Source organism: Mobula birostris, chromosome 4, assembly GCF_030028105.1.
Source record: "Mobula birostris isolate sMobBir1 chromosome 4, sMobBir1.hap1, whole genome shotgun sequence".
NCBI lineage: Eukaryota > Metazoa > Chordata > Chondrichthyes > Myliobatiformes > Myliobatidae > Mobula > Mobula birostris.
In genome coordinates this window covers 68,607,096-68,895,453 of record NC_092373.1, presented here as the reverse complement: position 1 = coordinate 68,895,453, position 288,358 = coordinate 68,607,096, and the positions used below count along the sequence as shown (strand labels likewise).

Sequence of the window (288,358 nt, the reverse complement as noted above, 5' to 3'; positions counted from 1 at the left end):
TGGAAAGGAGTACCATTGACATTTCAGGCTGAGACCCTTCATCAGGGTTGGAAAGGAAGGGGAGAAAGAAGTACAGGTTTGCAGGTTGATATGTGAAACCAGGAGAGGGGGAGGGGCTGAAGTTAAGAGCTAGGAAGTTGATTGGTGAAAGAGATAAAGGGCTAGAGAAGGGGGAATCTGAAAGGAGAGGACAGAAGTCCACGGAAGAAAGGGAAGTGGGAGGAGCACCAGAGGGAGGTGATGGGCAGGTATGGAGATAAGATGAGAGAGTGAAACAGGAATGGGGGCTGGTGAAGGAGAGGGGAGTGGCAATTACCAGAAGTTAGAGAAATTGATGCTCATGCCATCAGGTTGGAGGCTACCCAGATGATATATAAGAGTTTGCTCTTCCAGCCTGAAAGTGGCCCCATCATAGCAGTAGAGGAGGCCATGGACTGACATGTCGGAATGAAAATAGGAAGTATTCCCATTCTTTGCTGAATATCTTTGCTCCATCCACCAGGAAATCTCTCTATTTGTGGTGGATGGAGCAAAGGTGCTCAGCAAAGCGGTCTCCCAATCTATGTTGGGTCTAAACAATATACTGGAGGCCATATCGGGAGCAGAAGATACAGTAGATGACCCCAACAGATTCACAGGTGAAGTGTCAATTTACTTGTAAGAACTGTTTGGGCCCTGAATGGCTGTGAGGGAGGAGGTGTAGGGGCAGGTACGCCACTTGTTCCCCCTGTAAGGATAAGTACCAGGAGGGAAATCAGTGGGGAGGGATGAGTGGACAAGGAAGTCATGTAAAGAGCAATCCCTATGGAAGGCAGAAAGTGGGGGGAGGGAAAGATGTGCTTGGTGGTGGGATCCCACTGGAGATGGCAGAAGTAATGGAGAATTATGTGCTGGATGCAGAGGGTAGTGGGGTGGTAGGTGACTAATGAGGGCAGATGTGTGTGAAATGGAAGAGATGCAGGTGAGGGTGGCGTTGTTGGTGGAGGAAGGGAAGCATCTTTCTTTGATGAAGGAGGACATCTCCTTAGTTCTGGAATGAAAAGCCTCATCCGGAGAGCAGATCAGGCAAAGATGGAGGAACTGAGAGAAGGGGATGGCATTTTTATAAGTGACAGGGTGGAAGGAGATATAGTCTGTGAGAGTCAATGGGTTTGTAAAAGGTATCAGTAGATAGACTGTTTACAGAGATGGAGACAGAGAGATCGAGAAAGGGAAGAGAGGTTTCAGAAGTAGACCAAAGGACCAAGTAAGTTTGAGGGCAGGGAGAAAACTGGAGGCAAAGTTGAGGAAACTGACGAGCTCAGCATGGGTGCAGGAAGCAGCACCAATGCAGTCATCAATGTAGCATAGGAAGAGTTGAGGAGTGATGTCGGTGTAAGCTTGAGACATGGACTGTTCCACATAGCCGATGAAAAGGCAGGCATAGCTGACACCTATGCAAGTGCCCATGGATGCATATTTGGTTTGAAGGAAGTGGAAGAAGCCGAAAGAGAAATTACTGAGGGTGAGGACCAGTTCCACCAGAAGAGAGTATTGGTGAAGGAGAACTGGATGGGTCTGTTAGAATGGAATTGGATACTGACTCAGCAGTTACAGTCATTCCACAAAATGAGTTTGAATGACATCTCAAAGATACTGAACTTATACTGGAGAAAAGATAACTCCTGTGGGAATGACATTCTTAACAGTGAAATACAACCAACAAGCCACATTGGGCTTATATGTGGTAAAAACAGGAGGGCTGGTAATGTGGCATCATGATTGGAGATTCATGCAGCATTTGCATGCCACATCCCCTGCAATAGAGTCAACTGAAAGCAAATTACAAGAAGTACTTGTCACAATGGCGGGGCATAGGGAGCAAGGGTGGACCCAAATGCAAGACATATCTTTGAGGTTAATTAAATTTAGTTTATTGTTCGATATCAGGAGAGCTAGGCAGGAGCAGGAGTAGCGAACTGGACAAGGACTGAGGACTACAACTAGGCTGGGACTCAGGGTCTGGGCTAGGACTCAGAATTGGCTCCCAGAACTAGAGGAGACACTTAAAGGATTGACGGTGGATATGCAATGGCAAGCATTTAAGGATTGCATGGATGAACTACAACAATTGTTCATCCCAGTTTGGCAAAAGAATAAATCAAGGAAGGTAGTGCACCCGTGGCTGACAAGAGAAATTAGGGATAGTATCAATTCCAAAGAAGAAGCATACAAATTAGCCAGAAAAAGTGGCTCAGCTGAGGACTCGGAGAAATGCAGAGTTCAGCAGAGGAGGACAAAGGGCTTAATTAGGAAGGGGAAAAAAGATTATGAGAGAAAACTGGCAGGGAACATAAAAACAGACTGTAAAAGCTTTTATAGATATGTAAAAAGGAAAAGACTGGTAAAGACAAATGTAGGTCCCCTACAGACAGAAACAGGTGAATTGATTATGGGGAGCAAGTACATGGCAGACCAATTGAATAATTACTTTGGTTCTGTCTTCACTAAGGAGGACGTAAATAATTTTCCAGAAATAGTAGGGGACAGAGGGTCCAGTGAGATGGAGGAACTGAGCGAAATACATGTTAGTAGGGAGGTGGTGTTAGGTAAATTGAACAGATTAAAGGCAGATAAATCCCTCGGGCCAGATGGTCTGCATCCCAGAGTGCTTAAGGAAGTAGCCCAAGAAATAGTGGATGCATTAGTGATAATTTTTCAAAACTCGTTAGATTCTGGACTAGTTCCTGAGGATTGGAGGGTGGCTAATGTAACCCCACTTTTTAAAAAAGGAGGGAGAGAGAAACCGGGGAATTATAGACCGGTTAGCCTAACATCAGTGGTGGGGAAACTGCTGGAGTCAGTTATCAAAGATGTGATAACAGCACATTTGGAAAGTGGTGAAATCATCGGACAAAGTCAGCATGGATTTGTGAAAGGAAAATCATGTCTGACGAATCTCATAGAATTTTTTGAGGATGTAACTAGTAGAGTGGATAGGGGAGAACCAGTGGATGTGATATATTTGGATTTTCAAAAGGCTTTTGACAAGGTCCCACACAGGAGATTAGTGTGCAAACTTAAAGCACACAGTATTGGGGGTAAGGTATTGATGTGGATAGAGAATTGGTTGGCAGACAGGAAGCAAAGAGTGGGAATAAACGGGACCTTTTCAGAATGGCGGGCAGTGACTAGTGGGGTACCGCAAGGCTCAGTGCTGGGACCCCAGTTGTTTACAATATATATTAATGACTTGGATGAGGGAATTAAATGCAGCATCTCCAAGTTTGCGGATGACATGAAGCTGGGCGGCAGTGTTAGCTGTGAGGAGGATGCTAAGAGGATGCAGGGTGACTTGGATAGGTTGGGTGAGTGGGCAAATTCATGGCAGATGCAATTTAATGTGGATAAATGTGAAGTTATCCACTTTGGTGGCAAAAATAGGAAAACAGATTATTATCTGAATGGTGGCCGATTAGGAAAAGGGGAAGTGAAACGAGACCTGGGTGTCATTATACACCAGTCATTGAAAGTGGGCATACAGGTACAGCAGGCGGTGAAAAAGGCGAATGATATGCTGGCATTTATAGCAAGAAGATTCGAGTACAGGAGCAGGGAGGTACTACTGCAGTTGTACAAGGCCTTGGTGAGACCACACCTGGAGTATTGTGTGCAGTTTTGGTCCCCTAATCTGAGGAAAGACATCCTTGCCATAGAGGGAGTACAAAGAAGGTTCACCAGATTGATTCCTGGGATGGCAGGACTTTCATATGAAGAAAGACTGGATGAACTGAGCTTGTACTCGTTGGAATTGAGAAGATTGAGGGGGGATCTGATTGAAATGTATAAAATCCTAAAGGGATTGGACAGGCTAGATGCAGGAAGGTTGCTCCCGATGTTAGGGAAGTCCAGAACGAGGGGTCACAGTTTGAGGATAAAGGGGAAGCCTTTTAGGACTGAGATTAGGAAAAACTTCTTCACACAGAGAGTGGTGAATCTGTGGAATTCTCTGCCACAGGAAACAGTTGAGGCCAGTTCATTGGCTATATTTAAGAGGGAGTTAGATATGGCCCTTGTGGCTAGGGGGATCAGGGGGTATGGAGGGAAGGCTGGTGCAGGGTTCTGAGTTGGATGATCAGCCATGATCATAATAAATGGCGGTGCAGGCTCGAAGGGCCGAATGGCCTACTCCTGCACCTATTTTCTATGTTTCTATGTTTCTATGAAGAGACTAGGGTATGGACGCCGAGCCCAAGACTGGGCAAGGACCCAGTACCTGGGTCTTGCCTCGGGCTCAGACCCCAGAACCAGGCATGGACATGACATGGGCTTGGGAGAGGAGGAACATGGGAACACAGAGCCTCGGTCTCGGGAGAGCAGGTACATGGAACCATGGACACATACACAGAACACAGAGTCAGGATCCCCCCTTGGGTACAGGACATAGGGTCGGGACTGGCACACAGAACACAGAGCCGGGACTCCTCCTTGGGTACAGGACATAGGGCTGGGACTCATGACCCTCCACAGGGCAATGGCAAGACGGCCTGACTTACCCCCCGGAGGTGAGGACAAGACAAGACAAGACATAAACCCCCGCGGGCAATGGCAAGACGGCCTGACTTACCCCCCGGAGGCGAGGACAAGACACGACAAGACATGACCCCCCTGCGGGGCAACAGCAAGATGGTCAGACTTACCACACAGAGGCGAGGACAAGACAAGACCAACACGAATGAACACCAGACAGTACCTATCTAGCTCCGGTGATGGAACTAGACCGAAGTGCAGGTGGGAGCTGCAGATGACGGCTAGAGGCGAGAGGGGCAGAGAAAGGATTCAGACAAGGGGGTAGGACAGGAATCACAGACCGCCAGGGCCAGGACTTGACTCAGAACTGGGAAGCTGCCGGGGCCAGGGCCAGGACGTGGTATTTGGACGCCGCCGGGGCCAGGACATGGACGTGATACTTAGACGACAGCGGAGCCAGGACGTGGACATGGTACTTGGATGCCGCCAGGGCCAGGACTTGGACGTGGTACTTGGACGCCGCCGGAGCCAGGACGTAGTGCTTGGAAGCTCCGGGTAGTGCTGGGCTCTAGATTCAGCCCAGGAACAGTAGACAGCGGCTCCTGATTCCCTCCGGCGGGTTAACTGACGGACCCACCTTAATGAGGAAACTTTGCAGGCTCGCTTCGGTGAGGTAACTGGACAGGGTTGCTCCGGTGAGGAAAGGTGAATTACTGGAACTCACTTCGGGCGGAGACGAGGCTTGCTCCGGCCAGATGACGTTGGCACGCCGTGACTTTGCAGACCTTTCAGACGCTCCCGCACCAAATGGCTGAAAGCCGGAGACTATAAACTACCGGTTCAGCCAAGTGTTAATTGCCTCTAATCACCAAAGTCAAGGGACACGGGAAAACAGGGAATCAACGGTCCGGATCGTAACATAAACAAGCTAAAATTAAAGGGACCCCGATCCGGACCATGACAGTACTGGATGAAGTCACAGCAGTGTTCAAGGATGGCACTGGAAAACTCAGACATACCAAAGATAAAGTAGTGTCAAGTTTTTACTGGTGAAGATGACAAGGAAAATCTCCAAAATCTCAAGACAGTGTTCAAAAGGTTAGACTATGGCTCAGAGCATGACACAACAAGCATGAATTTTTTAAATCAAGCATCACTTACTGTTGTCACATCGTTGACACAAAGGATTACACAAGTGTGCTGAGAAAATTCAAGCAGTGGTGGGTGCCCCAATGGCAAAGGATATGTCATAGTTACGGTCCTTTTTAGGATTTGCCAATTCCTATAACAAGTTCCTGCCGAACCTTGATACTGTGCTCCACCTCTTGAACTCATTATTACAGATTGGGAAGAATTGGCCATGCGCAAAGCAGTGTGAGGTGGCTTTCCAAAAGGTAAAAGAAATGATGATGTCAGATACTGTACTCGCACAATTATGATCCACATCATCCAGTGAAGCTTTCCCTGTGATGCCTCACCTTATAATATAGGTGCTGTCAGGTCACATGTTATGCATGATACATGTGGCGCTCACAGCCTTGGCATCATGTTCTCTGATCACCGCAGAGAAAAATGCAGATTGACAGAAGGGCATTGAGCCTGGTTTGGGGTGTAAAGTGTTTCAAACAGCAACTGTATGGGAAAGTGTTTGCCTTCATTACTGATCATCAAACACTGTTGTCTATTTTCAATCCACAGAAGGATGCTCCACTAACAGCAGCAGCAGGAATGCAGAGATTGGCACTGTTTCTTAGAGGACACAGTTACAAGACCAAATGCAAGAGGACAACTAATCATGGAAATGCTGATGGTTTGTCCTGTTTACCCTTAGAAAAGAAACAGCTGAAAAATTTACAAAAGAGGACACTCCTCTAGATGTGTTCTCCCTACAACGGTAAAGATGATGTAAAGGGAAACCAGAAAAGACCCTACATTGTCTCAGATCTACATGGCAACCCAAAATAGTTGGAATGTGCAGCAGAAATTCACGATCCTCCATTTTTACCAGTGCTGGGATGAACTTGCCCTTGGCGGGCAGGTGAGGGTGTTGCCTTATGTGAGAATTGAGAGTTGTACCATCCAAGCTGAGAGCTAAAGTGTTGGAGGAGTTATATGCCAATCATCTAGGCATTGTCAAAACGTAAGTGTTGGGTCAAAGCTTTGTCTGGTGGTTGGGAGATATCCACAGATCGAGCAGCTTACCTTGCATTTTTTGGATTGCCAATACGTCCAGAAGTTGCCAAGAGCAGCATCTCTCCATCCCTGGGAATGGCCCGCATTGCCCTGACAGGGGATTTATGTGGATCTTGCTGGACCATTCACAGGCACAAACATCTTGGTAGCAGTAGATGCAGCTACAAAATGGCCAGAAGTGTTCCTAATAGCCCCCACTACAGTCTGTCACACTGCTGATGTGTTGAGAAGCCTCTTCTGAAGGACTGGTGTTCCAGAACACTTAGTCAGTGACAATGGACCACAGTTTGTTGTGAAACAGTTTCAGTCATTCCTGAAAATGAATGGAATAAGACATTTTACATCTGGACTACACCACCCAGCTGCAAATGGCTTGGTGGAAAGGTTTTGTCCAGAATCGAAAGAACACACTGCAAGCGTTGACACGGAATCAGAAGCTCACTGATTTCCTCCTTGCAGCACACTCCACAACTAACAACTTACTAGCTATGCTGATCTTGAGTCGTTCCTGCATTCACGCTTAGATCTCCTCAAACCCAGTCTCAGAAGGAATATGCAGGACAAACAGCTGAGACAAACTGAGGGCTCCTCAAACAACTGAGGTTCGATATTTCACTCCTAGACATGCAGTCCTGGTGAAGAACGACAGAGGTGATCAAAAATGGAAAGATTAAGGACAGAACTGGACCACTCTTCTACACAGTAGAGATTGTGTCTGATGTTATCTGAAGTTGACACATCAAACATTTGAGGAGAGGAGAGTCAATTATTAGAGAGCAAGATGGCCAGAGCTATCAAAATCATTCCTGCAATCCCAGAGTCAACTCCTACAACTACTACTATAGAGGAGCCAGAAGCAGAGATTGTTTCACAGTCACAAGTCTCACCCCCAAGCAGAGTGACTCCCTTTGTCAGGAAAGATATCATCCCACAAAATAAGAAATCCTCCACAGCAATTAAATCTTTTGTCCTGAATGGGACAATTTAAAAACTACTATGCTGTGGATGTCTATATTGAGTTGGAGTTTATAACTAAGCAGGGATGAGTGTAGTGTATTTAATTTTTTCTGTAATATTTAAGTAATATTGTAAATATATTGTTTAATTCAGCATTCTTTGTTTACATAATTCATTATGGGTTATATGTAAGAAGTATGTGAATGGCATACGTCATTGCACCACCACGTCGTATGTGAGCACTGCTCTAAAGATAAAAACTAAGTATCCCAACTTGTGTGTTTTTCTTTTGATTAGTTTCTGGGGTTACAAAGCATAATCGTTCTGTTCTGAGCTGGCTGCAGTAGGATTCTCATGCACCCTTTTGCACAAGCAAGCGAGCAACTCTCCTTTTCCTGCTCTGAAAGCAGACCACTCCTGGCATCTCAAAGATCTGCATCTGAGCTTCCTCCTAATTTACACACACCATCTTCATCGGAGCTGGTGACTGTGTTAAAGCAAGTGACAATATTCCTTTCACTGCAATAATTCTTTGCTCTGCTAGCACTGGCAGTTCTTGACTATCTGAAAAGAAATCTGCAAAGGTTTAACCTTGGTTTCAAAAGCAAGGAAAGTGAGAGGCACTAGGCTACCTAATCTGTGACTTAACTATATTAGGTGGCCTAGGGAGAGAGTGAGGTGCAGTGTGAGAGGAGGTCAACGTATGAGAAAACTGCTATTTTTTTATATTTTAGCCACACCTGCAACCTGAGACCTTATCATGTGGTTGTTATTATGGTTCCCATAAGTACATAGTCCAACCATTATCTATATATTTTCAATGATTAATCCCCTACAGATCTCTAGGGCAGAGGGTTCCAAAGATTCATCCCAATTGAGAGAAATCCTTTTGAAGTAGCTCATTCTCCATAATTACCTCACAATCAAACCCACTCAATCTTCAGTAAACTCATCTTTCATTCTCAATTCCACTGACTGCAGGCCCAGCCTACTCTTTTGGTTCCATAAGACAAACTTATCAACATAGTGCAGCTTGTTTGAATGGCCCTAATGCAAGTGCATCCTTCCTCATATCAGCATGTGCACAGCACATATTTGTGGTCGTGTCCAAGTCCTATACAGCCCTAACAGGATTTCCCTACTTTTACATTTCATCCTCTTGTAATTAACATGCAGAATGATAACAAACCTCGGAAGTATGCAAATCAATATAAAACTGATTCAATTATAGTGCTAGCAAATTGGACCTCAATTCTTAACCAGATGTTAGATTTACACACAGTTTATGTGCTCAACAGAGGACTAATGTAGTTTAAGAGAATCATAAGCCACAAGCTAAAGAAACTTGTTCGGACTTTGAGGATTCTGTTATGGTTGCATTAGTAGGGATTCCTATTGAAGAGCAGAACAACTGGGAGTATGAGCACTGGTCAGGAAGTTTAAAACCATTTTTTGAAGAGGAAGGAATAGGAATGAGAGAAAAATACCAGGTGGAGGCCATACTTATTTAGTTTCTTCAAGGGGGGGTTTTGTTTTACTCTGACTAACACAGGGCCCTGATGAAGGGTCTTGTCCCAGAACGTCGACTCCAAAGATGCTGCCTGACATACTGAGTTCCTCCAGTATTTTGTGTGTGTTGTTCTAGATCTTCACCATCTGCAAAATCTCCTGCGTCTCTTACTCTGACCCATGTGAACACAAGGCACCTGCACTTGGGTAAAGATTTCTCATGGAATTGTGTGACTTCTTCCAGCCATAGATCTAATCTTCGAGCAGCATTATGGACCACTGACAGTTTCACATGTGTAGCTAGATGTAACCACCAGTCTGTCATTTGATGCTGAAATCAACTTGCACGTTACAAGTACTGCAGATGTTCTAAGCATGGTGACAAGAGGACACTATACTGGAGACTACCTATTTTCTGAGGTCTAGCCGACACTTACCAGGGTAGATAAAGGTCAGCAATTTCTACTTGCCCTGCCATAGAGGAATCCTACTTAATCCCTGGCTGGACATGGGAACAATGCCCACAAACTAAGGGTTCTTGAAGCATGGCTAAGTCCATTAGCACCAATTCATTCATAAATCATTGATGGATTGATCATGTTCACTGGCCTCACAACTCCAATAGCAAGGTTCATTTCTGACCTTCGATGCCATCTGTGTGGAACTTACACATTCTTTCTTGACAGTGTGGATTTCCCCCAAGTGCATCAGTTTCCATGTGGGGAGGAGTTGGCCAGGAACCAACCCCAGCCTGGGATAGTTGAAGGGGAAATGGCGGGAGAATAATATAGAATGTATAGAAATGGTATATTTATATATTTCAGAAATAAATAATACTGGCACTTTTTAATTTATTAACTACTAGTTGTGGGCACCACTGGTAAGGCTGAAAATGATTGTGTTTCCTAATTGCCCCGAGGAAATATTAAGGAGCAGAACAGCTACAAGTAGATTAGACAGAGGAAGGATATCAGATTTCTATCCCTGAAGGTCATTGTGTCAAAAACAGGTTTTAATAATCACTTGGTAGTTTGATGGTTACCATTACTGATGCAGAATGTTTATTTAATTTCAGAATCATTTAATTCTCCAGCACTGTGGGTTTGGACCCATGTCACTACGTCTATGGTCTAATCTAGTAACTGAAGATATTGTGCAGAATAAGCTTGATAGACTCTATGTTCTTTACTTAGTTTAAACATTTCAAGACTATCAGTTAACGTATATGCCTTTATATTCACTAATCCTTACTGAATTTAGCTGCTGACCCCCAACATGACACATCAGCATCAGACTTGCTTCCTGTATCAATTCCAGCAGCCCTCAGACTTGCTTCCTGTGCATCTGACCAGTAAGTCATTATGTCAATTGCATCACTGCTTTAAAATATTGACTTCCAGAAGCTCAAAATACCACTGACAGGGCATGAAATATCACAAAGTCGAGAAGTGCTTCACAGCTTCCAATAACATAAAAACATCCTCCTCCTCGGAAATAATAACTGCAACAATAAAGCAACTTAATGAGAGAGAATAAAGATAGAATTTCTAAGAATGAGGTCAGGGCAAGAGATCAGCTTGATTCATCACAGTGCTGACTTGTAAGATATTGAGCTGAAATTTACATGACTGCAGAATGCAGAAGGCAGCAATTTGATTCTTGTGTGGCCAATCAGTAGTCAATAGCTCATCCTCGTCACTGGTCATAGAAGTGGGACTGCTTCCCAGAAAGTCATGCACTCAGCAATGAAGTTCATTGCATTATTTTGGTAAATGTCAGCATAACCATGTGGCCGTTATCTCCTTCAAGACAAAATCTAACATCATAAATGGCAGTGATGCGTTACTACACAATGAGCTGAACACCTTCTTATGCGTGCTTTGCAAGGGAAAATAAAACTACACCTTACGAATCTCTGCGGCATCCAACAACCCTGTGATACCTGTCTCAGAAGTTGACGTCAGAACATCTTTCAAGAGGGTGAAAACTCACAAGGCATCAGGCCCTGATTGTGTACCTGGCTGGGCACTGAAAACCTCTGTAACTCACCGGCTGGATGTTCATGGACATCTTCAGTACCTCATTGTTGCAGTCCAAAGTTCTCGCCTGCTTCATATTGGTGCCCAAGAAAAGCAGGGTGAGCTGTTTCAATGACTTCCAGGCAGCAGCACTCACATCTACTATGATAAAGTGTTTCAGAGGGTGGTCATGGCTAGGATTAACTCTTGCCTGAGCAAGGTCCTGTCTGTACCACTGCAATTTATCTACCAGCTCAACAACTTCATTGGCTTCTTCACTTAACTTTGGACCATCTGGACCACCTCCACTATCATATTTCTGAATAGTCTGTGAATTCACAAACACATTCTCACTGTTTTGCTTTCTTTATATATATATACACACATACATGGAAAATTGAAGATTCAAGTTTATTTATCACATGTACATTGTAGCATACAGTGAAATGCATTGTTTGCATTAACAACTAACATACTGAACTGTGGTCTGGACACAGCCCTCAGGGCTCGTCACACATTCCGGTGCCAACACGACATGCCCAGAACGCTTGGCAGAACAACACAAAAAACAACAGCACAAAACAAGTACTATTCCTACTTCTCAGCCACACACATACCCAGACCTCTATCCCTAGGACAGGCCATATTCTTTGGCTTCCAGCCTCCAACAGACTCAGATTTGGACACAGACACATAGAAATTGGACCTCCGACTACCCCAGTGGACTCACCGAGATTTGCAGACTTGGGCGTCTGGCCAACAGACCTCAATTTGATTTCCAATTCGATCCTTGGGCCTTGATCATCAGTCACAGGACCCCAAGGCTCATACTACGGATTCACCAACGATGGGACCCCAATTACTAGGCCTCAAAGTCTGGTCTTATTGATTTGCGAATCCAGGGATTCACTGAACTTTGTTCCTCCTGCTCACATGGAACTTTAATTCCAGAATCTGCCGAAAACTCACTGCTACTAAGGAAGGCATCTGTGCTAGTCTGTTGGCTGGACATCCCAGTCCGGTCCATGGATATCCCCCATCTTCAAACACAGAGTGGAAACGTAAGACTTAGAACTCCTTTCTGTCCTCTAATTCCTATAATTCCCAAATAACCTTTTACCTAACCCTTTCCTGACCCCTAACTCCCCTCTCTGTCCCCAAAACATCCCCACGAACCCAAAAAAATACTAAGAAACCAGTAAAACGAATCCTCAATCTTAACTGAGGTCACAGCTCAGTGCCACCTTGAGCATAAAAACTAGATGACAATTATCCTAATGCCTTATCACACGTAGTATCTAGATTCAACTGTACAATATAAACAATATAAATGCAAATTCTGCTGCTAAAGGTCTCATGTGCAATGTGTTAGTACGTTCATGTACATAACTTAGGTGTCAATCTTATGCCCAAAATCTATCCACTAATTGAAAAGCTATTTCAAAAGAGACAGAAGTATCTGTTTGGACTTTCTGAGTACTTAATGGTTAATGGGATCAAAGCACAAATTTATTATCGTTATGAATACTTTAAACCATGATTTCATTTTTTTTCTAAACAGTAGCATCAGTGTAAGAAAATGCAATATTCAGCTTTAAAACATTTTTCTGTTGAATCGCCACAGTCATTTGGAAGTGGGTCAGACTTGTGACATCATACAAGTATAGATCTAAGCAAATCATTGTCTTGGCAGAGATGGCACACTTGCTATTTCATTGGTTGCATGCACTGCCAAAGTATTTACACTGGAAAATGAAAGCAGAAATCCAAATCCCCATGTGAAGAGCAAATGCACAATGCTGGCTTTCAACAAGTGTCAAGGCACCAGGCAACTTAAACACCCTGAGGTCACAGGTCACTATTTGACCAAGTCTCCCATAGCCTTTTAGTAAATATAACATGCCAAAATCTATGTACACAATCTAAACAGCCAAGGCCACTAAATCACACTAAGTACACACACACACAAAGTACAACCTGTAAAAGAAAACCAAATCCAGACAACCGTCTTTGCAAGTGTCAATGAATTATTTGTTGGCAATGTTTTACTTTTTGTTAATAATTAATATAAAAAGGGTAGTAAGAACCAATAGAAAGCGCAGCTTAGAATCAGATGTACATAGCCATCTTGGTGCTGCCTCCTAAGAGACAATAAGCAATACTCATATGTCCAAGTTCTACTTACTTGAGTAATACAGAAAAGAATGTTTGTTCTTATATTCACTGAAATACTTTTCAAAATTCTAAAGCTAGGGGAAATGATTTGTTAATATTCATGAGCTTAATAGTATCATGAGTATTTTGAATCACAACAAGTTGGACGTTAATTTTGTGTAAAGACCATCCCGGTTATGAATGCCCATTTTTATGCACACTTACACCTCTATATACAAATGAGTTCCCACAATACTAAATTCAAAAGTTTGACATGTATGCAGCACTCACGACACGCTGGAGGAACTCAGCAGGTTGGGCAGCACCCGTGGAAATGATCAGTCAATGTTTCGGGCCAGATCCCTTTGTCAGGACTGAAGAGGGAAGGGGCAGAGGCCCTATAAAGAAGGTGGGGGGAGGGTGGGAAGGAGAAGGCTGGTAGGTTCCAGGTGAAAAACCAGTAAGGGGAAAGGTAAAGGGGTGGGAGATGGGAAGCAGCGAGGGGATAGGCAGGAAAGGTGAAGAAGGAATAGAGGAAAACACGATGGGTAGTAGAAGGAGCTGGAACCATGAGGGAGGTGATAGGCAGCTGGGGGAGGGGCAGAGTGAAATAGGGATAGGGGAAGGGAGGGGGAGGGAATTAACGGAAGTTGGAGAATTCTATGTTCATACCAAGGGGCTGGAGACTACCTAGATGGTATATGAGGTGTTGCTCCTCCAGTCTGAGTTTAACCTCATCATGGCAGTAAAGGAGGCCATGTATGGACATATCCAAATGGGAATGGGAATGGGAAGCAGAGTTGAAGTGGGTGGCTACTGGGAGATCCTGTCTGTTGTGGCAGACGGAGTGGAGGTGCTCGACGAAGCGGTCCCCAATCTGCGTCGGGTTTCACCGATGTAGAGGAGGCTGCACCGGGATCACCGGATGCAATAGATGACCCCAACAGACTCACAAGTGAAGTGTTGCCTCACCTGGAAGGACTGAATGGTGGCAAGAGAGGAGGTGTAGGGACAGGTGTAGCACTTATGCTTACAGGGATAAGTACCGGGTGGGAGATCCGTGGGGAGGGACGTGTGGATCAGGGAGTTGCAGAGGGACCGATCCCTGCGGAAAGCGGAGAGGGGTGGAGAGGGAAAGATGTGCTTAGTTGTGGGGTCCTGTTGAAGGTGGCGCAAGTTGCGGAGGATAATGTGCTGGATCCATTGGCTGGTGAGGTGGTAGGTGAGGACAAGGGGAACTCTGTCTTTGTTGTGGTGGCGGGAGGATGGGGTGAGGGGCCGAAGTGCGGGAAATGGAGGAGATGCAGATGAGGACATCATTGATGACAGCAGAAGGGAAACCACAATCCTTAAAGAAAGAGGACATTTGAGATGTCCTGGAACGGAAAGCCTCATCCTGCGAGCAGATGCAGCAGAGACGGAGGAACTGGGAATAGGGAATGGCATTTTTGCATGTGGCGGGGTGGGAAGAGGCATAGTTGAGGTAGTTATGAGAGTCAGTGGGCTCGTAGAAGATGTCAGTGGACAGTCTGTCTCCAGAGATGGAGACTGAGAGATTGAGAAAGGGGAGAGAAGTGTCCGAGAAAGAGCAAGTGAATTTGAGGGCTGGGTGGAAGTTTGAAGTAAAGTGGATGAAATTGACGAGCTCAGCATGGGTGCAGGAAGCAGCACCAATGTAGTCGTCAATGTACCGAAGGAAAGGTTGGGGAGCAGTACCAAAATAGGTTTGGAGCACAGACTGTTTCACATAACCAACGAAGAGGCAGACATAGCTGGGGCTTATGCAAGTGCCCATAGCTACACCCTTAGTCTGAAGAAAGTGACATATATGCATTCGTTCATTTGCACGAAGAGCAGTATTCTCTCTCCCTTCGCTTTTAGTAATTTCTCTTTCCTGTAAGCCTCATGTGCTGCTGATGCCATTCATTACAATCCTTTGGAGAGATGGTTACCATATTGAGTGACCTGTGTATTTTCCAAGTTGAGCATAAAATCAACCTATGGGTGTCTGTAAAAATGGAACCCATTTGTTTCCCAGGGATCACCTTTAAACACATTTAGCTTTGGGCTGAGATAAAAATTGGCAGTAAAAAAAAATGTGCAGTGGCTTCCATGTGAAGAAAACTTGTCTGTGTACCTGGGAGAATGCTTGTTTTTTGCCCTCCAAAGTTACTTTTCACTTCTTCAAAGGCTACGTAAAATATTATTTCTTCTCATAAACTGTGAAATTCTAGTAAAATAAGACAAGTAAAAAGGCCACTAAAGCCAGCTTACATAATAAGTTCCACCAACCTCAACTTTGTTCCTGTTTGTCATTCTCTTGAGCAATAAATCCAAGACATAAACACAGAGTGCATTTTTAAACTCCTTACAAGGAATCAGTAATCTTATTGCACAACTTTAGTTCCCTGTTCCCCGGGCCGGACAGAGAAGTATCCCCAAAGTAGCAGCATAGAAATAGAGGAACTATTTCCAATCAATTGCCGTGGGAACGATAAAATATTGAATTATCTTCCACTTGCCAGTGAATAGTGGGAGCAACAATTTTTCAGAAAAAAATCTCAACTTCTATAGTCTGCTAAATTAAACAATCTGAGTCAGAGGACAACGGGGACATTTTGGTCACAATGGTTTTGACTGCCTCAGAAAAATAATCAACAGTGATTTCAATATTTGATCACTTTATCAAAGAAATGCACTTAAATGGGAATAGTATTCAAGGTCAAAAATCATGGAGATTTGTGATTCACTTTGAGCTGAAAGCCTGTCTAACCTCAAATGTGAAGTATGGTCACTTCAGTGCAACATTGCAGTTATAATGTAACCTTGTGGAAGTGTCAGTACCAATGAATTACAAGTCCATTGGAGTCAGTAGTAAGTTTTATGTACATACATAAAGTACGCTTCTCATGTACAGCATGTATGCAATGCAGGATTATACGCATGCAAATATTAAATGAGGCGGAACTGTGCACTTTAAAAATTTATGGCTAATGTTATATATTCTGCAGTCATTGGAAGGGATTATGTTCCTTTTAGGTTTTCTCAGTTCTTTCCATAGACTATGGCCAAATCAGGATTTGTGGATTTCATTCAATTGTTTTATTCCATTATTAGTAAATAGTGCAGGAATGATGTCCCAGTCTCTAAACGTAATGAGTTTGAGACCATCAGTCACAATATTCCTGTCACTGAAAGGGGGTTGATTTAAGTTTGCAGCGCTATCTGGCTGATGTATATGACAAACATAGTTTATCCCATTAAATGTTAATAATTTAAATCAAAGAGATGCTATACCTGTCAAGTTAGTCATAGTCATAGTCATACTTTATTGATCCCGAGGGAAATTGATTTTCGTTACAGTTGCACTATAAATAATTAAATAGTAATAATTAAATTATGCCAGGAAATAAGTCCAGCACCAGCCTATTGGCGCAGGGTGTCTGACCCTCCAAGGGAGGAGTTGTAAAGTTTGATGGCCACGGGCAGGAATGACTTCCTATGATGCTCAGTGTTGCATCCCGGTGGAATGAGTCTCTGGCTGAATGTACATCTATGCCCAACCAGTCCATTATGTAGTGGATGGGAGACATTGTCCAAGATGGCATGCAACCTGGACAGCATCCTCTTTTCAGACACCACCATCAGAGAGTCAGAGTTAGAACACTATTCTGTCATCCAAATGCCCAGACCTCTAAGATTAATCTTGACATTTACATTTGCAACCAGAGCCTGTACCAATTGACAAAAAAAAGCTGGAATAAACTAGTTCCATAGTTCCCTCTCCCTGATAACTTTTATAGAAATACCCATGATTTTGACTGGTATATCTCATTTAAGAGATTTTCATTTAGGGGGGAAGGTGTCTCAATGAGGAGGCATTATAACCAGAACAATAAAGGTATTGGGAAGATAAATATGTGTATTACAGAAAATTATCTCAATGAAGACTAATTGATAAGTTAATTTTATGTTTAACTACAGTTTTCCTGAACTGCAAGATTTCAAACATCCAACTGTAATTTGATTCGACTTCCTCACTGGAAGACCTTTGTCAGTGCAGGTCAGAAAAAGCATCTCCTTTTCACTGACAAAAACACTGGTGCACTTCAAGGATGCATGCTTAGCCTACTGTTCTACTCTCTCTACACCCACAACTGTGTGGCTAGGCACAGCTCAAATGCCATCTATAAATTTGCCGACAACACAACTACTGTTGGCAGAGTTTCAGATGGTGGAGAGGAGGTATACAGCAGTAAGATAGATTCGCTGGTTGAGTGGTGTCACAACAATAGCTTTGCACTCAACATCAGTAAGACCAAAGAATTGATTGCGGACTTCTAGAAAGGGGAGTTGATGAAGTACACACCAGTCCACATTGAGGGATCAGTAATGGAATGAGTGAACAGTTTCATGGGTGTCAACATCTCTGAAGATCTATTCTGGGTCAAACAAATTGATGTGATTGCAAAGGACACTCATCAGCAGCTGTATTTCATTAGAGGTTTAAGAACACTTGATGTGTCACCAAAGGCTCTTGCAAATTTCTACAAGTGTACCGTACAGAGCATTCTAACTGGTTGCACCACTATCTGGTATTGAGGGGCCACTGCACAGGAAGGAAAAAAAACTGCTGAATATTGTAAACTCAGCCACCTCCATCAAGGACACAAGACTCACCAGCATCAAGGACTCCTTCAAAAGTCCATGCCTCAAGAAGGTGACATCAACCATTAAGGATCCCCATGACACAGGATACATCCACTTCTCATTGCTACTATCAAGGAAGAGGTATGGAAACCTGAAGACATGCACTCAATATTTCACAAACAAGGTCTTCTCTTCTGCCATCAGTTTTCTAAATGGACAATGAACCCATGAACATTACATCACTGTTTTTTTCTCTCCCTTTTGCGCTACTTAATTATATACAGTGGCATGCAAAAGTTTGGGCACCCTGGTCAAAATGTTTGTTACTGTGAATAGTTAAGTGAGTAGAAAATGAACTGATCTCCGAAAGTCATAAAGTTAAAGATGAAACATTCTTTTCAACATTTTGAGCAAGATTACTATTATTTTTGTTTTGTACAATTTTAGAGTGAAAAAAAGGAAAAGAGCACCATGCAAAAGTTTGGGCACCCCAAAGGTATCTTTTACCAAGGTCTCGGACCTTAATTAGCTTGTTAGGGCTCGTTCACAATCATTGTTAGGAAAGGCCAGGTGATGCAAATTTCAAAGCTTTATAAATACCCTAAATCCTCAAACCTTGTCCCAACAATCAGCAGCCATGGGCTCCTCTAAGCAGCTACCTAGCACTCTGAAAATTAAAATAATTGATGCCCACAAAGAAGGGGAAGGCTATAAGAAGATTGCAAAGTTTTCAGGTAGCCGTTTCCTCAGTTCGTAATGTAATTAAGAAATGGCAGTTAACAGGAATGGTGGAGGTCAAGTTGAGGTCTGGAAGACCAAGAAAACTTTCCGAAAGAACTGCTCGTAGGATTGCTAGAAAGGCAAATCAAAACGGCCATTTGACTGCAAAAGACCTTCAGGAAGATTTAGCAGACTCTGGAGTGGTGGTGCACTGTTCTACTGTGCAACGACACCTGCACAAATATGACCCTCATGGAAAAGTCATCAGAAGAAAACCTTTCCTGCATCCTCACCACAAATTTCTGCATCAGAAGCTTGCAAAGGAACAACTAAACAAGCCTGATGCATTTTAGACAGTGGTTCCCCAACCTCTGAGCCACGGACCGATACCGGGACGCAAAGAATGCAGTGGTGCAGCGGTGGCCGGGACGCACCCAGCACATCTTTAAGAAAAATTCCGAAATAAACAAGCTAATTAATTAGATGCCGCCAGGCATGTAAATGTCGGCCCAGATCAGAAGCGACACAATTAATTAGCTTGCTTATTTCTGTTTTTTTTCTTAAAGGTGTGCTGGGTGCGTTCCGGCTACCACTGCACCCCTGCATGCTTCGCGGCAACGTATCGGTCTGCGGCCCGGAGGTTGGGGAACTGTAGCGGTGTGCTACATACAGCGCTAGAATAACAACATGTAGTCAGTGAGTTGTAGTTGTGAAAAAAGAGGTTCATTCAAACTTCGCGGCCTCCTTTAAAGCCTTCCCGTTCCCGCCCTCCCTGAGCGGGACTGCCGTGGGGAATGCGTATTCGCAGACCCTTCCCGCGCACAGGTTTTTCCCCCTTCTGGTGAAGATGGCCTGGCACCCTTTTTGGGGCTGGCCTCTCTGCAGGCGCACGCCGTTTTGTGAGCCGGTTTGAGTGCGCTGGAAAGTGGGTCGCCACATAACCCCCCACCCCCCCCAGAACCGACGATACATCCCCCAATGTCCACAGTCTGGATCGGCCTCTGTTTGGGAGGTCTGCTCCTGCGCCGCGGTGCCTGAGCCCGGATCAGCTGTGCCAAGTCCACATGGTCCAGTTTGAGTCGGTCCACCGTGAAAACCTCCTCTTTCCCCCCAATGTCCAGCACGAACGTGGACCCGTTGTTCCTGATCACCTTAAACGGTCCCTCGTAGGGCCACTGTAGCGGTGCCCAGTGTCCGCCCCATCATACAAAAAGAAACTTACAGTTCTGCAGGTCTTTGGGTACGCAGGTCGGGCTCTGTCCGTGCTGTGAAGTGGGTATGGGGGCCAGGTTACCGAGCCTTTCACGTAGTCTGTCCAGGACTGCTGCGGGTTCCTCCTCTTGCCCCCTTGGGGCTGGTACGAACTCTCCTGGGACGACCAGGGGTGCGCCGTACACCAACTCGGCCGACGAGGTGTGTAGATCCTCCTTGGGCGCCATGCGGATTCCGAGCAGGACCCAGGGAAGCTCATCCACCCAGTTAGGCCCCTCCAGGCGGGCCATGAGAGCCGACTTCAGGTGACGGTGGAAACGCTCCACTAGTCCGTTCGACTGTGGGTGGTAGGCAGTTGTGTGGTGTAGCTGTGTTCCTAAAAGGCTGGCCATAGCTGACCACAGGCTGGAGGTTGAACTGGGCGCCCCTGTCGGAGGTAATGTGGGCTGGTACCCTGAAGTTTGCTACCCAGGTTGCGATCAGTGCTCGGGCGCAGGATTCGGAGGTGGTGTCTGTGAGCGGGACTGCCTTCGGCTATCTGGTGAACCGGTCTACGATAGTTAGGAGGTACGATGCTCCTTGCGACACTGGCAGGGGCCCCACGATATCCACATGAATGTGGTCGAACCTCCGACGGGTGGGTTCGAACTGCTGTGTCGGAGCCTTGGTGTGCCGCTGCACCTTGGCCGTTTGGCACTGCATGCACATTTTGGCCCAGTCACGGACCTGCTTACGAAATCCATGCCAAACGAACCTGTTGGAGACCAGCCAGACGGTAGTCCTGATGGAGGGGTGCACTAAGTTGTGAATGGAGTTGAAAACTCGCCGCCGCCAGGCTGCTGGGATGATGGGGCGGGGTTGGCTGGTAGCCACGTCACACAGTAGGGTCCTCTCACCTGGTCCTATGGGGAGGTCTTGGAGCTGCAAACCGGAGACGGCAGTCCTGTAACTGGGGATCTCATCGTCTGCCTGCTGTGCCTCCACCAGCGCTGCATAGTCCACCCCCTGGGACAGGGCCTGTATGGTCGGTCTGGATAGTGCGCCCACCACGACGTTGTCCTTTCCCGAGACATGCCGGATGTCCGTCGTGTATTCGGAAATGTAGGACAGATGTCGCTGCTGGCGGGACGACCAGAGATCAGACGCCTTAGTGAACGCGAAGGTAAGCGGTTTGTGGTCCGTGAACGCAGTGAAGGGCCTACCTTCTAAGAAGTACCTGAAATGCCGGATTGCCAGGTATAGTGCCAATAGCTCCTGGTCGAAAGCACTGTATTTGAGTTCAGGTGGTCGTAGGTGTTCGCTGAAGAACGCCAGGGGTTGCCAGCGACCCTCAATGAGTTGTTCCAGCACTCCACCAACTGCTGTGTTGGATGCGTCCACCGTGAGGGCAGTAGGAACGTCCATTCTGGGGTGCACTAACATCGCGGTGTTTGCCAAGGCTTCTTTGGTTTTAACGAAAGCGGCTGCGGCCTCTTCGTCCCAGGTAATGTCTTTGTCCTTACCTGACATCAGGGTGAACAGGGGGCGCATGATTCGGGCTGCTGAGGGGAGGAAACGGTTGTAGAAATTCACCATACCCACAAATTCCTGCAGGCCTTTGATTGTGTTGGGTCGGGGGAAGTGGCGGACCGCGTCTACCTTGGCGGACAGAGGGGTTGCCCCGTCTTTAGTAATCCTGTGGCCCAGGAAGTCGATGGTGTTGAGTCCGAACTGGCATTTGGCTGGGTTGATTGTAAGGCCGAATTTGCTCAGGCGGGAGTAGAGCTGGCGGAGGTGGGACAGATGCTCCTGCCGACTACTGCTGGCTATGAGGATGTCGTCCAAACAGATGAATGCAAAGTCCAGGTCACGTCCCACCGTGTCCATTAGCCGCTGGAAAGTCTGTGCGGCATTCCTTAGGCCTAACGGCATTCGGAGGAATTCGAAAAGGCTGAACGGGGTGATGAGTGCTGTTATGGAGATGTCCTCCGGATGTACCGGGATTTGATGGTATCCACAGACAAGGTCTACCTTGCAAAAGATCCTTGCGCCGTGTAGGTTTGCTGCAAAGTCTTGAATGTGCAGCACATGGTAGCAGTCTGGCGTTGTAACCTCGTTCAGTCTGCGGTAGTCACCGCATGGTCTCCAGCCCCCAGTTGCCTTGGGCACCATGTGAAGGGGGGAGGCCCATGGGCTGTCGGACCATCGTATGATCCCCAATTCCTCCATCTTCTTGAACTCCTCCTTCGCCAGTCGGAGCTTGTTCAGGGGAAGCCTTCGAGCACGGGCGTGGAGGGGTGGTCCCTGGGTGGGGATGTGGTGCTGTACTCCGTGTCTGGGCATGGCTGCCGTGAACTGCAGTGTCAAAACTGATGGGAAATCCGCCAGGACACTGGTGAATTCGTTGTTGGACAACGTGATGGAGAACAAGTGTGGGGCTGGCAACTTGGCTTCACCCAGGGAGAATGTTTGAAAAGTCTTGGCATGGACTAGTCGCTTCCCTTGCAAGTCGACCAGCAGGCTGTGAGCTCACAGAAAATTCGCCCCCAGGAGTGGTTAGGCCACGGCGGCCAGTATGAAGTCCCACGTGAAATGGCTGGAGCTGAACAGTAGCCGCACCGTGCAGGTGCCATAGGTCCGTATTGTGCTGCCATTTGCGGCCCTCAGGGTGGGTCCCGGTTCTCTGTTGCAGGTGTCGTAACTCGTTGGAGGTAAGACGCTGATCTCCGCTCCGATGTCGACCAAAAAACGGCGTCCCGACTGCTTGTCCCAGACCTACAGGAGGCTGCCCTGATGAACAGCCGCCGTAGCCACCAGCGGCGGCTGGCCCTGGCGTTCCCTGGGAATTTGCAGGGTGGTCTACAACGGCGGGCCTCTGTGCCCCACCGCTGGTGGTAGAAGCATCATTGTTTGTTGGGCTCCTCACTCCCTTCGCCGGGTTTTGTAGGCTCTGCTGTCGGTCCTGGTCTGGTCTGCCGTTGGGCACGCGGCTTGGTGATCTGTGCGATGGACGCCCCTCTCTCCTTCTTTGCATTCCACAGCACATCTGCCTGGGCCGTCACCTTCCGGGGGTCGCTGAAATCTGCGTCGAACAGCCACAGGCGTATGTCCTCGGGCAGTTGCTCTAGGAACGCCTGCTCAAACATGAGGCAGGGTTTGTGTCCTTCAGCCAGGGCCAGCATTTCGTTCATTAATGGCAACGGTGGCCTGTCTCCCAAACCGTCCAGGTTCAGTAAGCGGGCAGCTCACTCGCACCGTGAGAATCCAAAAGTCCTTATGAGCAGGGCTTTGAATGCTGTGTATTTGCCGTCCTCCGGGCGCGACTGTATAAACTCCTCAACTTGTGCAGCTGTCTCCTGGTCGAGGGAGCTCACCACGTAGTAGTAACGAGTGGAATCTGAGGTTTTTCCCCCTGCTGGTGAAGGTAGCCTGGCGCCCTTTTTGGGGCCGGGCCTCTCTGCCGGCGCGTGCCGTTTTGTGAGCCGATTTGAGTGCGCTGAAAAGTGGGTCGCCACAGAACCACTGATTTTGGAAACAAGTCCTGTGGACTGATGAAGTTACAATAGAATTTTTTGGCCTCAATGAGCAAAGGTATGTTTGGAGAAAAAAGGGTGCAGAATTTCATGAAAAGAACACCTCTCCAACAGTTAAGCACGGGGGTGGATCGATCATGCTTTGGGCTTGTGTTGCAGCCAGTGGCACGGGGAACATTCACTGGTAGAGGGAAGAATGAATTCAATTAAATACCAGCAAATTCTGGAAGCAAACATCACATTTTTACAGATGCTGAAGATGAAAAGAGGATGGCTTCTACAACAGGATAATGATCCTAAACACACCTCAAAATCCACAATGGACTACCTCAAGAGGCTCAAGCTGAAGGCTTTGCCATGGCCCTCACAGTCCCCTGACCTAAACATCATCGAAAAGCTGTGGATAAACCTTAAAAGAGCAGGGCATGCAAGACGCCCCAAGAATCTCACAGAACTAGAAACCTTTTGCAGGGAAGAATGTGTGAAAATGCCCCGAACAAGAATTGAAAGACTCTTAGCTGGCTACAGAAAGTTTTTACAAGTTTTACCAAAGTGGGTGTTACTAAGTACTGACAATGCAGGGTGCCCAAACTTTTGCTTCAGGCCCTTTTCCTTTTTTGTTATTTTGAAACTATAAAGGATAGAAATAAAAAAAGTAATCTTGCTTAAAATATTAAAGAAATGTGTCATCTTTAATTTTATGCCTTTTGGAACTCAGGTCATCTTTTACTTGCTTAGCTATTCACAGTAACAGAAGTTTTGACCGGGGTTCCTAAACTTTTCTTTTGCATGCCACTGTGTGTGTGTGTGTGTGTGTGTGTGTGTATATATATATATATATATATATATCTTTTGTAATTTATGGTTGTTTCTATTATTATGTATTGCAATGTACAGCTGCTAGAAAACAATAAACTTCACAACATATGCCAATGATATTAAACCAGATGCTGATTCTGGCTGAATTGTAACTGTATTGCTGGTTGGTCCATGTACCACTTGCAGATACATGATATGAGCAGCAGAGGGAGTGGGAAACGTTCAAATAATTGCTGATAACATCAGCACAATTCAACATTACAGCCAAGCAAAAAATGGAGAACTTAAAGTAAATGGAAATCAGTAGGACAGTCACAAGCTAAAATGACATACGTATTCAATTTGAGCCAAATATTCTATGTGGCTCGAACTCTATTGCTGTCCATATGAAGTTTGCATGCTTTCCCCTCAGTACAGATTGTACTGACTCACTGAGTTCCTCCAACAGTTTGTTTTTTGCTCCAAGTGATGACAAGGTATTTCCTTAACTAGTGAAACTTAGTGATTGGGAAATAAACAGAAGGACTTAGAATGCTGATGGGTTGAAGTGGTAAATTCAATGGTAAATTAGGTATAAATAGAGAGATGAACTTAGAGAAACATCAGATGATGTGGAAGAGAAAACTAAAGCTATTTTTGTCATCCAAGAGCTTGGTTGATAACTTACAAGCATTTCATAGAAGGGTATTTCCATTTGTAATGACTAGCCCCAAATGTCAGTGGGAGGTTTAGTTGTATCCATTACACAAAGGTAGCAACAACAGTACATGAGATGCCACCCCTGGGAGTCAGTCAAGGATAAGTATTGAGAGCTCAGGGCAACATGTTGCCATCATGGTAAAAGGTAAGACCAACAAGTTTAAGGAACCCTGGCAGTCTATGGATATTGAGGGTAGGATAAAACGACACTTAAGGAAGGTCAGGAGGACTGTAAAGAAGAAAAGGTGATTAATTAAAAATACTCAAGTACCTGCAGACATTGGACTGGAGACTAGCAAATGTGCTTTGTTCAAGAAAACAAATAGTTGTAATCCAGGAAATTATAGGTCAGAGAATCTCATGTCGGTTGTAAGAAAGCTATTGGATACTGAGGATAGGATTTATGTACATATGGAAAGGTGTGGCCTCCTCAGGGACAGTCAGCATGGCTTTATGCAGGGCAGGTCCTTCCTTAAAAAACTTAAATGGGATTTCCGAGGAAGTAACAAAGGAGCTTGATGAGGGTAAAGCAGTGGACATTTTCTACATAAATTTTGGTAAGGCATTTGATGAGGCCCCTCCAGGTGGGTTGATTCAGATGATATACCTGTATATGTATGAATCCAAGATAAATTGCAAGTTTATATTCAGAATTGGTTTGCCCATAAAAGACAGGGAGTAGTAGCAGAAGTTTGCTATTCTGGCTGGTGGTCCGTGACAAGTGGCGCTCTGCAAGGTTTGGTGCTGGGAACCCTGTTGTTTGTGCAATAGAGTATATTAATAATTTGGATGAAAATGTAAATGAGATTAACAAATTTGCAGATGACACAAAGATAGGTAGATGTGTGAAGGACTAGATGTGCAGAGGACTATCAAAAGATACAGTGAGATATAGATCAGTAACAGATATAGACATATATCTTATATAGACATATAAACAGATGGAGCTTAATCCGGGCATGTGTGAGATGTTACACTTAGGGAAGTGAAAGGAAAGGAGAAAGTAAGCAGTTAATGATAGACCCCTTATAGCAATAAGGTACTGAGTGATCTTGGTACCCAGGTCCACAGTTCACTGATAATGGTGACACAAGTGAATATGGTGGTAAACAAAGCATACAGATGGTACACAGGAAGAGGAAATTTAGTATAAATTGGCATCAAGATTGGCACAACATTATGGGCTGGATGCTGTAATGCTCTACATTTTGTATTCTAATGGTACTCGGATGCCAACATGGAGATAGTGGCCGAAGAGCCTGATTCTGTGCTGATCGATTCCTTGACCTTGCACATTTTAATGGTGTAGCAGCTTGCAAACCCACACTTGCAAAGCTAAAGCTTCACAAGCAGCAGATAAAAAGCAGCTTTAGATGCATAAACTAAATTGATATATGCCCTACTCTTCAAGTTACTGTTACATTTAAAATGCAAGATGTTAATATTAAATATATTTCTGGATGAATTTTATGATATCACTTTGATATATCCTTATTCAGGTATATGTAATTCAGTAATTAAAAAGGTTAAATTTTCATTTTCTTTAAGTTGCACACCATGTGTTTTCAAGCCATGCCAAAGTGACTCAGAACCATAAGACATCAGAGCAGAATTAGGCAATTTGACCCATCGGGTCTGCTCCATCATTCAATCATCGCTGATCCTTTTCCTCCCCCTCCTCAGCCCCACTCCCCGGCCTTCTCTCCATACCTTTGATGCCGTGTCCAATCAAGAACCTATCAAGCTTGCCCTTAAATATACCCAATGACCTGGCCTTCGCAGCTGCCTGTGGTAATAAATTCCACACGTTCACCACCCTCTGGCGAAAGAAATTTCTCCACATCTCTGTTTTAAATGGATGCCCTCTATCCTGAGGCTGTGTCCTCTTGTCCTAGATTCCCCTACCATGGGAAACATCCTTTCCGCATCTACCATGTCTAGGCCTTCCAACATTCAAAAGGTTTCAATGAGATTCCTCCCTCATCCTTCTGAATTCCAGTGAGTACAGACCCTGAGCTATAAAATGTTCTTCATATGATAACCCTTTCATTCACGGAATCACTCTTGTGAACCTCCACTGAACACTCTCCAATGCCAGCACATGTTTTCTTAGACCAGGAGCCCAAAGCTGTTCACAATACTCAAGGTGCAGCATCACCAGTACTTTATAAAGCCCCAGCATCACATCCCTGCTCTTGTGCTCAAGACTTTTTGATATTAATGCTTACATTGCACTTGTCCGCCTCACCACTGACTCAACCTGCAAGTTACCCTTTAGGTTGTTGTGCATAAGGATTCGCAAGTCCCTTTGCATCTCAGATTTTTGACTTTCTCCCCAATTAGAAAACTAGTCTGCACATTCATTTCTTCTACCGAAGTGCATGACAGTGCATTTTCCAACTTTGTATTTCATTCTCCAATTTCTTGCCCATTTTTCTAATCTAAGTCCTTCTGCAACTTACCTGTTTCCTCAACACTACCTGCCCCTCCACCAATCCTCGTATCATCTGTAAACTTGGCAAAAAAGTCATCTAAATCATTGACATACACCATAAAAAGGAGAGGTCCCAACACCAGCTCCTGTGGAACATCACTGGTCACTGGCAGCCAACCAGAAAAGGATCCTTTTATTCCCACTTACTGCCTCCTACCAATCAGCAATGCTCTAACCATGCCAATACCTTTCCTGTAATATCATGGGCTCTTAAATTGGTAAGCAGCCTTATGTGCATCACCTTGTCAAAGGCCTTTTGAAAGTCCAAATATACAGCATCCACCGCACCCGCTTTATCTATCCTACTTGTAATCTCCTCAAAGAATTTCAACAGGTTTTTCAGGCAAGATTTTCCATTAAGGAAATCACACTGACTTTGTCCTATCTTGTCCTGTGTCACCAAGTATTCCATAACCTCATCCTTAACAATTGACTCCAACATCTTCCCAACCACTGAGGTCAGGCTAACTGGTCTATAATTTCCTTTCTGCTGCCTTCCTCCTTTCTTAAAGATAGGAGTAATAGTTGCAATTTTCCAGTCCTCTGGCACCATGCCAGAGTACAATGATTTTTGAAAGATCATTGCTAATGCCTCCACAACCTCTACCACTACCTCTTTTAGAACCTTAGGGTGCAGTTCATCTGGTGACTTGTATATGCTTAGGTCTTTCAGCATCTTCTCTCTTGTAATAGTAACTGCACTCACTTCTCTTCCCTCACACCCTTCAACATCTGGCAGACTGCTAGTGTCTTCCACAGTGAAAACTGATGCAAAATACTCATTTAGTTCGTCTGCCATCCCCTTGTCCCCTATTATTTCTCCAGCCTCATTTTCTAATGGTCCTATATCCACTCTAATCTCTCTTTTATTTTTTGCATACTTGAAAAAGCTTTTACTATCCATTTTGATATTGTTTGTGAACTTGCATTCATATTTCATCTTTTCCCTCCTAATGGTTCTTTCAGTTGCTTTCTGTACATTTTTAAAAGCTTCCCAATCCTTTGCTTTTCCACAAATTTTTGCTTTGTTGTGTGCCCTCTCTTTTCCCTTTACCTTTGACTTCTCTTGTCAGCCATGGTTGTACTATTTTGCCATTTGAGTCTTTCTTTGTTTTTGGAATACATCTATCCTGTACCTTCCTTATTTTTTTCCAGAAACTCACGCCATTGCTGCTCTGCTGTCATCCCTGCCAGCATCTCCTTCCAAGTTACTTTGGCCAACTCCTGCCTCATGCCACCGTAATTTCCTTTACTCCACTGAAATACTGCTACGTCAGAATTTACTTTCTCCCTTTCAAATTTCAAGTTGAACTCAATCATAAAGTTCTTTTACCTTAATCTCCCTAATCACTTCTGGTTCATTACAAAACACCCAATCCAATATAGATGATCCCCTAGTCGGCTCAACGACAAACTGCTCTGAAAAGCCATCTCATAGGCATTCAGCAAACTCGCTCTTTTGAGATCCATTACCAACTTGATTTTCCCAATCGACATGCCGTTGAAATTTCCCATGACGATCATAACATTGCCCTTTTGACACGCTTGTTCTATTTCCCATTGTAATCTGTGGTCCACATCCTACTTACTGTTGGGAGGCCTGAATATAACTGCTGCCAGGGTTCTTTTACCCTTGCAGTTTCTTAACTCAACCCACAAGGATTCTGATCCTGTGTCACATCTTTCCACTGATTTGAAGCCATTCTTTACCAACTGAGCCACACCACCCCCTCTGCCTATCTTTGTATTTCTCTGATACAATATGTAACCTTGGACATTCAGCTCCCAACTACAATGATCCTTCAGCCATGATTCAGTGATTGCCACAACATCATACCTGACAATCTGTAATAATGTCAACATGATCGTCTATCTTATTTCTTATACTCCATGCATAGTGATGTAACACTTAGAGTATTGTATTTGCTATTGTGTTTGCCTTTTTGATTAAGCATTCCTAATGCACTGATACTCACCCTGCTGGCTGCAATTTTGTCCTATCATTTGCCTGCACTTCCTGACAGTCTGACCGCACTCTATTGTTGTTTTTTTAACCATCCGTAACTCAAAGAGATTTCAATGATCCAAGAACCTGAAGCCCTGCCCCTGCACCAGCCTCTCAGCCAGGCATTAATCTGCCATTTCATCCTGTTTCTACCCTCACTGGCATGTGGCACAGGCAGCAATCCAGAAATTTCTACCCTGGAGGTTCTGCTTCTCAGCTTTCTACCAAGATTAAGATTAAAGATTAAAGTCTGTCATGAGCCTTGTGGCCCATCAGGCCGGTGCTTATGCCAGTTTCCGTGGCGTGAAGCGACTGAGAGTACAAGACTCCCCCCCCAGATAGGATTCCAGTCTATCGCGAGGTTAACTCCCAGCATTTTTGCCGGTACCCATTCTCAGCTGGGTAGCTTTCTACCTAGCTCTCTAAAATTTCTTTTCAGGACCTCTTTGCTTCTCATTCCTACATCACTGGTACCAATATGTACCAAGACATCTGGCTGCTCTCCCTCCCTCTCCAAAATGTTGTGGACGTGATCTGAGACATCCCTGACCCTGGCACCTGGGAGGCAACGTACCATTTGGGTGTACCATTCATGCCCACAGAATCTTCTGTCTGTTCCCTTGACTATTGAGTCTCCCTCACTTCTTTCTGCACCAGGACCTATGCTCAGTGCCGGTAACCCGGTCTCCGTGGCATTCTCCTTGGAGGTCATCCCCCGCAACAGTATACAAAGTGGTACACTTGTCATTGAGCAGAATGGCCACAGTGGTGCTCTGCGCTAACTGCCTATTTACGTTTCCATTTCTCCTGGCAGTCACCCAGCTACCCATCTCCTGCAACTTAGAGGTGACTCCTTCTCTGTAACTCTGATCGGTGATCTCTTCACTCTCCTGTACAAGCGGAAGGTCATCCAGCTGCTGCTCCAGATCCCTAACACGGTCTTCAAGGGGCTGCAGCTGGATGCAGTTCACACAGATATAGATCCCTGGGAGACTCTCGGTGTCCCAGGACTCCAACATCCGGCATGAAGGACACACAACAGCCATTTTCTACACTACATAAAGTAAGAGAAAAAGACAAGGAACCTTACCAGAAACTTAACAGAACATATGATATCATTCAAACTACCGCAGAGGATTTGCTCAAACCACTTGGCATTTCTTGCAAAACCAACAAAATGCTTAGAATTCTTTTATCCTTTTATTAGATGTGGAAAAACAATCATTGCAGACATGGTTCACTCCCTGTGCAATACATGCAGCTGAAATAACCTGCCATGACCCTACAAAAGGGGGAAGAGTGGCCCATGGCCAGAGGCAACAGATTCCAGGCTCCACTCCTGGACAGCTCCTTCTGCAAAAGGCTTTTTCACCTGTTTCAAATGTGTCTGATAATAGAGACTTTAAAACAATTTAACATCAATTTAACTAATAAATGATTAATGAAAATATATAAATATAAAATTAAATGTATTTAGAGCATGTTTGATATATACTAATACATCTGAACAGTAATTACAATTAATATTAAAAAGATGCGCCATTCGAATGGAAATTCTCTGGCTGGCATAAGGCTGTGAGATCTCACGCAATGTGTCCCACTGGCAGGTTAGCTCTGTATCCAGTGGCAGACAGAGTGGGAGCCCTATGCATTGGGATCCAGTTCAAAGTGCAACCCCGACTTCCATGTTACTATTGCCAGCTGAAAAACATGGATTAGTCCTTAGAATTATGTTGCACTTCAATCACAGGCATGTGGTGAAGGGAAGGGCAGGACTGGCAACTCAGTGTTCCAGGTTATAGAAGTTTCAGACAGAGAAGGATGCAGTACAGAAGGAGGAATTGCACGACTGATGAGGGAAAACATAATGATCATATGTAGAGAGGATAGCCTGGAGGGATAGATTGTCTAATATGACCACATGAGGAGAACAAAGGAATAAGGGAGCAGTAATCACTTCACTGGGGTTGTACTACAGGCCTATCAATAGTCAGCAGGAATTAAAGGAACAGATTTAAATGAAACCCCTCTTTACCAGGCGTCTCTAGAAACACGCTGGTTAGCCCCTTACTAACAAGGCAACGGGCTCAGTGATGAGAAAACCACCTTTCTCGAATTCCGTACATCTAGGGTCAATATGACTTGGGTCCCACCGGACTGGGAGAGCTGGGATGTTTCGACCACCCACACCCCAATCTGAGTGAATATAGTGGAAGTGCTGCCCACTTGCAATTACCCGTTGGCAAGAAGTAACGGATGGTATACGGAATACAATTATAAGGAAAGTATATTTACCAATTTCAGCTTTATTGAACAGTTAGTAGGAAAAGAAAAAGAAAAAAAAAATAAAGGGCCCACTACAGTTAAGGCAGTCCAAATGTGCACATAAATTGAAGCTCATCTTGAAGTTGTCCTTAACTCATGTACTGGCCCCACGGTCTGTTTGAAAGCACACACCACGTTCTGAATGTTGCTCGAAATCCATCTCATACAAGTAGACTCCCCCACAGAAGTATTGGTCCTTCCTCCTTGAAGCCATTCATCTGCACAAAGCACCTTGTGCAACAGGGTCGGCATCCTCAGCCATCTTCCCGCTTCTTCCAGAAGACTTCTCAGTCTTCTTCCAGCTCCCGTCAAAAAGACCTGGACCCACACCAGTTTCTGTCACAAAAACTTTCTCCGCCCAGGGTTCTCTAGAACTTTCTCCCAATTCCATCATCCTGATTGGATGACACAACAGAATCAGAATCAGGTTTATTATCACCGGCATGTGACGTGAAATTTGTTAACTTAGCAGCAGCAGTTCAATGCAATACATAATCTAGCAGAGAGAAAAAATAACAATAAATAAAATAAAACATAATAATATTAAATAAACAAGTAAATCAGTTATGAATACTGAACATTCCTAAACATAAACATCTCACCCCTTATCTTTAGCTCAAACCCAAACACGCTGAAAGCAGAACAGACTGTTCTTACAAAACTGCTAAAATGAAATACCTACAGCATAGCAGTAAAAAACCTTAACCAGGGCATTACAAATATATAAATCAGAAAAAGATGTAAGGGCCATAGGGATTTAGTAGTGGGGGAATTTAACTTTCCCAGTACCAACTGGGATTGCCTTTATGGAAGGAATTTAGATGATGGTGGTGGGGAGTGGAATGTTTTTAAGTGCATCCATGAAAGCTTTTTGAGGTAACATGTCGAGAATTATACTACAGCCACGACTACTCCATTTTAGGCAATGAAACTGGGCAGCTGGTGGAAGTGTCACTGAGAAACTACTTTGGGAACAGTAATCATAGTTCTAGCACATCATTCTCCACAGTTCCACCATCTGCAATGCGATCCTACCACCAAGCACATCTTTACCTCTCCCTTCCCCCACTCTCCGCTCTCCTTCTGTGATTACTTTGTCCACTCATCTCTCCCCACTGATCTCTCATCTGACACTTATCTATGCAAAGTGGTACAAGTCTACACCTGCTCGTTCACCTCCTCCCTTACTACAATTCAGGATCCCAAACAATCCTTCCAGGTGAGTTAACAGTTCACCTGCGTGTCTGTCAGAATCATCCACTGTATCTGATGATCCTGGTACAGACTCCCCCAAAATCATTCAGAGTCTTCCCCAACCAGAAGCCATGGATGAACCATGAAATCCATAGTATGCTGAGAGCCAGATCAGAGACATTCAAGTCTGGGGACCAAGAAAGTTAGAAGAGGTCCGGGTACGATCTCCAGAAAGCTATCTCATGAGCAAAGTGGAAATTCCAGACTAAACGTGAATCTACAAAGGATGCTCAACAGTTGTGGCAGGGCTTGAATACTATCACCTCTTATAAATTAAAATCAAGAGACATAGGTGACTACACTTCCATGTGAGCTGAATACCTTCTATGTTCACTTTGACCTTCAAAACATAGAGGAATGATCATCATCTCACACAGCCCTCGAGGATGGTGTGATTTGAGTCTCTGAGGCCAATGTGCAAGCAGCTTTCAGGCGGGTGAACCCATGACAAGCTTTCGGCCCATATGGGCTAACTGGCCAAGTACTAAAGAACTGTGCTGATCAGCTGGCCAGAATATTCACTGAGATCTTTAACCTCTCTTTTCAGCAGTCAGACGTATCCAACTGCTTCAAGCAGACCTCACTTAGGCTGGTGTTCAAAAGGAATATGCTAACCTGCTTCAATGATTATCGTCCAGTAGCACTTACATCCACAGTGATGAAGTGTATTGAGAGGTTGGTGATGAAACATATCAACTCCTGCCTCAGAAATGACAGATTCACTCCAATTTGCCTACCAAAGTAACAGGTCCACAGCAGATGTCATCTCATTGGACTTTCACTCAACCCTGGAGCAGGAAACCAGAGGTCCATGAACCAGTCCTCATCGGAAGGATCAGAGGTGGAGAGGGTCAACAACTTAAAATTCCTCTGCATCATCATTTACGAGGACTTGTCCTGGGACCCGCACATTAAGTCCAATTAAGAAGAAAGCATCACAGCACCTCTGCTTCCTCAGAGTTTACGAAGCTTTAGCATGACATCTAAAACTTTGGCAAACTTCAATAGATGAGTGGTGGTGAGTATATTGACTGGCTTCATCACAGCCTGGTATAGAAAAACCAATGCCCTTGATCAAAAAATCCTACAAATGGTAGTGGATACAGCCCAATCCATCATGGGTAAAGCCTTCCACACTATCGAGCACATCTACATCTACAGGAAAGTGGCATCTGTCATCAGGGACCCCCACCACCCATGGTCTCTTCCCACTGCTGCCATCAGGAAGAAGGTACACGACTCACGCTACCAGGACCAGGAACAGTTACTACCCCTCAATCATCAGGCTCTTGAACCAAAGGGGATAATTTCATTCAACTTCACTTGCCCCATCATTGAAATATTCCACAACCAATGGACTCACTTTCAAGGACTCTTCATGACATTTTCTTTAAATTTGTATGTCTTTTATTATTTGTTCCTTTTTGTGATGGCACAGTTTGATTTCTTTTGCAAACTTGTTGAAAGCCCAGTTGATGCAGTCTCTCAGTGATCTATTATGGTTATTATTCTATTATGGATCCCTTTAGTATGCCTGCAAGAAAATGAATCTCAGGATTGAATATGGTGATGTATATGTACTTCATTAATAAATTTACTTTGAACTTCAAAGTTGGGAGGATTTCCTGGTGGCCAACTATTTTAATTCCACTCCCTGTTCCTATTTCAATATGTTGGTCCACGGCTCATCTACTCTCACAATGAGGCCACTCTACAGTTATAGGAGCAACACCTTGTACTCTGTCTGGGTAGCCTCCAACATGGTGGCATGAACGTTGATTTTTCCAGCTTCTAGTATTTTCTTCCACTTCCCACTTCTCTCATTTTCCATTCCCCACTCTGGATCCTTTCTCACCCCTTCCCTTTTCCTCACCTGCCTATCATCTCCCTCTGGTGCCCTTTATCTTTCCCTTTCTTCCATGGTCCTCTCTTCTCTCCTATCAGCTTCCTTCTTTTTCTGTGTTTCTTCTTCTCTAACCAATTCACTTTATAACTATATTAAAAACAACAGGGTATTCACCCTGATGAAATGACATCAATTACCTACGGTGCACCAGTACAGACTTTGGCCAACAGAGGAAAAGAGTGTTTGAAGATCATAACCTCTAAACCAGCACAAATCCCATGGTCAACCAGGCAGAAGTGATCACATTTCTCCTACATGCTTCTGTGACTGGTGAAGACAGCAGATACCCCAAAGCACTTTAAAGATGACAATAACGTTGTTACTGAATAATTCTCCATATCCACTGGGAAGAGAAACAAACAAACATCTGTTTCTCTTCTCTGGCTAATGCTCAGACCATTGAGGCCTTAGTTACATTCAGTCATCTCTGCTGGGTAGGCCATATGGTCACTAGGCTCAGAAAACCACAGACCACTTCTGTGCATTGTCATGGGGGCATAGAAAAAAAGATTCAAGGATGTTATCAAATCCACCTTGAAAAGTGTAACACCTGAGGAATCTGTGGCCCAAGACCCAAAGTACCAAAGGAGTATTCATAATGCCATTGACTATCTCAGTGCATTGAGGTCTGCGCATTGGGAATGCACAGAATCTCAGCATAATTGGCCGGAGATTGACCACACTTTATAAACTATCTATCCGCCTGCCCCATTTAGCCCTATCTGTATTTAAACAGACCTCATCAGACACCTCATGATCCACAGAATCAGACTCATAGTAGGTCATCCTTGATTCCAAAGGGCCAGCTAAAAGGCAGAAAATGACAAGGTAGCTGATCCTAATTATATGGCAATGTTACAATTATTTCTGGGATAGGAAGAAGAGAAAATAACAAGAGTTCCAATTTTTTGACAATTATATCAAATACCATCTGATCTTAAAAATGGGGAGAGGAGAGTGATCCTTCTGTTTGGATGCACGATAGGTGATTCTGTGGCCGGTGGAATGCACCCAACTCCCAGTCTTTGTTATGACTATTATGGAGCAAGGGAATCAGCCACACAGGCTGTTGTCTGGTCAAACAGAAATCTATTTACTTCATCAATCTTTCACCTCGGGGAGAGGCAGAGAGCGATTTATTCCCCTTACTGATGTGGTCTACACTACTTCTCTCCAATTAGACAAAGCATGGCATTCTTAAGCATATGTGGAAGTACAGTCAAACTTCTCCAGCAATGCACAGACACTCAGCTATATCTTCTTGACTAATCCATGATGACAGCGTATGTGATCAGTTACTTCTGACATTATCATTCTTGCATGACTATCCTGTTACAGACCCCTGGTTCAATGGCTTAGTGCATAAAAGTACCACTTTTTCAGTTCAGACACTGTTACCAGGATTGAACCTCCTATCTTCAATTACATTCCTCATGAGGACTTTCTGATAACTCTTATCTTGTACTCTGTTGCAGATATCAAATCTGATTTTATTTAAAATGCAGGGATTCTCTGCATGTAACAACATATACCACTCTTATAACGGCCAGGACAGCCTTTTTTTTTCATTCTGAATCCACAAAGAAATGGAAGTTAAAGATATCCCTGGGCAATTTTTTTCATCAACCTCCAGTGAATCATTTTAAGGATCAGATTAGGGTGCTTAGTAATAGCACAAAAAATAAACATCTGTGAAGCACGGTTCATCCACTTATTCTTGCTTTTAGTCAAGGTTTCATCTGTAAATAGTTCAATTCAACCATGATTTGAACTTTACCAAGGTGGACAAGGACCAGAGCATCATGTGCTGTTGGATCTATGATCCAAGTGACTCAGTACCAGCAGGCTATGCAAAGGTTGGTATTTTAATTAAATATACTCCAGGTAAGATGGATTGAAAAGGCCGGGTGTCAGGACCAGATGCAAGAGTCGGGCCGGTTCTGTTCGTGCGTTGCGAAGTTTACTTGGCTCAGCACTGAACTGAGACTGAACCTGGGGCCAGGCTTCATGCCTGTGGACTCACTTTCATTCTGAATGCTAGTTACTTACTTTTATTGTTTGCATGATTTTCTTGTGTCTCTGCACCTTTGATGGTCTTTTTATAATGGGTTCTTTGGGGTTTCTTTGTTTTGTGGCTGCCTGTAAGGAGGCAAATCTCAAGGTTGTATAATGTATACATACTTTGATAATAAATGTATTGTGTGAATGAAGCAACTGGAGAAAGGTACTAGCAGAAATGAATCAGCCTCTTTATTCGACAAAACAAGATATGTCAGGCATCATATTGAGACGCTTCAGTGGAAAGGTCTGGTTGGCCCATGCTACCCAATATTTTATGTGCTAAACATCAAAGGACAATTCCATATTTACAATGTATCCACAATGCTTTCTTTGAAACTGCATACTAACTTCACACCTCTTCATTCACACCAACACACTTAAATGGATTTTAAACAGTATTGTCTGGCCTGTGATTCAAGGCTTTTAGGAACCTATTGTTCAAATTAAATTTACAGTCAGTCAGTCAGTCAGTCAGTGGGTGCCGTCCCGAATCCGGGGTTGGCGGCTATGCACTCCAACTTCTTCGATCTTGCGACAGCACCGAGTACAGCCTCTCCTCTAGTTTGTTCTCGCTGGCCGCCTTGACACCGCCCGCCACCGTCCCCGCCGAACTCGAGCCCAAGGCTGTGTTGGCCTCCAGCCGCGGCTGCTTCTTCAAGCTCGGCCCTTCCTTAGGCGGAGGCCTTGGGCAGGTCCAGGCACACGGTGCAACGCCCAAGTTCATCGTATCTCTTCTAACTAGGTGTATAGTGTATGATTCTTAGATACATAGTGAGGCTTTAATCTCTTCCACAGAAGATGGCCGTTGGCTCACAAGGAGCTCATCCGCCCTTTGTCAGGTCTTGTTCTTTTTAGTCCTGCTGGGTGTCCTCACACCCTCCTCACGAGACTAAGTCCGGTGGGGGAGCCAGCCCAAGTCACTGACCACTCGACCACAGCCCCAGCCGAGCACTGGGTGCCAGCCCCCTGCCAAATCTCTCTGAGCGTCCGGCACCTGACCGAAAACCATAAATTTACAACCTATATTTGAATCTGCTAGTGGCCAAAGCCAGTTAAGTTAATTTCTACAGGCACTAAACCCAAAAATTGCACTAACAAATGTACTTTGAACTTTGTAATATACATAAATTGCTGGACACTAGAGCCAAAAGTCTGTTACTAGTGACATAGTTCTATGCCATTTGGTAGAATTTGCTTTTCCCTCTGATTTTGGATCAACTGTCCTGAGGCCAGATGTTTTAACTCCAAACAAGTGAAATGATACATCATCCCATGCTACTGTTATGCTGTTACAGTTGTTGGATGGATCCAGATGATCAGCCAAAACAAAATGCTGAGAGTTCTTTTAAAATAAAAAGGATAAAGAGAAAATGCTAAATATTTGACCTCCAAAATATGAATTCAGCTTATGATTCTGATAACCCTAGTGCACAGAAAAATATATCGTTCAATTGATCTCTAGCCTTTTACAGTAAATTATTAAGTAGAATTTCTGTTAAAAAAGAAGGTTGGCATAGAAATGTCCCAGGAGTCTGAAAATACCATTGATTCATATTTTTATCACTTTGCTTGGAAAACATGGTTTCAAATTTAATGCATTCAATAAGTGCATTAAATTGTATTTCTACTACTGAAGATGTTTTGATAAGTGTGCTGTTGTTAGCTACCTACAAGCATTTATTATACTTTTAATGGCTTTTACTTCTAACTGTTCAAAAATTTATATATATATAAAACATACAGGAAATGTATTCGATGAACAAATCACGCAGATGATCCATAAGCCTCATTAAAGGAATGGAAGTGAAGAAGGTCAGTAGCTTTAAGTTCCCTGGCATTAACGTATCAGAAGATCTGTCCTGGGACTAGCACATAATTGTCATCTCAAAGCAATAACAACAGTACTTCGACGTTCTTTGAATTTTGCACTCACTCGGCATGTTACCAAAAACTTCGACCAACTTCTAGATGCACAGTAGAGAGTAATCTAACTGGTTGCATCACAAACTAGTATGGAAACACCAATGTCCAGGAACAGTAAAGGCTATAGAAAGTGATGGATACAGCCCAGTCCATCACAGGCAAAGCCCTCCCCATCATTGAGCACATTCACAAGGAGTGCTGCCACAAGAAAGCAATATCCGTCATCAGGCACTCTCACCATCTAGACCATGCCCTCTTCTCATTACAAACACTGGGCAGGAAGTATGAGTGTTTAGTCCCATGCCACCAGGTTCAGGAACAGTTATTACCTTACAACCATCAGGCTTCAATCACTGCTTCTAAGAACTGATTCCATGACCCTAAGATTCACTTTCAAAGACTCTTTACAACACATGTACTCAGTTTTTTTTCTTTGCACTGTTTGTTTCCTTCTGCACATTGGTTGTTTGTCAGTCTTGTCTGTTTATACTGTATATAGTTTTCATAAATTCTATTGTATTTCTTCTCGTCCCTGTGAATATCTGCAAGAAAATGAATTTCAATATGGTAACATATGTACATTAATAAATTTACTTTGAATGATCCGTACCCTTTATTATATACTTATATGCATCTTTAATTATTGGAAGATGTTTTGCACAGCTGGCATTGCATAAGAAAATGGCTGGTTCGGCAACTTATTTGCAGCTTATTTTTATCCTACTTAGTAGTCAGTACTGTATCTAAAGGACATGCTTAACTTTCACTTCCTCTGTTGGATCACTGGTATAATTCAGAATCAGGTTTAATATCACCAGCATACAACATATGTAGTGAAATTTGTTAACAGTGGCAGCAGTACAATGCAATACATGATAATATAGAAAAAAGTATATGTATGTAGTTAAATTAAAAATAGTGCAAAAAAATTAATTTTTCAAAGTGAGGTAGTTCTCATGGATTCAAGTCTGTTTAGGAATCAGATGGCAGAGGGGAAAAAGCTGTTCCTGAATTGCTGAGTGTGTGCCTTCAGGCTACTGTACCTCTTTCTTGACGGTAACAATGAGAAGACGACAGGTCCTGGTTGATGGGAGTCCTTAATAATGGACACCGCTCTTCTGAGGCACTGCTCATTAAAGATGTCTTGGATACCTCGGAGTCAGGTACCCAAGATGGAGCTGACTAATTTTATAACTTTCTGTAGCTTCTCTTGATTCCGTGCAGTCGCCACCCGCCACCCCACCCTCCCCGCCATCCTGTACCAGACAGTGAGGTAGCCTGTCAGAATGCTCTTCCAGGTACATCTGTAGAAGATTTTGAATGTTTTAGGTGACAAACCAAATTTCCTCAAATTCCTTATGAAATATAGTCACTGTCTTGCCCTCATCATAGCTGCATCAATATGTTGGGACCAGGTTATATCCTCAGAGATCTTGACACCAGGAACCTGAAGTTGCTCAATCTCTCCACTTCTGATCCCTCTATGAGGACTGGTTTGTGTTCCCTCATCCAACCCTTTCTGAAATCCACAATCATCTCCTTGGTCTTACTGACACTGAGTACAAGGTTGTTGCTGCGACATCACTCAACTAGCTGGTATATCTTACACCCTCTCATCTCCATCTGAAATTCTGCCAACCATGGTTGTATCATCAGCAAATTTATAGATGGCATTTGAGCTTTACCTAGCCATACAGTTGTGGGTATTGACAGGGTAGAGCAGGGGGCTAAGCACTCATCCCTCTGGTGCATCAGTATTGATTGTCAGTGAGGAGAAGATATTATTACTAATCCACACAGATTGTGGTCTTCCGGTTAGGAAGTCAAGGATCCAATTGCAGAGGGAGGTACAGAGGCCCAAGTTCTGTAACTTATTGATCGGGACTGTGGAAACGATGGTGCTAAACACTGAGCTATGGTCAAGAAACAGCATCCTGACAAAGGTGTTTGTATTGTACAGGTGATCTAATGCAGTGTGAGAGCCATTGAGACTGTGTCTGCCATAGACCTATTGTGGTGATAGGCAAGTCGCAGTGGTCCTTGCTGAGGAAGAAGTTCAGTCTAGTGACAACCAACCTCTTAAAGCAATTCATCACTGTAAATGTGAGTGCTACCAGACAATAGTCGTTAAGATAGATCACCCAGCTCTTCTTGGGCACTGGTATAAATGTTGCCCATTTTCCAACCGTAGCAGTGAGAGGTTGAAAATGTCCATGAACACACCCGCTAGTTGGTTGGCACAAGTTTTCGGAGCCTTACCAGGTATTACATTGGAGCCTGACACCTTGTTAGGGTTCACCCTCCTGAAAGACACCATGACATCAGCCTCCAAGACAGAGATCACAGGGTCACCAGGAGCAGCAGGGAACTTTACAGCTGTAGTTATATTCTCCCTTTCAAAGCAGGCATCAAAGGCATTAAACTCGTCTAGTAGTGAAGGATCACTGCCATTCATGATATTGGGCTTTGCTTCGGAATCCCAGTAGCGTGATTCAGAATCACTTCTAACATTTCCTTTTCAGGATAAAGTCAAACATCAGAGCTAAACCTCAGCATTCAACCTTAGGGTTCCTTAACATTGACACTCTGATCAGAAGTTTCAATTTCTCCCAGTGGATCCAACAAAAATGCTCAGAATTTTGATCACTAGTTCAATCTCCTTTTACTCTCCTCCAATGTAAAGTATTTATCTTATTTCAACTTCTAATTCTCCTTTTTGCTGCTATGCTACCTGAAATTGGCATCCACTTCTTATAGTTAAGATATGGATAATCATAAATCTTAAAGACAAGAAAATTTTATTCCTTAATTCAGGCCATCTTCTGCTAAAATAATGTTCAGAAGGGCTGAGAAATTTGGCTTATTCAGGAGAAATTGGAATGGGGTGCAAAAAGTGAAAAAAAGGCTTTTATTCCAAATGGAGATTGCATGTGAAAAAACGTGAAAGGTAGATATTCAGGTTTTCCTGAAGTTTTTACTACTTGTTTTGATCTATACTGTTTGTAATAATATTATATTCATGCATTTGAGGAAAAAAGGATTCAGAATTTAGAAATGTCCAATAAAGTCCTAAGTCATCTATAACACGTTAGATTTTCATCTGGCTTTGCAATAATGTCCCATCTGTTACTACTTTGTATACTCAATTTCCAGGGAATATACAGACAGTCTTTTAGGAGCAGAGTTATATTTCAAGTGCAAGTCTGTCAGTGGGACAGACAGTGGGAATGAAGAGGAACAAGTAAACTGAAAAAAACGGTTCCATTCTGTGAGAAATAGCTTAAATAGACAAAAATGTTGTATACAGCTAAAAAATTAATTACCGAATGGAAAATTCAAGCAAACATTGGTTTTGATGTGATATTGTCTGATACTGGCTAACGAATGTTATTGAGTTATTCAGCTGTATTGCTACTTCTCTGCTGAAGACTATTGGGTTCCGCAGGGATCAGTCCTTCCGCAACTCCCTGATCCACACGCTCCTCCCTACAGATCTCCCACCCGGCACTTATCCCTGTAAGCGTAAGTGCTACACCTGTCCCTACACCTCCTCCCTTGCCACCATTCAGGTCCCCAAACAGTCCTTCCAGGTGAGGCAACACTTCACTTGTGAGTCTGTTGGGGTCATCTATTGCAACCGGTGCTCCCGGTGCGGCCTCCTCTACATCGGTGAAACTCGACGCAGATTGGGGGACCGCTTCGTCGAACACCTCCACTCCGTCTGTCACAACAGACAGGATCTCCCAGTAGCCACCCACTTCAACTCTGCTTCCCACTCCCATTCAGATATGTCCATACATGGCCTCCCCTACTGCCATGATGAGGCTAAACTCAAGCTGGAGGAGCAACACCTCATATACCGTCTAGGTAGTCTCCAGCCCCTTGGTACGAACATTGAATTCTCCAACTTCCAGTAATTCCCTCCCCCTCCCTTCCTCTATCCCTATTTCATTCTGCCCCCTACCCCAGCTGCCTATCACCTCCCTCATGGTTCCACCTCCTTCTACTACCCATTGTGTTTTTCCCTATTTCTTCTTCACCTTTCACCTCCCTGCTTCCCCTCCCCCACTCCTTTATCTTCCCCCTTACTGGTTTTTCACCTGGAACCTACCAGCCTTCTCCCTCCCCCCACCTTCTTTATAGGGCCTCTGCCCCTTCCCTCTACAGCCCTGACGAAGGGTTCCGGCCCAAAACGTCGACTCATCGTTTCCACGGATGCTGCCCGACCTGCTGAGTTCCTCCAGCGTGTTATGAGTGTCGCTTTGACCCCAGCATCTGCAGATTATCTCCTCCCATGCCAAAGATATAAAGGCCAGTTGTAGTTCATTTAGTGGAGTTAATCCTTTGTCAAGGTATGCAAAGTCAACATAGATCAGCAACAGATATGCTGATAATTGGGCCATTCCCAAGTGGAAGTTAAGTTTGCTATGCAGACTGCCAGCCTTATGACACCTGTAATGTGTTTCAGGATTCCTTGTGAAATCCAACAGGACAGTGAACACAAAAATATCCTGCTCACCGGCTGGGAAAGATACTAACCAAGTCCTCACTAGATAAGCCTGCTACAAGTAAGGCAGTCCAGTTTAAATGCTGGAAGAAAGATAAGTTAATCATGTGCACAAGAGATTCTGCGGATGCTGGAAATCCTGAGCAACACACACAAAATGCTGGAGGAACTCAGCGGGTCAGACAGCATCTGTGGAGGGGAACAAACAGTCAATGTTTCAGGCTGACACCCTTTATCAGGACTGGAAAAAGGGAGCAGAAGCCAAATAAGAAGGAGGTGAGGTGAAGGAGTACAGGGTAGCGGGTGATAGATCAGACAATGTGAGAGGGAAAGTGGGTGGGGGAGAGAGAGGAGGTGAAGTAAGAATCTGGGAAATGATGGCTGGAAGAAGTAAAGGACCAAAGAAGAAGGACAATGGACCATGGAGGAAAGGGAAGAAGCAAGGGAACCAGAGGGAGTTGGTGGGCAGGAAAGGAGAAGGGAAAGGGCAACCAGAATGAGGAGTAGGAAAATAGAGCAGAAGAGAGGAGGAAGAAATTAATGTAAATTGGGGAAATGAATGTTCATACCATCAGGTTGGAGGCTACCCAGACCGAGTATTAGGCATTGCTCCTCCAAATGGAGTTTCTCCTCATCATGGCAGCACAGGAAGCCAGGGACAGAGATGTCAGAATGGGTATAGGAAGTCAAATTAAAATAGGTAACCACTGGGTGGTCCTGACTCTTAGAGCATACAGAGCAAAGGTGCTTGACAAAGTGGTCCCCCAATCTGAAATAAGTTAATCATTTTATTTGATTTAAGCTAATTAGTTTAAATTTTGAAAATTAATTTTAATTATGTGTGCATTTTTAAACTTCTTTTAAAAAATAACCTCTTTATTTTTTAAGGCCCTACTTGTTTGTAATCACAAAAGTATTTGCAAAGGTCTAATTAAAATAGCAGTTTTAGCTGCTTTTGAGTCTGGGAGTGGGACCTCACTGTCAGATGTTGCTCTTCTGTAGGCATAGTTGCTGCTGTTCAGGAGAAATTCAGTTGTACAGTCGTGGTAATCTTTGTTTCAATATTAAGACAGGGAAATCGAACTTTTTAATTAAAATTGAACACTGTACTGCGGTTACAAAACAATAAATTTCAGTGATAATAAACCTGATTCTGAGACTCTTCTCCTGAATGAACCATTGATGCAGCTTTCATATCAGTTGCCCATGAAGCACCCACAGAAATTAGTTCACATTTTCCCGGCAATACTTGTCATCAACTTAATCTTCAGAATAGTCACAATGAAACTTCATTCAACTAAAGCAGTAGCTCCACAGATGCTGCATGGCTTGTTAAACATCTTCTGGTTTTATTATGTAACCAACCTTGTTCATTTTAATGTTGTTTGTGGGACTTTACTGTGCAGAAAGCATTTACAGCAATCAAGAATGCAATTGTTAGTAGACTTCAATTTCAATAAATCTACATTGTTTAGAGATGATTTTGAAAGAAGTAGCAATGTACTTTATGCATGGAACTACTTCCTTCTTGCTATTACGGATATTGGAATAACAATTGCAACTAACAACATCACAAATTTTGTATACATTTGTAATGCTTTCATTAGTTTAATTTGATGATTGTATAGCTAATTCTACCATGGAATCAAGTCCATTCTGTACATGAAAGGGCTATGAAGTATATTTTCTAGACCACTTGGAGACTATCAAAAATTACACAAAACATTAGGAAATCTTAGGAGACATTAGGGGTGGCAAGGTAGCATCGTGGTTAGTGCAATGACTTTACAACACCAGCGATCACTGATTGGGGTTCAATTCCTAGCATTGTCTATAAGGAATTTGTACGTTCTCTCTGTGACCATGTGGGTTACCTCTGGGTCTCCGGTTTCCTCCTACATTCTAAAGACATACGTTTAGGGTTAGTAAGTAGTAGACATGCCTTATAGTAAGCACATATAAAATAGCAGTAAAATACAGTATTAAAAAAAAAGTATAGTCAAGTCCCTGAGTCCATGAGCATTGCAGCAGTCTGTAAATTAGAGGGGAGTTAGGGGATGGGGAAACTTGAAACAAAAAAAGGATAAGGAAAGAAAAGATTAAATATGAAGCTAAACTAGCTAATAACAAAATAATATAAAAGAAGATTCCAATTTTTTTCAGATATATAGAGAGTAAAAGAGGGGCAAGAGTGGATATCATACTGCTAGAAAATGACACTGGAGACATAGTAATAGGGAACAAAGAGATGGCAGATGAACTTAGTAATTATTTTGCATCAGTTTTCACTCTGCAAGACACTAATAGTGTGCCGGAAATTCAAAGGTGTCAGGGGGCAGAGGTGAGTGTAGTTGCTATTTATAAGGAGAATGTACTGTTGGTGCTGAGAATGTTGTTTACTTGGATGTTCAAAAGGCCTTTGACAAGGTGTTGAACATCAGGCTGCTTAGCAAGATAAGAGCCCATGACATTACAGGATAGATACTAGCATAGATAGAAGATTAGCTGACTGGCAGGAGGAATAGTGTGGAAATAAAAGGGGCCTTTTACAGTTGGCTGCCAGTGAAGTGTTGAACCACAGGGCCCAATGTTAGCACCGCTTCTTTTCACATTATATGTAAATGATTTGGATGTTGGAATTGATGACTTTGTGGCAAAGTTTGCAGGTGATAGGTGGAGGGGCAGGTAGGGTTGAGGAAACAGGGAGTTAGTCAGAAGGATTAGTCAGAGAATGGACAAAGAAGTGGCAGATGGAATATAGTGCGGGGAAATATGTGGTCAATCACTCTGGCAGAAGGAATAAAGGCATGGACTATTTTCTAAATAGGGAGAAAATTCAAAAATCAGAGGTACAAAAAGACCTGGGAGTCCTTGTGCAGGATTCCCTAAAGGTTAACTTGCGGTTAATAATAAAGGCATAAATCGCTGGTAATAAAGGCATATGTAATGTTAGCACTCATTTTGCAAGACTAGAATGTAAAAGCAAGGATATAAAGCTGAGGCTTAATAAGGCATTGGTCATACCGTACTTTGAGTATTGTAAGCAGTTTTGGGCCTCTTATCTAAGAACTGATGTGCTGGCATTGGAGTGGGTACAGCAGAAGTTCACAAGAATGATTCTGGGAATGAAAGGGTTAACATATGAGGAGTGTTTGATTACTCTGGGCCTGTACCCACTGGAGTTTAGAAGAATAAGGGGGAATGTCATTGAAACTTATCAAATATTGAAAGGCCTAGATAGAGTGGATGTAGAGAGGATATTGTCTGTAATGAGTGAGTCTAGGACCAAAGGGCACACTTGGAAAAGAGATAGGGAGGAATTTTCTTTAGCCAGAGGCTGATAGATCTGTGAAATTCATTGCCACAGATAGCTTGTAGGCCAAGTCATTGAATATGTTTAAAGTGATGGTTGATAGGTTCTTGATTAGTAGGGCATCAAAGGTTACGGGGAGAAGGTGGAGAATGGGCTTTCAAATCTCTTACTAGCTCTTCCTTCAGTTAGTCCTGACGAAGGGTCTCGGCCCAAAACATCGACTGTACCTCTTCCTAGAGATGCTGCCTGGCCTGCTGCGCTCACCAGCAACTTTGATGTGTGTTACTTGAATTTCCAGCATCTGCAGAATTCCTCGAGAATGGGGTTCAGATGGAATGGCGGAGCAAACTCAGCCAAATGGCCTATTTCTACTTCTATGTCTAATGGTCTTATGGTCTATGTTTCTTCCTCTCTTAAACTCTGAGTCACTGAATCTGACTTAAGAACCTTGAATCTCCCCTAAAGCTGCACCAACTATATTTACAGAGGCCCCGAACTTCCTTATCTGCCAGCGCACCATCATATATCAAAATCATGTTTCTTTTCTGAGATGAATATACCACTGTTTCCAAAAGTACTTTCCTGAAAACCTAAAACTCATCTTCTCATAAATCCTTAACAGTACATTTTCTATTCAAATAGAGTTACCTCTGGTAATTTAATGCACTTTAGATCTTTGGTGTTTGTCTTTTACATTTACATGCAGGAGATATCATTTAAGTACACTAATATAATTAGGCTTGCTTTTGTTTCAAATCACAGTCAGTCTGAATGTCTCCACTGAGATTCACTTTGGCTTCATGTTACCAAGTCTTCGAAGTAAACATTCCTTTCTATTTTTTTTCTTACCTCTAAATTGCTGATGTTAACATTTGCTTTTTCATATTTCTAGATATATTACAAAGTGGTCAAACTACCCGTAAAACAAAACAATGAATATGGGCAGTTCTCTTTATCAAAGTGTAAACAATACAATCATATCCTATGACTGCCTCATAATGGCATGAATCTATGGAAATGATATCAAAGTTATTAATTAATGAATTAAATGTCTTCCTACCTATGGAACGTCAAAACAAAAATAACGTAATCAATATCGGGTATGTGAAAAATGGATCAGACAGCTGCATGCGCACAGTCTGACTACTTAGATAATATACTTAGAAATGTAGATAAGCAAAAGTCAGCATCTTCAGCGATCAAGATAAGAAGGAAAAAATTGAGAACGGAATGTTTGTTTTACTTTCAACTAAAACTAGTTTGCTTCTTTGTTTGATAATGTGTTTCTTTTGAGACAGAAGATGGCAAATTCAGTTCTCATTCCTGTATCTTAATCCATCTCAACATGTCAGAGCATTGATGAGGGAGCACTGCATTGTTAGCAGTCTTTCTCACTGGTAAGGTAATAACTTATCCGGTACAACGCATATCACTATTGGAAGAAGTGTGCTGGAGCCAGGGGTGGGGTTGGTTCCAATGTGCTAATCAGCACCATCACTAAAAATATAAACAATATTAATCTCATTAACATTTTTAGAATCTAAGTACACATTTGCTGCCATATCTATCTACACAAGTCATAGAGAGGCAGAGTCAATGGAATAATACAGCACATAAACAAACCTCTTTGTTCAACAAATAAAAATAAATCACTGGAAGGTATCATCTTTGAAATTGATTTTAATTTGGAAATACATATCCAATTGTAGACTTCTTCAGCTGTATCACAGAGTTCATAAAGAAAGAAATAACTACGAAATTTCTGTTTGGAACATTATCAGGATGTCTCTGAAAACTTCATATTGATTAACTTACTTTATGGAATGCAGTTATTGTCCATTGCAGGAATGTGGAAAGAATAGTATGGGTTAGGGTAGGATTTGTGAAAGCAGGCTTTCTTGAAATGCTGTTTTTCTTTTACCGTTACTGAGCTTCTGGCTTTTCGAATCCAAGTTATGATGAAGAGGTGAGGGTGTCTGACAATAGGGCAATAATGATGTCAGTGACATGTGATGTCCCACATCCACTTGCCATTCTGGGGTTTATTTGAGTGCTGTCAGCAAGCAGTGGGTGTCAACCATGTGCTAGATCGTCATTCCACTGCAGCTCACCAGTTTTGGGAAAGCTGAAATTCTGCCTGATCCTAATTTGAGTTGAATGGTTTGCCAGACCTATTTAGTGAAAGGTATGCTTAGAGGTGAGGGGCTACAGCTAAATCATGTGATTTCAGAAAATTAAGGAACATGGTGATGAAGGCCCCAAATGTGAAGTGATCACTAAGTAGGCTTCCAGCTAACTAGACAAATGGGTAGAACTTGCATGGTGAAACCTGTTAAAGTTATAATTCTAGATTACAATAAGGTCCTGCAACATCTCAGGTATCAACTGAACATTCATCCATGAAAATTGGTTGGCGTGCACTGTATTGTACCTGACAGGTCTTGGACATCTAAGAATCACATCAGTTGTATCCTTTCCTGAGCATACCTTAGCATGTTATTAGTTGCAGAAAACAGATCACATTAATTGTGTTCAGTATATATCAAAAATAGTCCGGTTGGTGGCGCAGCGACTTCAGCGCCGGACTCTGGAGCGAAGGTTCCCAAGTTCGAATCCAGTGGGGCCGCTCCTGGGCACCCTTTCCATCCGTGCCGGGTTGACTATTGAACTCGCAACTCGGCCTCGTAAACAAAAACTGCGCTGTGAGAAGGACGTGGGGGGCCACTTACAGAATCTTTCCTCCAAGACAACCACTTGAAAAAGTGGTCGTCAAGGCTCTGGCAGAGTATGGCACACAAAAAAAAAAATCAAAAATGGGACAGCTGGAAATATTTGAAGCACTTTCCTTATTTAAAAATAATAGCTTGTCTAAAAATGAAAGTAATTATTATTTTATGGGAATTATACTCTTCTGATAAAGGGCCTTCAACCTGAACATAATTCTGTTTCTCTTTCTGTGGAGGCTGCCTGACCTGCTGAGTGTTCCCAGTATTTTCTGTTTTTGTATGGAAATCATCTTCCCAGAGCATCTTAGTTCCTAAATCATTATACATCTCTCCACACAACCAGGATGGGTGACATATCATTGCCTGGGATCACTGGGGCAGGAAGTAGTACAGTCTTCAGCCTAATGATCTGATGAAGGTCTTCAATAGAAAGTTTTCCTTAATTCTCTGATTTGTTTGCTAGCATACTTTCCAAATTGAGGAGAGTCTGAGATTAATTGGAATTGGAACTGGTAAATTAGTTTATTATTGTCAAAGGCACCAAGGCACAGAGAAAAGCTTGTCTTGTTTACTGTTCATACAGATCATTCGCTGAGGTAGAACAAAATAAAACAATAACAGAATGTAGGGTAAGTTGCAACAGCAACAAAGAAATTTCAGTTCTGGTAGACGATAAGGTAGACGATCATAACAAGGCTGATTGTGAGGTCAAAAGGCCAGCTTATTGCACTCGGGAAACATTCAATAGTTTTATACCTCTAGATGAGATTTTATTATCAATTTTGCAGTGTATCTGACTTCTGGATATGCAGTTGAACAGGAAATGGTCCGGAACACTACTCCTGCCAAAGTGAGGTAAGACCAACCTTCATGAGCAAGCAACAGAAACCCAAGTTTAACGTAATGAAGTAGAAATCCAGAATGACTGATTTTGGCAACAATGGAATATACATCCCCAAGATAGCATGGCTGCGAGTGGGGTGAGATTTGTCTTCATAGAGATTATTTACAATAATAATTAAACCAACTGGTCATGCTATATTTAAATTAGATTAAATTTAACAAAGATCATTTTTAATTCTCCTGTGCAATTCATTGCTGTTGTGATAGCTCCAGGCTGAAAACAAAGTGTTCTGAATAAACAGTGCTCTGACGTTTTTCCTCTTCATTGTTTGAACCTCTGTGCATACTTTCGATTACGTTTCTGTGTTCACCAGACTAATTCCTTGAGATTAGATTAACTAGGTTTGTATTCACTAGAGTTTAAAAGAAACATAGACACTCTAATCAAAACCTGAAAAATGATGATGGGTTTCAATGTTCTGGATTTCTGTTTCCCTTGCAGGAATATCTAGAATAAAGGGGTCATAGCCCTGGCTTGAAGGGAGAGATGTGTATGACTGAGATGAGGAGAATTTTCTCCTGTCAGAGGGGTGATAAACTTGCATAATTTACTACCAAAGAGGGATGTAGAGACCAAGCTGCTGAATATATTTAAAAAGGAGACAGATAAATTTCTATACACAAAATACATCAGATGGTATTGAGATGGATGATAGCCATGGTTGTTTTGAATAATGAAAAAGCTCAAAGGTCTAATGGCCTTTCCCGACAACTATTGTCCACATGTTTTTGTGCTGTTCCACAGAGATCATTGGACAATGATGTGAATGAGATAGGAAAGTAATTTCCAAAGATAGCAATAATTGGATGAGGTTGTAAGTCTATATTCAAGACCGTTGAAATAATATCAAAAATATCTTTCCGATATTTTTCCGACAAAGGACATGACCAAAACATGTGGGTTAAAGAAGCTATCTCGGAATGACATCTGTCACATATTGGATTAATATAAGAATAATAACGAGATAGTTTATCTTTGGACATATGAGCCCTGCGCACTACTTTAAACTGTATCAACATATGTTTAGCACATACAGAGGATGAATTCACCAACTGAAGAACTTTTTCCCATTTTTCAGTCCAATGATAGACTTAAATAATTTAACCTCTTCATCATGTGGGATGATTGCATTTCTTACTTTAATGGCTCAAAGATCCATTTTGTTGAATTGGAAAGAGATTAACTCTCCTTCTGTATTTCATTGGTTTTCACAAACTATGGTGTGTTTGAATTTGGAGAAAATTAGAAGTGCGGTTTAGGACCCTTCCATTAAGTTTGAAAAAACTTGGAGGCCATTCATTCAGCATTTTCATTTGATGTAATTTGATCATTTCCAAACTTGTTTTATCTTTCTGTACTGTTGGTGGAGAGGAATGGAGTCGTCGACACTAAGGTTTTCTTCTTTCCCATTTTTAAGCTATTAGTACTGCCCAAGTCTTTTAGTTTAGTTGATTAATTCTGCTTTTCTTTGGGGATGGGGTTTGTTTTTTTTTTGTTTTGTTTTTTTTTTCTTTTTCATGTTTTTTTTCCATTTTTTCTTTGCTTTGTATTATCCGTTGTTAGTTCTATATGATTGGGAGCTTTGTTAATTTACACTATTTGATTTTGCAATTACTTTTTTAAGTGTAACAATATATCTCCTACTATTTGTATTATTGCTATGTTTTGTTTCTATGTTTTGAAATTTATAAAAAGATTGAAAAAGAAAGGAAAGTAATTTCCATCTCATGCTAAAGGACATTTATTCCCATTCTATTTCCGTATGTGCTGGGCAGCCAATATCATTTAGCATAGGTAGGGGATCAAACCTAGTACCTAAACCAGCCTGAGAGCATTTGTGTGTGTATCACAAGCAACAGATGTCCTAGCACCAATCCTTGTGGAATGCCACTGGTTATAGACCTCCCATCAGAATAATACCCCTCCACCAGAATCTGATTGCTAATTTAAAAAGAGTGGATTGGATCTTGGGCAGTGCATTTCCTGACTAACCTTACAAGGAATAAGGAAATATATATCCTGAACAGATAATATTTTATTTGGATTTATGGAACAAACTGGGATGGATTTTACAGGATGTCCCTCCTACATTCACTCAACTTGCTGTCAGACAAGTGACTGATATTGTACCTTTGAACCTGGTGAGCAGTGTCAGAGACCAGCTTGAGGCTGGCAGCTAGTTCAGTGAAGCCCAAAACGTTGACTGTTTACTCTTTTCTATAGATGCTGCTTGGCCTGCTGAGCTCCTCCAGTATTTTTGCCTACGCTACTTGGATTTTCAGCATCTGCAGATTTTCTCATCTAAGGAATCTCAAGTCCCTTTGCTCCTCAGATTTTTGAATTTTCTCTCCACTTAGAAAATAGTCAACCCTTTTATTTCTTCTATTAAAGTGTATGACAATACTCTTCCCAACATTATATTCCATCTGCCACTTCTTTACCAATTCTCCTAATCTGTCTGTCCTTCTGTAGCCTCTTTATTTCCTCAAAACTAGCTGCCCCTCCAGCTATCTTTGTTATGTCGGCTAATGTTGCGACAAAGCCATCAATTCCATCATCCAAGTCATTGACACAACGTAAAATGAAATATCCCAACACAGGCCTTTGTGGAACATACTAGTAACCAGCAGCCAACCAGAAAAGACTCCCATTATTCCCACTCTTTGCCTCCTGCCAATCAGCCAATGCTTTATCCATGCTGGTATCTTTCCTGTAATACCATGGGCTCTTAACTTGTTAAGCAGCCTCATGTGTGACACCTTGTCAAAGGCCTTCTGCAAATCCAAGTACACAACATCCACCGGTCATCCTTTGTCCATCCTGCCTGTTATTTCTTCAAAGAATTCCAACAGGTTTGTTAGGCAAGATTTCCCCTTGAGGAAACCACACTGACTATTTTATCATGTGCTTCCAAGATCCCCGAAACAACATCCTTAACAATCAACTCCAACATCTACTCAACTACTGAGGTCAGACTAACTGGTCTATAATTTTCTTTCTTCTGCCTCTCTCCCTTCTTGAAGAGTGGAGTGACATTTGCAATGTTCCAGTCTTCCAGAACCATTCCAGAATCTAGTGATTCTTGAAAGATCATTACCAATGCCTCCATAATTTCTTCAGCTTCCTCTTTCAGAACACTGCGGTGTACAAAATCTGGTTTAGGTGACTTATCTACCTTCAGACCTTTCAGTTTCACAAGAACCTTCTCCCTAGAAATAGCAGCTTCACACACTTCTGACTCCTGACATTCTGGAAACTTCCACCATATAGCTAGTGTCTTCCACAGTGAAGACTGAAACAAAATACTTATTCAGTTCATCCATCATTTCCTTGTTTCCCCATTACTGCCTCTCCAGCATCATTTTCCCACGGTCCGATATCCAGCCTTGCCTCTCTTTTACACTTCATATATCTGAAGAAACTTTTGACATCTTTTTAATATTATTGGCTAGCTTACTTTCATATTCCATCTTTTCTTTTTTAGTTTAGTTACCTTCTGTTGGTTTTTAAAAGCCTTCCAATCAGAATCAGGCATGTGTTGTGAAATTCGTTAACTTAGCAGCAGCAGTTCAATGCAATACATGGTATAGAAGAATGATTAAATAGATTAATATATAAATCAATCAATCAATTACAATTCCCTATGTTCCCACTAATTTTTGCTCTATTGTATGCCCTCTCTTTGACTTTTATGTTGGTTTTGACTTCTCTTGTTAGCCACGATTGTGTCATCGTGCTTTTAGACTACATTTTCCTCTGTGGGATGTGTATATTCTGTGCCTTCTGAATTGCTTTCAGAAGCTCCAGCCATTGCTGTTCTATTGTCATCCCTGCCAGTGATCTTTTCCAATCAGTTTTGGCCAATTCATCTCTCAGGCCTCTGTAATTCCCTTTACTCCACTGTAATACTGATACACACATAAAAGTTGCTGGTGAACGCAGCAGGCCAGGCAGCATCTCTAGGAAGAGGTGCAGTCGGCGTTTCAGGCCGAGACCCTTCGTCAGGACTAACTGAAGGAAGAGTGAGTAAGGGATTTGAAAGTTGGAGGGGGAGGGGGAGATCCAAAATGATAGGAGAAGACAGGAGGGGGAGGGATGGAGCCAAGAGCTGGACAGGTGATAGGCAAAAGGGATACAAGAGGATCATGGGACAGGAGGTCCGGGAAGAAAGACAAGGAGGTGGGGGGGGGGGGACCCAGAGGATGGGCAAGGGGTATATTCAGAGGGACAGAGGGAGAAAAAGGAGAGTGAGAGAAAGAATGTGTGTATAAAAATAAGTACCAGATGGGGTACGAGGGGGAGGTGGGGCATTAGCGGAAGTTAGAGAAGTCGATGTTCATGCCATCAGGTTGGAGGCTACCCAGACGGAATATAAGGTGTTGTTCCTCCAACTTGAGTGTGGCTTCATCTTTACAGTAGAGGAGGCCGTGGATAGACATGTCAGAATGGGAATGGGATGTGGAATTAAAATGTGTGGCCATTGGGAGATCCTGCTTTCTCTGGCGGACAGAGCGTAGATGTTCAGCAAAGCGGTCTCCCAGTCTGCGTCGGGTCTCACCAATATATAAAAGGCCACATCGGGAGCACCGGACGCAGTATATCACCCCAGCCGACTCACAGGTGAAGTGTCGCCTCACCTGGAAGGACTGTTTGGGGCCCTGAATGGTGGTAAGGGAGGAAGTGTAAGGGCATGTGTAGCACTTGTTCTGCTTACACGGTTAAGTGCCAGGAGGGAGATCAGTGGGGAGGGATTGGGGGGACGAATGGGATGGGAGGTAACAATCTATGTTCCGTGCCTATTCTGGTATCTGCCCCCCACTTTTCCTTCGCTACATCGACGACTGCATTGGCGCTGCTTCCTGCACGCATGCAGAACTCGTTGACTTTATTAACTTTGCCTCCAACTTTCACCCTGCCCTCAAGTTTACCTGGTCCATTTCCGACACCTCCTTCCCCTTTCTAGATCTTTCTGTCTCTGTCTCTGGAGACAGCTTATCCACTGATGTCTACTATAAGCCTACTGACTCTCACAGCTATCTGGACTATTCCTCTTCTCACCCTGTCTCTTGCAAAAACGCCGTCCCCTTCTCGCAATTCCTCCGTCTCCGCCGCATCTGCTCTCAGGATGAGGATTTTCATTCTAGGACGAGGGAGATATCTTCCTTTTTTAAAGAAAGGGGCTTCCCTTCCTCCACTATCAACTCTGCTCTTAAACGCATCTCCCCCATTTCACGTACATCTGCTCTCACTCCATCCTCCCGCCACCCCACTAGGAATAGGGTTCCCCTGGTCCTCACCTACCACCCCACCAGCCTCCGGGTCCAACATATTATTCTCCGTAACTTCCGCCACCTCCAACGGGATCCCACCACTAAGCACATCTTTCCCTCCCCCCCTCTCTCTGCATTCCGCAGGGATCGCTCCCTACGCAACTCCCTTGTCCATTCGTCCCCCCCATCCCTCCCCACTGATCTCCCTCCTGGCATTTATCCATGTAAGCGGAACAAGTGCTACACATGCCCTTACACTTCCTCCCTTACCACCATTCAGGGCCCCAAACAGTCCTTCCAGGTGAGGCAATACTTCACCTGTGAGTCGGCTGGGGTGATATACTGCGTCCGGTGCTCCCGATGTGGCCTTTTATATATTGGCGAGACCCGACGCAGACTGGGAGACCGCTTTGCTGAACATCTACGCTCTGTCCGCCAGAGAAAGCAGGATCTCCCAGTGGCCACACATTTTAATTCCATATCCCATTCCCATCCTGACATGTCTATCCATGGCCTCCTCTACTGTAAAGATGAAGCCAAACTCAGGTTGGAGGAACAACACCTTATATTCCGTCTGGGTAGCCTCCAACCTGATGGCATGAACATCGACTTCTCTAACTTCCGCTAATGCCCCACCTCCCCCTCGTACCCCATCTGGTACTTATTTTTATACACACATTCTTTCTCTCACTCTCCTTTTTCTCCCTCTGTCCCTCTGAATATACCCCTTGCCCATCCTCTGGGTTCCGCCCCCCCAACTCCTTGTCTTTCTTCCCGGACCTCCTGTCCCATGATCCTCTTGTATCCCCTTTTGCCTATCACCTGTCCAGCTCTTGGCTCCATCCCTCCCCCTCCTGTCTTCTCCTATCATTTTGGATCTCCCCCTCCCCCTCCAACTTTCAAATCCCTTACTCACTCTTCCTTCAGTTAGTCCTGACGAAGGGTCTCGGCCTGAAACGTCGACTGCACCTCTTCCTAGAGATGCTGCCTGGCCTGCTGCGTTCACCAGCAACTTTGATGTGCGTTGCTTGAATTTCCAGCATCTGCAGAATTCTTGTTGTTTGCGTAATACTGATATATCTGACTTTATCTTCTCCTTCTCAAATTTCATGGTGAATTCTATCATATATAAACAGTTTCCCCTCAGCGTTCTTTTACCTTAAGCTTTTTAATCAATTCTGCTTCACTGCACAACCCCCAATCCAGTACAGCTGATCCCCCAGTGTGCTGAACCATGAGCTGCTCTAAAAAGCCACCTCATTGGCATTCTAGAAATTCCCCCTCTCGGGATCCAGCAGCAGCCCGATTTTCCCAATCCACCTGCGTATTAAAATCCCCCATGATTATTGTAACATCGCCCTTTTGGCATGCATTTTCTATCTCCCGTTATAATTCATAGACCACATCCTTACTAATGTTTGGGGGTCAGTCTCTAACTCCCATCAGGACCTCTTTACCCTAGCGGTTTCTTAGCTCTACCTACACAAATTCAACACCTTTCAACCCTGTGTCACCTCTTTCAAATGATTTGATTTCATTTTTTACCAATGGAGGCATGCCTCCCGCTCTGCCTATCTACCTGCCCAATGTGTATCTTTGGAAGTTAAGCGCCCTGCTGTAATCTTCTTTCATCCATGATTCAGTGATGCCCACAACTTCATACATGCCAATCTGTAACTGTGCAATAAGTTCATTTACCTTATTCTGTATACTGCATACGTTCAAATGTAACACCTTCAGTCCTGTATTCACCCTTTTCAATTCTGTCTACTTTTTACATCACAACTCATCCTGTTGACTGCAATTTTGCCCTGTCATCAGCCTCGCTTTGCTAACAGTCTCACTACATATTGCCTCTGTTTGTAAACCAACTACCTCATCCTCAGCACTATCACACTGGTTCCCATGCCCCTACCAAATTAGTTTAAACCGTCCCAAACAACTCTAGCAAAACTGCCTGCAAGGATATTGGTCCCATTAGGTTCATGTGTAACCCATTCCTTTAGTACAGGAGAAATGCCAATGATTCAAAATTCTGAACCACTGACCTCTGCACTAGTTCCTCAGCCATGCATTCAACTACCAAATCATCCTGTTCTTATCCTCAATGGAATAATTTAAGGTTCTTTCAAAGCACTACCAGTAGTTATAAAATTCTGCAGATGTAATATCCACAAAATGCTGTAGGAGCAGCATCCATGGAAATGAACAAACGGTCAAGGTTTCGGGCCGAGACGCTTCCTCAGGATGGTTGTCAGTCTAATTGGTGTCAGTTTTGCCACTTACATATACTTAGCATAATATTCACACAGAACAAGGTGAATGCAACATTATAATGTAAAGAGAGTACAAACATGTTACTCACAAAGGTGAGCATCAGCCTTTACCCACGGAATAGCCACAATGCTGTGCTAAGATTAGGATTCCATACTTAGTAAAAGAAATACAGTATCTTCATGGAAGTTATTAAAAACCATAAAATAAATGACTTCAACTCATATATTTTCCTCCCTGGTGTTCCTCTGTATCATTATTAAATTGCCGATGATTTCACCATTTCACAAGGAGGAACTTACATATATATCAAGCAAGTCCCAACAAAAATTGGATCCTTGCTACAGCAGTCAGGTTTGACATCTGCAAAACTGTTTTAAACTTGGCTGGATCTTCAAGAAGTCCTTGGCCTACAGCAAAATACACATAAAAGTAACTCCTTGCCATTGAAGAAATGCATTTATATTTTATTGTGGTTGCAAAATCTTTTTTCCAATTTTTTCCAAACTTATAGTTGCAAAATCAACATTGAGCCTCATCCCTGAAATCCTCATTAGCATTTTTTTCTCATTGGAAAAACTTGATTTCTGGGACAGAGCCAATCCCAAATGCCAAGCTCAGTATAAGCTAAAATCACATGTATAACTTTTCCACTTTTAACTTTAAAAGTCTCGGTTGTTTTTGTACATATAATGTGCATTACATCAGACACGATTCCCATATCTATTGGAAGTCTCAGGTCCCTGACCTGCATTTATGGGTAAGACTCTCCTCATTGTTCAAACCAATAAGCACCAATTTCAAAATATGGTAGACTTTTATATAGAGATTGAAGAGTATTTAGTTCAATTGGGAACAAGAGTCTTAAATATGAACAAAACAGGTTCTGAAGGCAAAAGGAATGAGATACCCATGGTGCTTGGGAAACCGGATTAAAAGGTATGACACTAAATCAGCCAATAACTTTTCAAGAATTAATATATAATATACAATTATTGAATATTCCATTAAAAAAAGGTAACAGAAGAACTAATCTAGCCATGATAACTGAGAAAGATTAAGGATGGTATTACATCAAAGAAAGAGAACTCTAAAAATGGTCACTGGTAGACAGAGCGGCTATGATGGCTCCCAATAGTGATGCTAGTTTAGAATTCTTAGATAGTCTTTCAAAACTTTCTGTTCAGGGATTTCAGTCAACTAAAGCTTTGCGAGTGCAGCACCACTGAATTACTTTTAATCTATTGGCAGAGAGTTATGCTCAACGGACAAGGGATTGTACGGACACCAAGCCTGGCAACAGTGACCTGTGTTGTCTGTTTAATATTTCAATAATATTTGTGTAATCTTATGTATATATTACACGATTAAGCATTCTTGTTTGTGTAAATAATGAATTACGGGTTATATGTACAAATACATTAATTGCATACACCATCACGCAACCACATGATACATTGTGTGCCTCACTTAAAGTACAGATGAGGTCAGACCCATATTCCTGAAACTTAGTGTTTTCCTTTGAATTAGTTTAATGTTTTGTGGTTATAAAGCATAACATTGGAGATGAGGTTTTTTAAAGTGAATCAAAGATGGTTCAAACATTCAAACTTTTAAAAAAGCAGTGGAACATCAAGTAAAAGGTGCAGTCAAGCACATGCAGCAAGGCAATCGACTTTTTAAAAAATAGTAGCATTCTTCAGAAGGGAAGAAGTTTAAAAAAAACTCAATCGGGTTTAAAAAGAAGTACAGAAACAGAAGAATTCAGGCTTCATAAAGAGTGAGTAGTGGATGATAATAATCATATTTAAAAAATCAGAAATTGCAGGCTACATTGGAAAAATGGATGAGTTCAATTATACAACGGGTAAGTGACTCAGTGTACTGAACTATTGGAACAATATTTAGAAGCAATTGAAATAACCAATGAGAAGCGAGTGCCAATTTTAGTGAGTGTATTTGGTTTAAAGGCATACAGTATACTTTGAAGTTTGACTGCTCCAACCAAACCATCAGAAATGAGCTTTGCTGCTATCGTAAAAGTGATTCGAGAACACTTAGAACCAAAGCCATTGTTGACTGCAGAATGCTTTAGTTTTCATAAACAGAATCAAAAGGAAGAGGAGTCCATTTCAACATGTGTGGCTGAATTGAAGAAGTTGAGCATTGACAGCTCAGTAATGGTCTTAATGATGCACTGAGAGATTGATTTTGTTTGTGGAATCTTAAAAGAAAGCATTCAAAAGCAGCACCTAATGGAAGCACAGTATATTTAAAAGAGCAGTGGATCACTGTTTCAATGGAAACAGGAGACGGAGACGCAATTGAGTTGCAGTCAAGAATGAAAGTGAGCGTGAATAAAATTGCATCGTCTCAGCAGAAACCAGCCTGTCCAAACAACTTGTGTCAATGTTGCGGCAGGAGCTCACATACACCAAATAAATGTAGATTTAAAGGTAAAACTTGCAGAAAATGCAACAAAGTAGGACACATACAAAAACCATGCTGGGCAGCCAAAAATAAATGGACTGGGAAGAGTAAAAACTATAAAGTCAAGTTGGAGTTTCAAAAAGAGCACTAATTTGCATACTGCTGATGAAAAATCTGATAACGAAGAGATTGGGTAGGACTGGGTAGCCTTGAGATTAATAGTATGAAAATTAATAATAGACAAGCAATCTGGCTTATGCCAGAATGAATGGCAAATTAATTAAAATGGAATTGGACACTGTCTCAGCTGTTTCAATCATTCAACAAAATGAGTTTGATAAGCAGCTCAAAGATACCATACTGAAGCACACAGATATTCAACTAAAAACTTATACTGGAGAAAAGATAACTCCTGTAGGAATGACACCTGTAGCTCTGAATTACAACAACCAACAAGTCTTATTGAGCTTGTATGTGGTAAAATCAGAAAGACCAGCGTTGTGGGGGTGTGATTGGCTGAGACAACTGCATCTTGATTGGAGATCCATCCACAATTTGCAAGTGCCACATTCCCTGCAATTAAGCCAAATGAAAGGGAATTAAGAAAGGTACTGGATGATGCCACAACTGTCTCCGTAATGAACACCATGAACCATTCTCCAACAGAGGACAAACTGACATTGGTGCCAGTCTCTGTGCCTCTTGTTGGAAGGCATATAGGACCAAGGAAGGACAATGCTGCTCAGAGGAATTATGAAAGTGACAAAAGCTGTGGTCCAACTAGAACAGTTTTGTAGACAACATATCTGAGGAAATTTCTGATATGTTAACCTGGCAGTTACTTATGAAATGTGACTTAGCTTTAAGCTGGATGAAAGTTCAAGGAGCTTCAGGGAAGTTGCAAATATTCGGCTTCTGTGAGTATAAAGAGCCAGAATCTACACTGCGTCCATTAAGGTTATTGCATAAACTTCAACTGGGAGACAAAAAGCTATTTGTAAAAGTAGATATAAAGGCCAAAGCCCAGCTGGATGAATCAAAGGCCAAAAAGAAATGAGTCATTGGAGATACAGAAATAGAGGATATATCAGATGATCTCTCCAAGAGGAGAGATCAGGCCGTAATCAAAGGCCAAAAAGCAATGAGTCATTGGAGATTCAAAAATAGAGGATTCATCAGATGATCTCTCCAAGAGGAGAGATCAGACCGTAATCAAAGGCCAAAAAGCAATGAGTCATTGGAGATACAAAAATAGAGGATTCATCAGATGATCTCTCCAAGAGGAGAGATCAGATCGTAAAGGGAGCAATAGAAGGATAGAGAATACTCCAGTGAACTAAATGCACCTTCCCAAGATCAATATGCACAAACTAGAAGAAGAAGAAAAAAGAAGGCAGGTGTCCAGAGCTGTCACTCTGCTTCCCACTACATCCTACCATCTCAGAGTCAACTCCTACAACCACCACCAGAGATTGTTTCACAGCCACAAGTCTCTCCTGCCAAGCAAAGTGATCCCTCTCGTCAGGAAGGACATTATCTCACAAGAGGAAGACATCCTCCACAGCAAATAAATCTTTCAGCTTGAATGGGACAATTTAGAATTTACTATGTTGTAGTTGTATTATATAGTATACTGTCTATATAGTTGAGATGCATTTTCTATTGTTGGAGTTTATTGCTAAACAGGGAGGAGTGTTGTGCCTTTAATATATCAATAATATTTGTGTAATCTTGTGTATATATTGTTTGATTAAATATTCCTGTTTGTTTAAATAATTAATTACTGGTTACATGTAAAAATACGTTAATTGCATACATCATCATGAAATCACATGATGTGTGCATGCCTCACTTTAATTTAAATTAAAGACATAAGTCAGACCCTTATTCCCGAACTCCAGTGTTTTCCTTTGAAATAGTTTAATGTTTTGAACTTACTATTTGAGGGAGCAGCAGACGCAGCGGTGCAACAGGAAGCAGAAATGTGTCAAGAGAGCTGGGCCACTTGCTAGACTGAGAGCTAACCCAACACAGCCAGCAGTACCATCACTCTTCCTGACCATCATCCACCCAGTAGAAAGAAAAATGGACTGAGACTGAGAATGAATGCACAGAAAAGAGATGAGACACTGCTGCATTCTAGTTTTCACCAAAACATGGCTAAGCAACAATATGCCCGACTCAGCATTTCAACTTAACGGGATTACTCTGTTTTGCATCAATTGAACTCCCTGTCAAAGAAATCCAAAGGAGGTGGACTCTCTGTGTGTGCATTAACAAAGGCTGGTGTGTAAATTCATCTGTAGGCACCAGAAACTGTCCTGTGGTATTTGAACATCTTACAATTAAATACCGGCCACATGACCTGCTTAGGAAGTCTACTGTTTGTAAGTCCAAAACATAAAAAGAGTTGAGAGGAAACATGGATCCAGGAATCTGTGTCACGGTTTCAATTTTATTTTAGCAACACACACACGTATGACATGGTGGCGGTATGACGTATGTCATTCACATACTTTAACATGTAACCCGTAATGAATTATGTTAACAACAAAGAATGCTTATTCGAACAATATATTTACAATATTACTGAAATATTAAATACGCAAAATTCCTCCCGGCTTAGCTATAAACTAAGCTTAACTTAACTTGATAAGATGCAAAACTGGGCTGAGAAGTGGCAGACGGAGTTCAAGCCAGATAAGTGTGAGGTGGTTCATTTTGGTAGGTCAAATCTGATGGCAGAACATAGCATTAATGATAAGACTTGCCAGTGTGGAGGATCAGAGGGATCTTGGGGTCCAAGTCCCTAGGACACTCAAAGCTGCTACAGAGTTTGACTCTGTGGTTAAGAAGGCATATGGTGCATTGGCCTTCATCAATCGTGGGATTGAGTTTAAGAGCCCAGAGGTAATGTTTCAGCTATATAGGACCCTGGTGTGACCCCACTTGGAGTATTGTGCTCAGTTCTGTTCGCCTCACTATAGGAAGGATGTGGAAACCATAGAGAGGGTGCAGAGGAGATTTACAAGGACATTGCCTGGATTGGGGAGCATGCCTTATGAGAATAGGTTGAGTGAACTCAGCCTTTTCTCCTTGGAGTGACGGAGGATGAGAGGTGGCTTGATAGAGGTGTACAAGATAATGAGAGGCATTGATCGTGTGGATAGTCAGAGGCTTTTCCCCAGGGCTGAAATGGCTATCATGAGAGGAAACAGGTTTAAGGTACTGGGGAGTAGGTACAGAGGAGATGTCAGGGATAGATTTTTCATGCAGAGAGTAGTGAGTGCGTGGAATGGGCTGCCGGCGGCGGTGGTGGAGGCAGAAATGATAGGGTCTTTTAAAAGACTCCTGGATGGGTACAGGAAGCTTAGAAAAATAGAGGGTTATGGGTAAAGCCTAGACAGTTCTAAGGTAGGGACATGTTCAGCACAGCTTTGTGGGCCAAAGGGCCTGTATTGTGCTATATGTTTTCTATGTTTCTATATTACTATGCTAAGCTCAACTTATATATTCAGTATACTATACTATACAATACAACTACTATATAGACGTTCACAGCATAGTAAATTTTAAATTGACCCCTTCAGGCCTCAAGCTTTATTCACTGTGGAGGATTTTTTACTCTTGTTGGATAATGTCTTTCCTGACAAGGGAATCACTCTGCTTGGCAGTTGAAACTTATGGCTGTGAAACAATCACAGATTCTGGGTCTCCTCCATGCCAGTTGTAGGAGTTGACTCTGGGACTGCAGGAAGTGGTTCTGACAGCTCTGGACACCTTTCTTCTGAATGTGTTGGCATCTCAAACAGTGCATGGCAAGCTGCTTGATAGGCTGATCTATCCCAGACCACTAGACAAAGCTTCAAGACAACACTCTCATTTTGACTACACCTAGATGGCCAGCCTGTAGGTCCTCCAACATTTAGCTCTAAGCCTGTATGGTACAATAACTCTCAATCCCCACATAAGTCAACCTCCTTCAAGGGCAAGTTCATCTCGGTACTGGTAAAAATGGGAGAGTTTCTGCTGCACTTTCCAGTCATTCTGGGTGGCCACATAGACCTGAGACAGTGTGGGGTCTTTTCTTGTTTCCCCTTGGATTATCTCTGCTGTAATAGGGAGACTTTCAATTTGTATTAGGGAGAATACATCCAGCGGAGTGTCCCCTTGCGTAAACTTTTTAGATATTTCCTTTTGCAAGGTTAAACGAAACAATCCATTAACATTTCCATGATTAGTTGTTCTCTTGAATTTGATCTTGTAATTGTGCCTGTCAAGAAACTGAGCCCATCTTTGCATTTGTGCTGCTGATGTTAATGGAACATTGCTATGAGTACTGAAGATGGACACTACTAGTTGATGAGGAGTAATGATCAGACCAAAAGCACTTCTGTCAATATATGCATAAGTTTTCTCTGCAGCAGGAAGAGAATGTGATGCCAAGACTACAGGCATTTACTTCCATCACTCATAACGTGATATGACAGTACCTATACCATAAGTTGAGGCTTCACAGGCAAGCTTCACGAAACTAAAGTGTGAGCACAGTGTCTGACCTCACAACTTCCTTTGTCTTTTGGAAAACCACCTCACACTGTTTTGTCTATTGCCATTCCTTCACAATATGTAGCAATGAGTTCAAGCGATGGAGCACAGTAACCAGGTTTGGCAGGAATCTGTTATAGTAATCGACAAGTCCTAAAAATGACTGCAATTGTGACATGTCCTTTGCTATTGTGGCACCCACCACTGTTTGAATTTTCCCAGCACACTTTTGCAGTGCAATGGTGTTACCACTGTAAATGCTGCTTGGTTTAAAGAATTCCCACTTGTTGCATCGTGCACTGAGGCCATAAATCTTCTAATATTTTTAACACTCTTTTAAGATTTTAGAGATGTTCCTTGTCATTCTTGCTGGTAACAATGATGTCATCCAGGTAGCATGGGCAGCTTTGCAGCACCTGGCCCATAGCTTTCCATCAGAGTGCAGGTGCAGATGCTACTCTGATTGTAGCACTAACGCCCTTTGTGAGTGTTTATGGTGAGGAACACTTTGGACTCTTCTTCCATCTCCATCTGTAGGTAGGCTTCAAATAAGTCCACTTTTCTGAAGAGTTTTTCTCCAGAAAGAATGGCAAAGGGATCCCCTATCCTAGGCAGAGGATATTGATCTAGTTTCAGTACTGGGTTGATGGTGACCTTAAAATCACCACAGATCCTGACAGACCCATTCTACTTGGCTACTGGGACCACTGGCATTGCCTTGGAATTCCTTCAACCTCCATGCGATCTAGCTCACTGTATACTTTATCACAGGTGGTATAGGGAACTGGATGGGCTTTGTAAAACTTGGGTGTGGCATTTTATTTAACACTATTTTACCCTTTATATATTGGAGGTTTCCAAAGCCATCCTTGAACACTGATGTGGCATCGTCCAGTACCTTTCTTAATTTGCTTTCAATTGACTATTTCAGAGGATGTGGCATACAAATGGTGGATGAATCTCCAATCAGCTGTTTTTATCACATACAAGCCCAATGTGGCTTATATTTCTCTGTGTCATTCCCACAGGAGTTATCTTTTCTCCAGTATAAATTCTTAGTTAGATATCTGTGGGATTCAGTTCAGTATCTTTCAACTGCTGTTCAGACTCATTTTGTAGAATGACTGAAACAGCCGAGCCAATGTCCAATTCCATTTTAATCTCTCTCTCTCTCTCTCTCCCCCCCCTTTGAATTACATATAATTTTCACATTTCCTTCTTCACACTCACACTCCAGACACCAAAAATGAATGTTACTTAGTATTGTCTCATTTTCAATTAACTAATGTCCATAGCTCTAGGAAACTATTGTCCAGGGCTGCATTTAAAATTTAATCTACAATCCTCATTCAGGTCTAAAGATTGGTTGCTGAAGTTAATATTTGCTATATACCCTGATTCCAGAATATTTTCTAATAATCCCTCCTCTTGTCCCTCCTGAACAAAAATAAATTTGTTCTAGGAAAAGCCAAGCCTTTAGGAGGATTGAATCAAATAGGGCGCCAAAAATGCCCTGTACTTTGGAACTCCTTCCTCAATTGTCTTCTGTGCATCTATATCTATGCTATCATCCCTAATGGCTACCCACAAGACTCTAAACAGAGATTGTTCCAGAAATTTGACCACTAATCTTTAAAATGCAGCTTCATCATTTGGATGGCTAACAGCTCTTTCCCTGATGGCCAGCTGCAGTTTAATCACATTCTTTAGGGTCACCCCTTCATTTCATGATAGCTCAAATTCTGCAGCGGCTATCAGTGGTTACTCTTTGGTCAGGAGCACCAGCAAGGTAAATATTTCAGGCTCACAGGACCAACTATCAATGAGGTCTCTATTTGAATGACTGCAAGGACATCCTTCCGGACTGTCTATTTGATCACTGGCCCAACCACTGAAAAAGCCCAGCTCATTTGTATTCACTCTCCATTCATGCTGGGGTGGCTGCCTTCAGACGCTGCATGCATTTTCTTTCCTTTCTCGGTCTGCTCTGCCATCAAAGTTGTGGGAATTGATGTTTCTGCTGTAACCTGGATCCCCTCGCATATATTTTTCCCAAATGTTTTTCTATACTGTGCTATACAACTAATCATCTGCCTCCAGCAACCACCCTTCATTACAGAGTACCATTATCGATATTCAGGTGGCCCCCACTTTTCGAACATTCGCTTTACGAAACCTTACTGTTACGAAAGACCTACATTAGTACCCTATTTTCGCTAACAGAAGGTGTTTTCACTATAATGAAAAAAATCAGCGTGCGATAAAAGGCAGCACGCGCCCCAAACAGCCGCTCTCCCTCGGATTCGGAACAGCATTGCTTTAACACGTGCTTGAGAGCAGCCGTTTGCAAGATGAGTTCTAAGGTATTGGAAAAGCCTGAAAGAGCTCATAAGGGTGTTACACTTAGCGTAAAACTAGACATAATTAAGCATTTTGATCATGGTGAACGAAGTAAGGACAATGTGAGTTTGGCTTGTGGAAGCTGACGAAGATGATGTTGAAGAAGTTTTGTCATCCCATGACCAAGAACTGATAGATGAAGAGCTGATGCAATTGGAAGAGGAAAGGATAACAATCAAAACCGAATGCAGTAGCGAAATGAACGTGAAGCAACTGCGTGAGATTTTCGCTGCAATGATAAAGTAGGACTTTAATTTTGAAAGGGTACGTATGTTTAGGGGATATTTGCAGGATGGTTTGAGTGCTTACAAAGAACTGTATGATAGAAAAATACGCGAGGCTCAGCAGTCAAGTAAGCTTTCCACATCAGCCACAGCAGACAACGAACCTCGACCTTCGACATCGAGGTGGGCAGTCACAGGAGAAGATGAACCGCCTGCTCTAATGGAAATAGACGACATTGAGATGACACCCCAGTGTCCCACCACCCCAACCCCTGGGCCACGGTCAGCAACCGATTCGCGGAGAATGCAGCGGTAGCTGGGGGGCACACAGCACGTCTTTAAGAAAAAAGCCAAAATAAACATGCTAATTAATTAGGTGCCGCCCGACACGTAAATGTCAGCCCAGATCAGAGACGATGCAATCGGCAGTCGGCACTGATCTGGGCCGACAATTATGTGTCGGGCAGCACGTAATTAATTAGCATGTTAATTTCGGCTTTTTTCTTAAAGATGTGCTGTGTGCCTCCTGGCTACCGCTGGACCTCTGCATGCTTCATGGCAATGTATCGGCTGGCGGCCTGGAGGGTGGGGGCCACTGCACCACCCCAGCCTGCGACAACTCAGTCTAACACACCATCATCAGTGTGCTCGGTGCTGTCCCAATTCCGATAAGTGATACTACACTGTACATACATTACTTCTACTTTATATAGGCTGTGTATTTTTACGTGTTATTTGGTATGATTTGGCAGCTTTATAGCTTAAAGGTTACTGGAGACAGTGTTTTTGCCACCAGTGCTTGCATGAGATTTTCTGCCAAGAGCGCTTGCATGGGATTTTCACTTTGGAGAACAGTGCCAGCAATGATTGTGGAAAAGTATTTCTACTTTATACAGGCTGTGTATTTATCATATGATTCCTGCTTTTACTATATGTTACTGTTATTTTAGGTTTTATGAGTTATTTGGCATGATTTGGTAGGTTATTTTTGGGTCTGTGAACGCTCACAAAACTTTCCCATATAAATAAATGGCAATTGCTTCTTCGCTTTACGACATTTCGGCTTACGAACTGTTTCATAGGAACGCTGTACCTTCAGATGGCGGGGGAAACCTGTATTTCAACATGCTATTCATGGCTTGCTGTTGCGCTTTCTCAGTGTCTTCTGCATTTACGTTTGCTGTGGGCCCTGTTTACATCAGCTGTGGTCAGGTCTGATGCAACATGGCTGGGGGGGAGGTCACAATGACACTGTTACCAGGTACACTTGATCTCTTGCTCTGTCTGAGAGGGTGACAAGAAGGTGGGTCATATGATTTACCCTGAGTCCAGTGTTTCCACTGCCTCCTCACTGGGATTGTACACCAACACAGGCATCATTCACCCGGAGCACCACCTGGAAGTGAAATCGATTGTTTCAGCCAGCTCCCTGACCATGACTTAATGACCTGGCTCTGAGGGGACTATCTTTTCTCCCTCTGGCTGTCTCTGATCCATAACATGTGGCTGCTGCTTTGCTCGATCCCTCAATGTGTTACCCTGGTTACAGTGGTCCCTTACATCTCCATGTAATCTTACTAAATTGACAGCTGTAGCTTCTTCCTATACACTTATAATTTCTGTTGCTTCTTGTTCTTCTGCTGCCCTCCTCGCACAGCCGTCTGCCCATTCGTTTCCTTTCTACTCCTCAAATTCCCCTTTCTGGTGAGCCTTTACTTTAATCACTGCTACCTCCTCAGGCAGCTGTCCTACTTCTAACAGCTCCTGACTGTTCCTGGCCCTTCCCCTTGGGACCTCCTGGCATGATTTCTACACATTGCACTGTCTCTCCTACCTTTTTGGGGCTGCTGTCTCTCTGTGGGCCATGTTAGCTGCTTTGAAGATCACACATGTTGACCGTCCCTGTCTTGATCATGTTATTTCTCCTTTTCCTGGGTCTATGATAGCTCCTGCCTTGTTCAGTGTACCTATCCCCAGGATAGTACTTTCATTGTTTGGGCACACACAGAAATCTACAGGAAGCTGCACTCCCTCAATCTCAAGTACCTGGGGATGACCTCACCCTGCCCCCATTGTTTCACCTCCTGCTCTGGTCATGTAAATTGTCTTTCCAGCCATAGGCAAAGGCAGATCAGTTATCGATACTGACAACCCCGTGTCCACTAACATTTCACATTGCTGGTCCCCTGATTAACCACTTGTGTACATCCGTGGATTACCACCACTGGTAGTAGAGGCTGCCGTCAGCCGTTTGTTTGACCTCTCCAGTTCTATAATCTGGTCAGCAGTTAAACTGGATAGAGAGGACGCTGCTGTGGATTCTGTCTGCTTTGGTGAGTGATTTTCATACTTCCCACTCTTTTCAGGACACTCTCTCCAAAAATGGCCTGAGAAGCCACAGCTGTAATAAATCATCTCCTTGATCTTCCCATGTCTATTCCGGCAGTTCCTTCCTATGTGCCCCAACTGCTGGCACATAACGCAAGTTCTCTATGACATCACAGCAGCTACATTCACTACAGCCACTCTATGACTTCTCTTCCCCTTCTTCTGGTTTATTTCACCGGCCCATGATGCTATCACAGAGTAGGTCGATCCCACCACTATCCTCAGATCTAAAACGTCCTGGTGGGCTGAGCTCAGGTCTTCTTTCATCATTTTCAGGAACACTGGGTCATCCGTCCCTGGATTATCCAACCCTGAATACTCATCATACACTCAATATTTACATTCTGCGCAATCCACGGCTGCATCATCAGGTCTCTGAACCACTGACATTATCGTTCCCCAGTTACTCTCACCTTCCCTAGCCGCTGCCTCATTTTCCCTAGAAAGAAGTGATATCTCTTATCATTGCTGACATTCCCTATAGTTACCCACAAACTATCCTGCATTCCCTGGGCCATACCGTCCTTCATATTCCTTGGGCACTTTACTTTTATCAGCACATGTATATCTTTGAAGGGCTTCTGGTGAATTTCAACCAATTCCTCAAGCTTGCACCAGAATTCCGAATTCCCATGTGCAACTTTGAGTGAGGGCATCTCCGCAAAAATGCTCTACTTCTCACTGGGGCTGTAGGGCTTATGGATGGTTGAAACAGTTCTATTTCTATCTGTGATATCTCTTCTTTTCCTTTTCAAGGTGCTTTTGAAGACCCTGACCTGGAAATACACTCTGACTTTGGTTCTTTGCGGGAATGGGACCCGCGCTCAGGGCCTCACACAGCCTGGAAGGTTAGCGTGCTTTCAGGGTGCCGGATTTTTGCGGCTCTGGAGATGAGCTGATTCAAGGTCGGTGCCCCTGACTGAGGCGTTCAGGAGAACACGAAACATTGGGAGCAGCAGGTTAGCTGTGTATCCAGAGACCTGAGCCCAGGGGCTGACTCCCTGGGCACAGAGCTCAGAAAAAGCGACGCAACAGACTTTTAACATCATAAATCTTCGACTTATTTATTATGTCTCCCCTCTCGCTGTGAAATGGAAACACCTCTTTTTCCCTTATTAGGGAGAGAGAGAGAGCCTGTGGTATATTGATCACTGGGTGAACGAGTAGCCTTTGGGGGACTGCAAGTCCGTGTCTTTATTGATGCTTTGCTGCACACTTGAGTGCTCGGTGGGAGGTGCCGATGCTTTTTTGCTAGTGGGGGAGGAGTCGTTGTCTTGCTGCTGCTTGTGAGTGAATGGGGGGAGCTGGGTGGGCTTTGGGGTTCTAACACTTAACTGTCATTCATTCTTTGGGGCACTCCTCCGTTTTTGTGGATCTTTACGAAGATAAGGAATTTCAGGACGTATATTGTATACATTTCTCTGACATTAAATGTACATTTGAAACCTATTGAAAGCTATTGAATTAAGATCAGGGGCTGGCTTGGGTCATCAGGGTTCTCAACCTGATGTTGCCTGATCTCAATAGGTGCCATCCCAACAGATATACTGTATCTGGGTAAAACCTCTCTCTCAAATATTAGTGCTGAAATAAGTTGCTGAAGTTAATATTTGCTATATACCCTAATTCTGCTATATACCCTAATTCTAGAATGTGCCCTAACAGCATCCATGCCAGGACCACCAGGTTCAAGGACAGTTATTCTCCCCAAGCATTAAGGTTGTTCAACATCCCCACCTACTAACCCACCATCACTACTTCAACAAGGATATATGGTGCTGGGGGGGATGTGGGATCAGCCATAACAGGAATTCTGCAGATGCTGGAAATTCAAGCACCACACGCACATCTGCTCTCACTCCATCCTCCCGCCACCCCACTAGGAATAGGGTTCCCCTGGTCCTCACCTACCACCCCCACCAGCCTCCGGGTCCAACACATTATTCTCCGTAACTTCCGCCACCTCCAACGGGATCCCACCACTAAGCACATCTTTCCCTCCCCCGCCCCTCTGCTTTCCACAGGGATCTCTCCCTACGCGACTCCATTGTCCATTTGTCCCCCCCATCCCTCCCCACTGATCTCCCTCCTGGCACATATCCTTGTAAGCGGAACAAGTGTTACACATGCCCTTACATTTCCTCCCTTACCACCATTCAGGGCCCCAGATAGTCCTTCCAGGTGAGGCAACACTTCACCTGTGAGTTGGCTGGGGTGATATACTGCGCCCGGAGCTCCCGATGTGGCCTTCTATATATTGGCGAGACCCGACGCAGACTGGAAGACCGCTTTGCTGAACACCTATGCTCTGTCCGCCAGAGGAAGCAGGATCTCCCAGTGGCCACACATTTTAATTCCACATCCCATTCCCATTCTGACATGTCTATCCACAGCCTCCTCTACTGTAAAGATGAAGCCACACTCAGGTTGGAGGAACAACACCTTATATTCCGTCTGGGTAGCCTCCAACCTGATGGCATGAATATTGACTTCTCTAACTTCCGCTAATGCCCCACCTCCCCCTCGTACCCCATCCATTATTTATTTTTACACACACATTCTTTCTCCCACTCTCCTTTTTCTCCCTCTGTCCCTCTGAATATACCCCTTGCCCATCCTCTGGTTTCCCCCCACTTTGTCTTTCTCCCTGGGCCTCCTGTCCCATGATCCTTTCATATCCCTTTTGCCAATCACCTGTCCAGCTCTTGGCTCCATTCCTCCCCCTCCTGTCTTCTCCTATCATTTTGGATCTCCCCCTCCCCCTCCCACTTTCAAATCTCTTACTAACTCTTTCTTCAGTTAGTCCTGACGAATGGTCTCGGCCTGAAACGTCGACTGCACCTCTTCCTAGAGATGCTGCCTGGCCTGTTGCGTTCACCAGCAACTTTGATGTGTGTTGCTGGGATCAGCCATGATGGATTGGCAGAGCAGACTTGATGGTCTGAATGACCTAATTCTATTCCCATGTCTTATGGTCCTATGTCTAGTTAGAGTCACCTTATGTTCAGACACACCTGTACCTGGCTCCAGTTAATGTACGTATATACAATCAATCTATGTATGTAAGCTATCTTATGTATTTATATTTATTGTGCTCAGCGGTCAGTCTTTATGAAAGGCTGCACATCCATGTCGAGTGGTCAGTCTCTACAGAAGGCCATGCTGCTGTGTTTGGCGGTTGCTCCTTATGAGAGGCCGATGCTGACAGAGGATGTTATCAGAATTCTGAGATGTATGTTGTCATTGGTGTAGACTGTAGTTCATACTGGTCTCCTTCAGTTTTATGTGTCTTCTTTCTTGTTGCCGATTGGCATGTTGCCAGTTGGGGACTGGGGTTTGATGTCCTTATTGCCGTTTTGTGGATGGACAATTTGTTAGTTTTTTGTGTCGGGGGTTTGGGATTTGATGCTGTTGTTGGTGCTTTTTCTGTGTGGGTGATCTGTTAGTTTCTAGTGCAAGAGATGGGGTTGGGGGTTTGAAGTTATTGTAGCTGTTATTTTTTCTGTGTGGGCAATATGTTAGTTTCTTGTGTGTGGGAGAGGGGTTTGGGTGTTTGATGTCATTGTTGCAGCTTTTTTTCCGTATGGGCAATATGTTAGTTTTCATGCGAGGGAGGGGCTTGGGAGTTTGCATTTTGTGAGTTTTCATTTCTCTTCTTTTGTGCATGAAAGGTAGTCCATGAGCCAGGACCCCAAATTTGGGCCACCGGTACCATCTGAGGAAAATAATTCTTATAGTGATTTTTGGCAAGGTATACACCTCTAGTGCTAGAAAATATGTGATAGCATTGCAGCTGTGGTAGCTTTCCGTGAGGGGGACTAGGATTTGCACTTCCATGTTATAAGAACCATGATCTCATGGTGCTTTGCCTATGATAAGATGAATTACGCCAGGTACCTGTCCCCTTACTTTGCTCAGATGATGAACCTCCCAGAGAAGAATCCTTCTGTGTGTGAGGCTTTCAAGACTGGCCAATTCTCAGTGCAGCTGTCAAGTAACAACCCCTTTGGGCAGATCCCTGTGGACCAGGCTATTGAAGCCACAGTGAAGAAAGACACACAGACTCCTGGAGGCACATCACGGTTCAGCCTGAATGCTGGAGCTATCAAGCATTACTACATAACAGCTGAGCACCACAGTCCATTCCTGGGACAGTTAAGGGAGATGGTGCAAGGCAACAAATCACAGCTTTGTCATGTGGAGCTGCAGCGGCCAAGAATCCAGAAAGATAAGGAAGCAGTTTCAGCAGTGCTAAGCCTCACACATGAAAGGGTCAATCTATTTACAGAGAAGCAGGACCTCATTAGCATCTCTATGGCAAAAGCAGCCCCGAAGGACACTGCTTCCGACCTGAAAACCAACAAGTTTTCTCCCTCTGTCCCTCTGACTATACCCCTTGCCCATCCTCTGGGTTCCCCCACCCCCTTGTCTTCCTCCCTGGGCCTCCTGTCCCATGATCCTCTCATATCCCCTTTGCCAATCACCTGTCCAGCTCTTGGCTCCATCCCTCCCCCTCCTGTCTTCTCCTATCATTTTGGATCTCTCCCTCCCCCTCCCACTTTCAAATCCCTTACTCACTCTTCCTTCAGTTAGTCCTGACGAAGGGTCTCAGCCTGAAACGTCGACTGCACCTCTTCCTAGAGATGCTGCCTGGCCTGCTGCGTTCACCAGCAACTTTGATGTGTGAAGCTGAAAACATGCAGTGATATGTGTAAGAAGAGAGAAGCAAAATCAAATGGGAGGGCGATCATCTTGAAAACAGACAGGTCTTTGCTTGGACACATCATAGTGATGGTACAAGGGCACAGTCTACATATGGAGGACATCCTTTCTCATCCCCTTGGACCATTGCCCTGGGCCCTGTCCACACCAGAAGGACTGCTGAGAAAGACAAATAAAGTTATTTTAGCCACAACCTTGCAGAAAAATGTAGCAGTAGAAGAGCAACTCCCAGGAAAATCTGCTGCAGTGGTTGATGGAATGAACTTGGTCCAAAGAGTGAAAGGTGATCAGGTTACTTTCAGAGATGTTGCCACAACAGTTCTGGGCATGGCTCTGAGGGAAGGCAGTCAGAGTAGTAGAATAGATGTTGTGTTCGACACATACAAGAACTCTATCAAAAATAGTGACAGATCTCTACGGGGTGAAGAGACTGGTCATGAGTTGCAAGGTATCACAGGCACACAGATGGTGAGGCAGTGGAGGAGCTTCCTGACCAAAGTCAGTAACAAAAATAGTCTCATTAGCTTCATAGTCCATGAATGGAGGAAGGCGGAGTACAGAACAAAGCTACAGGAGAAGATTCTGTAGGCAACTGTGAATGACAAATGTTACAGAATCACATCTCAAGACAGTGAGGAGGTGTCAGCTCTTCAGTGTCAACAAGAAGAAGCAGATGGCTGCCTACTTTTCCATGCTGCCCATGCCACAAGAGGGGGATACCAATCTATAGTGATCTGCTTAGAAGACACAGATGTCTTTATCGTGTCTTTAGCATTTTGTGACAAGATTGAGGCCCCATTGTTCCAGAAGTGTGGCACTAGAACCCGTACAAGGCTTGTAGACATCAGGTTTGCTGCTGCTGTTGGCATAGAGGTTTGTAGAGCTCTCATCAGGTTGTACGCATATACAGGATGTGACACTGTAAGCGCTTTTGCAGGCAAAGGGAAAACAAGTGCCCTAAAACTTCTGACCAGCAACAGGGAAACTCAGGACACATTCTTAGAGTTGGGTCAGGAATGGGACCTCTCCCCAGAACTGATGGACAAACTGGAGGCATTTACATGTCTCCTGTATGCCCCAAAAGCATCAACCATGAAGAGCAATGAGCTCAGGTATCACCTTTTCTGGCACAGAAAAGGTGAAATCGAAAGTCATCAACTCCCACCATGCAAGGACTGCTTAACAAAACATGCACAGCGACCCAACTACCAGGCTGGTATATGGAGAAGATGCTTGGAGAAGGACCCACAAGTGCCAAGCCCTGTTGGCACAGGATGGAAGATGGAGGGAGAAGAGGAAGCTGAACAGTTGGTGGTGCACTGGATGGAAGGCCAGCCAGTACTGGATGCCTTCCTGAATCTACTGGCCCGTAACTGTCCCAAAAAAATGTTCACTCCCAAGATGTATGTGTGTTGCTAATGGCCTCAGGTGTACTAACATGTGTAGACTGACAGACTGTGAGAGCCAGGCATCCAGCTCAGAGAGTGTGGAAAGTTCAGATGAAGATGTGGAAGACTTGGAAAATTATTATGATTATTAATAGGTTATGAAAGTATGGAAAACAAAGTATGGAAAGCAGTCTTTGATTAAATATATTCATTTTACAACCAAATGGGGCCTAGGTTATGGCCGTGTGAAACCCCACATTTGAATTATTGTACTGCAATTCTATATGCTGTGACAAAAAGATTGTTTTGATTTGATATAACAATATGAAAAATATCATGACATTGATAAAACTCTAGAAATCTCTCCAAATGAGGCATTTTACCTTTTGGGGGGTGGGGTAACATTTTCTGCTGTACTGATGTTAATATGGGATATATACAAAAAGTGATTACTTATTTGAAGTAATAAAGCTTCTACTGGTGCAATGCTATCCAGGACATGATTCTTGATTTTCAATAAATCTCCAGGACCTAGTAATCCACATCCTACAGTTTTGAAGGTGGCGTCTATGGGAATAATGGACACACCTGCTGGTAATTTCAAAGTTCAATAATTGCTGACATCTATTATTGAGAAAATTGTAGTAGGGCATTTAGAAATTACTAAAGTCAATGTAGGTTTAGGAAATGGAAATCATGTTTGAAAAAGTTGCTGGCATCTTTTTGTGGCTGTACCTGGCAAGGCCTTTGATTAGTAAGATTCCACAAGGGAGATTATGAAATAATAATATGCTTGTCTGGATTGAGAATTGGTTTATAGTTGAAAACAAAGAGTGGTAATCAACAAACCTTTGTCAACGTGGGAGGCTGTGGCCCCTCACGTCACAAGAAGTGGCTCAGGTGGCCCAGCTATTCTCTATCTAATCACTATCAGCCCCATTACTGTAACAGATTACTGCCAAGCTACCTCAAATATCCTTCACTTCTTTGAAACATTTCCATCATTTATTTCAAGAACAAGTAGTCATGGTGGAGCACTTCTCAAAGCAATCAAGCAATCAGATTTTTGAATAGCTTTCAAGCACACAGCTAGCTTCCTGATAGTCCTTGACAACAAAGTGAGGGTTTGCTTAAACAAATACATTCTCAGTCTCTACTACTATGTATCAATACTCTAATTATATATGCATCAATACTTATTGTAAGACAATTCAATCTTTATTAAGGTGACTGTGCTACAAAGGTTTGGCTCTGGTTATTCCTAACTACAATACCTGAAAATATTAATTCAAGCAGGACATTTCTTGCTGAACTGGTTATGCAATTTGATTGAAAGAAATATTTAATTTATCACATATCAGTTGAGTGGCTATAAAGAATATCATCCAATGTATGAACCTGAAGGCATTTCCTGGAAAGTGGGCCAACGAGCTTTCCACTGCAGCAGGTAACTATATTACACTTCAGAAGATAAACACATAACTTATTCTGTCGCTTTACTGCTTCCACAGGCACACCCAACATTATTTATGTGATCTCACTGAGTAGTGAGATCATAGCTCTGTTTACAGAATTATCTTGTTAAGCAGTGCTATTGCAGGGTACATCCATGCTGTTAAGGCTTACTTGCTGCTGAGTACCCTGTACTGTGTTAATAACATATAGGGACATAGTTTCACAGGACAGCCTCCAGCTCATGCACTCTGTTCTTTCAATGCTAGTATATAAATAGAATTGTCCATAAGAACTATGCTTTAGGTAAGAAACATTTTATTTTATTGTTCTTGCATGAATTAAGATTCAAAGAGTATAGTTCCTGAGTCAGATTCTTGAATATAAAGCAAAACTCAAACAGACCTCTAGAGAGATCTCAGGTAGCCAATAAGGAGCTTAAGGAGCATTTTTTTAAGATGGCACCTTTAAGAGGCAACTTTTATGTGCTGCTCTGAAGGGAAACATCAAATATTCCTCATAAACTCTTCTCAGGATTCCAGCTGGGTACTCGTGTCAATTTTAACTGACATTTCAATGGCAAACTCCACCATCTTCATCAGGGATGGTGCCTTGGCACATCTAGTTCAATGGTTTTCCTGATTCATCCAGGTAGGAGAGTTTGTTCCAAATCAAGCCAACATCAGGCAGGCACGAGAGGAACTAAGCTCCGTAATCAGCAGTCATGAAACAGCACACCCTGATGTCTTCCTTATCATTGCGGAAGATTACAACCAGGCCAGGTTGAAGAAGTCTCTGAACAAACACCACCACCACATCACCACTGACCGCTTGACCACTGTTAAACCACCATCAAAACATGCTATCCCATGCCCATGCTTTGGGAAGTCCGATCACCTGTACCTCTACTCTCAGCATACAGGTAGAGAGTAAAAACTGCAGTACCAGTGGTGAGGACCAAGAAGGTATGGTCGAAGGAGGGGGAGGAGCACTTACAGGACTGCTTTGAGTCAGTGGACTAAATAATATTCAGGGATTCATCTTTGAGTCTGAATGAATATGCCACAGTTGTCACCTAGTTCATCACGACCTATGTGGATGAGGTCCCTTTGAGAACATACCGGACATACCCAAACCAAAAGACATGGACGAACCAGGAGATTCATAGTCTGCTGAAGGCTAGATCTGTGGCATTCAGAGCTATACAAGAAGTTCAGGTATGCCTTACAGAAGGATATTGTAAGGGTGAGAAAACAGTTCCAGTTGAGGTTAGAGATGGAATTGGTTGCCCATCAGCTCTGACACTGTTTGCAGTCCATTACTTCCTACAAAAGCAAAACCTGACATCATGAATGGCTATGATGCTTTAGTCCCAGATGAGCTCAATGCCTTTTATGCTCACTTTGAAAGGAAGAATAAAACGACACCTGTGAGAATCCCTGCAGCGCCTGGTGACCCTGTGACCTTTGACTCAGAGGCTGGCACCGGAACATATTTCAAGACGTTAAACCCTAGCAAGGCGTCAGGTCCTGATCGTGTACCTGGTAGGGCTCTGAAATCCTGTGCCAACCAATTGGCAGGAGTGTTCAAGAACATCTTCAATCTCTCACTGCTGCAGTCAGAGATTCCCACCTTCTTCAAAAGGGAAACAATTATATCCGTGCCCAGGAAGAGCAGGGTGAGCTGCCTCAATGATTAACACTCAGTGGCACTCATATCTACTGTGATGAATTGCGTTGAAAGATTGGTCATGGATAGAACAACTCATGCCTAGGCAAGGACCTGGACTCACTGCAATTTGCCTATCACCACAATGGGTCTGCAGTGGATGCAATCTCACTGACTCTCCACATAGCCTTAGAACACCTGGACAATAGTAATATAGGCTGCTGTTCATTGATTACAGCTCAGCATTTAACAAAATCATACCCTCAGTTCTAATCAACAATCTCTAAAACCTGAGCCCCTATACCTCTCTCTGCAACTAGTTCCTCACTGGGAGACCACTGTTTGTGCATATTGGAAATAACATCTTCTCATCGCTGACAGTCAACACTGGCACACCACAAGGATGCATGCTCAGCCCACAAACGTCATCTTTAAATTTGCTGAAAGCACAACTATTGTTGGCAGAATTTAAGATGATGACAAGGAGACATTCAGGAGTGAGCTAGATCAGCTAGTTGAACGGTGTCGCAGCAACAACTTTGAACTTAGCGTTGTAAGACCAAGGAATTTATTATGGTCTTCAGGAAGGGGAAATCAAGGGAATACATACCAGTCATCTTCAAGGGATCAGAAGTGGAAAAAGTGAGCAGCTTCAAGTTCCTATGTGTCAACTTCTTAGAGGATCTACTCTTGGTTAAATATATTGATGGAATTACAAAGAAAGCACGGCAGCGGCTATATTTCATTAGGAGTTTGAGGAGAAATGTTTTGTCACCAAAGACACTCACAAATTTCCACAGATGTGCCACGGAGAGCATTCTAACTGGTTGCATCACCATCTGGTATGGAGACACCACTGCACAGAATCGGAAAACATTGCAGGAAGTTGTAAGCTCTGCCAGTTCCGTGTAGGCACTGGCCTGCCCAGCATCAACGATACTTTCGAAAGGTGATACCTCAAAAAGGTGGCATCCATCATTTAGTACCCCCATCACCTAGAACATGCCCTCTTCTCATTGCTACCATTAGAGAGGAGGTACAGGAACATGAAGGAACACACTCAATGTTTCATGAATAACTTCTTCCCTTCTGCCATCAGATTTCTGAATGGACAATGAACCCATGAACACTATCTCACTAATTTTCCTCCTTTTTTGTTCTAGATTAATTTATTTAAAAAATATATACTGTGTAATTCTCAATGTATTTATAGTTTTTATTATTAAGCAGTGCACTGCTATAAAACAACAAATTTCGTGACATATGCCAGTGATATTAAACTTGATTCTGATTCTGAAGGGACTTAGGAGAGATAGATCACTTTGGCAGGTAGGATTAAAGAAAACTACCAAGGTGTTCTACAGGTACATGAAGAACAGGAAGATAACCTGAGTGAGAGTAGTGCTGTACCAAGAAAAGGGGAAAACATGTGCATGGAAGCAGAGGATGTAAGAAGGTCCTCAAATAAAATTTTACTTCAGTGTCCACTGTGGAGAGTGACTCTGATGATATGAGGTCAATGTAGAACAACTAGAGCATATCGAGGTTGAGAAAGAGGCAATGTTGAAGCTTCTGAAAAGCATGATAGACAAATTGCCAGGGCTAAACAGGATATATCCCAGGTTACTACAGGAAGTGAGGGAGAAGATTGCTGGGGCATTGATCATAAGACCATAAGAATCCAAGACATAGGAGCAGAATTAGGCCATTCAGCCCATTGAATCTGCTCTGCCATTCGATCATAGCTGATTCATTATCCATCTCAACCCCATTCTCCTGCCTTCTCCCCATAACCTTTGATGCCCTGACTAAACAAAAACCTATCAACCTCTACTTTAAATATGCTCATTGACTTGGCCTCCACAGCCGTCTGTGGCAATGGCTTCCATAATTCACTGCCCTCTGGCTAAATAAATTCCTCCTCATCTCTGTTCTAAATGGACATCCCCATATTCTGAGGCTGTACCTTCTGAATTCTCTCCATATCCACTCTATCTAGGCCTTGCAATATTCTATAGGTTTCAATGAGATCCTGCCACTGTTGATGAAAATTGTTGCTAAAGATCATTAATGATGATCTTTATGACTTCCCTGGCCACAGCAGTGGTATCAGAGGACTGGCTGATAGCAAATATTGTTACATATTTCAAGAAAAATTAGGGATAATTTTGGGAATTATAAACCAGTGAGTCTGATGACAGTGGTGGACAAGGTAATCGAGGGAATTCTTAATGAGCGGATGTATGAGTATTTGAAGAATCATAGTCTTATTGGAGATAGTTAGTATGGCTTTGTGAGGGGCAGGTCATTCCTCATGATCCTGATTAAGGTGATAAAACATACTGATAAAAGTGGAGCAGTGGATGTGGTATATATGGATTTTAGTAAGGCTTTTGACAAGGTTCCCAATGATAGACTCATCCAGAAAGTGATTAAGCATGAGATCCATGACTGCTGTGGATTCAGAATTGTCTTGTCCACAGAAGACAGGGAGTGGTAGTACATGGAGTGTATTGAAGTCAGTGACATTGGGATCTCATCTGGGAACCCTACTCTTTGAGATTTTATAAATGACTTGCATGAGGAAGTGGAAGGCTGGGTTGGTAAGTTTTCAGATAACACAAAGATTGTTGGTATTGCAGATGGTGTAGAAGGTTATCACAAGTTACAACAGGATATAGACAGGATGCAGAGCTGGGCTAAGTGACAGATCGAGGCTAATCCAGAAAAAATTAACTTGAAAGTGGAGTTCAAGGTTAATGACAGGATTCTTAGCAGTGTGAAAGAACAGAGGAATCTTGGGATCCAAGTCCATAGATCCCTCAAAGTTATCACATGAGTTAATTGGGTAGTTTAAAGGCATATGGTGTGCTGGCCTTTATTATTCAGGTGATTGAGTTCAAGAGCCACTAAAACAGCTCTCTAAAACCCTTGCTAGACTACACTTGGAGTATTGTGTTCATTTCTGGTTGCCTCATTACAGGAAGTGGAAGTTTTATAGAGGGAGCAGAGGAAATTTACCAGGATGCTGCCTAGATTAGAAAAAAATGTCTTATGAGAAAATGCTAAGCAAGCTAGGGCCTTTCTCTTTAGAGCAAAGGAGGATGAGAGGTGAGGCAACTTGATAGAGGGGTATAAGATTATGAGAGACATGGATACCGTAGACAGTCAGCTCCTTTTTCCCAGGGCAACAGTGACTGACACCAGAGGACATCTGTTTAAGGTGAGTGGAGTAAAGTTTAGGGAGATGTCAGAGCTCGTTTTTTTTTACAGAAGGAGTGGTAGGTGCCTGAAATGTACTGGTAGGGTGTTGGTTGGGGCTAATACAATAGGGGCATGCAAGAGACTCTTAGATAGGACAGTGGATGTGAGCAAAATGGAAGGTTATGAGTTATGTTGGTGGGAAGGGTTATATCGACTGTGAAATAAGTTCACATAAATCAGCACAATATTGTAGAGGAATTGCCCATTTCATGCTGTACTGCTCTATGTTCTATATTTTATGTTCTAAGTTTAACATGCCTCACTGGTTTGTATTCTGTCACATTTCAGCCTACTATAAGGAAGCAATAGTAGGATGTAAATAGAGATAAATGTATTTTAACAGCCTAATCAGTTTTGTGCAGAACACAATTTCTCTTATTGTGATTAAAGTGTTGACTAAATTATAAAGAACTCTATGCTACAAAGATCTGGTTCTGGCTAGTCTTAACTGCAATATCTGGAAATGCGGATTCAACACAACTATTTTCACTAAACTACAGTAGTTCAACATTTTGTCTGCAAGAAAGTTGTTACTTATCACATACCAACTAATAGACTAAAAAAAAATCATACAATGAAAGAACCTGTTGGCATTCCCTGAAAAGTGAACCACCTAGCTTTCCATTGCAGCATACCCTCAGGGAAAAGAACACAATTTTCACTGAGCTATAATGTTTCCTGGTCAGTGAAGTGCTTTCATTTACAACCTCTGCACTTAGTGTTTTAGTGCACCACTTAACACGATGCAAATCCAACTGGGACGACAAGAACATAAGGTTAAAGTCTGTTTTTTACTCGATTAGATTAAGTCAAGCAGAATGATAATGGAGGTTATGCAAATGATTAAATAGTCCTGGAGCTCAACAAAGTCAAGAATTTTCACTTTTGATTGCTGTGCAGTACTGTGTGTGGCAAATTAGTATAAGCACCTGTTGGGTGGATTAAGATGGTGTGATGCCTCTTACAGTTAAGAAGTTGTTTGTCCAATCCTCGGCTTTTCTTAATGCTGTAGTTTATAAATAGCAGATTTTTGCAGTCTGTAATCCAATGTTGTGAAGCTAGTTCCCCACGTAGCTGCAGTTCAAAAAATTCACTACTAATACAAGTGAATATTCGCAGTCAGGAAACAAGTGAAAATTTAGAGATAGGAGTCAATTAAAGAACACAGTGAACAAAATTGCTCAAAGCCTTTGGAGGTTCTCAGAAAGATGAAGTCAAGAGATCTACAAAGCATTGGCAAGTGATGGAATAAGTCATGCCACATTGCTACAAAGTAAAGTTGCTTGTTCTTTCAGGTGGCCACAGGAGAACTTGTCTTTGTGCATTCCTTGGCAGCTGCCTTATAAAAGGATATTTGCAGGAAGGCAGGGCAATGTTTCAGTCTTCATCATACAGCCTTGGAATTGGAAGCACAACTCACCACTATCATTGCTAACACGAGGAATTCTGCAGATGCTAGAGATTCAAGCAACGCACATCAAAGTTGCTGGTGAACGCAGCAGGCCAGGCAGCACCTCCAGGAAGAGGTACAGTCGACGTTTCAGGCTGAGACCCTTCGTCAGGACTAACTGAAGGAAGAGTGAGTAAGGGATTTGAATGTGGGAGGGGGAGGGGAGATCCAAAATGATAGGAGAAGACAGGAGGGGGAGGGATGGAGCCAAGAGCTGGACAGGTGATAGGCAAAAGGGATATGGGAGGATCATGGGACAGGAGGCCTAGGGAGAAAGAAAAGGGGGAGGGGGGGGATCAAACCCAGAGGATGGGCAAGGGGTATAGTCAGAGGGACAGGCCCAAAACATCGACTGCACCTCTTCCTAGAGATGCTGCCTGGCCTGCTGCGTTCACCAGCAACTTTGATGTGTGTTACTATCATTGCTAGTTGCTTAAGCTAAGAATCCAGAAATTAGTGCTTATTAAGGTTACACATGAAGATTTGTCTCATAGATCTCAGAAATTTGCTTTTATGGAAGGTGTGGTTACCAAGTATAATTACTGTTCATAATCTCACCATGACTTCCTTCTTGTTGTGGAAGTGAAATTATAACGTAAAATGATTTGATGCTTCTTAGGTAAACACCCTCTGATCTGTAGAGACGATGGACATCACTTTCTCATGTGATGTTGGTGGGTCATGGAGGCTGCCCTTCAGTCCTGAACATGAGCTTTCATACAGTGCTCCTGAGAGCGTCAAATAAAGCAATTGAAGGGGTGTAAAGGATTTCACAGAACCTTTCAATTAAGTTTATTGTCACTGACTTGTATGTTGAAACGTTTGTTGTTTTGTAGCAGATTTTAAACATTCAAGTTTAAGTTCAAGTTCAGTTTATGGTCATTCAACCATACACCCTGTAAACCACCAAATGACAAAATGTTGCTCGGGGCCAAGGTGCACAACATAGTACATATAACTCATACACAACACACATCAAGTAATGTTACCACAAGTAACTTTACAAATACTAAGGTGCATTTACACCACAAGTTAAAACGTAAACAGTATAATATCGCTGGCGCTTTATGCACGATGAGACCTGGGTGGTGGCAGTGAGTTCAGTAGTCGTTGAGTTATAGAACACTGCAGCACAGAGACAGAAGCTTCAGCCTATCTGGTCCATGCCGAACCACTGATCTGCCCAGTCCCATTGACCTGCCCTCCATACCCCTCCCATCTATGCATCTATCCAAATTCCTCTTAAATGTTGAAATCAAACCTGCATCCACCAGTTGCATTTGCAGCTCATTCGACACGCTCACTATCCTCTGTTCCACTCATGGTCCCTTTAAACATTTCATTTTTAACCCATAACCTTGACTGTAGACTCAGCTAATCTCAGTGGAAAAAGCCTGCATGTTTACCCTATCTATACCATGAAAATCTTGTATACTTCTATTAAATCTCCCCTTAATCTTCTACGTTCTAGGGACTAAAGTCCTAACTTATTCAACCTTCCTATAACTCAGGTCCTCAGTTCCCAGCAATATCCCTGTAAATCTTCCCTGCACTCTTTCAATCTTTTTGACATCGTTCCGCAGGCAAGCGACCAGAACTACACGCAATACTCCAAATTAGGCCTTACCAACAATTTCAATATAACATCTCAACTGCTGTATTCAATACATTAATTTATGAAGGCCAATGTGCCAAAAGTTTTCTTTATGACCACATCAACCTGTGACGTCACTGTCAAGGAATTACGGATCCGTATTCCGAGATTTCTCTGTTCTACCACACTCCTCAGTGCCCTATTGCTCACCATGTAAGACCTACCTCGCAAAGTGCAACACCTCACACTTGACTGCATTAAATTCCATCTGTCGTTTCTCAGCCCATTTTCCCAGCTGGTCTAGATCCAGCAGTAAGTTCTGATAGTCTTCCTCAGTCCACTAGACCCCCAATCCAGTGTTATTTGCAAATGTGCTGATCCAGTTTACCATATTATCCTCCAGATCGTTGATATGGATGATCTGGTTGCTGACGTGGAAGCTGCTTCACATCCTGACAATTCTTGTCCTAATGTTACCATGCCCCCTGCCTGACGATAGGGGGGGGTCAAAGAGATTGTTGGACACAAGGGAGGAATCATTGATGATGCTAAAGGCCTTGCATACACTGTGCTCATGATGTATATCTCTGTTGGGTGGAAGAGAGAACCTGATAATCCTTCAGCAGTCCTCACAATCTTTTGTAGGTTCTTACGGTCAGATGCCTTACAATTCCCATAACAGACAGAGATCCAGCTAATCAGTTCGGTCTTGATGGTGCTCCTGGAAAAATTGGTTACAGTGGTGGTGGGGGGAGCCTCACTCCACTCAATCTCCTGAGGAAGTGGAGACTCTGCTGTGTTTTTTTGACCCAAGGTGAGTTTGTCTGTTTTGTGCACTCCCAGGAACTTGGTGCTCTTAACTGTCTCCACGGAGGAGCTATTTATGTACAGTGAGGAGTGGTCATCCTGCACCTTCTTAAGGTCCACAATCATCTCTTTAGTCCTGTCCACACTGAGACTCAAGTTGTTGTGCTCACACTATTCCACCAGTTGTTCTACCTCCTCTCTGTACGTCATCTCATCATCATTGTTCCTGAGGGCCACCACTGTTGTGTTATCAGTGAAATTGATGATCCAATTTGAACTGGATCTAGTAATGCAGTCATGTGTCAGCAGTGTGCTAAGCATGCAGCCCAGGGGAGTGTCAGTGCTCAGTGTGACAGAGTCAGAGATATTTCTGCCAACATGGACTTACTGTGGCCTTTCTGTCAAGTCCAGGATCCATGTACAGAGTGAGGTGTAGAGACCCAACGGGAACAGTTTACCCTCCAGTGTTAAATGCTGAGCAGAAGTTGAGACTATTTCAAGGTGGTTCCAGAGGCCAACATGACTGTTGGTGATGTCCTGCAGACAGCTCACAAAATTACTTCTTTTTTTAAAAATATACTTCTACTACCAACCTGAGTGCGATTGGAGCCGATAATTTACATTTCAATAATGTGGTTTTGGGCCAGCTGACAGATCTGGCTCTTTTGCCATCTCCAAGGGAATTCAGCTGGTTGAGAGCAAGGTTGAGAACAGAATACGCAGCCTCATGGTGCAGCGTAAACCCATGATCATCTCCATTTACTTGCCGATCTCACCGATCAAAGCGTCAAGCAAGATTGAAATCAATGAAGATGAGTCCAGAAGGCAAGCGTGTGTCCAGTTTGTGGATTGGACTCATTTTTAGAGGGCTCTGCTTTTCATGTTATATGTGGCTCTGGTTTCGTATTGCCATTTTGTGGGGTTTTGATGTGGACTGGATCAGCGGCCTGCATTCAAGTACGACAATGCTAAATTGAACTAAACTGAACTACACTTAACATTGACTGTTTGTCAGGGTGCTGAAGCAGGAACCCAATCGCAGACCAAGTACTGTGCACACTGTGATACTTACTGAGCAGCAAATCCAGAGGGGCAACAAAGTCAGTGTCAAAGTTCAGGTGGAGATCAAAAATTCCAGAGAAATCCAAAAACCAGAATCAGAAAACAGGCAGAGTCAATATTCAGACAGACAGAGTTCAGATACACATGCTAGAAAGGCTCAGGAAAACTCAATAGCACAATCTGGCAACAAACAGATGAAAACACAGGACTAAAATACACTGAGCAATAAACAGAGAGGCAGATGATAGGCAGAGCACAATGAGACAGAAGTGGCAGCAAAACAGGTAATAATGAGAAACAAGTGAGAGGCAGAGTACTCCGTAATACAGGGGCTGGAGTCGAGCAGGAGCAGGGACAAGAGCACATGGGGGATGAAAACAAACAAGAGCACATGGCAAGACAAAACACAGACTTTCAGCTAGGGGGAAAACACACAAAAAGACGAAGTTCAACTGGAGGTACTGATAGTACCCCTCCACCCCCACCTACAGACGCCTCCTGGCACCATGGCAGGTAGAGCTGGGTGCTGGCGATGAAAGTCTGATGAGAGAGGGGTCCAGGATGTTACAGGCGGGGACCCAGCACCTCTCCTCAGGACTGTAGCCCTCCTAGTCCACAAGGTACTGGAGGCCATGGCCACAGTGACGAACGTTCAGCAGTTAATGCATTGTGAAGGCCTCTGGCACATTGATGAGCCATGGGGGGGGGGGAGGGAGGGAGGTGTTTGGGAACAGGACACAGGGGAATGGCTCATGAAAGGCTTGATGTGGGACACACGGAAGGTGGGATAAATGAGGTGGAGAGTGGAGGGGAGCTTGAGACGAACAACAGCAGGGCTGATGACTTTACCAATGAGAAAGGGGCCGATGAAGCGGTGGGGGCATGGGGGGGAGAGCTTGCAGGAATCCACCTTGAGGGTCAGATCTCAGGTTGAAAGACACGCACGCTGTCCCTGGTGGTAACATGGAGCCTTGGAGCGATGGCGGTCAGCTTGACGCTTGATCCTAACAGAGGCATGGAGAAGGGCAGAGCGAGTGCACCTCCATGTCCGCTGACAACAGCGGATGAATGCCTCGGCAGTTGGAAAGCCAACCTCCTCCTCCTGGGCAGGAAACAGTGGAGGTAGGTAGCCAAGGCAGCACTCGAAGGGGGACAGACCGGTGGATGAGGACAGATGAGAGTTTATGGCGTACTTGGCCCAGGGTAGCTGCTGACTCCACGCGGAGGGTTTCAGGAAACCAGACACTGCGATACTACCTCCATCTGTTGGTTGACCCACTCGGTCTGGCCATTGGTCTGTGGGTGAAATCCTGAAGACAGACTTACAGAGGCACCCAGAAGATTACAGAATGCCCTTCAGAAGTTGGATGTAAATTGAGAGCCCCTGTCTGACAACATCTACAGGTAAACCATGCAATTCAAAAACATGCAGTACAGTGAAACCCCATTATAACGCGATCGTTTGGGTCCATAAAATGTCATTGCGAAAAAAGCAGGGTCGCGCTAAATCAGGGTTGTTGTTAATGTAGAAATTAAAACAAATTCATTTTTAGTAAAGCTTCTTAATACACAAAACAACAAACAAAAACATTCAAGAATATCAGTAATGATCATTTACAGTTTATTTCTTAAAAAAAGTGATCGAGTGTTCCTTGCTTGAATGTAGCATGTCGCTGGCTTCGAGCGAAATCTAGAATGCTTCTGAGTTGGAGGTTTTTTTTTACATGTGGTCTACCTCCTGGGTCTCCAGCCAATAGAGACTAGCCTCGAGTTGTTCAATGACTTCAGACACTTTTGCGGGTGGGGGGAAAATCCTGTGACGGCATTTAAACTGGTCTAGCCATCCATTGCTAGCTTTGAACTGTGAAGTTTCTCCATCGATCTGCTTGTCAAACTTCTCAGCTTGAGCTTTGAGAATAGGGCCGGAAATTGGAAGGCCTTCTGAGAGAGCTTGAACGAACCATTCGTGCAGGGAGTCATCGAGGCTGACATCTTTGGCTGTCTTCAGGCATTTGGCTTTTAGTCCTTCTTCTTCTTCAACTTTGCAAAGCAACGCGCAAAACTTTTCTTCATGAGATTTCCAGCCACGAAGTGTTGATTCCGGTATCCCGAGGTCTCGTGCAACTTGAGTTTGACTTTTAGTCTTGATCACGTCAAGCTTATCTTTCACAGAGCAAGATTTTCTTTTTCTAGCAGTTTGTTCCATTTTGAACAAAAAAGGACCAATGACTCACACAAAATGCTGGTGGAGTGCAGCAGGCCAGGCAGCATCTGGTCGAAACTCTTCGTCAGGACTAACAGGAAAAAAAAGAGATAGAAAGAGATTTGAAAGTGGGAGGGGGAGGGAGAGACCCGAAATGATAGGAGAAGACAGAGGGGGGGAGGGATGAAGCCAAGAGCTGGGAAGTTGATTGGCAAAAGGGATACAAGGCTGGTGAAGGGGAAGTATGGATTGACATGGAAATGGATGGAGTCCAATGACTCATTGCGCTATATCCGAATTCGTGCTAAAATTGGGGCGCGTAAAATCAGGGTTTCACTGTACTAGTAATTTGGCTGTTTCTTTGGCAGAGCAGAGTTTAGGTAAAGGAATGAGATGTACAGACTTGGAGAAACGATCAACTACTGTGAGAATGGTGGTGTTACCATCTGATGGGGAAAGGCTGGTGACATAATCCAGGGCAATGTGGGACCAAGGTCTCTTGGGGATAGACAGGTGTTGCAACAGACCAGCCGGTGACCAGTTAGAGTTCTTGCCTTGAGCACAGACCAAGAAGGCTGAGACGAATTTGTGGATGTCACCTCCCATGGAGGGTCACCAGAACTGTCGACTGATGAAGACCTGAGTACACTTGGTTCCAGGGTGACAGGATAACCAGGAAGAATGACCCCACTGTAATACCTGTGAGCGGACAGAGCTGGGAACATAAACACGGTTAGTGGGGTATTGACTAGGGGCTGCCTTGTTCTGTTGAGCAACTTGCATCATGGCTTCAATGTCCCATTGCGCTGCACCCATGAGACAGTGAGCAGGGAGGATGGCATCGGGGACCTCAGGGGTCTCAGAAGAGGGAAATCTTTGGGAGAGGGCATTGGTTTTCCATTCTTGGAACCGGGGTGGAAGGACAGAGTAAAATTGAATCTTGAGAAAAACAGGGACCAACGAGCTTGACAGGAGTTGAGATGCTTGGCCATACGGATATATTCCAGATTCTTGTGATCAGTCCAGACTAAAAATGGCACCTTGGCTCCCTCCAGCCAATGCTTCCACTCCTCCAGAGCTAGCTTCACAGCCAGCAGCTCCCGGTTTCCGATATCATAATTCTGCTCTGTGAGAGTGAGACAGCGAGAGAAGGCGGCGCAGGGGTGTACCTTCTCATCCTTGGCCGAGCGCTGAGAGAGAACAGCTCCTACACCAATGTCAGGCACATCCACCTCCACAATGAACTGCCAGTCAGTGTCGGGTTGAATCAGGATGGGGGCAGATGTGAAATGTTCCTTCAGGTCAGAGGATGCTTTTTCAGCAGCAGGGGACCAGGAGAATCTGACAGCTGGTGAGGTAAAAGCAGTGAGTGGTGCACTCAGTGTACTGTAATTTCTGATGAAGCAGCAATAAAAGTTGATGAAGCCCAAGAAGCATTGCAACTCTCGACGAGTCGAAAGTTGGGGCCATTCAACCACCACCTTGTCCTTTTGTTGGTCCATCTGAATGGACAGGGCCTGTAATTACATACCCCAGGAAGGAGACTGTATTGCGATGAAACTCACATTTCTCAGCCTTCGCAAAGAGCTGGTTCTCTAGAAGGCACTGGAGAACTCTATGGACGAAACCTGTGTGTTCAGCAAGGGACTTATAAAAAAATCAAAATGTCATCAAGATACACAAAAACAAATTGGTTCAGCATGTCCCTGAGAACGTCATTTACCAGGGCTTGGAAGACAGTGAGGGCATTTGTGAGACCGAATGGCATGACCAGATACTCGTAATGTCCTGAGGTGGTGTTGAAGGCCGTCTTCCACTCTTCTCCTTTGTGGATGCGGACAAGGTGGTAGGCATTACAGAGATCAAGCTTGGTGAAAACTGAGACTCCTTGCAGTAGTTCAAATGCCAGGGTCATGATTGGAAGAGGGTAACTGGTCTTAACTGTGACTTCATTCAGTCCCCAGTAATCAATGCATGGACGCAAGAAGCCATCCTTCTTTTCAACAGAGTAAAAACCGGCACTAGCGGGGAAGGAAGACGACCAGATAATGCCTGCAGCCAGAGACTCTTGAATGTACTCATGGTTTCTGTTTCAGGTACGGACAGGGAATTAAGGCCGCCCCTTGAAGGAGATGTGCCAGGCAAGAGGTCAATGGCGGAATTATATGGAAGATGAGGCTGTAGGGAAGTGGCCCGGGACTTGAACACAGCCTTGAGGTCCATGTATTTAGGAGGGATGGCACTAAGGTCCAAAATTCATTGGGGGGATCTGGGCTTGGAGACAAGGGGATCTAGGCTTGGCGGAGGCAGTGAGAGTAACAGAATGGGCTCCAGCCTACAATCTTGTGACTGAGCCAGTGAATGTGGGGGTTGTGTTTAACTAACCAGGGATGGCCCAGGACAATGGGAGCTTGAGGAGAGTCAATAACAAAGGGTTAACTGTACATGGTGATTGCCTGATAAACTAAGACTCACTGGGACCATGACATGGGTGATGTTAGCCAGTCTCTGACCATTCAAGGTGTTGGCCACCAATGGTGGCTGGAGAGCAGACATGGTTAATCCCCACTGGGCAGCCAAGCCGGAATCGATAAAACACCCCTCCGCACCAGAATCGACAAAGACTGAGACTGCTCGGTGCTGGATGCCCCACTCCAGAGAAGCAGGTATGAGAGCGAGTGGCGTCGAGTGGGGCTGGACAGGGGTCACGCTCAACAGTACTCTTCGTCCTACTGGTGAGTGTTTGGCTTTTACAGGGCGGGTGGAAATGAAGTGGTCTGGTTGGCCACAGTACAGACAGGAACGGATGCTAATTCTCCTTTGTCTTTCAGTTGGTGTCAGGCAGGTACAGTCAACCTTCATAGCTTCGGGCTCTGGAATGGGAATTGTAGACGGGGGGCAAACGGTAGGGCAATGTAGACTGGCGAGGAGCTTCGAACTTACCCAGTGTCCCCAGGGACGGTCTGGAACCCCTCCCTCTGTGGCATTGCTGAAGGCGAACATCAATACAGATGGCCAAACCCACCAGGGCTTCAAAGGTGGCAGGAAGGTCCTGGGTGACAAGCTTATCTTTGATGTCTTCAGAGAAGCCATTCAGGAAGGTGTTGTACTGTGCCTCCAAGTTCCAGCCACTAGAGATGGCTGGGGTTCAGAACTCTACAGTGTAATCTGACACAGACCTGCACCCTTGGTGCATGTGCTGCATTTCACAGGCAGCCTCTCTCAAAGCTTTGGAGCGATCAAGCACTTTTCTCATCTCCTCAAAAAATAACTGAAAACTACTGCAGAAAGAGGAACCTGCCTCCCAGACGGCTATTCCCCATTCTCTCACCCAGTGATGACGTGCCCACCTTGGCTTGACAGGGCTCTTGGACAGGAGGAGTAAACGAGAATGTGGAGGGCAGGGCAGAAGATGCCATCGCGAATGTTGATGGGTGCTCTGGGACAGCTGGAGTGACTGAATCTGGGCCAGAAGATTGGTTACATTTGCAGAAAGCATCTCCACTGCCCTAAACAGAGTCCAGCTGGTTCTGGCGTCTCCCCAGCATCATTCCCTGTTGTTCTAGGGCAGCTCTCAGATGACCGGGGTCTGCTGGATCCTTTCTGGCCAGATTGTACAGTCAGGGTGGTGAAGCAGGGACCCAACTGCAGAACAAGAACTGTGCGCACTGTGATATTTACTGAGTATCAGATCCAGAGGGGCAACAAAGTCAGTGGCAAAGTTCAGGCGGAGATCAAAAATTCCAGAGAAATCCAAAAACCAGAATCGGAAAACAGGCAGAGTCAATATTCAGACAGACAGAGTTCAGATACACATGCTGGAAAGGCTCAGGAAAACTCACTGGCACAATCTGGCAACAAACAGATGAAAACACAGGATGAAATACACTGAGCAATAAACAGAGAGGCAGATGACAGGTGGAGCACAATGAAACAGAAGTGGCAGCAAGACAGATAATAATGAGAAACAGGTGAGAGGCAGAATACTCACTAATACAGGGGCCGGAGTAGAGTAGGAGCGGGGACAGGAGCGCATGGGACATGAAAACAAACAAGAGCGCATGGCAATACAAAACCACAGATTGATGGCTAAGGGGAAAATACACAAAAAGACAAAGTTCAACTGGAGGTACTGACACTGTTTCAAGGACTCTGCAGACTGATGTTTAACATTCTAACATTAACGTTCATTATTTACTTGTACTTTGCCATTTGCGTGATTTGTTCTTTTTTTCGCACGTTGGCTGCTTGATGTTTTCTGTTTACGGGTTCCATGGTGTTTCTTTGTTTCTATCTGCAGGAAGATGAATTTCAGGGTTGTATACTGCATACATACGTTGGTAATAAATCTACTTTGAACTTTGAACTTCAATAAACAGCACCTTGGCATATGAGGCACTACTTTCCAGATGGGACAGGATGGAGTGGAATACAGTGACTACGACTTCTTCAGTTGAACAATTTGAGTGATAAGTGGAACTGGAAAAGGTCCAAAGTAGCAGGAAGATGGATTTAATGTAATCCATAACCAACTGGTCGCAGCACTTCATTATTGTTGAGGACAGTTCCACTGGATGATAGTTGTTGAGACAGGTTACTGCCTCCATCTTGGGCACCAGGATGATGGTGGCTACCTTAAAGCCTAAGGGGACAGTGGACATTTCCAGAACGATTTTGAGTTTGCTATGCCTTCAATCCTGTTTTGGGAAGATGAGCCTCCCCATGCACCAGAAATAACAATGAAGTATTTGAGTTCCTGTAGCTGTGCACGCCCTCCTACTCCACCAATGCCCGCTTCCTATTCCAACGCACATGACATTCCCATTGGAGAACGTAATCATGTGGTAATGAAGCAGTAGTATGGATAAATGATACCACAAAATGTGAGAAATGCCAGTTGAAAATGAAAAAAAACACACACACACACAGAAAGTATTGCCTAAGTGGTCCGAACTTACTGGAATACTATGATTCTAGGGTGCTTTTTTGTGCCTTTTAGACTGCCACTAAGGCTGATTCCCTAGGAATACCATACAACCATTTTGTATGGATGCCCTAAATAATATCCAATACAATTGAATGCTATAAACAGGATACAGAATGAATAGATCTTTATTGGGTGTTTATATGAAGCACCCATCATTTCAGATGTTAATTTCTCTGTGTACTGGTCTCCACTGCTACAAAAGCTGCTTTGTTATGTATCATGAACAAAATAAAGAGATTGTTACTGGATTTTGGAAGTACTAGGTTAGAAATCACACATCTTTCTGTTTTTCTAAGGTGTTGCAAAGTTTGTGTAATCATCACTGTCTCATTTTGAGATAATTTCATGCACTGCAAAATCTGCAGTTTTTATTTACCTGCCTGTTCTATTGATTTTGGTCAGTTATATCAAGGAGATGTTGTTGGAGTTGTTGATCCACTCCTTGGTATTTTGCATTAGGGCATCAGTTCTATTATTTACAATTGGAGCTAAAAGCTTAATTTCCTTCGTGGATATCTTTAAAACAATTCTTTATACTGTTTTACTTTATAATTTTGTGCTTTATAATTTTTTTTCAGTAGTTCGAAGCAATATTGGTTTCCACAGCTGTCTTACTGACAAGTGTTGTTTTATTTTCAGCAAGCAAGTTTTGGTGCATGGTAATTCTAGTAGACAGTCAGGCCCTTCAGTCCAATGGTTTATGCTGTTTTTTTTTAACCTGCTTCAACCATTTCTTCTCACAGCCCATTCCACATATATGCCATCCTCTGTGGAAAAAAAAAGTTGACTCTCAAGTTTCCATTAAATCTTTTCACTTTCACTTCAAACTAATGCCATCTAATTCTTAATTTCCCAATACTGGAAAAAGATTAAATGCATTCACCCACCCTGTTGCCCTCGTGATTTTATACACCTCTATAAGATTACTTCTCAGTCTCCTCTGAGGATCTAACCTGGTCCCAACATATTGATGTAGTTATAAAGAAGGCAAGACAGCAGCTATGCTTTATTAGGAGTTTGAAGAGATTTAGCATGTCAATAAATATACTCAAAAACTTCTGTAGTCGTACTGTGGAGAGCATTCTGACAGGCTGCATCACTGTCTGGTATGGAGGGGCTACTGCACTGGACCGAAAGAAGCTACAGAAGGTTGTAAATCTAGTCAGCTCCATCTTGGGCACTAGCCAACAAAGTACCCAAGACACCTTTAGGGAGCAGTGTCTCAGAAAGGCAGCGTCCATTATTAAGAACCTCCAGCATTCAGGGCATTACGCTTTCTCACTGTTACCATCAGGTAGGAAATACAGAAGACTGAAGGCACATACTCAGCGATTCAGGAACAGCTTCTGCCACCTGATTCCTAAACGGACATTGAAGCTTTGGATGCTACCTCACTTTTTTAGTATACAGTATTTCTGGTTTTGCAAATTTTTTAATATCTATTCAATGTACGTAATTAATTTACTTGTTTATTTATTATTATGTTTTATTTAATTTATTTTTTTCTCTCTCTGCTAGGTTATGTATATCATTGAACTGCTGCTGCTAAGTTAACAAATTTCACGTCACATGCTGGTGATAAAAAACCTGATTCTCATTCTGATTCTGATATTCTTCAAGTAGTCCAAGACTGCCCAACCTCTCCTTATCCTCAATATCTCAAATCCTGGCAATGACTTTGTAAATCTTCTGTGCGCTCTTTTCAGCTTAATGGTATCTTTCCTAAAGTGGGCTGACCTAAACTGAATACAGTACTCCTTGAATGCAGTATTCTTGATGAAAGGCCTGAGATGTCAACTGTTAATATCCTTCCATTGATGCTGTCCAACCTGCTGAGCTCGTCCAGCACTTTGTGTGTGTTGCACCAAATGATGCCATTTGGTGGCACCCTTACCAACGTGATCATAGTCAGAAGAGTCTTTAGCAATGGATTGCCATGTCACACCAACGCTATTAACTTTTTAGATTCTAAGTATTTTTCTGGACCCCTCTTGTTTTCATCATCCATGCAGTACCTCACAGTGGCCTTCTCTAGAGATAAGAAGACAGTTCTAAATGTGAAGGGTGACCTTATGTTACCTATACTCCCTGCTGCCATTACCAAGCTGCTGTATTCACCTTCAGCACATGCAAGAAGCTGTGCAGGAAGAGACCTAGTGCAAAATACTGCAAAGTTTTTAACCATTGAAATGTCTTAAACTTTAAAAATAGGAACTAGGAAATTGTTGTAATTTTAAACTAAAGATTTATCCATTTTTTCATCCTTGATGCTCAGGATTATGGATGGTTTAGCCAACTGTTCCGGCCAATGTGGGGAATGCAGACTTTTTCACAGAAGGGGCAGGAGATGTCTGATGAGGCGAATGCACAGGTGGGTATTTTGAAAGTTCGTGAACGTATTCAACTACTCTGCCCATGGGAACTCCCCTTCAATGCATGTACAAACGTTTGTAGTTGCTGTGCACTCTGTTCTAGTTTTCTGGATGTTGAAGATGTCCTTCGTGTTTCTATGCTGATGTTGGACAGGCAATGCTGCACAGTGTTTGCAGAGTGGCCTCAGTGTTTTTAAGGCTTCCATTATATTCTATATTCTTCTTCATTTCAAACCCCACTCCACCCAAACACACATGCACAAACCATGAATGGCTCTAATCCTGACAGAGAGACTTGATTAGGGAAAGCACTCTTCGTTTGCTCATTCCAACAGTCTTTCAGGTTATTTGTTTGCCTTATTTATGTCCTGATGTTCTTTTCTTGGGATTTCTCACCAAATCAGACTGTCTATATCAGCGGTCCCCAACCACCGGGCTGCGGACCGGTACTGGGCCGCAAAGCATGTGCTACCAGACCGTGGGCCGCAGGCCGCGAGGAAACGATATGAAATGATATGAGTCAGCTGCACCTTTCCTCATTCCCTGTCACACCCACTGTTGAACTTTAATACATGCGAGGTCATCAGTGACCCAAGACGCAAATAACCCAAGATGTACAAAGGACTGTGTCCGTGACCCATTTGTGAATGTCCCCGGTGAATCTTCCATGTCAGAGCGGGAAAAAGGTCAACTCCTTGAGCTTGCAAATGACGGTGGGCTGAGAAATATGTTTGACATAACATCTCTGCCGGCATTCTGGATCAAAGTCAAGGCTGAATATCCTGAAAACTAAATTGCGGAATTGACTGGACATAAGGAACCCCTTTTGAGTATCGCTGTCTCCCATCACCCCTCGATGGGACTGTCTTGTTGCAGGGAAACAAGCTCAGGGCTCCCACTGATTCAGCAATATTGGCGTGTTGCAATGATTTTATATGTTCATACGAGGAAAATATGCGCTGTGTGTTTAATATCTAAAAGTTACTTAAAATGTTATGATGCTATTGACTTATAAGTGACTTATAATTCAGTTGTCCCCAACATCTGGGCTGCGAAGAATGCAGCGGTACAGCGGCAGCCGGAACGCACCCAGCACATCTTTAAGAAAATAGCCGAAATAAACAAGCTAATTAATTAGGTGCTGCCTGGCACGTAAGTGTCGTCCCAGATCAGAGGTGATTGCCGATTGCGTCGCCTCTGATCTGGGCCGGCATTTACATGCCAGGCGGCACCTAATTAATTACCTTGTTTATTTCGGCTATTTTCTTAAAGATGTGCTGGGTGCGTTCCGGCCACCGCTGTACCGCTGCATTCTTCGCAGCAATGTATCAGCCCGCGGCCCGGAGGTTTGGGACCACTGTTATAATTGACTTATCACTATATTCATGTGAGAAAAATATGCACTGTGTGTTTAATATTAACTTTGTTAGATAAGCACCTTTAGAAACGAAATTGAGTGTATTAGCCACTTATAAGTGACATCACCTATATTCCAGTGGTGGTTTACAACCCCCCCACCCCCCCCCCAGTCTGCCGGTCCGCAAGAATATTAGAATATTGTCAATATTAAACCTGTCTTCGGTGCAAAAAAGGTTGGGGACACCTGGTCTATATTGCCTAAAAGTTGTATAAGAGATTGTAGAATTTGGAATGTGGAAAAAATTCTCACAAGACAGTTCCTTCATTATTTATGGTGCTCATACCTTAATCTCAGCAACTGTGACTTTTATTAAAAAAAAGCACAGAATGGAGCTGGTGGACAGATTGCAAATGTAAATCCAATACATGACCCACTCCTGATAGAGAATGTCTATATTTTACCAAGTGAGATTGAACAAGAAATCAGAATACTAAATAATTCAACATTATTGCTCAACAAGTATACAAGTTTTCCTTAGTAACGGTTCAATTACTTCAATTCCAGCTACTTGTAGGGCTCAAGCTGAATTTTAAACACAAGGGATGCTGCAAATGCTGGAAATCCAGAGAAACACAGACAAGATGCTGGAGGAACGCAGCAGGTCCTGGACAGGAGTAAACAGTCAATGTTTCAGACCAAGACCCTTCATAAGCTCTGGAAAGGAAGGGGGAAAAAGCCAGAATAAGAAGGTGGGATGAAGGGAAGTAGTACAAGCAAGAAGGTGATAGGTGAAGTCAGGTGGATGACTGCGGGGAGATAAATTGAGAAGCTGCGTTTTGAGAAGAAGAGAAAAGGTAAGAGGGAATTAGACTGAATATTAATTTCTCTAATATCCAGTAATTTTCCCCCTCCCTCTTCTTCCATTCTCCTCTCTGGCTCCCCTTTTACCTGATTCATTACTGTGATGTAAGGAGAACAGCATTTATTGTTCCTCTTAAATTATCCTTGGAAAAAGTGCTTATACCTTATACATCACTTAAAATTGTGGCATTGCTAGAAATATATAAAGAGAAGGGAAGTCATAAACATGAGATTCAATAGATGCTGGAATCCTTGAGCAACACACACAAAGTGACTTTCCAGTTCCGATGAACAGTCTCAGACAGAAACGTTGACTGTTTATTCCCCTCCAGAGATGCTGCCTGGCTTGTTCAATTCATCCAGCACTTAGCGAGAGATAGAAAGTGAATCATTTTATAATAGATTATTTTGATCTAGTATTAGAATTTACACGCACCTGTAATAAATTTAATCATTCCACCTTCCTAAATGGTACAACTTTGTTTTTGGCAGTTACGGTTAACATGCCATTATATTCCACCCAGGTAACTAAATGCCCAAGAAATCTGTTTGACTCCAAAAATAATGCTATAAAGTAAACTTTTACGCATTAGCTATCCTCAAAACACGCTACATTTATTTTATGAACTGTGCATACTAGAAACCCTTCCGCTTGGCAGGAAGGGAAATGCTTGATAACTACAGATGATATAATTTGTATTTTTTTTCTATGCATCACGATATTAGCTCTATATGCAATTAACTATTAAATTAGCTTTAAAAAAATGACTAGTTCTACCGAAGGAGGGCCCTGCGCAAATGTATTTCCGGGTGAAATCGCTACGGATTTTCCCGGTTTGGACTCTGCCTGCACCAAGCCGGAGTTGTTCTCGCCATCCTGGCGGTGTTTCTCTGTTACCAACCTCGTCAGAAATTACCCTTCAAGCCGTAAGAAAAGTTACAGCGTGGAGAAAAAATAAATAGCCACGGCATACCCGCAATCTGGCTGCCTGAACATTTAACAGTACAGAGACCCAATTAGAGTTTTGCTTAAAAGTAGCGGCAAGGCTATTGAAAATATCTGAAGCTGGATTGATTCAACCACTGCAGATTGACCATAGATCGACGCGGACAAGCATTTCTCTGAAAGGTATTTTTATCGAAGAATTGTAGCGTTTCGGAGACTGCGTTTTTAAACGAAGAGCTTGCCCTTTGTAGTAATTCAGTCCTTTGTAGTGGTAGTAAAGGGTGTCCGCATGGGCAGTTTTGGCTTTATGAAGTTCAGGTTGTTAACATTTTCTTGTTTAGACTTTGTGGGGAGTTTGTTTCCTATATGTATATTTATTTCGAGTTGAAAGTGTATAAACGTTTGTTCTGGGAGCGGGTTCCGCAGGTAGATAGAGTCGTGCTCGCTCTGCTGAGTTGGGTTCCACTGGCTGGACGGGGAACTGACCGTGTCGCTGGGGGTTTCAGCGCCTGATGCACCCATTGTCTATTGAACGACGTGTCTCTTGGGGCCATCTTAATGAAAACAAATGGTTGTCCGTGGTACTGTTTGTCTAAAGGCTCGATAAACCTGCGTCAATTCTGCGTACTTGTTCAAGGGAGGCGGACAAATCGGCACTCTGTTCAGATAAGGTTTCTGTTTTTGTATTGCATGTACAGGCGGGGCGTCATTCGTAATCTGTACCTGCGGGGTTTTTCTTGAAGCCCTGAGGAAGGGTCTCGGCCCGAAATGTCGCCTGTTAATTCATTTCCAGATAATGCTGCCTGACCTGCTGTGTTCCTTCAGCCTCTTGTGTGTGTTTCTTGAAGTAGTTTGTTTTCGTACCTTAATGTTTTCAGCAGTGGGCAGTGCATTTCTGAAATTGTGGGATGGGTGCCTCTTGTGAGCAATGCGTCTTAATTTGGTAGCTAGTTAACAATAAAGTCTGACTTCACCGTGTGAGCGCCAACGATTGGGTGGCGATTTGTGTTTAGTCCATTCAGTCTGATGTCATTTTAGGCCAGTCATAAATTGAGGAAGTAGGATTCGGCTCTACACGGGTGCTGATCTCAACTCTTAATCGCCAGTCATGTTAAACAAGTGGAAAAAAGGAGGACGTGCTAGCAGACTGCATTGGTCATCTTGCAGAATACCACTTTCTTGACAAGTGACTCGTATTCTACGTCCGGCTCTGGTAGAACATATTCGATTTAAAAGCTCACTTTTTAGTTGTGACAGCCTTACTTTAAAATTCAATTAAGATAAAGCTAATTTTATTTAAAAGCGATCAGGCACACAATGATCTGACTTTGATATTTGAGAAAATATCCTTGGATTTGTATAGTATGTTTTGGGGTACTCTTCAGCGCTGTTGTGCCATTCTTCGGACTGGTACTTGAACTCCGAACAAACTGGCTTGGCGATAGCGCTATGTTGAATGGTGTCCATTTTTGTCGTAGTTTCTTTCATTAAGTTCCATGAATATGATGATGTATTGTTGCTTCTTGTGGATTTTCTACGAATTTTGACATTGAAATGTATGACGTGCATTTGAGGAACTGTTCATCTCACTGGGGGATGGGGGAACCTGACTGCTTTTGATTCCAGATTGGGCAGGCATTTTGAGAATCAATAATTTTTTTTGACCTGAGTGTATTTCCACAGTTTTGAGATCTGAATAGGACTAGTGTTTTTCACTGACAAAAAAAACAAAACCTTGTTTCTCAACAAAAACATGCATTTCAAATTGTTACATACTTGAAGACGAAACACATTAGTTTTCAAGGGATATTGGAAACTTGGTTTGGAAAAAAGGGAGGGATCTACAATAAATATGGGCAGCTTGGAGTAAATGAGGTGCTTGAGGAATATAAAGAATGTAAAAAGAATCTTAAGAAAGAAATTAGAAAAGCTAAAAGAAGATATGAGGTTGCTTTGGCAAGTAACGTGAAAATAAATCCAAGGGTTTCTACAGATATATTAATAGCAAAAGGATAGTGAGGGATAAAATTGGTCCCTTAGAGAATCGGAGTGGACAGCTATGTGTGGAACCAAAAGAGATGGAGATTTCGGACAATTTCTTTTCCTCGGTATTCATGAAGGAGAAGATTGTGTAAGATAAAGGAAACAGGTAGGGAAGTTACAGAAACTATGATGATTAAAGAAAAGGAAGTATTAGCGCTTTTAAGGAATATAAAAGTGGATAAGTCTCTGGGTCGTGACAGTGGTGGGTAAATTGATGGAAAGTATCCTTAGAGATGGTATATATAATTATCTGGATAGACAGGGTCTGATTAGGAACAGTCAACATGGATTTGTGCGTGGAAGGTCATGTTTGACAAATCTTATTGGATTTTTTGATGAGGTTACTAGGAAAGTTGACGAGGGTAAAGCGGTGGATGTTGTCTATATGGACTTCAGTAAAGCCTCTGACAAGGTTCCACACGGCAGGTTAGTTAGGAAGGTTCAATCGTTAGGTACTAATATCGAGGTGGTAAAATGGGTTCAGCAGTGGCTGGATGGGAGACGCCAGAGAGTAGTGGCGGATAACTCTTTGTCAGATTGGAGGATGGTGTCTAGTGGTGTGCCACAAGGATCTGTACTGGGTCCAATGTTGTTTGTCATATATATTAATGATCTGTATGATGGGGTGGTAAATTGGATTCGTAAGTATGCAGATGATACTAAGATAGGTGGCGTTGTGGATAATGAAGTAGGTTTTCAAAGCTTGCAGAGAGATTTAGACCAGTTAGGAGAGTGGGCTGAAAGATGGCAGATGGAGTTTAATGCTGATATCTGTGAGGAGCTACATTTTGGTAGGACTAATCAAAATAGGACATACATGGTAAATGGTAGGGCATTGAAGAATGCAGTAGAACGGAGGGATCTAGGAATAATGGTGCATAGTTGTCTGAAGGTGGAATATCATGTGGATAGGGTGGTGAAGAAAGCTTTTGGTATGCTGGCCTTTATAAATCAGAGCATTGAGTATAGGAGTTGGGATGTAATGTTGAAATTGTATAAGGCATTGGTAAGGCCAGATTTGGAGTATTGTGTACAGTTTTGGTCACTGAATTATCGGAAAGATGTCAATAAAATTGAGAGAGTACAGAGGATATTTACTAGAATGTTGCCTGGGTTTCATCTCCTAAGTTACAGAGAAAGGTTGAACAAGTTGGGTCTTTATTCTTTGGAGCGTAGAAGGTTGAGGGGGGACTTGATAGAGGTATTTAAAGTTATGAGGGGGATAGATAGAGTTGACGTGGATAGGCTTTTTCCATTGAGAATGGGGGAGATTCAAACAGGAGGACATGAGCTGAGAGTTAAAGGGCAAAAGTTTATGGGTAACATGAGGGGGAACTTCTTTACTCAGAGAGTGGTAGCTGTGTGAAACGAGCTTCCAGCAGAAGTGGTTGAGGTAGGTTTGATGTTGTCATTTAAAGTTAAATTGGATAGATATATGGACAGGAAAGGAATGGAGGGTTATGGGCTGAGTGCAGGTCGGTGGGACTAGGTGAGAGTAAGAGTTCGGCACGGACTAGAAGGGCCGAGATGGTCTGTTTCCGTGCTGTAATTGTTATATGGTTACACTGAAAATTTAACTTGAATGAATATCACCATTTAAATCAATACAGTATTGTGATTTATTTGTGTATTTCCCAAGAAGTTTGATTTTATTATAAAAGATGTATTGAATACTTAATTGAACTCAGTTATGTCTAAATTTTAACAAACTCAAAGACAGAAACACAACATCATGAGATATGAGATATTTAATAATTGAAGACTTGGGAGTTCTTAATACGTCAACGAAATGGAGATTTGTTTAAAAAAACTCTTGCTATCTGCAATGACTACAACATGTCAAGATTTATTTAAAATTAGGATCACTAATGTACTTTTAGGAAAAGAAATTTGCTTTCCATTCCCAATAGAATCTATTTGTGATTTCGCGCAAAGTTCTAAATGCTCTTCAAAACGATATATAAAACTCTGAAGCATGAGCCGCTGTAATGTCAATAACAAGGGGGCAAAAAAAAAGCAGAAGAGCAACCCAGCATTAGACATGATAAAGTACATCCAGTAAGTTGATCCTGCTTGTTGACCGCTGAGACCTTGTCAAAGTAAGAACCACCGTGTGGCAATGCATACAAAGTGTTGGAGGAACTTGGATTGTGCAGCATCTATGAACATATGATATTTTAGGCTGTGACTCTTCATCAGGACAGGACAGGAAGGGGGAAGAAGCCAGAATAAGCGGGTGAGGGGAAGGAATACAAGCTAGAAGATGTAGTTGAAGCCAGGGTGGGTGGGAGAGGGGATGAAAGAAATAGCTGGGAGATGATAGGTGGAAAAGGTAAAGGGCTGGAGAAGAAGGAATCTGATAGGAGAGGAGGGTGGACCATGGGAGAAAGGAGGAGGAGGGGCACCAGGAGGAGGTCGTAGGCAGATGAGGAAGAGGTAAGGGGGGGTGGCAGAGTGAGAAATGGAAGAAGAGGGAAGCAAGAGGGGTAAAGAATACCGGAAGTTGGAGAAATTAATGTTCATGCCACTCTGAGTCAGAGACACCCTATGGACAAATTAAGCAACAATCTTCTGTAGGCATGCAGTGTCATACCTTATGACATCCCAGTCTCCTCAGTTACCTGAGTTTTCCTTTACCTCACTGATAACTGCTTTCAGTGAGTCAATCAGTCTAGTTACCACCATATTCAGCAATACCTACCAGTCATCTGTTCACTAATGTGCACTTATAAATATAAGGTCGAGAGTTTAAATATAGGTCGAGATTTAAATTCTAGAGATGAGTGTAAGTTACTGACACCAAGGTAGCTTTTGACAACATGTAGCATGTCGGAGCTCTATTAAGTACAATACTTCCACCAAACACAGGAGAAGCTCTGGCTCATGATCACCAGTCTGTAGAAATGGAGCATTCAGTCTCGATTAAGATCCTTGAGTCCATGCACTGAAAGCACAAAAGCCCTGCAGCAGTTGTGGAAAGACGACAGCATTAAGCACACGTCCATCTCCAACAGCCACGACCTTTTTTACACAACGTTTGTGGAAAAGTCTGTGGTTCCCTTTCTAGCCTCACCATCTCTGAAACAAGTTAGGGGTGTTGTTCAATGTAGTCTCTTGTCTGTATAACAATCCAACTTCTATTACTTATTCACTACCTTGGCCAGTTGTGCACAGTAATTTATCTGCAAGTTGTAATACTGCCAGTTCTAGGTATTAGAACTGTAGTAGAAGCAAATCAACCTTGTTTCTGAAGGACAAAGGAGACTATTTGGAAGGGTACTGGATTTTTGACCTCAATCTGCTTTATCTGGCCTTGCACTTATGACTGGCATTGTACTTTCTCTGTAATAGAAACACTGTATTCTGCATTCTGTTATTGATTTTTCCCTTGTACTACCTCTAATACTGATATGGTAAAATGATCTTCATGGATGTGACATGCAAAACAAAGCTTTTCACTGTACCACAATACATGTGACAACAATAAATCAATTTAATTTAACAAATTGGAATGCCTGTAAATGTAGTTTAATTCTAGTTGTGTGTCAATCTGAGTTGGATGAATATTGCTGGGTCAAAATCTTGGAAGTCCCTCCCCAATGGAACATAGAGTACAGGTACTGTCAAGGTATGGATAGCAACAATTTAAGAAGGTGGCCCAATATCATGTTCTAGAACTGTTAAGGTTGGTCAGGAATGGATGCTCTTGCCAGAGATGCCCATGTATTTGGAAAGGAGAATAATTAATTTGATGGTTTAAATTGAGATGAAACTTTATATTTAACCATTTCCCAAGTTGACTTGGAAGGTTAATCAATTCTTGCTCAGCAGCTGAATTTAGCTATTAGAGATCCCAAGGCACCAAATGTCATGTGGTTATTTAAACTTTGTTTCTCATAGCTATTAACTAGAATTGTTTGTGTTTGCATGATGTTTGTCATTGCTATTTGTGAGAAGGGTATTTCAATATAAGTTCTTCCTTAATTACTTTCTGCTCTGAAGAAGGGGGACTCTAATAGGAGAGGTCAGAAGGCCATGGAAGAAAGGGAAGGGGGAGAATCACCAAAGGGAGGTGATGGACAGGTCAGTAGATAAGGTGAGAGAGAGAAATGGGAATGGTGAAGGAGAGTGGGGTGGGGCATTACTGGAAGTTCAAGGAAATTGACGTTCTTGTTGTAGGTTGGAGGCTACCCAGGTAGAATATAAAGTGTTGCTCCTTCAACCTGGGTGTGGAGCAGTGGAGGCTGTGGGCTGACATATCAGAATGAGAATGGAAAATAGAATTAAAATGGTTAGCCACTAGGAGATCCTGCTTTTTCTGATGGACGGAACATAGGTGCTTGGCAAAGCTGTCTCCCAATCTATGCTGAATATTTTTGGAATAGTAATATTATTGGAGTAATAAATCATTCTCCCATTAGCTCCTCATTTATCTTCAAATATTGCAAATTATATTTGTGAAAGCCTGAAGTAACTAGATTATTTAATTTAGATTGGGCATCTATTTGTATTATTTACTTTAGACTGAATTGTTTTTTATTATATCATACAAATTTAATATGATTTCTTCACAGAAAAATGTTTTTCACAGCAGTTGATAGTAAAGTCAACAGAAAAATGACTGTGTGCATTATAAATTTCTAGCGATTGAGTATTAGATTGTTTTTTTAAGAAACTTCCTTGATCCCTAAGCCAGGAAATGCAGGTCATCTTATCAAAAAGGCAGAGGAGTAAATAGGTCCACCTCAAGCTGTCAGTCTATGATTAGGTTTGTACCATTGGAATCAGTGGTCATTCTGAAGTATCCACAAACAATATTGGTCATTTAGCCAAAGGTGCTAAACAGAACCATTCTAAGTTCATGTCTAATACAAAACTAAGTAAGAGCAAAGAGGTTTCAAGGGGATAGAGTGATTGGGAAGCAGAACAGATAGAGTACATTGTGGGGTAAATGTCCAAATTTAGTTGGTAAAAAGAGAACTACTGTGTTTTTATGTCGAGAGATTATGAAATGTTGCTGTTCTTATGCATTAGTTATTGCAAGTTAACATGCAGATGCAGAATGCATTTCAGATGGTAAACGGTATGTGGTCTTTATATTGTGAAAGGATTTGAGTGCATGATTCAGGATATTTTGTAATTTGTGCCTGGCCTTAGTCAGATCAAGTGGAAAGAAGATTTGCAAGATTGATTCCTGGGATGAAAGTGAGTTTCGAAGAGAGATTAAGACTTTCGACCTACAGTGCTTGGAGCTGGAAGAATGAGAGGTGATTGTATTGAAATAGAGAATATGTTGAGTATATTTCCTCCAGTGGAAAAGTAGGGAATTTAGTTCATGTTAGGTTAATTTAATTTGAAGAAGAGGAGAAATTCCTTCCTTCCATTCAGAGTTGTGAATCTTTGAAATGTCTCTTCACTTTTTAAGAAGGGAGTGAGGCAAAAGGCAAGAAGTCATAAACCAGTTAGTCTGACTGACCAGTGGTTAGGAGGAAGTTGCAGCCCATTATTAAGGGTGAGGCTTTGGGGTACTTGGAAGCACATGATAAAATAGGCTGAAGTCAGCATGGTTTCCTTCAGGGGCAATCTTTCCTGACAAATCTGTTTGAATTCTTTGAGGAAGTAACAGACAGAATAGACAAAGGTGTGTCAATGGATGTTGTTCAGTTGGATTTTCAGAAGGTCTTTGACAAAGTGCCACAGGAGGTTGCTTAACAAATTAAGAGTCTGTGGTATTACATGAAAGATGCTAGCATGGACAGAAGATTAGCTGACTGGAAGGAGATGAAGAGTGAGAATGAAGGGAGCCTTTTCTGGTTGTCTGCTGATGACTCATTGTGTTCAGAAAGGGTTGGTTTTGAGACTGCTTTTCATGTTTTATGTCAGTGATCTGGATGACAGAATTGATGGATTTATGGCCAAGTTTGCAGATGATACAAAGATGGGTGGAGAGGCAGGTAGTGTTAAGGAAGTAGGGAGGCTGCAAAAGGACAGATTAGGAGAATGGGCAAACAAGTGACAGATGGAATATAGTGTAGGGAAGTTTATGGTCATGCAGTTTGGTAGAAAGAATAGAGGAGAGCAAATTCAGAAATTGGGAGTGCAATGGACTTGGGGCTGCTCATACAGGATTCTCTAAAGGTTAAATTGCAAGTTGAGTTGCTGGTAAGGAAAGTAAAAGCAATGTTAGCATTCACTTCAAGAGGAAAAAAATATAAAAGCAAGGGTGTAATACTGAGACTTTATAAGGTTTTAGTCAGACCACATTGAATCAGAATCATGTTTAATATCAACGGCATATGTCATGAAATTTATTAACTTAGCGGCAGCTGTACAATGTAACGCCTGATATAGAAAAGTTAAGTAAATCAATTACAGTAGGTATATATATAATTAAATTAAAAATAGTGCAAAATCTCAAATTTTTTAAAAAAGGTGAGGTAATGTTCATGGGTTCAATGTCCATTTTGGAATTAGATGGCTGAGGGGAAGAAGCTTGGAATATTGTATAGAGTTTTGTGCCCCTTATCTAAGAAAGGATTGGAGATTCTCAAGAATGATCCCAGGAATGAAAGGTTTAACGTATGAGGGAATTTCTTTAGCCAGAGGGTGCTGAATCTGTGGAATTTATTGCCACAGGTGGCTATGGGGGCAAAGTCATTGGCTATATTTAAAACGGAGGTTGATAGAATCTTGGTTAGTAATGGGGTCAAGGTTTGCGGGGAGAAGGCAAAAGAATGGGATTGAGAGGGATGATAAATTGGGTATGGTGGAATGGCAGAGGAGACTTGATGGGCTGATTGGCCTTATTGTGGTGTTGTGTCGGTATGTCTATTTGTGTGAAATTTTGTCGTTACCAAATGAATGATGTGTCTGTTAGAGGAAATTCTGCAAAGGTTCACAAGACTGACTCCTGGGGTGTGAGGGATGTCATGAGGAGAGGTTGCATAGTTTAGGCCTCAGTTCTTCAGAAATTAGATGACGGAGAAGTGGCTTCATTGATGGGTGGATAAAAGTAGCAGGTCCTCTCTGGGTTATGGACGCCCAAAGCTTGTAAACGAGCATTTGGGAGGCAGGTGGGATGAATATGTTGGCTGCTGTGGAGTTGCAGGCATATTCTGGTGGGTGGGAATTGGTCATTTCAGATTCATTTATTTATCACGTATATCGTAACATACAGTGAAATGCGTTATTTGTGTTAACAACCAACTCAGCGTAAGGAAGTAATGCGGGTAGCCCACAAGGGTCACTGCACATTTTGACACGAAAGTCCAGAATGTTCAGTAGAGCAACACAGAACACAGCAAAATAGGCACAAGCAACAAAACAACAGCAAAACAAGCACCGTTCTTCGCTCCTCCACCCCCCACCCCCCACCCCACCAATCTTTGCACACAGAGTTCTCCAACACCAGGGCAGGCCATCTCCGGACTCCCATCTCCAACCTCCAGTGGACTCAGAGTACTGGCTGTGAGGCCTTGACTAATGGAATTCCAATTGACCTTCAGAATTCAGTCTTCAGTATTTACTCCAGGACTCTTCGATAACGATGAATGAGGAACTCAAACGCTAGGCCTCAGATGCTGGGCTCTCTGATATCTGGGACCCCGAACTCTCGGCCTCTGATTTCCGTGTCCTTTTTCTTCTGTGCAGCCCACCTCCCCAAGCTGCAACAACTGAAAGGTGAAGCCAAGCTGATCTGGGAAAGCTGAACGGACATGCTGGGTCAGTGAGAAAGGCAGGCGGCTGTTCTTTCGGTGTGTGCTCACTCTCCCAGTACAGTATTTGCGTGATCCTCTCCCAAAAACTGCTCGATTCCAACTTACAAAGGTTTCTCGGAGATGGAACTCTCATAACCTGAAGACTATTGGTAGAGTTTCAGTAAATGAAATGGAGGTTAGATTTTCTCTTGAAGGTATTTAGGACAGGAGAGTAAAGTTTAATTTCAAAACAAAGGCCATTCAGGCCTGATATATAAGGAGAAAAGTCCTCACTCAGAGGGTAATGACTCTTGAATTTCTATCTAAGAGAATTAGGTAGGCTGTCATTAATTAGAGTGCAGTCAAGAGATCAGTTGTTTTTTTTTGATATTAAAGTATTCAAGGGACTTGAATAGCATAAAATTAGTGACAATGAAGTTGTTGAATGGCAGAGCAGGTTTGGGGCGGGTGTGGGGATGAAAGGCCTAATCCTGCTCCAATTTCTTTTGTTATGAAACAAATAAGGTGTAGGTGTTTATTGAGGCAGATGTCCTGGCAATGGGATATGTGGTATATGTGTCACTGGGCTTCTGTTGGGGAGATTTCATTTTGTGGATTCAATGCTTAACTGGTCAAATTTAAAAGGTAGATTTTTAAAAAACTCTGTGCTAAAGGCATGATAATCCCACACTGGGCCTTTCATTTGCATGCTTTGAATAAACCTTTCCTAGCTAAGAATTTTGTTGGATTTAGCACTTTATTTTGACCTGCATACCAAGGGAATTAAAAATCAATCTTATGATCATTGATGTAATGTATCTTGTTGACAAACCATGTCATTGTGAGTCTTTCTTCAAAGTCTGTAATCTGCAGTAGCAGGATTACATACTTGGCAATTCATGAAATTGCTTTTGACTAATCAGGTTGGAATGACTGTCTACGGTGCTTGGTTAATCAAGAATGAGCCTAGGTGAATTCCTCACACTTCTAAACTTAAACTTTCATTTTCTGTTTTCAGTTATTAGGGCTATTTGATTATAAATGTAAAGTCATTCTTCATTTTCTTTATTTAAAAAGTGATGAAGTTAAATGGTGGCTGTTGTAGCCACTATGTCTCATACGTTTGAATCTATCAATTTTTTCGGGTTTGGTTAAGTATGGTGAAAAATATTTTGGGGATATTGGGAATAAATGGAATGGGATCAATTCAATCACTCTTTTGAAAAACGAGTTATTTGCGGGCTGTATGGTTTTACTCTGGCTTTGTTATCAGAATAAAGGGTGTTACGGTAACATGGCAGTCACTGAAACACTTTTCAGTGCCAGGGATCCCCATTCGGGATTCAGTTCCCACCGGTGTCTGTAAGGAGTTTCTATGTTCACCCCATGACCACTTGGGTACCCTGTGGGTGCTCCAATATCGTCCCACGTTCTGAAAGATGTATTGCTTCCAGTGCCATCTTGTGGGTTACCCCCAGCAGGATTGGTCAGCTGTTTTGGACATTGTTGCAAATGATGCATTTCACTCTGTCTTGATATACAGGTGAGGAATAAAGTTAATCTCTGGGAGTCTAATGTTGGATATGCATATGATATCCAGGGCAATAACTTTCCCTGTGCTGCACAATCGGGAGAGCCCTCTATAGTTACAGTAGTGGGATGTCTCACCTTTCCTGAAGATGTTCACAATTATACTGTCCCTAGCAAGTTCTCCTTTCCTAAACGTTGGAGATACGGCTATGAGCCTGTGACTGAAGTTCCTCTCTACCAAGTATCATAAACATAAGCACGAGTATCTTAAACTTTAACCCAGCATCATAAACATAAACACAAGAAATTATGCAAATGCTGGAAATTCAGAGCAGCAAACATAAGATGCTGAAGGAACAGCAGGTCAGGCTGCATCTATAGAAATGTATAATCACTTTTGGTGGATGCAGCAGAGGTGCTCAAAAAAGCAGTCATCCAATTTACTTCGGGTCTAACCAATGTAGAGGAGGCTGAATTACCTGGAAGGACTGTTTGGGGTCCTGAATGGAGGTGAGTGAGGAGGTGAATGGCAGATGTAGCATCTCTTTTGCTATATGAGGCCACACTGAGGGTGGAGGAGCAACATCTCGTATTCCATCTAGTTAGCCTCCAACCTGACAGCATTAACATCAATTTCTCCTTTCAGTAATTTTTCCCCTCCCCTTCCCTCTTCTATTCCCCACTCTGGCCTCTTGACTCTTCTCCTCATCTGCCTAGCACTTCCCTTTGGTACCCCACCTTTCTCCCTTTCTCCTGTGGTCCACTCTCCTCTCCTATCAGATTCCTTCTTCTCCAGCCTTTTACTTTTCCCACGCACCCAGTTTCCCCATCATCTTCCAAAATATCTTCTTTCCCTTCCTAATCACCTTTTATTCTAGCTTCTGCCCCCATCCTTTCCTGTCCGGATGAAGGGTCTCAGTCTAAAACATCGACTATATATTCACTTCCATAGATGCTACCTGACCTGTTGAGTTCCTCCAGCATTTTGAGTGTGTTTAGCAGAGAGTATCACTTGCTTTCAAGGCCTTGTTTTTGAGGTGACATGTACTTTGGCTTTTTGTCAGTCAGTTAGCTGTGACTGTGAGTTTGGATCAGATATGTGCTTTGGGAAGGACTTATTGACATCTGTGACCTGAGAGGTTCTTCAAAGTATTCTTTCTGTTGTTTGCCTCTTTGTCCTCTGTTCCCATCCTTTTGGCTTTCAGCAGGGTAGGCATTTCGGTGTTTGACTTGCTGTTAGCCTATCTAGTCCTGAAGAGTTTCCATGTTTCATAGTTATCGGGAAGGTTCTGGACCTTCAGTCCTTATGCCAAGTACTCTGCTCTTCAATCATTGGTTTTCTGTTCGAACATAGCCTGTAAGTGTCTATAAACCTGTTAATTTCTTTCCAAAGTGGTGGAGTTTACAACCTGCCATTGGTGATTCGTTTCTGGACCTCCAAATGAAATCATCCAGTAAGTCTTTCTTTGTATGTGGCCAAGAATCTCTTCAAATTGCAAAATATGTTGGTCTTCAGAAACTATGTAGAAACTATTGATTAGGGGTTGTCTGCGGAGAACTTTTATTTTAGGACCCTTAACATTTTCAGCATTTGATGTTTTTCCCCAACACTTGTCATTAATGTGTTGGGGTCAGGATAATGGAAATAACAAAGTGGGATTAGACAGTTATTGGTTTTCTGTAGCTGTGGTGTCATGGTTGATGTGGACATCGTTGCAGTTTTTTGATGAGTCACTGTACTGGTGTCTAAATCAAGGGTGTTGCTATGTTGTAATTTGCCTTGGTCTCTGAAGAAACAGATAAATTATGATAAGTTCTGTGGCTTCAATTATTTTATCAAGAGGAGGATGTCATGTAAGTTTTTCCTATTTGATGTGTCAGCCATTCCTTACCAGAGGATGGTGTTTATTCTTCTGACCGTTGCATCTAATCAAGAGGATCAGTTGTGTCTCACTGACATGTTCATTAGAGCTTTCTCAAGGTCAGAGTAAAAGTCCTTCTCAATTACCCCTTTCCTTCAGGATTGTGTCATATACACTAATGACCAAGGCAAACTGGTCTGATTTAAGAGTCAACCAAAGAGTCATAAAGCATGCACATAGGGGAAGTCACTGTCTAGCTCATTTTTGAAGGGGAATCTTACTCAATAAAAATGGAGTTCCATTTCCAATTTGCTCTTTCACAAAGTGATGTACACATGATCTCTTGTCCATGGTATTCACTTGGCTCAACAGTGTCAATGTTGCCTTGTGACAGTGGAGTGGAGTTCAGATCTGTTCCGGGGGTTCCCAATCCTTTTTTTTTAATGCCATGGACCAATATCATTAAGCAAAGGGTCTATGAACCCTACTATATTCCAAGCTCTGTTACATCAAGAGATTACCAGATGGATAGAGGAAACGATTCAATTGTGTTCACACATCCTCTTTGAAAGAGTGTAACATTCCTGCAGTTTTTTTGTGAATCCCCAACCAATAAATGCTGAAACCTCAAAACTAATATTTGGAATAATGCAGAAAACTGCGAGAATCCCCAGTTGTCCTGAAGTAGAAAATTTAAAACGAAACAAACAAAATTCTGGAGCCACTGGGCAGCTCAGGCTGCATCTATAGAGTGAAGTAGACAGTCCTCTTTTGAAATGCCAAAGACTTTAAGGCAGGGGTGTCCAACTCATTTTAGGTCACGGGCCGGGTTGGGCAAAATGCGACTTCATGCAGACCAGATCAGTTGTGCACGCGTGCGTGCCCCCACAGCTTTCGTTGCCTTCGTTTTTTCAACCTGCTCTCATGTGTCTCGGTCTCTGCTATACCTACAAAGTGTTTCACCTTACAAATTTCATTTCTTATGAAGAAGATTGCCTAGCAAGCATTATTTTTATGATATTAACTTACAGTCGTAGGCTACAAGAAAGTTGTGATGAGAGAGAGAAAAAATGATGCTATTTTGGCTAAGATTGTTTTGGGAGCCACACCCTTTCCATTAATAAACCTTTTGAAATCAAACATTAGCAGACACAAATGTAGACTTAATTAAACAAATTGAAAAGGTGGGCTATACAACTGCACCTAATTATTATTAGCCTGCTTCCAGCAATCAAACTCAGACAATGAACACAGTTAGCCTCTAATTTTTATTGAAGTGATCACATTTACAATAATGGAATAGTCAGAAAATGAATGAATCACAATATTATGACACTTAATATTTCATAATGCATTTTGCTTACATGTCGCAGTGCATCGAACAGTGTCACTCATTTTTCACTTACTACTTCCAGTCAACCCCCAGTCTGTCCAGGGCCTCGACAAGGCTGAAGGAAACGTCGTTCACCACTGTGGTGTTTGTCATGGGCACCATCTCCACAAACTCCTCGGAGACGGTCAAAGATGCATTAACTAAGTATTCCCAATTGAGCTGCATCACGTCAGTGCTCTCATCAATTGCAATAGAGAAGGCAATAAATGACTTCACTTTGTCTGTTAGTTGACTGTTCAAATCTCCTGCAAGGTCCCCGATTCTCTCTGCCACAGTATATCTTTACAAGCTGATATTAGCAAAAGCCTGTCTTTTCTCAGGGCACACCAGCTCAGCCGCCGTCAGCACACATGCTTTGATGAATTCCCCCTCTGAGTATGGCTTCGACGCAGCAGCTATTTTGTTGGCAGTAATATACCTGGACCTGACAGCTCCATCATGAGTCTCTCGACTTTTGGTGAACACTGATTACTGTTTTTCTCAGAGCTGCTTCAAACTCGTTTACCTTTTGTGTTCTGAGTTGTCCTGCGACTTGTCATATTTTTCTCCATGACATCTCATAGTGTCATTTGATATTGTACCCTTTTGCCACAGCCACTTGTTGCGAGTATATCAGACACACAGGTTTGCCATTGACCTCACAGAAGTAAAAACAATATTTCCCATTACCGTTGAATATCCGACCTTCGATGTCAACTTTTCTTTTCTTGGAAAGCATTTTGAACCACAGCAGCAAACAGTCTCAGCCTTGCTACAGTTGTTACTTACCTGAGTACTCTGTGTGTTTATACTGTGTCTGACAACGTAAGTGGGGCCCTCAGTGCAGAGTGGTAGGTGCTTATGCACGGCGGGTGGTTAACAGCCACCTATTGTTTTCTAAGTACACACAGCAAGCTGCCGGTGCAGCAGGCGGCACAGACAGCGGTGGGGGAAGAGAGCGGCTGCTGTACAGATACATAATAAATGGTCATGAATATACTTTTTTTCTCCCCCCAAATCATCCTGCAGGTCGGTTTGGACCCCTTCGCAGGCCGGTAGTTTGACACCCCTGCTTTAAGGCCTTTGCATTCAGAAATTCTTCCTTAACCTAGATATTTTCACATTTCAGAGTGGTATGGATGAAGTGATAGGGTGCTAATAGAAGGGTGAGACTTTGCTTATCTTGATTACTCCTAGAAGTTTGTAACTGAATTAGGACTATTAGGTAATTTGCAATAAACTAGTATGGAAAACATATGCTGTTTTGGCTGCTTCATGTATCAGTAAAAAATAGCATGAATCCATCAGGTATTATCACCAACATGTATGTCATGAAATTTTGTGGCAGAAATACAGTGCAAAGACATAAAATTACTATAAATTTTAAAAATGAATAATGCAAAATGAGGAATAGTCTATACGGACTCTTCAGAAATCTGATGGTGGAGGGGATGAAGCCTCCTTTGCAGATAATAGAAATTCCTGGAATTCTTGAGCATTCATGTAGGTGTGAGCTTTCCAAACTGTTTCTGAGTGAGCCCCATGAGAGAAATTTGTTTTTATTAGTCCTCACTCTGATCTCCAGTCTAATTTGTATATACTGAATGTAGTAGATTTATAACCGTGACCTTTTTTTAACTGCACTCCTTAGAAAGCCCACCCCCTCTAAAAAGTTAAAACATACAACTTGGGTTTGAAAACCAAAGTATATTTAATAGCTACACACATCAAAGTTGCTGGTTTACGCAGCAGGCCAGGCAGCATCTCTAGGAAGAGGTGCAGTCGACGTTTCAGGCCGAGACCCTTCGTCAGGACTAACTGAAGGAAGAGTGAGTAAGGGATTTGAAAGTTGGAGGGGGAGGGGGAGATCCAAAATGATAGGAGAAGACAGGAGGGGGAGGGATGGAGCCAAGAGCTGGACAGGTGATAGGCAAAAGGGATACGAGAAGATCATGGGACAGGAGGTCCAGGAAGAAAGACAAGGGGTGGGCGTACCCAGAGGATGGGCAAGGGGTATATTCAGAGGGACAGAGGGAGAAAAAGGAGAGTGAGAGAAAGAATGTGTGTATAAAAATAAGTACCAGATGGGGTACGAGGGGGAGGTGGGGCATTAGCGGAAGTTAGAGAAGTCGATGTTCATGCCATCAGGTTGGAGGCTACCCAGACGGAATATAAGGTGTTGTTCCTCCAACCTGAGTGTGGCTTCATCTTTACAGTAGAGGAGGCCGTGGATAGACATGTCAGAATCTCTACTGTAAAGATGAAGCCACACTCAGCTTGGAGGAACAACACCTTATATTCGGCCTCAAGTGCACGTGACTGATACTAGTTAGAAAGAGCAAAATCCTCTGTCCTGCCGAAGGGTTTTGGCCCGAAACGTTGACTGCACTTTTTTCCATAGATGCTGCCTGGACTGCTGCGTTCCTCCAGCATTTTGCGTGTGTTGCTAGTTAGAAACAGTTCGGCAGCTCTCCTGTCCCAGTTAAGTGATATAGTGTCCCAAGTATATGAAGGGACTCCTAGAGCCATTTTGTTGATTTGCACTTGTTCTTGAAGACTGATTAAAAGATGGCCCAGTTAACTAGAATTCACTGGTAGTGATTCTTCAGCCTGAGTATGATAGGAATTTCACACCTCTCCATCTGGTAAATGTAATTTCAGTATATACCCCAGAGTTACTGACAAGAAGGCTGCTTGAATCCTGAACGAATGTGAAGTAGCTGTGTTGCTTAATCGACGCAGATGATAGAATCATGATATTGAGTCTAACACAGCATTCTTCCAGTTAAAAGTAAGTTGGAATTTGGTTAGAAAGCAGTTCCATTCTCAAAAGATAAGACCTCTCCCATTTCCGTGGTCTAATAATGGCCCAGTATTGAGTTTGACAGATATTGACAGATACGTTTAATCTTGTATTGAGGTAAACTGTCAATCCCAATGTAACTAATTGAAGAAAATTAACTTTGGTGAAAAATTAGAGCAACACACACAAAATATGGAGGAATTCAGCAGGCCAGGCAGCATCTATGGATAAGAGTACAGTCGGCGTTTTGGGCTAAGACACTTCATCAGGGCTGTAGAAAAAAAAATGGGGAGTCAAGAGTAAGAAGGTGGGGAGAGGGGAGGAAGAAACACAAGGTGATATGTGAAACTAGGAGGGGGGAGGAGTGAAGTAAAGAGCTGGGAAGATGATTAGTGAAAGAGATACAGGGCTGGAGAAGGGAGAGGCTGATAGGACATGGAAGAAAGGAAAGGGGAGGAGCACCAGAGGGAGGTGATGGGCAGATAAGGAAATAAGGTGAGAGGGAATTGGAAATGGGGAATGTGAAGGAAGGGTGGGAGCAATACTGGAAGTTCAAGGACTATACCTCTTCCCACCCTGGTCACTTGTAAAAATGCCATCCCCTTCTCTCAATTCCTTCATTGCCACCGTATCTGCTCTCCAGATGAGGCTTTTCATTCCAGAACTAAGGAGATGTCCTCTTCCTTCAAAGAAAGGAGCTTCCCTTCCTCCACAATCAATGCTGCCCTCAACCACATTTCTTCCATTTCATGCATGTCTGCCCTCACCCCATCCTCCTGCCACTCCACCAGAGATAGTGTTCTTCTTGTCCTCCCCACCTCCCCATCAACCTCCATGTACAGCACATAATTCTCCATAGCTTCCACTATCTCTAACGGGATTCCACCACCAAGCACGTTTCGCTACCCCCCCCACCCCACTTTATGCTTTCCACAGAGATTGCTCCCTATGTGACTCCCTTGTCCATTTATCCCTCCCCACCTGATCTCCCTCCTGGCACTTAACCTTGCAAGCTGAACAAGTGCTACACCTGCCCCTACACCACCTCCCTCACTACTATTCAGGCACCCAGACAGTCCTTCCAGGTGAGGTGACACTTCACCTGTGAGCCTGTTGGGGTCATCTACTGTATACATGCTGGAGGAGCAACACTTCATATTCCGTCTTGTATTTCTCCAACCTAACGGCATGAACATCAATTTCTCAAACTTGTAGTAATGCCCCCCACCCTGGTTTCACCCATCACGTGTGTCTTTTTCTCCTCCCCCATCCCTTCTTGCTCTGACGACTCATCACATTTTTTCAGTCCTGATGAAGGGTCTCAGCCCAAAACATGGACTGTACTCTTTTCCATAGATGCTGCCTGGCCTGCTGAGTTCCTCCAGCATTTTGTGTGTGTTGCTTGGATTTCCAGCATCTACAGGTTTTCTCCTGTTTGTGATTAGTGAAAAATCAACCTGGATGATGAATGGAATGTATTCTGAAATTTATTTCTGTATTTCCCTATTGCAATTGCCCCACAATGTAAACCTTTGTGCTTCAGGAAAGCAATTTTCTCTTTGTACTCAATCAGTGCTCTCTGAGAAACAAACTAACCAGGGGCGTGGCTTTTTCCTTGTTCACTCTGATCTGAGGTGTAAAGCTACAATGGTCAGCCTTTCTTTTTGCACAAAATTTTGTTTGACCTATCGAGGACACCAGATGGGAAATTAGCAAAGGCAGGTGGATAGAAAATGTTTCCGGATGCAGCTACAGTAATGCAAACCCAGGTGCAGTAGAAGGAACATTGAAAACTTGGAGAAAAACCTTTAAATGACAGCTCTGTAATAAGCAGCATTTATGGGTATTAAGAAATGGAAACTTTCAAGGACTCCTTACAACTCATGTTCTCAGCAATTTTTTTTGTTCAGTTTGTGTTTTGTACATTGTCAGTCTTTGTTTTTGTATAGTTTTTCATAAACTATTGTATTTTTTCCAGTAAATGCCTGCAAGAAAATAAATCTTAAGGTTGTACATGGTAACATATTCATACTTAGAGAACAGATTTACTTTGAACTTTGTTAACTTATCTAAATGTATTTTCGGCTGACAGATGTTCAATATCTTGCCCTACATAAAGATGCAATAAAAAGTATATGTTGTCCATATTAAAGATTTGTATCCGGTCTATTTAGTGTTGGGATTGTCCAGCGAGTTAGACAGGATGGACATTGTTAGATATAATATTAGTAATGTGTCATGCATAATCTCATCAATATTCTCGAGACAAGTTTGTGAAAATGAGTGTTGCCACTAAAAGGTAAAACAATTGGACTCCAATTCAAAGATTAAGGAAGTATGGCTAAAAATAGGTACAGGGTCATGCTAAATACAATGAAAGCTTTGGGGACAGGAATAGATGTCTGGGATTTGTAAGGTTTATTTCCTGATGTTTATCATACATTCTGAAGCATGGGACTTGTTGCAACAAGCCTTCATCCTGCTGCTGATGTAATTTCAGTTGATTTTTAGATTCATTTAACCCAGGCTGAAATTTGGAGGTAGTTCTTTGTAGGTTTCACTGCATTTGATCATGCAGTACCATTCCATGTTAACAGTTCTTAATATGCCAAAATAAAACTTTTCCTACTTTCAAAGCATTTACCTCATTCACAGTTTGACTGCACATTGGCTTTAGGAACAACCGGATTGTGGGTGTTGGCATTCCTATAGACTTGAGCATCGGGTCAATGTGTTAGAGGACGAGAAACCAAACTTTGTGAAGGCCTCTAGGGATGTGCATTGCCACCAAATGTGTTTACAGTGTTGTCTTAGTAGCTCAGGAGCAGAATTCCACTGTACCTACAAGGCTACAGCCAGGCTTGGCTGAGGGCTGACACCCCCACACCCAAATGTTTGCTGAAGTTCATTCGCGATCTGGACCAGTGCTGCAGAATCCAAGTTGATGGTATTCAGGTTAGTTTATTATCATAGTGCAATGAAATTCCTTGCTTGCAGAGTAAACAGGGGATGGGGGAAAAACAGTAGAATGGTGCAAAGTTTGCAGAACGGTCTGATGTAATGCCAAACAAAATGCTGTACTGTCAATAATGGAAAAGCTAAGCAATAAGACTGAAAGTCAGAATGTGTCAGCATTCTCAGGAAGGGGATGTGAAAGAGGTAATTGGTTAAGAAATCCTGATGACAGTGGAGAAGAAGCTGTTTTTGAGACTGGTCATCTGGGCTTTCAAGCTCCTCTATCGTCTCCCAGAAGTTAGAAGAGAGAAAAGTGAATGGCAAGGCTGGCATATAATCGTCATGTGGATGGGCTGGATGAAAGGAAGCCTGTGATGGACAAGGCTGTGTTTACCACTCTCAGCAGGCTCCTCCATGAGAGATCTGTTCAACCCATCCAACTCTTGCCTGACCCACCCACCTCCCTGGACCATTCATAATGTACTCGGATGCAATCGTTGAATTATTTGAATCCAGTAAGTCATCCTATACAAAGATGTCAGCAGAAAAGAAGTTGCTAACACCTGGCAAGGATGAAAGGGTGGTGAATGTTGCTATTGTTGTTAGACTTTGGACTTCTAAGGCAACAATGGTGCAAATGATCTAGAATGATTGTTGGGTTGTAATGTCACTGAGGGAAATCAATTGTGACTTCCCACAAATAAAAATTGGCAGCGTTTCAACAAACAAATGTGGTTGCATCCAGCTCAGTGCGAGTGCCACAATCCTGCTTACATGTTTTTCTAATTGATACTTCCTCTCTGTGGAGCAAGCTGGTTGCAAGGTCAGTTTTCTATGATGGAGAGGCAACTGAGCATTTACTGTTCTCCTGGCCTACGAATGACTTCACCAAGCAGAGGGATTACTGATTTAACTATAGTCTAATTTCTGAAATGACAGTAGTTGAAAATTACATGTAGTTAAAAAGTTAATTTACAATTAATTTGACAGCAGAATTATTATTGTGTTTGTTCAAAGTAAATTTATTATCTAAGTACATATATGTCACCATTTACAACCTTAAGGTTTATTCTTGTGGGCAATCACAACAAATACGAAATAGCATTAATGAAAGACTTCACACAACAGGACGAACACGCAACCAATGTGCAAAAGGCAGCAGTGCGTAAATACAAAAGTAAAGAAAAAAGAAATAATAATAAATAAGCAATAAATATTGAGAACATGAGCAGAAGAGTCCATGAAAGTAAGTCCATGGATTGAGGGAAACAGTTCAGTGATGGGGTGGGTGAAGTTGAGTTGTGAGTTGTATCCTTTGTAAAGGTAAGTTATTGCATTAAGTTCAATTTAGGCTGAAGTAAGTAAAATTTTCACCCCATTTATTAAATAGATTGAATGTATGATATAATGGAGTTTGTTTCTGATCCTTCTGCAGAGTGATAAAGTAATGCCAAACATGAGACTGGGATGTTGATGCATAATTGCCATTAAAGGATGTTCTTGTTCTTGAATTCAGAGATATATTTGAAAATATTGTGCACTAATCAAATTTTTCCTTACGATAAAGGCCATTTGGCCCATTAGGTATATCTGAATTCTCCGCAATCCTGTCAACTGTATTCCAACTTATTTCTCTGTATCTGGACAACAAATTTGCACTACCTAAAGGAAATACTTGTTTTAAAGATTCTGTGGTACCAGTTCAAAGATTAATTATAATTTTCAACCTCTTAATGATCTTTTATTGCTTTGTCACCTGTACTAAGCTCAGAGTGGATTGTTGTTTGAAAGATAGGTCTGTTGTTCATGGTGGGCTTTGATGGAGTCCCAATTTATATTTTGAATTGAGTCCACTCTACACATTGATTAAAGATAATATTCCAAGTCATATATGCCTCCAAAGAACTGAGCTGGAATATTCTGCTGTGGAGGTGTAATATGAATGAATGTCTTTATTATACAGATTCTATACTGTTGTATTTTCACATTCTTTTGATCACAATTACATGTTACAGAATTACAACTATTTGTAAATGCAAATCAGTCATACTGTGGGTGAATAGTGCAATCTAATTGGCATTAATATGAAGAAAAATGTAACTTTGGCAAACTCAAATTTAAGAATCCACTTAAATTGTGTTTATTCAGTATTTGGTTATGCTAATACTGGAAAATACATCACTTATAATTCTTTGTTCTTCATTGGTCTGGCTGATCTCGGCTTGCAAAGCAAATGCAGCAATTGGCTTAAAATTTGGAAAAATTTGAATGGAAAAAATTGCAACTAGGTCACTACTTCTGATTTCTGGTTGATACAAGTTTCGAGACCTTGACATCAATACCGCCTTTTACAAATGGATCTTTGATTTCCTCACTTCCAGATGTCAGTCAGTTCGGATTGGCAACAACACCTTCATGATCTCCATCTGCACATGTACACCAAAGAGCTGTGTGCTTAGCCCCTTGTTCTACTCACTTGACACTTATGAGTATGTGGCTAAGCACAGCTCCAATACCATATTTAAGTTTGCTGATGACACTGTCCTGAGCTGAATCAAAGATGGTGATGAATGGACATAGAGGAGGGAGATTGAAAACCTGGGTGAGTGGTGCCACAACAGCAACCTCTCACTTGATGTCAGCAAGACCAAGGAGTTGATTATTGACTTCAGAGAAGAAAACCAGAGGTCCATGAGCCAATCTTCATCGGAGGATCATAGGTGGAGAGGGTCAGCAACTTTAAATTCCTCATTGTTATTATTTCGAAGGACCTGTCCTGGACCCATCGCGTTAGTGCAATTACGAAGAAAGCCAGGCTGTTCCTCCGCTTCCTTAGGAGTTTAAAGTTTTTGCATGACGCCTAAAATTTAGACAAACTTCTGTAGATGTGTACTGGAGAGTATATTGATTGTCTGCATCACGGCCTGGTATGGAAACAGCAATGCTCTTGAACAGATGATCATAGAAAAAATAGTGGATGTGCCTCAGTCCATCATGGGTAAAGTCTTCCCCACCATTGAACGCATCTACATGAAGTGTTGTAGAAAAGCAGCATTCATCATCAGGGTCCTCCACCACCCTGCTCTCTCCTCACACCACCAGGCTCAGGAACAGTTACTACCTCTCAACTATCAGATCTTAAACCAGAGGGTAACCTCACTCAATTGTACTTGCCCCATCATTGAAATGTTACCGCAACCGATGGACTCATTTTCAGTGACTCTTCATCTCATGTTCTCAATATTTTCTGCTTATTTATTGTTATTATTTCTTCTTTCTTTTTGTGTTTGCACAGCTTATTTCCGACTAAAGTTACGACTAGTTTTCTTACTTTTTTCTTCTTACTTTTTAAACTTGCGATATTTGTTGTATTTTTTTTCACAGTAACACGTTGAAGCTGCACCCTCTCTAATGTGCTGGTGGAGAGAGTTTAATTTGGGTTTTTAGAGCTGGAAATAGTTACATTCGGACACGTCTCATTAGCGGGGCAGCAGTATGATCGCATTGTTTATTCCAGGGACCAACTGATTGCGCTTATGCCGGCCGGTTTAGCGAACAGAGCGGCGGACACCTCTGCTGAAATCTGGAGGAAAACACAGAGGATGCAGAGGGGGATCACAAAGGCGAGGAAAGAGGACCGGGTCAAGACAACAGAGACTTATGGAGAAGAGGAGTTCGGTGCGTAATAAAATGGATGAGTTGACGGCGCTAGCCAGGCGTCAAAGAACATTTCAGGAGAGCAGGATTATGTGTTTTACTGAAATGTGGCTGCACAAGGACATACGCGACCAAAACTTTTCCATGGAGGGCTTCCAGACCGTTCGGGCTGACAGGAAGTGCACTGAGAGCAGTAAGCATAAAGGAGTTGGGGGCTTGCTGTGCTGGTTAATGGATGGTGCAATCCTAGTCATATTACAATCGAGGAACGTGTTTGTAGCCGGGATATTGAATTTTTGCTGTTGGACTCCGGCCATATTCCACCAAGATACAACACTGGGCGTTATGGGAGGTTGTTCCTGCCTGTAGCCATCAAACTTTGCAGCTCCTTCCGTGGAGGTCAGACACCCTGAGCCAATAGGCTGCTCCTGGACTTATTTCCATCTGGCATAGTTTGCATATTGTTGTTTGATTGTTTGTGGTTTTTGTATTGCTATCTTCATGCTCTATTCTTGGTTGGTGCAGCTGTAATGAAAGTCAATTTCCCTCGGGATCAATAAAGTATGTCTGTCTGTTATTGTCTTTTGCACACTGGTTGAATGCACGTTAGTGTGGTCTTTCATTAATTCTGTTATGGTTATTCTATTATGGATTTATTGTGCGTGCACCCAAGGAAATGAATCCCAGTGTTGTATTTGGTAACATACATATGTACTTTTACTTTGAACTTTGATACACCTCCAGTAAGAGTTGAGTGATTTGGGCATCAGGTGGGAATTGGATGCAGTGTCTTCCATTGTCAATTTATCCACTCAAAATTCATTGTTAAAGGTTGTGTATAAATATTTGCACTTATGCTGAGGTAGCACTTACCTCACAGGAAGAGAAAGATCTACAGGGAATGATAGTTTCAGTTGTAAGTTGTAATACTCCTGATATTTATTTTTCTTTAAAACTGTGTTGTGGTGTTAATGACACCAATGTCATGTAATATGATTGTCAATTAGGATTTTCTCTACCTGGGGTAGTTTACTGTCATGTACATTAGCATTGCTATATTTAAAATATCAATGAATATTAGTACATTGTGAAGTTTCTGACAGCATAGTCAAGACTTTAGCTGGTCTAAAAGGCAAAATTGTAATTGTCTTCTCTTTTAGATTGATCTGAAGTGTAGGCAACTTGAGATGCTTTGGAGATAATTCATTTTGCTGTCAGGCTTCAGCCGTCACAAATGTTCATGATCTTCTTGGCTTGAAATTGCTCATGTAGTGAAGTGCTTATTGTTTTGGCTTATTAGTAATGCTGAAAATAATCTGAAACCACTGGTTTAATTCCAAGATTATATACAGTATAAGATGAGGTAATCATGTGATTTGTGTGAAGTGACATGCTGACATTTGGCTTTAATACATCTTGAATAATAAAATTCTGGTTTGAATGTTTCTGCAACATCAGTGGAAGTATTGGGATGAGATTTTTTTTAAAGTTAATTTATACCTGTTTGTCTTTCTCATTAGATCTTTTGCCTTTATGGGTGACCACAGTTCTCTAATGGATGTCAATCCATCTTGAGTGTAATACATTTATGTCTTCATTAATGTGTATCTAGTTTTGACCCCTCTATACCACTGCCCCTTTTTTTTTGGAGTAGCTACTCAAAGACTGAAGACATCACCTTCAGTCCATTCCCAGCCTTCAGATTTCAATTCTCTGAAACCAAGTAAGTTTGTGGTCTGGATGTCATCTTATTTCAGGTAACGTAAACTTGCCATCACAATTGAAAGTGTGTTTTTACTACTTTCTCTATCTAAAATACTTCAAAACTAACTAAAGCATTCTCTTTTGACTAAGCTTTTGGTCATCTGCTGTAATATCTTCTTATATGGCTAGTGTTCATTTTTGTTTAATAATACTCCAGCTAAACACCTTGGGATATTTTTGTTTCTATATTGTGAATTTACTTTATTACATCATTTGGCCAGATAGATCAGGAAGGTAATGTTTCCTTATGGTGATCAGCAAACAATGTAGGCAGGATGTTCAGAGTAAAGGAAAAAGATCAATTTTGGACACAGCTTGGTTTGAAAAGCATGACAGCCACTGTTTTGATATAGTTGCTTTTAAACTTGAATTAGAAGATTCTGCTTCAAGTTTTAACCAGTGTGACTCCTTATTTGAAACAATAAAGAATTAAAAGTCACTTCAAGTTTTTAACTTTGCTTTTAGGATGATAAACTCCTACCTGTGCCAAATTGTATTTGTTTTAGTAGGTGAGGGTTAAGTTCTCTTCCCCCTGTACCTGCTTGTACCGCCTTCTGTTTCCACCTTTTTTGGCTCTGTTTCAGAGTTATCATGAGCAAGTACAGTCCTAAAGCAGCAAGTCACAGAGCAATTGTTCAGTGAAGGACTGGAGTTATACATGTAATTTATGAATGGATATTTAATAATATTTAATGAATCTGCAATAGTAAACAACAACTCTCTCTTTTAAGTAACTTAAAATCGTCCGGCATTTCAACAAGGTGCAGGAGCTCCACATGTTAAAATGTGTTAACATAATGTACTGAGTAATACAACTGCTATAGGAAAATCATAACTATAGCTGTATCGTATTGTATTGTCTTGCTGAGTTTGTTTAAACAAAATTAACCATATTCTATGGTTAAATCTAAAGTGGCTTTGAATTCCAGTTAGTTTGTTTTTGTCTGCCTTATGTTACAGCACAAGTAGCCAGAACTGGTTGTTTGCTTCCTCTATCAGCATTGTGCTCTGTGCCTAGACTTTTATTTATTTATTTATTTATACCTATGGCTTTATTAATTGTTGAAAGAGAGGTAGCTTCTCAATTCTGGCTCTTGCAATATTGTTCGCTTGAAAAGTAGATCCACAAAAGATTTCTCAACTCCTTTTTATGTTTGAGACAGCTAATCGTAAAAGGTACAATAAATGATCTGATTTACTTCATTCTTGTATAAGAGGATTAACAATGTGTACAGATACCCCTTCATCCTTATTTCATACATTACATTTTAATTTGTCTTATTTACGATGCTGGGAAGCAAGTAAAGTTCTATTTTGTGACCAGGATTTATTTCAAAACTTTAAATGCCCCAGGCCATCAGCACAATATTCTGTGCAACTATGAAAAGTGAAATTTAGTGTTGTGTGTGAAACTCTAATGCATCAGCAAAACGGAAGTACTGCTCTGCTCATTCCTTTTTTGGAAGGAGCCAGCTGTGGTTGAAAATCTATAATCTATCACTCAAGATGTTGCTCAAATAAGTTAAAATAGTAGGCTTAACGAAAGGATGAGGTGGTTTTTTTGGCTGTATGAAATCGATAGACGACCACAAGTGGAGCTTGAGTGGATGGGAAGCCTTGTTTGGATTGGGGTCCGTTGCTTCTCTTTGTTCGGAGTCTAAGTGATCCCAATGGAGAGACACTAATTGCTTGGATTTTTCCCAGATGTTTACCATGTGAGCAGGGATTAAAATTTACATGTTACAATTTTCCAAAAATGTTTGGAGACTAGACTTGCATCATTTCCCCTCTCCTCTAGGAAATCTTTTGCTGTGATAGGGCTCTGAAGAGTGTTTTCTCAAGAGATTGCTTCAGGTTTGTGGATAATATGAATTGCAACTTGAAGGAAGGAGAAAGGTAATGAATTTTTGGCAACAGCCAAATTTGAAAAGCATGTAAAGGATATTCAGTTTCCAGGGCCCAGGAGACTTATTGCCAACCTCAACTTTCTAGCACAGCAACATGACCTTTCTAAAGGGTCAGAGTTGTTTGTGACAAAGTTAAACCTCTAACCAATATTTCTTGCTCAGATTCTTGTTGTAAACAAGTGAGGTCTTGTAGATCCAATTTAATCAGCCCCCCCCCATTTAATCAACGTAAGACAATGGAGTAATGTTAATTCACCTGCATCAAGCCAGACAACACTAGCTAAGTTATTTGCACCATTGTGACTGAGTTCAAAGAAGCTTGTAGACCAGACTGATACTGTCACTGAGCACATCAAAAATGGTCACAGGTATTATTGATCATCGGTGGTTGGGATATTTATCTACTCAGCGAGTCAGCCCTCACAGCATTACTTGTTATCTGGGATCTGTCTCCAGAAGCCTTTAGAGAAGTGTGTGTATTACTTTGTCCCAGCAAAGATATTTGGAAAAACATCACATGCAAATGATGTCAACTTGTGGCAAACAGTGTAAATGATAGGAATGTTAGAATGCATTGGGGACTGTTGGCTGGGACAGAATGACAGAAAAGATTTAGAATTCATTCCTCAACATTGGGTTTTGGCAACAGATGACTCATTCATTGCAACTCATTGGTTGTTCTTTTAGTTCATAAGAATTATATCTGTGTTTGGAGATCCTTTGTATTTTATAAATCAGAAATCCTCAAGTTTGAAATGTCATGAACTATTTGTCCAAATTTAAATATGTATCATTACAAATAAAATAGTGTTTAAACTAATCATTGGAAATCAAATATATGTTGCAACATCAAGTGCCCTAAGAACCCTGTTGTTGTATCATTTGCAGCCCTAAGGTTCAGAATAGCTAATACTGAAGGAGGCCATTTAGCTCATTGTATCCTTGTCTTTTCCCAGGAGAACAATCCATTTGTCCTACCCTTCCCTACTTCCATGTTTCCCTGTAATCCATTCTCTCTTACGTGCTCAATAAATCAAGAGGCACCTGTAACACACAGCAACGCTTTGTGGTCATCTTAAAAAAAACTAAATATTCTTGTGAACTTCCATCACTGCAATCTGCAGCCTGTAATTTCTCTTTACATAACATACATATGAACCAGCTAAATAAGCTAGTGATGTCATGATCTTCCGAAGGATTCGGTGGATTCAGCTCTCAGGAATGAAGATATGGCACCTTATGCAGACAAAAGTTCACCATGGCCAGAAGAGAGGGAGGAGGGGAGGACTCCAAGCCAGACTAAAATGGCGAGGTGTAAAGGTTCCTCTACCCTCTATCTTGTTAGCAAATGTACAGTCACTAGAGAAAAATAAGATTGAGTACCTAAAGGCAAAATTGCTGTATTGGAAGGAAATTAGAGATTGCTGCATTCTGTTTCATGGACACATGGCTCATTCAAGACACAAAAGATGTGAAGGTCCAGCCCAAGGAGTTCTCAATCTACCTAATGGATCGGTTTGTAGAACATTTAGGGAAGGCAAGAGGTGGGGGGTTGCATTTCATGATAAACACTTCATGGTGCTTGGACGTGGTGTCTTGTTGCACTCTTGTTTCCCTGATCTGGAACATCTACTGATTGTGTTGTCCTTTGTAGGTACTTAGCAAGAGAGCTCTTCTCCATGATCATTACCACAGTTATCTACCACTATAGACAGATGTTAAGCAACTACTCAATGTATTGAGTGCAGCAATTGTTAAACAAGAAACAGCCTACCATGATGCCTTCCAAATCAATGTTGGGGACTTCAGTCAGGTTCGTTTGAAGAAATCTCTGACTAATTGTTACCAACATATCACCTGCAGCCTCAAGGATCCCAACATACTCGACACTGTTACACTATTATTAGGAATGCCTTCTGTTTGATCCATGGACCACATTTTTGGAAATCTGATCATCTGGCTATTGTTCAGCTACCTGCATACAGGCAGAGGCTAAAGAGCAAGGCTAAAGAGGTAAGGACAAAGAGGTGGTCACAGGAGCAAGAGGAGTGGCTACGGGTTTGCCTTTAATCAGTGGTCTGATTCAAGTACTCATCAATGGACCTGAATAAATATCCCACAGTTGTCTTGGACTTTATAAAAGCAGCGATAGATGAATGTTCATGAACTCCCACAGATCTTGGTGACCCTGTGAGTTCAGTCTCTGAGGCTGATGTGAGAGCTTTCCCAGAAGGGTGAACCCTTGGAACGCATCTGTCCCAAAGGTGGGGGTACCGGGCTGAGCAAGGAAGATCTTCACTATTCAACTGGAAGATGTGTTTACAGTTATCTTTAACATATTACTTTGGCAATCTGAGGTACTCACCTGCTTCAGTTAGGCTTCCAATTACACCAGTGCCCATAGTAACCTGCCTCAATAACTATTGTCCTATAGCAATTGCATCCACTGTGTTGAGGTGCTTTGAGAGGTTGTTGATTAAGCATATCAACTCTTGCCTGAGGAATGACTTGGATCTGCTCCATATTGCCTATTGTCACAATAAGTCAACATCGGGTGCCATTTCATTAGCCCTTCATTGACTACAGCTCTGCATTTAATACTGTCGTCCCCTCAAGACGGGTCAATAAGCTTGTGCAACTGGATTTCCAATTTCCTCCCTTGCTGATACCAGCCACTTTGGATTGGCAACATCTCCTCCACAATTACCATTAGCTCAATGTTGTGTGCTTAGCCCCCTGCTCTATTTGCTTTATACTTATGACTGTCAGGCCAAGTACAGCTCCAATGCCATATTAAAGTTTACTGATGACAACACTGTTGTGCCCCAAATCAAAATTGATGACGAATCACCGTAGAGGAAGGAGATAGAAAATTTGGATGAATGGTGTAACAACAACGATCTCTTTCAATGCCATCTGATTATTGACTACAGGAGGAAGAAACTGGAGGTCCATGAGCTTGTTCTCATTAGGGTATCAGAGTTGGAGAGGGTCAGCAACTTTAAATTCCTCGGCATTATCTTTTCAGAGGATCTGTCCTGGGTCCAACTGCCACTACAAGGAAGGCACAACGGTGCCTCTACTTTCTTAGAAGTTTGCTCATGTTTAGAATGTCATCTAAAACTTGGACAAACTTGTATAGATGCACAGTGGAGAATATACTGACTGGTTGCATCACAGCCTGGTATCAGCACCAGTGCCACTGAATGAAAAATTCTACAAAAAGTAGTAGTAGATACAGCCCAGTCTATCACAGGTAAAGCCCTCCCCACCGTTGAACACGTTACAAAGAGTGCTGTCCAGGAAAGCAGCATCCATTATCATGGAACCTCACCATGCAAACCATGCTCCCTTCTCGCTGCTGCCATCACAAAAGAGGTCTAGAATCTCAAGTCCCATACCACTAGATTCAGGAGCAGTATTACTCCTCAACCATCAGGCCCCTGAACCAAAGCGGGGAGGTAACTTCAGTCACCACAACACAAAACTAATTCTACAACCAATGAACTTTTTTTTTCTTTATGTATTTGCACAGTTTGTCTTTTGCACATTGGTTGTTTGTCAATGTCTATCATCCATGGAGTTTCTTTGACTAGTCCTCTTTAATAATTTCTGCCGTTAACTTATGATGAGTGTTAATTTAACCCATCAATGATTTTGGGCCTTGGGAGGAAACCAGAACACTCAGGAAACTCTTGCATTCACAGGAAGCGTGCATCCTGTGTGCAGACAGCACCCTGAAATTAGTGTAGAGCTCAGGACCTTGAATGTGAAGCAACTGCATCCACTTGTTGTGACACACATACTGTGTACAGCTGTCTCATCAAATACACATCTAGGATGCACTGCCTTCAGAACGATTCATGACGCAATGAATTATGACAATGCAGTTAATTAAACTTTGACTGTCTGACAGTGCATTATTCACATAAACTCAATGGGCTGAAAATTCAAACTATGTCAGATGCTTGAAGACATGATCATTAGATTTGAGGTGGGTGGTAGAGGAGTGGGAGATGGCTGTCATAATATCTGTGTGTAGTGCTAGATAAATTGTCATTGAAGTGAAAAAAAACACTATTTTGGCAGTTTTGAGAATTATTTAAGAAAGCAAAAAAAAAGATTGCTCGAAGGCATGAGCAGGCAGCCGTCAAACCTGGAAGGCAGTTCACAAAGACAAGTTTTGGAATTTCATAATTTTGTTGAACTAATAAGATTGTTAAAATTGAATGGAATTAAGGAACAATTGATGTTGGTGATGCTGTTGATTGTGAGTTTAGGAAATTCAGATTAGTTAATTGTCCTATACACCAGTGTGGAATGAATTTCTTTGCTAGTGTGAAGCCCACAGAATACATGGCAATAATAAATACATCAATTAAAATGGAAGTGAGTGTAAAACAACAGTGGTACAAAGAGAGTAATGCAAAAAAAATGCCAGAGTGTCAATACCAGAATTACTGAGAGAGGTAGAATTGAGACTGAAAACATGGCAGTGCTATCGGGAGGGGGATACATAAGCGTTAATTTGTCCAGAATTCTGATAGCAGTGAAGGAGAAGTTGTTCTTGAGTGTGCTCATCTGAGCTTTCAAACTCCTGTACCTTATCTCAAAAGGTAGAAGAAAGAAAAGTGAATAGCCAGAGTCATTAAAGACACTAAATCATGGATCTTTGTACAATAGAATCTGATAGTACCTACATTTAAAATCTCATCAAAATATAATTTCATTAGTGTCACATGGTATTTCTTGAGAAGAGTTAGTGTTCTTTATTCTTTAGTTATAGTAATTTTGTCTCTGATTTGGTTAATTAATGGTTTTAAAAATGTCCTCTTGCTATTGGAAGGGTTTGAACCAATACCACTCATCTTCTAACTTTTCCCTAGTTCAGTAATGCACTCATGATAGGTGATCTGGGTCTCAAATATCAGCAATTATTTGGGGATTTTTCTCAATACCTGTCTATATTGTTAATATTGTTTTCCCTATGTTGTCTGATCCTACATGACTGTGATACTACTGCAGCTACTAGTTTCATTGTACTTTTCCGTACTTGTGCACATGGCAAATGTGTGATGGTAAGATCTTGCACCAAGTTAACACTGAGTATATGAAAATTCCCTCAACAATGACTTTGGGACTTGGGGAGAAACCAGATACTTTGAGCGAACTGTGTGCAGGCAACACCCTGAAGTTAGTGTGGAGCCCAGGACCTGGAAGGTGAGGCAACTGCATCCATCTGTTATGACACACATACTTTATACTGCAGTCTCTTCAAGTAAACATCTAGGATACACTGCCTTCAGAGTGATTCATGATGCAGTGAATTATGACAATGCAGATAATTGAACTTTGAGTGTTTGACAGCGCATTATTCACAGAAACTCAATGGGCTGAAAATTTACACTGTCAGATGCTTGGAGACATGATCATGAGATTTGAGGTGAGTGATTGAGGAGTGGGGGATGGCTGTCACGATAACATTCTGTAGCACTGTATAAGTTGCCATTAAAGTAAAAGAGAATACACTATTTTGAGAATTATTTAAGAAAACAAGAAGAAAGTGATTGTCTAAAATATGCTGGAAGGCATGAGTAGGCAAATGTCAAATGTGGAAGAAGTTGCATATGGCAAATTTGTGATTGTAGGATATTGCACCAAATTAACAAAGGACATATGAAAATACATATTAGAAGGAGTAGGTGATTCGGTTCCTTGATGGCTGATCTGATTGTGGCCTTTAACTTTAGGTTTCTGTTCCTTTCCTTCATCCTTTTGCTCGTCAAGAATTCTGCTTTAAAGTATTCAGGGCACTCTTGTTTCCTCTGACTTTTGTAAGGTAAGAGTTTCAGAGATGAAAAGAAACGACCTGTGAGCACATCAGTTTACCGTAGGGGGGGGGGGGAAATCAAGCAATCACCAGACTGGACCAGGATTAGCTGGCTTGTAGAATAAAGAGATAGAATATACTGTATTTGCTACAGTTGGAATGAGTGGAAATCTCATTAAAACGTAAAATATTCTTTAGCAAACAGATTAGAAAAAACACTTCCTTATTATTTCGAAAGACAAAACGAGTTTTATTAAAGATCGTTACTCTTTTTATAACGTTCGCACACTGTTAAACATTGTTTATTCCCCCTCACATAACGATCCTGAGTGCATCATTTCCTTAGACGCTGAAAAAGCCTTCGACAGAGTCGAATGGCCTTACTTATTTAAGGTGCTTGAAATGTTTAATTTCGGCCCGAAATTTATATCCTGGATCAAACTTATATCATTCTCCTATGGCTTCAGTTCGTACTAACTCTTTAAACTCACCTTTTTTCCCTCTTTTTCGAGGTACCAGACAAGGTTGTCCTCTTAGTCCTTTATTATTTGATATTGCATTAGAACCTCTTGCAATTGCTATTCAAGAATCTCCAAATATTATTGGGATAACTCGGGGTTTAAAGTCCCATAAAGTATCACTCTATGCTGAGACTTATTTATATATTTCTAATCCTCAAAAATCTATCCCTGCTGCTTTAGATTTATTAGCACAGTTTAGTCTTTTTTAAGGTTATAAGTTAAATCTCAGTAAGAGTGAACTTTTCCCGATTAATAAGCAAGTTCCCTTATATCAGAACCTTCCGTTTAAATTGGTTAATAATCATTTTTCATATCTTGGGATTAAAATTACCTGTAAACATTAAGATTTATTTAAGACTAATTTCCTACCCTTAATTGATCACATTACTCAACTTTCATTTAAATGGTCTCTATTTTATTTAACTTTGATTGGTCGTATTAATGCTGTTATTCTGCCAAAATTTTTATATGTATTTCAGGCGCTACCGATTTTTGTTCCAAAATCCTTTTTTGACAAAGTTGGCAAAATAAAAACCCGAGATTGGGTAAAATACATTTACAGAAAGCTGAGAGAGATGGAGGTTTGGCATTACCTAACCTTAGATTCTATTATTGGGCAATTAATATTCGGTACATGAAATTTTGGTTACTTGATCAAGATACACTATCCATTCCTAAATGGGTAGTATTGGAATTACAATCTGCTCAAGGTTATGCACTTGGCTCCATTTTAGGTTCTTCTCTTCCTTTTGATTTGAAACTCCACAAACAGGTTTGTAACCCGATAGTTGTAACCTTACGTATTTGGTTTCAATTCCGAAAATTTTTTGATCTTAATCAATTTTGGCTTGCGATCCCTATTTTAGGCAACATATCCTTTCCCCCCTCTTCCGCGGACCGTGCCTTTCAAATTTGGAAGACTAATGGTATTTCACGGTCTTTGGATTTATTTTTAGTTGGTTCCCTTATGTCTTTTGAACAATTATCTAACAAATATAACTTACCAAGGATACATTTTTTTAGATATCTCCAAGTTAGAAATTTCCTAAGTACTATACTCTCTTCCTTTCTGACGTTACCTCCCACATATATTTTAGATACTATAATTAACCTTAATCCATGTCAGAAAGGTGTAACGGCTATTATTTATAATACTATTATGAAACTTAGGAAAGCTCCATTCGATAAGATTAGGTCAGATTGGGAAAAGGAATTGGACTTCATTATTTCGGCGGATGACTGGGCGCATATTTTACAACTAGTCAATACTTCCTCTATCTGTTCTAAACACTCCCTAATTCAATTTAAAGTTGTCCACAGAGCACATATGTCTAAAGATAAATTAGCTCGTTTTTATTCTCATATTAACCCTCTTTGTGACAGATGTCATGGGGAGTTAGCTTCCTTAACTCATATGTTTTGGTCCTGTCCTACTTTGGAAACTTTTTGGAAAGACATTTTTAATATTATTTCAAAGGTATTGAATATAGATGTTTCTCCCCATCCTATTACTGCTATCTTTGGATTACCTAAAATTTCCAGTAATCTTTCCCCCTCAGCCCGTAGAATGATTGCATTTCTTACTTTAATGGCGAAAAGATGTATTTTACAACATTGGAAGGAGATTAATGCTCCAACTACGTTCTTTTGGTTTTCCCAGACGATACTATGTTTAAATTTAGAGAAAATTAGAAGTAATCTTTATGATTCTTCAGTTAAATTTGAACAGACCTGGAGATCTTTTATTCAACATTTTCATTTAATATAACTTTTTTTCTCTCTCTGTCCATATTTACATTCCCTTCTTGCTTTTTAACTTTTTAATGGAGGTCGGGTTTGAGGACGGGATTGTTTTAAGTTGTTTAACTCTACTTGATACCTAGTTAGCCCATTGCTTTGCTTTGCTTTTTAGATTAGTTGCACGATGGGATTTTTTGGGTTTTTTTTTCTTTTCCTTATTGATATGTATGAAAATTAGTATACTATTATATTACCTTGTTATTTTATATCTAAACTGCACTGTTTGTACTAGCTTCTTTTTGTGTATTAATATCTCTTGTAAAGTTATACTGCAACAGTGTATTAGTGCCTACATGGTTTACCTTTTGTGTACTAATTCAATAAAAAGATTTAAAAAGAAAGAAAACATAAAATATTCTTGAAGGCTTGACATGGTGGATGAAGTTAAGGAGTTTAGGGCCAAGGACTAGAATTTGAGAATGATGGGTAAACTGTCAAATTGAAATGAAGACAAAGTTCATGCAAATGGTGATTAAGTACCTCAAAGACTTTTGGAAGTTCAGGCTTAGTATTCATTCAATATGAAGACTGAAAACATTTTAAATATCCAGAGAAATGATGTAGATCAGCCATAACTTTGTTGAATTGAGGACCAGACTCAGAAGACCAGAAGACCTATTCCTTCCATTTCTTATGTTCTTCTGACCTACCATCCTGTTTAGATGAGTACCCTATCACAGGGAACAACATCTTGATATCATGTTGGCAGAGTTCACTGGGCAAACCTTTGGCCCTTTTTCTGCACTCCTTGCCACTGAATTATGGTTTGAGCGGAAATGTGCAGAGCAAGTTACTTGATTTCTTGCAGCACCTTCAACAGCAGTATTTTGTTTTATGTACCTGGATTCAGAGCTGTGAATGGGGTCTTTGGTGTCAATTTGATTTTGTTACCAGCATCTGTCAATAGAACAGGCAGTCTGGAATCTGATCGAACTATCAGATTGAAAGATTCTCAATGATGATGCAGAATTGTATAATGAGTACTGCTTGAGTAATTGTACAGAAAACCACATAAAGATTGGAAACCATAAATGGGATATGAAGAAAGGGTTTAACAGAACTGAGGTTTTTTTAATAGGAAATTTGAATTTATGTTTTAATGAATGAGAAATAGCATTTCTGTCTTTTTCCAGTCCTGTGAGGCTGTTTTAGCAGGTATTATCACTCAGCATTATTACTTTCTTGGGATTGTGATTGACAGTTTAAGGAGGAAAATATTTTGTAATTTTATTCAAACTCTCAGCTTATCTGTGCTGATGCTACCTAAAAGTGTAGATTAAAGAGCTTCCCAATTTCTCTGTAGTTGTACATTTCCTCATGCCAGTAATTGTAAATTTAACCCATAAATTGTATGCATTTATAGCAAATTCTGATTTGTGCAGTTAACTGTTTTAAAATGTATAAAGAGTGTTTTATGATGGTACATGCTTGTATTTTCAATGGCATTGGTAATTGTTCAGATTACAGATCCATTTTAGCAGCTGTGAGGTAGCTCATTCAAAGATGATTGAAAGGAAATGTCTATTCAGGCTGTATTCAATATACGTATAATGTTACTGATTTACTTATTAAATTTCTTCTATATTATGTAATGGAGTGAAATGCTGCTGCTAAATTAACAAATTTCACATCAAATGCTGGTGATAATAAACCTGATTCTGTTCATCAAGCTCTCCCAATGTGCCCTCCTGAAACCTCAGATACAGCTTCACATGCCTGAACTCTCACAGTTCATGATCATTTTCAATTTTCATTGCTGAAGCTTGTTCGAAGTGGCTACTGCTCCTTGCTGCTGCATTTGGAGGGTCAACTAAAGCCATGCTGAAGACGGTCTACGTTTCCTTCAGCTCAGAGGATGAGACAGATTGAGCACAAGGATTTGCTAGTAAACAAGCTTCTCACAAAAGTACAAACATTGGAAGAGCATACAGAGGAAGTTTCTCCCCTCTCTGTTCTCCCTACCAAGCCAGATATACAAGACTCCATTATATGAATCATCACTTAAAATAAAAATCCTCCAGTTCCCTTCCTTCTTGTACCTTTGTGCCAGCCGTAACTCACGTAGTAGTTTTATTTGTAGATTGTGACAGTGTTGAGTATTCCCTTTAAGGTCAGGTCCCAAAGATCTGAGATGCAAGGCTGAATGCTGGCACCTATGTGATGTTGCTCTTTAAGTTCAATAATAAGAGCTTGATGAGGCAAATCTTGCAAGGAGCCTCATAATAATGCTTTTTAGTAATGGCTGCATTATTCTGTATGTGACTCACCAGCACAGTGATGTTCAGTGCTCCACAATTGGGAGAGTTTTTCTGTCGTATCTCTCTGAACATAGTGAAAGTAGATGGAGTGGACAGAGCACTGGAAGTGAGACATTTTTACTGATTTAAGAACTAATTGGTTGCTGCTGGGAAGAAGGTTAGTTTAGGATCTCTCTGCAAAGATCAGGCAAAACAAAGTCTTTCTACCATTTCCTCAATGGCAGTGGACCAAATGGATTTGTACCATTGTTGTCTGTGATCTTGCAGGATTGTGGTTTTGGAAAGTCAGAGGTTAAGGATATCTTTAAAAAATTACTTAAGCATTTCTGTAGTAGATTTAATGGAAACTTAATTTGTGTCCCGACCCCAGGCCCAAGCACTGTTATAAAACTATCAAATAATTCCCTAGTATAAGATGGACTCTTGATCTCACAATCTACCTCATTATGAACTTGCACCTTATTGTCTACATTCTGTTACTGTTTTACTGTCTACTACCTCAAAGCAGTTTGCAAGACAAGCTTTTCATTGTACCTATGACAGTAATAAGTGATTCCAGTTCTAATTAATAAGATAATAATTCTTGTGTTCTTAAGAAACTCTGAAGATCTGTTGTACTTGCACATTTTCCTTCATGAGCTGGATAAGCAAAATTTTTCTGTCCATAGTTTTCAATAACTAGAATTAGTTACACCATTTATAGTGAGTATGCTTTTTCTGAATGGATTAGCTGGAAGGATTCTAGATAAACAAGTGGCTGAAAGGTTATATGGATAATGTGGCATGGGAGTTCAGGTTACAATCAGATCAAGCATGATCTTATTGAACTTTGTTCTTGACGTCCTCCTGTTCCTAATTTGTATGTTTGTGTAGGGTTAAATAGATACCTGACATACTTCAAGACTATTTGACCTGCTGCAGTAACAGCCTTTTAGTAGAACACTTCAAAAGGCAAAGTGTTGAAAGGATAATAAAATTAAGGGTAAGATGTTATCCTTTTACAGGATTACAGCCCATGTGTTTTATTTACTTTTTCATTGTGTTTTTGTGTTCCTTGAGATTATTTCCAGAAATTTATTTCTTCCCCCGTTTTCTTCCCCCCCCCCCCCAGCCCACATCCCAAAGCCTTGACCTTCCTATCCAAGTCCTCGTAGAAGATTATTTCACAGTTCTCAATGAGGGGCAAATTGATGTGCAAAATTTCAATCGGAACTGTTTTGTGCCTGGTGAAACATTAATAATTTCCAAGTTTTTTAATTTAGTTTTTCCTCCAACTGATGGCATCAGATGTACCAGATATTTTGTCCTCTCACCAACCTGAAGCTGTTTTCTAGTTAAACTTCCACATGGCAAAGGCTTTCAATGGTTCATTTAAATGTTCTGTTTTCTAAAAAGCTTTACAGTCTGAATTAATGGCATTTTTTTGTTCATCTTTTGTGATTGACATCAATTTGCTGGAAGTTTCCTACTTCCCTTGTAGTATTATCCTCGGGAGTCCGATAACATTCTGCCTGAAGCCAGTGCCAGTTTGGGTTACACAAACACAAGTAGCACTGAGTTTGCGTAATACATTGGGTGTCTTCTTGAACTGCTCTCCTCTCATTTCGTATCAGGAGATGTCTGTGATTGCTCTGGATAACCTTATGAAGAAATGCAGATCAAAGCAAGTGTCTGTTTCAACTTGGCGTTTCCTTGTCCTGAAATGAAATACGAAGTTAAACTTTTAAATTTGTGAAAACGTTGCAAGAAATCTGGCTTCAAAACTAGTTTGTATTGGTAAAAGAGGAACAATGATGTTCAGGATCTTGTCAAAAGACTTGCTGATGTCCATGTATGTCACATCTACTGATTTCTCTTTTTTTTCTAGTGCTGATGAAGGGTGTTGGCCCAAAACATTGTTTATTCTTTTCAATAGCTGCTGCCTGACTTGAGTTCATCCAGCATTTTGTGTGTTATACCATATTAAATGCATTTACTTTAATAATTTTCTTAGCAACCCTCCTCAAAGCACTCTTAGTGACCCTCAAGGCTCTCAAATCAATTGTGAAGCAGGATTTTGCATGCACTAAACTCCCTCCTAATCGATCCCAATTTAATCAAGTGATATAGTATTAGATTATATTAGAGTATGAGGACACGCAGTCCTCTTTTATTGTCATTTAGTAATGCATGCATTAAGAAATGATACAATGTTCCTCCAATATGATATCACAGAAAGGCAAGACAAACCAAGACTAAAAAAACTGACAAAAACCACATATTTATAACATGTGGTTACAACAGTGCAAAGCAATACCGTAATTTGATAAAGAACAGACCATGGGCACGGTAAAAAAAAGTCTCAGTCTCTTGTAAGTCCCATCATCTCACGCAGACGGTAGAAGGGAGAAACTCTCCCTGCCATGAACCTCCAGTGCCGCGAACTTGCCGATGCAGCACCCTGGAAGCACCCGACCACAGCCGATTCTCGAGTCCGGCCAAAAATTTTGAGCCTCCAACACCGAACACCAAGCACCATCTCTGCCAAGCGCTTCGACCCCGCCCCGGCAACAGGCAATAGGCAAAGCCAAGGATTTGGGGCCTTCCCCTCCGAAGATTCTCAATCGCACAGTAGCAGCGGCTGCAAAGCAGTCATTTCAGAAGTTTCTCCAGATGTTCCCCCATGCTTCTCACGTTATCTCCATCAAATCAGGATTGTGCACGGTACCTACTTACAAATACCGATATCATTTCAGAGCGGCTGTGCGCACTGCGTCACGCCGCCATCTTCTCCTCCCCATTCCTATACTTCAAAATTTTTCAGCAGTTCCCTACAAATAAAGTGAGACTCGCCTGTCTGTGGTTTCCGGGTTTATCCCTACTGTCCTTCTTGAATCTGGGACAACATCAATAAACCAATTTCCACAACTTTCCCTGGAAATATCAGGATTTTGGTTAACCATAACTCTAGAAAGAAGTGAATTTTATCTCCAAAATCTAAATGTCTGAGAGTGGCTGAATGTTAGTGAATAAATTTACATCACAGTTGTGTAGGTAAATTAACTATATTAGTCTGTGATATATTTTTGGTTAACTGTTGAGCCATTATATCCACTATCAGAGAGAAAAATGCATCAAAATCATTTTTAGTTTCTGGATATCTAAGTGTATCAAAAAGTGGTGGAAGTATTACATTGTGAAATATAATTTGTATTTTAGCAATTTACTAGATTTGCTTAAATTTAGTGAATGATATTTGAAAATTTGACAGCTTTGAAAGTTAGTATGTTTAATGTTGTTTGGCAATTTAATTGCCAAAAAAATCACTCTTTTATATGTGTCTTTTAAGACAGCATGGTCAAAGTTTCATGATCCAAGGGATTAAAATAAGGCAATTCTCAGCTCTAATAATTGAAAATAACTTTCACTTGCCACACAATTGGACACAATATAATTCCTAGTGAGGAATCTGATATCCATTCTGAGGATTAGGTATACTGGAGGTCTGTGTGGAATACTATGCGTTTGCTCTCTGCATTTAGTTTCAGCACAAATGATGGCACCTATGATTAAAGACATAGATAGAATTTGAGTAGGAGTATTCTGTCAAGCCCCACTTACAATGGCTGTTCTGCATTATAAATGAAATTGACATAAGCGGAACATGCAATTTTAATTGCATGTATTTAAATGGTATGATAGTTTAAAACAATTTTGTCAGCAGAATGATTTCTCATGACTGAGGAACCTCCGCAGAATAAAAAAGCTATCTTCCAGGATACTAGCTAGAAATTCTGGATGCCTCAGTAATTGCACAACAGCTGTTTTTAAATATAATAAGAAAAGTAGGACACAAATGCACGAATAGAAGTTTTGGCTTGCTGCTTAACTTTGATTGCACTGTGCTGAGTGCCTTCTGTCATGTTCTTCCCTGATGTTAGAAAATTAATTGAAAAATACACTTGTATGATCTGCAAACAAGAGGAATTCTGCAGATGCTGGAAATTCAAAGTTGCTGGTGAATGCAGCAGGCCAGACAGCATCGATAGGAAGAGGTACAGTCGACGTTTCAGGCCGAGACCCTTCGTCAGGACTAACTGAAGGAAGAGCTAGTAAGAGATTTGAAAGTGGAAGGGGGAGGGGAGAGATCCAAAATGATAGGAGAAGACAGGAGGGGGAGGGATGGAGCCAAGAGCTGGCGAAAAGTTGAAGAGCCGAAGAAATTACAGATGGGGAGCAGTGAGAGATGGTTTCACTGAACTCCCGTCGAAGAGAATATTTAAACTTCCTCCCGCTCCCACTTTCAAATCTCTTACTAACTCTTCCTTCAGTTAGTCCCGATGAAGGGTCTTGGCCTGAAACGTCGACTGTACCTCTTCCTAGAGATGCTGCCTTGTATGAACTGGCTTGGAAATATAATGAGCAGTAACTGGTGATTACGTGTGAAATACTAAACTGATTGGTTTGGATGAAAACATTTTAAGTTAATCAGGAGTGAAGTTGTTTGTATTTTTTCTCGTGAATTCTGTGGCTTTGGGTATTTTTTAAATTAAAATTCAGGAATGCCCAGAATGTTGTTTTTGAATTTATTGTTCTTTTTATCAGAATTCTACTTATAAAGTGTAGGTGACAAGTGAAGAAGTGTTTCCAGAAAGTGAACATGGCAAATACCATTACTGGGAAATTTATCACCTAAGTGTGGCATTGGCTGAAAAGCCATATGTTAAACCTCTCTATATTGGTTCATTGTTTAGGCTGCATAGATCCTACAGAAGCTAACCCTGCAGAATTAAGATATTGGTGCCAGTGGTGTAGATATTATTATATTTTTTATTGAAGAAAGTTATTTTTGTTGCGCCTCTAATTTCCTCCATTTGGTTTCCACTTTTAAAACTTTTTAAGCCCTCTTCATGTCATTCTGAATTTTAAACTTGAAACAGTTAAAATAATTTGCTTTGAATGTCTCTCAGATACAACCACGTAATTTAGAGCTGGAATATATGCTGGATAAATTGACATCACTTCTTGAAAAGCTTCCAATAAGCCAGCTATGTCTGTCTGTAGCTCGGGTGCAGCCAGGTTCAAAAGCCCATGTGTTGTACTGAACCCATGACACTTAACTGAGTGGAAAAGCAAATAGTGGAGAATCGGCAGAGAGATACACATAGGTTTAAGTGCATGGGTAAGGGTCTAGCAGATGGAGTACAATGTTGAGGTCATCTACTTTAGAAGGAAAATTACAAGATCAGATTATTATTTAACAAAGGCAAAAAGTTGCAGCAAGCTGTTGTACAGAGTAACTTGGAAATGCCTGTGCATGAATTGCATAAAAGCACTTTGCAGGTGCAATAGGTTAACAAAAATGCAAATAGAATGTTGTCCTTCATTGTTGGGTTAAATTTAAGAGGAGGGAGGTTTTACTCCAGCTGTATAAGATACTGGTAAGGCCAGACCTGGAGTACAGTGTGTAGTTCTGGTCCTCACCTCTTCTATTTTACTTCCCAGCCCCTCACCTCCATCTCGTTCCCATCCTCTTTCCCTTTCTTCAATAATCCACATTCCTCTCCTATGAGCTTCCTCCTCCTTCACCCCTTTACTCGTTCCACCTATCCCCTCCCAGCTTTTCATTCCTGCCACCCCCACCCACCCACCTTTCCCCTTATCTAGAATCACCTGTCACTTGCCAGCTTTGTACTCCTTGCCCTCCCCCTATATTCTTATTCTAGTTTCTGCTCCCTTACTTTTCAGTACTGCTGAAGGGTCTTTGCCCAAAACAGCAACTGTTTATTCTCTTCCATAGATGCTGCCTGACTTGCTGAGTTCCTCCAGCATTTTATGTGGTTTAGAAAAGATTTGGTGGTTTTGGAGATGAGAGATTGAGTTGCCTGGGGCTATACTTGCTTGAATTCAGAAGAATGAGAAGGTGGTCTTATAAAGCATATAAAATTATGAAAGGGATACATAAAACAGAGGCAGGAAAATTGTGTCCACTCATAGGTGAGACAAGAACTGGTCAATCTAGCTTTAAGATTAGGGAAAGTAGATTTAGGATGGAGATGAGGAGGAACTGCTTTTTTTATTTCAGAGAGTTTCCTCTTCTCAGGGAAGCAGTAGAGGCTACCTTGTTGAATGTATTTAAGATACAGTTGTTTTTTTTTCGCATAGTAGAGGAATTAAGGGTTATGGTGGGGGGCAGATAGGTGGAGCTGAGTCCACAATTGGGTTAGCCGTGATTTTATTGAATGTTGCAGCTGTGTTGATAGATCAGACCACCTACAAATGCTCCTAATTAGGTTGTTCTGAAATTAAATGGAGGTTCTGTGATCTCAAGAATTGATCACGATTCAGTGATGCCCTATTGAGCAGAATTATCTATGACTATGTTCCCTGCAGTAATGTATTTATATATTTTAATTCACAAATATTGTTTATATAGCTCTTTGATTAATATGGTCTTAATGTAGGGATAGTTCAATTCCAAAGAAGAAACATACAAATTAACCAGAAAAAGCGGCACACCTGAGGACTGGGAGGAATTCAGAGTCCAGCAGAGGAGGACAAAGGGCTTAATTAGGAAAGGGAAAAAAGATTGAAAGAAAACTGGCAGGGAACATAAAAACTGACTGTAAAAGCTTTTATAGATATGTGAAAAGAAAAAGATTGGTTAAGACAAATGTAGGTCCCCTACAGACAGAAACAGGTGAATTGATCATGGGGAACAGGGACATGGCAGACCAATTGAATACCTACTTTGGTTCTGTCTTCACTAAGGAGGACATAAATAATCTTCCGGAAATAGTTGGGGACCGAGGGTCTAGTGAGATGGAGGAACTGAGGGAAATACATGTTAGTAGGGAAGTGGTGTTAAGTAAATTGAAGGGATTAAAGACAGATAAATCCCTAGGGCTAGATGGTCTGCATCCCAGAGTGCTTAAGGAAGTAGCCCAAGAAATAGTGGATGCATTAGTGATAATTTTTCAAAACTCTTTAGATTCTGGACTAGTTCCTGAGGATTGGAGGATGGCTAATGTAACCCCGCTTTTTAAAAAAGGAGGGAGAGAGAAACCGGGGAATTATAGACCGGTTAGCCTAACGTCGGTGGTGGGGAAAATGCTAGAGTCAGTTATCAAAGATGTGATAACAGCACATTTGGAAAGCGGTGAAATCATCGGACAAAGTCAGCATGGATTTGTAAAAAGAAAATCATGTCTGACGAATCTCATAGAATTTTTTGAGGATGTAACTAGTAGAGTGGATAGGGGAGAACCAGTGGATGTGGTATATTTGGATTTTCAAAAGGCTTTTGACAAGGTCCCACACAGGAGATTAGTGTGCAAACTTAAAGCACATGGTATTGGGGGTATTGATGTGAATAGAGAATTGGTTGGCAGACAGGAAGCAAAGAGTGGGAATAAACGGGACCTTTTCAGAATGGCAGGCAGTGACTAGTGGGGTACCGCAAGGCTCAGTGCTGGGACCCCAGTTGTTTACAATATATATTAATGACTTAGACGAGTGAATTAAATGCAGCATCTCCAAGTTTGTGGATGACACGAAGCTGGGTGGCAGTGTTAGCTGTGAGGAGGATGTGAGGAGGATACTAAGAGGATGCAGGGTGACTTGGATAGGTTAGGTGAGTGGGCAAATTCATGGCAGATGCAGTTTAATGTGGATAAATGTGAGGTTATCCGTTTTGGTGGCAAGAACAGGAAAATAGAGTATTATCTGAATGGTGGTTGATTAGGAAAAGGGGAGGTTCAGTGAGACCTGGGTGTCATTATACACCAGTCATTGAAAATGGGCATGCAGGTACAGCAGGCGGTGAAAAAGGCGAATGGTATGCTGGCATTTATAGCAAGAGTATTCGAGTACAGGAGCAGGGAGGTACTACTGCAGTTGTACAAGGCCTTGGTGAGACCACACCTGGAGTATTTTGTGCAGCTTTGGTCCCCTAATCTGAGGAAAAGACATTCTTGCCATAGAGGGAGTACAAAGAAGGTTCACCAGATTGATTCCTGGGATGGCAGGACTTTCATATGAAGAAAGACTGGATTGACAAGGCTTATACTCGCTGGAATTTAGAAGATTGAGGGGGGATCTTATTGAAATGTATAAAATCCTAAAGGGATTGGACAGGCTAGATGCAGAAAGATTGTTCCCGATGTTGGGAAAGTCCAGAACGAGGGGTCACAGTTTAAGGATAAAGGGGAAGCCTTTTAAGACTGAGATTAGGAAAAACTTCTTCACACAGAGAGTGGTGAATCTGTGGAATTCTCTGCCACAGGAAACAGTTGCGGCCAGTTCATTGGCTATATTTAAGAGGGAGTTAGGTATGGCCCTTGTGGCTAAAGGAATCGGGGGGTATAGAGAGAAGGCAGGTACAGGGGTCTGAGTTGGATGATCAGCCATGATCATACCGAATGGTGATGCAGGCTCAAAGGGCCAAATGGCCTGCTCATGCACCTATTTTCTATGTTTCTATATGTTAATAATAATGGTTGGTGAATTGGTAAGTCCAGAATGACACAACACTGAATAAGGTTTAGCAAGTTCTTTGATAAGGTCCTACATGGGCGTTTGGTCAAGAAGGTTCAGTCACTTGGCATTCAGGATCAGGTAGTAAATTGGATTAGATATTGGCTTTGGGGGAAGAAGCAAGAGTGTTAGTAGGTGGTTGCCTTTCTGACTGGAAGCCTGTTATTAGTGATGTGCCACAGGGATTTGCGCTGTTTGTAATCTATGTCAATGATCTGGATGATAATGTGGTAAACTGCGTCAGCAGATTTGTAGATGACACCAAGACTTGAGGGCTCAGAGTTTGCAGCAGGATCCGGACTAGCTGGAAATGTGGTATATGGAATTTAATGCAGACAAGTGTAGTACTTTAGGAGGATGAACCAGGGTAGGACTTGCATGGTGAGCAGTAAGGCACTGAGGAGTGTGTTAGGACAGGGGGATCTGAGAACGTAGATCCATAGTTCATTGAAAGTAGCATCACAGGTAGATGGGGTTGTAACGTGAACTTTTGGCAATTTGGTCTTCAAGAATCAAAGTATTGAGTACAAGAGTTAGGATGTTATGTTGAAGTTGTATATTATGTTACTGCGGCCTGATATGGAGTATTGTGTCGAATTTTGATCATCTACCTACAGGAAAGATGTAAATAAGATTGAAAGAGTGCAGAGAAAATTTACAAGGATGTTGCTGCAACTTGAGGACCTGAGTTATAGGGGGAGTTTGAATAGTTTTAAGACTTTATTCCCTTGAGCGTAGGAGATCTGATAGAGGTATGGTGTTGGGAATGGAAGAGATGAAAGGTAGATGTTGCATGGGAAACTGCAGTGAAAACGTGAGGAGTCGGTAGGAATGAATGTGTTCAGTGGGCTAGAGCCTTTCATATTGCTTAATCCTTTAAGTGTGCCATGCTGAGGAATGAAGTAATAACTAGGCGGGCTGTTATTCAACGTATGCAGAATGGGGATATCAGAAATGCAGAGTACGTTGAGTGATAATTTTGCTGAAAATAGTTAATTTATACATACACTGCTCATGAGAGGCATGGACCACTCATAAAGAAGCAAGTCAATGGAAGCTTGCTGCTTTGTTATTTAAAGGGAACCACCAATGTTACCTGATCTGCTGATCTCAGCTTGTGATTCCTTTTGAATGTTCCCCACAAGCAGAACCCTCTGATGGAACACACCAACAAAATCTGTGCATCATTGGTAAAATATACCTTTTTAATATGTAGAAGAATTTCAAAGGCAAGAAATCTAACAAGGTGGGGTGAAGTTCAATTAAAGGCAAATGGATACCACTGCAAATTAAGGGCCATTAGTTAACAATTTTCATTCCAATGTGTTTTGTGGAATTTTACAAGTCTGTATTCTGAGTGTTTCTGAGGTCTCCAAGACCAAAGCTTGGATTGTTTCTCATATCACTTGAAGAATGGGCAGTCACGTTTCTGCTTAAGATTGCTGAATCATTGTGTGACATTTGGTGAACAAACATCTAAATTGTGGTTTAGCAGAACTCAGCTGAAGTTGACTTTACTACATTTATATTCAACATAGATAATTGCCGCTTTATTAAGGGCGATTATGCTGGAGATACAATAGACTACTGATGTTGAAATCTGGAACAAAAAAAAACAAGATGCTGGAGGAACTGAGAGGGTCAGACAGCATCTGTAGAGGGAAATGGGCAGTTGAATATTAGGGTCAAGACCCTTCATATCGACTGAAAGCTGGAGGGGAGGTAGATTATATGAAAAGGTGAAGGGATGGAGTAGAGCAAAAGCTAGCAAGCAATAGGTGGATCCAGCTGAGGAGTGTGTTTGACCTATCACTTGTAGGCTAATGTTGGGCTACGATGAAGAATGTCTTTGGATATCTTTCATTAACCTTTTTTGTTTCCAGGACTTGTATGGATTGAGGGCAATGTTCAACTTCTAAGTAACATTAAGCTTTACTGTTTCCAATTGTACTATCTAAAGTAGTTAGTTAATACGCTTCAAACAAAACACATTCAAGTTTGGGAGAAAGCTCTGATCAACATGAGTAGTCCCTTCCTTCCTTCAGCTGCAGCTCCTTCACAGCTACTTGCTGGCCTGCTGTTGCTTGGCCCTTATGATCTTAATGGTATTTTGTCCTTTGGTCAACTTACATGCCAGAAAAATACTGTAACTAAACACTTATTACTTTTAACACTGGTCTATATTAGTTGGCCATTAAAAACAATCATTAGTTTAAAAGACTTTTTGCTTGGGTATGGATATTACTTGACTTAAGAGGAACTGACCTGACAGAAATTATGTTCTAACTCCATGTACAAGTTTGCAGATGCAATCACCATCATGAACTGTATCTCCAATAATGAGTTGGAGTACAGGAAGGAGATACATGGAGACATGAAAATAGTCTTTCACTTGGAGTACAGGAAGGAGATACATGGAGACATGAAGATAGTCTTTCACTCAATTGTCAGCAAACAAAAAAAACCCCTGGATATTGATTTCAGGACGGGAAGCAGTGAGCATGCTCCCATCTACACCAATGGTGTTGAGCTTGAGAGGGTTGAGAGCTTCAAGTTGAGGTGAAAATCACCAACAGCCTGTCCTGATCCAACCACATTAACAACATTTCAAAGACAGCTCACCAGTGCCTTTACTTCTTCAGATGGTTAAAGAAATTTGGCATGACCTCTTTGACCATCAGCATTTTTTTGTTGATGCACCATGGAAAGCATTCTATCTGGATGTCTCCTGCTCTGGCAGGAACTGCAACAAACTGCAGAGTTGTAAGCACATTATGAAAACCAGCCTCCCCTCCAAGGACTCTGTCTACAGTCCTTAGTTACCGTGGTAAAGCAGCCAGCATAGTCAAGGATTCCGCCCAGTCCAGTCACTCGCTCTTCTCCACTCTCCAATTAGACAGAAAATACAAAAGCCTGTACCCCAGCCTCAAGTCAGCTCCCACTGTTATAATGCTATTGAGTGGTTTCCCTAGTTTGATAAGATGGATTCTTGACTTCATAATATACCTTGTTATGATCTTGCAGAATCAGAATCTGGTTCATTATCTCTGACATCTATTGTAAAATTTGTTGTTTTGTGGCAGCAGTATAGTGCAATACACAAAAAATGCTAGGTTGCAACAAGAAATGTAAAATGTAAATAGTGCAAAAGTGAGTTAGTGTTCATGGTCTGTTCAGAAATCCGATAATGGAGGGGAAGAAGCTTTCCTGAAATATTGAGTGAATGTGTTCAGGCTCCTGTAGCTCCTCCCTGATGGTAGCAATGAGAAGAGGGCATGTCCTGGATGGTGAAGGTCTTTAATGATGAATGGCACTGCCTTGAGGCATCACCTATTAAAAATGTCCTCCATGGTGGGGGAGGGGGGGCAGGGAGGGGGATAGTACCCATGATGGAGCTGGCTGATGTCACAACCCTCTGCATCCTTTTCTGATCATGTACATTGGTGCCTCCATACCAGACCGCGATGCAACTTGTCAGAAAACTGTGCATGGTACATCTAGTAAAATTTGTAAAATGAGTCAGGTGAGGTGGCATACCAAATCTCTTCAACAATCTAATGAAATATAACCACTGGCTTGACTTCCTGGTAATTGCATCAATATGTTAGGCCCAAGATAGATCTTCAGAGATAGTTAATGATACAGCACAGAGCAGGCAATGAAACAATTTACAGTTAACTTACCATGCTCACTTCAAAGTTTGGAAAACAAATAAAAATGTTAATGCTAGAATCTGAAACAAAAACAAAATACTGGAAGAATTCGGCCATTTTGGATGAGGGTCACTTACTGTGAAAAGGAACTGCTTCTGTTCCTGTTTCACCCAGGGGATTGTTGGTTTGCTCTTCCAAAGATTGTTGCTCTTGGGGTTGTTATTGACCTATCTTTTATATCAAGGCTGCTCTTTGAAATCATGAGCTCCTGAAACATTCTTGCATGGATTATTATCTCATTTCTCTGGAGCATCCTTGCCTGAGGCCTCTTCCTCTAATTCATTTTAAATGTCATCGATACCGCATTATCTCCTTTTGTCCTTAGTCCCAGTTTTTGGGTTGCTAGTTGTAAGATTCTCGCACCTCATTATTCTTTTAGCTGTCCTTTATTTCATTCGGAATAGAATGTCCTTTAACAGTACAATAGATAAATGTTCATTTAAAATTGCCATCTTTTTTCCCTGCTGAAGGGTTTTGGTCTGAGGTGTCGTCTGTACTCCTTTTTTTTCTGGTGCTGCCTGGCCTGCTGAATTCCTCCAGCATTTTGTGTGTGTTGCTTTTATTCCCCCCCCGTAGCTTGTAGAAGTTAAAATGCTAGCTGAACAGCTACATTATAACGCAGCACAGTCCTGGTAATCCTACTACCAAATTTGTAGAGGTGGGTGGGGGAGTCTCTTTCATTGGCCTTGATCTGATCCCCAGCTGAGTATGAGGAATACGCAGTGCTATCTCTGAGCACAGCTTCTTTGATTGTTTTATTTTAACTCATTGGAAACTTTTTAGTCATTCCTTGGGACTGTGTACAGCCTGCTTCCATTCCAGTTTTGTAGGTTCGGAGATGGATAATGTGAGAGCCAAAGAGCAGAGAATGATTTGACATTCTTCTTTGCATCAGTTCATTTTGTGGTACCCAGAGGAATGTCTCCGGAGATGATCTGCCTTCATTGTTATACCATCCACATATTCCATCATATTTTGCCCACAGCCAACCATGAATTTCTGATCTTAGTATTGGTAAGATATGGCTTGAAGTGAGGATTAATTATGATAGGAAGAAATGAGTCATTTTCATGTGGAAAGCAAAAATAATGGGGTGCCAGTGGAAGAGCCTCAACTGTTCCATCGATATCTCAAGGGTGTTGAGTTTGGTGATGACCCAAAACAGGGTGGCAGTCTAGGAGGATGCAACGAGGCTTCAGGGGAACATAGACAGTCTAAATGAAAAATAAGATCATCCTTTTTTTAACGGGTAAGTTGACCTGTGGCTGGGATCCAGAATCAGATTTATCATTGACTTGTTTGATGTAAAATTCATTGTTTTGTAAAGACAAAAAAAAATTGTTTTGAATCACAAAATTAGTGCAATTAAGAAATATAATAAGGTAGTGTTCATGGGGTGAGAAAGCTGATGACGAAAGAGGAAAAGCTGTTTCTGAATTGTTGAGTGTGTGGGTCTTCAGGCTCCTGTACTGCCTCCCAGAATGCGTGTCCCAGGTAGTAGGGGTCCCTAGTGGTGGTTGCTGCCATCTTAAGGCAGCATCTCTTAAAGATGTCCTTGGTGGTGGGGATTGTTGTACCCATGCCCGAGCTGGCTGAGACTACAGACCTTTGAGAACTGTGATCCTGTGCATTGTGGCCTCCATAACACGATGACCAGGATGATTCCGTCCGACAGATAACAAGCATTGTATATAAATGCTGGAGGAACTAGGAAAAGGGTACAGTCGACGTTTTGGGTCGACTGAAAGGCCTGGCCTGCTGAGCACCCCCAGCATTTTGTGTGTGTTGCTGCAGATTTTTCTCTTGATTGTGATTAGATATCAAGCATTTCTGCAGAGCAATCATCTCTCTTCTGTGTTCATTACCATTGCCTAAAACTTGTTAAGTAAACTACCAATGACTTCATCATATATGCCAGTATCATCAATTGTGAATATGAAATGTTCAAGTTGGGTAACATGACTGGAGCACAGTTCAAATTCTGAATTTTATTTGTGGACTTCAGAACACAGACATCTGCAAATGGCTCCTGGCCAGACTGGAGCAAGAACCTGCTGTCGCACAAGAATGTCAGCAATTGTTCAGTCTGAAACACAATTCCAATTTGGTTCAATAGAACCATGTCAATGCAGTTTCCAATGCTGAGTGTGTACTGGCTAGGCACTGACGAAGCTATCACATCTATATCCAAGCAGTATGCTTGGTGCTCTATAACAGCAAAGAATCCAAGTAGAACTGATGCACAACCATGGCCTCAGGCTACCAGACCTTGGAGTCAAGTATATATTGACTTTGTGGGTCCAATCAATACGTGTACTTACCTTGTCCTGGTTGACGCCAATTCCAAATGGCCAGAAGTATTATCTATGAAGTTCATAATGACAGAGGCTACCAATCAACAGCTGCTTGGGATCTTCAGCCACTTCGGGATGCCAGAAATGCTCTTTTCTGACAATCACACTCAGTTCAGTTCACAGCAGTTGGAATTGTCCACATTTCCTCACCCTTGTATCATCCACAGTCCAATAGCCAAGCAGAGAGTTTTGTTGGATACCTTCAGACAGTCACTCTGAAATCGAGGGGGAAGGAGGATTAGCCAAGGCTCTCAACACATTTCTGCTGACAGATTGAGTTGCACCGCATCCAGGCCTGGAGGGGCAAGTCTCCAGGTGAAGGTCTATCTGGAAGAAAACGGCGCATGGTGTTAGATGCAATGCTGCTGCGGCTTTCAACATCCGAGGCAACAGATGGCAGATGCACGAAGGCAGCCACGCAGACCTTGGTTGATGAGTAAAGTCATTTTAACCCCAGGGATGCAGCGAGGGCCAGATGGTATTGCAACGGGCAAGACTTCTGGGTACTAGGTCAGATTGTCAAACGAATGGGGAAATAGCTCTACAAAGTTATATCGTAGACTGGCATCACTGGCATGGCCACATCAACCAACAGAGGCTATGTGCTACAGAAGACACAAGATCATTGAACAGATCTAGACCTTCACCTCCTCCCGGAAGAGTTTGATTTACCCTGACCAAACCAATGATCAGCACCAGGACAGCTGCAAGCAACAGCGCTACACGTAACTTGCAATCACTAAGAAGGACTGATGCTAGCATAAGTCAGTTGTTTCTATCGAATCAATCCTTGGCTCAAATCGTCGGCTCAAATCCTCTAGGTAATCTTCTTCAAGAGGGAAGTGTTGTGGTGCGCCAAATGGGCCAATGCTTGTTGCTTAGCTGACAAACAATCCCAGGTCGACTTCCACTGGTTAGTTATCGTCTCAAGTGTTCTTTAGGTAAACCATTTAAATAGTCGTGCTGTTGAGTTCTGAGATTTTTGTAGTTGCATGCTTTTACAGAATATAGGTTTATTTTGTGATCTGGCTTTGTTCTATCTCCTGGGTTTGGGTCTCATCAGTAGTTATAGATGAGTGCACACAACAGTATTGTTTAACATTATGGATATTCATTGTTCAGTGTGTTTTGTACTACTCTCTTCAAATGACTTGGCTAAAAGGATCAACCATTTTGGGAAAAACAAGTAACCTTCATTATTCCCAAAAAGTAGAATCTCCCAACTGTGTCAGTCAGTAGAAAATATCCTCAGCAACTGGCCCTTAGTTCAAGTTGAAGTTTATTGTCAATCAACTATATACACGTATCCCAGCAAATGAAACAATGTTCCTCCACAACAAGGTACACAACACGGTACATATAACGCATACACAGCATATAAAGTAAGTAAAGTAAATATCACAAATAATAAAATAGATTCCAAAAGATTGACATTCAGCATTAGGTGTATTTGTGACGCAAGTTAAAGAGTAAACAGTATAAATCTATTGACATTTCATTTGTGATCAGACCTGGGTTGTGACAGGGAGTTCAGTAGTCTCATGGCATGGAGGAGAAGCTGTTTTCCATCGTAGCTGTCCTTGTCCTGTTGCTGCAGTGGATCCTGCCTTATGGTAGGGAGTCAAGGAGAGACTGGGATGGATGGCAGGGATCCTGGACAATGCTAAGTCCCTGTGTACATAGTGCTCCTATTAAATATCTCAGATGGGTGGAGGAGAAACCCCAATGATCCTCTCCGCAGTCCTTGTATTCCTTTGTAGAGTCTTGCAGTCAGATGCCTTGTAATTTCTGTACCAGACAGTTCCAGCAAGATAGCTGTGCACTCGGACACGCCGGCTTCCCTGAGTCCAACCAAAGGTGTTATTGCCCTTTATCTGCTGGATATGAATATATGAAGAATTTTAAATACTGCAGGTCTATCCCATCAGCGAGTTGGTCGATAGTGGGGGAGCTGGATTTGCTGCGGTCCATGTTGCTGCCTGCCAGAGAGAGAGGGTCTGGAGTTGAGGCACGAAGGTGGTGCACAGTCTAATAGTGGTTATTGTAGATGTTTTCTTGTGATCACAAAGCCACATTGGACATGGGTAACATAGGATACTTCACATCCGGTTCACTGGTTTGCTGGCGAGTCTGACAACAGGGGAGCAGCGCTGCCTCAGCTGTAACGCAAGCTAGGCCTCGTGCAGCGGGCTGTCCTGTTGCAGCCACCCGGGAGAGGAGTTGCTGGAGGCAATGTGGTGTTCATGCTGGGTTGCAGGCTGGCCTCTTCCATTGGTGCTATTCTCCAGTGTTCACTCAGTGTAAGACTATATGTTAACTGCTGTCTTGTATCTGCTATATATGCCTTGTGCTGTGTATGACTGCTGGTACTCTGTTTTGCACTTTGACCGCAGAGGATCGTTGTTTTGTTTGCCTGTATTTATGGGTATTCATGTATGGCTGAATGATAATTGAACTTTATGCAGCTGGTCAGGACACTCTCAGCGGTGCTCCTGTAAAAATTGGTTAGAATGCGTGAGTGGAGTCTTGCTCGCTTCAATCTACTCAGAAATTGGAAATGCTCTTTTCACTAAAGAACTGGTTTTGAGGGACCAGGTGAGATCGTCCATTACGTGCGCTCCCAGAGACTTGGTGCTCCTAACACTCTTCATGAAGGAGCCATTTTTTTGCAGTAAGGAGTGGCTTGCTTGCGCCTTCCTAAAGTCCACAATCATCTCTTTAGTCTTGTTGACGTTGAGACTCAAGTTGTTGTGCTTGCACCATTCTACCTGCCACTCTACCTCCTCTCTGTATACTGTCTCATTGTCATTGTTGATGAGGCCAATCACTGATTTGTCATCAGGGAATTTGATGATTCCGTTTGAGCTGAATCTAACAGTATATTTACGCGTCAGCAATGTGAACAGCAACGGGCTGAGCCCGCGGCCCTGGGGAGTGCAAGTGCTCAGCATGATGGAGCTAGAGATGTTACTGCCAACACAGACTAGACGCTCTGTGGTCCTTCTGTCGAGAAGTCCAAGATCCGGTTAAAGAAAGGTGCTAAGACCCAACGTGGACAGTTCACCCACTAGTTTCTGAGGGATGATCGTATTAGTTTACTGAACCGTAAAACCCTCTGGTCAAAATCAGTATGATAAGTACAAGGTCAGCAATGTTAATGTGACAAATCTTCAGGGGTTGAAAATCACTGTCTCACCCAAGTTAATTTCAGTGAAATTAGTTTAAAATGAGCCTTCTCATATTTTCCTTGATTTTTAGTCTGCATTCACCAACCACTGAATGAAAGGAAAGCTTGGTAAACACACGGAAGTAATTTGCAATAAAGGAAGTGACCAGCTTATTTACATTTGCACCTGCAAAATGTTCAAGTTACATTTTCCTAGATTTCAAATAAATGATTAAAATAAGATTGCAGGAGGTCATAAAAGACTGCTTAGATAATGGTGGGGGTGCGGGGCGTAATGGTTCTTGGTTCTATATCAGTGCATTCTCCATAGGTGAGAGTAGTCCAGACTAAACCGAATGAAGTTCAACAATGCCCCTGCGTGTTCAGCTTTGCTGAAACTGTACCCGGTTAGCAATTCAATGGCATCAGATGAAAATTTTCAAGGAGTGGCAACAAACCCAAAATATCTGCACAAAAATAGTTTTATAATTGTATACAATGTCTTTTTTGAGAAACAAAAGAGTGAATTTCTATGGCTAGAGGATCAAGTGTTGGTTCTTTCAGTGCTCAGCTGTTTCTACACAACTGGTGCATCTAGATTTCTGGGCTATTCTCCATCGCCGTTTGAAAGATGAATTCCTTTTCATTTAATTACAACCGCATACATTCAAGTTAAAACTTGTGGCTTATGTAGTGATCTGAAGCATCTGCAGGTTGTTCAGACAGGTTTACTGAAAAGGCAGAGACCTTTAAAAATGCAGTTCTCAGCAGCAGGATCTCTGGTTTGGTGCAGAAATTTTTATCTCTTTTCCACTCCCTTTTCCAACCCCAGCATTTTTTTTTTGAAGCATGATCTGTACTGATCCTGTACTCTTAACTGCCCCTGTTTGCACGTGAAATCTATAAACAGTTATTTAATGTGGATCTTTACAGCTAATATTTTAATAATCTGTTGAACCAATTCACTTTATTGGAAGTGTTGTAAACACTCATGATCGTTATCGTTCTTCACATTATTTTGGTTCTACTCCTCAAAGTGTTATCTCCCTGAATGTGACTGCCAGCAGAACCCAAGTGGTATGCTTTAAGTGCAAGCCTCAACAGTGACTCCTTGGAGTATCACAGCATGCCCACTCCTGTCCTCCTTGAAATACGTATGTTACTCATTTCCAGCAAGGGATACTGCAAAGTGCTCAAATGGGAATTTTGGTTGATTTCTCTATCTGTAATTCAAAGTGACAGTAATAAGGGAGTTATGTGGTTACTGACCTGGTACTTCAAAAACCCTTCTAGTTTGCATTGTTTAGCTATTGTCTGGATAAATTAACTTGGACTTTGGCCTTTACCTTCTAAATACCCAAAAGAATAGAGTTGAAGAGAGCATATAGTTAATGAAGTTTGAGTTTTGAACCATATCATCTGCCAAAGATGATGACTGCACCAGAGCCAAAAAAAATATATCTGTCTCTAGTTAACAGTGATCCCTTCAATTTCATGGTTGCCTTTTAAACAAGGAATGGACATTGTTAGCCAGGATGAAAAGACTCGAGTGGATCAGTGCATAAATATGATAACATACATCCATGCTTAAAAATTAGAATGGCTGCTCTATGCTTGACTGTTTATTTAGAAATTATTGGTCTGGAAGGTGCACCTTTGGACAGGAGCTTTCCTTCTAAATAAACTACCCTTCAAATGACACTAACGTGGCTGGCTGGTTATCTGTAAAATTTCATCATTTTAAGTTGACACCAGTGTGGGTGACAGTGGCTTTGCGATCTTTGGGAAAGTTATTGCTTCTCAATATCCATGCAGGGGCAGCACAATGGCTAAAGCAACTTTGCAAAAGGACAGATGCTGCATTTAACAATGGGTTTTTTTTGCTTCAACTCTGAGATGCTGATGACTAAATCGTTACAGAAGCTGAGTTGTATGTGTATGTTTCTTTTGACTGGGAAATATGGAAATTTGCTTTATTTAACTGGGTGATGATGACATGAAATGCCACCCACAGCTCCGGTGACCAAAGATTAATCTCTGATCTCCATACAGCATTTGTATATTTTCCACGTGGTCTTGTGGGTTTCCTTTTGGTTCTTTGGTTTCCTCCCATGTTCAATAGATCTTCGCTTTAAGTTGCAGTGCCTTGAAAAAGTATTCAGCCCCCCCCCCCCCACAACTACTTTCATATTTTACTAATTTTTTTACATTTAAAATGTATTGAAGTAAGATTTTTTGAGTGAATCTACAAAACATTGTGCATCATGTCAAATCAAAAGAAAATTTCCAAAATCTGTCAACAATTTACTAAAAATTAAAGACCAAAATTGTGAGGCTGAGAAAGTATTAATTCCCTTTGTAAGTACTCTAACTTTCCTCGGGTGCAATATACAGTATTATCTTACAGACTCACCCAATTTGAAAATTGAAGGATCACCTGTTTTCAATGAATTCATCAGAATAAATGACCTCCTCTCTCTGTAAGGTCCAACAGTATGGTAGATTTTCAACAGACCAAACCAAAATGGAGACAAAAGAGCATTCAAGACAAGTCAGGGAAATCATAATAGAGAAGCACAAATCTGGAGAAGGGTAGAAGACCATCTCAAAGGCACTGAACGTTCCTCGGAGGTCAATGCAGTGCATCGTGGAAAAAGTGAAAAAATTATGAAACCACAGCCACATTGCCTAGATCAGGCTGCTCCTCCAAACTTCTTTGCCAGAGACTAATGGGACTTGTAAGAAAGGTGATGCCAGCAGTCACTCAGAGTGAGTAGCAGAAGTCAGTGGCCACAACTGCAGATGAAGTTCATGGCTCTCCGATCTCAAAGGCCTTGCACAAAAATGGTATTTGTGGATGAGGATGGAAGAAAGAACTCCTTGGAAAAATAAAAAAGCATATCCTTGCCCATAAGGTCCTCTGGCTTGCCCATGTGGTATAAATCCAATAATGTGAATCAGCCAGGTAACACCATCCCTACTGTAAAATATGGTGGAGGTGTAGGGTAATGTAATTGATGGAAATGTACATAATTCAGAACCATCGACATTTGAGTTGGGGTTCACCTTTAGGCTGATCTGACTTGATGATGTAATTACAAAGTATTTTTTAACTCTGCCTTGTGTTCGGTGTTTGGAGTACAATAAATGAATTGTCACTATTATTCTTAAAAATAAAAGTCCTTGCACTGTTTTATTTGTGAAAACTTATGGATGTAGCATCATGCTACGCTCTGTCCACCGGAGAAGATTGGGGACCCGCTTCGCTGAGCACCTACGTTCTGTCCTGTCCGCCAGAAAAAGTGAGATCTCCCAGTGGCCATCCATTTTAATTTCACTTCCCATTACCATTCCGATGTGTCCATTGTGCTGAGCCCACACTTAGGTTGGAGGAACACACCTTATATTCCATTTGGGTAGACTCCAACCTGATGGCGTGAACATCAATTTATCAAACTTCTGGTAGTGCCCCGCCCCCACTGTTGCCCATTCCCCTTCTCTCTCTCTCTCACCTTATTTTCTTGCCCACCCCTTGCCTCCCTCTGGTGCTCCTTGCCCCCTTTCTATTTCGTCCATGTCCTTCTGTCTCCTTTACCAATCAACTTCCTGTCTCTTTACTTCATCCTTCCCCCTCCAGGTTTCACCTATCATCTGGTGTTTCTCTTTCCACCCCCCCCCCCCAACCCTTTAAATTTAAACTTACTCTTCGGGCTTTTTTCTCCAGTCCTGCCAAATGGTTTCGGCCCGGGATGTCAACTGTACCCTTTTCCTAGACGCTGCCTGGTTTGTTGAGTTCCTCCAGCATTTTGTGTGTGTGTTGGTTGGATTTCCAACATCTGCAGATCTTCTCTTGATCATGCTATGGGGATGCCTTTCAGCAGCATGGACGGGAAATCTGATCAGGATTGAGAGGGAAGATAAAAGCTGCTAATTACAGAGAGATCCTGGATAAAAACCTCTGCCAGCACACTTAATCTGGGGTGGAGATTTGTCTTTCAGCAAGACAACAACCCAAAGCACACTGCCAGAGCAACCATGGAGAAAACTGAGTGGCCCAGTCAGAGTCCTGAGTTTAACCCAATCGAATATCTCTGGCATGACCTCAGGATTGCTGTCCACTGCCACGACTCCAGCTAACCTGGCACAGTTTGAGCACTTTTCCAAGGGAGCCTGTTTCTATGCTGAATAACTGTTATCTATGGACTCAACTGACCTTGAAAGAGCAACACGGTAATTGCTCATGACGAAACTTAAAATGAGTACATGGAAGACCGGTTAGCCTAACGTCGGTGGTGGGGAAACTGCTGGAGTCAGTTATCAAGGATGTGATAACAGCACATTTGGAAAGCGGTGAAATGATCGGACAAAGTCAGCATGGATTTGTGAAAGGAAAATCATGTCTGACGAATCTCATAGAATTTTTTGAGGATGTAACTAGTAGAGTGGATAGGGGAGAACCAGTGGATGTGGTATATTTGGATTTTCAAAGGGCTTTTGACAAGGTCCCACACAGGAGATTAGTGTGCAAACTTAAAGCACATGGTATTGGGGTTAAGGTATTGGTGCGGGTGGAGAATTGGTTAGCAGACAGGAAGCAAAGAGTGGGAATAAACAGGACCTTTTCAGAATGGCAGGCGGTGACTAGTGGGGTACCGCAAGGCTCAGTGCTGGGACCCCAGTTGTTTACAAAATATATTAATGACTTGGATGAGGGAATTAAATGCAGCATCTCCAAGTTTGCGGATGACACGAAGCTGGGTGGCAGTGTTAGCTCTGAGGAGGATGCTAAGAGGATGCAGGGTGACTTGGATAGGTTGGGTGAGTGGGCAAATTCATGGCAGATGCAATTTAATGTGGATAAATGTGAAGTTGTCCACTTTGGTGGCAAAAATAGGAAAACAGATTATTATCTGAATGGTGGCTGATTAGGAAAAGGGGAGGTGCAACGAGACCTGGGTGTCATTATACACCAGTCATTGAAAGTGGGCATGCAGGTACAGCAGGCGGTGAAAAAGGCGAATGGTATGCTGGCATTTATAGCGAGGGGATTCGAGTACAGGAGCAGGGAGGTACTACTGCAGTTGTACAAGGCCTTGGTGAGACCACACCTGGAGTATTGTGTGCAGTTTTGGTCCCCTAATCTGAGGAAAGACATCCTTGCCATAGAGGGAGTACAAAGAAGGTTCACCAGATTGATTCCTGGGATGGCAGGACTTTCATATGAAGAAAGACTGGATGAACTGGGCTTGTACTCGTTGGAATTGAGAAGATTGAGGGGGGATCTGATTGAAGCGTATAAGATCCTAAAGGGATTGGACAGGCTAGATGCAGGAAGATTGTTCCCAATGTTGGGGAAGTCCAGAACGAGGGGCCACAGTTTGAGGATAGAGGGGAAGCCTTTTAGGACCGAGATTAGGAAAAACTTCTTCACACAGAGAGTGGTGAATCTGTGGAATTCTCTGCCACAGGAAACAGTTGAGGCTAGTTCATTGGCTATATTTAAGAGGGAGTTAGATATGGCCCTTGTGGCTACGGGGGTCAGGGGGTATGGAGGGAAGGCTGGGGCAGGGTTCTGAGTTGGATGATCAGCCAGGATCATAATAAATGGCGGTGCAGGCTCGAAGGGCCAAATGGCCTACTCCTGCACCTATTTTCTATGTTTCTATGAAATACCATTTTATAAGACAGATGCATTGTATAGGTTGCCTTCTTTCAGATTTGGGATGAGTGAGTCGATGGGGTTGGGGTTAAGAGACATTTATTGAAACTGTTCTTCACTGACATTCTTGGCAAATGGAATAAGCAAAGTCGTTCTGCATGTCATTGCAATCTATTTTTGAAGACCAATCCCTTTACAGTGCCTTTCTGTTTCATTGTTTGCGTTGAGAGCTATGGTGTATGTAATTGCATTGACATAGTTTATGCAATGCAGAGGTGAAAGGAGGTGTTTCATGAAGGAGGTACAGAGGCCTAAAGGCACACACTTAGCAATTCAGGAACAACTTCTTTCCCGCTGCCAATTTCTAAATGGACATTGAACCCCTGAACACTAACTCACTACCTTTTTAAAATTTCTGTTTTTGCTCTACTTACCTCAATTTAAATATTTAATATTCATATACTTGCAGTAATTTATTTTTTTCTATATTTATCGTGTATTGTGCTGCTGCAAAATTAACAAATATCATGACATATGCTGGTGACATTAAACCTGATTCTGATATATAGAGCCAGCTACCAATATTTACTGAAGTTTCTCTAGGTTCACTGATATTCTTAATGGATAGAGTAATAGCAAAGGCTACTAATCTGTGCAGCAACCACAAGCAGGACTATAGACTCTGGTTTATAGCTAAACTCTCAGTACTGTTGTGTTATATTTCACGAAAGTTGTTAGGTTAGTTAGAAGTCTGCTGCATTAAAAGTTATGTAAAGCACATCACATGATATGTGTATGCGACATATTGATTATCAAAATTGGCAGCCTTAAGTTTGATTTTGTTACCATTTTTTCTTCAGTTCCCAAGGGTAGCTGATATGCTGTGTGAAGCAGCTATGCATGGTTCAGGAATGAAGGAAGACCTTCATTTACATAATCTTAGCACCTTTCATAAATTGAAAATAGCCTTAAGTGCTTTAGAGTATTAAATGCAAATATTTTTAAAAGGTAGTCACTCTTGGAATGTATGAAATATAATATCGAATTTGCACACAGCATGCCCTCAGTGTGAGAATCCTACTTTACCTGAATAACTGGAGTTATATACAGTGCCTCTAAAAAGTATTCAACCCCCTCAGAAGTTTTCATGTATTATTATTTTACAACATTGAATCACAGTGGATTTCACTTGGCTTTTTTTTGACACTGATCAACAGAACTAGACTCATGTGAAGTGAAAACAGGTTTCTACAAAGTGATATGAATTAATTACAAATATAAAACAGAAAATAATTGATCACCCCCCCCCCCCTTCGCATCGGTACTTTGTAGATGTACCTTTGGCAGCAATTACAACCTTGAGTCTGTGTGGATAGGTCTGTATCAGCTTTGCACATCTGAACACTGCAATTTTTCCTCATTCTTCTTTAGAACATTTTTCAAGCTCTGTCAGATTGCATGGGGATAGTGAGTGAACAGCCCTTTTCAAGTCCAGCCACAAATTCTAAATGGGATTGATGTCTGGACTCTGACTGCCACTGCAGGACATTAACTTTGTAGTTTTAAAGCCAATCCTGTGTAACTTTGGCTTTATGCTTGGGGTCATTGTCTTGCTGGAAAACAAATCTTCTTCCAAGTCTCAGTTTGCTTGCAGATTGCATCAGGTTTTCCTCCCGGATTTCCCTGTATTTTGCTGCATTCATTTTACCCTCCACCTTCACACCTGTTGCAGTGAAGCATTCCCACATGATGCAGCCACCGCCATGCTTTACGGCTGGGATGATGTGTTTTTGATGCTTGCTTACACCAAACATAGCGTTTAGTCTGAGGGTCAAAAAGCTCAATTTTGTTTTCATCAGACCATAGAATCTTCTTGCAGCTGACTACAGTCTCCCACATGCCTTCTGGCAAATTCTAGCCGAGATGTCATGTGAGTTTTTTTTTCAACAGTGGCTTTCTCTTTGCCACTCTCCGGTAAAGCTATGACTGGTGAAAGCATCCAGGCAACAGTTGTATTGGCAACACACATCAAAGTTGCTGGTGAACGCAGCAGACCAGGCCCTTGGCCCAAAACGTCGACTGTACCTCTTCCTAGAGATGCTGCCTGGCCTGCTGCGTTCACCAGCAACTTCAATGTGTGTTGCTTGAATTTCCAGCATCTGCGGAATTCCTCGTAGTTGTATTGGCACTCTCTCCCATCTCAACCACTGAGCTTGTAGCTCCTCCAGGGTTGTCATAGGTCTCTTGGTGGCCTCCCTGACTAGTCCCCTTCTTGCACGGTCACTCAGTTTTTGAGGATGGCCTGCTCTAGACAGATATACAGCTGAACCATATTCTTCCCATTTTTTGATTGACGTAACTGTACTCCAAGGAATATTCAGTGACTTGGAAATTTTCTTATATCCATCTCATGATTTGTGCTTTTCAATAACCTTTCGCAGAGTTGCTTGGAGTGTCCTTTTGTCTTCATGGTGTAGTTTTTGCCAGGATACTGATTCGGCAGCAGTTGGACCTTCCAGATACAGGTATATTTTTACTATCATTTGAAACCCCTTATAAAACCAATTGGCTACACCAGTGATGATTTGGTGTGTCATATTAAAGGGGGGGGGGTGAATTCTTATGCAGTCAATTATTTTGTGTTTTATATTTGTAATTAATCTAGATCAGTGTAGAGATTTGTTTTCACTTTGAAATGAAAGAGCCTTTTCCTGTTGATCAGTGTCAAAAAAGCCAAATTAAATCCACTGTGATTCAATGTTGTAAAACAATAAAACATGAAAACTTCCAGGGGGCGGGGGGCTTTGAATACTTTTATGCACTGCATTGGTTAGGCTTCGAAGGATAACTCCTTTTGTAATGGGACCATAGGTTCTTCACTACCACCTGAGTATTGCAATTTATTGTCTCATTGGCTAGACTGCTGGCATCAGGAATTGTGGTCAAAATTTCACATGAACACATGACATCACGGTGATAGCTTTCAAGGGATTTTTGAATCTACATCACACTAGCATTTTTTTTTCTTTTTTGTGAACTACAAGTTTGGCACATGCAGGCCAGGGAGCAGAAGATATGAGAAGAGGGTTCTACAGTTAAACGTGTAACTGCCCTAGCAGGTGGGAACCCACAGTTTTGCTGAGGAAATGGAGAGTACATTGTATGACAATATAGCCAATAGCAGCAGTGAGGATGTACAACGAAGAATGGGAACCTGACATTGCAAAAAATTGGTTTGTAGTAAGAGTAGGAGATATCAATAGAGAATATATCATCTATGATATATTTAAGGTTTTTGGAGTGTTTTGGATTTACACCCAACACCTGTGTGTTCAGGTGTCAGTTAAAATAGCTGTTAATGGGATAAATGGGATGTCGCTGCAGCCAGATTGTAACAAGGTAAAATGAAAACATTTGAGAAGAGCAACACATGCAAAATGCTGGAGGAACTCAACAGGTCAGGCAGCATCTATGGAAAAAGAGTGAACAGTCAACGTTTCAGGCCGAGATATATCTGGTCTGGAAAGGAAGGGGAGATGCCAGAGAAAGAATGTGGGGGGAGGGGAGGAAGAAGTACAAGGTGGCAGGTGAAAGGTGAAACCAGGAGCTGGGGAGGGGGTGAAGCAAAGAGCTTGGGAAGCTGACTGATGAAAGAGATAAAGGGCTAGAGAAGAGGAAATCTGATAAGGGAGGACAGAAGACCATGGAAGAAACGGAAGGGGGAAGGAGCACCAGAGGGAGGTGATGGGCTGGTAAGAAGAGAAGGTGTGAGAGCAAAGTGGGAATGGGAAACAGTGAAAAAGAGGGGGGGGAGCAATTACCAGAAATGTGAGAAACTGGTGTTCGTGCCATCAGCTTGGAAACCGCCCGGATGGAATACAAGATCCAACCTGAGTATGGCCTCATCCTGGCAGTAGAGGAAGCCATGGACTGGCATGTCAGAATGGGAAAGGAACAGAAAGCCCAGGAAATAATCAGGCAATGAAAAGTCAGAGGAGAAAGGAAGCTGAAACGCACTTCAGGATACAACATTGACTGGAGGCACAAAGCAGAGTTTCTTAAGTAACAGAAATAGGGTTTATATTCATCTGTATACTTACATGTATGCACAGATGCATGGACAAATTTACTTGCAGTATCATCATAGGCACATAGCTTTTGTAGAGATAGTATCTAATGCTATCAAAATAGATTATTGTGCTTTGAGTTCATGGTATGCAGTAATATCAATTACAACTCCCTGCTTTAACTTTAAGCAAACAGTTGATCACAATTATGAAAAGCATGTTGAAATAATCGTCACACAAATCTTGATACATAAATAATTTTAAGTGCAGGTTACAACAAAATGTTTTGTAGTCTAAAACCAAAAAGATTGGATTAAACATATATGATGTTTAATAGCTGTGTCATTTCATTTAAAAAGTTAGCTGTAATTTGGGTTATACAGATTTATTACTCTGAAAAGAAAATCAATGTAATTTATTAACTGAAGGTGTACCTTTTTATAAAGTGTACTTTTAGTGTGACTTGGTATTTTTTGTACCAGCCACTACTGTTAAGTTTCTGCCTTCAATAAATGATATTGGTAGTTTCATTTTGGTTGCTTGCCAAGAAATATCACTGAAAATCAACAGGCACTACAAGATACTTAAAACTAGATTATGTAACCCTTGTGAATTTTGGCAGGAGCAGACAAATACTGCATTTCAGCAAACTTTTAATCCCAGGGTATATTGATAGCCTTGCCACTCTAGGTATCCCTCACTGTTACATCGCATCCAATGGGGGAAAAAGAACAAGACTCCTGGGTTTTATGCTTACTGCTTTTGAAACACGAGCCCAAGCGTGATTGAGGTTTAATAAGGTGAGCTGGTTAAATGTTCAGCTGCTATTGCTCATATTCTTATTTCGGATGTTTTTCTATAGGATTAAAGTAGCTTAATGACCAGTCCGCATACCGTAAATAAAAAAAATAAGTGGAGGCTTGATTCAGAGATCATCAAGTATAATAATAGACGTGGTACAGTCCAATTGGGGAGCTAGTAATATATGACATTTAGGATACAGTATTCCAAAAATACAGCATTCTGAAGACCAAGGGTTTATATGTGGTTGTTTTCTTTCTCTCCTCTGCAGTGTGTTTACCCTGCCGGGGATACACGCCCAAAAGCATTTGTGGTGCACAATCTATTGTCTACTTCCTTTGTAATCTATATTCTGTACTTTCTTTGTAATTTCTTGCATTCCACAGGCACATGTTTAGCTGCTCTACATGTGTGCTATCTTTATCTGTGCTTAAGGGCAAGTGTAAGTATCTTTTGGGTTTTCTTGGCATCATTAATATTGAAGTGAAAGATGTGCCTCATTTATGTGTTTCTAATTTTCAATCAATTTTTATCCTGTCTTGCCCAAGGATGCAATAACAATTAGCAACTTTTATCCTTATAAAATAAAAGCTATTTTCTTTATATAAAATTAAGGAAGAAGTTTGAGGTAGTTTAAAGGATTGAAAAGAAGGTATCTTACAATCTCTAAGAATGGTTTTTTTTGTTGACTTTTAATAGCATTGTTCACTGACCTAAGAGTTTGAAGTTGGTTGGCCCTTAATGGTTTCTCGATCCTACTGATGGAAAGTAACTGAATCAATGAGGGGAAAATCCCAAATGCTATTTTAAATTTCATAAGGATTGAGCTTTTAAATATTGGTACCCCAGGAAATTTGAAGAACTAACAAATTTATTGTAAATAAGATCCAAATTTTTAAATTAGCTTCTACATTTTTAAAAACAATTTTAAATATATGCAGTTGAAATATTTAAAAAATCACCTGCCTTTCCCTCTGTCTCAGAGTCCTTTGCCCTACAATCCCCATTTCTGGCAAGATCGTGCCAGTGACTAACAACGATATCTTGTAGTCAGCTTACAAGGTATCGTTGGTACTGGATGCTCTTCTGCTAAATATATATCATTTTCTGAACTAAGATTGAGCGTAGCCTATAATTTTCCTGTTAAGAATTGTATTTTTGGGCCAATTGAACGATCTGGGGGATTCAGCAGGGAGTGTCGCCATGGCTGTCACTGTAGGTGGCTGCATTGATTCCTAATGGCAGAACAGAACCACAGGGTCTGCACCATTACTCCGCGCTGATTAAAGCGCCAAGCAAGATTAAAATTGACAAGGATGAGAGTGGAAAAGGAACGGGTGTTCAGTGTCGTCTGGCTGTGTTCGACCAGTCTCCCTCTCACTGCTGCTGGCTGAAGGTACAGCAGCAGTCTTGGGTCCCATGCTGCAAGGTTCGATCGCCTCAGCGGCTGATGGCCATGGGCTCACTTTCCTCTGCGGCTTGATGCTTACTGTCCTCAGCACTGAGCGTACTTTACTATTTGTGCAATTTGATCGAGCTGCTTTGGTGTGGAACTGGATCTGCAGCTGTGGCCTGCAGCCATCGACAGACACAGCACTGAATGAACTGATTTGGTGGCTGCGGCTGCGGTCATCAACTTCACTCGCCTTGGCGGTTCGTGGCTGTGGGCTCACTTTTGGAGACACTGCAGTTTGATGTTTAATGTTCTGTGTGTTGTTTGTTTTGCAGGATTTGTTTTTTTTTGGGCGTGTTTGATCATCTTGTTGTGTGGGGGGGTTTTCTTCAAACAAGTTTAATGGTATTTATTTATGTGCTTGCCTGCAAGAAGATGAATCTCAAGGTTTTGTACTTTGATAGCAAATGTACTTCCAAGTTTGAAATCAGTGGAGTCTTAAATCCTGAATCAGGTCTAACTTTATTTGGGATTAGAAAGATTTAATTCTTTTTACCTTTTGCCACAGCATCATGCTGTGAAATCTCAACAAATGCAGTTCATGTTTTACATGATTCTATCAAATGTATTATCTTTTTAAACGGTGTGCTCTTTTCCTAAGGGTAGCATAGTAAATAAGCAGCTAACATTACAAAGCTCAGCAATTGTTTCATTACAGGCACCTATAAACTCAAATCAGTTGTCTGCAAGATTTCCAGATGATGCAATTTTCTTTAAATCCTGTAAATAATGATGTCTGAGATGGTAATTAGGTGATCAGACTGGGTTCTTTATTTGCATTCAATACCCTGCCATTGTTAATAAAGACTTTTATTCAGTACTGAATAAGGAGGTTTGTTCTTATAAATATATTCAGGATTATTCACTTAATGGTTTTGATTTGAATTGGGACAAACAAAGAGGTATTCACAAGGACAGGTCCCAGCTTGGGAAAGTAGGAACTGAAAGCAGCCTTCTAGGAAAAGGCAAACAAGAGAAAATCTGCAGATACTGGAAATCAAAGCAACACACACTAAGAGATTCCTGGATAGGTACTTGGAGCTTAGAAAAATAGAGGGCTATGGGTAACCACAGGTAATTTCTAAAGTATGTACATGTTCGGCACAGGCGAAGGGCCTGTATTGTGCTGTAGTTTTTCAATGCTCTGTTTTTCTACACCACATTGCCAGTAGCATTGGTGCTGCTTTAGACACTTCTACAGAACTTAATAACAGTTCTATCACCATTGCCAGCACCTACCACCCTGCCCTCAAGTTCACTTGTCCTGTCTCTGACACCTCCACTTCACAGGCTGCATCTCAGGAGGGAAAAAATACTGTTTGCTGATGCTTGCTGACTCTTAGAGCTACCTTGACCACATCTCCACCCACCCCTATGTTTTGTAAGGGCAACATCTTTTTCACAGTTTCCCCATCTACTCGGGCTTTCTCTTGTAGGACTTTGGAGACATCCTCCTATTTCCAAAAATATAGCTTCTCCTCTGCCATAATTGATGATGCACTGACATGCATTTCTTCCATTCCCACACATTTGCTGTCACTGCACCCTTCCAAGAGAGAACAAGGGTGGTGTACCTTTTGGTCCTAGCCTTACACCTTACTAGTCTCGGCATTTGGCAATGCTGTATCATTTCAACCAGATCACCAGTCATATTTTCCCCTCTTTGCTCTGCCTCCCCCCACCAACCACTCTCCTTTCCTCCTTTCTGCAGGATCACTCTCGCTGTGAACCTCCGGTCCACTCGTCCCTGTCCCCGGTACTTCTGCTTGGAACTGCAGGCAGTGCAGCACACATACCTTCCCCTCCTTGCCATCGTCCAGGGTCCTATACAGACCTTGCAGATGAGGCAGAGGTTCACTTGCACTTCCTCTAGCATGGCCTTTGTGTTCAGTGTTGGAGATCTCGTCTCCTCTATGTCAGCAAGATAAACCATAGATTGAGCAAATGTTGTGCAGAACACCCGTGCTTTGTCCTCTGAGTTTCCAGTTGCATGTTACTTCAACTCTGCTTCTCATTTCCACTCGGGTTTGACCAGCCTTCACTGCTGCCACAGTAAGACCAAAAACAAACCAGAAGAACAACAACACATGTATTTTGCTTGGGTAGTTTGCAACCCAATGGTGTGAATATTAATTTCCTAGTTTCAGGTCACCACACACCCTGTATTTCTCTCTAATTCCCACCAGTCCTCCCAGATTCTGCAGCATCTATGGAGGGAAATGGATAGGCAACAGTTGAGACTCTTCATTGGTTTGGGTGGACATGTAGCAGCCCAGATGAAGGGTCTTGTCCCCAAACATTAGCCAGCACATTTCCTTCCATAGATGGAATCTGGTTGCTGAATTCCTCCAACATCTTAGCTGTTGTTTCAGGTTCTAACATGTCTCCTTTGCCTCACTGGTTCTCTCTCCCTTTCTTTTTTTTAAAATATCCTGTTCCTCCACCCTTCCTCCAGGTTCTATTACTCCCCCCCCCCCCCCCCCCCAACCCAGCCAACCATCCTGGTTCTTCCTACCACCTGCAAGCTACTGTTTCTTCACTATTTCTCTATACTGACTGTCTTTCTCAGTCAGCTACTCAATGCAGATTAGATCAGGGGCTAAGTGAGTTAAGAACCTTGCCCATCCTCTGGTTTCCCCCCCCCCCCCCGGTTCTTTCTCCCTAGGCCTCCTGTCCCATGATCCTTTCATATCTCTTTTGCCAATCAACTGTCCAGCTCTTGGCTCCATCCCTCCCCCTCCTGTCTTCTCTTATCATCTTGGATCTCCCCCTTCCCCCTCTCCACTTTCAAATCTCTTACTAGCTTTTCTTTCAGTTAGTCCTGACGAAGGGTCTCGGCCCGAAACGTCGACTGTACCTCTTCCTAGAGATGCTGCCTGGCCTGCTGCGTTCACCAGCAACTCTTATGTGTGTTGCTTGAAATTCCAGCATTTGCAGATTTTCTCATGTTTGCGTAAGAACCAAACCCATGCTCATCTCCTATCAGAGCACAAAATGCATTTAGCAGCAGTTCATAGCTGTGGTAACTAAGCATTCTGTTAAGCAGTTAACTTTTTTTTCCATGTGAAATACATGCTCTATGGAAATGTCTTGTCAATTTTAGAGCTAATGGAGTTAAAAGGTCATGCCAGAAGAGTAGAGTGAGGAGATTTTTCTGGGTTTGAATGTTAATTGGTACTAAATTGTGAGTTTAGACAACTACATGGCAATATTTTGAAAGAGGAAGCAAGATTCATTGCCCTTGTTGATTTGTGTATTGTACTGGATTACAGCATGAGGTCTCAGCTACTTCCCTGGCAAGTAATCTTGTTGGCATTTAAGCCGTCTAGCGCTGTATTTATTCACACATTTGTGTATCTTTTGTACATTTTTAGTTGTAGCTTCCAGAGCCTATAAGTTCTGAATAGTTGCTGAGAAACTCTCTTCCTTATGGGTATTTTTATTTTGTAGCGCAGGGGAGGGTGTAGGAAGGAAGGAAGTTCTGTTCCTCATTCTATATATGTTTTTAAAAGTGATGTATGAGAGTTTTGCAATTTTAGGATATAAGTACATGGATTTTCTGTAGCTTCTAGAATGTCTTGGCTTGTCAAGGGTGGAAATATTTCAAAGAGTCAGGGTTCATGTATAAAAAATTATAACACTGCAATACTGGAGGTGCAGTATCACTTTTGCTCGAGTGGTTTATGATTTCAAGGCTATTATGATATAAGAAGTGATCATGATTGAGATTTACATTTTTTAACTTCAGAATCTGCAGCCTGGTACCTTCCAGAAGATGGCCACCTAAAAATAAAGTTAAAGTGAAAAATAAAGGCCTGACGAAGTGTCTCGGCCCGAAACGTCGACTGTACCTCTTCCTAGAGATGCTGCCTGGCCTGCTGCGTTCACCAGCAACTTTGATGGGTGTTGCTTAAAGTGGAAAAGATGGGTAGGCAGCAAATGTGAAAATAGAAACACAGTTTAATAATTTAGATTTAAGGTCCTCTTGTCAGAAGCTCCTACTTGGACTCTCACTGTTGAGGTAGAACTAAAATCAAAATCATAGGATTGCTATAGAGCAGAAGAGTATCTACCACACTTTTGTTCATTCAAAGAGAATGATGTTCGTATCTTATCACTAATGTTCGTCATCTGTGGAAAAGAGCAGTGGACAATTAAGACCTCGAATCCAACTCAAATTAATTAGTTTAAGCCAGCAACAACTTCTGAAGTGTAGATTTGGAAGTAAATATCTATCAATCATTTATCATTGTTAAGTCTAAATCCTGGAATTCCCCACCCCGGGCACTTTTGCCTGAAAAAAACTAGTACAGCAACTTAAGAAAATGAATTACTAGCTTAAATTGTTAACCCATATTGTTCAATTTATGGTGGGTGTTTTATTGATGCATGACTATATATTTTCTTCACACCTTTTACTAGGAAGCCACTCCTGGTGTCTCTATAAACCACTTTTGGTGTGCATACCAATCTATAGAATAAACTAAAGCATGCACTGCCGATGTCAGTTGCCAAGTTCGAATAGGCAAAAGGTGAAAGTGAGAAGCTTTCTAAGTTATAAATGCAAAGTATGCATGCCATTTCATCATTAGTATTGGTATAAAGCCAAAGGTAGAAGAACATAAAAAGGGAATTTTTAATTGCAGGCTATATAGTTTAAAAAGTTGAAGGAGATTGGGTGGGGTGGGGGGGGGGAAGAATCATGCCAACTGCTAACAAAATGTTATAACTCAATTGTTTTTTCCATTCCACTTTCACTCTTTGACCTTTTTGAAATTGTAGCACTCCAATCACAATGAACCAATCAGCACTGCTATTGTTGTCAGACCAATCCACAAGAGTGAACTAGCACCTGACCTCTCCCTCAGATGCTAGCTTTTATCCTCGTACCTCCTCCTAGACCATGTTCCCATTATTAAACATCCAGCCACCGTCTCCCTGACATGAATAGAAGTATTTCCATTGGGTACCTTTAATGGAGTCCTGCCATGAAAAAGCAACATCCATTATCAAAGACCCCCACCATCCGCACCATGCCTCTTTTCTTGCTACTACCATTGTGCAGGAGGTTCAAAAGCCTTAGGTCTTACATCACCAGGTTCAGGAATATTTATTATCCTACAACTATCAGGCTCCTGACCCAGCAGAGTTTTCATTCACCACTACTTTGAACTGATTCTATGACTTACCAATTCACTTTCAAAGACTCTTTACAACTTGCGTTCTCGGTACCTTTTTACTTGCAGTTTGCTTGCCTTTTGCACATTGGTGTTCATCAGTCTTTATATATCCCTGCAAGTTTTTCTTAAAATTCCATTGTATTTCTTTCTTCCTATAGTCCTCGCTTCTACCACTTGCACAAAATCCAAAGTAAGCAGCACTCTTGGGCAGACCCCCTCATTCAGACTTCCTCCTTGAACAGCAGCCCGGCTTGTTCCCCTCCACTACTGCACTCATTTGCCTAGCTGAGGTTTTTCTCACAGTGAACAACATGTTCAACTCCACTCTTTCAAAGCACGAGGGGTAGCTATGGGAGCTTGTATGCATGGATCCAAGCTGTGCTTGAGTTTTTGTGAAATATATGGAACAGTCTCTACGAATTCTATTTGGACCCGTTTCCTCTCTCTCCGGGTTGTATATAACTCAAACTTTGCTATAATTGTTATCAGTCATGTTTGTATTTTATTGGCGTAAACAAGCCTTGGCTTAATATACTTCATTTATCAGCTATCTATCTTTAACTTACTTTGGTGCACTCTACAAGTGTTTCTTCCTTGACAAACTTGCACGAATACAACATGAATTAGAACATAGTACATAGAAATCTACAGTACAATACAGACCCTTCAGCCCACAATGTTGTGTCAGAATTTGACAAAAATGCCACTGAGTTGCATCAAGATTAAGTGCATTCATTTCGTGTTCAGAATTTGCTGCTCCTCTGCAAACCATGAATTTAGCAGGGTAAGTTTTAAGAGATAGAATTACAAATATGCAGGAAGTTTCAAGTGGCTCAGTTTATTTACCATGGCTGCTGATCACCAATCATCTCAAGTGTGGTTCTTTTGAGATTGTTTTAGAATGTGATAATAGTTTTGGGGAAGAGGAAGAGAAGGTAGAAAGCAACTTCTTATCAGATTTAATATGGATATATCTGTTGGGAGTGTTGCATGGAAGAGCACAGTACTTGTATGTCTCTAAATACTCAGTGGCTCAGACATATGGGATTTGTTACCGAACCCTGCAGACCAGTAAGTGGCAATGCCATTTGTGGTGGTAGTAGAGGGTTACATTTAGCTAGGGATGGATTATGGATTAGCCATAGCCCCTGCTTCTGATTATGAACAGAAAGATGCTTGTATTCCTGGTAAAATGAAGTACCAAAACCAAAGCTCAGCCCAGAAGATTAAATACTCCCCTTGCAGCTTATAATAAGAGCAAAAGTTCTGTTGCTTTATTAAAATAAGATAATTTCTTGTGTATTGTGGAATTGAAGTGCTCATTTTGGATACTTGTGTGCTTACTTCCATGTTCTTTCTCAGCATAGGACTGGTTATATTCTTCTTGGCATCATAACGGAGTAAACAGGGGGACTTTCCAATCAATTTTTTGGGCTGCCAATGAATGTAGTCCCAGGGCCGGAGTGAAAGCTTATACATAACTTATTAGTGATGTTATGGAATCTTCCCCCAGTAGAAAGGGAATATATTTTGGAGCAGACAGAATAAGTGTCTGAATGATTCAACATATATTATTAAAAATATTCTAGGAAAACTGCAGTTGTTTGCTTGCTCTGTAATGAAAGACGTTCTTATCCGATGAATGAAAGGTCATGTGAGATGTTATTTTTTTCCTTGTTTAGGATGTGGCTGTGTTTTGAACGGAGAGATCGAAAGAGCTAACACAAACACCTCTGACTTTATCAGCCTCAAATAGTGGTTCATCTGTTTTTTGAAGCTGATTGAAATTCCTGTCATGTTAATCTTGAAAGTCCAGATGGGTCTGTTGGCATTCTTACAGAGTCGACAGTAGTGAGAAGCATTAGTCATTTAACCACATTCTTGCACCCTGGCACAAATTGGCTTGTGAGTCAGGCTCACAGCTGCCCTTGCTTGTGACCAAGCTATTTTTCTCCAATAATCATGCATGAGATAATCAGGTTGTCATTTTAATGTAATGGTTTACAGTATAATTAAAACTAAAGAAAGAAAGTAAACAATTCACTGTCTGCAGGCTGACTTCAGGCTCTATAACTGCTTCACTCTAAATCCGAAAAGTTAGCAATTTTGTTTCTACAACTCTATCTGAAGCTTGTTTTACCTTCCAGTCTGTCTCATTTGACCTTGTTTATTCCCAGTGAAAACTTTTATGTCTGTTAGATAATGCCCACACCCCTGTATCAAGTTCCTGGTCCCTCTCTAACGGATGACAAAATACTCATGTGCTCTGCTCTGGACTCCTGAAGCAGGTACTCTATACTCCAGACTTCTCGCAACAAGAAAGCTTCGGGAGCTCAAAGCAATTGTTCCTAGGATGTTAAAGTGTCCTTGTAAGCAATGAAACATCCTCACTGATACATAGGAATTCTTGCCTTTTCATTAAAATGGAGAGGGAGCATCCAAGAAGGCAATAAAAACCTTGAGAGTCTTTACAAGGAGCACAAAATGCTTCAAATAGCCCACTGCTAACACAGAAATAGATTGGAAGCATCTCATCCTCGACCCTGACTTCCTAAGAGGAAGAAAAAAATCTGAAAAGTCATTGGTGGCTGTTTTACTAGAGACATTTGAAACCTTTTTTTTAACCATTATGACAACTAATTTCCCTACAGGCTAGTGATCGCATCTCAGAATTATTTTATGCTTGTTGCAAAATCGAACCGACGTTTTATGAAGATCAACTGCTAAAGTTATATTTGTTTTCTCTTGCTACAAAACAAATTATTTTGTAGAGCAACACCCAGCAAAGTGTTCACTATTGATCATTTGCTGCTTTGCAAAGTCTCTGAAGGCAAAATAAGCTGTAGCAGAACAACGCTGGCATCAATTAAATGCCCAGTGCTGCTATTGACCACTTTAGATAGTTTTTGTATACATTTCTTACAGTAAATATGCATTCCTGTATATCTGAGCTGTATTCAGTCCCCTGCTCCTGTGCTCTGGAGATTACAGCACTCATCAAGCAAGACGATGTATATTTCAGACATCCCACCTCTCCCGGAAGTTCCGGGAGTCTCCCACATATCGATAGTGGCTCCCTAACGCCTGGAAATTATATACAATATCCCGGAAATAGATTTTTTTGAGAGGGAGAGCGAGCATCCTCACTGGTCTCTCTTCCTGCTAAGAGTGGTCCCCAACCACCGGGCCAGGTGGAAACAATACGATTTGGCGATATGAAACGATATGAGTCAGCTGCACCTTTCCTCATTCCCTGTCACGCACTGTTGAATTTTAACGCTCGCGAGGTCATCCAGTGACCCAAGACGTGCAAAGGAATGAGTCCATGACCCATCTGTGAATGTCCCCAGTGAGTCATCCATGCCAGCGCGGGGAAAAAAGATCAACTCCTCAAGCTTGCAGATGACGGCAGGCTGAAAAGTATGTTTGACATAACATCTCTGCCGGCATTCTGGATCAAAGTCAAGGCTGAATATCCTGAGATAGCCACGAAAGCACTGAAAATGTTGCTTCCGTTTCCAACGTATTTCTGCGAAGCAGAGTTTTCTGCAATGAATGCAACGAAAACTAAATTGCGGAATAGAATGGACCCGATCTGAGGTGATTGCCGACTGCATCGTCTCTGATCTGGGCCGACATTTACGTGCCGGGCGGCACCTAATCAATTAGCTTGTTTATTTTGGCTTTTTTCTTAACGATGTGCTGGGTGCTTTCCAGCCACCGCTGTACCGCTGCATTCTTTGCGGCCCGAAGGTGTGGGACCACTGTCATAATTTACTTATCACTACATTAATGGGAGGAAAATAAGTGCTGTGTGTTTAATATTAAATTCGTTAGATTAAACCCCTTTAGAAACGAAATTGAGTGTATTAGCCACTTACAAGTGATTTATAGTTGACTTATCACCTATATTCCGGTCGGGATTAACACCCCCCCCCTCCCCCACCCGCATTGGCCGGTCTGCAAGAATATTGTCAATATTAAACCGATCCATAGTGCAAAGAAGGTTGGGGACCCCAGATTTAAACTAGCTGGCTAGCTGCCAAGGAGCTATGCTATTGATGTCCTACGTGATGAGGCCAAACTCCCTGTAGACTTGCTTAAAGTTGTAATAGAATAAACATGATAATATAAGTACATATTTTAATGTCACATTTGCTGCATGTACCCAGCTTGGTTTACAGATTAGACAAAATCACTAAATAAAGTATTACATTCACCCTTGGAGGTCGACGGGGGGGGGAGGGGGGGATGTGGGGGTCAGGGGTGCTACCTCCCTGAAATGGTGGTGCTACCTCCCTGAAATGAGTTTTTGCAGGGTGGGATGTCTGATATTTTTATATCTGTAATTAGAATGTCCTTATAGTGGAAAGAATGAACACTTAGCTGTGACCAAAAAGCACTGTGTGTTCACTGTATCTCTTAATGAATATGGACCAAGAAAGAAGACTTGGTGTTGAAGCTGGCTCAATTTGAGAAAAACCTTCGTGCACACCAATTTCACTGAGAGCAGCTACAACAAAAGTTTGCATTTGTACAACCTATCTCCAGATCGTCATGGAAGCCCCATCAAACAGAATCTAGCCCTGGGCCAAAAAAATTTCTTCAGTTGTGGATAAAGAGATCATGGTTTAAGATTTTATGTGTGTAAAGATCTTGCAAGATGAAAGGTGAAAGTTGGTCTGTCCATTAGACAATAATGGCAAGGATTAAGGGCCAGAGGCAAGCAGGGTTGAGGCAGGTGACATAATGGAGGTGTGGGTAAATGGTCTATATTATAGAAAGGCTTTAGCGTCAGACTCAACAAATACCATTGGAAACAGTTGTCCAGGAAAAAGCGAGAGAACCTGTTGAGTGAAGGTGCTGAAGTTACCTTCTTGCCATTCATTTTCTGTGATTATCCCATAAATTCCTCTAACCTGACAGAAGTATCACTTGGTTGATACTGATAAGTAAATAGTCATATACAAAGGTGTAGACCTCTGCCTGTCTCCTTTAGCCGTGATCTGTGGCTTTACTGAGCATGCATTGTATTTGTGTATGCAAGTGCAAGAGAGCAGTGTTCTTATTTCCAGTTGCCCTGGACCTTTTTGCCTTTGTTGAGCTCAGGTGGAAGGTGGTGTTCGCTAAACAATCCATAATAAAAGGAATCATGCACAATCAGTATAAACTTGAAGATTTAAGAAAGCACCTGTTTGTTTGTTTTGGCTTCATCTCTGGATTTTATGGGCCTAACAATCTCATGAAGCGCAGGACTGGAAGGCATGTGCTGGAGGGTTGGTGTTGTAAATAATTCACCTCTAGGGAGGGAGGAGTGGCCAGGCAGTGGAATAAAATACAGAGGCTGGGACCTGTTTGAGAAAAATCTTTCGACAGTAGCTGGAGATTTTGATCTAGGTTATTGGTCTAGCAGCTTGTTTACTCTCAATGTTATTTTACATGACTGCACAAAGCTCCACTAACCTCAGTACTGAGCACGAGTTTGCATGTGGAATTTGCTTATTACGCAGTCACAACCACAGCGAGTAAGCAGTCACACTCTTGGGTTTCATTAATTCTGTAGCATGTGCTCTATTTCAACTTTTTCAACTTCTTTTTTCCTGGTAAATTCTGATAGAGGTTATGAGTTTTTAAAAAAATGGCTACTGTATGCTTTTTTGATCAGCATCTGCAATAGTGTCCAAATTTTTGTACCAGTCTGCTTCAATGATAAATACTTCTCATATAATACATTATCTAGGGTGTTTTTGCAAGTATCACACCGTAAAGGACAGATCCTGGGGGGATATTCATGGTTGAAGGAGTATTTTTAAATATAAAAGAACAAAGTAATATATCTGAAGGTGTGAAACTTAATATTTTCAGACAAACATGCATAATCTGGAATATTGTAACCAATATGGTTGAAATTCTGGGGAGGAATGAGTTTTGGCTGTTGTGCAGTTGGGTGAGCAAGAAAGCGGAGGAGCTGTGCTGGAAAGAACACATTTCTCACGCTATAAGCGCACAATATTACCAGATGGACTTAACTCATTCAGGTGTATGTGAGGAACTGTCAAGTTCTATATTAAGAGGATTATCATTGACCTGCACTCTTTTCGGTGCATCGTTCAGCATTAAATAGTGTGGAATGGAGGAGGAATTAACTTTGGCCAAGAGATTGGAACATTGGTTTGTTATTGCCAAGGGTACAAACCCTCATGTAAAACAGGTATGATCTTAACTTTGAAAGCACATTCATCAATTCTTCCCCACCACAGATGAACTTGAAATATTAATGAGACCTTTGGTCAGATTTTAATTATTCATTGATAAAACTGCTGGTGCGGACTTGCATCACGAACTGAGTCAAAAGTGTGTATACATCTGAAATAAAAATGAAAAATGAGGAAAAGACTTGCAGCAGGCAAGTATCAATGTGGAAAGATGTGTGTCTATCTGAAACAGAATAGAACATGGTATTCTTTCTCTGAAATTCCTTTTGTTGACTCTCGTTTCCAGAAAATAGTTTGCCTACTGACCCATTTTATAAAATCGTAGTACATTGTCAGCCTTGTCAGCCCTTGCCAATGGAAGATGCTTTCCAAATACAGGACAATTACACTGACTATTAAGTTCAGAATAGTCCATAGACTGAGAATGAATTTTCTGGGCAAGTGTGTTGGCTTATGTGAGGAACATTACTTGGCTTTGACTCTTAGTTGATTCAGAGTTCTTTAGACAGGACAAGCAGCAGAACATCTCAGTGAAACTATCAATTTTTTCAAAAATAGGTACTTTATTCCCATAGGTATAAACCCTTCAGAGCTTGATTTTTCCCATTATTTGCTTTGATTTCTTGCACATCCTCCTACTTTAGTCTTTCTCAACAGAGAAAAGATTTTGGTTGTATGAACATGCACCAAATTGAAATATGTACAAACTAATCAGTAATGTTGATTGCATAATTTTGCAGAATATTGATTACAGGGTAGCTTTTGTACCTCTTCTTTTGTAAATTAATTTAACTGGGAATACATACTCCGAATCCTGCTTTTATATTTTACCTTTCCATTGTATTTAACTGATAATATTGTACAATAGCGTTGTGAAGTTTGTGCAATAAGTTGTTCCATTTCCTATCAACTCATTAATTCCCTTGATCAATTCTGTGACCTCTCCTATTATCTTTCACAAACTTCTGTAGAATTTTGCTTACAGGCAATTGATGCGAACTGGTATCAAAAGTCATCAATACATTCTCTGTGTCACCTCATTATAGATTTTAAAGAAACCACGTATCTGATATTTTACTACACCACATTGCCAAGAGGTAATGTTGCAGCTATATAGGACCCTGGTCAGACCCCACTTGGATTACTGTGCTCAGTTCTGGTTGCCTCACTACAGGACGGATGTGGAAACCATAGAAAGGGTGCAGAGGAGACTTACAAGGATGTTGTCTGGATTGGGGAGCATGCCTTATAAAAACAGGTTGAGTGAACTCGGCCTTTTCTCCTTGGGCGACGAGGGATGAGAGGTGACCTGATAGAGGTGTACAAGATGATGAGAGGCATTGATCGTGTGGATAGTTGGAGGCTTTTTCCCAGGGAGGGCACGAGAGGGCACAGTTTTAAGGTGCTTGGAAGTAGGTACAGAGGAGATGTCAGAGGTAATTTTTTTTTACACATAGTGAGTGCGTGGAATGGGCTGCCGGCGACAGTGGAGGAGGCGGATACAATAGAGTCTCTTAAAAGACCCCTGGATAGGTACATGAAGTTTAGAAAAATAGAGGACTATGGGTAACCCTAGGTAATTTCAAAAGTAAGTATATGTTTGACACAGCATTGTGGGCTGAAGGGCCTGTATTGTGCTATAGGTTTTGTATGTTTCTAAAACAAAGCTGGCAAGTCAGGACAGCACGGTGGTGCAGTGGATTGCATGTCACTTTACAGCACCAGCAATCTCCAATCAGCATTTAATTCCTGCCATTGTTTGTACGGAGTTTGTATGTATATTCTCCCTGTGGATGTTGTCCAGGTGTCCTCGTTTCTTCCCATATTCCAAAGACATTTTAGTGAGTTGAGGTCTATGTTGTAGTCAAAAGTGTGGTGACATGCTAGCTGATTTGATTTGACCTTGAATGACACATTTCTCTGTATGTTTCGAAGTACAAATAAAGATAATCTTTAATCTTTATAAGCTTTAATATTTTACCTATTCACCAGCTTCACCTAAGTTCAATCCAAATGTTGCAAGGACTTTGAAACCAAATGCCTTGATTGGCATATGGGTTTGATAAAATCAGTTTTTGAGCTATTAGTTTCAAAATATGTGTACCAGGTCCACACCAATGGCAATCATGGCATTTACTATTCTAGCGAAGGCCGTTAGCCCATTGGCATGATTAACATCTGCTGAACTTGTATTGTGCAGATAGATGACTAATTATTTCACTCAACATGCAGTGTTAGTTGCTGAAAAGGTGGAATTCAGTGCTACAGATTATACCCTCTCTTAACACATCTATTCCTGGCAAATTTACATATTACTATTTAACTATTTATGGTTTTATTACTATTTAATTATTTATGGTGCAACTGTAACAAAAACCAATTTCCCCTGGGATCAATAAAGTATGACCAAGTATATGAAGATGATGTAACCCACCAGGTACTGTTTAAAGAGGATCATGAGTTGTGCACAGACTGTTTGTCTAACTGTTCCTGCAGTAGTTTGGTGCAGTTCCAAATTGCAGGGAGTGAGCTAGACTTGGCAGATCTGTGGTATGTAATTCTGTCTTCCAGGATTCTACACGAACCATTTACTCCCAGATATTTATGTATTAGTGGGCACTAGTAGGCATTGTCACCCAGTATGTAAATTTTCTCCTCAAATCTGAGCAATGATAAACTTTTGAAATGTATGCACTTTAGTATAAGGAATAGTTGCAGCTACAACTCCAGTTTCCAAGTAATGCAAGGAATGTTTTGCCAGAGCTTGTGAAGGTAACGATGGCTATAATCTTGTTTGTATCTGGTTCCTTTAGATCTGATGCTGGAATTATTAGTGATATCTTAGACTGTGCAATGCCCGGGTCCGCTCTATTTTTCACTCCTCTTACCTGAGATGAACCAACAGTGTTGGTGCAAAGCTCTGCCAGAATTTCAGCCTTCCATAATGATGTCCCTTAAAGATGTTATATGCCAAAATTGCCACCAATTGAAATAGAAGGAGGTTCTATTCCTTCAGCATGTAGTTGGTGTTCACCCATAGCTGGCCCATTGTACAAATCAAGATTCTAATGGATATGTTCATTTATTTCTTCTATATTTTAGCTATCGTGACTGGCCATAAATGACAATGGCTATATAGTAATTCTGACTCCTAAACCCCATACGCACGCTCTCACGCGCTCTGGCTTTCTCGCTCTCTCGTTCTCACACTCACTCCACATTGAGTGCATGGTTGTCACAATTTGAAAAAAAACATAGTAATCTACAGCACATTACAGGCCCTTCAGCCCACAATGTTGTGCTGACCACGTAACCTACTCTAGAAACTGCCTAGAATTTCCAACAGTAGACATGATAAGACAAACGATTTCTATACTGAAGCATTCTTTCACAGTAGACATAATGGAAGAAGCCATTCCAACACTGAAGCAACAGACTCAAAGCTGCAGGAATAAACCAAATAACTGTTGTCAGTTGAGCCAAACCTCACTGGTGAGAAGGTAGCTGGAGGAGATTCTGATCAGGATTTTCTGGATTTGGAAAAGCAAGGACTAATTAGGAATGATCAGCATGGCTTTATGCATGAGAAATCTTGTCTTGTGAATTTGAAGTTTTTTAAAGAGATAACCAAGAGGATTGATGAGGGCAGGCCTTGTAGACATCTTTGTAGGCTTTGAGGCCTTTGACATTGTCCCATGTGGTAGGCTAGTCGGGACGCTTGGATCACATAGGATCCAGGCTGAGTGAGCCAACTGATACAAAATTGGCTTTGTGGAAGCAAACAGAGGCAGTGGAGGGCTGTTGTTCACATTAGAAGACTGACCAGTGATGTTGTACAAGGAGCGGTGTGTGTCTACTGTCATTTGTCTTCTCCATTAATGATTTTGGTGATGGTGTTCACACATTTAGAAAGCTTGCGATGCCTGAAGTGGCAGTAACTAAGTGAAATGGCAGTCAAGGAGTACTTTGGCCCTAGTGACCATAATTCTACTAGTTTTAAGTAAGTGATAGGAAAGGTTCACAGGTTAGGGTCCTAAACTGGAGCAGGGCTAATTTTGGGGGAATTAGGCAGGTTCTAGCAGAGGTTGATTTGGTGAGCCTGTTTAAAGAGGAGGGAACAAATTGTATGTAAGAAGCATTTAAGAGTGTGATATTAAGAGTTCAGGAACAGCACATTTCTGTTAGGGTGAAAGAAACTTGGCAAATTTAAGAAACCTTGACTGTTGAGAGAGATTAATGAGCTGGTTAAGAGGAAGAAGCATACATTATGCTTAGGAGGTTTCGGTCAATTGAATCCTTTCGCTATAGGAAGATTCTTAAGAGGCAAATCAGAAGTGCAAAGGGGAAGGTTTGAGATAGATTTGGCAGGTAGGGTTAAAGAAAATCCCCAAGTTCTATGGCTATATTATAGGTAAAAGGATGGCAAGAAGAGAGTAGTTCCTCTTTAGAGATCAGCACAAGACCAACTAGCTGCAGGAAATGGGTATGATTTTTAACAAATATCTTTCCTTTGTTTACTGAGATGCAAATCATGGTTGCTCAGGTGATGAGGGAAACAAGGGCTGACGTTTCAGAGAACATTCATTAGCAGGGAGGAGGTATTTGCAACCTTATAGTTCATTAAGTTGGATTATTTCTCCAGAGCCTAACAAAGAGTACCTTAGGACTTTGTGGGAGGCTAGAGAAGAAATTGTGGAGGCCCTTGTAGAAGTATTTGCCTTATCATTAGCCACTGGTGAAGTTCTGGAAGATTGAAAGGTGGCTAAAGTTGTTCTGTCATTTTAAAAAGGATAGTAAGGACAGCAAGTGAAGTACAGACCAGTCTGCCTGACATGAGTAGTAGGGAAGTTACTGGAGGAAATTCTGAGTGACAGGATCTACCAGTATTTGAATAGACTGAGTTTGATGAGGATAAGTTAACATGCCTTTGTAGGTGGAAATTTGTGCTGGATGAACCAGTTAAGGTTTTGTTTTGAAGAAATAGCCAAAGAGGTAAGTTTGGTACACCAATGGATGTTATCTGTGTGTACTTTAGCAAGACTTTTGATAAAGGCCTGCATGCTAGGGTGGGCTGGAAGGTTTGTTCTCATGGAATCCAAGGAGAATTCGTTAGGTGGATTCAAAATTGGCTTGGAGGTGGGAAGCAGAGGGTGTTATTGATGGTTGCTTCATACAATGGAGGCCAGTGACTAGTGGCGTGCTGCAGTGCTGGGACCTTTATTATTCATAATTTAAATAAATGAATTGGATCTAAACGCACAAGGCTTGATCAGTAAGTTTGCAGATGACACATAATTAGGATGCCCTGTTGAAAGTGAAGAAGGTTACGGAGGTTAGAGGAATGAGTCGAGGAGTGGCAAATGGATTTCAAATCAGTTAAGTGGCAGGTGATACAATTTGGAAAGTCAAACCAGCAAAGGACTTACATTATGAATGGTAGAGGACTAAGGAGCAATGTTCCCTCTGTATTTTTTTTAACAGGTGTATGGACCAACCATTGTTCTGGGCAGGAAATTTTCACACAGCCTGAAAACTGTGCAGCAGTATAATTTTGTTTTAATATGCACGTCAAACACAAACCACAATTCACAACACAAGTAAATGATGTCAGGCAGTCAAAACAACTGACAGGTACCATGGGAAAAGTAAAATGTTTTGACTGGACAAGTTTATTAACAATGAGCTATCGACTTCCATTCTGTGTTTATTGTTAAAATTTGTAACAGTGTCGTAACTTGAAACACTGACAATAAAAATAGGGTGAAGCTCCAAAATGTTTCAAAGTAAAAGTTGTTTATTATTTAGAAAATTTATAAATTATATTCATTAACACATCATTAATTACATGGTATTTCACATAACAGATTTCAAAATTATATTAACATTTACATAAAAGAAAATTCCATCTGCACAGCAACAAAGGCATTGTGTGTAGGAACATTTCAATTATTGCAAGGCTGTGCACCCACATGGCTTGTAGGGAAGTGCATGGGTGTATAATGATCATGGGACCTCTAAGTACAAATGCATAGTTAACTGAAAGCTGCATCATAGAGTGGTGGGGGAAAGATGCATTTAGCGCACTGGCTTTCATCAGTCAGAGCATTGAGCATGAGGAGCTGGTACATTATGTTGCATTTTGTAAAGTTGTTGGTGAGACCACGCATGGAATGCTATGCACAGTTTTTGTCACCCTGTTACAGGGTAAACTGGAAGGAGTGTAGAAAAGATACATGAGGATACTGTCAAGAGAGGTTGGTTACAGGAGGTGTTTATTCCTTGGAACACAGGAGAATAAGGGATGACCTTGCAGAAATTCTTTTTAAAAATGAGATGCATAGATTAAAAAATCTAACATCATTTGGAGTCTGATTATAAGATGTCTGCGGTTCAGCCATTGTGTCACATTCCAAGCACAAATTCCAATTACAGAATGCTCCTGCTATTTTAGCTGCAGTGCATCTCTCTTTGAGGTGAATGCTGGCTTTAACTTCTGTAGGCTAACTTTAAATAAAAGTAGCAGCCAATGATTTTTGTGCCCATTGTTCAAAACCAGCATTTCAATTAGTATGGGCTGCTGCAGAAACTGTAAAAAGTTTGCAACAAGAAGGTGATACATTATCTGTTTGATAGTAGATCAGTGTAGGGTAAACAAGCTGCCCCCATGATCAACACCTGGAAATTTCCAGTTTAGCCCCCAAGAATTCCTTCTGAGATAAGAACAAACCAAATATTATTTCCTTCATGAAGCATTTTGCGTTTTAAAATAATTATCCATTAGGGATAATCTGGCACATCTTCTCCATGACCAACTGAATAAGCAACGGAGCTCCCTTTGGAACAGACTCATTCAGCTCCGCTGTCACAAGGATTGTTACAGAAAATCCCTTTCCTACCAAACTCAATAAGCATATACAACAGTTCATCTCAGTGCGACAGGAGAGCAAACATCACAGTGCAATAGTCTCTGTTTTATTATTTTTTTATACATTATGCACGTTATTGCAAATTATTGCACATTGGTAAATTGTATATATTATTATTCTGTATTTTATTATTTGTTAAGTCTGCACACTGCTAAGTGTAGTTTTAAATGCTGCTGTGTGATGAAAGAATTTCCCACTTGGGATCAATAAAGTTATTATTAGTATTAAAACATGAATTTGGAATTTGTGATTATTTTAATAAGTAGGTTTCTAACCATGATGACTTTATAATATTTCAGCCTTTAATATTGACTTACATATACATTTTATGTGGTATCCTTGAAATAATGGAATATTTTGCAGGCTTCTGAGCGATCTCCTTTGGGACTAGTGTAGGTAGCTCAAAAGATGCACAGACTTTGATTATGTGTCCATTAGTGTGAACAGTGGCTACCTAAATCAATCTCAATAGAATCCTGATCCTGTTAAATTGTTTATCTCTATATGCTCATTTTGTGGTGTGTTCACATGTGCCTGTCACTCTTCCTTTTCTGCTCATCTCTCTCTCTCTCTCACTCTGGAATGGCTTAAGTTTTAAATCTCAACAAAATATCCTATAATTGAAATACTGTATTGTTTCTTTCCAGGGTCATGATGTCATTATAGCATTAACTTTTCATGATGCCTCCTGCTATGACAGACATCTTGGATATCTGGGCAGTTGACTCCCAGATCTCAGCAGATAACAGCATCACTGTAGACTTCTTGCTACCAACAGGGATGTATATTCAGCTGGATGTCCCGCGGGAGGCCACTATTGAACATATTAAATCGGTAAGTGAACCTGCCATTTTCTGCTTTTCAACCGCTCCTCACAAGTAGAAATGGCAAAGGGATTAATTCAGCATACCTCCTCTTCCAATGGAGTATGCTTTACTTTTTTCCCATCCCATTCTCAGTTTGATAAAGTTCCATTTACCAATAGAAGGCAGTAGTATTCTTTTGTATTCTTAATGCCATGTGTGAAAACAGTGGAATAGGGTCATTATAAAGCAGCATATCAAAATATAAATATTTATATTTGATTGCAGAATTCCATCATTGGAAATGACTGGATGTAGTGTTGTACTCTGCTGCTACTGACTTGGTGAATTGGAGACATTCTTTTCATTTTGGTTTCGGTTCTCTTTCTATGCCTGTGTACCTGGCAGATGTTCTGAGAAAGAGAAATAGCTGAAACAACTAGAAATGTTTATTTTTGTTCCATTAATGGTCCAGACAAGACCCAGTGAGTAAACCACAGTAAAAGCTCTGGTTAATCAAATATGTCCGTTAACCAAGAGTGAACTTCGCTGCTGCTTCTGTGTCAGTTTGTCCCTGAACAACATATATTGACAGTCCACTCAGCAGATCTAGCACCATTGGTTTTGGCTTTTTTTTTTGTTTACCAAACAGATGGATTTTTACGATCATCATTTGAGTGAGCTGGATTAAATTTAGGTCTACAAGTTTAGTCAACTTAAGCTTGCATTTGAAGTTGGTCTCTCTCTCCTTGTATTGCAGCTGCTATGGAGGCAGGCACAGGCTTATCCACTATACAGTGTACTTGGCGAATCAGATTCCTATATGTTTCAATGTGTAAACCAGTCGGCAGTTCACGAAGAGCTGGAGGATGAGTCGCGCCGTCTGTGTGATGTCAGGCCTTTCCTCCCTGTTCTGAAGCTTGTAGCTAGGAATTGCAATAGGTCTGAAAAACTACTAGATTCAAAAATTGGTGTTCTTATTGGGAAAGGTAAGGTCACTGCTTTGAACTTTTATTCTGCTTCTTGTCTTAATGTGCATATCTTAAATGCCAGTGGTGTATCTTTATGTGATCTGATCTGACTCATTTCATTGAAACTATTGACTGAACCAAACCAAAGCTGGTTTCAGCTTACTGAATCAGATGATTTAAATGAATTTATCTAGTTTATAAATTATAATGCTAACTTAGACTTGTCTACTTTATATATTAAGGCTGACAAAGTTCAAATAATTCTCTGTTGAAAGTAAAAGCATTAATTTGATCTATCTGCTTTCCACTGCTACAACAAAAGTCCTGGTGATTTAACCCAGATCTCTGTGTCTTATACATATGTACTCCTTTAATCCTGTTAACAGTGGACTGACGTAAATTGACTTGGTTTCGTTTAGTCTGCAAATTACTTTATTCCACAGTATAATGAAAGTCAGTTGGCATAATCAGCTCGCTGCCTATTTGGGACCTGAGTTTTCTGGCCCCTTATTGTGAGAGATAGAGTGGAAATGGAGGGAGGGATGAGGACTGAGGTTAGCAGGCTTTTAATACATCAAACATTCCTTATCTTGCATTTACCTATCTAATCTTACATACTGAAGCCAACAGACAGACTTCATGACTTCTATTTTCTCTGCTGAAGGGCTGAATAAAGCCATTAACTAGATTAATTATCAATTATCACTCCACTCAAATTTCCTCTCTGCAATCAACTGAGTAATAGAACTGACAAGGACTAAAATCACTGGTGTATTTCATTATTCCACATACACATTAAATAGCAGTATTGATCGCTTAATTGAAATTGCAGATGCTAGAAATATGAAATAAAGACAGAAATACTCGAAACATTCATTAGATAAGGCAATGTCTGTGGAAAGAAAAACAGTTAATATTTCAAAACTTGTAGCAAAATGTAAAACTTGCAGTCACTACTGTGGGTTTTCGCAAATAAAACAAAGAGAGGCAGTTTACGTTTGAGAAAAACCGTAACACATTTTACTGAGCTCCAAAATCTGAACACAAAAGCCCGCTAATAGCGCTTTAGATCATTATGTCATCATCTCAAACTAGTCTCTTAAAGTGAAACCCCAACTCAATGTTGCTGATTGTGAATTATGTACATTTCCACCAATTATATTTCCCTACACTTCCAACTATCTTGGAGAGGGGACCCCATAATTGTTCATGCGCCGCAAAATGACATTTGTGTCACATCTATGTGGTGATTATATGAATTTAACAGATACCTACAGGTTTTCTGCAAGGACTCATTATGTCTTTCAAGTCTACATAAATGGAATTATTGAATTGGATCTACTGGGCTATTGATAACTATTTTGTTGAACAAAATCGTAATTCAGTATGTGATACACCTCATTGAACGGGAAGAAGAGGACTTACTTGAAAGGTTGCTACTATGAACTTTACATCAGTAATCAAAGGCTGTTATGTTCTTAAGAAAAGATGAAATTCTAATTCTGTCCTAAGAGGAGTACTTTTGACCCTCTTGTTAGATTCTTGAATCTAAAAGCAGTGTACTTCAACTTGAGGACAAGGATTTCAATTGATATACTGAGTAAGGAATCAGTCCAATTAAATGACAGGTTTGCATAATGTTTGCTGCACATTCCAGGTCTTCATGAATTTGATGCACTGACAGATGCCGAGGTGAAAGAATTTCGCAGCAAAATGCGCAAAATCAGTGAGGAGAACATGTTGAAACGTCGGGGGCTTTCCTGGATGGACTGGTTGCAGCACAACTTTCCTCCTGACATTGATGCTACCAGTGTTAACAGTGCTGAAGACAAGCTACATAAGGAAAATTTCCTTGTAGTCATTCGATTTGATGCTCATCACGTATGTTGCATTAAAATGCATAAATCTTATGAATGAAAATATTTACTGTCCATGGACACATTGTATTTGTTATAATAATGATGAAAGAAGCACAGTTGGAAAAGATTTTCTTTATTTCAATTTCTTGCTTTGCTACTGTACATAGCTCACCCTTCTCGCTTAGATAGTCTCTTTGAAGCTGTCTTCCATTCTAGTTTTGAGTTCCAGAGATACCAGTGTAGGGTTGAAAGACTAGATCATAGATCGGACAGGATTGAGGTGGGCATGTGTTGGGTTCTGTGAGATGATGTCTTTCTTGTGCCATTTATACTTAGCTCTGTGTGCTTCCAAGGTGTGGACTTGGATCTCCTGTGTATTTGCCCTCCACTTCAAATCATCATGGCTCAGGGATTTTCAGGAATCAGTGAGGATGTTGCATTTTCTTAAGGTGATCTTGAAGATGCCCTTGAATAATTTCCCCTGTCTTCATGTAACAGAGTTGGGAATAGAGTATCTTTTTCTCAGGGGTCTGGAGTCAGGCAGGCAAAACTGCATCTTACTCCTAGGTGTTATTGAGGCCACATTGTTGAGGATGTTGGCATGAGAGAGAATGCTGGCAATATTTTGCTTATCCTGCAAAGAAGTTGGAGATTTGTGCAGATTCATTGTTGGTGGTATCTTTCTAGAACCTTAGAACTACCTATTACATGTAGTCGAGGATATTGTCAAACTAGTTTAAAACAAACCTACTGGAAGAGCATTGTCATTTGGGCTTCGTGTTGAATGTGTATTTACTTAACATAACGTTTTTCACCATAGCTTCCTTTCAGAATGTACTCACAATATCTGTTGTTATTGAAGTTTTGAAATCTGATGCACAAGACAAATGTGGCAAATAGCAGAGCCCCAGGTGTCAGATAGATACAGAACTACACCATGGCAAATGGTTATTCTGTATAATACAATCACCATTAGACTCCTGGAGTAGAGAGGAGTGTTGGCTCGCGATATTTTGAAAAGTTGATTTGATTCACTTACGCAACACACATCAAAGTTACTGGTGAACGCAGCAGGCCAGGCAGCATCTCTAGGAAGAGGTACAGTCGATGTTTCAGGCCGAGACCCTTCGTCAGGACTAACTGAAGGAAGAGTGAGTAAGAGATTTGAAAGTTGGAGGGGGAGGGGGAGATCCAAAATGATAGGAGAAGACAGGAGGGGGACGGATGGAGTCAAGAGCTGGACAGGTGATTGGCAAAAGGGATACGAGAGGATCATGGGACAGGAGGTCCGGGAAGAAAGACAAGGGGCGGGGGGAACCCAGAGGATGGGCAAGGGGTATATTCAGAGGGACCAAGGGAGAAAAAGGAGAGTGAGAGAAAGAATGTGTGTATAAAAATAAATAACGGATGGGGTACGAGGGGGAGGTGGGGCATTAGCGGAAGTTAGAGAAGTCGATGTTCATGCCATCAGGTTGGAGGCTACCCAGACGGAATATAAGGTGTTGTTCCTCCAACCTGAGCGTGGCTTCATCCTTACAGTAGAGGAGGCCGTGGATAGACATGTCAGAATGGGAATGGGATGTGGAATTAAAATGTGTGGCCACTGGGAGATCCTGCTTTCTCTGGCAGATAGAGCGTAGGTGTTCAGCAAAGCGGTCTCCCAGTCTGCGTTGGGTCTCGCCAATATATAAAAGGCCACACCGGGAGCACGGGACGCAGTATATCACCCCAGCCGACTCACAGGTGAAGTGTTCCCTCATCTGGAAGGGCTGTTTGGGGCCCTGAATGGTGGTAAGGGAGGAAGTATAAGGGCATGTGTAGCACTTGTTCCGCTGACATGGATAAGTGCCAGGAGGGAGATCAGTGGGGAGGGATGGGGGGACAAATGGACAAGGGAGTCGCCTAAGGAGCGATCCCTGCGGAAAGTGGGGCGGGGGGGGAGGGAAAGATGTGCTTAGTGGTGGGATCCCGTTGGAGGTGGCGGAAGTCACCTTACATTCTGTCTGGATAGCCTCCAACCTGATGGCATGAACATCGACTTCTCTAACTTCCGCTAATGCCCCACCTCCCCCTCGTACCCCATCTGTTATTTATTTTTATACACACATTCTTTCTCTCACTCTCCTTTTTCTCCCTCTGTCCCTCTGAATATACCCCTTGCCCATCCTCTGGATCCCCCCCCCCCCCGCTGTCTTTCTTCCCGGACCTCCTGTCCCATGATCCTCTCGTATCCTCTTTGCCAATCACCTGTCCAGCTCCTGGCTCCATCCCTCCCCCTCCTGTCTTCTCCTATCATTTTGGATCTCCCCCTCCCCCTCCAACTTTCAAATCTCTTACTAACTCTTCCTTCAGTTAGTCCTGACGAAGGGTCTCGGCCTGATACATCGACTGCACCTCTTCCTAGAGATGCTGCCTGGCCTGCTGCGTCCACCAGCAACTTTGATGTGTGTTGCTTGAATTTCCAGCATCTGCAGAATTCCTGTTGTTTGATTCACTTACGTAAGTTTACTAGAATCAAATCTTGATTAGTGAACTTTATGCACCCCACCCCCCCGCCCCGGCCGAATAGAATCGATTGTCCATTAATGATCAATTTGATTTCATGAGCTACTTAGAAATATTAAGTAAAATACTAACATTGGAAGGTTGCCTCTTGCTCCCTGGCCTGGATGCAACATCTCCCTCTTACCTCTGCACGGTAGCTTCCTTGTACCTGCTGGACCCCATTAGATGCTTACACCTAAACGGTACTTTTATATATGTTAGTTTTTTTAAAAAATCATCAAGACCAATTTATTGTGAAGCATTTTTATGATTTGTTTCTATTGATAATAAGTCCTTCAGTTGTTATTTTTGTCAGGTAGTGAGTCAAAAGCAGTGTGCCTGCTAAAGACCTGGCAATTGTTTCTTGGTTGCTGTAAAATATGTGTTCTTATATAGTTGGGAATTGGTAGGTCAAAAATTTATGTTATTTTATGTTGGCTGGGTGTGTGTGGGCAGATGAAACCTTGAAATGGGCAGAAATATGATATTTGGCTCCTTGTGCATACTCCACTAATTCTCTGTGTAAACAAGAAACCTTTCCTTTTGAACATTTTCTCTTGGCTTCCTTCCTTTAATTTCATTTCAAATACTTGATATTGCTCATTTAAAAATATAGCTTCCTAAATAACAACATTACTGCCATGATGTGAACATTTTCTTGATTACAAAAACACCAATAGACCTCAGTTTGATTTTCTACAATCCTCATGCTTCATTTTGAGATATTTAGAACAAAATGTCAGACTTTGTTTGAACTTAAGCCTGCCCTTTACCACGAGTGGGAAGAAAGGGAGCTGAGGTGCTTTTACCAAGTTCATTTTCATTATAATCGAAATTACCTAGATGAATATTTCAAAATAAATATTTATTTTTCATGGTATTTTTAAGGAAGGAGTTGCTACTTTAAATGAATGCAGCCTGATGTTAATGAGACAGTATCAGATATAATCTTTTATTGGCTGTAGTGATAGCAGAACATATCATTCTTTTTGTATATAATGACGATCATTGTATTCTTGCAGGTTTCAAGAAACAGTCAAATTCTTGGCTTCTCCAGTGACCTACTTTAGCTTAGTTTCTTTGTAATAAACAAGGTATATTTCCCAATTAAAACAAAGCAGATATTTTTAAACTTTCCATCAAAGTCTGAAGCATTTCTTTGCCTTCCTGCTTTGGCTGCGTAATGAGTTTCGCCTCCACCATTCTGCTCATGAATTTGTGATTACACGAGGCCTTTTGCTGAGTGCAATACTGTTCTTGTTCACTGCCTGTGTTACTACAAGGTTGCAGTGTCATAATTAGAAACTGAAATATCCTGACTCCACCTGAATACATTGGCCAATTATTGGTCACTGCCACTAATTCAATTAGATCAAAAGCTGCTTAAACTAATTTGCGTGCAGGTAAGTTTAACTCAAATTAAGTGTTTATATGAAAAGCACAGTGTAGTGCAGAGGGACAGAAATAATGAAATGGGGTAGGCAGAAGGAGATCTTGCTGTCTTGCTATCACTCAACAGTCACCACTACAATCTTTAATATTTAAGGCAACTGTGTGTAAACCACAACTTGAGACCAAATAACATTTATCTCTTTGATCACAGAAAAGCTAAAATGATGTTCCATCCTTCTAGGATAGCTTCAGTTTCCAAATTTCTCCCAATTTGAACCCTTTTGGCTTAAATGAGCTTGCCATCAGGAAGCAGCTGACCATCCTCGGAAGGGAAAATGAGAAGTTCAATCCTAGAGATTTTGTACTGCGCGTGAGTGGAAAGCAGGAGTACCTGTTTGGAGAGCAACCACTGATTCAGTTCCGGGTAAGTCAATGGGGAAACTCTCATAATGGAAGTGACTTATTTTGATTCCTCTTCTGTAATTAATATGTAAATTTAACATTACATTGGGGAACAAAAGTGAAAACTGAATAAAATTCTTAAAGCCTTCCATATTTAAACTAAACTAGCTCTAACCAGTTGGTATTACAGTAGACCTTCACCAATCCGACTACCTGTAATCCAGTTTCTTCGATAATCCAGCACTGATTATGCATAATGTGATCCTTCTGTAATTCACATTTTCATTAATCTGGCATTCCTCAGGTCCCAATGGTGCCGAATTAGTGAAGGTCAATCTGTATATGTGTGTTGGGTATGACAACCTACAAAACTTTATTTGTGTGGCTGGGGACCACAATAATTGTTCTTAATAGTCTTGGCATTTTAACAGGCTAGATTGTCTCATCTGCCATTCATTGGAATCTTATCTTCGAATTGCAGCAGCAACAATGTTAACTCACCAAGATTCAGCTGCATTCAGCAGGCTGCCCAAGAGTGAATCCTAGTCCACAGCAGAACCAGTCAATATAAGCAGGAGATCACCTGGCATACCCTTGCACGTAATGATGGTCAGCCTGAAAGGTAGTCCTGCCTTCCCCACCCCTGCCAAAAAAGGACTGGATTTTCCCTGTTCATTATTTGGTGAAAACTTTGCACCTCTACATGGGTGGTGGGTCAGGCAGAATCTGAGACTTTGCCATTGTAACTGAATATTCTGTGTACTCTCCTAGTCAAATAACTGGTCCACATATTCCCACTGAATCACATGATTTAAATGAGGCTGGCTTATTTTAAGAGCTTAAAAATTTGATGAGTTTCTACAGCTATAAATCAGGGCTATTTTTATGTTTCTTTAACTCTTAAGGTAGTGGATGAACAAATCTTTTAACTCTAGTAACTGAGCTGCTTTTCTTGGCTGTGTTAGCCCACCATTTGATGATGTATCAGGCATTCAGGGTTGCCCATTGTTGAATTTGGAGACATGTAAGACTGCAGATACTGGAATCTGGAACAAAAAACGAACTGCTATGGGATATCAGCAGGCCAGGCAGCATCTGTGGAGGGAAATGGACAGTTGACATTTTTGGTTGAGACACTTTATCTGGAACAGTTGAAGGGTTTTGACCTGAAACCTGAAATAGTTGAAGGGATTTTCCTCATTGTTGATTTGGTTGTTTTCAGCCGTAACTGTGGTACATCAAGGATAGTCTGCCTGCTTTGTATCATCGGCAGGGACTACTCAACTGTTTTTGAAAAGAACCACAACAACCACTACTGATATTAATTTTTTAAAATAGTTCCTTATAGAATAGTTCTTCATTTGTCACCAGCAGAAATCCTTGCTTGTTGGCTATGCAAATTAATACTAATAAAAGAAATTCATGCAGTCTTTCCTGATTATACACAGTTGATAAGTAAGGCTGTGTACTTGACATTGTGTCATTTGTATTTTCTGCTTCTCCCTAATAACTAAGTACTAAAGAAGCAATAAAGTAAGGTATTAATTCAAAGGCAGTTAGTACTGATGCCAGCCTGCACCCATCTCAAATTTCCAGCTGAGCCAATGTATTTTAAGGGTTTCACTCTCACTCAGTGATCCAGGATCACTGAGAAGTATCAATGGAGGCTGGGTCAATATGGCTGGAGGCTGCTGGCCAAGACAAAGGCCTAGAAGTTCCCCGCCTTCAGTGCTATGGGAAGGGGTTGCAAAGATCTAGAATTCACTGCTTTGGGTGGGTACCACAGGTCAAACCACCTCTGACCTGAAATGCAGGCAGTGTAACTGCCATCAGTGGATCTGACTTTCTGGTGTAATATCTTGACATTCCCTCTGATTGATCCATTCAGACAAACATTTTACAAACTGTTCTTTCCCAGTGCATTTTGTGGTATCTTTAAGTTATTTCCAAATGAATGTTAGTGATCCTAGATTCTCATAGTTCTTATTGTTTGATTAAAAATATGTATGGATGCTTTTAGGAGATTGCAAATGGATCGGTGAAAAACAGAATGGAAATGTCCTTTTTTTTATAGAAAGGGGCTTCCCTTCCTTCACCATCAACTCTGCTCTCAAACGCATCTCTCCCATTTCATGCAGATCTGCTCTCACCACATCCTCCCACCACCCCACTAGGAATAGGGTTCCCCTTGTCCTCACCTACAACCCCACCAGCCTCCGGGTCCAACATATAATTCTCCGTAACTTCCACCACCTCCAATGGGATCCCACCACTAAGCATATCTTTCCCACCCCCCACCCCCCCCCCACTTTCAGCAGAGATTGCTCCCTACGCGACTCCCTTGTCCATTCGTCGCCCCCATCCCTCCCCACCGATCTCCCTTCTGGCACTTATCCTTGTAAGCGGAACAAGTGCTACACATGCCCTTACATTTCCTCCTTTACCACCATTCAGGGCCCCAGACAGTCCTTCCAGGTGAGGCGACACTTCCCCTGTGAGTTGGCTGGGGTGATATACTGCGTCTGGTGCTCCCGATGGGGCCTTCTATACATTGGCGAGACCCGACGCAGGCTGGGAGACCTTTTCGCTGAACACCTACGCTCTGTATGCCAGAAAAAGCAGGATCTCCCAGTGGCCACACATTTTGACTCCGCATCCCATTCGCATTCTGTTATGTCTATCCACGGCCTCCTCTACTGTCAAGAAGAAGCCACACTCATGTTGGAGGAACAACATCTTATATTCCTTCTGGGTAGCCTCCAACCTGATGGCATAAACATTGACTTCTCTAACTTCCGTTAATGCCCACCTCCCCTTCGTACCCCATCCCTTATTTATTTATTTATCTTTATTTCCCTTTTTTTCTCTCTTTTTCTCCCTCCGTCTCTCTCACTATATCTTCCTCTGGTGCTCCCCTCCCCCTTTCTTTCTACCTAGGCCTCCCGTCCTATGATCCTCTCCCTTCTCCAGCCTCGTATCCCTTTTGCCAATCAACTTTCCTGCTCTTAGCTCCATCCCTCCCTCTCCTGTCTTCTCCTGTCATTTCAGATCTCCCCCTCCTCCTCCCACTTTCAAATCTCTTACTATCTCTTCTTTCAGTTAGTCCTGACGAAGCACCTCGGCCAGAAACGTCGACTGTACCTCTTCCTATAGATGCTGCCTGGCCTGCTGCATTCACCAGCATTTTTTGTGTGTGTTGTTTAAATCCTTTCTGTAGCTTCAGGTTTACTGAAAGTTTTATTTTTAAATAAGTACATCTGTCCTAGTTCTCCCAATATATTAAAAACATCTATTCAGATTGCAGATGTCAGCAATTTTGATTCCATTAATAACATTGTGTGCTATTTCTGCTGTTCAGCGTTACACAAAAATGACAATTAATTATAGATGTCATTAGCTCTCGTTGAATTAGTTCTTCAAAGCCTGTCCATTTTACAGGAGTTTTGAAACCTTTTTTCTTAAATCTCAGACTATGGATTTAATTTGTGTACTAAGCTTTCTAACTGATCTTTTAGAAGAAAAGACTCATCTGCTGAGAGTAAAATGGAATACGTTTGGCAGTTTTACATTTAAATAAACATTTAGCAAGTGTTCAAAACCTACTAAATGTAGATTTAGAGGTGTTTTCAAAATTGTTTTTCTTTGGATTATTATGCCAATAAATTCAGGCAAACTGGAAGCCTGAATTCAGTAGCAATGCTTAGCATAATAATTACCACATGCTCCACTGACCTTGCCATTTTCTAGGTTTTGGAGTTTTGTTACTTGTTCCAATTCTTTTCATTTAATTAATTATGTTTAAAAGTTATAGTCTCAGCCCGGCTATAAGAATTAAACCCTTCTAAATTTCTGCTTGCAGGTTGTCTATTTTATACATATTGTTAAATTCTCTAACCTGTGTTTATTGCTCTAACATCTGCACACCGTGTACTTTGTGACTACTTTTGATTCTGTTGTGTATTCAAAGGTTTCCTTTGGATAAGAGAAAAGCATTCTGCTTACTTTGATTTTTATACTTTTCAGTATGTAAGGAACTGTGTATTAAATGGAATCCACCCTCAGTTGACTATTGTGGAGTGCAGCACCATCAAAGAGATGTGTGATCAAGAAATGTCAGCCATTGGCATTGCCTTGCAGCGTAAAATATCTTCTGCTCCTCTTCCTTTGCCGCCCAAGAGAAGGACCATTTCTGTAAGTAACTGAGATGTGAGCATGCACACTTAGGATTTATACGCCATTTAAAGTGATGTAGTTTCCATTTATGCTCAGATTTTAGATCCCTAATTTTTTGCCAACTTTTGAGTCTGGGGTAGGGACTAAATGGATATCAGATCTAGATTGATTAATTTATTTATCACATGTACTTCAAAGCATACAGTAAAATGTGTGCTTTGTGTTAACAACCAACACAACCTAGGATTGTGCTGGGGGCAGCCTGCAAGTCACCACACATTCTGGTACCAATACAACACCCAGAGTGTTCAGCAGAACAACTCGAGTAACAGCAGCAACGACATCGCAGCTCAGTGCCATCTCAGCTGCAAGCTGGGCACGTTGCTCAAGGTCATCTCTGCTGTAAATTTGTTTGATGATGTCAGTTTGGAGCAGGGTAAGTGTGCTGCCTGTGAGATCAGAACAATAATGATCCAGTGTTTTGCAGAGAGTGCGAACGGATTGGAAGTAAATGTGTGAGTGTGCTGATGTTACTGAGCTCAAGTGTAGGCCGCAAATGCCTGACCTGTGCACAGCTGGTACGTATGACTGATCACTTGGGAGCCAACTGGATGAATTGGCTGCTGTTGTGAGGATGCAGGCATATTTAACATTCTATTAAACTGTAAAACAGAAGAGCAGAATTAAGCACATCGAGTCTCCTCCATCCCATTCCATTATGGCTGATTTATCATCCCTCTTACACCATTCTCTTGCCTTCTGGTAATCTTCAAAGGCCTAACTAATCAAGAAACTATCAACTTTCGCTTTAAATGCTTTGGATATAACATATTTGTCTTCTGCTGCCTGGAAAACATTGAGGACCTGCAAACTGTCTGGGTCATGAACAATTCACAGGAATGAAACCCTGCTGTAGGCTAGGGTGAATCTGTATAACTTTAGATTAAATTATTCCTATTATGTTAAGCCAGCTGCTCTAATTCATTATGTTCAAGACCAAGAGTACAGGGCTGACTGAAGAGCTGGTTCACGTGCTGTGACCTTGCAGTCAGTGTATCCATAATGGCTGTGGATCAGTTGGTAGCCTCTGACTCAGAAGAGTACAATACAAAATTAAGCTGACAAGGCAGTACTGAGAGAGTGAGGCACAGTCATGAGGTGCAGCTTGGAAAAGCCATTTTTGAAAAACCAGAGCTAATAGAATCCAGAGGAGAACTGCGGAGCTTTCCTTGCCTCAGCAAATATTTTTTTTAACCCTCACCCAAAGATACTAAAATAGATTTTGACTATAACATTTTCCTGTTTGTGGAATCTTAAAAAAATACATATGACTGTGAAGTGTATTGGGGAATCAGTCTCTTCAAACTCCTGCTGAAATATAGCATAATTATGTTTTCTTGGTAATTGCATCATTATGTTGTGCCCAGGATGGATTTTTCAGAGAGTTCTTAAGTTGAATCCCAAGAGCTTGAAGCTGCTCACCCATTCCACTGCTGATCCCTCAGTGAAGACTGGTGTACATTTCCTTGACTTCCCCTTTCTCCAGACTATAATAAATTCCTCGGTCTTACTGATGTTGAGTGTAAGTGGCTGTTGCGACATCACTCAACCAGCTGATCTATCTCACTCCTGTATGCCTCCTCAACACTACCTGAAATTCTGCCAACAATAGTTGTGTGATCGGCAAATTTAGAGATGCTGTTTCAGCTGTGTCTAGCCACACATTGTTAGATTATGAGGACACGCAGTCCTCTTTTATTGTCATTTAGTAATGCATGCATTAAGAAATGATACAATGTTTCTCCAGAATGATATCACAGAAACACAAGACAAACAAGACTTAAAAACTGACAAAGACCACATAACTATAACATAGTTACAACAGTGCAAAGCAATACCGTGATTTGATAAGAACGGACCATGGGCACGGTAAAAAAAAGAAGTCTCAAAATCTCTTGAAAGTCCCATCATCTCACGCAGATGGAGAAGGAAGAAAAACTCTCCCTGCCATGAGCTTCTAGCACCGCAAACTTGCCGATGCAGCATCCTGGAAGCACCCAACCACAGCTGACTCTTGAGTCCGTCCGAAAGCTTCCAGCCTCTGACCAGCCCTCCAACACTGAGCACCGAGCACCATCTCTGCCGAGTGCTTTGACCCCGGCCCTAGCAATAGGCAAAGCTGAGAATTTGGGGCCTTCCCCTCCGGAGACTCTCGATCGCACAGTAGCAGCAGCAGTGAAGCGGGCATTTCAGAAGTTTCTCCAGATGTTCCTCCGTGCCTCTCACGACTGCCTCCATCAAATCAGGATTGTGCACGGCATCCTACTTACAAATACGATATCATTTCGGAGCGGCTGCGCATGCTACGTCATGTCGCCATCTCCTCCTCCCCTCCCGTTGGGTGTAGAGTGAGTAGAGCAGTGGGGAAAGCACACATCCTTGACGTGCGCCAGTGTTGATTCAGCAAGGAGGGGTTGTTAATTTTTGATCTGCACAGTTGTGGTCTCCTGGTGAGAAAGTCAAGGATCCAGTTGCAGAGGGAGTTACAGGGGCCCAGGTTTTGGAACTTTTTGTAGTACTGAGTGTACGATTGTACTGAACCCTGAGCTGCAATCAATGAATAGCAGACGGACGTAGGTATTACTATTGCCCAGGTGATCCACTGATCAGCTGTAAACCTATTGTGGTGATAGGCAAATTGCAGCAGATCCTGGTCCTTGCTTAGGCTGGAATTGATGCTAGCCATGACCAAGCTCTCAAAGCACAGTTGATATGTTAGTCGTAAGTTGTTCAGAGACTTCTTCAAGCTGGCCTGGTTGAAATCCCCATGTAACGAGCGGCAAGTCACCAGTGTATGCTGTTTCACACCAGCTTATTACAGAGCTTAGCTCCTTCAGTGGTCTCCTCGTGTTGGTGTGAGGTAGCTACTAGGATGATGGTGGAAATCTCCCACAGCAGATAAAAGGGATGAAATTTGATTGCCAGATGTTCCAGGTCAGATGAGCAGGCCAGAAATGAACCATCACCACGATGGGTTAATCACAAAGCATCTCATCCTCTGCCTTTAAAAGGCCAAGTTGCCCTCTCTTTGTGGAGAATGGTGAAGCAATCATGCTGCAGCACTACATCCAAAATGGCATGGGATAACCATGTATCCATGAAGCAAAGTACACAGCAGTCCCTGATGTCCCTCTAGTACATCAACCTTGCTCTGAGGTCTTCAATTTTGTTTTCTAGAGAGTAAATTTGCCAGCAAGCAAGGCAGGAGTTTGTGTGTGTGTGTGTGTGTGTGTGGAGGTGGGGGGGGGCTGTAGTTCTAAAGCCTCCGTGTTTCAATCATACCTGTATTAAATGTAATATCAGTTTTCTCTCTAATGGTTAGATCTCTAACATCCAATAGTCTGCACTGATGGTCGGTCAAAGCAGTTAATTGTATTAGACAATGAGATAATTGAACATGGGTTTCTGAATGGAAGGAAATGTCTGTAAATAGATTACCTCCATTCTGTGATGAATGAAGTTAGGTAATTGTCCCATTGTATGCAGAATTAAATGCCAGGTGCTCAACCATGACCTTGATGATTTCTATAGTGTATTTGTATGTATTTTTAAAAACCAGTAAGGTGCTGTAAAATTGGTTTACAGATAAATGCTGCCCACAGACTGTAACATCAAAACCTTCAAAACGTAATGTGTACCTATCTCACCAATTTATTCTTTTCCTTCCCTAAGCTGAAACTGAATTTAGATTTAATTTCATTTTTGCAGACACAAGTTATTTATGACTTCCTTGTTAACAGCAAAATTATGGAAACCATTTTAACAGCTGTGGTAACAATGAGAAAGAAGGATACTGCCATCCATTTAGGCCATAACTGATCCTCTACCTTTGCTCCATTTCCCAGCATAATTTCCAGATTAATTAATCCTCTTAAAAGGCAGAAATTTGTTGGTCTTGATTTTGAATGAACACAGTAAACAGATTTCAGGAGAAGAGAATTACAAAGGGTTCAAATGAAGTGCCTAAATTCCTCTTCCACTCACTTTTAAATAGCCTCCTCCGTTTTTGCAAACCCCAGCCAAGGGAAACGCCTTTAGTGTATCTGGCCTGTCAGACACTTTAAGAATCTTGCAAGTGTTTTTGCATGGTTCTTGAATGATCTTAAGCATACCTATATATTAACCCAAAGCTGAAATTGGTGTCACGCAATTAACGGGAATGTTATTTATACATCTTGAGATTGTAGTATTTTAAGTGCGACCGCAGTACCTTGAGCTTAATTGTTACAACTTTGAGCACGTGGTTATGTTCAGCACAAAATAAAAATGCTGGCAGTGGGCAGAGGCAACATTGATTTATTGTAAATAGAATAAAAAACCTTATGAATTATTGCTGTTGTCCCTTTTTTTTCAGGAAATGACAAATAGTATTTGGGATATAAATGCTCCTTTTAAGATTATTCTTGTCCGAGGGACCAAAGTAAATGCAGATGAAGCTTTGCGGGTAGGTAACCGTTAATGAAATGCAAATTCCAAATCTAAGCTATATGAGATGGTGGTTAGGTGCATTACATGTGACATGCAATGTTCCAGAATTGTTCATTTTTTAATATATATTTTCCACACAACTTCTCCCAACATTAAGAGTGTAAGATCACCTTCAAGTGTATCCAGGCTCTTAAAGGATTTCCTGTTTTTTTTTAAAGGCTCACTTTGTTAATGTGAATGAAAGCTCAAGGAAATAGTGTTAACAGTGTTTGAGGTTACCTTAGCAGAGTCTGGGTCACCCTAACTGTGCTTGGAAAGTTCGTCGAGAGAACTTCAATCGCTAGGTTCACTGAACACTGTCAGGATTCCTTAAGCAACATTTTGTTGGTTTCGGCATGGTGTTCCACCTGGTGTGTTGCCAGGTCTTATAGCTGTTGTAATGGGATGCAGTAGGACTGACTTGTTTACCCTAAGGATACATTCTACATAGCTGGGAAAAATCAGGAAACAGTGTTTGACCAATATGGGAGTGTTATTAATGGAAGGCTGAAATCCCGTCTGATGAAGGCAAATGGGAGATGCTCCCAGGGAACTGGGGCACTGAAGGCACTGAACCAGCTAGTGTGTTATTAGCATAACGCTATTACATCATCAGCGACATGGATTCAATTCTGTCACTGTAAGGAATTTGTATGTTCTCCCTGTGATGGTGTTGGTTCCTCTAGTTTCCTCTCGCATTCCAACAATGTACAGGTTCATAGTTTAATTGGTAACATGGGTGTAATTGAGTGGCCCTGGCTTAAAGGAATGGAAGGACCTGTTACCACACTGTATCTCTAAATAAAATACATTGATTAGCTTTATTTATCACATCCTCCAAGAGGAGCACAACCTTGTTGTTGTGTTTTGGAGGCTTGCAATCCTCAATGACCCGGAGGGCTGTGGTGGGTGGAGTCAGGGTCAGGGCTTTATGCTTTGGCTCTTGTTAGGGTCTCCCATGCCAAACAGGTCAAAAGGTAGAGTTCAGACTAAGAGTAGCCCACTGGTCATCCAGGTTTGGAGGTTCAGTTCAGGGCTAACCACCCTGACTGGTAAAACAAAGTTGCTACAGGACAGCAATGAAGAATCCTTCTGCATCTGATTGTGACGGTCTTCCTGAGTCTCCATCCGTGACTTGCGTGGCTGACAGTAGTGAAAACTGAGAAGAAGCTACTGACATGATGAAGGAAGGAAGCACTGAACACCACCAGAGATGGAGGAGCTTCATTGCTGCCCTACACGGCCGTGGTGTAGTGGACCGTATGTGAGTATCTATCACATGTATATCTAAGCATACAGTGAAGTACATTGTTTTTCATCAGATTGGCAACAATTGTGCTGAGCAGCCTGCAAGTGGTGACACACTTCCAGTGCCTGGGTGGTATGCCTGCGACACACTAACCCTAGCTGTCCATCTTTGGAATGTAGGAGGAAACAGAAGCACCGGGATGAAATCTGTGCAGTCACAGGGAGAACCTGCAAGCTCAGGAATTGAACCCCCCAATCAGTAAATCACTGGTGCTGAAAAGAGATGTGCTAATCATTATGCTGCTATGCCGCCCTTACATTATAAATAATACCATTTTTGTTGGGTCTTGGAGATTTCCAGTCCTTGATGGTGGTTGCTAAAGATGTCGTTTAATGAGTTAGATTATCTAGTACAACTGATGAATGCTTGCACAGTGGGCAAGCTTATAAGGCAAACAAGTCCCTCTGTGTCTTTACTTTCTCCTGTGACTGTGAGGAAACTAGAAGTTTTGCCTACTTGATAGGATTGATAATTAATAAAGCAGTGAGCAGTAACTTGGATTTGGAAATAGTTTCACAAACAAGAGAAAATCTGCAGAAGCTGGGAATCCAAGGCAAAACACACAAAATGCTGGAGGAACTCAGCAGATCAAGCAGCATCCATGGAAATGAATAAACAGTTGACATTTCAGGCCAAGACGAGAAGTCAGAGCGAGAAGGTGGGGGTAGAGGAAGAAGAAGAACAAGGTGGCAATGGATAAGACCGGTCTACTGTATGTGAGTACCTGGGGTCCTCAGAGGGCCCAAATCAAGAAACTTGAAAATGGATCTGGAAGCCTTGTGGCACAAAATGGTGGTGAAAACATGTTCCTAAGAAGGATATGCAGCTGTGGTAACAGGTCCGGGTCTATCACCTGCCACCTTGTGCTTCTTCCTCCACTCCCCCACATTCTTGCTCTGACTTCATTTTTTCCAGCCCTGATGAAGGGTCTCTGCCCAAAACATCGGCTGTTTATCCTTTCCATAGATACTGCCTGACCTGCTGAGTTCCTCTGGCAATTTGTGCGTTTTTGCTGTGGAGATAGTTTGCCTGGATTTAAAAGTGACAGTTCGATACTTATTTAATTAGTTTTGTGTTTATTATAATGATTTTCATTCTATGAGGATAATTTCTGACTTCACAATCAACATGGAGAGTCAGCCACCAGCTTAGTACATAGAATGAGGCTACAATGGTGGGCCTTGATCTTTCCAATCCACTAGCAGGCATCTGTCCTAGGAATTTTACTTCATAAAATGCTCTAAAGAATAGAGCAGCCACGTAACATGCCAGCTAATGCTTGGTGTTCATAATTGGCTCTCTGTATATGGTCATTGTACCTTCTATGTTCACAACAGGAAGTGGTATTTGCAATGGTTACTCAGCTTAAGTGAAATACACATTGCTAAGCAAAGTTAGTTTTCAGGCATTGACACAGCTGTAATATAAAGTCACAGCATATATTTAGGCTGGGAGAGTGAATACAGCTCTACGTGATTCCCACATTCAGATGAGAAGCTCTCATTGTATTCCCGTTATTGTTTGTTTAATCTCTGTGTGAGGCAATGTGGTGGTTTAATCTTCATTTATATTCAGATATAAGCCGTATTCAATTCAAGTGAATTGGCTTTGTTTACTTGGTGGAGGGATACAGCAATTGGTTGTATGACTTCAATTGAACTGCATTTCCTTCTCTCTCATGTTCCCTCTCTGCCCTTTGTATTTTATCACTAAATTTTATTTATCTCATTTCTGCCTTCCTTTAAAGCTGACTTTTTTTTAGTACTGCAGTCCTAGTGTTGCACACCAACTACCTTTTGCAGCTCCTTTTAAAAAAAACCGCACACTATGATAAAAGACCCACTGGGCCCTTCACCCCTGCTGCAGCCAAAGCGTGCAGTCATGCGCGTCTGAAGGGTCCCTGTGTGACCCTTCAACAAGCTCAACTGGGAGCTGCTTGTAGGGGCTAATGCATTAGTAAACTGAAATGCAAAGAGGAAGCAGTTCTGAAATTTCTAAAACAGAAAATACTGAGTGTACAGGGCAGGTTGAGCAGCATCCGTAGAGAATCAGAGTTAATACATTAGGTCAATGACGACAACACACTTAGTTGTTACTTATCTGTTGTGGTGTAATACCCATATTACAGGTGTCCCCCGCTTTTCGAATGTTCGCTTTACGAAACCTCACTGTTACGAAAGACCTACATTAGTACCCTGTTTTCACTTTCAGAAGGTGTTTTCACTGTTACGAAAAAAAAATCAGCGTGCGATAAAAGGCAGCGTGCGCCCCAAGCAGCAGCTCTCCCCCGGAACTGCATTCTCGCTGGCATTGCTTTAACACGTGCCTGTGAGCAGCCGTTTGCAAGATGAGCTCTATGGTATCGGAAAAGCCTAAAAGGGCTCGTAAGGGTGTTACACTTAGCGTAAAACTAGACATAATTAAGTGTTTTGATCGTGGTGAACAAAGTAAGGACAAAGTGAGTTTGGCTTGTGGAAGCTGACGAAGATGATGTTGAAGAGGTTTTGGCATCCCATGACCAAGAACTGACAGAAGAAGAGCTGATGCAATTGGAAGAAAAATGGATAACAATTGAAACCGAATGAGTAATGATAAAGTACGACTTTAATTTTGAAAGGGTACGTCGGTTTAGGGGATATTTGCGGGATGGTTTGAGTCCTTACAAAGAACTGTGTGGTAGAAAAATGTGCGAGGCTCAGCAGTCAAGCAAGCCTTCCACATCAGCCACAGCAGACGACGAACCTCGACCTTCGACATCGAGGCAGGCAGAGATAGAAGATGACCTGCCTGCCCTAATGGAAACAGACGATGATGAGATGACACCCCAGTGTCCCACCACCCCCAACCCCCAGGCCACGGACAGATACCGATTTGCGGAGAATGCAGCGGTAGCCAGGAGACACACAGCACATCTTTAAGAAAAAAGCTGAAATAAACATGCTAATTAATTAGGTGCCACCGACACATAATTGTTGGCCCAGATCAGAGGCAATGCAATCAGAAATCGGCACTGATCTGGGCCGACAATTACGTGCCGGGCGGCACCTAACTAATTAGCATGTTTGTTTCGGCTTTTTTCGTAAAGATATGCTGTGTTCCTCCCGGCTACCACTGCACCCCTGCATGCTTCACGGCAATGTATCGCTCGGTGGGCTGGAGGGTGGGGGCCACTGCACCACTCAAGCTCCGACTCAGCTTAACACACCATCATCAGTGTGCTTGGTGCTGCCTTCCCGATTCCAGTAAGTGATACTACACTATACATACATTATTTCTACTTTATATCGGCTATGTATTTTTACGTGTTATATGGTATGATTTGGCAGCTTCTTAGCTTAAAGGTTACTGGAGAGTGCTTGCGCCGTGTTTTTGCCAACAGCGCTTGCGTGAGATTTTCTGCCAACGGCGCTTGCGTGAGATTTTCGCTACGGAGAACAGTTCAGTAATGATTGTGGAAAAGTATTTCTACTTTATACAGGCTGTGTATTTATCATATCATTCCTGCTTTTACTATATGTTACTGTTGTTTTAGGTTTTATGTGTTATTTGGCATGATTTGGTAGGTTATTTTTGGGTCTGCGAATGCTCACAAAATTTTCCCATATAAGTAAATGGTAATTGCTTCTTTGCTTTACGACATTCCGGCTTACGAACTGTTCCGAAGGAATGCTCTACCTTCGGATGGAGGGGGAAACCTGTACTGTATAGTGGTGGATGCTGCTGTGAATGTCCAGCATCTGCATTTTCTTGCCTTTTTGGCTATTGAAATCTCAAAGATCCAGTGCATAACACAGGTGCTCTTGCAGTGGGGCTCCCACTTGAGGTTACACTCGTAGGAAGGGGCTGCTGCTCGCAGTGCTGCCTTGAAGTGCTCGTGACTGGTGGCGCATAGCATCTTGAGCCACTGTTTTTATAAAGGGCTATCAACTTGAAATATTTTCCTCATAAACAAGAGAAAATCTACAGATGCTGGAAATCCAAGCAACACACAAAAAAAAATACTGGAGAGACTCTGCAGGCCAGGCAGCGTCTATGGAAAAGAGTGAACTGTCAGTGTTTCGGGCTGAGACCCTTCATCAGGTCTGCAGAAAAAAAGATGAGAAGTCAGAGTAAGAAGGTGGGGGGAGGGGAGGGAGAAATACAAGGTAGTAGGTGATAGGTGAAACCGAGAGCGGAGGAGGGGTGAAGTAAAGAGCTGGGAATTTGATTGGTGAAAAGGATAACAGGGCTGGAGAGGGTGGATCTGATAGGAGAGGAGAGAAGGCCATGGAAAAAAGAGAAGAGGGTGGAGCACCAGAGGGAGGTGATGGGCAGGTAAGGAGATAGGTGATGAGGGAAATGGGAACAGGGAATGGTGAGGGGGAGAGAGAGGGTCATTACCACAAGTGCAAGAAATCGATGTTCATGCTATCAGGTTGGAGGCTACCCAGACGGAATATAAAGTGTTGCTCCTCCAACCTGAGTGTGGCCTCATTGCGGCGGAAGAGGAGGCCATGGACTGACATGTTGGAATGGGAAGTGGAATTAAAATGGGTGGCCACTGGGAGATCCTGCTTCTTCTGGCGGACGGAGTGAAGCAATCTCCCAATCTATGTTGGGTCTCACCGATTAAACAGGGGTCCACTCGTCCCTCCCCACTGATCTCCCTCTTGGCACTTGTAAGTGGAACAAGGTAGTAGGTGATGGGTGAAACCGAGAGCCGGGGGGGGGCGGAGGGGTGAAGTAAAGAGCTGGGAATTTGATTAGTGAAAAGGATAATAGGGCTGGAGAGGGTGGATCTGATAGGAGAGGACAGAGACCATGAAAAAGACGGGGGAGGTGCACCTGCCCCTGTACCTACTCCCCCACTACCATTCAGGGTTCCAAACAGGCCTCCCAGGTGAGGCAAAACTTCACCAATGAGTCTGTTGGGGTTAGCTACTGTATCCGGTGCTCCTGATGTGGCCTCCTGTATATCAGTGAGACCTGGTGTAGATCGGGAGACCGCTTCACCGAGCCCACCAGTAAAAGTGGGATCTCCCAGTGGCCACTCATTTTAATCCCACTTCCCATTCCCACTCTGACATGTCAGTCCATGGCCTCTACTGCCGTGAAGAGGCCACACTTGGGTTGGAGAGCAACACCTTGTATTCCATCTGGGTAGCCTTCAATCCAGTGGCAGGAACATCAATTTTTTGAAGTTCCGGTAATATCATCCCCGCCCCACCACCATTCCCCATTCTAGTCGACTTGCCAGCTCTTTACTTCAACCCTCACCTCCCCCCCCCGCGGTTTCACTTATCACTTAGTACCTTGTATTTCTTTCTCCCCTCCCCCCTCCTCCTTACTCAGACCTCTTATCTTTTTTTCTCCAGTTCTGATGAATGGTCTCAGCCCAAAACGTCAACTGTTTACTCTTTTCCATAGATGCCTGCTGAGTTCCTCCAGCATTTGTGTGTATTGCTTGAAATGTTTCTGTCTCTGTCTGATGTGTCTGTCCCAGCTTTTAGGTTTTCCAGTTTTAAGAGCACTGTGCAGATAGACAGTTGGTTGAGAAGTTAATTCAAGACAAGTTTGCATTTGGCATGTAAATTTGGCACATTTGTCTGCTGAGTTTTGTTATAAAAGCTTAAGAATCTGCATTGGTAGGAAATTATTCATATGAAAGGTAGTTGGCTTTCTTCAATTGGCCTACATTTGCGTTCCAGAATGAATGAATGGTGCTTGCTGTTCATTATGCTTCCAGATGCCCACAAACATTTCGCGCAGGTGCTTGTGGGAGTTTGAGAGTCGTTTATTACAGCATCTTTTTAGTGATTCTGAGACGAGCAAACAGTTCAATTATTTCTTTAACCAATCTGACTGAATCCTCAGACAGTGGCTGAAACAGTAAGCCTGAATCTTTAATCAATATAAAATTCTGTATTAATAGTTATAAAGGGAAAGAAAGCTGACTAAGTGAAAGAGATAAGAAGCAGAAAGTTAAAACAATTCTTTTGTCCTCCATAATCTTTGAATAAATGAAAGATAGGACAGATTTTTTTTCAAGGTCGACAAATCATGAACAAGTGGGCAATGGCTTAAGGTGAAAGGCAGGAGTTCTAAAGGGAATCTGACACATCAAGTTTTTTTAAAACCAAGAATGGCTCTTTTTCTGAAACATGCAGCTAGGGGACGTGGTGGATCAGAGAGTAAGTTTAAGAAGTATTTAGACAGACACATAAATCAGCATAAGAAGGATACAGTTGCTTAGTTGGGCAAAATGGTCGGATGAATATGGTGAGCTAAAGGTCTGTATTTCTTCTTTATCGTTATTTGCACAATAAATCCATATGATGCTAATTCACTGTACTGCTTTAAGCAATTTTCAATAAATCAATCTGGTAGTTTCCTTCAGTAGATTTTGCAAAATTTTATTTTACCATTCCATCAAGGGTCTGATGATTAATGGGGACATTTTGAGTATATTTATTTCAACTGTGATCTACTTAGTAAAATGATAGGTGGGAATCGAACAGGAAGTTAGCTACTTCTGAGCTATTAAGTTGGTACCTTGCTGGTACAATGCGTGGAAGAAACAGTGGGAAGGTGGTGGTGAGGTGAAGGCAGAAAGATGATTAAAATTCCTCCCTGATTTTGGACTATTAGTATTAATTTTACACGTTCTTCAGATCAAAATTTCCAACACTATTGAAGGACAAGATGGACTCCTTTGTGATATGGTATATATAGAAAGTAAATGGCAGACCATATTACAGGTGATTTATGTTGGATAATGTCTGCTCATTACAGAGTTAATCCCATCACTACTGCTGGTTCCTTCAGCAAAATGTTCTTCTGAATAAAGAATAGGATTCCATATTCTGTGTCCTGAATCAACAGAAGAAATTTCACCCGACCTTTGTTGAAATCAACAAATTAGTTTTACTTAAAATCTTAATGCCCAATTGTGTATGGTATTCTGTTAGCTGATGCAGCTTAATAATTATAGGACCTGCAGGTGTTTTTAATTTTGCATGATTCAAGCCATATTTTTATATCGAATTGCTTATCTCAACTCTAGCATTCCTGTTCAAAAGTCATATGAGCATGAAATGTTGCAGCCAAATCTTACACTGGATGTTCGTTGTTTCCATTGTTTTTCTTGCTGTACACTGTCCCAAGGTAAGGGTTGGTGTAACTGCAGTGCTTCACCTTAGATAAAATCCAGGTGATCATTTCTGTCATAGGAGATGCATGAAAAATCTTCCTGAAATTGCATTGTATCCATTCTGAAGCAGAGCCACTGCATTTTGCCACAGGCTGGCTGTTACTCATCTGCTTTTCATTCCCATAGGTTCAAGTCAGGGCCGGGATTTTCCATGGAACTGAGCTCCTTTGTGAACCTGTTGTAAGCAGTGAGATATCTGGAAAAAATGATCTCGTCTGGAATGAGACATTGGACTTTGAAATTAACATCTGTGACCTGCCAAGAATGTCTAGACTCTGTTTTGCAGTGTATGGAGTGATGGATAAAGTGAAAAAACAAAAATCGACAAAGAACGTGTCTAAGTACCAGACCATTCGGAAAGCAGGAAAAGTAGTTAGTATTATTAATTTTCCAACCGTATTTACATTTCAACTGCAATAGTTCTGTCAGTGGTTTGACTATAAAGGTGTTATTTTAAAAGTTCAGCCTGAAAGCTAAACTTGAGCTTCCCTTGACATCCAAATCTCCCAGGCACTCCCCTCTATAACATTCCTTGTACTTAAATAGCTGAACCAAGTTTAAGGTCACCTGCACTAATTTCTGCTCAAGAGGTTCGGTATCAGATTTTGAACTGTGAAGACCCTTGAGGTGACTTGCCATATTCAATCAGTTACATATTTTTGTCAAAATTATTATACAGTATATCGATTCCTGGTAGATGGAATTTTATTATCCTTTATGCCAGAATCAGCTGAGTCCTTCCATGTTTTACAAACTTCAAGGTCAGAATTGGTAAGATGCTTAAACCATTTTAATTAATCACAAACAGGAGAAAATCTGCAGATGCTGGAAAACCAAGCAATGCACACAAATTTGCTGGAGGAACTCAGCAAGCTGGGCAGCATCCATGGAAAAGAGTAACGAGCTGGTGTTTTGGGCTGAGACCCTTCATCAGAATTGGAGAAAAATAGATGATAGCCAGAGTAAGAAGATGGGGGGGGGGGGGCGGAGGGAGGAAGAAATACAAGGTAGTAGCTGAAACTGGGGGGGGGGAGGAGGGTGAATTAAAGAGCTGTGAAGTCATTTGGCTGGAGAAGGGGGTGTCTGACAGGAGAGGAGAGAAGGCCATGGAAGAAATGGAAGGGGGAGGAGCACTAGAGGGAGGTGATGGACAGGTAAGGAGATGTGGTGAGAGAGGGAAATGGGCATGCTGCAGTGGGGGAGGGGTGACTACCAGAAGTTTGAGGAATCGATGTTCGTGCCATCAGGTTGGAGGCTACCCAGATAGAATACAAGGTGTTGCTTCACCACCCTGAGTGTGGCCTCAGCGCCGCAGTAGATGCAGCCATGGACTGACTTATGGGAATGGGAAGTGGAATTAAATGAGTGTCTACTGGGAGATCCTGCTTTATCCAGTGGACGGAGCGTAAGTGCTCAGCGAAGCGCTCTCCCGATCTGCATGGGGTCTCACCGGTCTACAGGAGGCTACACCAGGAGCACTGGATGCAGTGGATGACCACAACAAACTCATAGGTGAAGTGTCACCTCACCTGGAAGCACTGTTTGGGGCCCTGAACAGTGGTGAAGGTGTAGGACGGGTGTAGCACCCTTTTTCGCTTGCATGGATAAGTGCCAGGAGGGAGATCAGTGGGTAGGGATGAATGGACAAGGGAGTCGTGTAGGAAGTAATCCCTGTGGAAAGTAGAAAAAGATGGGGGGGGAAGATGTGCTTTGATGGTGGGATCCCATTGGAGATGGTGGAAGTTACAGGGAATTATTTGCTGGACACAGGCTCTTGGCGGGGTAGGTGATGACAAGAGGAACCCTATCCCTGGTGGGTTGGCAGGAGGATGGGGTGAGGGCTGACGTGCATGAAGTGGAAGGGATGTGGCTAAGGGCAGCTTTTATAGTGGAGGAAGGGGGCCCCTTTCCTTGAAGAAGGAAGACATCTCCTTAGTTCTGGAATGAACAGTCTATGTTTCAAATCTACATTGGCATCACTCCCCAACTTTTCCTATGCTACATTGACGATTGTTTTGGTGCTACTTCATGCAGAGCTTGTTGACTTCAGCAGCTTTGCCTCCATCTTCCAGCCTGCCTTCAAATTTACCTGGTCCATTTCGGACACCTTCCTCCCCCTCTCAGTTCCAACAGCTCTGCCGTACCTGCTCTTAGGAAGAGGCTTTTCATTGTGGAACTTTGGAGATGTCCTCCTTCAAAGAAAGGGCAGATTACCTAGTGGCACCATTTTAATTCCACTTCCCAATCTCATCCCGACATGTCAGTCCATAGCCTCCTCCATTGCCGTGGTGAGGCCACACTCAGGGTGGAGGAGCAACACCTTGTATTCCATCTAGGTAGCCTCCAACCTGATGGCAAGAAAATTGATTTCTTGAACTTCTGGTAATAGCCACCAACCCCCTCCCCCCACCATTCCCATGCATTTCCCCCTCTCACCTTGTTTCCTTACCTGCCCATTGCCTTCCTCTGGTACTCCTTCCCCTTCCCTTTCTCTGGTACTCCTTCCCCTTCCCTTTCTTCCATGGCTTCTGTCCTCGCCTATCAGATTCTCCCTTCTCCAGCCCCTACTTCCTTCACCAATCTCTTGGCTCTTTGCTTCACTCCCTCGCGCTGCCCCCCCTTCCGGTTTCACCTATCACCCGCCACCTTGTATTTCTTCCTCCACCCCACCCACCTTCTTACTCTCATCTTTTTTTACTCCAGTTCTGATGAAGGGTCTCAGCCCGAAATGTCGACTGTACTCTTTCCATACATGCTGCCTGGCCTGCTGAGTTCCTCCAGCATTTTGTGTGTACTGCTGCCATTTTAATTAATGTCTTTGTGAATTCACTGTTAATGAATTATGTCTATTAATGTAAAACATTGTTGTTGACAGCTGTAGGAATTGCATGGGCCTGTGAGCCTTTTGCAGAACCATCCTCACCACCTCAAAATGCACCCTATTTACCACTTTCCTTGCTCTGAACATTTTGACAAAAGTTGGCCAGTTCTCCATCTAGTGGAAGAACCGTGCATTGCCAACAGTTGAATGAACAGCCTTCCAGGGTCAAAGTAAATTTATTATCAAAGTACCATATATGTTACATGTGCAGTACTGCCTTGTTCATTTTCATACAGAAAAATATAGAATTTTACAAAAAAAACTATGCATAAACAGGCAAAGTCTGACAAACAACCATTGTGCATAAGAAGACAAACTACACAAGTATAAATAATACCGAAGACATGAGCTATAAATGTGAATTGCTAAGACATAGAATGAATTCAGAGTAGTGCTGAAAGAAGTTATCCATGCCTTTCCCCACTATTTAATCTTCTGCATCTTCAATATCATTCTACGAAGTGAACATGAGGCACAAGCAGGGTACTGGGGTCATTATTAAGACACTCTTAGTATTACCAATGCATAAGCTTTAGCGTCATCGCCACAACCTTCCTACCTCTAATTTCAAAGGTGCATATGCCAAGTTGGTTCAACTTCTTTTCATAATTTAACTCTACAAATCTTGTGACTTGTGCCTCCAAATCTAGGAAGGTAATTGTCATTCAACAGTTATAACCATCTCACTCAATGCGATCAATGCAGGCTTCTTCAGGGTGGTGTCCTAGCCCAGCGATCTTCATAGTTTCTTCAATATTCATCGTTTAGTCGTAATATAAAAGGATAGAATGTTTGGTGATTGTACAGTGCTCAATTCCATTTGTATCTCCTCATTAAATGAACTAGTCTGTACCTGCAGCAACATCACGCCAATGTTCAACCATGGGTTGACTAGTGCTGAATCACACTTGCAGTGCAATAAAAGCCAGGTGATGATCATCTCCAACGTGAGAATATGTAATTGCCTATCCTTGACATCCGATGGTAGTACTGCTTCCAAGTTCCCCTCCATCCATATCCTAGGGACCACCACTGACCATTTGTTCAGCCAGACCAGCCACAAAATACCATGGCTACAATAACAGGTCAGGACTGGATATCTTGCACTGAGTGATTGATTTATCTTCTGATGCCTCAAGGTGACACCACCATCAACGATGCACAGGTCTGCAGTATGATGGAATATTCTTCATTTACCTCAGTGAAATTCCAGTAACATTTAAGCTTGACAATTTAGAACAAAGCAGTACACTAAAGTGGTACCCAATACACAACCCTTAACACTCCTTTCTGACACACTGTGACTGCAGAGTGTACGACCTGTAAAATGAGCTGCAGTTACTGACTTTTGCTACCCTGGCAACACCTCCCAAACAGACAATCTCTACCATCTCTGCACAACACTACCATTGCCTTCAGGTTCCCTTCCAATTCAAGCATTTTATATTTACTTAGAAATACCTTGCAAATCCTCAAATTTTCAGTCCCACAGCATTGAAGGCAGATTTTCACCAGAAGTTTGACAATGATTCAGGAAGGCAGTTTATCACCTTCTTTAATTAGGGACTGGTACATTGCTAGCATGGATGCTAAAAAATTTTTGTTTTTGTAAAAAAAAATGTATATGTAACTACATATTAAAATTGTTCTTTGGCTAGGAATATTTTTGATATGTTCTGTCTGGATGAACATCAAAATATAAAAGCAAATCCTTCTTTTCCATTAGCACTATCCAATTGCATGGGTGAATACGATGGTATTTAACTTCAGGGGTCAGTTGAAGAACGGCAGTCTCACGCTGCACTGTTGGTCGTCTTTTCCTGGTACGTATTGGCACTCTTGAAACTTCTTTCCAATTAAAATATTCAGAATTTCACTCCCTAAATGTGAGTGATTTACACTAAATTTCCATGGGTTTCAGATGAACTGGAAGAAATGCTGAACCCAATTGGCACAACACAGACCAATCCATACACTGAAAATGCCACGGCCTTGCAGATCCAATTCCAGGAGTACAGCAAATCACCGATCTTTTATCCTGCTTTTGACAAGGTAGATAATTATTGTAAGCCACTTAACTAATACTGATACTTTATTATCAAACGCTTAAGTAGTGAAAAATTTATTTACCATTTATATTAGAAGCTTGTATTGTGTGCTTACCTCTGGATTTTTTGGTGAAGCTTTCTGCAGTCCAAGGGATTGTGAGAATGGATTACATGCCTTTTCTTCCCCTTGCCAAGGAGTAACACAGAGTAATCTCTACAGAACCTCTTCATTCCAGACGTGTAGTGCAACACTTTCACTTTCAGTCCAGTCAAACTTTCAGCCCCTTTCTGGTGGTATTTCTGACTACGAGAACCGAAAGAGTAATGTCATACCATACTGCATTACTTAGTCTCCATGCTTTACTGCTGGATAAAGCGTAAATGAGCTTTGCTCAGAAATAATTTTTCTTTGCTAAGTTCACCTGGCTTGCAGCATTTCTTCTGCTGAAATTGACATTACCACACTTGTAGGAATTAAAACTGTTGACCAGAAATACTTTTTTTTATTTATTACAAAATGGGGGGGGGAGGGGAGTTGGGGAAAGCACCTTCTCTAAAATAAATGATGGAAACAATTTCATCAATCTTGGAGATGTTTTTCTGTTTTGCACTGTGTTGTCACTTGTTCAATTCAAACTAATTTAACAATTCCCTCAACTCTATTTGGTTGATAACTTGGAGAGTCAATTGTCTCGTCTTATAAAATCTAATCAGTTTTTACTCTATTGACCATAATTGCCATTCAGATAAAAATTGCCTGTTCTTTTATGGCAAAGAAGTCTTAAATCTTTTCCTTTATTCCCCGCATCTACTACTATTGGAGTCTGAAGGTAGAGAATGCAATGATCAACAAAGATTTTCTGCACAAAACGGACTCTTTTTAATAGGGAAAGTTCATTATCTAAATTTTAAGAGTAATTGTTAATCTTTGACTGTGAAAATAACTTGGATTGATAAAGAAGTAATAATTGTCAGCACCTAGGGGATGGCACGGTACCATAGTGGTTAGCACAACAGTTTACAGTACCAACAACATGGGTTCAGTTCCTGCTGCTCTCTGTAAGGAGTTTGTATGTTTTCCTCGTGACCATGTGGGTTTCCTCTGGGTGCTTCAGTTTCCACTCACAGTCTAAAGACTCACCAGTTGGTAGTTTAATTGGCCATTGTAAATTGTCCTGTGATTGGGCTGGGGTTAAATCGGAGACTGATGGGCAGTGTGGCTCAAAGGGCTGGAAGGACCTGTTCTGTGCAAATGTCTGGAGAAGAAAACACACAGTTCCTTACATGATGTGTTTGCAACTGACATGGGGAAAATGTTGAGGTCAGGTTGAGGTTTTGAATAAGTTGAGGAGCACATCTGTGTCCAGTGAAGGGAATTTAGATAAGTAGCCAACAAATAAATTAATGCAGTAAACTTAATTGTTTGAAAGTGCCTTTGAAAGAAGCTTTGATTGTGCTTGCATTGCTCTGATGCTGATGTGGAAATGTTTTGCTTTCGAATTTTGAATATTTTCTGACTTTTCTTTCTTTCTTTAAATGTCACTAATTAAAGATTTTGGAGAAGGCAGCCGAAATTGCACGAAGCAACGACACACTAAGTACAGCAGTAAGTAGAGCAAATGAATAACTGGAATAGCAGAGCATGCTGTAATGCCACCTAGTGGTCATTGACCGATTATATGCACCCTGGTCTGTTGTGAAGTGACACTGGAAACTTAATGAGAATCTGCTACGTCCACGACAATCACTCTTACTCTCATTCAAAACATAAACTTCTATGGTTTATTTTAGATTTCAATGTGATACAACAACTAATTGCAGTAAGTACCACTATGCAACTTGACAAAGACTATTAAATCAGTTCTAACTGTGGTGAGATTTGCAGTTCTACCTGAGCTGTTAAATATGATTGGCAATTTGACAGAAACTTTGTAGTGCCTATCATAGCACTAGGGTAGAGTAGAATTCTGTGTTCTGTCATTTTATAAAGTTCAGTTCCAGTTAAGTATTTTTCAGAAGGGGGTTTCACTATGTAAATTTCACTACTTCAGATATTAACCATTCGCAAAAGGACAAATATCTCTGCTTTATGGGTCCTTTTTTTAAAAATTCCCCAATGCAACTACACTCAGCAGCAGAGCCAGGGTATATCGCTTATCTATTAACTGAGTGAAAATGTTTTAAAAATAAATGCTACATGCTATGATTATACCACTTGTGTGAATGAAGTCACTGTAGAAAAATACTGGTAGATATGAAACAGGTTCTATATTCAACAAAACAAGGTACAGCAGGCATCATATGGAGATGCTTTCGGTTGAAAGGACTGGCTGGCCCAATGTGGGGCTCGATATTTTATGTGCATAGGACAACTACATATTTACAATGTATCGACAATGAAACTACACACAAACTTCACACCCACACCACAGACATCCAAATTAATTTCAATCAGCATTGTCTGGGATTCACGGCTTTTAGGAACCCATTGTTCAGAGCTGCTCTCCAAATTAAATCCACAATTTATATTCAGATGTGAAGACTGGTAGCCGAAGTCGTATGCTAGATGTATATGTGCTAAAGCCGAAAATTGCTCTAACACCACTGATCGTTGATTTTACTACACCAAAAATTGTCTTGCACATTTTCTTTTGAATTGGAGATTGTAAGTAACAGAACAATGTAGAACTTCACTTGATTAAAAATTCCTTTTTGAATAAGTACGGTTTTAACAGCAAATGGATTGCAAAATGAATTTAACATTTTATCACCTTCTGCAGATCTTTGTGACAGTCATTCTGTGGTGACTTGTTAATTGTGCAATCTCTGAACTCTCACTCATGGTCACAGGTCTTTTCCTTGTCCAACAGTCTGAGTTTCTTGTTGCCAGATCTTTGACAGAATAGCTTGAGGAGCTTCTTGCGTACTAGTGGGAGGATCAGAGAGATCACTGATAGGGATGGATGTCTTCAGTAGGCATCCATAAGACCATAAGACAAAGGAGCAGAAGTCGGCCATTCGGCCCATTGAGTCTGCTTCGCCATTTTATCATGAGCTGATCCATTCTCCCATTTAGTCCCACTCCCCTGCCTTCTCACCATAACCTTTGATGCCCTGGCTACTCAGATACCTATCAATCTCTGCCTTAAATACACCCAATGACTTGACCTCCACTGTCGCCCATGGCAACAAATTCCACAGATTCACTACGTTCTGGCTAAAAGATCTCATTTTTTTTTTCAAATGCCAAGATTAGGACATGCTTGAGGGAAATGAAGAAGCTAAGCAGAAGTTACTACAACAGTCTGCAGATTGAGGTGTTCGGGGCAAAGCGGAAAATGACACAGAGATTGCTCTGGCCATGATTGGTTGAAAATGAGACAAATGAAGGCCACTTCTAGATGGTGAAGGAGAGGCCATGCTTTGCCTCTCATATTAGAAACTTCAGAGAGTAAAGTGTGTCTGTGAAAGTGAGTAGCGGAATAAGCATTCGATTAAGAACATGAAATGATGAAGCAGCAGTAAACCATGCAATGAGATCATGGTTGTTCTTTTGCTTTAGTGGCACTTGCTGCACTAACTTTGTATCCCTTGATTCCTTTATAATCAAAAATGTATATTTCTCTAAAATGACTGAGGCTCCACAGCATTCTTGGGTGGAGAAATTTCTTCTCACATCAACCCTGCAAGGTAAACTCCTCACTTCGATATCGTGACACTTCCTTTAAGGAAAAGATTGAACCTAGGATGAAAAATAGATGATTAGATCAGGATTCAGATAAGTTCATTATCATATACACCAGGGTGCAATGCAATTCCTGTCTTGTGTGAGGCTCCCAGACACTAGAGCAATGAGAGGTATTTCCGTTAGGGATGATATAAAGCCTTGATGTTAGGACTCTGCTCTCCTCTACTGCTACAGTGAGGCCACTCTCAGATAGGAGGAGCAACTCCTCATATTCCGTTTGTGTAGACTCCAACCTGATGGCACGAACATCAATTTCTCCAACTTCCGATAAGTTTTCCCCATACTCCTTCCCGCTTCAGTTTCCTTCTTGCCTCTTTTCCTCACTTGCCTATCACCACCCCTTGGTGCCCCTTCTTCCCTTTCTCCTCTCCTCACTTTCCTTCTTTAACCCTTTACTTTTGCCGCCCGGTTTTTTTTTTCCACTTCATTCCCCCTCCCCACCCACTTGGCTTCACCTGTAACCTAGCTTGTACTCCTTCCCACCCCTCCCCCCACCTTCTTATTCTGGCTTCTTCCCCCTTCCTTTCCAGTCCTGAAGAAGGGTCTCGGCCCAAAACGTTGACTGTTTGTTCATTTCCAGAGATGATGCCTGACTTGGAGAGTTCCCCCAGCATTTTGAGTGTGTTGCTCTGGATTTCCAGCTTCTGCATAATCACTTGTGTTTCTGGTGTTAGGGCCAGGATTGGATATTTAATCTGTAACTGGTGACCAATCCTTCATTTAGGGCCGAGGATGGAAGAAACTGCATATCGAACTAAAAGAAATCATGGAGCGGGATGCATTGTCTCAGCTCTGTGAAAATGAGATGGATTTGCTATGGACTCTACGATATGACTGCCGTGAAAACTTTCCACAGTCTCTACCCAAGCTGCTACTCTCAGTGAAGTGGAATAAGCATGAAGATGTGGCTCAGGTATGGCTTTGAATTTTCCCTTTCCCATAATAGGATAAGTGCTTTAATAGTACTTCAAGATAATCAGCCATTCCTACTGACAGCTGGAAACATTCCATTGGTTTCACTGTATTTTACTGAAGTTTGCTATACTCTTGTTGTACTGATTTCCTCTTCAAGGTTTCCTCCTCATTTGCACAAAATGTCCATCAGTGTCATAAAATAATTAGGCCTGTTGTTCCTCAGAGTCTATGGCAACCATCAAGTACCCAGCCATGTAATAATCTCATACTATTCTCCACACAATCCCATCAACTCTCTCCAGATTCCGCCACTCTCCTATATGCTAGAGGCAATTTAATACAGCCAGCTAATGTACCAACCAACATGTGTTTGTAATGTGGAAGGAAATCTGAATATTGGGAGATCCTGGGTTTATGGAGCCCAGGTTCATGGTGTCATAAATATTGAGATAGTTCAATGGTTTTAATGTCCGAGAATGTATACAAAGGAGATGGGTGATGGACTCTAGGAAGACTAAGCCAGCATTGCTCTCTGTTACTATTGACAATGAGTACATGGTGCATGACTACAAGTACCTGGGGGTCACCTGGATGACAGACTTGAGTGGAGCACCGACAAGAAGGGCCAGAGTTGCCTCTACTTGCTGGGGAGACTGAGGTCCTTTGGAGTGTGCAGGCCTCTCCTTCACATGTTCTACCAATCTGTTGTCTCCAGTACAATCTTCTATGCGGTGGTGTGCTGGGGCAATGGCATAAACGCAGGTGATGCTAACAGGCTCAATAAACTGATTAGAAAGACTGGTTCTGTTATTGGAGTCAAACTGGAACAAAAGACTCGATAGAAAATCCTGGCAATTCTGGATGTTTCTCACCCTCTGCATGCCACCTTGGCTGAACAGAGGAGCACTTTTAGTAATAGACCAAGACAACTGCGCTGCTCCAAAGAGTGTTATATGAGGTCATTATTTCCCTTGGCCATCAGGCTCTATAATGAGTCAACCTATAGCTGGGGAAGTGCTTGACTGTGGTAACTTCTCTTCTAATATTTATATCTGTGCAGTTGTAATGCTACTGAGACACTGTAATTTACTTTGGGATCAATAAAGTATCTATCAATCAATATACAACCTGAAATTCTTGCTGCTCGCAGACATCCACAAAAACAGAAGAGTACCCCAAGGAATGAGTGACAACATAAACGTTAGAACCTCAAAGCCCCCTTCTCCTCCCCCCATACACAAGCAGCAGCAAGCATCACCGCCCCCCCAACTTGTATCAGCAAAAAGCATCAGCAGCCACCACCCACCAAGCAAGAAATAGCACAGCCCCCAAAAGGGAGAGACCACGATCTGCATTACAACAAAAGCAAATTGTTCACCCGACATGCCACAGGCTCTCCCTATTAAAGTGACAGACATGTGTCACTCAGCGGGGGGGGGGGAGGGGGGAGACAAAAATAAAAAGAACACGCTGGTTTTGCTGTTAAAGTTTGCCACGTCACTTTTTTTTTCTCCCCTGAGTTCTGCGACTCGAAAATTGGCAGCAAACTTCCCCACCAATGGAAAAAAAGGGAGAGCGGTTTGCTGAGTACCGAGACCTCCGGAAGCTGATCTGCTTTTCCTGATATTCCGTCTTCTTCCATGACACTTCACTCAGTGATGCCGGCCAGGAATCAGCTCCTCCAAAGGGCCATGAAGACTCAGAACCCTGAAGGCATGCTCATCTTCTAGGCCATGCCCTTGGAATATCGAAAATGGTCAGTAAGCCCCAGGAACAGATCCCATCACCGTAAAGGACCACAGTTTGATTGTAGCTGCAGGTCAAGGGCACTAACAGAACCCCATCTACTCTGAAAATTTCTTAAGATGGCATGGGTTGTGAGTTAAGTGTTGTCCACGATGTTCCGAGCGATCCTCTGTAGAGAGGACTTTTAATATTGGAAGGATGAGACCTGCAGCAGTGAGTACTCCATCTGAACTGCGTTCTATAATCAGACTTAATCAAAAGCTACAGGTTCTGCAGCAAGTTTCACACCAGAAAAAAAAATGACAAAAAAAATCCAGTGCTATTAAAATGATGAAAATTTCTGTGGTTTTGGAGAAAGGCTCTAGAAAATTATTTGCTGTAAAATACAAAAGTTCTTTGTCATTGGACCATGAGCCTTCCTTACCAGTTTTTGTTTTAAGCAGTGTCCACAATCTTGTTGAGAACTCTCCAAGAAATGTGTTGGAGCTGGCATACTTTCCTTGTCACTCATAAAAATTTGTTTATAGTGCCTTGCTTTTCAAGGGCTTCTGACCATTGCTTTCATCTCCCAATCGGGAACTCCATTGAGACCAAGTTTGTGCAATCAGCCACTACAGGCACAGTCATCGCTGAGATGCAGGAACCGTCACTCAAACACAATGTGCTTTTCAAATAAAATGCATTTCATCTCCAGTGTTTCTTCAAGATAAAAAAAACTACAAAGCCCTAGAGTCTCCTTCCTCCATGTCACTGCTATTTGGCTAGCAAGCCAAAACTGACAATAACAGGAAACTACTTGTAAAATGTTTTACTATAAGATACTGCAGACAGAGATGACTAAGAAGATTCCTTACTAAATTTAAATTACACTTTCCAGTGACTTTTTTAATAATAATTTTGTTGGCTTTCTTGCCTTTGATCTCGATCACTTAACTCCTTTCCTATATAATCATCCATTGTGGATGCAAGCTTCCCAAGTGTAATATGCAGAGTAATACAGATTTTTAGCGTCTCTTTCTGCCCATGGCCTTAAAGCAGGTTCTGTAAAATTGAATTTCGTTTTGGCAGCAGACCAGGTCTTTGTGTCCATTTTGCAAAATTCAGTGCAATGTCTGGGTGCAATGGTCAGTTGTATGGATACTTATCCCTTTTGGATTTGAGTGATAAAGCCTATATTTAGTATATATTTCACTCCCATGTTATATCTGCCTGATTTCCCTTCTGTCTGGAAGTACTGGCGTTTTCCCATGTAATTGTATATAAATTTTGGACTCTGATGCAGAAGCTATAGTTCTGAATCTCAGAGTTCCTCGCTAGGAATTTGTTTTTGTCACTCTAATGCTGGACTTCTCATGGAATCCAGGGAGGGAATGCCAAATTCCTGCGGTTTCTTAGAGGTTGCGAGGGAAAGTCTGTCCTCCAAACCTGTGCTGGTCCAATAACTACTTTCATTTCAAAGGAGAGCAGCAGTTGCAAGGGACAAAATTACAATTTAAGTAATTTACATTTTTGAAATTACTTACTGCCCACTGCGCCATTGGCATTTAGGGCAATGAAGGTCCTCCATTTCTGCTTCCATACAGTCTTACACAGATATAGGAGGATTCTTCAGTACTGTTTCCGTAACCATTTTTTTTTTTATCAGTCAGTGTTGTTAGCCCTAAGCTGAACCCCTAAACCTGGTGGACTACTGTTAGTCTGGCCTCTACCTCTGGACCTGTTTGGCATGGGTGAACCTACCAAGAACCAAAGCACAAGCCCCTGACTCCAGCCAACATAGCTGTCTGGGTATACAGAGAGTAAAGGAATCCAAACAGACCACTGAGATGAAGTTGTAGATGAAAGCATTTGGAGCAGGTAACAAAGCAGTCAGAATGGTCATTCATCAATCCCAGATCTGTGTCATTATCAAACATTTGATCATTTAGTGAGTAAGCTGGTGAGAGTCTGCCTTCACAATTTTTATTTCTCTGTATTAGTTTTCTTCTTTCTCTTGAAGTTACTGATGTGTTTGAGGTGCAGCCTCAGCTTCCCTAAATGGCTGTTAGTTATCTCCCCCATCCTGGAGCACTCAGGTGAACTGAGAAGCCTTTACTGGCACCCAGAATCCTCGCTTTTTCTCTTCAAAGACCAGTGCAGAAACATTCAGTACAAAAGCAAGAAAAAGTGGAGTGAGCTCAGTTGTGGTTCTCTTCCTGGTTAAGCTGTTACCATAGATTCCTTGTTAGATGTTCTCACATAATATGAGTGGGGTACCAGAGGATGCACCACGGAAATACAATTTATTAAAGATTTTTAGTGAGACTAGGAGAAGGAGGATAGAGAAGTAAGTGGTATGAGATGGTAGGATGGAAGGTGGGCAGGCAAATGTATGGTGGCAGAGAAAATGTGGCAATGAAGTTTATTCTTTTAATGCATCTATCATTGGTGAGTAAGTCATGAAGGTCCTGTCTTTGAACTTTTCAAACCTGTAGGTATCTGGATTTGTTTCTTTACTTACTGTTAAGAGAGCTACATGATAGAATAACGGAAGGTACATATTAGCCATCTGCACTGGTGTGTTCCTTAGCTCTGCACGCTGTAGACTGCCACACATTGACTGTTCCATCAACCTGCTCTCTTCTCTATTAGAAGGAAGCTGGTTCTCTCGGTGGAGGCCTAGCTTGTGTTCTTAAACCTTTCTCAATGAAAACTGCAGAAGGTGCTACAGGGCCTGACTAAATTATCATCTGGAACATTACTGGTACTGGCTGGTGTCCCAGGTCAGAATTTCCAAGGTGTAGCTGATAGCTGGCAAATTAGTGATGACAAATATGAGGAATAATCATATATATGGTTATGGTCTTAGCATGGCTTATCATGAGGCAGTTATGTTACAATATTTTGATATTTAATTCTTACCAGAAACATTACAGCATTATATTGCTTTCTAGTTTAATGGCTGCACCTCTCATAATTAAATTTTTTTTAAGGAGTTAACACTATTAATAGGAATGTGAAAAACTTGTGTTAAGATGCTAAGAAAAGTTTATTCTTTAATGCATCTATCATAATGTCATGGAGGTACTGGCTTTGAACTTTTCACACCTGTAGCTTTACCTCTACTGAAAGGCATATAATGATAGACTTTGCCATTATCAGGGTTAAGGAGCAGAGAAAAATTAGCTCAAGATCACTATTCTGCTTTGCTGAAATAAAATTTTGTGTATCTGATTCTTGAACAAGAGAGACTGGTGTAGTTATTTCTGGATCAAGCCTGCTGTTCTCTCTACAGAAATGTGCAGTCGAGCTCAGTGTGGTTTTAGCCTGTTGCTTCTGCACACCTTTAGGTAAAGGGAAATAAATCTGTCCAGTTATGCTTAGAATGGGATCATAGCATTTGTTTACTATTATGGCCAGAATTCAGAATTGAGACAGGCTTAGGGCAGTGAATCTTGAAGCCATTCCAAAACAGTACATAACCTAGATGCGTTGGAAACTACTTAATGATGAATAATCATCTGCAGACTAAAAATATTGAGTGGTGAAAAGGCCATCACCAACCAATCATGCCAATATCTCTGATGTCAATCCAACTGTAATACATTCTGAAATGCTGTACAAGTTCCTGGGCTCTCTGTCAGAACATTGCAGGAATACTAGAGATGTTTTTGAACGTGCCCTGGAACTGCTGTGTAATTTAATAAGCTATGAATCGGAAAACTAACCAGCGCTCAGTGGGGATTCTCCGAAGTTTGTATGTTGCTAAACCCACCCTAAAGAGGAGTTTGAGGGTGTTATGCATAAAATTTCATTCTAAGGTTTGATGTAACTGCACTGGCCAACCCGGTGCTTCGAGTATCTACTCCCCGCTGAGCTAAGGAGAATGTCATTCCTAAGCCCTGTTCTGATACCTTCCAGCATCCACAATGAGCATGTTCCAATAAGAATCACATGTGGTTGATTAAAAATGTGTCATTGGAGAAATCCAGATCTCTCTCTCCACCATATTCCTGTGGGCACACTGGAACTTCACCTTCATTCAAAATTTTTAGCCACTTGTGTCCGTGAAGTTTTCAGATATAATTTCAGGAGAAGAGGGCAGCCCACTTAACAAGATCCCCTGCACCCAGGGCTGGCCTGGGTGTCTGTCAGTGTCCAGCCTTTCTTGCACGCACACAGCAATAAATATTGCTCACAGTTCTCTTGCAGCATTTAAATTAAGCCCCAGACCAAATTAACTTGTAGCCTCAGTTGTGTAAATGGGCACCTGGAACAGTATTTCTATTGACTTCTTAGGTGCAAGATAAGTTTCTCTCAATATTTGGGTCAGATGGAGCCAAGTACCATATAAAATGAAAACACAAGAGACTGCAGATGCTGGAAATCTGGAGCAACACACAAAGTAACTAAAGAAACTCGGGTCACATCTATGGAGTGTACTGAACAGTTGACATTTCAGATCAAGACCTTCCATCTGGAATCAGAGTCTCAACCTGAAACATTGACTGTCCATTTCCCTCTGTGGATGCTGTCTTAGCTGCTGAGTTCCTCTAACTTATTTCTGTGCTGCACCATTTAAAATAACTTGCTCTTTTGTACGAGCAACACTTTGCGTGCCTTTGTAATAGTAATGCAGAGGGCATGGGATTTGTTTTCTGATTGTAAGCTATACAGTTGCCCCAAAGAGTGAACTGTATTTCTTGTAAAAATTATAATGTTATTGAATTTGTCTGGTAACTGAATCCCAGCTTGCTAGTGTACGTTAAAGTTTGGGAGTCAACTGCCTACAGGGACGAGGTCCAGCACCTGGCCACGTGGTGTGCCGACAGCAACCTGGCCCTTAACACCCAGAAGACCAAGGAGATCATTGTGGACTTCAGGCATGCTAGGAGCCACACTCACATCTCCACCTACATCAACGGAGCTGTAGCGGAGCATATATCAAGCTTCAAATTCCTTGGTGTCCACATTTCCGAGGATCTCACCTGGTCCCTGAACTCCTCCATCCTGATCAAAAAGGCGCAACAGTGCCTTTATTTCCAGTGGAGCATCAAGAAAGCTCACCTCTGTCCCAGGATACTGACGGACTTTTACCGCTGTACCATTGAGAGCATACTCACCAACTACATCTCAGTGTGGTACGACGATTGTCCCGTATCGGACCGCAAAGCACTCCAGTGTGCGGTGAAAACTGCCCAGCGGATTATCGGCACCCAATTGCCCACCATTGAGAACATCTACCATAAACCCTACCTGGGCAGGGCGAAAAGCATTATCAAGGATGCATCTCACCCTAACCATAGATTTTTACTCTCCTCCCATCCAGTAGGTGCTATAGGAGCCTCCGCTCCCGCACCAACAGGCACAGGAACAGCTTCTTCCCTGAGGCTGTGACCCTGCTAAACCTCACATCACAGCACTAAACTGTATTGCACCCATATTGTACTGTCTCAGTACTTTTATATTTGTGTGCTGTAGCACTTACTTTTTATTCACAGTTATTTTGTAAATAACACTATTCTTTGCATTTCTGATTAGATGCTAACTGCATTTCATTGGCTTTGTATCTGTACTCAGCACAATGACAAAGTTGAATCTAATCTAATCTATATCTGGTCAACCAAATGCAAGCACATTTTACAGTGTTTTTATGACATTGGAAAGCACGAAAAGCTGAACAAAAATAAATTAGAAGCAAGGATAGTTATAAGTCAAGTATTTATAGGCCTATGAATTTAACATCCATGGTAGGAAAATTATTGGAATAATTTCTGAGGGACAGGATTAGTGTTAGAAGGCAGGGATTAATCAAAAATAGATAAAACTGTGACATCCAATCTGACCAATTTGATTAAACTTTTAGAAGAGATAATAAATGTGTTTTGTATAGGCAGTGTGGTAGATGTTGACCACAATGATTTGAGTAAGGATTTGGGCAATATATATGGGAGACTGATCCAAGAACCCATGGGATCTAAGGTATGTGGCAAATTAGAATCAAGATTGGCTTGGTTACAAGTGACAGAGGGTGATTGTGGATGGTTGTTTTTCGGGTTTGGAAAGTGTTACTAATGGTGTACCACAGAGATCATTACCGGAAACCCTTGTTGTTTGTAAAACTATTTTCACAACTTAGATATGCACAGCAAAGATATGATAAGTAAATTTGAAGATAACTTCTGAAATGGTGATGGTGTTGATAGTGAAAAGGATAATTGTAGGCCAGAGGATGATGTTAATCAGTTGCTGAAATGGAAAGAGTAATGGCAGATGGAATTTAGTCCTTAAAAGAATTTGTCATGAATTTCCATTCATTGAACCTTGGGCTATGCCTACATCTATTAGAGCACACTAATGTTTTCAAATATGGTGCTCCAACATAGTTCACTTAGGAGGTATCAGTCATGGCCTGTTTTGGACCTCAAAGCAACAGCTCCTGCTAAACTTGGGCAGAAGTGAATGCCAGGGAATGTGGAATCTGGATCTGCAATGTCCTGGCATTTTACAGTGGAATTTGCGACAGGGTGAACTACATATGAATCCAACACCAAAGTGAGCTGTTGGTCTGAGTGCCCATTCAGTTTATTGTTACTTATAGTAATATAAAAATTGTGTATGATATGCTATCAGAGCAAATGGAAGGGAGGGGTATGCTTAATAATACAGCAGACTATATTTGTTGGAAGGGAAAAGGAACAGAAGTGACTTTGCTAATGTGGTTATTTACTTATGTTCAGTTTCAGTGGTTAGCCAAGGACTTTTGTTCGACTTCAGATAATGAGCTGACCCAAGTGGATTAGGTAGCCTCGGTGAAATATTTGGTAAAGGTTCTGTGGGTAGAGGATCCTATCCCAGAAAGAACAGTGGGTTTGTGCAGCTGCAAGGACACACTGTAATCCAACACTGAAGCACATTGTGCAGCTGCATCACTGAGAAAGTAAGAATGCTTCAATTGTTTATACAATGCCTTAATTTTCTGAATCACATTCTCCTGAGATGAACTGATCAGCATTCAGAATCCACCTGAACACCAGTGTGACGATATCATACAAACTGCTGCAGTTCATTACATAACTGTGTGATTTGCAGTCTTACATTCACAGTGCATGCTTACCTAGATTCCTCTGCCCACTTTGTGTAAATTTCTGGTAATCATAAGACACATAATACCAAACAACATGTCTAAAGACAAAAGTGAATAGCGCTAATTGAATGCACTGTTTTACTCTCCACAGTCCCAACCACAGCAAAATTCTTGATGGAAATTTCTGTTTTCAGGACTTTAGAGGATTTGTAGCATTTCTGCAGTAACAAATTTGATCCAGATGCAGTAATATACACTGACCTGCTGTCAAAACAGCCCTTCTGTTAAGCTTTTGACCTCTGATTGCCACTGCCAGGTACCCATCCTGGTCATCCTGTGCTTCGCATCTGAAAAGAATGACCAGAGAAATATAAATAAACTATCCCCAGTACTTCAGGAATTTCTTTTGCCTGTTTCTTCCTTATCTGAATGATCAAAGTTTGAGCTCACAGACCAAAGCATTTTTTTTCTTTTTCTGATTGTATGTTCAGCTAGAAGAAAATATTGCTGTACTCTTTCTCTTGCAGCTCAGATACTGTTGAGCATGAAATTGGGTGGAATATTAGGAATGTCAGTAACTTGGGTTGTGATGTGAATCTCAGCTTCACAGTAGGTTGGCTAAAAGTGCTAGAAATCAAATTAAAAACACCTTAGGTTGTAGTCTTTTACTGGGTAGCTGTGGCATTTCTTTACAAATCTCCTGGCTGACTGAATGCCATTCTTGAGCTCCTGCAGATCTATTTCCCTTCCCTGTCCTAGAGATCTCCACCACCAAGGTGTTCATTAGAGGTTAACAACCAATACCTTGTGCAAGGAATTGCTGACAACGAAGTGCTAAATCAAATCAACACATGGCCAACTTTAAAACCTCCTGATAATTCCATTGATTGAGGTTTAGTTACATGGTGTTCCTATTCCCTGAATTCTCTGTTCATTTTTTTTTCTTCTGGTGAATTACACTCCTGACAAGGAGTACAATTCACATGTTCCAGACACTTCCTGAACTTTCTGGCACCTTTCTTATTCTGCTGTCTGTAGACAGTAAATGGCTAATATAGGCTATCCCTGGGTTTTGAATGTCCGACCACCCTACATACAAATGAACTCCCATAATGTTAACTTCAAAAATCTGATGACCTTAATATACATTAGTTCCTATGAGCTGCCTCTCTCCTTACTCTCCCCCCCCCCCACCCACCCCCACCTTAGGAATTGTTCTTACCAGGCTTTTATGCTTTTGCTTGTATGCTTGATGAAGGGTACGTGGTTGTTGCTATTCATTGCAATATTGTGGAGGGGTATTTGAGATATCAGGCAATTTTGTATATTTTCCAATTTATGGACAAAATCAATTCATGAGCATCTGTAAGAATGGATCCAGTTATTTACCCAAGGATGGCCTATATTAGCAGAGAGTTTAATTGTGGGGTGGGGGGGGGTTTGCATTAAAATAAATAAATAACCGGAATTTCACACCATTGAGCGAGTGTCAGTGTGTAACAGATAACACAAGACACTTTATAGATCCAATATTTTAAATAAAACCTACTTCCTGCTCTGAGGACAGGGTGGCTAATTATATCTACATTGACTTGACTTAGCTAATGGTAGCCTTGAAATCAAACAAGGATCTTCCTGCTTTGTGGTCATTAGCTGAACAACATGCTCTTAAGTGAGGTTTGAATAATTTAAGTCGGCTCCTTTTTTTAAACTTGAATCATTTTAAATGGCTTTTGCTTATCCCTGACAAAGCATTGGACTTGAAAGTGAAACATACTGACTGTCATTCTTGCAAACAGCCACAGAATTGATAGTACCTCGATGCTGTTACTTTCCTAAGAAATTTTAGTTTAAATTCATCAAAGAAGCAAGAAACAAATCAAAAGTGCAAAAACAGAAATGTAAACTCTCTTTGTCTTCTACAATAGTGACTGAACTTGCTGACTGATCTGTGTCCAGGTGTCCCAACAGTTTTTGTCTCATAATATCTGCTGGAGACTGGCAATAGCAAGATTTTTCTGAACATCAGTTATGAAGGTCTGATCTCTGTACTATAAGTCACTGATTACAGGCATGTATTCTGATATCTGGATTTGAACCCTTTTTATCTTTGGCTTCAAGATTTGTTCTGGATTAGATTTGAACCTGATCAAGTTTCCCTCCTCCCTGCCCCCCCCCGCCCATCCCCTTTCCACCTCACCCACCTCAATAGATTAATCAATGGTCAGAAGAACTCCAGTCATCAGGATTTTGAACATCTGAGTACTATTAAGTCAATTTGAAATTGTAAACCAACATCCCAAGTGGAAGATACCAAGTGTAGAGAAAAGTCTGAATAGTCCGGAGCTGAGAAGTTAGGGACATGGCTGTTCAACAACAGGAAAAACGAACTGTGTTGCGGTTCTCCTTATGGTCTTCACAGAAGCTACTGCACTGTGTTGGAGTGGACAGGCATTCTGTTTGCAGTACTTTCACTTACAAAAAAAGTAATGTTTCTCAATGATGAATATTTTCAGGGGAGAGCTGGCTGACTTATTTGTAAAAGAAGATTGTGTGGCACTTGATGGCTACTTGCAATGATATCTGTTTGTTTAATTTATTCAGTTAACTCATTTACATCAATCTATATGAGAGGAGGTCTCAGCTGTAGCTTGTAAAAATGAAATGTGCCATCTAATTAAAATGCTATGATAACAGATCAGTTAACAACCGCAGGAAATCACAGTGAGTTGTGGACATAGCTGAGCTCAGCACATCACAGGTACCAGCTTCTGCTCTATGCACTCTGCCTATACTTGCTGCCTTAGTAAAGTAGTCAGCATAGTCAAAGACCCCCAACCAACCTGGACACTCTGTCTTCTCCTCCCCAACCAACCTGGACACTCTCTCTTCTCCCCCCACCCATCGGGCAGAAGAATCAAAAGCCTGAAAGCACATACCACTAGGATTCCAGGACTGCTTCTATCCCACTGTAAGACAATTGAATCTCTTCCACTGTTAGCAGACTCTTGAATGGAACTCTTGTACAATACGATGGGCACTTGGCCTCTCAATCTACCTTGTTATGATCTTACATTTTATTATTTACCTGTATTTCACTCTTGGTAGCTTTTCTACTTTATTCTTAATTTTTATTGTTTTACTTTATTCTGTTTTAATGGACTGTGTAATGATTTGATCTGTATAATGCAAGACAAGTTTTTCTGCTGTATCTTGGTACATGTGAGAATAATAAACCAATTAGATTGTAATCTCTGTAACAGAAGCCACACACACTTAATGTCAACAGACAAAAGGAGTTTCAGTTTAGTGTCATATACTAGTTTATAGTGAAGCACAATTCTGTTTTAATCTTTTCAGTGATATGTAAACCAACCCACTACGTGACTGCATCTGGGAGCCATCCAGAAAGTGTCTTATAACTTTGGGGTGGGCGGGGGGGGGGGGGGAGAGACTGCTTCTCAATAGATTCTCTGTTGTCAAAAGCTGTAGTACATCTTGATCTTGAGTTTTCCATTGGGGCATGTTAAAAGAATGAAATAATCTGGATTTTTACGGTGGTTTTCATGACCTTGGGACAGCCCAAGGTACTGCATAGCCAATGTAGTGATTTTTAAACGTACTCCATGTTAACTAGATAGGAAATTCATTAATTTTTTCAATTGCATTTATGTTTTGAGATGTATTATGACTGCCTTTACACAGAAAGGATTGGGATTTGGGGTTTTCATTGCAGTTGAGGAAATAGTTTCTTTAGCAGCCAGCATTCAGATTGCAAATGTCACTCTGCTATTTAAGAAGGGGGCAAGGAAGCAAAAAGGAAATTATAGACCTGTTAGCTTGACGTCGGTGGTTGGGAAGTTGTTGGAGTCGATTGTCAAGGATGAGGTTACAGAGTACCTGGAGGCATATGACAAGATAGGCAGAACTCAGCATGGATTCCTTAAAGGAAAATCCTGCCTGACAAACCTATTACAATCTTTTGAGGAAATTACCAGTAGACTAGACAAGGGAGATGCAGTGGATGTTGTATATTTGGATTTTCAGAAGGCCTTTGACAAGGTGCCACACATGAGGCTACTTAACAAGATAAGAGCCCATGGAATTACAGGAAAGTTACATACGTGGATAGAGCATTGGCTGATTGGCAGGAAACCAGAGAGTGGGAATAAAGGGATCCTATTCTGGTTGGCTGCCGGTTACCAGTGGTGTTCCACAGGGATCAGTGTTGGGGCCGCTTCTTTTTACATTGCACGTCAACGATTTGGATTATGGAATAGATGGGTTTGTGGCTAATTTTGCTGACGATACGAAGATAGGTGGAGGGGCTGGTAGTGCTGAGGAAACGGAGAGTCTGCAGAGAGACTTGGATAGATTGGAAGAATGGGCAGAGAAGTGGCAAATAAAGTACAATGTTGGAAACTGTATGGTTATGCACTTTGGCAGAAAAAATAAACGGGCAGACTATTATTTAAATGGGGAAAGATTTCAAAGTTCTGAGATGCAACGGGACTTGGGAGTCCTCGTACAGGATTCCCTTAAAGTTAACCTCCAGGTTGAGTCAGTAGTGAAGAAGGCGAATGCAATGTTGGCATTCATTTCTAGAGGAATAGAGTATAGGAGCAGGGATGTGATGTTGAGGCTCTATAAGGCGCTGGTGAGACCTCACTTGGAGTACTGTGGGCAGTTTTGGTCTCCTTATTTAAGAAAGGATGTGCTGACGTTGGAGAGGGTACAGAGAAGATTCACTAGAATGATTCTGGGAATGAGAGGGTTAACATATGAGGAACGTTTGTCCACTCTTGGACTGTATTCCTTGTAGTTTAGAAGAATGAGGGGAGACCTCATAGAAACATTTCGAATGTTAAAAGGCATGGGGACAGAGTGGATGTGGCAAAGTTGTTTCCCATGATGGGGGAGTCTAGTACGAGAGGGCATGACTTCAGGATTGAAGGGCGCCCTTTCAGAACAGAAATGCAAAGAAATTTTTTTAGTCAGAGGGTGGTGAATCTATGGAATTTCTTGCCACGGGCAGCAGTGGAGGCCAAGTCATTGGGTGTATTTAAGGCAGAGATTGATAGGTATCTGCGTAGCCAGGGCATCAAAGGTTATGGTGAGAAGGCGGGGGAGTGGGACTAAATAGGATAAAATTGATCAGCTCATGATAAAATGGTGGAGCAGACTCGATGGGCCGAATGGCCTACTTCTGTTCCTTTGTCTTATGGTCATTCAGGGGACCCAGGCCACGATTTTCCCTAATCCATCATCGATCATCATTGTGTTTAGCAATATTTTAGATTAAATTGTTTCAATTGATGCATTAATTCTCCATTTCATTTTAGCTCAGAGAGATCCATGAAACGTTGTTACTATTTTCACTTTAATTTCAACTCTGTTGGTCCATGTATTGAAATATTTTTCACAGACTGTATTTTCCTATTTGATTCTTTTGTGACTGGACCTCTCATTTTTATGCAGCTCCAAGCATTACTCCAAATATGGGCCAAACTACCACCCAGGGAAGCATTAGAATTACTGGACTTCAACTACCCAGATCAATACGTACGAGAGTATGCTGTGGGATGCTTGAGAGAAATGAGGTTTGTTTGTTAGAGCACTTTGAGATCATAGTTATGAAGATATTTAGATGTGAATTGTCTTTTGTCATGTGGGTGTTGTATTGATAGAGCAAATTTGCTTGGGTTTAAGCCTGCTTAAAATTTGACCAATTTTAAATGGGCATTGATATAGAAAAAGGTTATGAACAAAATAAAATTATGGTCCAAAATATGAACATATGGCTGCTGAATTTTAATATTCTTTGAAGAAGATATATTGTATTTGACTGAACAATATGTTAGCTCAGTCCTGTTCCAGTATGATTGACACTTGCTGGCTTGAAGCAGGCGAGTCAGATTAGTGTATCGTATGACTAACTCTTCAAATGCAATCAGGTACTCCAGAAGATTTTTTTTAGAAAAAAAACTTTTAGACATTTGAAATCAATAATATTCTTTGAATCACAAACAACAGAAAATCTGCAGCTGCCAGGAACCCAAGCAACACACACAAAATGCTGGAGGAGCTCAGCAGGCCAGGCAGCATCTATGGAAAAGAGTGAATAATCAATGTTTCGGGCTGAGAGCCTTCTTCAGAACTGGAGAGAAAAGATGAGAAGTCAGATTAAGAAGCTGGGGGGAGGGGTGGAAGAAATACAAGGTGGTAGGTGATAAGTGAAACTGGGACGGTGGAGGAGTGAGGTAAAGAATTGGGCAGTCGATTAATGAAAGAGATAAAGGGCTGGAGACCGGGGAATATGATGGGAGAGGGTAGAAGGCCATGGAAGAAAAGGAAGGAACAGGGGCACCAGAAGGATGTGATGGGCAGTTCAGGAGATAAGGTGAGAGAGGGAAATAGGAATGGTGAGGGAGGGGGCATTACCAGAAGTTCGAGAAATCAATTTTCATGCCATCAGGTTGGAGATTACCCAGATGGAATATAAAGTGTTGCTCCTCCACCCTGAGTGTGGCTTCATCGTGGCAATAGAGGAGCCCATGGACTGACATATGGGAATAGGAAGTGGAACTAAATTGGGAGATCCCACTTTTAATGGTGACGGCACATAGGTTCTCGGCAAAGCAGTCTCCCGATCTATGTTAGGTCTCACTGATATACAGGAGGCCACACCAGGAGCACCGGATACAGTAGTAGACCCCACAAGTGAAATGTCGCCTCACCCAGAAGGATTGTTTGGGACCCTGAATGGTAGTGAGGGAGGAGGTGTAGGGGCAGGTGTAGCACTTGTTCTGCTTGCAAAGACAAGTGCCAGGAGTGAGATCAGTGGAGAGGGAGGAATGGACAAGGGAGTCATGTAGGGAGCGATCCCTCTGGAAAGCAGAAAGTTGTGGGGGGCGGGGAGGGAAAGACGTCCTTGGTGCTGGGATCCCCTTGGAGATGGCAGAAATTACAGAGAAATATGTGCTGGATGTGGAGGCTGGTGGGTGGTAGGTGAGGACAAGAGGAACCCTATCCTGGTGAGAAGGCAGGAAGATGGGGTGAGCGCAGGCATGCATGAAAAGGAAGAGATGCAGTTGAGGGGACCATTGACGGTGGAGGAAGGGAAGCCTCTTTCTTTGAAGATGGAAGACATCTCCTTCGTTTTGGAATGAAAAGTCTTATCCTGTGAGCAGGTGCAGTGGAGACACAGGAATTGAGAGAAGGGGGTGGCATTTTTAAAAAATTCTTATTTGAAAAGGTAAAAACAGTTCTAGCACTTTCTTTGGTATCACTAAGAATTGATAATAAATGCTGATCTTGCCAGCAATACCTCTTAAAACTTAATGAAAATTAAGTTATTGGCCCACTGACTAGTGTGTGGAAGAGGGAAGGCAAGAAGGAAGTGAAGTGTTGCCATGAGGGAACATTCAAAATGTTGCTAAAACAAAACAGGTTCAATAAAAGACTTTGGTTTGCTTTGTTCCTTCACATAGAGTGAAGACTGTTCATGACTCATGTATGTGGAATCACACCTCAAGGCTATTTTTGATATTGCTTGGTAGAAAGGTGACTTAGACTATAGCTAAGACTTAAGGCTAATTAACCAGTCTCAATGACTGCATCTGTAAATGGGGAAGTACATTCAGCCAAATGTGTAGGCTACAGTTTACAGTTTGCCAGCCAGGATAAAATGCTGGGGGATTTACCAATTTGTGCATGCTCCAAAACTCTCCTTGCCAAGTAGCTCTTTTGCTTTTAGAAGATTGGGAAAATATAGGTGACTATGTCTCTTTCTGATGGTTTATAAATCTCTGACAACGTATCAAACTCCTTGAATATGTTTGAAGCCCAGCTTCACGTCAGGCTGGGTTTATGTTATTCCAGTGCTGATTTCTGGTGACCTGGGACTTGGAGATATGAGAATTAGACCACAAGATGAATGTCAAATTTATTGTCAAAGAAGTTTTACACCACGTGAAGAATATATAGCTGGATTTAACATTTGCTACAAAATGCACACTTTGCAGTGTTTAAAGTAGCAGTCAGGTTTTAAATCTTACCTGACTTTTATCAAATTCATGTGAAAAAACAGTAGGGATTTACAGAATTAAAAACAGATAGCATCTGGACCATATTGTATGAAAATATTAGCATTTAAGCTACGTTTTAATTTAAACTGCCAATATTTTTTTTCCACCAGTGATGATGAACTTTCTCAGTATCTCCTACAGCTGGTGCAAGTACTGAAATACGAGCCATACTTCGACTGTGCACTTTCCAAATTTCTATTGGAGCGAGCACAAGCCAACAGAAGGATAGGCCACTTCTTATTTTGGCACCTCAGGCAAGTTTCATCAAAAGGATTCTGTATGTAGTTGACAAATGAAAATGTAATAGTCACACTTACTAAGAGCTTGGCTAAAGGCCCATCTTCTGGTTTTATCTGTGTGCAAAGAATTAAGTGATTTGTTAGGGCACCTGATCTATTTATCAGGATCCTTCACTTTGTTATTTATGTGTCTGTTAGGATTTTCAGGCATGATTGCACGACTGAAACCACAGATGATACATCTGATGTATGCAGAATATTGCTGAATAATGAATATTCATCCCCATTTAGAATTCTGAATCCTTTTTTTGCCATCCTACCATTGTGGTCTAATTGGCTTATGAGTAGCCAGCAATTTTGACAGTATTTAACATAAGACTGCTACCTCTGACTTAGGCAAGGGCTGTGAACCTTATTTATTTACTGATTGATTGATTTGTTGGTTGATTGATTGACATACAGCATGGAATAGGCCCTTCCGGCCCTTTGAAACACGCCACCCAGTAACCCAAACATGAGGAAATCTGCAGATGCTGGAAATTCAAGCAACACAACAAAATGCTGGTGGAATGCAGTAGGCCAAGCAGCATCTATAGGAAGAGGTACAGTCGACATTTCGGGCCGAGACCCTTCGTCAGGACTAACTGAGAAAAGAGCTAGTAAGAGATTTGAAAGTAGGTGTGGGAGGGGGAGATCTGAAATGATAGGAGAAGACAGGAGGGGGAGGATGGAGCCAAGAGCTGGAAAGTTGATTGGCAATAGGGATACAAGGCTGCAGAAGGGAAAGGATCATGGGACAGGAAGCCTATGAAGAAAGAAAGGGGGAAGGAAGCCCAGAGAAAGATGCAGAGCAGGCAAGGAGTTATAGTGAGAGGGACAGAGGGAGAAAAAAGGGAGAGAAAAACAGGGAAATAAATAAGTAAATAAGGGATGGGGTAAGAAGGGGAAGAGGGGCATTAACAGAAGTTAGAGAAGTTAATGTTCATCCCATCAGGTTGGAGGCTACCCAGACGGAATATAAGGTGTTGTTCCTCCAACCTGAATGTGGCTTCATCTTTACAGTAGAGGAGGTCGTGGATAGACATATCAGAATGGGAATGGGATGTGGAATTAAAATGTGCGGCCACTGGGAGATCCTGCTTTCCCTGGTGGACAGAGCGTAGGTGTTCAGCGAAACGGTCTCCCAGTCTGCATTGGGTCTCGCCAATACATAGAAGGCCACATCGGGAGCACCGGATGCAGTATATCACCCCAGCCGACTCACAGGTGAAGTGTTGCCTCACCTGGAAGGATTGTCTGGGGCCCTGAATGGTGGTAAGGGAGGAAGTGTAAGGGCATGTGTAGCACTTGTTCTGCTTACAAGGATAAGTGCCAGGAGGGAGATCAGTGGGAAAGGATGGGGGGGGGGGGGACGAATGGACAAGAGAATCGCGTATGGAGCAATCCCTGCAGAAAGCAGAAAGCAGGGGGAGGGAAAGGTATGCTTGGTGGTGGGATCCCGTTGGAGGTGGCGGAAGTTACGGAGAATTATATGTTGGACCTGGAGTCTAGTGGAGTGGTAGGTGAGGACAAGGGGAACCCTATTCCTAGTGGGGTGGCAGGAGGATGGGGTGAGAGCAGATGTGCGTGAGATGGGGGAGGTGCGTTTGAGAGCAGAGTTGATGGTGGAGGAAGGGAAACCCCTTTTTTTAAAAAAGGAAGATATCTCCTTTGTCCTGGAATGAAAAGCCTCATCCTGAGAGCAGAAGCGGTGGAGACGGAGGAATTGTGAGAAGGGGATGGCATTTTTGCAAGAGGCAGGGTGGGAAGAGGAATAGTCCAGGTAGCCGTGAGAGTCCGTAGGCCACCCAGTAACCTTTGTTTTAATCCTAGCCTAATAACAGGACAATTTACAATAACCAGTTAACCTACCAATCAGTACATCTTTGGACCGTGAAACCAGAGCATCCAGAGGAAACCCTTGCAGTAATGGGTAGAACGTACAAACTCCTCATAGGTAGCTATGGAAATTGAACCCGGGTTTCTGAAACTGTAAAGCATTTGTGCTAACTGCTACGCCACGGTGCAGCAGCTTTGACCTTTGACCATATCTTTGACAATCAAAAGTACATACATTTCACTTGCATTTAGTAATTGTGCCTTTTCCAGTTTGATTTAATAGATCTGGAAATCAGGAAATGATTATTACTACTTTTGTTGTCATAATGCTGGTGGAAAAAATGCTTGCAGATCTTCAGGCACCGGCAATTTGCTACTTAAATTAATGAGAACTTGACTTCAAGTTTATCAAACAGTCCATGCTATGTAGTTATTCGTGTATGGAAATAAATCGTGGGCAGCCCTTCTGTAGATAACATACAGTATTGTCAAAAACATGGCAAACAGGTATTTGTGCTTTCCATCAAAAACTTTACCAAGTTTTCATTCAGAGTAGCACCCACCCTCTTTAGTTTAATATACTGGGACTCTCCTTTTATTCTTGATTATCATAAATAATAGCTGATGTAAACAACTCATTCTCCCTCAACGTGGAGTTGCAGGAAGAGAACTGAAAAACCTTCTTGAACTTCATGGTGTCAGAGTCAGAGTTTTTATCTCTGACTTGTAGAATATGTTTTACTGCAGCAGTACAGTGTAGAAACACAAAATTACTGTCAATTTTTTTTAAAGGTTTATTTTGGAAAAAGAGGAATAATGAGGTGGTTATCATGGGCTCGTGGACCATTCAGATGTATCATGGCGGATTGGATGAAGCTGTTTCTGAATCAGAGGAAGTGGATCTTCAGGCTCCTGTGCCTCCTCCCTGATGGTAGTACTGAGAAGGGGTATGAGGAACCTTGGTGATGGACGCCACCTTCTTGAGGCACGACTCTCTGAAGATGTCCTCGATGGTGGGGAGGGTTCTGCTTGTGACGGAACTGGCTTTAGTCCCCGATATCCCGGCACTCAGCAGTGTAGGATCCTCCGAGGGAGGAAGAGGTGGAGTCGGAGGAGGACTCGGAAGTTTTGGTGCAGCACACAATGGGGTCACTAGAGCAGGGGAACATTGTGGTGTGTGGACCAGGGAATATGCGATGGGCGGCATTACTGGGGGAGCAGGAGATAGACTGTTTGAAAACCCAGCAACAAACCAGCAAGGAATGTGTCCCCCTATATTACAGAGAATGGCCAAGTGGAAGGATGCAGTGGCCAGTGGTGGATACTGACAGCTGTGGCTCTGATGGTGGTCGGTATGAGATCCTACAACACGTTCCTATAGATGGCTTGGGAGTATTGGAACCACATTAACTTTTCAAACTCTAGAATCCGCTTGAGGGCGCCAACCCATGCTGCAGAAGGGGTGTTGCTGATACCAATCACCGAAAAGAACAGGACATTAGGAGGAATTTGTCCAGCCCTCTGTGGCTTTGGCATTTGGCTTTGGGGGGGGGGGGGGGGAGTGGAGGGAGTAGTTCATTACAGTCTACCTAGCCCCATCACATGTGAATGGCCATAAAGAACTTGCATCTCGACTCAGTAAACCCCAGTGGAATAAGTGCTTTAAGGGCTGGTACTTCCCTACTTAAGATTTGTCTAATCCCAAGGTCCCAGCTCCGAGAATAATCCCTCTGGCAACAAGGAAGGGGAGGGAGTGTTAGTACAGCCAGGTCCACCAGTTGCTATCCAGTGTCCACCAGTCTGTCAGCAGGGCACAGTGAGTGTAAGCAGAAGGGGCATCCTGGGGTAACTGTAACACTGAATGTTACTGTGAAGGTGGGCACTTCCTGGATACGTGGCTTCTGGGCTTACCCATGGCTGCCCACTGGATGGTATGGCTGCTGCAGTGAGGAGTACAAGGTGCCATACATACGCCACCTTACTACGCTGGACGAGCACCCTACCAAAGAGGATCAGTGCAGTAAGAGGCATATCACTGAGGCAGAAAGGTACTGGATGGTAGCCTTTCCCTTTTATGGTATGGCCAGGCTGTCCCAGGAACTGATATGCATGACCTCTGTGATGGAGATGCTGGCCAGTGAGATGGCCACTGCACTCAAGCATACAGTGGATATACTAACCAGTGTCAGCTGAGGTGATGGCTGTTCGGATGGGGGCCTTGCAAAAATTGGATGGCTTTGGACTGCCTGCTCGTGGAGAAGGGTGGCACCTGTTGCTGTGATTGTTCAAGAGTGCTGCACCTACATGCCTGATGGGTCTCGGAACATTGCTCATTTGCCTAATCACGTTCAGCAGTCAGTAAAAAAGATCAGAAAAATGGGTGGCCAGCTCCATTACTACTATACGTCAGGTGGGCTGGGGGAAGAATTGGTAGCCTTTTGGGTCGTTGGGAGGATGGTGTACTATAGTACACTGGATAACAACTGGTGGGCTGATAATTCTGGGTATCATAGTATTACCTTCTGTGTGTAGTGTAGAGGGGTGTCCGCTGGGGTTTTACTAGCCTACGGTGCTGCATCTGTTGAGGGGTAGATTGCATGAAGTATCAGTCTTTTCTGTTCATCGAAAGCCACTCCCTCTTTCTAGCTAGTGATTGGCCTGTTTAAGGAGCAGTGCAGTCTTTCCACTGACTGCTTTTTGGTGCCGCGGTGCCAGCTGATAATGTCACAGTGCTGGCAGAGTATAAATATACAGCACTGAAAGCACCTGGACTTCTTGCTTTGGGGCTCAACGATGGTCTGGGTCATGAGTAGTGGTGCAAGAACAGTAGAAGTGTGTTGCAGTGAGAGAGGACACACACTTTAGATACGTATTTGTGACTGGGTGTAACTTGAAGGATTTACTGAATGTTTAGTGACTTGTCCTGTAAATCAGTAGTTAACTTGCTAACCAGGAGTGGGGTCTTCTGTCCCTACTAAATGAACCCTCAAACCTGATTTCACACAACAATACAACTCAACATTGTTGCCTGGTAGTGGTCTTGTAGATAAATGTGCTCCAGGAGGAAGGGCAGCCCAATGTGGGACGGTTGGCATCAGATCACCGACCCACCAAAGGGTCCCAGCAGTGTGACTGGCACATGCAAGTGATCAGATGCTCAGATCCACGTAGAATAGGAATGGTGAATGATGTGTCAGGCTTACTTGGTTGATCCATAGACAGGAAAGCCAGCGTGAGCCGAATTTGACTGAATCCATTGTGTTAAGAGTGTTGCCTAGCAGGCTTGACTTTGTTCTAATGCTTATGAATGCTGTTCTTAATGTGCAGCTTTTTGTTCCCCCAGGTCTGAAATGCATCTACCTGCAATTTCACTGCAATTTGGGTTGATCCTTGAGTCATACTGTCGAGGAAGTATTACACATATCAAAGAGCTATCCAAACAGGTATTTACCTTGAACTGCTATCCTTTTTGAATGACCATTTTTGGTGTTGATTGAGTCTGTAAGTTCAATTTTTGAAGTAAGAAGTTCCTGACTGCAGTCAACAAGTATAACAAACTAGCAAGGAAGCTACAGCTGAAGATTGAAGTTGGTAATGGAGACCCACACCCCTCGACAGCCTACATCCCTTTTCTCACCTCATGTGCAACTCCTGGTAATATTAGTTTTATTTTCCCCAACCAAAACATTATGAATGTTATTTACCCATTGATTTTTTTTACATGCACTATAAATAACTACCAGTCATTTCTGAAATAGCTTTATATATTGTCATGCTTTGCTGCCCAAATCCTGCATTGGATCCTGCTCATTCATAATCCCTTTACTCAACCTTTATCTTTATTCAACATTCACTATTAAAATATTAGAGGCTCCATCTTCTTGCTGTCAGGGCCCAGATTCTAGGCTTCCCTCCATAAACTTGCCTACTGTTCTACCCTATCTGAGAGCCTCTTTAAAGCCTATCTATGAACAAGATCTTAGTGAACACCCCTAACACCCATATTTTCACTTTTTCATTAACTACATAAAGATAACTTTCTACTTCAGAATGTTATTGTATTATTGTCAATTATTAATTACTTCGATGCAAGCAAAGTCGACTAACTCAGTCGTCAATACATACAGGCAAGATTCAATGTTAGACATAAGACATAGAAGCAGAAGGATGCAATTCGGCCTGTTGAGTTCCCTCCACCTTTTCATCATGACTGATCCGTTTCCCCCGCAACCCCATTCTCCTGCCTTCTCGCCATGGCCTTTCATGCCCTGACTAAACAAGAACCTATCAAACTCTGCCTTAAATGCACCCAGTGACCTGCCCTCCACAGCCACCTGTGACAACGAATTCTACATACTCAGCATGCTCTGGCTGAAGAAATTCCTCCTCATCTTTGTTCTAAATGGACGTCCCTCTTCTTTGAGGCTGTGCCCCAGAATAGACTCCCCTACCAATGGAAACATCCTCTTCACATCCTTTTTATATAAGCCTTTCAACATTCGATAGGTTGCAATGAGATCTCCTCTTGTTCTTTTACATTCCAGAGGGTACAGGCCCAGAGCCTTCAATCGGTGCTGATATGATTACCCTTTCATTCCTGGAATTATTCTCTGAACCCTCTCCAATATCTGCACAACCTTTCTTAAATAAGGGGCTCAAAACTGCTCACAATACTCCAAGTGATACCTCACCAGTGCCTTGTACAGCCTCAGCATTATATCCTTGCTATTATATTCTAGTCCAATTGAAAGAAGTGCTACCATTGCATTTGCCTTCCTCACTACTGATTCAACCTGCAAATTAAGGTTTAGGGAATCCTGCACGAGCACTTCCAAATCCCTTTGCACCTTAGATTTTTGAATTTTCGCCCTGTTCAGAAAATAGTCTATCCTGCTTGTTATTTCTTCAAAGAGTTCAACAGATTTATCAGGCAAGACTTTTCCTTAAGGAAACCATGCTGACTTCAGCCTGTTTATCATGTCCCTCTAAGTACCCTGAAACCATATCCTTAACAATTGACTCCAACATCTTTTCCACTACTGAGGTCAGGCTAACTGACCTATAATTTCCTTTCTTCTGCCTCCCTCCCTTCTTGAAGAGTGAGTGACATTTACAATTTTACAGTCCTCTGGAAGCATGTCAGGTTCTACTGATTCTTGAAAGATCATTACTAATGCCTCTACAATCTTTTCAGCCACCTCTTTCAGAACCTTGGAGTGTTCACCATCTGGTCCAGGTGACTAGTCTACGTTCAGACCTTTTAGTTTCCCAGGTACCATCTCCATAGTAATAGCAGCTGCACTCACTTAGTCATAGTCATACTTTATTGATCCCGAGGGAAATTGGTTTTCGTTACAGTTGCACCATAAATAATTAAATAGTAATAAAACCATAAATAATTAAATAGTAATATGTAAATTATGCCAGGAAATAAGTCCAGGGCCAGCCTATTGGTTCCTAACAAACACACATCTGCAAACTCCAAAATTCCAACTGTATATCTAATTGCATGGCAAGCTATAGATACTGTCTCAGCTTCTGGCATATTAAATCCCACTTGCCATTTTTGTAATTAAGGCATGTTGTGGGTTAAATTTTCTGTTGCCCAATCTTTTTATAAAATTATATTTATAGCTTTTAATTAAAGGAATTTTTTTGCTGTGATGAGAATGCACTCTTTTGAATCCCTATCTCTTTAGCAAAGCTGTGATACATAATTGCTTTAATGTGAAAAGTGGAGAGTACTTTAAAAGCAAAGAATAAACTGAACACTTTAGTTTTGGTTTTTTCTTTGCTGTTTGCCAGTAAGTATCTGAGATTGACTGCATTACTTTTTCAGATTTGTGGCAAAATGCAGAACTGATGTTTTCCAGCAGACACTAAGCAATTCTTCATTTCTTCTTTGCAAATTGTTTCTTTTCATTTTGACTGGAATAAACATTTTCCCTTCTGAGTGAGGGAACGGTGTCCCTGAGTCCCAGATATCATTCGGTAGTTTGCTGTCAGGAAAGTACACACACTGAACATTTCAGCAACAACTTCTTCCCTTCTGCTTTTCTGAATGGGCAATGAACCCATGAATACAACACCAGTATTTTTCCACTCTCTTTTTGCACTTTTTTGCAGTACTTACTTATTTAATTTAATTTTATTTTATTTTATTTTACACATACTTATTGTAATCTGTATCTTTTATTTTTATATATTACAATGTACTGCTGCCACAAAACAACAAATTTTACAATATTCATACTAAACCAGATTCTGATTCTGTAATCTGATGGTGGAGAGGATGAAGCTATTCCTACAGTGTTGAGTGTGTGTTTTCAGGGTCCTGTACCATCTCTTTGGTAGCCATGAGAAGAAGGCATGTTCGATGTGATGGGGTTACTTAAAGATGGAGGCCTCCTCTCTGAGGCATTGCCTTTTGAAGGCATCCTGGATGCTGGGGAGGCTAGTGCCCATGATAGAACTGGCTGAGTTTACATCTTTCTGCAGTTTTTTTTCAATCCTCTGCAGTGGCCCCTCCATACCAGATGGTGATTGTCTCCATGGTGTGTCTCTAGAAATCTGCTAGGGCCTCAGTAATCTCCTCTCTTCCATCCCATAATTTAGGGTACATCTCCTCAAGCTGTGGGGATTCTATCCATGTCTATGTATTTTAGGATACCTAACACTTCCTCTCTGGTGATATTAATGTCCTTTATATTGCTGTTACCTCCACTGAACTCATTAACTTCCATGACCTTCTGTACAGTAAATAAAGATGAGAAGAGCTGATTTAGAAGGTCTCCCATTTTCCATGGTTCCACACAGAGATTACTACACGGATCCTTAAGGAGACCCACTCTCCATATCTCCCCATTGCTCTTAATTTACTTATAAACAGAATCTAAAACAATTCTGTCTTACCTGCCAGGGAAATCTATTGGTCACTTTTTGCCCTCCCAATTTCCTTCTGGTCTACTTTTACTTTCTGCTGTTCAAGGAATTTGCTTGATCCCATCTTCCAATACCTGACTTGTGGCTCTTTTTTTTTTTTTGCTGACCAGCATCTTAATATCTCTAGTCAGATAAGGTTCCCTAACCCTCCCAGACTTGCTCTTCACTCTAATAGGAACACGCTGGCCATGAACTTTTCTAGTCACACTTTTCAAAGCTTCTCACTTGCCAGGCGTATGTTTACCTGGAAAATAACCTCTTCCAATGAACTTTTGAGAGTTTCTGATGTTATCAAAATTAGCTTTCCACTCATTTAGTATTGAAAGTTGAGGACCAGTCCTTTTCTCCATGGTTATTTTGAAACAAATAAAATTATACTCACTGGTCCAAAGGTTAGGCCCCAAATAAGATTGAAGAATGTTAATTATAGAAGGGGAAAAAAACATGCAGTTTTTATTTACAATTGTAAATTTGGATCAAAAATCCTGATTTTTCACATTTTCTTCTCATCTAGTGCTTGTCCAGACTGCTGGACCACAATGGGTTTTGGCAGATAGCTAGCTGATTGGTTTCTGCTGGAATGGAGCTTAATTTCACAGTGTATCCTGCCTGTTGCAGCTGGTAATATCTGTAGAAATGCAGAATATCCAAGATCTTTATTTTCCCTTTTGAACTTCCTTTCCATAATGGAGATGATGAAAGGCCATCAGCCTGAAACATGAATTCTATTTCTCTCCATTCCAGCATCTACAGTTTACTTGTTAATGAATAAATAATTTAATCATGAGCTATCCCTCCATTTATTTGCTGTTTGAAGTGGCAGTTTCAGTAAACACATATACTTGAACCCTAAGGGTAAATATATTTTCATTGATTAAGTGCAAGAGGCATCAAACACTCTAGTATAGTCATTTAGAAATTGAGGTTGATGTCAACATGTCAACAACTGCAATGATCAATTCTGCACATCATACTTGTAACTTATGATAATAGCAGAGAAACTCTGACACATATTTTACCTTATTACTTTTGGCCACTTACCTAGTCTCCTTAAATTCCTTCTCCACTCTTGCCTCATTGGTCCAATTTCTGATTGATTCTCATGGGTGGTTAATTACGGCTTTTCCATAAGCTCTCCATTTGAAAAGCTTTGCAGAGAAGGCATCTTAGTTCCTAAATCATTGCTTCTTCCCTTAGTCCCTTTGTAAATAAGTAAATAAATATATACATACATACATACATTCATACATTTTGGTTTGTTAACTTATTGCTTATTCACTGTTTATCACAGAATCTATCTGTAGAACATCCTTAACACTGGCATCATCTGTAGTTTCCATATGTATACCAATAACATTAAGCTCCAGCTGTGTCAACCTGATGAATTCCCTTTTGCTGTTAGAAATCAAATGAAGTTCAAGGTCAAGTTTATCATCATTCAATCATACACATGTATACAGCTAAACAAAATATTCCTCTAGAGCCAGGGTGCAAACACAGTACGTATAGTCACCCACAGCACAGACAGTTACGATTCGGCACATACAGACACCGATCAAGTGCACTGGACAGGCTAGCAAGATATGCAGACAGGTCAGGCATGTATATAAGTGACACATATTAGAAGGAAGCATGGGTGGTATAATTTGGCTAAGGATATCAGATAAGGCAATGGGACAAGGTGTTCATATGCATAGAAGTTCTCTGAGGGGGAGAAGAGAAACTTTACCTCCTACCTCTCCTTTAAACTTTACCCCTCACTTCAAAAGCTTTGCCATGTAGGATTTGCCATTTCCATCCTCAGGAAGGGAAAAAAACTTTCATAATTTGATTATGTTTTATCATTTTAAATACTCGGAACTTAACATGGTCTGGACATTATGGCAAAGAAGCAAAACAGAGATGTTCCCCATGAGGGAAAAGAAATTGAGGGAGATTTGACAGAGGTGTACAAGTTGACATGTTTACGTGTGCTGACCTAGATGAGTGTTACTATCAGTTTATGGCACAAGGACTACAGGACGCACATTTAAGGTTTTGTACACAAGGGAAAACCTTGTTTGTTCAACAGTTGGAATAATAGAATATGCTGTCTATAGCTGTGGTGAAGGTGAAGATGATCAACAATGTTGAAAGGAAATTGGATCAGCAACAGAGACAAATAAGCTTGTAGATTGTTGATAGAACAGGGACTATGAGTGGCTCTGCAAAGAACTAATACGGACTTGATGGCTTCTGTCGCACAGTTACGATTCTATAACTAATGAAAATATCCATGCAAATATAAAACTAGCTTGTACCTTCTGGGTAATTTTCAAAAGAGAAGCCATGCATGGAAGCAATTTCATTGTGTGTTCTGAGATGTTTGAAAGAAAGCCAATTTGAAGTGGAGGTGGGTACTGCATAACATTGACTGCCATTAGGTAATCAGCCTAGTTGTAGGTGTTTGTTAAATGGAGAAATTGGCCTTTAGTTGGCCTGTCTGTTCAGATTTGATTGGTCAGTCTACAGAAGTGTGCTATTTTACTATACAGGACATCAGCTTGTAGTTACTGGTGATTTGTATCTGTCCACCTGTTATTGATTTCCTAAGTCACAGAGGACAATTGTAGCACCTGGAATCATCTTTTCTATGCAGTTTAGTGTTACATAAAACCATTTACAACATTTTAAACGTTTGCATATTAATCTGTTTGACGGTTGCCAAGCCACAGATATTTCTGCAATGCACTCCCTACCATAAGAACATATGCATTCATGTTGTGATGGGAAATGCTAAGCACATCAAATATAATTAAGTGTTGATCTGTGTTAATAGTGAAAAAATAATGAGAACTAAACTGCAGATGAAAATGGCTACTTGCAATTTGTTTCTGGAGCAGGAAGAATAATGTATAAATTTGTTGTTCCTTATTGCACCTTGTGACGCATCAGGCAGCATTTTTGTCATTTCCGTAGCATTTGACTTTTTATGAGGCCGAGTCGCTAGCTCAACACTCACCCCAGCATAGATGGAAAGCGTGCAAGGAGCCAGCTGAATTTGAACTTGGGACCATTAACTTTGAAGTCTGGTATAGATGCCACCACATCTCCAGCTGGCAAAACGTATAAATTTTGCTTGGGAGTTTGAAGCAAGTTGTGTCACTTTCTGCTGTAGTATTTGCCATCGGGTAGGCGGTGGTTTGAATACATGGTCAACTATGCGGCACCATGATAGCATTGTGGTTAGCGTGACGTTATTACAGCTTGGTAAGGAGTCCTCCCTGTGAACACTGGGGTTTCTTCCCACAGTCCAAAGATGTACTGGTTGGTAGGTTAATTTGTCATTGTAAATTGTCCTGTGATTCATCTGGGGGATTGCTGGGTGGCGCAGCTTGAAGGGCGGGAGGACCTACTCTGCACTGTATCTCAGTGATAATTAATTGGTCATTGTGAATTGTCCTGTGATCAGGTGAAGGTTAAATAGGTGGATGCTAGGAGGTGCAGTTTATTGGGTTGGAAAGGGCTGTACTGCACAGTAGCTCCAAATAAAAAAGTAAATACTTCTGGAAAGACTTTCCATGCTTACTCACTAAAACCTTTGTGGGCGCAAAGGATTTCCAAGCAAAATTTGGATGTATCATTTTGGCTTTACTATCTTGCAGAGTAATAGAATTGTAGACATGTTAGATTTACACCCTACGTTTTCAGTAGTTCCTTTCTTTATTCACTTTGACTTTGTCTTGTTCACTGTGCGGTGAAGATGAGTGGAAAGGCAAGATGAATATTTATGAAACTCCAAGAAAGAAATGTTAATTTGTAAAGGAATGAGTGTGTTAAGTAATTTATAAATTGTCAGAAGTAAGAAGTCTGAAAGCTGCCAAGGAGCTTTTGTTGTACCCAATTAATGAAAGCACAACAAGGAGGTGTTTAATTGTTTAAATAACATTGTCATGTGTTGTGAAATTTGTTGTTTTGTGGCAGCAATACAGTGCAAGACAAAAAAATTGCTGTAAGTTACAATAAAAATAAAAAGTGCAAAAAATGGTTAGTGTTCATGAACCGTTCAGAAATCTGGTGGCAGAGGAGAAGAACCTGTTTCTAAAATATTGAATGTGGGCTTTTGGGTTCCTGTACTCCATAACGTTAATAATGAGAAGAGGTCCTAGGTGTGAAGGGTCTTAATGATGGATGCCACCTTCTTGAGGCACTGTCCTTTGAAGATGTTTTTGATAGTGGGAAGGATTATGCCTGTGATGGAGCTGGCTGGATTTACAACCCTCTGCAGGTTCCTTAAATCCAATGCATTGGTGATTCATACCAAGTAGTGATGCAACCACTCAGACTGCTCTCCACGGTACATCATACATTAGTGAGTAAGCATGGAAATTTGTGAATCCTTGGTGACATAACATATACCAAATAATGAAGTTACATGCTCTGGAATTAATTCTGACCTTCCCACTCTTACCCATCATCTTGTGTTCTTTAATCTCCTTCTCCATTATTGTATCTCTTTCAATATAATTGCCTTATTGTCTTGAGACCTGATGAAGGGCCTCAGCCTGAAACATCAACTTTCTCCCCTCTCCATGGGTGCAGCCTGATTTGCTGAGTTCTTCCAGAATTTTCAGAATCAGATTTATTATCACTGGCACGTGTCGTGAAATTTGTTAATTTAGCAGCAGCAGTTCAATGCAATGCATAATATAGAAGAAAAAAAGTAAAAGTAAGTAAGTAAATCAATTATGGTATATGTATATTGAATAGATTAAAAATCGTGCAAAAACAGAAATAGTATATATTTAAAAAGTGAGGTAGTGTTCATGGGTTCAATGTCAAATTAGGAATTGAAATTTGTTTTCCATGTTCCAGCATCCTTTTATGGGAAACATTTCCAACTGAGTTGCCAGTGCTGATATCTAATTCCGAGCTTTTGTGATTATGACTTGGATATCGCCTTTATGTTGAGAGCGGTATAGATCCATAATGTGCACTTAATGAGAAGCTATTGTCAGCAAACACTTCAACAGAGCTTCTGCCTGGATTTCAACTAGGAGAAGCACATATGATACAAAAGCAACACAAATAAGAAATTTATATTGTGCTTTAAAATAGTTTGGAACTGGTTACTGCACCGCCTTTGCTAATACAGTACTCGGCTATCAAGCATTTGCTTTTAGGGATTATGAAAATTTAATGTTCCCTGCTGAGTTCAGGCTCTCCAAAGCATTTTCCACACAAGCAAGAAAATATGAAAATCCTATGAATTGTATGCTGTTTCCTTTTGGCAAATATCCATTGTTTGAGTGATTGTCAATGGGGTTGTTTATAACAGTGTCATTATAGGGCACAGTTTCTAATTGAGACCAACTGTATGTTCATTTTGCACACAGGGAATGTTCTATTCATACACCTTCTAAAGTAATTATTGCATTCTACCTCGTAATACTTTCACATATTATTATTCTTAATGCAGGAGCATTTATATTTGTCAAATTCTAGCTCAGATAACTGGCACTTGGGCCGATTTGCTTTTCCAGGGGGATGTTCACCCACTCCAGATCCAGCCCCCTTGAAGTATTACACTGGTATGGCCAAAACTGGATATAGAAGCATTCTATATTAAGTGCTCTTCCTTACGCTTCTAAGTTTTTAAGTATTAAAATGTCATTATTTTAGAATTTGAAAGTAGCTGTTGTATTTTGTTTGTCTGTGCTCTGCCTCTCTCTCTAGCATGCACCCCCCTCTCTATAGCACATGCGGGGGGGGGTTAGGGCGCACGAGAGAGAGAGGGAGGGAGGGTGGGTAGGGTGCAGGGAGAGGAGGGAGGGTGCATGCATAACAGGGGGAGGTGGGTAGGGTGCGTGCATGAGAGGGGTGGAGGCGAGTAGGGAGCTTGTGTGAGGGGAGAGCTGGGTAGGGTGTGCAATCAGGCAGGGCATGCAAGAAGGGGAGGTGGAGAGGGAGAGAGAGAGGGGAATATAAAAGCAATCTCTCACTTTATTTATTTGTGTGTGTATGTATATGTGTGTGTGTGTATCCGTTAGTCTTGCAAGACCATGGATCTGCACCTGGAAATTCTTCACTCTCCAGGGCGCAGGCCTGGGCGAGGTTGTATGGAAGACCGGCAGTTGCCCATGCTGCAAGTCTCCCCTCTCCACGACACCAATGTTGTCCAAGGGAAGGGCATTAGAGCCCATACAGCTTGGCACCAGTGTCGTCGCAGAGCAACGTGTGATTAAGTGCCTTGCTCAAGGACACAACACGCAGCCTCGGCTGGGGCTCGAACTCACGACCTTCAGATCGCTAGTCCAATGCCTTAACCACCTGACCGTGTGTGTGTGTGTGTGTGTGTGTGTGTGTGAGATATTGCTCCCCCCCCACCACCACTCACGAGGGAGAGATGGGGTGCGGTAGAGAGAAAGACCGTTGTCTGTTCCCCCGCGAGCATGTGTGCATCCTGTGCCCCCCCCCCCGCACATATTCTCACTCTCGCCCTCTCGTTCTCCCTCTTGTTTCCTCTGTTTCAGTTGTATGTTGTCAGGGCTTAATGATTTACTTGGGGTCAAATATGCCATATTTTACCATCTGGATCAATGATGTAGGAAGGGAATATTTATAAAGGCTGTCAGAACATGTGGCTCAAATTGTGGTATCTTTGGAACCTGGTTTCTGCCGTGAATGAAGAAAAATATCTTTTGATCGGGAGGGTCGTGGGTGGTGGTGTGGAGCTGGGAGAGAACAGTGGCAAGAGGAGAAAGCAGTTACGGCACAATAAACAACACAAGCTGAACTGTACTCGTGTGGTAATTATGTTATAATGAATTTCAGCAGGCAGGCTGTACTGTCATTCCACTCATTACTTTTTTTGCTGCCAGCTGCTCCAATTATGCTGTGCTTTCCAAAAAAATAGATTCAATTTATTTTGAGACATTTCTTCTATGTCTAAGGTTTCCAGTTGAAAAGTTGAACCTGAGATACAATATACTGATAACTTAGTCATTTGTTTTAATCTATTGAATTTTTAAAAATTATCATCTTGGAGCTTTGTTAAAGTTAACTATTTCAAATGCTCTTAGGGCAATACAGCACCTATAAAAAGTATTCGGCCCTGCCCCGGAAGGTTTCATGTTTTATTGTTTTACAACATTGAATCACAGTGAATTTGATTTGGCTTCTTTTGGACACTGATCAACAAGAAAAAATTCTTTCGTATGAAAGTGAAAGCAGGTCTGTACAAAGTGATTTAAATTAATTACAAGTATAAAACACAAAATAATTGATTGCATAGGTATTCACCCCATTTTTAATATGGCACACCGAATCATCACTTTTGTAGCCAGTTGGTTTTAGAAGTCATGTTAGTTGAATGGAGATTTCTGTGTGCAGTCAAGGTGTTTCAATTGACTGTAGTAAAAATACACCTGTATCTGGAAGGTCCAAGTGCTTGTGAGTCAGTATCCTGGGAAAAACTACACCATGAGGAACACTCCAAGCAACTCCACAAAAAGGTTGTTGAAAAGTACAAACCAAGAGATGGATACAAGAAAATTTCCAAGTCACTGAATATCCCTTGGAGTACTGTTAAGTCAATCATCAAGAAATGGAAAGAATATGGCACAGCTGTAAATCTGCCTAGAGTAGGCCATCCTCAAATACTGAGTCATGGTGAAAGAAGGGGACTTAGGGAGGCCAGCAAGCGACCTATGATAACTCTGGAGGAGCTACAAGCTTCAGTGGCTGAGATGGGAAAGACTGCACATACAACAACTGTTGCCTGGGTGCTTCACCGGTGACAGCTTTATGGGAGAGTGGCAAAGAGAAGGCCACTGTGGGGGAAAAAAAACACGTGAAATTTCAGCTAGTGTTTGCCAGGAGGCATGTGGGAGACTCTGAAGTCAGCTGGAAGAAGGTTCTATGGTCTGATGAAACCAAAGTTGAGCTTTTTGGCCACTAGACTAAACACTACGTTTGGTGTAAACCAAACACTGCACATGGAAAACACACCATCCCTACTGTGAAGCATGATGGTGGCTACATCATGTTGTGGTGATGCTTCGCTGCAGCAGGCCCTGGAAGGCTTGTGAAGGTAGAGGGTAAAATGGATGCAGCAAAATGCGGGGAAATTCTGGAGGAAAACCTGATGCAGTCTGCAAGAGAACTGCGATTTGGGAGAAGATTTGTTTTCCAGCAAGACAATGACCCCAAACATAAAGCCAAAGCTACACAGGAATGGCTTAAAAGAACAAAGTTAACATCCTGGAGTGGTCAATTCAGAGTCCAGACCTCAATTCTGTTGAGAATTTGTGGCTGGACTTGAAAAGGGCTGTTCACTCATCCCATGCAATCTGACAGAGCTTGTGCAGTTTGGTAAAGGAGAATGGGGAGAAATTGCAGTGTCCAGATTTGCAAAGCTGATACAGACCTATCCAAACAGACTCAAGGCTGTAATTTCTGCCAAAAGTCTGACTAACTACTAAAAGTCTACTAAATACTGACTTGAATTGGGTGTGTAATTATACATTCAATTATTTTGTGTTTAATAATTGTAATAAATTTAGACCAGTTTGTAGAAATTTGTTTTCACTTTGATATAGAAGAGTATTTTCTGTTGATCAATGTCAAAAAAGCCAAATTAAATCCACTGTGATTCAATGTTGTAAAACAATAAAACATGAAACTTCCAAGGGGGTTGAATATTGTAAATATGAATGAGTGGCCCGAATAAAAACTTTAGGTCAGACTAAATAGAATGAGACTTTATACACAATTCCCTTAGCAACAGCTATACTTTGTGTTTATACTGAACTCCTAAAGACGATAACCTGTTATGTGTTTCATTTTGGCATGCAATTACCTTTAATGTTCATTGAAAATCATCATTGATATTTCAAGTGTTAGTAATACACAGTGGGAAATTAAGAGGTGCAAGAGACTGCAGTGTGAGATTAACTGTATTACCAATAATTTTGTACAAACTAGTTGATGCCATTAAATCAGCAAATAGTTATATTGTTAAGGTGCTGTTTCCTAATATCACATATCACAGAGAAAGTTTGGCTGTTTGTATGAATTTTCAGAGGAAGAAACAGCTTGTTTTTGTTTTGTTACAGGTGGAAGCCTTGAATAAGATGAAAGCTATCAATAATCTAGTTAAAATAAGTTCCCTGAAGGTGGCAAAGAATAAATTAAAAGATGTGATGCATACCTGCTTAAAACAGCCCATATACAAGGAAGCATTATCTGACTTCAGATCACCACTGGATCCTAGTGTTATCCTTTCAGAGCTGAAGTAAGTTTGTTCATTTTTTCTACATAAGAGTTTGGAAAAATTGCTGTATTTGTAATTGTTCCAATTGCACACTGACCTTACTAGAATGCCATGAGCTTGTAAACTCGATTCAAACTGTGGGAGTCCATCCCCTCCCACGGATAAACCCATCATGAATGCAAAGTGTAGGTTGACTTGTGCAGTAGAAGGTTATTGAGAGAAATTATGGGCATAAATTTTCAATGACTCATGGGGTAAATAGAACCTGCTTATTTTGCTGAGCTATTCAGACCAAAAAAAATAGCAGATTGAGTCATGATCATAGCCGAGGCAGCAATTCAGGATTTAATTTGATGTCAGCTTTCAAGTGTAGAAATGTAATTAGTGATCTTACACTAACAGTCTTCAACTTCAATGTAAAACAAAGGTTAAAAGTTCAGGAAAAAATTTTAAAAATGAAGTTTAAAAAGTATTTAACTGAAAATCTGCAATAAAACATAAGCAAGGAGATCAATCCATACATAAATTAAATTTTCATAACCGGTGATGCATTGCTGCTGAAAACTATTAAAAAATGTTTTGTGCCATTGGTAAATATGATTCTATTAAGTAGCTGTCCTTGCTATGGTTAGTAAGAGTATAATAATAATTCACTTAGACTCAATCTCAGCACTTGGTTTTTGCTAGTTAAATTGATCTTACCTTGAGCTAGACAAGTTTGCTTCACATGTTTTATTCTGTCTCTTATTATCGAAGTGGAGTAACAGCAGTAAATCTAAATACGTAATTATGTTTGAATAAAATTGAGCCCAATACTGTAAAATGAGCAATTCGCAAACAATTTGGTCATTAGTAGTATGAAGTGATTTGACATTTTAACAATATTCTGTTTTTGCATTAATATGATCCTTCTTGACTTTAATAGCATAGAAAAATGCAAGTTCATGGATTCCAAAATGAAGCCTCTTTGGATTCTATATAACAATAAGATGGTGGGAGGAGAGCCGGTGGGGATTATCTTCAAAAATGGTGATGGTAAGCCTTCCTAATTTAATACCTAGTGTTATTATAACCGTTGTTGCAATGATAACATATATATGTAAAGATCATTGCAGGTGTAATAACATGTTTAATGGGATACTAAAACATGACAAGAAGGGATGTTGGAAAAAATAAACAGAACTGGGTTAAGAGCAAAGTTTAATCGATTCTTTGGCATGTTTCCCTTTCTGTTCGGAAATAACGCCCTGTTGTGCATCGGAGAACAGGTTTAAGTGTGATTTATGCTAGTGTTTAAGATAGTGGTCACCAACCGGTCGATCGCTGAGACCTTCCCAGTAGATCCCGAAAAAAATGAAAAATAAATACACAAATACTGTTGTAATGTGAGCATTATAAAAATAAGTAATACTAATTAGGATAATGGTAATATAGCAATACTTCTGCTACTGAAAGCTGTTTGTAAAGAGAGATTGCTTGTGGGTTGCGGGGTTTTAGTTCCGTTCTTTCTGCCCAGTGCGCATGTGTGTAGCTCCCTCGCCATGCACCACGGTAGAAAAGACTGGAAGTAAAACCCCGCAACCCAGAAATACTATCATAATTAGTATTACTTATTTTTATAATGCTCACATTACAACACCTTTAATTCTATGTTTCATTATTTAATTTTATTTCAACACGAAAAATAAATGAATAAAAATTGATTGTTGCACTCAGTGTGATGACTGGGGCTGAATACTTTCTGCTAGTTCCCTGAAATTTGGCTCATAACTACAGGCAGCCAGTTTGAGACCGTCTGTGAGGTGTCTGTCAGTAAGACAGCTCCTGTACTTAGATTTCATGATTGTCATCTGTTGCAGCACAGTGCCCTCGCAAACCTCCTGACAGACTGAATACTTGAATGGACAGTTTACTTTGTTAGACTGAATGTTGAATCTGCCGTGTTTTTCAGGTATTTTGTATTGGTAAACTGTTACTGAGACACTAGTATAAGTTTCAGAGGTACGCAAGATAATGACACCACTGTTTTTTGTTTCCCAGTTCTTTTACATTTGGGGAATGTTGGAATTTAAAGGGGGAGAATTGTTGTAATGTGAGCATTATAAAGATAAGTTAATACCAATTAGGATAACGGTAATATAGCCATACTCCCACCACAGAAACCTGTTTGTAAACAGAGGTTGTTTTCGGGGTTGCGGGGTTCTACTTCCGGTCTTTTCTGTGCATGTGTGTATAAGCCCCTCCACCGTATTGGTTTTGCCGTCCCAGATAAAGTTGTTCCTCTGGACATGAAGTTGTCGAGTGATCCTTTTTCAAAGTAGAAGTTACTACAAAAGGTATGAAGTATTGTAATATTCTTAAAGAAAGACAGCTATGGCCTGTTTGATATGCTAGTTACAGCATTTTCTTGGTTGAATTAATTTGAAAGTTTGACAAAAGCATTTTATGTAATTCAAATACGATTAGCCCAAATAAAAGGCCTCAAGTTGGAAGTGCAATCTGAGCTGTTTTTTCTCTAAACGATTCAGTGGGTAGATCTTGCCTTTCACTAAGGCCGAGGTAGGGGATCTTGGGCTTAAAAAGGTTGGCGACCACTAGTTTAAGATTTATAAAGTATCATTAGTAGCAGTACTCTGAACATGTGCAGTGGAATAAATTTGTTTCACAATCTAATGTCAGCATATACTGTACCTTCCTGTTCTTTTGTGGGTGAGGGTGCCTTAGGAGTCTTGATGTATTTAATTGTGTGTAGTATAAACTTAGTATCAGGCACATATCTATAATTGTTTGATTATCGTCTCAAACTTTGATCTTAGTTTGTGACCATACTTCTGTAATAAGTTAACAGCATCATGACTTCCAAGCTTACCAGTCTGGATTGTTGACCTAGAATGGAAAAGGTACATTTGAGCAGTACAGCTGGATATAATAGAGGCCATTTGGCTTTGTTTTAACATTGTTAAGATTAATGTTTGCTTCAAAAGCAGAAGGAAAGTAAAATCCTATTGGTCTGTTGTTAATGAACTGCAGCAGTGACCTCTTCTGGTCAGAACCCAAATCCCTTTTCACTTAAGTAACAGTGTGAAGAATGAGTTGGTTGCTCAGTTGTCCGTTAAGCAAAACTGATTTGACTGTTTAGCCTTTACCAAGAGGACAGAGCAAAACAAAGACTTTTGTAGATAAATACAGTATGGTGCCTTTCCCATTATCCAGAATTACTTCACAGCCACTTGAGTGCTCAAAGTGCAGCCAGCTATCTGATGGAAACTGCAGCAACAAATTTGTGCACAGCAAGCTGCCACAACCAGCACTGTGATAGTGAGTGAATACTTATTTAAGACATATTGAGTTAGGGATAGCCATTAGTCAGGATATGGGAGAGAATTTCCTCCTTTGCTGTTCAGAACAGAGCCACAGAAATGTTAGCTTCCACCTGAGAGTACAGACTAGGCTAGGTTTAAGGTTTCATCCAAAAGACAGCAAACTCTCAATTTTTTCACAGTTGTATTAAGCTCAGATTTTTGTGCACAGATCCCTGGCTATCAGCATAAAAATTTGTGACAAAGTAAAAGGAAGCTTAACAATTTGCAGTATCTCATGATGAAGCCAATATCTGGTTGTAAAGTGTGGAGGGTTTTTAAATTAGAGCTGTGCAGGGAATTCACAGGGACTGCTCACGCCTTTACAAGTAGTGTGTTGCACATTTACAGGTAGTGTGACAATTGTGCTGAGTTTATTGTTTATGTCCATAGTTTTCTAATTAAATTGCTCTAGTATTATTAAGGGCTCTGTTCTGAGTTTTGGTGCGCCCACCCACCAAGATGGCTGCAGATCCAAGATCTGGCACCACTACTATGACTGAATAATAGAATGGAGAAGCATAGTGCTATTTGGCTGGTGACACCACCATTGTTCTTGCAAAACAAAACAGTTGGTTCTAAGGTATGGCTTCCAAAGCATGCTGTTGAGAATTGAGCACAATATTCCAGTTGAGGCCAAGTTAGTGTTGATTATATTTAATATAAACTTTCTGATTATTATTTAACTTCGGAATTGATTGCTTAGCTCCTTGTTCCACTTCTTTTCTCTTCAACTTATGTACCTGTTCAAGATTGCATAGTGATTATTCCTTGGCAAATAGTGTCTACTAAAATCAAACCAGGTACTTTTTTTCCTGCATTGTTCAGGTTAGTGCAGCCATAATCAGAAATGCATCATTATTCACACCAACATCTAGCTTTACCAACGTTAACTGACGATAGTAAGTGCAACTGATAACCATGGTGAACAGCCTTTGGACAGCTAGGATTGTTACATTCACCGTTGAAGGGACATTCTGCTGACATAAGGAGAATGCTACAGGGCAGTTTCACAACTCACTGAAGGATGTTAGAAAAGCTCCAGGTCCTCAGACTGTGTTCAAAATAACAGAGAAAGCTTTCTCTAAAACATAACTGCTGATTCACTGGGAGCCTCAGTGGTGATACTTTCCTGCAACTGTCACACCATCTGACTTGCCTCTGCACAGTGAGAAAGTGATTTGCCCTGCAGGTATAGAGTGCTTGCAGGTTCAGAACAGATTAGAACAACAAAAATACCCAGTAGTGCAGAACTTTAACATTCTAGTATCTCATCAGTTTTGCTGTCTTACAAGGGTTTCAGCATCCTCACACTAATGGCCCCTTTGACGCTAAGAGTCTGCCTGCTTGCTGGGAATCTACTTCCTATGTGCACACCCTTGATGACCCATCAGAGGTTCTTAGCTTCTATGGGTGGATTTCTTTCTTGTGCCTGAGATCAGTTAGAAGAATGGTACAATAATTGACAGCAGGACACGTGTGAACATGCTGCCCAAGTAAGACATGATGGAAATGTCTTTGCAGGGAGCACGCGGAGTGGGGCATCGGTGTCTTGGAGCTGTGCAGATTGTGGCTGGTTCTTACATTTTAGTGATCTGAGGCTTGGTGGCTCTTCGATCCATGGTCTTTGTTTTCAGGAATAAGTGCAGCATTCCTGTGGCATCTCTTGTGCACTGCCCACCCTCTTGTCCCTCACTGCCTTCGCCAAACTGGAGCTGATGGAGGACATTGTGCAAGTCCTTCATCGTGACCTCATTGGAGCCTGACCTCTGTGTGGGATATGCACACAGTTGCAGTTTGTAACACTTAGTGACAGTGGAAGTATGTTTCTCACCATAGGTGACGGATCCTCAGTTCTACCTGATGCTATCCAAGCCAATTCTCCCAGGGTTTTCTAATGACAACTCCAGTGGATTTCCTGGCAACTCTAACCACAACTCCCGCCACTCAACTTATTCCTCAGCAGCAGAAACAGAATATCTATGCTATGACTTTCCTGAATAGGTGACCCACATTCTTCACCTCCAATCACGTTTCCTCCTTTATCTTTGAAAGGACCTACCCATTCCTTCATTATCCTCTTGCTCTTGATGTATGTATAGAACGCCTTGTGATTCTCTTTAATCCTATCTGCAACAAACTTTTTGTGACCCTTCCTGGTTTTCTAATTCCATTACTGAGTTCTTTTCTGGCTTCTTTATAATTTTTGAGGGCTCTGTTTGATTTTAGCTTCCTAAACCTCACAAATTCCTTTATCTTAACTAAATTCACCACCTCCTTTGACATCCAAGTACCAGGAATCTCAGAAATATGTCCATAAGTGAATGAGTTATTTTCAGTGTGTAACTCAAAGCTGATGGAATGTTTTATTGTAGAAACAGAACTGTCAAACACAAGTCTGCAGAAGCTCTGAAGGGGTTTCATGGTACATTGGTCAGACCACACTCAGAGTACAGCTCTGATCACCATTCCACAGAAGATATGCATATGTTGGAAGGGATACAGAAAAAGAAACAACACAAGGACGTGAACTATGAGGAAAGATTATAGAAATCTGAGACTTGCAGTAAAGTGGTTGAGGGAGGAGGGGAACTCATCTAGATAACTTCAAAGTCACCAGTGAAGAAGAAACGGAAGACTTAAATGGAAACTGGTGAAAACCAAGTTAAAACATTTAAACAGGAAGCAGTTCACTGTGACATGGTGCATATTTGAAAACTGCTTGAAGTGTTTGAGTTCATGTCATATGTTATTTGCAGAGTAGACTTGTCTTTTTTCTCCATCCACTTTCAACGCTGTTTCATCTCTCACATCAACTTCCTCCCCCCATCCCTCCATTCCCTCCTCTTCTTCATCCTTGCCTCTCCTGTTTGGCTGCCCTTTCAGGAGAAAGAAACTAACTGTAATCAGTTATACAGCGCAAAAGCAATCCCTTCAGATCACTGAGTCCATTACAGTCCATTATTAAGGCTGAAATTTTAGAGTATTTGGAAGTGCATGATAAAAATACGTTGAAGTCAGCTTGGTTTTGTTAGGGAAGATCTTGACTGAAAATACCTGTTAGAGGTCTTTGAGAAGGTAACAAGCATATTAGAGTGTCAGTGCATGTTATTTACTTCGATTTTCAGAAGGCTTTTGACAAGGTGCCACACATGAGGCTGCAAAGCAAGATTAGAGAGCATGGTGTTAAAGGCAATGTATTGGCATGTATTGAAGATTGCCAGGCTGACAAAGGCAGAGAGTAAGGATATAGGAAACTTTGTCAGGATGGCTGTAGGTAACTAGTGAAGATCTGCGGGTTTGGTACCACAACAGTTCACTTTATGCATCAATGATCTGGATGAAAGAACTGATGGCATAGTGCTAAGTTTGCAGATGATACAAAGGGACACGGTCAGACTGATAATGTTGTGAGATCAGGCGGTCTGCCTTCTCCCTTCCTCATCCCCAAACCATCTTCTGCCCTTTTTCCTCATTTCCCAGTTCTCCTACTTCGGTCATTTTCCATGATGGTATTTGCACTGGAGCCAAGTACAGTACCACATTCTAATCCAAGTCTAGTTTTAAAAGGTCATATAACAGGAGGTTAATTTTGAAATGTGTAATTGGAGGAGTTCTAGAGTCAATGGCTCAGACAGATACAGGCATTGACACGATGGAAGGACATAAAGCCAGCGTTGAAGGAGGGCAGATCTTGGATGGTTGTAGTGTTGGAAGAGATTACAGGTCGGATGGAGCAAGACTGTGGATGGATTTATAAAAACAAGCAGGTTAAACTTTTAAAATAAAGGTGCTTGTATGTCAACCATATCCTTCTGTAAACACAACAGGGGCAAATAAGTATTACATTTGTACATTTAAAATTATTTTGCCTTAACCTACAAATGTAAATTCACCACTTTGAGCTCAGTGAATGAACGTAGACAGTAAATCCAGTAGGAATCCACTGTAAATGGGACACTTTTCATACTTTGACTTCTGTGGAAAAACAATATGGAAAACAGAAAATGTCTGGAATATAGAATATAAGGGTTATTAAGTACAGTGTTTTAAATGTAAAGATGGTACTGCAAAAAAATCAAAACTCTAGCAGTTTGCTCTATATTTTATCAGAATTGCTTCAAAACTTCAAAGGTTCCTACCTCAGGGTTTGGGCTTTACAATTTCTTGTAATTGACTGGTTATTCTAATTCTAAGTCTGCTGTCAAGGCAGGATTTTGGAATGTGTACAAAGCAGTTCAATGTTTTTATTTTTGAAGGAATACTTAAAGATATCACTCTCTCTTAGGTATCTTAATTCTACATTTAATTTAGTGATTGAACACATTTAAAATGGAAGAAAGCACAGTTTCATAAGTTGAATGTGCTTAAAATGCCTGATAGAGCTTGTACAAAGTTTGTATATATGAACAAGATGGATCATATAGCCTGTAAGAACTTGTAGGAGTGATCAGAGATTCATATTACACAGCCGTAGAATAGGATCAGGGCCTGCATTTTAAGCTGATATTTCAGCCAAATTAACCAATGTGAAAATTTCTTTCCATTCTCAAGCCAAGTTCAAATGAGCGACTTTAAACTGCTACATCATTCCCATGTGTACAGTTCTGAAAAACTGAGAGAAAGTTAGTGTTCAGGATTTATCGCACTTATATAAAAGGTGTGGATACCAAACAGCAAGTCAAGCATGGATAAACTTCAATATCATGGCTTCTAATGATCTCATGATAGGTACAAGCCATTATCAGCAGTTCTCATTCTAAGGCGCTAAAAAGAAACTTTGCAGCTTTGTTTTTACACTTCAAATATGGAAGCTGCACAAAAAAAAACAAAAGAAATTCCTAATTGGGTGAGTTTCAAGAAAATGAGATGGAGACTCGCTTGGTTGGCGGCATCCGCTAACTGGATTGTAAAAGTACACTAACGTGAGATTGGACAGCATTTGTTTATGAATGTTAATTGTGTGTTTCTGTCTGTCTCTCCCTCTCTTTTCTCTTCTCCCTCTCCCAGCCCTGCCATTTACTTGTGGTTTTTCTTTTGTCTTATTTAATGGGGGTTGGTGATTAGCTGGAATTAATGGGCTGAACAGGCAACAATGCTGTGAAAGATTTTTTTAAAAATCATATAACTGAATTAATATGTTTGGCTCTGTTGTTTGGGAGTAGAATGGAGGTGAAAGAAATAACCGTTAGTTTGTCTGCACATTTTTGGCTTCCTTATCACCACCCACTTCCCCAGGAAAAACTTTGTAATCACTGTTGATAATTTTTTTTGTACTAACACCATATGAAGCAATTTGTCAGTGGATTTTCTGTGGTCACAGTGACATGATGCGCAGAACCTTAAGATCTAAAATCCAGGAATGGAACCAAAATTCTGTGTGGCCTTAGAAACTATATTTTGAAGTCTAAGGAAGCAGGGTTGAACCAGTGTAAAGACACTTTATTTCAACAGATTTGCTGTTGAGGAAGAGAGGGTTGGATCAAAAAAATTGGTATAAATTTTTAACATAAATCTCAGTTTAACCAAGTTTGTCGATCTAAGTTTGAAGTTTTGTAGTGAGTACTGGCAATATCTTGTGTATCACGAAAGAAAGATGAATATCTTGCTTGCTCCAAGTGGCAAAATATTGTCAATGTACCCTTTTCATAAGTTGTATAAATTACTCATCTAGACCCTGTCTAGATGAAGTGAACAAGAGGAAATTTCCTGGAAAAAAAGGAACAAAGCAGAGTCACATTAAATTTGCTTTGCTTATATTAAAGAAATGCTTGATTATTTCTTTGGTAAGGATAACTGCCAGACCTTAGTTACCTCAACCAAAGTTCCTGGTCAAAGGCAAGATGTAGCACATGTTAGAAATATTATTGCTTCATCTGTTCATTCAGCATTGAAACTGCTGGGATTGAAATACGGGGCAGTGGTTGGAAACTATGACGACACTCTTACAGCAGTTTGCCAGTGGAGAAGTGACAAAGGGAAAAGCCTAACCCCACACTGGATTATTTAATGGAAATATTAAGAATGGAATTAGAATACTCAAAACCAATGATATGTAGAGCTTTGAAAGTGTGGCCTTCAACAACCATGTTATGTTTCTCAAAAGTTGGTGAGCATTGTGCTGATGCACACTCATTACCTGACTGGGCTTAAGATATAAGTCAGTTAACAATTTGGTCAGCCATCAAATTTTATCAAGAAAGTCACCTAAGTTTTCTGCAGACATTGTCACTGTAGGGTAGTAAGTAACTTAAGAGTGGCTTAAAAAATGGTCAGAGTATTCAAAGGGCAACATATTGTCCTAACTGTAATTTCCTGGTTATAGAAGAATGTTATAAGAATTTAATTCTTGAGTGCTGTATGGAGAAAAGAATGCCTGAAATACAGATACATACAAGATTTTATTGAGTGAACCAGTTCCCCACTGAGTCTATGAGAAAAGTGCACAATTTACCCTTATTGATGAGCAGAAATGCGTGTTTGGGATGACAGCCAGTACCTCCAAAGACTCTTCCTTCATTTCAGTTAATAAATGATAAATGGCTTAAGGATTTGAATTCATCTTGCTTATTCTATGATTGATTCTAGACTTAAATTGATGCCTTGAAGTGCAGTAGCTCTTGAAAATGGAGTTTACAGCTTGTTTTTTTTTTTACCATTTCCACTGGCAAAGTCCCAGCTTTAATTTTTAAAGTCCAACAGACCAGTCATAAAATTTAAGAACTGTCTGATTCAGTCATGAAAGTTTCTAAAGGACAAGTTCAGTGAAATTGAGAAAATAGAAAGTACTGGTATATACTGTTCAGAGTGAGTGAATTTTAGAGGCTAAATGCTCATCTCACAAATCTCTGGATTGGACCACGTTCATGGATTTATCTTTGGACCGGAATGAATATGCCACAACCGTCACTAACTTCATTAGGACCTGCGTGGATGAGTATATGTACAGGAGGTTCACAGTCTGCTGAAGGCAGGATCTGTGGCTTTCAAGGCAGTCAATTCAGAACTACAAGAAGTCCAGATATGAAGTATGGAAAGCTATTGTGAAAGTGAAAAGGCAATTCTGTGTGAAGTAGAGACAATGAATACGCGACAGCTGTGGCAGGGTTTGCAGGCCATTGCTTCCTATAAAGCAAAATCTAAACTATCAATGGCAGTGGCACTTAACCCCCAATGAGCTGAATGCTTTGAAAGGAAGAACAGAACTTCACTTGGTGAATCCCCAATTCATCCAGTAGTTCTGTGACTCTCTCTTGGAGGCTGATGTCAGAAAATTCTTGAAGAGAGTGCATCTTCGCAAGGTGTCGGACCCCAGTACCTGGCCAGGTACTGAGAAGCTGTGCCAACCAACTGGCTGGATGTTCAAGGACCTCTCCAACCTCTCACTGCTGAGGTTCTCACCTGCTTCAAAGGGGGCAGCAATCATAACTATCACCCTGTAGCACTCACATCTACTGTAATGGAGTGCCTTGAGAGGTTACGGCTAGAATGAACTCTTGTCTGAGCAAGAACCTGGACTCACTGCAATTCGCCGGCCATTGCAACAGGTCTACAGCAGACTCAATCTCATTGGCTTTTCAACTTGTTTTGGAGAACATGGACAGCTGAAAGACAGATGTAAGGTAACTGTTTATCAATTACAGCTTGGTGTTTAACACAAGCATTCCCTCAGCATTAATAATCAAGCTTCAAAACTTGGGCCGCTGTACCTCTCTGTCTGCAACTGGATCCTTGACCTCTTCACTGGGAAGCCTCAGTCTCTGCAAATTGGAAATAACGTCTCCTCTTTGCTGACAATCAACACAGGCACATCTTGAGAATGCATGCTTAGCCCACTGCTCTACTCTCTCTACGATCATGATTATATGACTAAGGACAACTCAAATGCCATCTGTAATTTTGCAGATAACACTACTATTGTCAGTAAAATATCAGGTGGTGATGAGGAGACGTATCCAAGAGAAATAGGTAGGCTTGATTGAGTGGTGTTGCATCAGCTAGCACTCAATATCTACAAGACCAAGGAATTGATTGTGGACTTCGAACAGTGGAAGTTGGAAGAATACTCATCAGAGTTCATTGATGAGCAGCTAAGATGCTGGGTGTCACCACCTTGTCAGTTCTGTCTTGGGCCCAAAACATCTATGCAGTCATGAAGAAGTCTTGCTTAACTTCATTAGGAATTTGAGATTTGGTATGTCACCACACACTCTTGAGAATTTTTATATTATTGTAGTCAAGAGCATTCTGACTGGTTGTGTCACAGCCTGGTAGTGAGGCTCACAAGGCTGTAGAGTCAGCCAGCTCCATCACGGTCACAACTCTCCCCACCACTGAGGAGATCTTCCAGAGGCAGTGCCTCATGAAGGTGGTATCTATATAACCATGGGACTTCATCATCCAGGACAAACTCTGTTCTTGTTATTACCATCAGAGAGGAGGAACAGGAGTCTGAAGACTTGTACTCAAGGATTTAGAAACCGCTTCTTGCCCCCCCCCCCCATCAGGTTTCTGAATGGTCAATGAACCCTTTACGACCGCATTATTCCACTTCTTTTGCACTGTTCATTTATTTTGTAATTTTATGTATATGCACTGCATTGCTGCTGCAAAACAATAAATTTAATGTCATATAAGGTAGTAATAACAATAAATCTTGACATAACATATTCATTGTCGCCCAACATTCGTGATTTTGCTGTTATTATTGGAGCATGTTGGGGCAGTAGTAGGATGTGCTTGTTTATAATCAAGGTTACCTGTAGTTCATATGACCATGCTGTAAAACAGAAAATAAAAGTTCATAGTGCCATGCATTTTACACAGAGAATTTTGAAAAATCATAGTAGTCCACGGACCTTTGTTATTTCATTCCTTGTGTTTTCAGACTTGCGACAAGACATGCTGGCTCTGCAGATTCTGCACTTGATGGACATGCTCTGGAAGGAGGCAGGCTTAGACCTCAGGTAGGCCTCCCACAGTTTACTTCCTTCAGCTGCCTTTCAACTGGCATAACTTTACAAACCAGACTGTGACAGTGTGTGCATGAACGTTTCTAGTTATTCCATCTGAAAATTTGAAGCATATTGAAAGGAAAACACTGAGCGGAAAAAGGAGACAGATTAGGCCTTAAGGCACAGTTAGCTTAGAAGAGTGCATATGGGCTCATTATGTGGGATCTTAGTCTTTGATGTGTTCACTGAGTTGGAGCGTACTTTTTTCTGAAGTGATGTTACAGCTAGTACGCTAGTGCATTCTTCCAGAATTTAATCCATCCACAACAAAGCAGTCTTGACTATTGTTGATTTCATAGTTTTTTTCTTGAGTGGTGAAATAATTAAAAAGCAATAGAATAACGATTTAAAAGTTTTTTTTAAAAGTTACACAGTTCACGTATCACTTTGGCTCTATAGCCTGTTTGTGGTCTGAAATGTAGGCTTTAGAGACAATGAAGAATAGGCCTGTTTAATGCAAAAGACAAATTTGGATGCAGCTTGTGTTACAAATTTCAGTAATACTACGTAATAGCACTGCAAAGGGAAACATCAGTAAATCATTTTAGAATCCACTTAAAGGAAGGAAAAAAGACATCTTATTGGCAAGAATTACTTGTAGATCTGTCAGTCATTTATACCAAATCTACAAAAATTCAGCAATCAAATTGTTGATAAAAAGGAGCAGGATGAGATGAACTACACCCTGAAGACATGTCCTCGTCTTGACTCCTGTCAAGCTGCCTTTCTAACCAGGATGTTTTTTCCCCTTGTGTCAACCTCATTGACCTCTGGGTCCGAATAACCTTTCATCACAGTTTGCTTTTCGAGGAGAAGTGGTTGGAGGTGTGCCCAGTAAGGAGGATAAGTTGAAATACTCTGGAATGGTACCAGTGTACCCTTTGAACCTATTGTACATATGGGGTTCAAATGTTATAGGATGATAAGATGAGCAGCATTTCCCTCTTTCAATATTACAGGCAGTAATTGGCAAAATAGCTTTATTAATTTTTCTTATCCACTCCCCAATCTCCCACAACAAAATGGACTATTTCTGGAACAGGGTGCTTTTGTTCATTTTCCTTAGTGACTATTTAGTTTACCCTTGAGCACAGTTTAATTCCAGGCAATTATTTTAGAATATGTATAACTCTTTCCCGAAGCAGGCTGTAGAACAGGGAAATAAGAGAAGTAAAGTGAATCTGGAGTATTGTTTTTATCAACTAATGCAAATTCCCTATTCAGTTTTGAGCAATTTACTGCAAAATGTGTAGAAAATGTACTCCACAGCATTGATCTTTTTAAATCCATTAACATGCACATCACTTAAGACAGACACTCGGGTTTTAAGGCACCCTAGCTATTGTTGTTTCACCTTCATTTCAGACACCAGCGATATATTTCCTTTCTAAGCAGGCGCATTAAACTTGTTAAAACATCAGCAGCTGTATGTAAACTGTGTTAACCAAATAAGTATTTGAAAATCCACGTTTTAATTGTTTTTGTTTTGCTCTAAACTGGAAGAAGCCACAAAATTACTTCTGCCAGAATATCTAGAGGAAAAAGTAGACAATCCTTTCAGCATCTGGAATCTGTAGACTTTCTTGGCCCTACTGAGATTTTTAATTCTGAATGAATGTGTGGAAACAATATAGCACCATCTGCTGGTCTTCTGTGAAAATCTACTAAAATTCTGAATTTAGCCAAATTCCAGAGAAAATATTTCTTTTATTGATGAGTTTTTTAAAATATAAGAACATCTGCATAGAAGCAAATCAAGAAGTACCATGCATGTTTGAAGATGACGGTGATGCTTTGTGTTTAAAGCGCAGCTTCATCACAGTTGTTGTTTGCAAATATCTCATCTTCAGTTTACTTGTTTCTGTACTACACAGTAAACTTGCCTGCTGCTTCACTGCCAGGAGACATCTATCAAGCAGGGTCTCTTCATCAGTGAAAATGCGCTGGTGAGATTCCCACAGCACTGGCCTGTGTGGGATATGCATGTTCTCCCTGTGACCACATGAGCTTTCTCTGGTTGCTCCAGTTTTCTCCCCCATCCCAAAGATATGTGGGTTGATAGTTTAATTGACGACTGTAAATTGGCCCCATTGTGAGGTCAAACAGTGCAACATGAGAGTTGATGAGAAATTGGAGAAAATATAAAATGGGAAATGGTGTAGAATTAGCATAAATGGTGCTTGATAATTCACGTGCATGGTGAACTGAAAAATCTGTTTCTGTGCTGTATCTCTGACCTGAAGATAAAATGGCCTCCCCTTATCATCATCATTATAGCCTTTGTGTGTTCTTTTTTCAGAGTTATACCTTATGGCTGCCTAGCAACAGGAGACAAATCTGGTATTATCCAAGTTGTTTCTGCTGCAGAAACAATAGCCAATATCCAGCTAAATAACAGTAATGTTGCTGCTACTGCAGCCTTCAACAAAGATGCTTTGCTGAACTGGTTGAAAGAGAAGAATTCTCCGTAAGTTTTCATTCTTTGCTTGATGTATCCAAGGAACCTTTAGACATTTTGTATGTGTGAATTTTCCCTCTTTCCATACTAATTTGCACCTTCCCTCCCATATAAAGGTCCTTGCTGGGGAATTTCCTGAAAATTATAGTTGTAATGTTTGAGCTCCCCCTGATTTCTCCACAACTCACAAGTCTTGATTTGAGTTACTGTTGAGAGTACTGTCCCGTGGGCTGTCCTTATCTAAATTCCATGCAGGTGCAAGCCAACTGGGTATTAGATTGCGGCAAAGTTGTATGAAAACCTGCCTGGTTTTCTGTTTCCCATCCTGCTGAGTGGCAAGAAGGCCATGTTTGGGAGAGATAAAGAAGATTTTATTTTAAAGGGTAAGAATTTGAATGCTGCTGGTGTCCTAATGGTACTAGGTATCCCTGTATATGCATTAGTGAAGCTGTGCAGTAAGACTTCAGCAGAATACTGAATGGGACAGCACATTTTTCATATGAGGAGAGGTTAATCAGTTGATGTATTTTATTCTAGAGTTAAATGAATGAGGGGAAATTTCGTTGAAAAATCTTGTGCAAGACATTAGTGAGGCTGCACTTGGAGTATTGTGTTTAGTTTTGGTCACCATGCAATCAAAACAATGCCAATAAGCTGGAACAAATGCAAAAAAGGTTTAAAAGAACGTTGGGGCTGGGTTACAGAGAGAGGTTGGTAAGTTAGGTCTTTATTTCTTGGAGCATGGGACAGTGAAGGGTGATCTTATAGATCATGAGGGGCATAGATAGGGTAAAAGCACTCAGCCTTTTTCCCAGGACTGGGGAATCAAGAACTAGAAGACACAGGTATTTAATGGGAATCTGAAGGGCCTTTTCCCACACAGAAGATGATGGGTATGTGGAATGACTTGCCTTAGGAAGAGGCTGAGGCAGGTATATTAACAATATTTAAAAGATAATAGGACAAGTTCCTACATAGGAAAAGCTTAGAGGGATATGTGCATCTGGTTGTCGTGGACCAGTTGGGCTGAAGGCCACCTTCTGTGCTGTATTACTCTCTACTGGGGTTTGATAGGATAAATGGAGGGATGGTGTTTCTCATGGTTTGGGTGTCTAGAATCCAATCTTCTCCTTAACTCAAGTCCGGCAATCCAGGCAGCATCGCTGTGAATCTCCTCTGTACTCTCCCCCAACATAATAGCACACTTTCCAAAGTGGGATGACCAGAACAACAAACAACACTCCAAGTGTGGTCTAAGCAGTGTTTTGTAACGTTACAACATAACGTCCCAACTTATGTATTCTGTGCTCTGATCTATGTAGACAAGCATGCCTTCTTCACTACCCTAACAATCAGAACTATGGACTTAACCCAAGGTCTCGCTGCTCATCAACTTTGTTTAACAACAGACCATTTACTGTACATGCCCTACCCTGATTTGACTTTCCAAACTGCGTTAACCCACACTTTTTGTGATTAAATTCCATCTGCTAACACTTCATCTGTCTGTGATCTGTATTGTATGTAGCTTTAGACAACCCTTGCCCCATCCACTCGTTGTCAGCTGCAAGCTTAACTAGTCTTGCCTCCTACAATCATACTCAAGTAGTTATTATATGTCACAACAAAGTTCCCAGCATTGATCCCTACAGAGCACCTCATGGTCATATATCTGCTTATAGAGCAGAATTGTGTCAAATGCCTTAAAGTCCATTTAGACAAATCTGTTACTCTGTTTTCATCAACCTTAAGTTACCTGGTGATTAGTCAGAAAATAGACGAAGCACTATCTAGTCAGGTAGCATCTGTGCAAAGAGAAGTAGTAACTTCGCTATACATTGCCTTAAGTCAAACTCTTGTCACAATGTTGCATTTATTTAACGTAATATCGGTAAGTGAAATCCTTGTTGCTGTATTCTTCATTTCTCCATGGGTCATTGTTGTTACGTTTTTTGTTTTCCGATGAGGGCAGAGTATTTTATTGCTGATGTAAGACCATTGTGGTTAAGGGAGTTTACCAGCTTCTCCCCCAGCCAATTCATGTGGCTCCAGCTATTTTTAAAATAATGGCAGGTTTGTTCTATGGCCAATTACCACAGTCTGTGTGCAGTTAACATGCACAAAGCTAAATTAAAATTATTAACTTTCAGGAATTCAGAGTAGACAAGAGCTGTTGTGAAAATATTTTGGATCATCTTATTTTTGGGATTGATTGGATTTCTGCCTAGAGTTCTAAAGAAATTCTCGTGCACATCTGAGAAAAATAACTACAGCCATTGGAAGGAGTTAATACAGATCCTTTTGACAAATCTATTCATTCCATCCATGTCAAATTGTGACTCACATGGATTGCAGTAATATTTTCCACAAATGGATGCCTAACTAGCAGTTATACTGAACATTGTGTCCGTGGATAAAGCAGAATAATTGCTGAAATGTACAGGAAAGTTCTTGCTGCTATAATTATTTGTAAGGACTGCTATTTCTTTATGTCAGATCTTTGTGGATTTGCCTCAGTTTATTCGCAAAGAAAACCATTAAATTGATTGTATTGTAATAGGTAATGCATGGATGATGTGACAGTGTAATATCTGAATTCCAAGTCCAGGAACATTCAACATATTAGCAATAGTAATTAACCAGCAACAGCAACAGTCACAAAGTTATTGAATTGTCATAGCAAGGTATTTGGTTCATTTGCGCCCCTTAGACAAGGAAATCTGTTGACCCCAGTCAAGTACTTTGTATCTCCAAAGGCAATATGATTGATTTTCAACTTCAAAGTAGCCCACTGTGCTGGTCAAGGCTAAAATTTGCTTCCACAAATCAAAAATCAAATTTGGGTGGACTACCTGGCGTCGATCTGGGCACCAGGCAAGACTAATATCAACCCAGCTCATACAGTCCTGCAGAATTCTCCTCTCCAACTGCTGGAGATCTGTGCAAGATGCAAGTCAGTTAACAATGCAGCATTATTGTAAACAAAAATTCACACCTAGACGCAGGCCACAGGTTACTGTCCTATTAGTAGTCTCGGGCAAGGATGCAGTATCCGGTCAAGAAGGAGTGATCCTCCATATTGATTCCAGACCTTGTGAAGTCTTCTGCATCACGGCAAGCTTAGACAGGAAAATTCACTGTTGATTGTCCTCCCTCAGCAGATGAATCTGTATAACTCCCTGTTGAATGGTAATTGGAAGCAGCTTTTGAGAGCTTTGGGATGGGTGGATCAACTCAATTGCCTAATCCTCAAGGAAGGAATTGGTGGATTTGAATTCCAGCAAACAGTAAGAGCCAAAAAGGGGGGTGGAGAAAGAAAGTACTTGCCATGGCTGATCTGACCTTTATCAATGCATATATTTATTACATTACTTTTAAAAATGACAGCTGTTCAGGTTACAAAAAGTGAATATTTACCCTCTTCATAGTTGTTGCCAGGCTCACTGTGTTGTCCCATTCACTTCTATTTTCTGAAAGCTAAAACAATTGTACCATACTTATTATCAGTGCTTTACCAAAGACCAATGGAAAGCATTAAGTGATTTTTTTTTCCCCTCCTTTTTAACCACAGGGATGCCCTTGAGCGAGCAATTGAGGAGTTTACTCTGTCGTGTGCTGGCTACTGTGTAGCAACCTATGTACTAGGGATTGGGGACAGACACAGTGACAACATTATGGTCCGAGAATCTGGTCAGGTATGATGCTATGGCAGTTGTAAAGCTGTGACTTGGGGGTGGGGCAGAGGAGGAAAACATTAACATTAATCTCAAACAATTTTATTCAAGTTTTAAATGATCAGCTGCTTATCTCGAAACTGTGTCACCTTGTTCAAAACTTCCCCTACTGAAAACAACAACACTTGCTGTGTCATGCCCCGTTAGAATATTGTATGTCTCAATATAGTCAATCCACATTCTGCCAACCTCCACAGAATACAGACCCAATCTGACTTCATAGGATAATCCCCTCATCCCAGGAATTAGTCTAGTGAATCTCCATTGGACTACCTACAGTACCTCCAGTACTGCTATACCTTTCCTTGGAAGCATGGCCTCACCAGCACCCTCGTAGCAAATCAGTTGTACAAACGTAGTTTTATTGCACTAATAGTAAAGTGATTATTGCCAATAGGAAAGAAATCCAAAGAAGTACCACTTTTAGTGTTAACTTTGTACTTCTGCCCACTAACCATGGGAATGCTGAGATTTGTTTCAGAGCTGTCGTTTATAGTCTACTGTCAGAATTGAAACTATTAATTTTCCATTAGCAAGTAGTCTTGCTTACCTGTGCCCTGAAATTGGTTTCAAATTATGAATGACATATTCCATTGCAACAGGTTTCTTGACAGTAATGCTTCAAATAAATATTCACAGTAACCCATTATACCTCTCAGAGGAGCGGATTGAAAGATACATTGGAGTTAGCACTTAGCACAATGTCTCCTCTTCCAGGATTTAGGGTTGGATATTACTTTAGATCTGGAACTTAATGAAGTCCCAACACATGCACAGCAGGTGAAGTGCAATGATCATTTCCCAAATCCATTTTGACTGTGGATCCCTCTGGGGATGCAGCAGAGGGGCATTTCCCAATGCTTGTCCTGGAGAATAGCATTTTATTTCACAGGCTATAAGAGACCCAGGCAAAGTTTAGGTATTTTACCCTTGTTTTTAAAATGGAGCATTTAGTCATTCTGAAATGCCAGATACATTATGAAACAGTCATTTTCAGGTTTTTCATGGGCAGAGCATATTATACCCTCGCCTGCTCCCAAAGCCAATAGCATTACATGTGGAAAATTCTACCATTATGAGGACTTAATCACAACGGAACTGGCCAGTACTTAATAATAAGTTGATAGCTATGGGTCTGTAAACTGTACTCAATACAAAGTCAGAAGCAAAGTTGGAAACTCAGAGTTAGAAGTAAGTTTTAGTAAGTTACAGTTTTGCAAGAGTGTGATCCTTTTTCTCCTTGCCTCTTTTTAAAGCTCTTTCATATTGACTTTGGCCATATCCTCGGAAATTTCAAATCCAAGTTTGGGATTAAGAGAGAGCGTGTGCCTTTCATTCTTACCCATGACTTCATCCATGTCATACAACAAGGAAAAACTGGAAACACTGAAAAATTTAGCAGGTAAGTAAGTAATCAAATTGATGTTACGTTGTGTTCATGTGAGAATGGAAACTATTCTAGAGCTATTGCTAATAATTTTTATTCAGCATTCTATCAACTGGTATATTCACTTAAATGCACTTCCCTCTTCCAGTTTTTAGTACATTGTCAAGCTGACAATTTTACTATGACTAAGAAACTGCACAATAAACATAGAACATAATCTCACTCCATAGAGAGAGGTAATCGGTTATATGATATAACACTTTAATAACAAAACTTCTATAATTAGATAAATATTGAAGTTAGACACTTCAGAACTTCAGATTTGGCTATCCATTATATATTGATATTGTTAATATTACAATCTATGCATTGACTTACTGAGGTTTACAGTTCACTTTTGCCTTGTCATTTATTTCTGAGCAATTCAGAGCAACCACACTGATGACCATTGGAAATATACCCTTGAGATTGACGGGTGTAAATTTGACTTCACTGGTGCTAGCATAAAATTCCTAGTGTTGTTCCTCCAGAGGAACAGCACTAAGGAAAGGCTAAACACTTCAGAGAAGCAGTGGGCAGATGTGTGAGCTTCAAGATTAATACTGGTTTGGACCAGAAATTGGTAGCTCAGTCTCTGTTTCAAAAGGCATTGTCAAGAAATGCAGCGAGTGCAACAATTGATGTCACGGTAAACACACTTAACATGACGCCGTGGAAAGTGTCAATAATCAAAACTTTTTAAGTAATTTGACCATAATTTTGCAGTGTTTCATAAATGATGACAGAACTCTGGTTTACTGGCCCAGAGCTTAATTTTTCTGAAATATTCTACCCAGAAAAACATTCTTCCTCATAATGGATTAGTATTTCTTAAATCAGTTTTAAAATTTTTTCACGTTTTGCTGCAGTTGAAACTAACATTTATATTCAACATTAATGAAAAAAAATCAGAAATAATTTTAAAATTGCTATTATTTCTTATGAGGTCATTAGCTTGAAGGGCTGTGTCAAAAATCATAATACCCTGAAAGGGAGAAGAGAGCTAATTTAACACAAAGCAATTGGTTGCAAAATATACACTGATGTATCATATAAGCTACAACTTTCAGAACATTGAGATGTGAAATATGCTATTTTTCAAAGGTTTCGTCAGTGCTGTGAAGAGGCATATTTAATTCTACGCAAGAATGGAAACTTGTTCATAACACTGTTTGCGCTCATGTTGACAGCAGGACTACCTGAGCTTGGCTCTATCAAAGACATCCAGTATCTCAAGGTAAAACCATATTTCCACATGCCCCTATTCACTCACCCCTGCAATCCTCCTCAATTGCCACCTGTCAGGGAGGAAAACAAATACCATGTACTCCAGTTGCACTGGATTTCTTCAGCCATGAGTTGACATCTATCCATTTCTTTAATTTGGGGTTTTTGAAAGTATACTTTCATAGCACGATAGCATAAAGGTTAACACCAAACAGGGTTCGATTCCCACTACTATCTTTAAAGAGTTTGCACATTCTCCCTGTGACTGCGTTGGTTTCTTCCAGTTGCTCTGGTTTTCTCCCATATTCTGAAGGTGCACAGATGGAGTTAGTGAGTTGTGGGTATGCTATGTTGACACCAGAATCTTGAGAACCCTTGTGGCTTGCAGCCAGCACAGCATTAGGATTGTGGTGGTCGTTGACTCAAAACAGCGTATTTCACTCTATGTTTTGATGTACATGTGACAAATAAAGCTAATCTAACCTAAAGTCAGTAGTCCTTTAAAATTCATTTTTAAATTGTGTTGCTGTTCCTGCAAAGGTTTTACTGATTCCCTCCTATTGTCACCAGGACTCGCTGGCTTTAGGAAAAAGTGACGAGGAAGCATTGAAGCAGTTTCGACAAAAGTTTGATGAGGCCCTTCGCGAAAGCTGGACAACTAAAGTGAACTGGATGGCTCACATTGTGGCCAAAGATGGGCGGTCCTAGCAGAAATGAAAATGTTACAGGCTGTTAAATTAGTGAACATCTGACTTCTGGCTCAAATTACAGGAGAATTCCCAGTTGCTGCACTTCATGCCTTCCAGCACAATTAGAACATTGCCTAACATTGCAGGACCTTGTTGACTTTGCACACTGCAGGCTACTGGTTGCTTCATTTTTGGGCTTTTATTGGCATGGTACTAGTGTAAGAGGTGTACATTTTCCAGATGTCAGTGATGACAGATGCACAAACATTGCTACTACTACAGATATTGTACTGGCATTGGTTGTTCTTTTTTGTGTCTATTTATACTAGAATTGTTGTTTTAAAAAAGAAGTTTTACAACTTTTAAAGTTTTATTAAAAATGGTTAAGATGTCATGGCAGGATCCAATGAATGGGAATTGAGTATTTATTATTTTGGAGCATTAGTTTACACCAATCCATACAATTGAACAAGTAATCTGTATCAGTCAATCTCTTCTTGAACAACCAGAGCCAGGTAAATGTTGCTATCATTTAAGTTGAGAAAAACAATTCAATTTAAGCTTGTAACTTTGAAACATGTAGCTTGATGTACAGATTGAGGAAAGAACTGGGTATTTTATACTGAGAACATCTACCCATGACACTATTCTGAAGTTTGTTATTTTATACATGATTTATTAAGGCTGGAAAACCTCTGCTGTGTAACTCAGCACTGAATAAGGAACACATTTAGCAGCAGATTGTCTTTTAACTTTCTAATATATGAAGTCAACTGCTATCTTCAAGAGTGATTCATTTCCTCAAAAGTCTTTTTTTCCTTGATTTACAACGGTTTTTGCTGTTAAGTTTTCACTCTGCCATTTACATGAAAAGGCTAGAGAGTTCAATGGAGTTTTACATGGTGTTTGGATATGTGGTTAGATTTTAAGTCAATGGAAGGCAACTTACTATCTATAATTCAACCAAAGGGTTTAGACATCCCTTGATATCTTTATCATTTTCCAAGTTCAGTTACAGATGAAATGAAGTTTGGTTTGAAGTTCTATTCTGAAGTGTAGCAATCTACCTACCCATGCTATCTGCATACAGGGAGGTATATTCAGCAGAGGTAAGGATTCTGAAAGCACCATTATGAACTTCTCAGATACTTCAGATTGCACGTTCCTAGCATTTGGATTCCATGAGGCTTTGTATATACAGTATTTAGACAACCAAGTGTAAATACCCAGTTAATAAACTAATGATGAATTCCATGATGTGCCAAGTTCACCCACAGCAGTTCTGTTCTCAACTTATATTGGGAAAAACTATTTTGCATGTTTGATAATCCATTTTAGCTCAGATTTTTTGGAAATACTTCATGATTTACATGCACATTGACCCAAATTTACAGATCATTCAATTCAATCCAAATTTAGATGGTTCTGCCTGCCAGCAGCTGTTACTTAGGGCATTACCAATCTTACCTTTTTTTTTATTCATTTAAGATGCAATATCATCACCTTCTATTGATTTGTCTCTCTCCACTGCTGCTTATGGACGATGGAGCATGAATCAAGGAGCGAAAGGAGTTTTGTTGCACTTTCTTGCTCCTGGTGCTGTGCAATACAGTGCAATAGAACGTGTTTGTGGGATGGAAAAAGCCACAGCAGCCACTCGAAGTGTTGTTGAATGAGCTACTCTGGTGTCTTCAATGAATGTATAAGATTGTAATGGTTTTCACTATGAAGCAATTTATCCCCATCTCAAATTTAAGACAAATTAATAGATTTTTATTATGATCAAAGACTTGACATTACTTTGAGTTTCACTTTGTTGAATAATAGTCATTGAGCACAGATTACTCTTTGCAAAATTTTTTGACTCCCAAAACTCCTGCAAAACGAACCATTTCAGTCACCATACTTTACCTTGAAGTGATTTTTATTTGCACAGTTTAACATAAATATTATAAAATAATTAATAACACCCGAGTGTACTTTAGCCAATAAATAATTTAAGTTCCTTAATGGAAGCATACAAAACTGAACTAGCAATCATATCTCTTTTGCAACCTGTAATTGTCATAATTATATACAGACTCATGTCATTACAACCTAGCTCCTTTCATTTTGGACAGCCAAAATCTATTGCATTAGACCTGGATTTTCTTAAAAGCCATCAATAGTAACACATCGAAATCCACCTGTGCCAAGGAATCAACATGTAGCAGTTACCTGAAAAACAAACCAAAACCACTGAGACCCTGTGAAGGATTCAACACTGTGTGATGCTGATGCATTTCCAAATAACTGAGTTCCAAGTTGAGAAAAATATGTTTGATCCTTTATTACAAAACAAGCAAAGATGAGCGATCAAAATTAACAATATTAATAAAATTAAGGATAACAGAATTAAGTGATAGTGAACGTAACAATATGGGCATTCAACAAAAAACTATCCATCCAGGTTTTTCCGTAACTAAACTAAACTAATGGCACAAAAGGTGAATACGTGACTGTACTCATCCTTCTGCCATGACCCAACCTACGTGTCAAATTAACATAGCCCATAATAAAATCACGCAAATACAGACAGAAAATAGATACATGGCTCTTACATTCCAGCCTCTATACGATGATAATTAAACCTACATACTTCAGAACTAGGAGACATGAAATCTTCAAGTATAAACATCTTGACATTTATGCTAACATCCTCCCTCCTCTTCAAGTCGTGTAACAGTCATGTAGGCCAGAGGTCAGCACTTAGCCCAGTACAGACTGATCTTCACCATCACTCTGTCAAGTCAAAGTCATGAAGTCAAACAACCAAAATAAGTTAAACTTCTAGAGCTGTAGCTCCTCAAAACTCTGCCTCCTGATCTTGGTTACCAGTTCATGAATAGTTGAGAAAATGATAAGCAAACATGCAACTGACTGGAAAAAGTAGTGTAGACAGCCCAGTAAGTATTGTGGGAGCAGAAGAGGAAGATCTAATCGTGTTCAGTGTTCTAATGGTTATGCACTGTATCTCTAGGCTCTTTGTATGCCAAGTCTTACAGTGATTGTGAATGTTATTTATTTGTTTTAAATATATATTCGATGTTCCTTTCCACATCTCTACATTTCCCTTCACTTATTGTATCTTTTGAAAGTTCGTGGAGCAGACTGCTCCTTGGCTACTGCCAATGCTGCTTTACCATGGTCCAAGATGTACCTGAGGCAGTGAAGTGTGTATCTATTCGTCTTCCCCACCTTTACAAACAGGTGCTGTTATAACCTTCTGACCAACTGACAGACATCACACTTGCCATCTGACAACTAAAGTGGTTGAATGTCTGAGATTAGGATTTGAGTCAGTAACCCTACTATTGGCGTTAAAAGGGCGCCAGAACCAGTGCAACTTTCCACTTTGTATATAGTTTATTGCTACTACTGATGTAAATAATATGGATTAATGTTTTTTTCATAGGCTTGGACAACACACACTGAATACAGCAAATATTACAGTTTAATTCCAAGTCTTCTCAATATGTACATTAAATAAACAGGAGTATTTCATAGAACTGTGCCTTTTTAAAGTTTGAATGTATTGATGTTACAAAAATGTTTCTGAATTCCTTTCTGGTATGATCATCCAAATGTTACATTTCAGATGGACGAGTGCAATGATGCACATTAACTGGTTGTTAAATGTATATTTTGCTTTTAAATAAACTTTTTTATGGAAAGAAAATGTTCCCTGGTTTCATAATTTCAGAATCAAGTGTAATATCACTGGCATATGTCATGAAATTTGTTGTTTGTGGCAGCAGTACATTGCAATACATAATAAAAACTACAAATTACAACAAATATATATCATAAAATTAAATATGGTGAAAAAAGAGTAGTGAGATAGTGTTCATGAATTCATCGTCCTTTCAGAAATCTGATGGTGGAGGGAAAGAAGCTGTTCCTGAAACATTAAGTGAGTACCCTCCTGCTCCTGTACCACTCACTTGATGGCTGCAATAAAAAGAGGGTGTGTCCTGGGTGAAGATGATTCTTAATGATGGATGTGGCCTTTATGAGAGATCCCCTTTTGAACATGTCCTCTGTGCTCAGAAGGCTGGTGCCCATGATGGAGCTGGCTGAGTTTACAACTTTCTGCAGCTTTTTCCAAGTCTGTGCTGTGGCCCCCTCCATACCAGATGATGGCACAACCAGTTAGAATGCCCTCCATGGTATATCTGGAGAAATTTATGAGTGCCTTATTTGACATACCAATTCTCCTCAAACTCCTAACGAAAAATGGCCACCGTTTATGACATCTTTGTAAATGCATCAATATGTTGGGCCCGGGATAGATCTTCAACGATGTTGACACCCATTAATTTGAAGCTGCTCACCCTTTCCATTGCTAATCCCTCAACTTCCTCTTTCTGAAGTCCACAATCAATTCCTTGGTCTGAAAGACATTATGGTGACCCCACTCAACCAGTTCTTCTGTCTTGCTCCCATGCACCTCCTTGTTACCATCCAAAATTCTGACAATAATTGTGTCATCGGTGTTGTAGCGTGGATGAAATTACCGGAGAGACAGTCAATGGTGGATACAAAGCAGCTTCTTTATTCGACACAACAAGGTACAGCAGGCATCTTAACGGAGAAGCTTTCCGCAGAAAGGTCTGCTAGCTAAATGTGGGCTCGATATTTATATGCTAAACACAAAGGCAATCACAACTTTAAAAAGTTACAGACAATGCTTCCTTTTGAAGCTACATACAACATCACACCTTCGGATTTCATCCTTCTGACGCCAACATGTCTGGGTTGGTATCTACAGCCTTTAGGAATGTACGTTAAGTCTACGATACATTTATTTGGCATTTCCCGTGCTAACATAGAAGACAATTGATATTTATAATGTATATGTGATACTGCCTTCGAAACTACAGTATCAGGTCAAACTACCAGAAGCATCTGGTATTCACACCTTTTAGGAAGCCCATTGTGGTGGGCTCAATCCACAGCCCTTTGTCAAACAGTTAAAATAGAAGTCTGGTGGCCAAAGTCATCTAAGTGTAAACAAATCATCTACCCAGAAAGAAATCCACTCTAACAATCAGCACATTTATTGATATCATTTGAGTTGTGCCTACCCATACAGTCGTGGGTGTAGAGGAGTGGTAGAAGTACATGTCCTTGACGTATGCCAGTGAGACCGAGGAGGAGATGTTATTTCCAATCTGCACTGACTATACTCTCCCGGTGAAGCAGTGAAGGATCCAGTTGCAAAGGGAGATACAGAGGCCCAGGTTTTGGAGCTTGTTGAAGGTATGATTGCATTGAATGCTGAGCTTTAATCAATAAGCACCAGCCTAACGTAGGTTGAACTGGTGAGATTGTATCTGCTGTAAACCTACCGTGGTGATGGTCAAATTGCATTGGACCTGAATGAAGTAACACTGCATTGTTTGCTAAACCAAAGGGAATCAATTCCACACACCGTAGAGGAAGATCTATAACTCTACTGTCATCATCAGCATCAGGTGCCATGCCCCAGTTTGAGCTTTGACTGCCATGGCCCACACACTCCTGTTTCGGGTCAAGTGGATCAATTCACTGGTATTCATTTCCAGTTCTCTGGCTGCTGTCTCCATCATCATTTGTCTTTGCCTTCCATTTGCTTTCTTCCCTTCAATCTTTCCCATAATTACCGTGCATTCTAACCCCTCTTTCCTAATCACTTGTCCAATGAAATTACATTGCCTTTTCATGATCTCATACATTATTTCTCTTTTTGTGCTTGCTTTGTTCATGATATCCTCATTAGATATTTGTTTCATCCATGATATTCTTTGTATCCTCCTCAAAAACCACATCTCTGCTGCTACAATTCATTTCCTCATGTTACTAGATATTGTCCAACATTCTGAGCCATATAACATAATTGGATAAACGTAACATTTCAGTACTCTGAGGCGGGTTGTCATGCCTGGTTTAGTATCGGTCAGTATACTCTTCATTCTAGTAAAGGTACACTACTATAAGCTTATTTGACTGATGAAGAGCAGGTATTGAGAGGAAAGGGTTTGGGGGAAAGAGGGCGTTCCTAGTTTGCCCTCTTGCTTAATAACACAAAGATAATGGCTGCTACTTGGAAAGAAAATTCAGCAAATGGGCATTTAACACATTTGAAATTTTGATAAATTATAATTTTAGAATGATAAAAATAAAAAATTCACCCCTTTGGCCAATTCGTCTTTGCATTGTGTGTTTTTGTTGATAATACATTGTTTTCTAGTTTAGAGAAATGCAAACAATTTTTTAGAGTTAGTAAAAATTCAAATCAATTGCACTTATTCATTTGTATAAAGACCAACCTACTTAAATTGGAACAAAATATAATGATCTGTATTAATGCTAAAGCTCCATGGTAACTCCAGATAACACTGCACATCAGCTATAGCGTGCATCCCCGTGTGCTCCAAGCATCTTGCTGCACAACTGGCCTTGATCCTTGCTACTTATTAGTTATGCAAATGTCTACAAAGTTCCATAATTAAGCCTGCACACTAATTATGGCACAGGCGAGGAAACACTAATATGACTGATGCACACACCTCTCAAAAGCCACAGAGATCTCAAAGCACTTGTCCTCATGAAGAGCACACATTCACGTTTAACAATATTACTGAAGCACATCTACAGCTGAAGTCAGAAGTTTACATACACCTTAGCCAAATACATTTAAACTCAGTTTTTCACAATTCCTGACATTTAATCCCAGAAAACATACCCTGTCTTAGGTCAGTTAGGATCATTATTTTAAGAATGGGAAATGTCAAAATAATAGTAGAGAGAATAATTTATTTCAGATTTTATTTCTTTCATCATTTTCCCAGTGAGTCAGAAGTTTACATACACTTTGTTGGTATTTGGTGGCATTGCCTTTAAATTGTTTAACTTAGGTCAAATGTTTTGGGTAGCCTTCCACAAGCTTCTCACAGTAAGTTGCTGGAATTTTGTTCCATTCCTCCAGACAGAACTGGTGTAACTGAGTCAGGTTTGTAGGCCTCCTTGCTCGCACACACTTTTTCAGTTCTGCCCACAAATTTTCTATCAGATTGAGGTCAAAAAATGATGTCAAGTCTAGTTCATCCTTGGGAGCAATTTCCAAACGCCTGAAGGTACCACATTCATCTGTACAAACAATAGTACGCAAGTATAAACACCATGGGACCACGCAGCTGTCATACCGCTCAGGAAGGAGACGCATTCTGTCTCCTAGAGATGAACGTCATTTGGTGCGAAAAGAGCAAATCAATCCCAGAACAACAGCAAAGGTCCTTGTAAAGATGCTGGAGGAAACAGGTAGATAAGTATCTATATCCACAGTAAAACGAGTCCTATATCGACATAACCTGAAAGACTGCTCAGCAAGGAAGAAGCCACTGCTCCAAAACTGCCATAAAAAAGGCAGACTACAGTTTGCAAGTGCATATGGGGACAAAGATCTTACTTTTCAGAGAAACGTCCTCTGGTCTGATGAAACAAAAATTGAACTGTTTGGCCATAATGACCATCGTTATGTTTGGAGAAAAAAGGGTGAGGCTTGCAAGCCAAAGAACACCATCTCAACCGTGAAGCATGGAGGTGGCAGCAGCATGTTGTGGAGGTGCTTTGCTGCAGGAGGGACTGGTGCACTTCGCAAAATAGATAGCATCATGAGGAAGGAAAATTACGTGGATATATTGAAGCAACATCTCAAGACATCAGCCAGGAAGTTAAAGCTTGGTCGCAAATGGGTCTTCCAAATGGACAATGACCTCAAGCATTGTTATGGCAAAATTGCTTAAATACAACAAAGTCAAGGTATTGGAGTGGTCATCACAAAGTCCTGACCTCAATCCGACAGAAAATTTGTGGGCAGAACTGAAAAAGCGTGTGCGAGCAAGGAGGCCTACAAACATGACTCAGTTACACCAGTTCTGTCTGGACGAATGGAACAAAATTCCAACAACTTACTGTGAGAAGCTTGTGGAAAGCTACCCAAAATGTTTGACCCAAGTTAAACAATTTAAAGGCAATGCTACCAGATACTAACAAAGTGTATGTAAACTTCTGACCTACTAGGAAAGTGATGAAAGAAATAAAAGCTGAAATAAATCATTCTCTCTACTATTATTCTGACATTTCCCATTCTTAAAATAAAGTAGTGATCCTAATTGACCTAAGACCAGGAATGTTTTCTAGGATTAAATGTCAGGAATTGTGAAAAACTGAGTTTAAATATATTTGGCTATGGTGTATGTAAACTTCTGACTTCAACTGTATTCCTAAACAGAATTAAATTCTGTGGTTATTAACTGTAATTATTCAACACATATCCAAAAAATAGGTTTTTATAAGGGTTTAATTTTTAAAATTTTTCCAAACACTTTTAAACTGATATCTAAAATTATACATGTAGTAATTTGATGAATGACCATTTTTTAAAGCTCATATTTTAGAAGGGAACATAATTCCAATTGACAGTAATTTTACATCCAGCATCAAAAATGTATTTTTCTTCTTGCTTAATACTTAAAATTACTGTATTGAATTCTGCTCGTCCGTATTACATTGTGCACAAAAACACAGAAAAACACCTAAGTAGCAGAACCAAGCCACAAGACTCCAAGCCTGCTCTGTCCTTTAGTCATATCTGATCTTTGTCATCAAACCTAATTTCCTACACAACCCCATAATTTCCCTACAGATCAAAAATTAGTGTCAAACGTATTGACTCAGCACCCACAGCTTTCTACAATAGAGTGCCCCAAAAATTTACGGCCTTCTTGATGTTAAAACACATGGTTTCCCTAAATTGAGAGGTACCATGTGAAACAACCCCACATCACCAACTCCAACCTCTAATATACTGTAGTTCTACGACCCAGATATTCAAAGTGTGGATTAAATAACTGCAGATTTGACATTTCTAACATAACAAGATAGATAAGATGAAATTAGGAAGCAGAATTTATAAAACATTTTTTGTGATCTTAAAATTACATCTGATGTTCTCTGAAATCTAGTATGCAGTGGGAAGGGAGGGAATCAAAACACTCTCTCAAATAATCAAGGTTTAATGAAGGATTGAAATATTGGCCAGGACACGTCTTAGAATTATTGCCACAACTACTCAGAAGGACAAAATCAGTCTTAATATCTTAAAAGAAGGTAGCTCTTCCAAATCCACACCCTCCTGTCATGGAATCACATCGTCACGCCACAGATAAGAATTACAAATGAGCAAACTTAGCTAGATGTAAGCTTCCAATGTATTAAAACTGCAAGCACCATGCACATGATTATTAAAAACAGCTGCACATGTTACAATTCCTAACTAAGCCACTTTAAGTCAGTTCAGACACCAAAGATCATATGGTTTAATTAGGAATCCAATCCTTAATTTTTTTGGATCAGCCAGTTGATCGTCCTGGGCAATTGATGACAGATTTCTCCTCTTCCAATTCAATGTGCTTTAAGAATAACCTGTCAAATTCAGAAAAATCAGTATTAGAGTTAGAGTCGTGGCAAAATTCAATATTGATATAGGCTTTTTGGCCCATCAAGTCCATGCCAACCAGGTGCCCACCCAGCTAATCCCTATTTCCTGTATTCAGCCCATATCCCTCTAAGCACTGTCTCTCCATCTACCTATCCATGTTCTTTACATGATACTACCTAATCTGCCTGAACCATTTATGGCAGCTCCTTCCCTATACTTACCGCACTCTAGGTAAACAGATTGCTCCCAAGCACCTTTTAAATCTTTCCTATTTCATCCTCTACCTACTGTATGTCACCTAAACTGTTGCCATTCACCTTATCTATGCCTTTTATAATTCTGAACATTTCTATATGGTCACCTCCCATTTTCCTACATTCCAAGGAATGCAATTGTGTTGCTTAAAAGTTACAAGTAAATTCAGTTTATTTACCTCTCCTCTCCAGTCATTTTTATTTAGTTTATTTATTTATTCAATTAGAGATACACCGTGGAATAGGCCCTTCCAGCTGCACCATCCCAGCAATCCCTGACAACCACAGTTTAACCCTAACCTAATCACGGGACAATTTACAATAACCAATTAACCTACACAGTATGTCTTTAGACTGTGAGGAGAAACTGGAGCATCCGGGAATTCCACAGGGTGGACCTATAGAGACTCCTTACAGAGGACGCTGGAATTGAACTCTGAACTCTGACACTTCGAGATGTAATAGCTGTAACTGCTATGCTACCATGGCGCCCACTCAGAAAATACATGAAAGTTATAGCAACAGTTTTATCAAATTCTAATTTATTTCCACTATAGCGGTCCACAATTAAATGCCACAATTGTGACAGCTTTCTTGGATATACATAAAACACAT

General features: G+C 41.5%; 1 protein-coding gene across 2 annotated transcripts; it reads left to right on the top strand.

Annotated features, from left to right (window-relative positions):
- Nucleotides 1–99,914: 99,914 nt before the first annotated feature.
- On the top strand, nucleotides 99,915–281,674 carry pik3cb (phosphatidylinositol-4,5-bisphosphate 3-kinase, catalytic subunit beta). Of its 2 annotated transcripts, none has more exons than XM_072255503.1 (23): nucleotides 99,915–100,223; nucleotides 186,735–186,921; nucleotides 187,651–187,879; nucleotides 189,519–189,742; nucleotides 193,898–194,080; nucleotides 198,082–198,249; nucleotides 202,646–202,735; nucleotides 211,383–211,628; nucleotides 215,864–215,960; nucleotides 216,059–216,189; nucleotides 217,738–217,791; nucleotides 220,658–220,846; nucleotides 235,139–235,260; nucleotides 237,858–238,001; nucleotides 243,208–243,307; nucleotides 255,902–256,080; nucleotides 256,985–257,094; nucleotides 268,306–268,384; nucleotides 270,732–270,899; nucleotides 274,462–274,585; nucleotides 275,881–276,026; nucleotides 277,155–277,287; nucleotides 277,848–281,674. In XM_072255503.1, the coding sequence occupies exons 2-23, from the start codon at nucleotides 186,766–186,768 to the stop codon at nucleotides 277,983–277,985; spliced, it is 3,210 nt and encodes a 1,069-aa protein (XP_072111604.1). In that variant the 5' UTR covers nucleotides 99,915–100,223; nucleotides 186,735–186,765; the 3' UTR covers nucleotides 277,986–281,674. The 2 variants fall into 2 exon arrangements, with proteins under 2 accessions (XP_072111604.1, XP_072111605.1); XM_072255504.1 differs by lacking the exon at nucleotides 99,915–100,223 and adding an exon at nucleotides 101,115–101,253.
- Nucleotides 281,675–288,358: the final 6,684 nt, after the last annotated feature.

Bases quoted from the DNA above. Each gene is read 5' to 3' on its own strand.
- pik3cb (XM_072255503.1), top strand. From the start codon at position 186,766: ATGATGCCTCCTGCTATGACAGACATCTTGGATATCTGGGCAGTTGAC. The intron at 198,250-202,645 runs GTAAGTAACTGA...CTTTTTTTTCAG, and splicing joins CCAAGAGAAGGACCATTTCT to GAAATGACAAATAGTATTTG. The intron at 216,190-217,737 runs GTAGATAATTAT...CACTAATTAAAG, and splicing joins TTTATCCTGCTTTTGACAAG to ATTTTGGAGAAGGCAGCCGA.